Genomic DNA, 288,358 nt, shown 5'->3' with positions numbered 1-288,358 from the left:
AACATATATTTTTGTTCCAACAAAAGCGAAAAATATTTTTTCTCTGCGTGTGACTGACGACCACACAAATAGTTGATGACCCAGTGTTTTAGACAAGGCCGGAGGGTAGTATTCTCGATATCCTCGAACAGCCTAGCATGGCGGACCGTATCAAACGCTTTAGTCAGATCCAATGCTACCTTCACAGTTCTGTGGTGTGGTTTGTCCTGTTCTGTGGTGTGGTTCGTCCTGGTTCCAATATATGTGGAAATGGCGTGCAGCGCTGTTGTGGTAATATGCTGCTTCCGGAACACGTGTTGATGATCCGCAACTGGATAACACGTTCTGATGCTGGGGAAGAGTAACACCTCGAGTATCTTTGCTACTGGCGATAGAAGTGAAATCGGCCTGTATGACTCACCTTTGCTGGCATCTTTGCCAGGTTCCAGCAGCGGGACCACCCTGCCCATCTTCCAGGCATCGGGAACTATTAGGGTGGCTAGCGATAAGTTGAGGACCTTACTTAAATACTCGACTCCCGGGTCATCCAGCTGTTTAGCATCACCATTGAAATTCCGTCAGGTCCAAGCGATTTTGGTGACTTTGAGCCTCGGGTAACTTCTGCAACATCATCCATCGTAAATTGTTGTGGTTCTTCCTCGGCAGGAAGAGATCGCAAACGACGTAAACACATCTCTTCGCCCGGTCGCTACCGGGATGCTCGATAAATTGTCGGCAGAAATAGCCTGCGCACCCCTTCTGATCTGTCACAGCCACGCCGTTAAACATGACAGATATCCGATCGTCTCTCCTACCGGTGTTCGATAGCGTCTTAACCGTTGTCCACAATTTATTACAACCGGCTCCAATGTTGCAGAACTTCAGATGTTCTAGCCACTTTTTCCGCTATCCGACTAAGCTATTGACTTCCATTGTCAGTTCACTGACTCTGGGGTATTTAGGGTTCGTGCGGTCCCTGGCCGAGAAGATATTTCCTCGGGTCAATCTGGTGCATAGAACCGGCCGTTACGGGATTGGCACAGATAGGTCAATTTCGATGATGGGCTATACCACTCCACATTTTGGTATTGCCACATATAACGGTACCGCCCGATTAGTCCCATTTTCAGGCCGAATTGCCTATAGTTTCACATTTTAAGTTCCTAGTGACCAAAAAATTTATATTCCGAAAATTATGGATATTGGTCCATGTTACGAAACTTCTCCACAAAAAACATCAACATAGGTTCATGTCTTGATATAGCCTCCATAGAGGGTACCTCCCGATTTTCGGTATTTTGAAGACTTTAGCTAAAATTTTTAACCGTACTAGCTGTAATGTGACATTTGAGGTTCTCAATGGTCACGAATCTTTTCCACAAAAAACATCAACATAGGTTCATGTTTTGATATAGCCTCCATATAACGGTACCTCCGGTATTTTGAAGGTTTTAGCTAAAATTTTTACCAGAATTATCTGTTATTTGATATTTGAGTTACTCTTTGGTCACGAAACTTCTTCACCAAAAATCGTCAGCATAGGTCCATGTTTTGATATAGCCCCCATATAGTCGTACCTCCCGTTTTTGGGTATTTTAATGGTCTTAGCAACATTGTTTGACGGAACTACCCGTAATTTGGCATTTGAGTCTCCCTGCAGTTATAAAACTATTCCACCAAAAATTGTCAAGATAGGTCCACACTTTGATATAGTCCCCATAAACAGGTACCACCTGATTGAATACATTTTTTAGGTTAGATTAGATAATTTGGGCATTTAGGGTATCTGTGGTCGAAACATTTTTGCACCTATTACATTTTAGTTAAGAATATCTTACGGTGGAGGGTGTCAAAAGTTCGACGCGGCCGAACATAACTATTTTTGACATGTTTTTTTTTTTTGTTTTTGTCTGGAGACAGCCAGGTGTCCTTATGAATGCCAGTACTTCTAACTACGATGTTTCCCTGTTGAAACTGAAATTCCTGCTGTTGGTCTAACGATATTCTCCTTCAGAATTTAGGCATTAAAATCGTCTTGTACTTTTCAAGTCAATGAGTAAACTTCGATCATGGTCCTTAAATCGTTTGCGGGGTTGTCAACTTTAGAGTAGTTGTTTTTCTTTTTAACGCACTACCTTTAAAGGCTGTGGTGACATCACAGTGATGTCAGTGACCACTTCAGATGAAAGAGGGACCAAGATAAGTCCTAGGCTTTTCATGTTAAAGTCGGTCAGGGTCGTTGCTAGATATCTTTCACCCCCTTCATCACCCAGACATACATAGGGAGGTAATTTTCGAAACGTATACGTTAGGGTTATGACTTTTTGACATTTTTTCTAACAAATAATTTCCTGTAGTGAGAAAAATGGTTTAAAAAAAAAAATTGAAAAAATACTATGAAATGAAAAAAAAAATCTCAAAAAATTATCTACTGTTGCACGAATGAATGACCTTTTGCCTATTAATGACTAAAATAACTTTTATTTCACATAAATATTGAAAAAAAGTCCCGCACAAACCACTTTTAATTTTTATGTATATGAAATAATGTCATATATAATATAAAACGATATATATGTAATAATACGACGATAAAATGAGAAACCAACGGTTATGTCATTTCGGTTAAGTCGTGTGTCCCTATATCTTGTTTTCAGTTAAATATCTGCTTAAAGTACCTTCAAAAAATGGTCAAAATTTCTGAAAAATAATAACTTTAAAGGCTTTTTGTGCTGAAGCTTTTTTATCGAATCAGTTTATAATTACGATTTTATGTAATCTTATGTAGAAACTCACCACGCTATGATACAGGGATATGAGGTTGTAAAAAGTCATAACCCTAGTATATGTACGTGTAAAAAAGTATATAATTTGGTATTGCATAAACTGACTTTCTATACACGAATATTTTTTCGTTGAATCAAATTTAATGTTACTTTTACGCCCCAACTAGGCAAAAGAATTATACCTATCAATTTTAATACTGTGTCAAAACTGATCGTGAATAAATGTAGGATTAATTCATTTGCTCTGTGATTTATTGAGAAATTTTATGAAGAATAGTTTTATAGTTGACGTTGAGTGTAATCCTTGGATATACATAGTCTGTCCCATTTCCACACTCGAATCTAAGATAGAATTTAACAATCGTTGGGTTTCCTAATGGAACACAATTTCCCTATATTTAACAAAGCATATCTCCAAACAACACTTTTAAAAATTTACATACATACTTTAAATATTTTCCGCAAACAAACAAACACAAACTAATTTCTGAAAATAACACTCTGTAAGAAAAATGTAAATAAACAACAGAATAATAAAAAACTTTTCGTATCTTCTGCGCCAAGTTCAAACAAAACATGGATTTGGTTTCAAGTTCAATAACATGTTACCTGGTTTTTGCCAGATAAGCATTGTCTAACGATAGACAGAGAGAGACATGGATACATACGACACTGCAGCAATATGACGTTTTCCAAGGAGTTGTTGTTGGTCCATTGTTTAAGGTAGTGTTAATTGTTTTCTCACGTAATGCAGTTTTCATTTACTCACGTGTCTACGTGTTTTCGCTTTATTTTCAAGACCTTTTTGTTTTCAGTTGCCTTGTGAAGTTTTAAAGGTAAACTGCGAAAAATAAACAGTTTTCTTAAACAAACAACAAGTGGCGTCAAATTGCATCATTGCATTTAGATACATACATATCCATATACATATTTACTGCGTTAACACTTATCTTTAAGAAGGTAACATATTCTTTGAGAAATACTGTTTTTTATTTGCATCTCTTCAAAATGTACGTATATTTTACTTTTTTATCAAGTTTTATCACATAACATTACAAGGGATTGATTATGTTTTGGATTTTTAATTTTTTTTGATCTGAAATGTTTCAACGCCTATCTAATATCCATGAAAATATTGAATTCTTATAAGGTTGTGGATAAAAATATTTCTTGTTATTTTAGTTTTCCACTGGAAATGTCATCTATTAATTACATTTTTAATTAAATTAGAAACTCAATAATGGATGCAATATTTTAAAATCCAGTGTCTCCACGCCTTGACCGTTTTAATGTTAGCCTTTTCATAATGGTAATCCGAATGAGTAATAGTCATCCTCTTCTAATCTTTAATCTGTGCCATGACTAATTTAATTGAAACCAACAAAGACAAAACCTTTTTTTGAAATTTTTATTAATAACCATAAACTTTGTTGACAAATTAGAAACCCCTACGAAAAGAGCATTTCCAATAATAAATAGTTAATATTAATTACAAAATGATAATGTTGTGACTAGAAGAGTTTCTTGTCGCTGTGAAAAGGGAACAATGGTTGTAGAAGAAGAAGACCCCTAAATTTGTTTTAGTTTATTTTATCTGAAATTATATGCATCCATTATTAATAGTACACCGAATGGAAACCACAAAATCATGTAGATATTTAAAATATAGTTTTTGTTTGACAAATTATATTACATTAAAATATCGATTTCATGTAATTAATAGACAATATTAATTTTAAAACAAGAAAATTTAGACTAACACAGTTTGAAACGACATTAGCAGTTTGTTTTAAGAGTGGTCAATGAGATCAAACAGGGTTATATTCAACAAGTAAGAACGGCGTTAAGTTCGACCCGATCAAACTTGTCATACCCTCCACCACGAGTTGTATTGAAGTAAAACTGATCAATTAGTTTCCTTTCGTTTATGAAGAAGGCTAAATACCAAATTTCAGCAATTTCTGTAAAACAATGTGGCTAACTTTCAAAATACCGAAATTCGGGAGGTAACGTCGTATGGGCGCTATATAAAGGCGTCCACCTAAACGGACAAATTTCGGGGGAAAGTTTTATACGACTAAAAACCAAATTTCAGCCGGTGGAATATTGAGGTCACAGCCTTTAAAATACCGAAAATCAAAAGGTACCTTTCTATGGGGGGCTATATGAAGGCGTAGACCTATACCGACGAATTTTATATGGAAAATTTTATACCCCAAATGAGGACTAAATACCAAGTTTCAGCCATTTCCGTGGAATATTGAGGTCACAGCCTTTAAAATACCGAAAATCAAAAGGTACCTTTCTATGGGGGGGCTATATGAAGGCGTAGACCTATACCGACAAATTTCATATGGAAAGTTTTATACCCCAAATGAAGACTAAGTGCCAAATTTCAGCCATTTCGGAAGGGCCACAACCTTCAAAATACCGCACATCGGGAGGTACCGTTATATGAAAACCTTCAAAATACCGAAAATCGGGTTGTACCGTTCTATGGGGGCAATATCCAAACGTGGACCGATATAGCCCATTTGCAATACCAAACATCATAGGAGTAATAGAAACTTCTATACCAAATTACAAAGCTCTATCTTACAAATTGTGAGCTGTATCTTGATTTCAACAGACGGACGGACAGACGGACGGACAGACGGACATGGCTATATCGACTTAGAATTTTACCCTGATCAAGAATATATATACTTTATAGGGTCTCCGATGTGTTACAAACGGAATGACAAATTTAATTAATTTTTTTTAATTTTTTTTTTTTTTTTCAAAAATGACTTCCTGTAGTGAGAATGAATGAATTTTGTCCTATTAATGCCTAAATAAACATTCATTCCATATTATTATACCCTCAGCATTTATGCTATCGAGGGTATATACACTTTCATACGGGCAAAATGTGCCTCATCGAAATAATGGTTTTAGACCCCAAGTATGTTTGGACGAAATGTGTTTCAGACAATTTGGAGTCGATTGAGCAATGTCCGTCCGTCTGTCTGTCTGCCTGTCTGGCTGGCTGGAGCGCACGATAACTCTCGAACGGATCAATCGATTCGATCCAAAATTTGGCTTTCGTAATATTTTGCCCAAACTTAGTTTAAGTTCGAAGATGGGTTATATCGGTCCACTCCTTCCGGTACCTCCCCAACAAAAGTTCGAAAATGTTCGGAAAATTTGTACGTACGATAACTCTTGAAGGGAGTAACCGATTTGGTCCATACTTTGCAAATCGTGAAATGTCTACCAGACTCAGATGAGTTTCCAATATGGACTCAATCGGTTCACTCCTTCGGGTACCTCCCACACAAAATTTGGGATAAGTTCAGTTTAGGACCTGCTCTCGAATCGCTTTGATTTTTGTTTTAGCAACGTGTATTCACTGCCCCCTATACGACGGTACAAGTTTCATCAGGGGCAAGTCCACACTTCCTGAGAAAAGAGCCCCAAAGTTGCAAAATAACCCTATGACACCGTGTGAGGTGGTTGGAGCGCAAGATAACTCTCGAACGGATCTGCCGATTCGATCCAAAATTTGGCCTTAGTAATATTTTGTCTAAACATAGTTTAAATTCGAAGATAAGCCATATCGGTCCACTCCTTCAGGTACCTCCCCCACAAAAGTTCAAAAATGTTCGGAAAAATTGTTCGTACGGTAACTCTTGAAGGGAGTGGCCGAATTGGTCCATACGTTACACATCCTAGTATATCTACCAGATATAGATCAGGTTCAAACATGGACTACATTTGTCCACTCCATCCGGTACGTCCCACACAAAATTTCGGATAAGTTCACTTTAAGACCTGCAATCGAATCACGTTGATTCTTGTTGAAGCAACTTGCATTCGCTGCCTCAATTACGATGGTAAAATTTTTTTCAGGGGCAAGTCCATACTTCTTGAGCAAACAGCCCGAAGGGTGTAAAAACCCCTATGGCACCATATGTTGTGGCTGGAGATCCACTTCCATAATGGTCAATGTCGATCCATTCCGCATTCCTCCGCAAAACTTTTGATCTTTAATCCTAATCATCATTTTTGTCGGTTTATACATCCAAAATGTTTAAAACCCCTAACTACATAGGTTTTTTTGGTAAAAAAATTGCTTCAATATACACAGGCTGAGGGTATATCTCTGTCAGCAAAGCTGACTGATGCTTTTTTACTTGTTATAAAACAAGTAAAAAAGTAACAGTCGGCTTTGCCAACAGAGATATACCTTCAGCCTGTGTGGATTGAAACACTTTTTCCAAAAAAAAAAAAAAACGTAGCGTTTCCAAAATGTATGAACCGACAAAAATAATTATTGGATTAAAAAAAAAAAGTTCCGGGGGATATCATTAGATAGGGCTTTTGTACCATACTTGCCTACGAAAAACATTATATCGCTGTAAACAGGGCCACTAGGAAAACCTTCGGTAAAAATGTCCAAAGGATCCTCGAACAGACCCTTAACCACACAAAAATGTTGAACATTTGTGTGGGTGGTACACCAGGGATTGGACCGATAGGGCTCACATTTGAACATAAACTATGTTTGCACAAAACATTTAGAGATCCAAAGTTTGGACCAAACCGGTTGGGGAGGTACAGGAAGGAGCGGTCCTATAAGCACCGCCTTCGAATTTCATCTAATATCACTGTGCAACAAAATAGAGGTGAAAGTCTGGGGCACGGAAAATTCCTCTTGGGGAAGAAAGGCCTTGGTGAATATATTAACAACCCCGAAAGTGATGAAGTTTTTGCTAGAGACCCTGTAAGCCATCAGGAGTTAGCGTTATATCTTTGTTCACTGTTGCTTTAGCTTATTTTTGAGATGACATGTCTTCAGTCAAATCGAATGAAGATTATTCTCGTAGTGCACTTCGACCTTCTAACTCGCTACCTTCAATGTCTTTTCGTCCTTTATTTTAACAGCCGCTATAAAAGTACCACAAGATGACGTTTTTCAGCTTCGAAATGTTCTGCAAAAATGTCGCTCAGAAAACTTTAGGTACGGCTCTCATTGTCAACAATCTCTTTGATTTTAGTCGCATTTGATTCGCCGTGAAGTTTTGATCCACAACAATTTTTTGTAATTTTATGACCGCCAAATGGGCCCTTATTTAAAAAAAAAGATTTAAATTCAATAATTTATCAATTTTATGTACATTCCGCAATCTATTTGCTGAAGTCACTTCGAGAGAACTTTTTAGTAACAATTGTGCTCATTAAAATAATTAGCGTTTTTATAACATTTTTTTCTTAAACGACGAAATAAAATCGTCGTAACTTTTTGTTTCTTAACTTATGTACCAAAAATCTTTGATGTAGTGCGAAAAAAATTGTACCTTTTTTTGAAATGAAATATGAAATAATTGACAATATTGAAATAATTGACAATATTGAAATAATGGTTTTAGGCCCCAAGTACGTTTGGGCGAAATTCGACAATTTGTAATCGATTTACCCATATCCGTCTGTTTGTCCGGCCGGTGCGCACGAAAAGTTTCGAACGGATAAACCGATTTGGTTCAAATTTTGGGTATGGTAATATTTAGTCCAACCATAGTTTAAGTTCGGGTACCTCCCCACAAAAGTTAAATGATTATCTGCAAAATTGTGTGAACGGGAGCAATCCATTTGATCCAAGCTTTGCACATCGTATTATTCCTTTCAGATATAGATCGGGTTCGAATATGAGCTATAACGGTCCACTCCATCGTGTACCTTCCACACAAAGTTCGGATAGTTTTAAAATTTTTTCAGTCGGTTGTGCTTGCAGGCCCCTTTTCTGTGACACACTTTTTCGGGGGCAAGTCCACACCTCCTGAGATAATAACCGAAGAGCTCCAAGAAACCCGGACTGCACCAACTAAAATGGCAAATCCGCAAGATAACTCTCGCAGGAAGTTTGTGATTGGTCCAAAATTTGTCATCGTATTTTTTCGCCCAGTCATGTATCTGGTCGGACTATCGGTCCCGTCCTTCGGGTACCTCCCACACAAAATTTAAGAAAAGTGAATTTTTGATAAGGTGTATTCATCAGCTAGTTAGCACCATCTGGCAGGAAGAACGAGTACCCGACGATTGGAACCTGAGTATCCTGTGCCCCGTCCACAATAGGGGAGATAAGACTGTATGCTCTAACTATAGGGGCATAAGTCTACTCCCTATTGCCTACAAGATCGTGTCAGGGATATTGAGCGAACGACTAAAGCCTATGGTCAACGAGATAATTGGACCATACCAATGCGGCTTTAGACCTGGCAAGTCCACCATTGACCAGATATTTACCCTGGGGCAAAACCTGGAGAAGACCAAAGAGATGCAGATCGTACGTGTCGATTTGTCGATTTTAAAGCAGCCTTCGACAGCCCGCTGCGTTCAAAGGTATTCCAAACCATGTCTGAATTTGGTATCCTCGCAAAGCTCATCCGGCTTTGTAAAATTACTTTAACTGACACGAGGTCCTCAGTTAAAATAGGAAAGAACCTCTCCGAAGAGTTTGGTACCAAAAGAGGTTTCAGACAAGGAGACAGCCTTTCGTGTGATCTCTTCAACATCCTGCTGGAAAAGGTTATACGAGAGGCAAACGTCAAAAGAAGTGGCACAATCTACACCAATAGTCACATGTTACTTGCTTATGCTGATGATATAGACATCATGGGCCGATCAGTAAAATAAGTAACTGATACCTTTATGAAGGTCGAAGGAGAATCTGCTAAAGTGGGTCTGGCGGTAAACGGTGAGAAGACCAAGTTGATGGTGTCGACGCGTAATGCGTCCATTGAACTCGGGCCGACTGTGGAAGTTGGTTCCTATAATATTGAGGTAGTAAAAGACTTCGTCTACCTCGGCACCTCCGTAAACACAACAAACGACATCAGTTGTGAAATAAAAAGAAGAATTGTATTGGCCAACAGATGCTACTTTGGTTTAAGTAAGCAGTTTAAAAACAAAGCCACATCTCGTCAAACAAAAATAACGCTCTACAAAACACTGATACTACCCGTGCTGATGTATGGCTCAGAAGCCTGGGTACTTGCGCAAGCAGACATGGTAGTACCTGGTGTGTTTGAGAGAAAAATTCTTCGAAAGATCTATGGACCAATCTGCGTTGACGGTGAATATCGACGTCGCATGAACCACGAGCTCTATCTGCTATACAACGACATCAATATTGTTAAACGTATCGAGATGCAGCGATTGCGTTGGCTAGCCCATATCATAAGAATGAGCGATGATGAACCCGCTAAAAAGGCGTATATATACGGACCGCTTGGCGGTGCACGCAGAATTGGCAGGTCAAGGAATAGATGGCGCAAACAAGTGGATGATGAGATGAAAATGCGCGATATTCCAGAGTGCGAAGCAACAAATAGAGAGGAATGGAGATCTCTTCTTAGTTCGGCCTATGGAACAAATGTTCTGTAATGGGCCAGCAAAGTAAGTAAGTAATCATTTTTGACTCATCTCATATCAATTTGATATAATGACCCAAATCCTGCGAAAAACGCTGCCGTTAATTAGTGAAATAATGTCTAGAGTGTAACATAACGCTTAAGCTTTTTAAAAAATTTCTTCCCAACTATGTTTAACGTAATTTCATATTTCCAGCTCTTTATGAATCAGAAGTTTTCATATTAAAAAAATTTGGTATATATCTATGATTCGGTATAGCCCCACATTACGGTATCCCTAGATTCCACGTATTTTGAATCAAACTCGTGATACAAAATCATAATTATTGTGTTTGCTCCTCACGGTGCTCTTGAACCAATTTTAAATGGAAGGTGCTTACACCTGGGAAGTTTTTGTGGATTCTGAAACTACAATGCTCATAGATGATAAAAATCAAAAAACAAAAAATCGCCGGAACGCTTTTTAAATAAATCGCTTTTCATGTTGACTTTTTTGGGGTTTTTTAGGTTTTCACGGTTTGCTTGGGAATCGACATGGGACTAAAGAAAAAGTTGTAGCTATGAAAATTCTCTACAAGATTGATTTTTATAATATTTTCGTAGGTTTTACCGTTATTGAGATATAGAAGTTCAAATTGGGACAGTGCATTGACTGCATCGCTTCCTTGTAAAACAGTGTCGTACATGGTGCGCCTTAACTAACTTCAAGTGAAGCCCGTTTACACCGGGGAAGTTTTTGCGGATTGTGAAACAGCAATGTTCATAGATGAAAAATCCAAAAAAAAAAAAGAAACAAGTAAAAAAGCATTAAGTTCGGCCGGGCCGAACTTTTCATACCCTCCACCATAAAATATTCATTCCTGTCCCCAACTTTAAGTGAGTATGTTAAAATGTCAGATAATGTACATAAAATGCTTCATTCGGGAGGCCCTTTTTTATGGTGCCTATTGACAATTTTTGGTGGGCTAGAAATTGGGAGGTACTGTTATATAGGGGTTATAATAAAACATGGGCCTATGTTGACAGTTTTTGATGGGAGCCTTTAATGTCAAATAACTCCTAATTCGGTTAAAAAATTTAGCTAGAATCCTCAAAATATCGAAAATCGGTACATAACGTGGGAACTTCAAATGTCATTAACAGCTAGTTCGGAGGTATCTGGGCTATACGAAAATATGAACTTAAATGAACAATTTTTGTTGCAGAATTTTTGTTGACTTTTAAATTTCAAATTACAGAAAGTTCGTCCAAAAAATAAAGCTAAGGTACAGAAAATCGGGAGGTTCGGTTAAACATTTTAAGTAAAATCCTCAAAGTACCGAAAATAGGGAAGTATCGTTATATTGGGGCTATGTTGAAAATTGTTGATGCAGATGTGTGGTGACCACTACAACCTTCAAATGTCAAATTACAGTTAGTTCTGTTAAAAATTGTAGCTATAATTGCCAAATTACTGAAAATTGGGAGGTACCGTTACATGGGAGATATATCCGAACATGGACCTATGTTGACAATTTTTGATGGAGAGGTGTTGTGACCACTAAGAACTTCAAATGTCAAATTACTGCTTGTTCGGTTTAATATTGTAGCTAAAATCATCAAATTACTGAAAATCGGGAGGTACCGTTATATGGGGGCTTTCTTGACAATTTTTGGTGGAGAGGTGTGGTGACCACTAAGAATTTCAAATGTCAAATGTTCAAATTACAGATAATTCGGTTAAAACTTGTTGGTAAAATTCTCAAAATACCTGAAATCGGGCGGTAACGTTATATGGGGGCTATTCAAAAACATGGACCGATGTCCACTAGTTATATAAGTTTATTGACATTTAAGAACCCTAAATGTCAATTGATAGCTAAATCGGTCTGAAAATGTAGATAAAAACGTCAAAATACCGTAAATCGGGGGTACCGTTATATGGGGGCTATACCAAAACATGGACCTAGATCCACAACTTTTGTTATATAAGTTTAGTTACACTTAAGAACCCTAAATGTCAAATTATAGCTATATCGGTCTGAAAATGTAGCTAAAAACGTCAAAATACCGTAAATCGGGGGGTGCCGTTATATGGGGGCTATACCAAAACGTGGACCTATGTCCACAAGTTGTGTCACATAAGTTTATTGACATTTAAGAACTTCAAATGTCAAATTATAGCTAAATCGGTCTGAAAATGTAGCTAAACCCGTCAAAATACCGTAAATCGGGGGTACCGTTATATGGGGGCTATACCAATACGTGGACCTATGTCCACAACTTTTGTTATATAAGTTTATTGACTTTTAAGAACTTCAAATGTCAAATTATAGCTAAATCGGTCTGAAAATGTAGCTAAACCCGTCAAAATACCGTAAATCGGGGGGTACCGTTATATGGGGGCTATACCAATACGTGGACCTATGTCCACAACTTTTGTTATATAAGTTCATTGACTTTTAAGAACCCCAAATGTCAAATTATAGCTACATCGGTCTGAAAATGTAGCTAAACGCGTCAAAATACCGCAAATCGGGGGGTACCGTTATATGGGGGCTATACCAAAACGTGGACCTATGTCCACAACTTCTAATTTATAAGTTTATTAACACTTAAGAACCCTAAATGTCAAATTATAGCTACATCGGTCTGATAATGTAGCTAAAAACGTCAAAATACCGTATATCGGGGGGTACCGTTATATGGGGGCTATACCAAAACGTGGACCTATGTCCACAACTTTTGTTATATAAGTTTATTTATACTTAAGAACCCTAAATTTCAAATTATAGCTAAATCGGTCTAAAAATGTAGCTAAAAACGTCAAAATACCGCAAATCGGGGGGTACCGTTATATGGGGGCTATACCAAAACGTGGACCTATGTCCACAAGTTTTGTTATATATGTTTGTTGACACTTAAGAACCCTAAATGTCAAATTATAGCCAAATCGGTCTGAAAATGTAGCTAAAAACGTCAAAATACCGTAAATCGGGGGGTACCGTTATATGGGGGCTATACCAAAACGTGGACCGATATAGCCCATCATCGAACTTACCCTAAATGTCAAATTATAGCTACATCGGTCTGATAATGTAGCTAAAAACGTCAAAATACCGTATATCGGGGGGTACCGTTATATGGGGGCTATACCAAAACGTGGACCTATGTCCACAACTTTTGTTATATAAGTTTATTTATACTTAAGAACCCTAAATTTCAAATTATAGCTAAATCGGTCTAAAAATGTAGCTAAAAACGTCAAAATACCGCAAATCGGGGGGTACCGTTATATGGGGGCTATACCAAAACGTGGACCTATGTCCACAAGTTTTGTTATATATGTTTGTTGACACTTAAGAACCCTAAATGTCAAATTATAGCCAAATCGGTCTGAAAATGTAGCTAAAAACGTCAAAATACCGTAAATCGGGGGGTACCGTTATATGGGGGCTATACCAAAACGTGGACCGATATAGCCCATCATCGAACTTGACCTGCCTGCAAACAAAAGACGCATTTTCCCAAAATTTCAGCGTCCTATCTCTATTTTTGTGGATGCTAGAGTGATTACCACAGACGGACGGACGGACGGACGGACGGACGGACGGACGGACGGACGTGCTCAGATCGACTTAGAATTTTATCCTGATCAAGAATATATATACTTTATAGGGTCGCAAATGAGTATTTCAATGCGTTACAAACGGAAAAACAAACTTAATATACCCTCCATACTATGGTGGAGGGTATAAAAATCGCTGGATGAATTTTTAAATAAATCGCTGTCAAAATTCACATTTTTAGGTTTATTTTGGGTTTCCGCGATTTTATTTGGAAACTGCAAGCCCTGTCGAAATGGGACTAAAACAAGTAAGAAAAGCGTTAAGTTCGGACGGGCCGAACTTTTTATACCCTCCACCACAAATTTCAGTTATATCGGTGGATTAATGTGGCCACAACCTTCAAAATACCGAAATTCGGAAGGTACCGTTCTATGGGGGCTATATGATGGCGTGGACCTATACCTACAAATTTCTGGGGGAAAGTTTTATACGCCTAAAGAAGACTAAATACCAAATTTCAGCCATCTCGGTGTGATAATGAGGCTAAAACGTTCAAAATATCGAAAATCGGGAGATATTGTATTATGGGGGCTATACCAAAACGTGGACCTATATAACCCAACTTTGGTAGGAATGTTTTCTGGCCTCTGAAGACACAAAATACCAAATTACAGCCAATTCTGTGATCAAATGGGTCTAATACATTCAAAATATATTAAAATGACGCGTACTTTATATGGGGCCTTATATGGGGGCTATACCAAAACGTGGACCTATATAACCCAACTTTCGTAGGAATATTTTTTGGCCTCTGGAGACACAAAGTACCAAATTACAACCAATTCGGTGGTAAAATGGGCCAAATATCTTAAAAATTCCCTAAAACGACGGCGCGTCACGCGTCATTTTGTATGGGGGCTATACGAAAGCGTGGACCTACATAGCCCGCTTTCAATACCAAAAGTCCTACGTAAATATAACATATTTTCCCAAAATTTCATCAACCTACGTCAATCCGTTCGGACGCTAGAGTGATTTCCACAGACGGACAGACGGACGGACATGGCTATATCGATGTAGAATTGCACGCTGATCAAGAATATATATACTTTGTGGGGTCTACAATGATTATTTCGAGTAGTTACAAACGTAGTGACAAACTTAATATACCCCCATCCTATGGTGGAGGGTATAAAAAAAGTTGCAGATGTGAAAATTCTCTAGAGGACGGACTGTTAAGATTTATAGAACCTTATGTCACAGTTGTACACACAGGAAGAAATGGCCTCTCTAACATATGTCCCAAACATATTTTGCAGCAAACATATATTTGTTTGCAAGCAGTCCCAAACATAACATATGTTTGGGTCCTGCAAACAAATATATGTTTGGGTGCAAACAAATACAAACCCAAAAGCCACAAAAAAAAAACAAACACATGCTCCAATGGGCGCTTTCCGACAGCAAGGGAGCGTAAATGTCAATGTGAACTACATTGAAATGTATGCTCACTTGCTCTCAGCAAGCGCTCACTGGCTATTTCTAACATGTAAACACATATATAAATGGTGGTGTTTTTTATTGAAGGGTATATAAAAAAAGCAAAGCAACAAAGACACATAAGTACATACAAAATTCCAAGGAAATACATAATACACTTTAATAAAAGAAAAACTGAATAAAATAACTTATAAAAAAGTAGCACTTTCAAAAAGTAGAAAATTGTATAGAAACGTCGTTGAACGCTTCTTCTTAGTTGTGAAATAAAACACATTTTCTTCAAAGTTGAAATCATCAGCGGGGAATCGGCATCTGGAATCAAATGATTACATAATGTAATAAATAGGTACATCCATACTTCAAATATACATTTCTCCCTTGTCCAATAAAATATTTCCATTCACCTTTTTGATTCAATTATAAAATGTATTGGACATTTAATTTACTAAAAACACAATTTCTTTAAGAAAAGACAAAACACTGATTTATTTACTCACTTTACCGTCTTTACTCTACGATGTTCTCTAGAACACTGATGAAAAAAGACCAACATAATTAATACCTTTTTTTTCTTTTCCTCTTCGCTTGCTACGTTGGTTAACGTTGAGATATATAAGTTTAAGTTGGGAAATTGCAGTCATGATATTGCATTGTCCCAATTTGAACTACTATTTCTCAATAACGGTAAAACCTACGATAATATCATAATGGCAAAACTTGTAGAGAATTTTCATAGATACAATATTTTCTTTAGTCCCATTTCGATAGAACTTACGGTTTCCAAGTAAAATCGTGAAAACCTAAAAATCCCTAAAAATGTCAACTTTAATCGTTCCAAGAGCACTGTGTCCTTTTTCTGGTTAGAGGCTGAGGGTATATCTTTCTTACTTGTTGTAGAAACATATGTACCAAATTATAAAGCTAAAATTTAAATATCGCGAGCTGTCTCTTGATTTCAATTGATAAACGAACGGGTAGACAGGTATATTTACATCGACTTACAATTTTATTCTGATCATTCTTACTGCGTCTACGACGATGTGTTACAAACGGTATAACACTTTTAATTATACCCTCCATATTATGGTGGAGGGTGTAATAAATACCACTTTCGTAGGTCAGAAAAATAACTCTACTAATAGACCCAACATTGCAATCATAGCACTTCTGGAACATTCGCGCCATTATCGAGAGAGATGTAAGGAGAATAAAATTATAACTTTGTAAAAATACCGCAAAGAAAGATTGGAGCTAAATATTTGGAAATTATAATATTTTAACCATGATCACAACAACCACCCGCTATTACAATTTCAACACAATACGAGAATTAGATTCATATGGGATTTTTTGCGGAGGAAAAAGAATAATAAACTGACCGACACTTGGAAGTTGATTTAATTTTGAAAGTCAGTCATATGGATATTTAACGTCCTGACCAGTAATTTTAGTTTGACACCTTAGGACTCTTTATAGCTTTTGGGTCACTATGTCTGGAAGCATGGAATTGTCCACGAAAAACAAGCAATCGCTGTTAACAGTACCACAAGGAGTACGAGTATCTTCGCTATGCACTTAAGTGAAATTTGTGAATATAGCAATATGTAAAGTATGGATTATTTCCTTCGTGAGTTGTCGTACGCACAAATTAAGCGACAAATGTTGAACTTTTGTGGGGTGGGGGTGTATGCGAAGGAGTGGACCTGGCCCATCGTCGATCTTGAATTAAGTTGTAGCAACGTTTTATAAAGGACAGAAGACCTTCTAAAAGTTCTAGTGGCAGAACAACTCCTTAAGGTCTTCTAAGGACAAACTGATATATGAGATGTCATCAAATTACCACTAAAAATATGATCGAAGGAGACTGAAAATCAGTTCCATTATTTTTCCACATTTCATTAAAAAATAAAGTTTAAGGCATTTTCAATATTTGACAATTTTATAAACAAGAGTGAAACACTCAAAATCATCGGCTACTGTCGATTACTTCCGTTTGACATCCATATGGATACGGCTGAATTGGTTTTTAATGTATTAAAAACCACAACATAAATTTGTTTACAAAGTGGTTTAAAAAGATCTCAATTTGCAGCATTTTATGAGGAGTCATAAAAATGCTTCTACAAGACGCTAATTCTTTTATTCTCCGCCGATCGCCACGTACATATTCAAAGCATTTAAACTATTTAACGCAAACACATGCCACAAACTAATAACATTTTAAATGTCACATGAAACAAAACTGCTACAAAGTATTTAAACTATGTGCCACTGTCAAGATTTATTGGAATGTCTTGAGGAATTCATTTAAAATCTAAGCAAAAGATGAACGGAGGAGCAAGCATAGACATAAAAACGACAATAATAAAATTAGTTAACTTTTCCCCCACTCGCGAGCGAACACACACACACGCGAACAATAACACCCGCACAACAAATGTTTATTTATTTACCGCTTCTAAATAAGATTATGACACCGATGCCAACCTTAACAACAACAAAATCCGAAAAAACCACCAACATTTGCCACCGCATCGGATTTGTCTTGATTTTTCTTCTTCTTTTTGATGTGATGAGGTACTCATAAGGGGATCTATTCCCTATTCTGTGGTGTCGTGATGCTGCACAACAAAAACAACAACAAATTTTATATGACGACATCATCTTTTAAGACTCTCAATTTAATATCCAGCATCCAATGAAAACAACAACAAATCTATGGTGAATGGGATTTTTTTTTTTGGTTGAGTGTGTTTATAAACCAAACGAAATGAAATGATCATCTTATGCTCCAATTACTTCCTCCTCTGCTAAAGTACCAAATGCAGCGTATCAAAGACGCACAACCGCCTAACACTCACTCACTGTTCCAAACACTCGTTAGGATGAATGTAGGTGGTAGGCATGGATATAGCAAATATGCTGCAGATGGCAGATGGTTGCTATTATTTGTTGATGTTTGTTGTGGTCGCCTGCCGGTTTGCGGGCGCAACAGACACTTTGTCTTCTGTTGTGTTCCTCTAACCATTTGATTTCTTTAATATTGCGAATGCTAGCATCTTCTATTCGTTGCGTTTTAAAGCCTCAAAGAGCTTAGCTATACATATGTATATTTCTTGTGTGGTATTTTATTATTATATTTTTTAATTGTTAAAATGAAAATTAACTAAAATATTTATTAGCTGACTAGTTACAAAGTAAATGTGTGACAATTATGAGTGCAGTTTATTTTATTAGAAGAAATATAGTATGTTAGTTCCAATAATATTACAGCAATATTAGCTTTGTTACAGAACCAATATGACGACGTGGACCTATACCGACACATTTCTGGTGGAAGTTTATATACGAGGGCGGTTCGGAAACTTCTTAGCCTATCAATGAAAGAGAATAGTTAGTTTTTCAAAAATATTTTTATTTTTCAATATAATCTCCTGAAACTTCAATACACTTAGTCCAACGCTTTTCTAGCAATTCTATCCCTTCATTAAAATAGTTTTCTCAAGGTCTTCAAAATAGTGGTTTACAACTGTAATTGCATCTTCATAAACGCTTGCCAGCAAGGAATTTTTTTAGATTTGGGAACAAGTAAAAGTCACTGGGAGCTAAATCAGGAGAATAAGGTGGGTGGTCAAGCAACTCGTACTTTAATTAGCCATTGTTAAAACACTCTTGTGCGCTGGTGCGTTGTCTTGATGAAAAATTATTTTTTTTGTGTTGTAAGCCAAGACGTTTTTCTCGATACATACATTTAATTGATCCAAAAGGTTGCAATAGTACTCTGAATTTATTGTTTTACCCTTTTGCAGATAGTCAATCAATAAAATACCTTTGAAGTCCCAAAAAACCGTTGCCATAACCTTAGCAGCCGATTGAATTGCACTGTGCAACATTTTTAAGGTGATATTGTGCAAACAATTCGAACTGAGAATTTTTTTAAAGTACAGACCCAAACGACAAGAAGCCCTAATTGGGTTTTGTTGTGTCAGATCCAGCTCGAATTTTATGGCCCCATCTAAAAATGGTTAAATATTGAGTTTTTAAAGAAATTCGGAGCTGACTTCTGAAGTAAATTTGTAGATAAGGACAAGAATAAAATATTTGGAGAAATAATGAACTCGAAAAACTACATTTATTGATACAAAATTCAAAATAAATGCAAAAATTCCACAATTTTTATACATTTCCCAACGTATCTCCAAAACCGTTAGTTTTTTCTGAATATTTTCTTTTGGAAAAATATTCCCTAGAATGTAATACACAACTCTTCAGAACAAGTCATTGTTGTAAAATGCCTCTATGCCATTGCTTTCAGTACATTTTTCAACGACGATTTAATAAAAATGTCAATAATGCACAGTGGATCCACTTGTATGGAGAAAGTGGCCAAAAATATTTAGAGTGCAAAAATCAAGCCAGTGCGCCGGTTACAGCTTTGTGCTGTTGCGAAGAGTGTTTTAAGAAACCACTAGCGTAACAATCTCCCCTATTTCCCCTCTGGAGGGGATATACGGTAAGAATTGTTTTACGCTGTTAATACAAAATTACATGAACAAAGTTCCCGATTATCTTATGATGCAAAAACAGTCTTGGGGAAACAAAACAATCTCCAAGACAGCATAAAATCCAACCAATTTAGCGGAATAAAAAAAAAACATTTTTGTCTGAAAATTGGTAAAATTTTTAATATAGATCTTATAGCGTTCTTCTTAGGAGATACTTATCGCCAACTTAAGACAAATTTATGTTAATGTACGTGGTCAGATAACAGATTTATACGCTAATATATCCATAGAAACCCTATACTAGGGCATCTTTAGTCAGCGATCCACCATTTATAGTCTGGCACTAGATGGCAGCCAATCTTAATACTGAATAATCTTAAACCCATGACCTACTTTGGAAAATTATTCTCGAGGTGGGCACTGGTGGGCATCATGACTAAAACCATAGGTAAAATTTAAGTATCTGATCAAATTGGCATTACGAAATACACTAAGAAAATATGCAACTATCTAGAATTCCACAACACGCTAAAGCACTATTTTTTAATGAAAACAAGTAATAAAAGCGTTCAGTTCGGTCGGGCCGAACTTTTTATACCCTCCACCACAAATTTCAGCCATTTCGGTGGATTAATGTGGCCACAACCTTCAAAATACCTAAAATCGGGAGGTACCGTTATATGGGGGCTACAAAAAAACATGGACCTATCTTAACAATTTTAAGTGGCGAAATTTCGTGGCCACTGGGAACCACAAATGTAAAATTTCAGCTAGTTCAAGCTAAAAATGTGGCTAAGATCCCTAAAATACCTTAAATCGGGAGGTATCGTTATATGGGGACTATACCGAACCGTGGACCTATCTTGACAATTTTTAGTGGAGCAATTTCGCGGCCATTGGGAACCTCAAATGTAAAATTTCAGCTGGTTTGGGCAACAAATGCGGCTAAGATCCTTAAAATACCTTAAACTTAAAATACCCAAAACTTGGACCGATATAGCCCATCTTCGAACTTGATCTTCCGACGGCTAAAAAAATGGTATTCCCCAATTTTCAGCGAAATCGGTCAACAAATGCGACCTGTATGTTGCGAACGGATGGACGGACATGCATAAATCGACTCAGAAAGTGATTCTATGGATATCCCTAGAAGGAAATGTGGGTCTATCTCGCTTCCTTTTGTATGTTACATACAAATGCACTAACACATAATACCCCTTACCACATAGTGGTGTAGGGTATAATGAAGCTATTACCTCCTCCCACTATAATATTTTGCTATACGTGTTAGTTTCGCGATATTTTGAATATATTTACTTGCACTTAAAATAAAGGTTGTATTCACAACAAAAAATATTAGTCAAATCTTCCGATCTTTGAAGCTATTCTTAAGAAGATCGCGTTCGAATGAAATAAGAATTAATATATTTTTAAAAAGGTCCATGTCATAGCATTCATAGTTGCCAGATGTTGTACCAAAATTTTGACATTCATTTTTTTATTTTTGGCCAATGTGTGGATCCACTGTGTAATGTAGTGAAATCCGAAATGCGAGAATAAACTGATGGTGTGAACTGTGTGTGAAATACGTGCTGTAAAAGATATGATGCAAAATACGGCTGAAACAACATGAAGTAAGCATTTTGGAGTTTCAGAATGTTCTAAAGAATTGTTGAGAACTTTATTTGGAAGATTTTTGAAAAAGGTTACTTGGTTCAACTCCCAATAGTTTAGCCGATACTGACCCGAATTTCAACAATTACATAAAATTTTCTATATTTTATAGATTTTGATGCCCTAGATGGAGTTTTTCTAATGTGGTTTTTCCAAAAGATAAGTTCTACTAGTTTAGGGCTACAATATTGCTAAGGACCGCAAGGCCAAATTCCTATTCGTTTCTGAGATAAAGGCCTGATAAATGCAAAAAAGTACAGATTTAGCCCGGTTTAGATGAGGCCATAAAATCCGAACTGGATCTGACAGGACAAAACCCTACTAGGGTTTTTGTAGTCTAAATATGTACTTTCAAAAAATGCATACTAGAAGTTGTTTGCATTTTCAGTGTTGCATAGTGTTGTTTTTGCCTTCTTTGGGGCACTTCCTCCAGCTTCAGTCCATTGTTTGGATTGTTCTTTTGTCTATGTTATGAAACGACGCATAAAATCCATTTTATTTCGCTTAAAACGATCCAAACAAGCTTGAGAAATGTTCATTCTTATGCGTTTTTGATCGACTGTTAACAAATGCGGCACCCATCTTGCAGAAAGCTTTTTCATCTGTAGTTCTTCATGCAAAATTAAATGGACTCGATCATTTGAGATGCCCATGATATTAGCAATTTCACGCAATTTTATTCGTCGATCATTTAATACCATATCATGTACTTTGGCTACAATTTCTGTTGTTGTTGCTGTTTTTGGACGTCCACTACGTGGTTCATCTTCAATGCTTGTACGACCACGTTTAAATTCAGCAACCCAATTTTTTACTGTTCCATATGAAGGAGCACTTTCACCTAACACATTCACCATATCATTATGAATTTCTTGTTCCGATAAACCTTTTTTATGTAAATATTTAATGACAGCACGCATTTCTAATTTTTCCATTGTAAAAAAATTGCGGATGCGTATTTTTTGAACACCTGTTTCTATATTAAGGAGTTGCTAGATCGAAACAAAATTTAACATGTGTTCATAACAGAGATGGAAGTTTGCAAAACACATAACTTTTTTCTGTTTATACACCGCTTTTTATGCTAGGCTAAGAAGTTTCCGAACTGCCCTCGTATGTACATTCAACGAAGACTAAATACCAAATTTGAGCCATTTCGGTGAGACATTGAGGCCACAACCTTTAAAATACCGATAAGTAAGAACGGCTATAAGTTCGGCCATGACAAACTTATTATACCTTCCACCACCACTGTATTGAAATAAATATGAACAATTAGTAACTACAAAACTATTCCTCTACCTTAAGTATAATTCCTTGGAGTAGAATAATATCTTAACTGATGATACGAGTAATCACTTTATACTGATAATTTCCTGTGTGGAAGTTTTCTACCCATTGAGGTCCAGAATCCCAGTTCACACCCACTTCATAGGGAAAGTGTTGCAACACTCTTTAAACGAGCTCATAGTTGTTATTTCTATTCTCTGACAAAACTCAATACCAAATTACAGCAATCCCGGTTTGAAAATTTGACAATAACCACTCGAAATACATAAAATTGGACAATACCGGTCCATGGGGGTTAGACTAAAAGCCACACATATGTACGTATATGGATAGTTTTTTACGAGTAAGTTTTCTATCTTCTGCGAACACAAAATTCCAATTAACAACCAATTCGGTAGGAAAATGTGACTAAAATCTTCATGGGGCCTTTGGCAAAACGTGGGCGTATAATGTCGGTTTTTCGCAAGAAATGTTTTGTACCCGTTGTACATGTTATAATGTTCTGTACCCCTGGCTCAAACTTTTAAAATATCCAAAATCTGTGAGTGTCGTTCTATGGAGGCTATATAAAGACCTACACCGACAAACTTCTGGTGGAAAGTTCTATACACCCAACGAGGACTAAATACCAAATTTCAGCCATTTCGGTGAGATGTTGAGGCCACAATCTTCAAAATACCGAAAATCGGTCTATGGGGACGATATGAAGACGTGGACCTATACCGACAAATTTCAGAATGAAAGTTTTATATCGCCAAAGAAGACTAAATAAAAAATTTTAGCAATTTCGGGGGATATTGAGGCCACAACCTTCGGAAGGTACCGTTCTATGGGGACTATATGAAGGCGTGAATCCATATACCTAAAAATGTTAGATGGAAAGGTTTATACCCCCAACGAAGACAAAATACCAACCACAGCGAAGAAGAGCTCATGGTATTCTATAAGAAGACTTCATGGTCTTCTATAAGAAGACCTCATGGTCTTCTGTAAGAAGAGCTCATGGTCTTCTTTAAGAAAACCTCATAGTCTCCTATAAGAAATCCTCTTAGTGTCCTGTAAGAAGACCTCATGGTATTCTATAAGAAGACCTCATGGTCTTCTTCAAGAAAACCTCATAATCTCCTATAAGAATACCTCATGGTCTTCTATAAGAATACCTCATGGTCTTCTATAAGAAGACCTCATGGTCTTCTTCAAGAAAACCTCATAGTCTCCTATAAGAAATCCTCTTAGTTTCCTGCAAGAAGATCGCATGGTATTCTATAAGAAGACCTCATGATCCCCTATAAGAAGACCTCATGGTCTTCTATAAGAAGACCTCATGGTCCTCTACAAAAAGACCTCATGGTCTTCTATAAGAAGACCTCATGGTCTTCTATAAGAACACCTAATAGTCTTCTGGTGGTATTCTATAAGAAGACTTCATGGTCTTCTATAAGAAGACCTCATAGTCTTCTTCAAGAAAACCTCATAGTCTCCTATAAGAAAACCTCATAGGCTCCTATAAGAATACCTCATGGTCTTCTATAAGAAGACCTCATGATCTCCTATAAGAAGACCTCATGGTCTTCTATAAGAAGACCTCATGGTCCTCTACAAAAAGACCTCATGGTCTTCTATAAGAAGACCTCATGGTCCTCTATAAGAAGACCTCATGGTCTTCTATAAGAACACCTAATAGTCTTCTGGTGGTATTCTATAAGAAGACTTCATGGTCTTCTATAAGAAGACCTCATGGTCTTCTGTAAGAATACCTCATGGTCTTCTTTAAGAAAACCTCATAGGCTCCTATAAGAATACCTCATGGTCTTCTATAAGAATACCTCATGGTCTTCTATAAGAAGACCTCATGGTCTTCTTCAAGAAAACCTCATAGTCTCCTATAAGAAATCCTCTTAGTCTCCTGTAAGAAATCCTCTTAGTCTCCTGTAAGAAGATCGCATGGTATTCTATAAGAAGACCTCATGATCTCCTATAAGAAGACCTCATGATCTCCTATAAGAAGACCTCATGGTCTTCTATAAGAAGACCTCATGGTCTTCTATAAGAAGACCTCATGGTCTTCTTCAAGAAAACCTCATAGTCTCCTATAAGAAATCCTCTTAGTCTCCTGCAAGAAGATCGCATGGTATTCTATAAGAAGACCTCATGATCTCCTATAAGAAGACCTCATGGTCTTCTATAAGAAGACCTCATGGTCTTCTATAAGAAGACCTCATAATCTCCTATAAGAATACCTCATGGTCTTCTATAAGAAGACCTCATGGTCTTCTTCAAGAAAACCTCATAATATCCTATAAGAATACCTCATGGTCTTCTATAAGAATACCTCATGGTCTTCTATAAGAAGACCTCATGGTCTTCTTCAAGAAAACCTCATAGTCTCCTATAAGAATACCTCATGGTCTTCTATAAGAATACCTCATGGTCTTCTATAAGAATACCTCATGGTCTTCTATAAGAAGACCTCATGGCCTTCTTCAAGAAAACCTCATAGTCTCCTATAAGAAATCCTCTTAGTCTCCTGCAAGAAGATCGCATGGTATTCTATAAGAAGACCTCATGATCTCCTATAAGAAGACCTCATGGTCTTCTATAAGAAGACCTCATGGTCTTCTATAAGAAGACCTCATGGTCTTCTATAAGAAGACCTCATGGTCTTCTTCAAGAAAACCTCATAGTCTCCTATAAGAAATCCTCTTAGTCTCCTGCAAGAAGATCGCATGGTATTCTATAAGAAGACCTCATGATCTCCTATAAGAATACCTCATGGTCTTCTATAAGAATACCTCATGGTCTTCTATAAGAAGACCTCATGGTCTTCTTCAAGAAAACCTCATAGTCTCCTGCAAGAAGATCGCATGGTATTCTATAAGAAGACCTCATGATCTCCTATAAGAAGACCTCATGGTCTTCTATAAGAAGACCTCATGGTCTTCTATAAGAAGACCTCATGGTCCTCTACAAAAAGACCTCATGGTCTTCTATAAGAAGACCTCATGGTCTTCTATAAGAAGACCTCATGGTCCTCTATAAGAAGAACTCATGGTCTTCTATAAGAACACCTAATAGTCTTCTGGTGGTATTCTATAAGAAGACTTCATGGTCTTCTATAAGAAGACCTCATGGTCTTCTGTAAGAATACCTCATGGTCTTCTTTAAGAAAACCTCATAGGCTCCTATAAGAATACCTCATGGTCTTCTATAAGAATACCTCATGGTCTTCTATAAGAAGACCTCATGGTCTTCTTCAAGAAAACCTCATAGTCTCCTATAAGAAATCCTCTTAGTCTCCTGTAAGAAGATTGCATGGTATTCTATAAGAAGACCTCATGATCTCCTATAAGAATACCTCATGATCTCCTATAAGAATACCTCATGGTCTTCTATAAGAAGACTTCATTGTCTTCTATAAGAAGACCTCATGGTCTTCTATAAGAAGACCTCATGGTCCTCTATAAAAAGACCTCATGGTCTTCTATAAGATGACCTCATGGTCCTTTATAAGAAGACCTCATGGTCTTCTATAAGAAGACCTAATAATCTTCTATAAGAAGACCTCATGGTCTTCTATAAGAAGACCTCATGGTTCTCTATAAGAAGACCTCATGGTCCTATAACAAGAAAAAGAGAGAAATGGGAGTGTGAAAAAATCGAGATGTACAGGAGCTGGAATGAAGTCCGAAAATTCTACCAACGAGTAAAAATCAAACTGATGGCTTTGGCACTGGAACATCCTCCTGTAGAGACCAGCAAGGTTATTTGGTAACTGATACAGATAGTGTGCTCGGAATGTGGAAAGAGCATTTTTTCTAAACAGCTGGTATGCAATACTAACGAAGACAACGAAGATACCACAGATCCAATCCCAGAAGATGATATGAGGTAAATACAGCAATAAACCGACTGAAGAATAATAAGGCAGCAGGATCCGATGACCTACCAGCCGATCTGTTCAAAACCGGAGGCGACACCCTGTTAAGGTGTATGCATCAGCTAGTTATCACCAACTGGCAGGAAGAACGCGTACCCGATGATTGGAACTTGAGCATCCTGTGCCCAGTCCACAAGAAGGGAGATAAAACTGTGTGCTCCAATTATAGAGGCATAAGTCTGCTTCCAATTGCAAATAAGATGGTATCTGGCATATTGTGTAAGCGACTAAAGGATATGGCCAATGAAATAATTGGACCCTATCAGTGCGGCTTTAGACCGGGCACATCCATATTTGCCTTGAGGAAAATCCTGGAAAACCCCCAAGAAATGCAGATCGATACCTTCTATCTTTTTGTCGATTATAAAACAGCCTTCGACAGCCCTATACGTTTAAAGGTGTTCCAAGCCATGTCTGATTTTGGTATCCCCGCAAAGCTCATTCGGCTTTGCAAGATGACATTAAGTGGTACGCGGTCCTCTGTTAAAATAGGAAAGAACCTCTCCGAAGAGTTTATTACCAAAAGAGGTTTCAGACAAGTAGACGGCCTGTCGTGTGATTTCTTCAACACCCAATTGGAAAAGGTTATACGAGATGCGAAGGTCAAAAGAAGTGGAACAATATATACAAACAGCCATATGTTACTTGCTTATTCCGACGACATTGACATCATGGGTCGATGGGTAAAGGAAGATAATCTGCTAAAGTCCGTCTGGCAGTAAACGGCTATAAAACTAAGTTGATGGTATCGACGTGTAATATATCCACAGTTCTCGCACCAACTGTGAATGTTGGTACCTAAAATTTTGAGGTATAAATGGACTTCGTCTACCTCGGCACCTCCGTAAACACAACAAACAACATCAGTTGCGAAATAAAAAGAATAATTATAATGGCCAACAGATGCTACTTTGGCTTAAGCAAGCAGTTTAAAAACAAATCCACATCTCGTCAAACAAATATAACGCTTTACAAAACACTGATACTACCCGTGCTAATGTATGATTCCGAAGCCTGGGTACGTGCGAAGTAGGCAGTGGTTGGTGTGTTTCTTGGAAATATCTACGGACCAACCTGCGTTGAAGGTGAATATCGACGCCATATGAACCACGAGCTGTATCTGCTATACAACGACATCAGTATAGATAAACGCATCGATATGCAACGACTGCGTTTGCTAGGCCATATCATAAGAATGAGCGATGATGAACCCGCTAAAATGGCGTATAAATACGGGCGGTGCACGCAGAATTGACAGGCCAAGGCTCCTATGGAGCAAGCAGGTGGATGAAGAGATGAAAAGGCACAGTATTCCAGAAAGCAAAGCAACTAACAGAGAGAGTTGGAGATCTTTTCTTAGTTCGGCTTGTGGAACAAATGTTCTGTAATGGGTCAGCTAAGTAAGTATCTTAAATATTGCGAGCTGTATCTTGATTTCAACATGCAGACGGACGGACTGACAGACGGGCGTGGTAATATCGACTTAGAATTGTATGCTGATCTAGTTAATAGAGTCTCCGACAAATAGGAAATGACAAATATAATTATAACACACAAGCAGGTACTGTATCGACAACATCTTGTTGTGATGATGCACTGGTAAACTCTTCGTCTCAGTATGAAGGCACCCTGCTGCAATCCTCAGCGCTATTCTGCTACGTTTAATGCACTGCTTGGCACAAACAATTACAAACAATTGAATAACACACGGACCGCATAGCATATCACAAACTGGCCTCTTGCTTTTTAAGATGTCAACGATAGCTGTGACTTGCGCGTGCTGCTTACACATATTATCGAACGTTAAACCCAATATCTTAGGGGAGTTAGTAGACAAAATCAAAACACCATCGAACAATATGTTCAGAGGGAGGCACATTTTAGCCGTCCAGGTGTTAAACAGTGTTATATTAGATTTAGCGGCGGACATTTTAATATTCATCTAGATATGTAAACTATCACATATGTCATCGAAGATAGGACCCGACGGCAAGATCGTACAATCATCCGCATACATTACGATTTTAGTGGTAAAGGTAAAACAGTTCCTAAGATATCACCTCGCCTTGGGAAATCCCTATTTCACTCTACGAGTCTAAGATTTCTTGTTTCTGAATTCCACAAACGACTGGAGTGCATACATATAGTTGATTATCCAACGTTTTATCTATGTCCTCGAACAACTTGGTTAAGTGCCACCATGACAGTTCTGTCGCATGGCCTGCTTTGGTGCAGTCCTCGACTGTTATGTGTGAATATGGCGTGTAATAAAACCATACTGATGCTGGGAAACTTCTTCTCATCATGAGGAGGAGTAGTGCCGCCTGTACAATGCACTTTTGCTGGTTACCTGGCTTCAGTAGAGGGACCACCCTGCCAACATACCATGTTTATTGTATTAAATGTGTGGCTACCGAATAATTGAGGAGACGACGAAGATGATGAATCCGACAAATTTGTTGGAGACACGCTGTAAGATGTTCGGTCGCAGTAAGCAGCAACATAACTCCTATCGCAATAGTCCTGAAGGCCGTTAAGAGCAGAACATCCTCGGAAGTGCACCCATTACCTGCAACCATAACATATCACCGATGTTGACATGTAGTGTATGCTTATCTGGCAAACGGAACAGATCCATGGCCCGGTCTTCTTCTCTATCCTGACACGGAATAAAAGAGGACAGGTAAACCAGCTTATATTGCCGTATCCATGGTGAAAAAAATATACGGACACAGACACAAAATAACTGAGGTGACGACCCCTGGTCAAAGATTCCTCCAAACCAGTCCAGTGCATAGATGCCTCCTCCGTGGAATTGTGAAATAATCTGTAGTTACAAATCTAAAATGTTTTACACGAAAATCAACGAGATCATTGACCAGCATCAACACCATCGTTATGTGTCTGCCTACCCTAGTAACAAATTTGTTTCTCATATTTTAATTCCTCTGCTGCCCACAACGGACATTGTCATCAGTCAATTTAGTGGCATGTAACGAGATTTATGTAACAATCTTTGAGTTTAACATTCTTATTAAATGACTACACATTTAGTTAATAGAATTAACTTAGCTGAGAATTTGTACTAATTTAGATGGTGATTAGTTTAGTGTGCGACATAAATAAAAATGTATGTCAAATAAGTGTATACAGACTAAAAATATACATATCAGAAAGAGAAGAAACAAGTAGTCGTTTTCTTAGTGGGAACGTACTTTGTATACCCCAACATGTAAAGCAAGCCCCATCAAGGAAGCATTGCTGACGATGCCGGATGTATCCACATGTTGGAGCGCGCTACTCCACGATGTAGATGGTAATTTGATTAGGAAACTTTGACAGCTTGTTTAAAATGAAATGCAATTTTTTACAAAAACAGGGGGTTACTGTCCAAATACGAGTATCTATTACTCCAAGATCGATGGAAATAATCTTTGACGAAAAATATTTAAAGTGGTTTATTTTTGATTTTGAAACTTTTAAAATGATTATGCTTGATTTTGGCTGAGAACTTGAGATATGCCTGAGAACAGCTCTCTTTAGTTTGTATATGGAAGCAAACCAATTTTTCATTATTTTAAGTGATTCAAATAATTACCATGGTTTTTTTAAAAAGTGCTTAAAATTCTGAACCATGCAAGCAAGGCCCTCAAATGTGACGGTTAAATCTAAGGGGACAATTCCAGAGTTTGTGATTTTTATGAGAACCCAAATAATTTTACCTTATTTTGTAACCAATTTATTGTACCTACATTAGGCCGGGGCGATTTGGAAACCTTCATGGGTCCTTCGCGTTTCTTATTCCTGGGATTGAACTGAGCAAAAAAGTCTACTAGACCATAGGTCTATCGTGAAAATCGAGCCTCCCGATTTTGACTTTAAGTTTTTTTATCCACGTTTTTGGACATTTTGGCATAAACAGCCAAACCATTGAGATTTTCGATTGAACACAAGAACAACAATTTTAGCCAAGACAATAGTTAAGAACTCTCTAATACATCGCAAAAGCATTGGATCGCTCCTTCAGGCCATTTTGGCCTTGAGAAGGTGCAAACTTTTCGTAAAATGTCGATAAATGGCACTGTACTACAAAAGTTGACCAGAAAAATATTCAAGCGTTCTGATGCAAAATTATATCGTGGTGGGATCAATGGACAACGACAATACCTTTAGTTCGTTTGTATCACTTCGTTTTATTTTTTATGACGGTAAAAGTAGTGAAAATCTGTGTTTCTTACATTTTCAAATTTAACCTGACATATTTTCCTTTTTTCACAAGGATTTCTATTGATCCTTCTTCCTTTTAAAGGGGTGAATAATATCTTTCGAACAAGTTATTATTTTTTAAATCGGTTAACAAATGGCTAAGTTATAGTGGTTTAAGTCTGAAAAACCCCACAAAAAAACTATAACTGAATTTCTCATAATTTTTAAAAATATATTGTTTTTTGTTTTGTTCAATATTTATTTTGATAATTATGAGAAATGCAGTTATAGTTTTTCTGTGGGGGTTTTTAGACTTCTTGCACCTTCTCAAGCCCAAAATGGCCTGAAGGAGCGTTCCAATGCTTTTGCGATTTATTAGAGAGTTCTTAACTACTGTCTTGGCTACAATTGTTGTTCTTGTGTTCGATCGAAAATCTCAATGGTTTGGCTGGTATATGCCAAAATGTCCAAAAAACGTGGATAAAAACTTAAAGTCAAAAATCGGGAGGCTCGATTTTCACGATAGACCTATGGTCTAGTAGACTTTTTTGCTCAGTTCAATCCCAGGAATAAGAAACGCGAAGGGCCCATTAAGGTTTTTTTCCTTCCATACAAATCGCCCGGATAACCTACATATGGTAATATTCAAAAATGTTTTACAATCGTTGAAGTTGAGGTTCACCACTTAATAAGTCGCGAACTGTCAATACATTTTATACAATATGAATATATTTATATTAATTGAAGAGTTTTAGCCGGGGTCGCATAAAATGAACCATAACAAATAATTTATGTGGAAGCTGTGTTGGTGGTAATATTAAAAAAATGGTAAAAATGTGTTGAAGCTTACAAGTTTTTTTTTTGTGTTCTTTCTTGATTTCTGGTCAAACCACGGAAAATTCAGACATGAGCTCAAGGAAAGAATTGAAGAATACCCCTTGGGCAACATGGTTCTAATGTATGACTTTTCGATATATACACTGCATCCCCCTAAAATCGTTGCTGACATTTTGAAGTTTTGAAATCTGGGTTTTTTGAATTTTTCTTATAATTGGAGGGCGCAACCAGATAATTACCCAAACTATTTATTGGATTGTAGAACTCGTGATTCCACGTCGTTTGATGTATATCTCATGAGTGTGCTTCATACAGCTCCCTAGTAATAGGAGTCCAAAATTGAAATTTTGGTGCGTAAATTTTCTTTAAAAACTTATTTTTTGGCTTCAAAATGTACAACTGTGACTCAGGTACCCTTGAACCCCGCGTGATTTTAGTTTTTTACGCGACGGATCTAATGAACCCTTCCGCTTTCAAATCCATCCATTAAAACGGCGGTTATAGATACCTTGAAAGTAGGAAATTCTGCAAAATTATATTTTGATGATTCCGTGCATTGAACCGCGAATTTCTTTGGTTATTTTTACATAAATGGAATCCTTTATACGCGATTATATTATTTTCCAAAACCGTGTGCCATAAATTACCGAGATTCTGGAGTAATATTCGTATTTCGTATAAAATAGAATTTGGTAGCACATCCGCGGTTCTTGACGAATTTGTTTAAAATTTGTTATATTGACGTATTTTTTATAGGCGGTCACTGAAATCGGATGCGCCTTATAGTCTTATGTACATCGCGCAATTTTTATCCACATAAAGGTTTTTTGAACAGTAAGATGCAACTGACAGCACACTTTGGCCGCTGAATGAAAACTGGAAAAATCGCTACATATTGATAGAAATGCACTCGCTGTATCTGAAAAGCGCATGCGCCTTTACTGATTTTAACGAATTCGCGAATTATACGTTTTTTAACTTTTATGTTTTTTCTTTGGTTGTAATTTCAATATTACTTTCTATTTCATAATCCTATTGTTTATCAAAGTAAGCAAATACACTTTCGGGTTTGTCATCGCATTTTCCCTGAAAAAGTTTCAGCGAAGTCCATCAGTCCTTGCATCGAAATTTAGGGAAATAGGAGAATAACTCCCAAAAATGTTTTTTCTATTTTTCGTATTAAACAAAAAAATATATTTTTGAAATAATTGCCAACAATAAGTTTTCGTCTTTTGTTGTTGCTGTAATATGGCAGTTATAAATCCTATCGTTAAAATTTTGGTCTCATATTTTTCTACGCGTTGTCTAGAATCTGTACGTATTTTTAATTTATTTTTTTTTTCGAGTTTTATTTGGACTCTAAATTAGAATAAATTAAATTTACTCCAAGATTTTTTCAGTATTTCTTGATTTTCCGCGAAAATAGAAATACAGTAAGTAAATATTTAGGCATCTACGGATAGATATTAAATGCTGTTAACGCTTTATATATACATTTTCTTATTACAGCAAAAATTTAATTTTTAAATTTTTGTTCTTTATAAGGGAATAAAACCCCCCATAACTTTGGAGCGCAGCTTCCAATTTTGTGAACGCGAACAGATTTGAAACTACGACTTTTTTCTTAATCTATGTTTCAAAAATTGCGGATGTGCTCGCAAAAAATTTTTTAACATTTCTTCCAATGGAATTGCAAAAGAAATTTGAAATTTACCATATATCATTTTTAGGACATCTTTAAACATGTTTATTATGCGGTAAAGGAATACAAATAACAGACTATTACTCACGAAACATAGTTTTTTATTAATAAATATCTGACTCCTAGTAAACAGTTGATGTTCTGTATTATTTTCATTTTTCCTCTTCAAATATAAAATGCCCCTGAAAATATGCTATACCCATTTTCGACAACATTATCAACGTTGCCATATTAAACAAAAGTTTGTCAAGAAAATTATTTTCACACATAGGTGCCGCCAAAATTCATTAGCGAAGACGCACACATATACCTTAACATACGCTATTAGCCAGTAGGTGGAGCCCTCGTAACTTCCACTATGCTTTAACTGATGGCATGATGGTCAATTTAGAGGAGAAAACACGGTGGATTAGCAAATTTTAGCTTCAATAAAAATAAAATGATTTATTTCACATATGAAAATAGCTTAAATAAGACATATTTTGCTCCATATTTTGATGAACATCCTAAAAATAAATAATAATAGTAACAGCATCCTTCCTGGTACTTTAGAGCATTGAGAGCGGTGGGTTGAACTTCGCCTTGAAGAAAAACACATTGATGGACCACGTCTCATGGTATCCCATATATTCAGTGACTATATCCTCGATTTTCGTTGATTATCTTGAGATTTGACACTCTCTGGAAAAATTGTACTTTTTGCAGCCTGCAGCCCACAGCTGATGTCAACAATAGACGTGAAACATATAAAATATTTAAAGCGCGAATTTAAACCGATTTTCTTGTCTTTTTTGTTATATTTTTGTTTTTCTAATAACAGAAAAACAAAATGTTTATTTCAAAATACATTTTTAAATACCCAAATAAACACCCAAAAGCATGTTACTTCAACTATGTAGCTAAGCATGACTAGAGATGGGAAATGGGTAAATACCCAAATGGTAAATACCCATTATTTTGGGCATATTGGGTAAAAATGGGTAAATACCCAGGTATTTACAAAAATTGTGGGTAAAAACTATTATATAAGTAATTTGGGACAAAATGCAGTCTGAAATATTACATGGTCCATTTAATAGTAAATTTTATTAAGGTACATTTAAACGGCATACAGAACAAGTTAAAATGAACAATTAAACATCCCAGCAAAATAAATTGGAAGTAGTGCAATGTAGACTAGTTCTGTCACGGCATGTTTTGATGCAGTTCAACTGGAGTCGTGAAAAAGGCACTCCATTCCTCACATTTTAACCGCATTTGGATGCAATCCAAAGAATCACATCCATTTGTCACATTTTAACAACATCCAAAGGCAGTTCAACGGAGTCGGGAAAAAGGCACTCCAATTCCTCACAATTTAACAGCATCCGGATGCAGTGCGAACAGAGTCCTGAAAAAGGCACTCCGTTCACTACATTTTATTAGCAGTTGTTAGAGATCCCTACATGTACATAAATCAGTTTGTACATCTCTACAGCAGCGGAATACATTTGTTAATACAAACTAAATTATATTTAATTTGTGAAAATTTTTCCGGTAACTCACGAGAAGAAAATTTCCCAATGGAGTGCTGTTGGAGTACATGTCGAAATCTTAACTGGTGATGGGAAGACAATATCAAACCCATTTAGCGGATGAAGCAAAAGCAGTTAAGCTTGGATTAAATTAAAAGCGGTTGAAACACACATGTTTGCAATTAAATTCAATAGAGAATTTTCATAATTTGAGTTAATTTAATAAAGTTATTAATATTTTTATTTTACACAAATAATAAATGCATTTTATTTTGTTATTCAAAACACGTGCTCCGGACTGCCTCCTATTCTACTCCAAAGGGTCAGTTAAAATGCAATGCCAAAGGGTCAATTAAAATGCAGTGCCAAAGGTTCAGTTAAAATGCAATGCCAAAGGGTCAGTTAAAATGCAGTGCCAAAGGTTCAGTTAAAATGCAATGCCAAAGGGTCAGTTAAAATGCGATGCAATGGAGTGCCTCTTTCCGGGGTCACTCCCTTGTAAAAATCATGAGTGAAAATGCATAATTTGATGCACTTCCAAATCACTTATACATATCATTTAACTGCCTCTTTGGAGGCAAACTTTTCGCTGGGATATTATTTAAACACAGTGTTTTTGCAATATTAGATCATAACATCACTGTCACTATCAGTATCAGTCCCAATACAAATTATGGAAGAGTTAGGCGTAGAGTGGGTAATACCACTGGACGTGGATGGTGATTCATCCAATATTGGAGATAAATTTAAGATTTCCTCCTCAGGGCATATATTTTTCTGGGAATTACACCTTTGATTTTTCGCTCTATTGCAGAGAAACATATTTTTGCATCAGTATCTGCACTTAATCTGTTTCTCTTTTTGGAGTGGATAAAACTGTGAGTGCTGAATGAGCGTTCTGTGGCTGCTGATGTGCATGGAGCAGTCAAAATACGCATCGCTATCATTCTAAGTTCTTTTGTGACGCAAACACTGTTCCACCATGTAGTAGGAGATATTTCTTATACGCAGCTCCATACAAAATCGTTTGACCATAGATCCTCTCTAGCTTTATAGTTTGCTAGATCCGTCATTACATTTACATTAAATGTTAAACCCATATCATGAATAAATTCCATCGCAATTAAAAATTCAGATGAATTTAAGTCACGCCCAACGCTATTGGGGTCAAGTAAACTTGCTGCCAAATGTATGGGTTTAATCGTTTTTTTTTTCATCCTTTTATCAAAGGACGACTATAATTCTTTTTTTTTTTCGTCATCATTAATTTCGTTTGTTGCTGTTAATGTAATTTGCAGCTTATTACGAATGTCTTTAAATGCAAAATTCACACGATGGATATTGTGTTGATTTGATTCGAAAAAGGCTGTCCATTCAGCTATAGGTTGGAAGAGTTGTAAATTGATGTCTAACGTGTTCCAAAAATCTTCCGAGAGTAATGATGATTTTGTTGTTGAACTCAGGGTTATTTTTTTATGAACAGCCAAGGCTTGAAGGGATACTTTATTGTTCACTAAGCTTTTTAATGAAGTAGCATAACTGCCCCATCTAGTTTTAACTGGGAGTTTTAGCTGTTCTCCAGATCCTTTTTCTTTACAGTTCTTAGCAAATGTCCATGAAAGGACCTTACAGTATTTAATAGTTTTGATTATATCAATAACTAGTAAAAAACAGTTCTTCAGAGTGGGACATTTTAAAAAGTCTTCGCTGAGCAAATTAAGGCAATGGGCTACACATCCTAGTGGTACTACTTGAGGATATACCTTTTGAACCTCCTTAAATGCACCCTGCATATTCCCAGCATTATCGCCAGCAAGAGCTATAAACTTGTGCTCACGGTATACATTCATTACTTTAATAATTTCTTCGGCGACATATGCTGAGGTGTGCTTGTTGTCTTCAGTTGCCAAGCTTCGGACAAACACCATCTCGTGCTTTGAGATTAAAAAGTTTATTACACCTTCACTGCGCACATTGCTCCAACCGTCACACTGCAGATGCATGTAACTTGCTGCCTTCACTTGCTCAGTAATGTTTTTCGGAGTTTCATCATATATCTTGTTCAAGTACTTGCTGGAAATTGTCTTTCTATTTGGTAATTTAAATGAAGGATTCAATTCTTCGAAAAATTGCTGCCAAAGTGGATGCCCAACCATTGAAAAATGAGCTCCAGATACAATAATTGCTCTGGCAAGTTTCTCTTGAAGGCTATCTTTGTATTCATCGCATATTTTGAGGCTCGAGTTTGATGGTGGAAGGGAAGTTGATGCGCTTGAAACATCACTGTAGTGGTTCGAATTTTGCAATTGGGTGTTCTGTTCACTTGGAATCATTTCACTTACTTCACTTCTTAACGTAATTGGGCACTTGACGCAGTTGACCAAATGTTTTGCCATTTTATTAACATTTGGGAATTTGTAAACCTTGTTGCAGTATCTGCAAAGAGCTGCCTTTGAGTTGCTTGGATTTGTTGCAAAATGCTTCCATATTCGTTCATTTTTAGGTCTTCCCATCTTAAAAATGATTAAATTTTATTTTTCCATTTTTAACAGTCTTCACATTTTAACTCATACCTTATCCACAGATTAATCAGATTGATTAGTGTATTTTATACGGGTACAATACTTTTTTGGCGGTTCTAACTTTTATTTAAAATAATTTTTAGACGATTGACAAATAAAAATTTTCAATTTTGTGTTTTTTTAAATACCCAAATAAACACACTGAAAAGGTATTTAAAAGTTTAGGGTAAATACCGGGTAGAATCCCATCTATAAGCATGACGAAAATTTTCCTGAGATTGTTATTATGGGTCTATGCAATATTAAGCATAGTTTTGATTTGATCGATGCACTCTTGCCGTGATTATCCACGTCGAAAGTTGTGAAAAAGGATCCGAAGAAAATGTTCACATGTAAATTAAATTTTTTTGCAAAGTGTTTTTTTTTTCTTGTCGCTGTAAACAACACAACACCAAGGGCGTAGCCGGGATCAAATCTAGGGGTGGGGCAACTTATTTTTTTTTGTGATGTGTATAGTTTTTACATACAAAATTTTAAACCCTTTATTTAGGTACATACCTAATGAAAAACAAGTAAAAAGCTTCCACCATAAAATATTCTGAATTTATATGGAATATTTAGTTTTCTTTCCGTTATGAAAGTTCTGTTGGCCACGAAGGACTATATCCGACTTGATGAAATATTGTAATACGATTTGCAAAATTTTGGACCAAATCCATTGCTCCCTTCGAGAGTTTTCGTTCACATGGCATTGGATGCACATCCTCTTGTGGTTCGAGCATAGTAATTTCTTAACAGATACATATAGCATACCAAGAATATGTTAATAATTGGAGTTATCATGAACGGCATTTCACCGTGAATTTTTTCACTTTTTCCCTTAAGTTGCAACGGCGGAAAGACAAAACTCACGGGGAAATTTCATTCATGATAACCCCCAATAGGTAATTTAACGTACACACGAAATCGATTAAAAATACATTGTTTATAACGTAATGTCGTTATCCAAAAGACGATTTGAATCGAAACACCCTAAGAATGCGTGATGTCTCTGTTTATCTGTTTAACCCATTTCGTCGTAATTGGTGTTCGATTTTTCGAACAGTAAAAAAATTGTATGGGTGAAAAAGGTAAAATTTTAAACAACTTTTAGTATGCACGAGTATATTAAGTCTTCTCTGTCAGCAAATAAAAAAAATTCTTCCCTTGAAAACTTCCCCTTCTCCTCGATGGTAGGGGTGCATTTTCGAAGCCTATATTTTTGTATACTTTTTTAAATTAATTTAAAAAATTAAAAAAAAATGAAATTTAAAAAGTAATCATGGTGAATTATTGTCAATACATAAAACCGTTTCACAAAACATAAAGAAGATGATTTAGATGCACAAGAAAGACTTTACATATGGCAAAGTTGACTGTTCGAAATTGTCATAAATGTCAGTGGCTATATCAAAACGTGGAAATGTATCGACAGATTAGGGGGAACAGTTATTATGGCCCTATAGAAGACTAAATATTAAATTTCAGCCATTTCTGTAGGATAGCCGTACTATCCTACAATATCCTGAAAACCCCTAAAATCGGGAGGTACCGTTCTAGTTTGGCTACATAAAACTTGAACCAGTGCTCACATATTTCTGGATAGAAGTTTAGTAGGGCAAAAGAAGACTAAATATGTATTAAATTACTTCCGTTTCTATATGATAATGCAGCTAAACCCCTGAAAAATCGGGCTTTACCGTTCTATGAGGGTTCATCCAAAACGTGAACCAGCACTGACACATTTCCGGAGGAAAGTTTTGTAGGCCCAAAGAAGACTCTATACTACTCTTTAATAATTTTTTCGTTCACTCTGGTCCATACTTTGCACATTGTAATATTTCTACGCGACATAGATCGTCCAAACATACTTTACATTTTGACATCACAAACAATTAAGAAGCGGTCTCACTTGTATTGAAAGGTGCCAAAAGTGCCAAAAATAGCTCTAATCGAGCTACCGCCTCGAAATTTATAACATAGTTTTACAACGAGGCAAGATGATAGAATTTGAGTGGATGTAGGTCCACATTTAGGTATAGCCCCCTTATAAAGGTAATGCCTGATTTTTGGTATTTTGATGAATTTAGACACAGTTTCCAATTGATTTGGTTGATATTTCGCATTTTGAGTTCTCAGGAAACAAAATACATCCTCGCGAAAAAGTTTCAATATAGGTCCACGTTTAGATAAAAATCCTGATAACAAATATTTATACTTTATAGGGTTGCAAAAAAGTATTTCAATGCGTTACAAACGGAAAAATATACCCTCCATTCTATGGTGGAGGGTATAAAAATTGCATAATAATAATAATTGTTGCAAAAACATCCCAGAAGGCATAAGGGAGACTTCTCTCATATCAATGAGCACACCCCGATTAGCTCAATGATATGGGACCTACTGTTTATCGCAGAGTCAACGGTGAACGGCGTGTCTTAAGACACCACTTGTAAAGAAGTTTTAAATTAAAAATTGTATTTTTCAACAGAATGCAAAGTTTACTTACAAATAATAAATTATGTTTGGTATCTTCTAAGCTGCCTAGAGCAGGAGGAAAATCATGTTCCTATTTTTAATGCGTTTTTACACTACTATGACTATAACAAAAACATTTGTTAACCGCTTTAAAAAAAATATAGCTTATTCGAAAGATATTAGTCGTCCATTTGCGATTATTAAATTTAAACAAGTGAGCAAAGGCTATAGTCGGAACGGGGCCGACCATGTGATACCCTACACCACTATCCCTGTGCATAAGCTTTTCACTGATAAACATTTCTTTTAGGGAATATAAACCAACTACCACCAAAAATAATATGCCTCTTTGTCTCTGGGACCCCCATAAGCAACCAACATTTCGTGACCATGCGATCAAAATTACGACCTGTAGCTTGATTGCAAAAAAATGGAAGAATTGGATGCATTACCGACTATTCTGGTATATCCCTTGTTTGAACACTTTCGCCAACCTGCTTTACACCAATGTAAAGGTAAAATTTTCTTCTTCCATTGACAGGCTTTGTCGTTGGAATACCCCTACTAGAAGCCAATATATTCACAAAAAATAAAACTTTGAATTTGTCTCCAAATGAGTTTTTCCCCATTCCGACCCCTAAATATTATCCGGCTATCACCAAAATCAATAGGCCTCTTCCTAGGTGCGACCCGCATCAACTCCCAAAAAATTCGTGACGATCCGATTAAAATTGCGACCTGTAGAGTGATTTCCAAAAAAATAGAAAAATGGGATGTATTACCGACTATTGCGATATCTCTGTTGTTGGAGCAGCTACGACAACCTACTTTACATCGTTGTAAAGGTGATATTTTCTACTTTCCTTTCCAGGTTTTGCTTTTGATATACCTCTTAAAGAAACAGAGATATTGGCTTTGAAATAAAATGTTGACTTTTCTCCAAATAAGTGTTTGCCCATTCCGACCCCTAAATATTATCCGATCATCACCAAAATCAATATGCTTCTTCATATGTGAGAACCCCATTAACCCTGAAATTTTCGTGACGATCCGATCAATATTGCGACCTGTAGAGTGATTTCCAAAAAAATAGAAAAATGGGATGTATTACCGACTATTGCGATATCTCCGTTATTTGGTTACCTACGCCGACCTAGTTTGCATCATTGTAAAGACGGGATCTTCTACTTTCATAGTCAGGCTTTGCTTTTGGAAAATTTTCAACCAAAGCTGTGATATTTGTCAATATAATTAAAATCGCAAAAATGAAAATTGGGGTTTTATTTGCTACTATTGCGATATCTTCGTTGTTTGATCACCTACGAGCACCTACTTTACATCATTAGAAAGGTGATATTTTCTGCTTTCATTGTTAGGTTTTTCTTTTGGTATACCCCATACAAAAGCTGAGATATTGGCTTTGGAAAAAAAACGTTGTCTTTTTATCCACATAAGTTTTTTGCCCTTTCCGACCCCTAAATATTATCCGACCATCACCAAAATCAATAGGCTTCTTCCCCTCCGGGACCCCCATCAACATCCAAAATTTCGTGACGATCCGATCAAAATTGCGGCCTGTAGCGTGATTACAAGGTTTAGATGGACAGACGGACAGACGGACGGACGGACGGACTGACGGACGGACACACATAGCCAGATCGACTCAGCTCGTCGAGACATTCATTTTGATATATATAAGTATGGGTCTACGACCATTATTTCGATGCGTTACAAACTTTTTGGCCAAAACCAACTTATAATACCCTCCCCACATAGTGGTGTAGGGTATAAAAATGGTATATCAGAACAATAGCAGTTTTTTTTATAATTTTTCAAACTTTTTTGACGTCTCTAGGGGGGGGGGGGGCAGCTGCCCCCCTGCCCGTAGCTGGCTACGTCCATGCACAACACATTCGGGTATGTTTTGAGACACACTTCATTCACCTCTCACTTCACGACTCAAACATTTTGTTCGCCCCCATTTACTCCTATTTTTTGCTAATTTCCTGGGGCAAAACTCACTAGGGTATTTAAAAAGAAGATTACTAGGGTCCGTGCATAAAATATTCGAAAAACAAACGTAAATGGTGTGAAAAAAATGCTTGAAGTGAGAGGTGAAGTGTGTCTTAGAACATACCCGATTATCGTATGTCAAACTGTGCTGAGTACGTTTAGGTTAAAAACCTATGTTGAATAGTATTGTAGTAACTTGCATTCTTAAAACCCTCAATACCTCTTCTATGGGGGGTTTATTAAAACATGCATCCATACCCACAATTCTCTGTAGGCATGTTTAATACCCATATTGAATACTAAATACCAAATTGCAGTTATATCAGTCGAAAAATGTGACCTTTCTATAGGGGCTATACCAAACCGTGGTCCTATACTGACAATTCTTTTGCAGGAATGCTGTATATCCCCAACGAAGACAATAAACCGGATTTTACATATTCCTGTATAATAATGCGGCTAAGACTTTGAAAACATTAGAAATCGGGCGGTACCGTTCTATGGTGCCTATATGAAAACGTGGAGCTTATACCGACAAAACAGACCAAATATCAGTCATTTCGGTAAGATAACATGGCTAAAAACTTCAGAATACCGAAAATCGGGAGGTGGACCTGTCAAATTTCTGGGGGAAAGTTTTGTGCCCAAAGATGACTATATCGTGACTATACGTGGACCTGAGCTGACAAATTTATGTGGGAAGGAAGACTAAATACCAAATTTCAGCCATTTTGCTGCCATTAAGAAAATTTGGCTAACGCCTTGAAAATAACGAAAATCGGAGGGTACCATTCCATGGGCGCTACATTAAAACGTGGGCCTATAGCCACAAATTCAGCGCTACCAAAGAAGACAATTCGGTGTTATAATGAAGCTAAAACTTTGAAAATACCAAAAATCGGAGGTACCGTTCTATGGAAATATATCAAAACGTGAACCTATAGCAATTTATTTCTGGGTGTAAGGTTTAATGCTCGTAGCGCAGACTAAATAACAATTTTAAGCCAATTCGTGTGCTAATGGAGCTGAAACCTTAAAATACCTAAAATGGGGGCTATGTCAAAACGTGTATGTAGTTAAAGCATTTTCAGAAATTTATGGTCATTTTTGGACGTGTGAACTTGCCGACAAAATATGGATTTGAATTAATGATCACAATTCCATCCAGATATTGTACGCACCAGTATTTTCAGTTGGTCACCGTATAATTTAAGATAGACTTCCCTTGAAAAACATAATATCTCTACAGTCAGGACCACAAGGAGTATCTTCGGTAACAATTTTCTTCGAACAGAGCATAAACTGCACTTAAACAACAGTGTTGAACCTTTGTGAGGGAGTTACTTTAAAGACCGCATTGATACGACGCATTTTCGAGCTTAAACTATGTTTGGACAAAGTATTACTAAATCCAAAGTTTGGAACAAATCACTTACTCTGTTTCTAAATACCAAGCGGGGCCGTGATTGGAAGTCAGAAGTTGCCCATTAACACATCCACGATTGGGCTCCAGAATTGGTCTATTAACAAACCCACGTTTTGTCTCTAGAATTTTTATTGTTTGTTTTGTTTTAGTTGAAGATTCAATCATATGATTTCTTAAGTCTGGAGTATTCCCCCATTGGCTTAACTTCATCATTACCTTTCTATACAGAGAGTAATGTTTACAAAATGCACCGACAGCCTGCAAAATTTACTGATCGCTACCAATATCATGATTTCATCCCGGCGAAAGGAATTATCAATTTGCTTTTTCAGTTTTTGAAATTATGATTTTTCTAGTGAAAACCTGAACTCTTTAAGCATCGAGTATTCTCATGTTAATTAGAATAATGCTCACTTTCCGGCTTTCACAAAAAAAAAAAAAAAAAAAAAAAAACACCAGAACCAAATTTGCAAGCTGACAGCACGATTCAACTAAGAAATCATCGATTTCTGTGAGTTGAAGCAACATCAACACAGTTACCGTGAGTATGTTGTTGGAATTTAAAATTTCCCTTTTGCTAAAACAAAACAAACAAAAAACACTAATAACAGTACTAGTAAAAGTTATATAAGTCTACGACAAAGTTTACATCATTGTTAAATAACAAATTCTCACAAACATAAACTTTCAAAATTTTGGTCATTGTCTTTTATTGTGTACTATTGAGTCGGTTTGAATGTGTTCGTTACACTTTGCAAGAACCTCAACACTGCAAGGTAAATTAAGTTCAAGACAAGTAAAAAGATATCAGTCGGCTTTGCCGACAGAGATATATCCTCAACCTATGTGAATTGAAACTTTCATCTATTAACAATATCGAATGGAATACCGGCTACGCAACCGAAATAATTTTATATTAGCGGGTTTTCAGATGTATGAAATTGCCGGCAAAAATATATTTGTATTATAACTCAAAAGCGTTGCGGAAGAGGTACCTGAAGAAATGCATCTGCATAGTCCATTTTCAAAGTGGATCTTATTTTGGAAGTCATTTATTTTCTTTCCCTGTATAACTTGGAGGTTTTGGACCACTACGTCAGGAAGCATGGACTTGCCAACGAAAAACATAATATTGCTGTAAACAGGACCTCAAGGAATAACATCGATATACATTTCCAAAAGATTTTCGATCATACTCTAAGCTCCACTTAAACAAAAATATTAAACCAGCTTTATCTCAGATTTGTTGTTTTCAAAATTTAAAAACAAGTTTTTAAAGTGGGTGTAGTTAAATTGATTTACTTTAGGGAAGGGCAGAGAAGACTAGTTTCGTCCAACGCCACTTGGACTCATAAGTTCCCTTAGTTCTTTTTATTGAAACAAAGAACTCTTCCCTATTTTATGACGACTCGAGCTCAAGAATAAATGTGACCGACGAATTCGTTTAAATGCGAATTCAATTGCATATGCGACTACGAGAGATTTTGAATGTTTCTGTTGAATTCGCATTTAAACGAATTCGTCGGTCACATTTATTCTTGAAATTACGTCACAATTATCAAAACAAATATAAAGGATAGTACAACAAATACAACAGATAGCAAACTACGCTATAATTGCATGATTATGGCAAAACAAATGAAAACAAAAGCCTTTTTTAAATACGTTATATCTTTAAAACTGGGTGACGTAGGGGATGGAAGATTCGTAGTTAGTCGGAGACTAAAACATCTTGTATCCAGCTTCACCCCAGTGAATGAAAGACTTGCTGCAATTCAAATAAAAGCTAAATTCTTCAACATCAGCTTTATTTGCGCTCATGCTCCCACTGAAGAAAAGGACGAACAGACCAAAGATATATTTTACGAGCGCTTGGAAGAAACATATGACCGTTGCCCTACCCATGACATTAAAATCTTTCTAGGTGATTTTAATGTCAAAATTGGAAAGGATAATATCTTTGGGCCAACAGTCGGGAAATTCAGTCTCCACAGTGAAACATCTGACAATGGTATGAGGCTGATAGACTTTGCAGCTGAAAAAACAAGGTAGTTAGCAGTACCAGATTTAATAATCTCGATATTCATAAGGGCACCTGGCTGTCTCCAGATCAGAAAACAAGAAATCAAATTGATCATGTTGTGATAGATGGAAGACATTCATCGAGCGTGTTGGATGTACGATCGTTCCGAGGCGCAAACATTGATTCGGACCACTACCTTGTTGCAGCAAAGGTACGCACCCGCTTAAACGTAGCAAACAAAGTACGAACACACACAACACGAAAGTTAGACATCGGTAGCACTCCTCATCCCGATAACATATCAGCGCAATGGCAAAGCATTGCCCACACGTGTCGTGCTGCCACCGAAGAGAAAAATGCGGCATATAGGGCTACTTTACAATCCGTAGCAACGCGTAGCGCACGAGAGAGATACAGTGAGAAAAGGAGAGAGGAGAAACGTCTTTTCCGCAGAAAAAAAGAGAGAGATGGAAAAGCGGGAGTGTGAAAAATCGAGATGTACAGGAGCCAGAATGAAGTCAGAAAATTCTACCAAATCAAACTGATAGCTTTGGTACAGCCACATCCTCCTGTAGAGACCCGCAAGGTAATTTGGTAACTGATACAGATAGTGTACTCAGGATATGGAAAGAACATTTTTCAACTCTGTTGGTATCCAATAGATCGAGATGTACAGGAGCCAGAATGAAGTCAGAAAATTCTACCAAATCAAACTGATAGCTTTGGTACAGCCACATCCTCCTGTAGAGACCCGCAAGGTAATTTGGTAACTGATACAGATAGTGTACTCAGGATATGGAAAGAACATTTTTCAACTCTGTTGGTATCCAATAGCAGCGAAGACGACGAAGATACCACAGTCCCAATCCCAGAAGATGGTATTGAATGTATACCGCCCAGCCAAGATGAGGTAAAGACTGCAATAAATCGGCTGAAGAATAATAAGGCAGCAGGGGCCGATGGCTTACCAGCCGAGCTGTTCAAAACCGGAGGCGACACGCTGATAAGGTGTATTCATCAGCTAGTTAGCACCATCTGGCAGGAAGAACGAGTACCCGACGATTGGAACCTGAGTATCCTGTGCCCCTTCCACAAGAAGGGAGATAAGACTGTATGCTCTAACTATAGGGGCATAAGTCTACTCCCTATTGCCTACAAGATCGTGTCAGGGATATTGTGCGAACGACTAAAGCCTATGGTCAACGAGATAATTGGACCATACCAATGCGGCTTTAGACCTGGCAAGTCCACCATTGACCAGATATTTACCCTGCGGCAAATCCTGGAGAAGACCCAAGAGATGCAGATCGACACTTACCACCTTTTTGTCGATTATAAAACAGCCTTCTACAGCCCCCTACGTTCAAAGGTATTCCAAGCCATGTCTGAATTTGGTATCCCCGCAAAGCTCATCCGGCTTTGTAAAATGACTTTAACTGACACGAGGTCCTAAGTTAAAATAGGAAAGAACCTCTCCGAAGAGTTTGGTACCAAAAGAGGTTTCAGACAAGGAGACAGCCTTTCGTGTGATCTCTTCAACATCCTGCTGGAAAAGGTTATACGAGAGGCAAACGTCAAAAGAAATGGCACAATCTACACCAATAGCCACATGTTACTTGCTTATGCTGATGATATAGACATCATGGGCCGATCAGTAAAAGAAGTTACTGATACCTTTATAAAGGTCGAAGGAGAATCTGCTAAAGTGGGTCTGGCGGTAAACGGTGAGAAGACCAAGATGATGGTGTCGACGCGCAATGCGTCCATTGAGCTCGGACCGACTGTGGAAGTTGGTTCCTATAATATTGAGGTAGTAAAAGACTTTGTCTACCTCGGCACCTCCGTAAACACAACAAACGACATCAGTTGTGAAATAAAAAGAAGAATTGTATTGGCTAACAGATGCTACTTTGGTTTAAGTAAGCAGTTTAAAAACAAAGCCACATCTCGTCAAACAAAAATAACGCTCTGCAAAACACTGATACTACTCGTGCTGATGTATGGCTCCGAAGCCTGGGTACTTGAGCAAGCAGACATGCTTGGTGTGTTTGAGAGAAAAATTCTTCGAAAGATTTACCGACCAATCTGCGTTGACGGTGAATATCGACGTCGCATGAACCACGAACTGTATCTGCTATACAACGACATCAATATTGTTAAACGTATCGAGATGCAGCGATTGCCTTGGCTAGGCCATATCATAAGAATGAGCGATGATGAACCCGCTAAAAAGGCGTATAAATACGGACCGCTTGGCGGTGCACGCAGAATTGGCAGGCCAAGGAATAGATGGCGCAAACAAGTTGATGATGAGATGAAAAGGCGCGGTATCCCAGAGTGGGAAGCAACAAATACTGATATCGCCAAAGCATTTGATAAAGTCTCACATGTGATTTTATTATCTAAATTGGAACAAATAGGTTTGCATTCTAATTTTTTACAATGGATTGCTTCATATCTGCATAATAGACTATGCAAAGTAAGAGTAGAGGAATTTGTGTCTGAGTCTTACTTTCAAACTTCTGGGGTACCACAGGGCAGTATACTGGGGCCACTACTTTTTAATTTATTTATTAATGGCATATCTTTGTGCTTTTCCAAGGCAAAGTTCCTTCTCTATGCCGATGATTTGAAGTTATTTTATAAAATTGAGTCTCTGCGTGATGCGATCGACTTGCAGAAAGATCTAGATAATGTTCTACAATGGTGTATTGATAATAATCTTGCATTCAATTTATCTAAATGTTTTCATGTTTCATATTATAGATTACTTAATCCCATTCAGACCTCTTTCAAAATTGGTCACATTATACTAAATAAAGTAACTTCAATTCACGATCTCGGGGTAATTTTTGATTACTCCTTGACTTTTGTTCCTCACATGGATTTTATTATTCCACAAGCCTACAAAGTCCTCACATTCATCAAGAGAAATTGTTTAGAGTTTTCTGATCCCAATACTATTAAATTGATTTATACTGCCTTTGTAAGATCAAAGCTAGACGATGCATCCATTATTTGGGACCCTTATAGTTTATCCCAAATTAGTCGTGTTGAGTGAATTCAAAGACGATTTATGAAATTTGCTCTAAAACCAATTTCGTTTTTTGAACTTCCACCATATCAATCAAGATGTTTGCTACTAGGATTACAGAGCTTGGAATGTCGTAGAAAATTCCAATCCTCTGTATTCATATATGATTTGATTAATGACAATGTTGATTCACCTGATTTACTGTCCTTAATTCCGTTTTCTGCTCCCTCAAGGAGATTACGATTTAATGATTTGTTTAATATTTTTTTTACATCGGACTAATTATGCATGTAATGGGCCTTTGACGCGTACACTCAGAAATCTTAACTTAATAAATCTCAACTTTCAAAAAGATCAGAAGCCATGCATTGACTTTAGTGCTTCTAAAGAATCGTTTAAATGTTTAATTTATTATGCTTTTACATAAACTTTAATATTTAAAATTTATTTATTTTTGAATTGTTATCTTAGTCTGCAAGGAATTGTAATTCCATTGACTGAAATAAATGAAATGAAATGAAATAGAGAGGAATGGAGACCTTGTCTTAGTTCGGCCTATGGAACAAATGTTCTGTAATGGGCCAGCTAAGTAAGTAAGTATATCTCCAAAACTTCTGAATCAATATTCATGTAATTTTCAGGTGATGTACAGGAATGTTTCCCGATGAAAATTAGCCATATATTTTGTTGAAAATTAATGGTGGTTGTGACTCTGACCCTAGGCACTTATTTCTGGCCCTAAGAGCCGACCATGCACACTTTTTTAAATATGGTATATCTCCAAAACTTCTGAACCGATTTCCATGTCATTTTCAGATCATGTACAGGGGTGACCACTGGTGGAAATATGCTATATATTTTGTTGAATTTCGGAGGAGAGATTTACCCCTGTGCCCTATCTTTTAAATGCGCTAAATATGTATGTAAAACTTCGTCGTTTCTCCCGATCCTGGGTACATATTTTAGCCATAAGTTACAAATCAATGAAGCTTTGCATAACGAAGCTTTGGTCTTATTGGAAAGCAAGTGTTTAGATTAGAAGGCAACATATCGACAGCTATAGCTTCATCAGGTATATAAGACAAATTCTAAGAAGGTGGAAGGACAATATTAGGACAATATTATTATTGGAGGGCAATATTAAGGGGTCGATTATGGATAGCAACTAAACTGTAGTTGTGTTGCCAGAAGAGAAATTCATGCAATTAAAATGAGTAAAATGACTGAAATTTTTGTCAAATTCAATCAATATCAGTGTTCTGAACATTCAGCTATAAATTTAATTGTAAAAATATAAATTTTAATTCGGAAATAGAAAATTATATTACTAAATTTGCTGTGGGCAACGCAACTGGAGTTGGGTTGCTATCCAAAATCGACCCCTAAGTGGAAGTTTTACGCGATTATTAGTATATTTTGCCACATTTTAAACTATTTTCTTATACTTTATGCAAATATGACAAAAATATATCTAAAATCACCCAAAGATATTAAATTTTTTCTCATTGCAATGAGCTCATCAATTTCTCCCCAGAAAAAAAAAACAACAAAAATAATTATAAAAAATATCATATAATTTTTTTATTGGTTTAATATTCCTGATGTACACAAAGACACAATTACTAGATGTACACACTTTATACTTGTTGTTATGTTAAGTTTTTTTTCGTATCATTATTAAAATATGTATAACTAAGCAAAAATTATAACTCTTGAATTTTCTCTTATTAAAAATATATCGTTGCCATAGAATTAGCAAAAATCTTACGAAACTTATAAAAAAAACACTAAATAAAAATTACAGCTAACAGAAAATATATAACGCAAGCGTTTATAATTCTATTTATATAATACAAATACACAGACAACTTATTCATCTATGAAGAATAGTAAATTATTAAAAATTAAACGAAACAAAATTTCGAATATATTTTTCTTTTTAACGAACGCCTACAAAACAGCGTTCAAATTGCAACTTTGAAGAGGGATGATTTAAGCTAAAATGTAAAAGTAAAATGTGTTTTTTAAACTAAAAAAGAATAAAATTTTGATCGTATCTTTGTGTGAAGATGGGGATGAATGAAATGCGAAAAATAAAAAATTATGCAAAATTTAAACAAATGAAAATTAAAAAAGAAATAAAACAAAAATGCAAATATAACCTATACCACTACATCTGCCTTGTTTAGAAAGAAATTGTAACATTATTTAAAAGAAACAAAACTTAAAAATATTAAGATCAAGAGTCTGTATTATAGATTTGAAATTTGTCTATAATTTTGTATATATTTTTTATATGTTTATTTTATTTATTTTTTTTAATCTAAAACAAAGGCCTTGTTGTGGTTTAGACTATAATTCAATGAAAATAATATAAATCAAAAAAAGTTGATATAATCAATTAAAGCCAATCGAACATGTGAAATGTTTGAAAATAAAATAGCAGAGCTTAAATCAATTAAGTTGAATACACTCTACCATCAAAGTGTGACTAACATTTCTTACAAATTATGCAAATAAAGCTAAGGGTGAATTGCAAATAAAATTAATTAGAAAATGACATAGAATGCCTTTCTTAAAAAGAAAAAAAAAATATTATAAAGCATCAACTTTGATGCAACATTTCATTTGTTCTAGAAAAGCATTTAACTTAAAAAGCTAAAACGAAAAGAAAAACAAATAAAACTTTAGAACTTAAACTAGCCATGATAAAATAATAATTAAAAGAATATATAATACACAAAACACTATGTTGCTATATCAATGAAGTTTATTTAATATTACTTATTATATGTATATAGAAAAAATGTAATATTATGATATTTGAGTTATTTAATTTTAATTTTCTTCGGTTATAACTCTAAAATAAAAACTATGCACACATATTTAATTTTTTTCATGCGAATTACAATTGTTTATATTTTTGTAATAAAATTTTTTGCGTAATTTCAAATGACATACATACATAATTTTTAATTGATTAGACACCTTTTTGTTTTCTGTTTTTGTTTTTCTATAATTTATTAATGTGAGTTTTGATCGCAAGTTAATTTGTAATAATATTTAATATTTTTTAATGGAAGAATTCTGACTCTTTGGTCCGTTTTTGTTTGTTTCTCTAGTTTAGACAACAACCATTTGACATAGATATGACCACATCAATTTGTTATGTTTGTTTTTGTTTTTTTTTTTTTTTTGTAATTTAAATAATTAAACGATGCACATGACTTGGATTAATTGACTGCTGACGTGTTACCATGCTACCATTCTCACCAATGGAGATGGTACTGGTATTATTGTGATGATGTATATTATTGTTATTGTTGTTGTTATTATTGTTATTATTACTACTATTGTTGTTGTTATTATTATTGTTATTATTATTATTACTGATGGGAGAACTGCTCACATGCAGCAGGGATGTGGTAGCCTTTACCCGCCGATGTAGACCACGTTTGCCCTAAAAAGAAAAAATAAACACAAATAAGAGTTAAAAATTATAAAAAAATACTGAAAATTAAAAAAATGATAAAAATAATATAATATTAACTAATAGTAGAAATTATAAGTTTGTAACAAGTGGGACAAGTGGAGACTTTTCTTCAAATCAATGAATGCACTGCGATAACATTTTTTTGTTCAATGGCACAAGACCTAGGTTTAATCGTAAGGTCACATCAGACAGATATTTGCTCCAGCAAATGCACTGTGAGCATAAATTTCAATGCAAACTGCATGGGCGTAGCCAGGAATGCTTTTGGTTGTTCTAATATTTATATTTTTTTCCATACTAATTAACTGTTTTGTGGGATCTAGGGGGCAGATGCCCCTCCCTATATATTCCAGGCTACGCCCATGGCATACTGCCTGTTGCTGGAGCAAATATTTGCGTAATGTGACCCTACCTTAAGACACTACTCGTAATGAGTACGAATTTGTATTTATATCCTTTTTCTGTGTTGGAAGCAGTACATCCCGCAATGCCTTCTCCGGATTCTCTTGGTCCGTGCCGGAATGGAGGAATAGCAAGAACAAATATGGATGTACTTGGTTTGTCACATCTCCAACCATGGAGTGGATCTCAGGTTGACCTGGATCAATTCATTTGAGGGACTATGTTGAAGCATGCTACATGAATACAGCCAACAGTGAATCGTCATGCCCTGCAGTGCACAACAGCAGTAAAACACACACTGAATTAACGCCAACCGTTGCTGTTCCAATCCCAGAAATGTGTCCTTTTTGCAATTTAATTGGAATATACTCGAATAATACCGAGGAAATAGTGGATTCTATGAGTCGGCAGAACCTCACGGGCGTGTTGGTGCAGTAAACCAAGCTCAAGAACGACTGGAGTTTACAGCGTTCTGATGGTTACAAAGTACTGAGGAAAGATGGTTTTCTTATTGTACCAGTGAGTTACCTGTGCCGAACTATTTGGAGTTCAAGTGGTAGTAGTTTTTATACTACGAAGCCTGATCGGAGGCTGTATTCTGGTATCATGGGTGTCAGGAGCTCCTAAGTGCGTAAAATCTAGCCAGGTAGTTTGCAAAAGGCCCCAGTTGGGAGCATCACGATGGTTGAGGTTTAAACCCAAATCGTGGGTAGAGTTTCGGCTCGAATGTGGAGTTGCATTATCAACCGGGTGCCTGACCCAGGCTGGAGTGTTAGATATGCTACCCACATAGGAACAAATTGGTACGCACACTTCGGTGTTGGGGGCGCATTGTTACCGTCCGGTGTAGAGAGCACCGTGGGGTTAGACCGGAGGTTAGGTACCCACGTTAATCCCGACCAGTATCTGTACCAGTCCGTTCAATGTATGGGGGTAGCAGTTAAGAGCAGTTATAGGCCAATGAGCGCATCATATTAGCTGAGAGTGTCACAGAGTCGTGACACCGAATCTGACACATAATGTCGCCTGACAACCCATTATCTTCCCATAATGTTCTCCATCAGCAGATCGCCCGATTTCATCACCTCTAAACGCCGCACATTCATCAATCATGGGAAAGCTATTTGGCCTCGTTTCTGAGTGTTTACTGATAACCGCTTCAGAGATCTGCCGAACCCCTCTGATGTTCGGGTAGCAGAGAGAATGTTCCGTGACATTACTACTCTTGCAGCCGCTCGCTATATACCTGGTGATTGAATAACCAAATTTCCCAACAGAGGCGACGGGATTAACGAATGAGTGTGATGAGCTTCGTCGGGCCAAACCCCAGAATCAGGCAGCTGACACTGGAAGTTAACAGGTTGGTCAGTGTGCTCAAGCGAAACAAGTGGTTACATCATCTGAAGAGTTAAACATTGCAGCCGGAATAAGTGAATTGCTGACAACGGTTAAGTCACTCTCGAACCCTGGAAAGAAGAACGATAGGACCTGAGCAACCCGGGAGTGACAGGGCGAAGAGAAGAGTACAACGTCGCATTTGATGTCAGGTTTGACGCCGTTACTTAGACTGATCTCATAGGGAGCGTGAGTTATTTTAATTGGAAGTTTTTCGAGCACCCCGAGATTGACAGGGATAAGAGAAGGGTACTACGTTGCATTTGATCTTGAGTTTGAGAAGATCTGCGCGGTTTGTCGTATAGATGATATTGCGAATGTCATGACAGGGCTACGAGAAGACTACAACGTTGCATTAGATCTCGATCTCACGTTGTTTTAATCCATAGTTTGTCGAAAATCCCTGGAATAACATGGCAAAGAAAAGAGTACTACGTCGCATTAGATCTCTTCCTACCGATGAGTTACCACCACATCATCCAAAGCGTTAGGCCATGATAGAATCTCCATCATAAAGCTGAAGCAGCACAATGAGCAGCCGATAGTTGAGTATCTCACCAAAGTTCTAAACATGTCGCTAGCCACCAAAATCGTGCCCGAAGTCTAGAAAATTGGCAGGGTGGTCCGGCTACTGAAGCCAGACAAGGATGCCAACAAAGGTGAATTGTACAGACCGATTTCGCTTTTGTCGTTCTTAGCAAGAACTCTTGAGATTTTACTCCTCTCCAGCGTCAAAAATAACTATCCATTTGCCGGTCATTAACATAGATTCCGTCCGCAGCACAGCACACCATCTTCACACATATAAGTCGAGGACTCAATCAGAGCAAGCCGTGCGAAAGAACATTGGGTAGCGCTCGACTTATCACAAGACTTCGATACTGTCAAACACTCTACGCTGTTTTAGGAGATTGAGCAGACTACCCTACCCTCCGGCCAATCTTGAAACCTCGTAAGTTTAATTCAGTAACAAGAAGTTCAAGCCCATAAAGTGAAAAAGAGAGTTCCCCAAGGTGGGGTAATATCTCCGGAACTGTTTTACCTCAACCTCTCCAGACGAATTCCGACCACTAACTACAGCAAGATTCTAGTGTTCAAATTCGATAGCATGTTCACGTCGTCCGCGCATGCCACAGCTATCTAGAGATGTAGGAACAAGGTCCCTAGCCGAAAGTACTTAAGGAACAGATAAAAAACCTTGTTAACCACATATAACGCGATAGGTCGGTCTATGGTACACTATGCGGCGCCAGTGTGGTCGGCAAATATAAGTGCACTCGATGGAAAAAGATTCAAGCCTGTGAGAATGCTGTCCTGCGCACTGATGCCTACATTGGACCATCAACATGAAGAGACAAGTATTCTTCCAGTACAACAACGCAATGGCATGCTCTCGTTGCAGTACTTTATCGGGTGTTACCGTGAGATCCATTCTAATCAAAATATGGTTGATAGGGCCAAAAAAAGTGGAAAAACGTCACAAGAGAGATCCGCTAGATCAGCAAACCTATCCAGCGAGTTTGAATAGCATTCACATAGATGCAGTCCCAGATGCCCTAAACTACTACAGTGTTAAAGTGGTCCTCGGAGAACATCGCCCATCTATCGCAGCTGAGGAGCGTCAGCTGCCACGGCAAACCAGAGTGGTCTTTGGCTCAACTACGTTCGGGATGGTGCAGCCATTTAAATTCCTATACGGCAAGGATTGATGACACCGTGCAAAACATCTGTCCAGTATGCTGCTGTTTATTTTTAAGGGTAAGTTGTTGAATTTATGAGATTGAAGGGCACGTTCATTCAAATAGTTCAAAATTCGATGCGATACTTTTTTAAAGCTCTGACATAAATCGGTTCGACAATTCATCTGAAGTATTGCCTTCATAAATGAATCAGCTAAACTACCTATTTATTTCGAATATTTTTCTTAATATCTGTTCAATCTTACCTGTCTCTTATTCGATGCTTTGGATTCTTCTATCAGATTATTTGGCACTTGAAACAGTGATTCACCGCGTGTTATCAACACATTTGTCAGCCGGCAGCATTGTGCTGCCATTTTCACCTGATCCTCTATGCTATTCTTATCGATGGGATGAACAAAACGTGGCGGAAAGAATGATGGAGCAATTATCGTTGCCACATTATGTAAATTCATTTTGTTCATTTCTTTTTGATCGATCACATAGTTTAAGAAACGCAACAAACTTCGCAGGGTATTGCGATTTTCATGTGGCAACATTTGGCAAATAATGGCCAATGCTTTGGCTTGATCTGTGGGCGGGAGAGCATGACACTGATAGAATAACTGGATGAGTTCATTGGTGAGCAGGGGTTGTGGTAATTCACGTAACCAACGTTTGAGCAAAGCACTCAAATCATGGACACTAGCTGAGCTCAATAATTGTTGGAATTTTTTTGGTTTTTGATAGAAACTCGATTCAAGTTCTTGATAAAGTAATTCAGTCTGAAAAAAAACGAAAAAAGAGAAATGCCATTAAATTCAATTAGCCTTTAGCTCCATTGTCTATAAAAATTACCTTTTGTTTATGTCCAGCGACACGTAGAATACCTTCTTCACGGGCACCGCGTTTACTCAATTCATCCAATAATCCCTCTAAAAATAAAGGCACCAATGTTGAATCTGTACCGCTTATCTGTTGATCGCGGCGTATCAGAGCATTCAAAGAGACACCAAATAGTTTGCCTTCTTCTTTGCGGCGGCGCTTAACAGGTTTCCGTTTATCCAATTGGACGTGATTACGATCGAATATGGAAGCCAATTCCAACCAGAATAAAGGTTGTAAACGCTTCAATTCGGTTTCGTTTATTGTATCAATGTCGGAGTAAAATTCCAATGATAAATCACTGCTATCGACAGTATCCTGGAAAAAAGGGTGTAAGGATTAGAAGATGCATAGATTGGCTAGGGTATATTTCTTGAGTCGATTTGAAAATTAAATCAAAAGGTTTTTTGTCTCTTCCGAACTAGAAACGCTAGAATTCTGTTAGAAATACAGCATAGCTGTTTTTTGTTTTAATTTTCTTATCGTATACTCTTTCCATTCAACTTACCACTCCATCTTGACTAGAGGTCTCACGGCACATACTCTCAAAGCTAATACCATCACGCGATGACGGTGAATTCTGTACACTCTGGGGAGGTGTATCCAAATGGATTTTATTCAATATCTTTTGGGGTGATGATTCAGGAGATGATGAATTCGATAACCTTTGATGATTCGAAAGGCATTCATCACTAGAATCACTTGAAGATGTATTATTATCACTTTGCGAGTCTTGGGTCATCATTTCACCACGGGCACGTCTATAAAATACGGAGAGTATTAGTTATTATTTCTTTTCACATCTACTTGATAATACTTACCCCACTGAACATGATGGATCTGAACCGGAACGATTACGATTTCTTGGTATGTGTATGGTACCAATGCGAGAAAATCCCAATAGTTCAATACCCTCAGCCGAATACATGGGAATATCACAGCGCACATGATTACCACGAAATATATCTGTAGAACCTTTAAGGGGAGCACTTGGTGTACGGCGTAATCTTTGTTTTAGATTTTTACCCAAAAATGTTGGTGAATGACCATTTCCTGTGTCTGTGGTGGTGTTGTGATCAAAAATGCTCACAAAACTTGGTCTAAATAAGTTGGAAAAAGAAAGGAACATTTTTAATAAAAAATAATAGTAGATAAAAAATAAAATGAAATAAAAAATATTGGAATAAAAATAAAATATTTGTCATTGCACAGTGGATTGGTTGGGAAATAAAAAAGGAAAATAGTCCATATTAACATTAGACTATTTTCCTTGCGGCAATTATCAGTTTGTAGGTGAGATAGGGTGTTGAGAGGCAAAGGGTTACCATATGCCGCACCTCTCTCTCCATCAAACTGACAATTGCCGCAAGAAAAATTGCCTAATATAAATATGGACATACCAAATTAAGATCTGAGATCAAGTTTTGCGATTTTGTATATGGGAACACACTCACACTCATTAAGATCTGAGATCAAGTTTTGCGATTTTGTATATGGGAACACACTCATTGTTAACCTATAGTAAGAGAGCTGTATGCTGCACACTTTTAGACAAAAACTTCAACCATGTTTCTATCTATGTTTATAATTTTTTTAGGTGATGAGTGACCCACCAATCAACTGGAGCAGGGATCATGCAATTATGCATGCTGGTATACTGACTTTAAACGGGATATCTGCTGCATATTTCTAGGTAAAGACTTCTTGCATGGCTAATCTCTATATGTTTATATAATTCTTTGGTGAACACATTCACTGTTGGCCTGATAGTAAGAGGGATTTGTGGTGCATACTTCTAGGCAAAAACTTTATAAAATTCTTAGGTGATGAGTGACCCAACAAACAACTGGGGCAGAAATCATGCAATTATGCATGCTGGCATCCTGACTTAAAAAAAGGATAGCTGCTACATACTTCTAGGTATAGACTTCTTACGTGCATAATCTCTCTATGTTTATATAATTCTTTGGCGATGAGAGGCTTACTCATTATCGTACAAAATGACTGATCAGGATTATGTGAAAGAATTTGATATCACAATTCATTATTTGTCTTCTTCGCACCTTCATATGGACCCTAAACTATAAATTAAGCTTCAATGGGCGTTCTTAGATTTTCCCATCGCTACCGACTGACTTCCCTCCGACTTTTGTTCGATAGTTTCGCATTGTAAGATATTATTTAGTTTATTTTAAAATTGAAGCTTCAGCAATAGACGCTTACACGGATCTTATCATAATGTGAATCACAGTGGGAACACACTCATTGTTAAACTGACAGTAATGAGGATATGTGCTGCATACTTCTAGGCAAAACTTCATATATGATTAATCTGTCTATGTTTATAACCCTGCGTTTACAAATGCCAGCATTGGCAAGACAATAGCAAAAATACAAACCTTTTTCACAAATACATTTATAAATTTTTAAATATGTATAGAGAAAAATGTGAATGTATTGGTGAAAATGGTTTGTAACTTTGCTATTGTCTTGCCAATACTGTCTGTGTGTAAACGCCTAGTAAAACTCGTAAGTGATGAGTGACACACTCATTCCCAAGCAAAACAACTGAAGTTAGAATAATGAGATTAGTTCGTACATGAAGATAAGCAGACAATGAAAGGCACATGTGTCGCATACTTCTAGCCAAAGATTTCTTAAACAACTTATCTCTCTATGATTATAGAATTCTTAGGTTATGAGTGACTCACTTATTAGGGTCTTCAATTATAAAGGTTTTTGTCTTCAATTCGAAGTCTTTTAAGCCTTTAATACGAAGAATTTTAGGCCTTCAATTCGAAGATGTTTAGGTCGTTTTGGGAAGATTTTTAATCTTCAGCTGCCCTTCTGGTATTCCTCCCACTTTTAGGCATAAACATCCTAGCCTTCAGTGAAAAGAAAAACCTAAGGAACGAAGGATTTTTTTAAGAAGATTTTTGGTCATCAGCTGGTCTACTGACATTCTAGGAATAGGCTTTTGTTTTTCAACGATTTTTGATTGTAATTTTTTTTCTATGGGTTTGGGTCTTCTATTAGAATGAATTATGTCTTCAATGTGTGGGAAGATTTTTCGTCTTCAGCTTCTTTTAGCAAAAACTTCTTCTCCGTTAGTGTAAAGTATTTGGTCTACTGATATTCTAGGAAAAGGCTTTTGTTTTTCAACGTATGCTGCATACTTCTAGGAAGATACTTCTTTGCCTTCTAGGTTATTGGAGTTTGTTTTTGCCACAGAAATATGTATTACCCTAAGTCGATGAGCCACACTAATGTTCTTCTAAGATAAGATCTTTGGGTTTTCAATAGGAAGACTTTTAGACTTTTTATACCCTCAGCCTTTAGGCTAAGGAGGGTATATACACTTTGATACGATGAAAATGTGCCTCATCGAAATAATGGCTTTAGACGCCAAGTGTGTTTGGACCAAATGTGTTTCAGACAATTTTGAGTCGATCTAGCCATGTCCGTCCGTCTGTCTGTCTGTCCTGCTGGCTGGAGCGCACGATAACTCTCGAACGGATGAACCGATTCGTTTCAAATTTTGGCTTTCATAATATTTTGTCCAAACTTAGTTTAAGTTCGAAGATGAGCTACATCGGTCAACTCCTTCCGGTACCTCCCCCACAAAAGTTCGAAAATGTTCGGAAAGTTTGTGCGCACGATAACTTTTGAAGGGAGTGAACGATTTGGTCCATACTTTGTATAGCGTAAACTTTCTACCAGAGTAATATGAAGTTTCAATATGGTCTCAATAGGTCCACTTCTTCGGGTACCTCCCACACAAAATTTCGGAAAAGTTCTGTTTAGGGTCATCTCTCGAATCGCTTTGATTTTTGTTTTAGCAGCTTGTATTCACTGCACTCCATACGACAGTACAAGTTTCATCAGGGGCAAGTCCATACTTCCTGAGAAAATAGCCTGAAAGTTGCAAAAAACCCCTATGACACCGTGTAAGGTGGTTGGAGCGCAAAATAACTCTCGTACGGATCTGCCGATTCGGTCCAAAATATGGCCTTATTTTGTCCAAACATAGTTTAAGTTTGAAGATAAGCCATATCGGTCCACTCCTTCGGGTACCTCCCCCACAAAAGTTCAAAAATGTTCGGAAAAATTGTTCGTACGGTAACACTTGAAGGGAGTGGCCGAATTGGTCTATACTTTACACATCCTAATATATCTACCAGATATAGATCAGGTTCAAATATGGACTATACTTGTTCACTCCATCCGGTACGTCCCACCCAAAATTTCGGATAAGTTCACTTTAAGACCTGATATCGAATCACTTTGTTTTTTGTTGAAGCAACTTGTATTCGCTGCCTCATTTACGATGGTAAAAGTTTTTTTAGGGGCAAGTCCATACTTCTTGAGCAAACAACCCGAAGAGTGTAAAAACCCCCTATGGCACCATATGTTGTGGCTGGAGATCCACGTCCACAACGGTCAATGTCGATCCATTCCTTTTAGTATCTCCTCCGCAAAACTTTTGATATTTAATCCTAATCAACATTTTTGTCGGTTCAAACGCCCAAAATTGTTAAAACCCCCTAAATACATACGTATTTTGGGAAAACAAATTGTTTCAAAATACACAGGCTGAGGGTATATCTCTGTCGGCAAAGCCGACTGATACTTTTTTACTTGTTTTTCTATAGGAAGACTTTTTAGACTTTTGTTCAATTAGAAAACTTCTATGTTTTTTATCCTTCAGTTTTGTAATTTTACAACAACAACTACTATATAAAATTTCACTCACTATTTTCCATGTTTATTTTATTTTATTCTATTTTTTTTTTTTTTTTATTGTCCTCCACATTTTTTCATTATTCAATTTAGGCCTAATTGTGACTTCATTCTTTATTACTCATTCTACTCTCTCGTATTTATTACCTCTGTCCATACATCCGTCTGTTTGTATGTGTATTTGCGAATCGACTGTCAATTCGCTTGACAATGGTCAAGATCCTAGACTGGGGATGCTAGAACAGTCTTTGCATCAGCGAACCAGTAAAATACGGGAGAGTAGCGGTAAGGTTATTTTCGCTGATTAAAAATTTTGAATTGTATTGAACATTTTTATTAAGCATTTCCTTTATTTGAATCAATTTTACAACAACAACTACAACCATTGCCATTGTTGTAGTTTTATTTTCTCCCGCATTTGTTTTGATTATTCAGCTTGAGCCTAAATGTGACGTCATTCATTATTAGCTCTTATACTCTTTCTTATTTATTACCTCTGCCTCATTTCTTGTTTACATTCATCAGTCTGTTTGTATGGGTGTGCATGTGTATTTGCGAACCGATTGTCATTTCGCTTGACCAATGTAGAACATCCTAGACTGAGGATGCTAGAATAGTCTATGCATTAGCGAACGAGTATAAGTACAAGAGAGTAGCAGATGGATTAATGAGTTGTTAATCAGACCTCGAAGTAAAACCGTCAGCTAAGTAAAGTAATGCTGTGCACTTAGCAGAGCTAAGCAGGGTGCTTAATAAAGTAAAGTCGTGAAATAACGCCAATAAAGCACTGTAGAATGCAAATCTAAAAAAAGTCTCGTTTTGTTTAGTACAAATCGTATCGGGAAATTAAACAACGTCTACATGGGATAAAGTTAAATCTAATTCCGCAACAATAAGGAGACTTTTGTGTGTCTGTGATGTTTTTATCTTCAATTGAAAAATGAGTGATTGCCCTATGAAAAGTGAAACTTCATGACTTTGAACTTTCAGGAAAAGACTATAATGGGACCTTTTAGCGTTCTCTTGGAATACTTCTCGCGAGAAAAATGTTTTATATTTTATTATTAAACGACCATCTTGGTGATTTGTAATTTCTGAGGAGACCATTAGGTCTTTTATGGTAACTCAAGGGACTCTTCTACATAAAAATGGACTTTGGTTTCTAAGAGAATAGCTTTAGGTTATTCTATTTCAGATATTTTTCCTTGGTATTCTATGATGTTTAATGACATGACGTCTTCTATGGGAATACCTATTGGTCTTCCATGATATTACGCTTTGTTATTAAGCCCACATTTTGGACTCAATGAGGTGATCTTTGATCTCCTACAGAAGAAAGATTGTTTAGCTTCCTATAAAACATGCCCATGGAATTATTTGTTGTTCTACTTGTGGTAAAACGTTTCAATATTTTACTACCTCTTGGTCTTCTATGAGGATATCTTGGTTTTCTATGAAGTGATAAGTCAGTCTTCAAGAGACATATTCTGGAGAACATTGTAGTCTTCTAGGATATGTTTTTTGGGATACCTATGAACACGCTCTTCGGACTTTAATGAGAAAACCTTCTAATCATTCATAAGGCAACCTATTAGTCTCTATAGAATATTTTCTTGGTGCCTCAAGTCAATAACTGTAATATGAAATTCGAGCCAGAATACCACCCCTACACTCTTCCATAGGAAACATCCGGTTGGTTCCCATTTAAATTAAATATCATGTTCATGATGCATACTATTAGGCTCTAATTAAATCTTTCGATTAAGAGGTGCTAATATATTCTTACGTGGCTCTGCAATAGAATACTTAGTTCACCAAATTATAATATTTATATTTACTCTCCCAAATTAAACACACATTTTTAATCGGGTGTTGCAGACTTTTAGGCGATGTATATATGTTTTTAATTTCGAATTATACAATCACAGCCTACCCATGGGGCATATGCATTGGACATTCCATCGAATCGAGTTACTCTCCCAAAAAAACACCCATTATAAACCAAAAAGCATTTCTTTCGTCTCTTAGCTTGGTAAAGTAGAATTTCCTACCAATTTGTCCCCTGTGTTCGATGCATACTTTTAGGCAACCAAATTAAAAATATAAAAATAACACTTTCTACTTACATGGATGTATTTCCCCACACTTCGTCGCCCGGTATCGAATCCAATGAATCAGGTGTAGCGCTACGTGATCTGGTACCAGTACTTGATTCCTGAAAAATTTACAAATTCAACATTAATAAATATTCTTGCGACACCAAAATATAAAATATTTCATTACTACAACAACTACAATCATCAGCAACAACGACAACAACAACAGGAAAACTTACATCAAAGTCTCGAAAAACATCTCTGATATCGGGTTTACGTTTCTGGCGATTCTTGGTACGACCTCGTACCGTTTGATTGAGTGTACGAACTCTTTGTTTGATGGCATCGGCATGAGGTTTGGACAAGGACGCTAAAATCGGTTCCAATTCAGAGGTTCTCAATTCAAGACCCTACAAAATGGTTAGCCAAAGAATAGAAAATAAGAAAGAAGAATTGTTAGAATACGGCTAAAAGTAAAACAAATGTTGTTAGGAAAATAGGAAATATTAGTAAATCTTACAAAACCACAATACACCATAAATTTCCATAGATTTTCTGGTAGAAAGACCATTATTTTGTTTCTCCCTCTCGCACTCTTTTACTCTCCTTCTCTTTTCTCTCTCTCCTCTCGTGATCTTGTGTAATTAACTATAAATGATCTTGCAATCTTTTCTTAAACTGCAGTTAATGTTGCTTCACCTTAGAGAGTCATTGAAAATTTTTTTTTTGCTTTCTTTGCATGCCAACCTAAACTGGTGAACTAACCCCGCTATGGCCAATTTACAACTGTCATTTACTTCCAAGTGATTGAAATTGTTTGGCTATTATTTTACATTATTTCATTTAATTTTATTGCGAGTCATGTCATTATGTTTCATTTTCAATTCCTTTGACCACCAGTGGCCAATGGCCTGCACGCCAAGCCAAGTTTGCCGTTCATCATAATTGTGCAATTTGTATTGAAAACCATTTGAACTTGCCAATGAGTAGCGCGCCAGGCGACTGGCTGGAATTGTGACTCAATGTTACAAATTCGAACGTTTGTTCGTTCATATATCGAATATCGTACATTTAATGTGAAATCTCTAATTCGTCAAAATTGTTGTTGTACCTACTGATGTTTTTCTAACTGGATCAATGCAAAAATATTTATTTTATCAATATTAATAAACAATACCAATAAATATGTATGTACCGGTGTTGCTATTGTTGTTGTCACACACAGCAATTTGAGCATTTACACAAAGTGTCAATTTTTAATTAAAAAAAATTGCCAAGTGTTTGCCATCGTTTCGTTTATTGTATGTAGTCCAACACTTTACCACTGGAAAGCCAAGATATAATCGGTGCAAATTGTGATAACGCCTAGCGTTTTATTGTAAAATTAATTAAAAAATAAATCGTTGTGGTTATGGATATAAGTATAAAGTGAGTTGTGTGTATATAGCGGATATATAATGGAATGGTAGATAACATTAATAATCGGAGCTGCAACTGATTGTAATATACAAAAAAGTATTGACCGTATATCAGAATTTTGTTCATAAAGAAAATGTATATTTGTATGAAATTTGAAAACACTTATTTCAAAAATTGTTTTTTGTGAGAAAAAAAGTTAGTAAACGCTTTGTGTAATTCACTAAGGGACTAGTCCAGAAGAGGAATTAAATTCGATTTTTTCAGTTGAATAAAGTGAAGGACTACTGAAGTTGGATTGAGTGAACTATTGGGAAAAGAGAAAATCTCTGCTCCCATATGAAATGTACGGTGTCAGAAGTAAAAGAACGCTTTTCGAGTAAAAAGTGGTAAAACTTCAAGATTCTTGCACGTAAAGGAACAGAGCTATAGTGTAGTTCCCGAACGAACTAGTTCAAATGAGTGATTCACAATAAAACACATCGTTAAGTTGGTTTCTTTGATTCACTATCTTGAAAAATTAACGGATTACTGATTTCATAAAATCATCACAGGAAACGTTTTAGTTTTGGGTGCAAAAATCCAATGCCGTTGCGAATTAATTTGGTTAAAATCCAGTGTATATATCAATCAATCAATTCTAGTTCCATTCGTAGAATAATTCCCTTGAACTATTTATCCTTTATTATTTTTATTTATTGATTTTCTGCTAATTAACTTTGTTTCGTCGTTCATATATCATTCTAGTTCCATGAATCGTTGCCTGTAGTTCGTATTACACCCGAAGAACGGATGAGTTGAATTTTCGTATTATGCGCGTAATGGTGAAAAATATTAGTGACAATTTACAAAATTGATTTAAAATATTTGGAGGCAAAACAAAAAATTATCTACCCATTCTTCCCTCAACAGATGTATTTTTAATGCAATGCAAAAACTTTTTAGTGTATCAATAATTATTAAAACAGGCAACATCATCCTGCTTGCATGACATTCACTTTATAACTAAACTGAAAAATCAAAAAATCTCTTCTCTTTGTTATGCTCATCGTTTGCATTCGGGTCGTGTGTGCGTAAATCAGGGATGCACAAAGAGAATCGGACACATTTTCTCTTAAATATTTCACACAGCATTTTTGTTGGCTTTTCTTAACTTTTTAATTGTATTCCAAAATAGTAAAAGTTGCATATTGTTTAAAAATATTTATAAAACAATGTGTATATTATGGCTGAGATTAAGAGTAAACGACGCTAGAGTACTGTTTTGTTCACCATTGGCGTAAATCAATGCTGCTCAAAACGGAGAAATTTTCCCATCAATTCTCTTTCGGTTTTTGTTGAAACACAATTAATGAAATATTGGTTGAATTTTTTTCTATTTCTCTAATTTTTTTAATCTAGGGAGGTGTTTTTGAGGACAGATAAGATTAAAAATTAATTAAACATCGAAAGAAACTTTCAAAAATCGCTTTTTCATAATTTCTCTTAAATTGTATCTTGTTCTTTGTGAGCAGCCCTGGCGCAAATTGCCGAAAAATGTCGCTATCAATGTGCTATAAGCTGCTAACAGTTGAGTGTGTATTCTAATATTTGTCACCTGTTGCACATTGCAGAACAGCACTAAGGATATGGATTTAGTTCAAATAGTTCCTAAAGTGGAATATCTTCATTGAACTATACAGTGTGTTAGAGAAAGACACAACTCTAAATTGAATACTAACACATATTTCCAGACAATTACAGACATCTAATCAACTTAACTGGAGCGACGTACCATGGAGGGTGATGTGATTTCATTACTATATGTTTCCATCGGTCCACTTCTTCGAGTACCTCCCACAAAAGCTAAACAATTTCCGCTAAAAATTTTGAAGAGACCAACCGATTTAGTCCAATCTTGAACATTGTAATATTTCTTCCAGACATATGTATGTAAGGTTTGAAAGGTCTACTCCTTCGGGTACCTATTACATACATTTCAAAATATTTTGGCAAAAATGAAGTTTAAGAGCATGTCTTGTATCGTTATGGCATTTCTTTGAGGTAGGTTGTACTCGCGGACAGTACAATTTTGATTGGGGGCAAGTCTGAGATAAAGGCGCAACTTAAATGACTGGTTATCACGATAACTTACGAATTGTGTAGCCGATTTGGCCGAATTTCTTCCAAACGTACAACAAGTTTTAAGATCTATATCGGTCAAAACCTTCGTGTACCTCGCACACAATAGTTACACATTTTCTTTTAAATGTACTTTAAGTACTGTTCGAGAATCGATTTGAAACAAAGGTGATTCTTATGGTCCCGGCAGCGTTATTATATTTTTCGTGGACAAGTCAATGCTTTCTGATATAATAGTCCAGATCTCTAAAAAATCCTAAATTTTAAGTACAGTTGGTTATACCTACTCAAAATGAAGTCAATTTAAAAATCATAATAGAGTTGTAATTTGCTATTAGAGTTGGGTAGTAGCGGAACTACCGAAAATCAGAACTATGAAAAAAAGGTACGAGTATTTAGAAGGACAATAAAACGAACATTGTAATAGTGTCGAAACTATTTGGAACTATATCTGCCCAAATCTAACTTTCTAGTTCGCTGCTTTTAGTTCAGCTGTTTTAAGTGAACTAGTTCGTTCTTTAGTTCAATTGTTCGTCAATAAAACTCCGCCAGTCAGCTGTCTTTGTTTTCTATCTCCCTTTTCAATGAATCTTTCAAATGAACTAGGGCATTCGTGAACAACACCATTTTTGATCATAGGCAGCGGCATAATTTGTACCAAAACCAAAAAAAAAAAACAAACCAATTTCAAAAAATTGCTATAAAATAACATGCAAACATTTTTAAGTAATTTGCGACAATCGGTTTGTATCCTAATAGCGCAAGACCCAAGAGTTCAAGAAAAACCTACGGTGTCAACTAAATGGCTGGCTGGTTAATTCTCGGATCGTGTTGAAATTTTATTGCGATCGTGACAACAACCACAATAACGTTACACAAAGCAAAATTCCATTTTAGAATATTTTTAACTACTTTTTCATGCTTTTAGATAAATCGGTGCTTGCTTTGAGTAGTGAATAGGGTACTTCGGTACTTGGTAAATTTTAACCGCAGTTGTTTATCCCTACCAAAAATCAAATCAGTTAAAATATCATAATACAATCGTATTTTCTAGTGCGCTCTTTTCAGTTCAGCTCTTTTAAGTAAACTAGTTCGTTCCTTAGTTCAGTATCGTTCGTCAATATGGTCTGTCAGTCAGCTGTCTTTTCTCTATTGTTCGCTGAATTCTTGAATGAACTATATTGGATGAACTAGTTCATATGCTCATTTCAATGAATCTTTCTCAAAAAACTAAAAAACCAATGCATATGCTCTTTCTTTGTGTTCGGGTCGTGTGTGTGTGAATTGCCGTAAAACTTCGTAACCAGCGATAACCGTCTGTTCGGCAATGCTTTAAGCGCCCCATATGTATGTGTACATTTTTCAAAATATGAGAATGTGTGTGTGTGTATTTTATGGATTGAGGAAAATCAAAATAGTTTTGATTTTCAAAATGAAACCCAATCAATCCGATGAATATGGTTTATTTTCAAAATTGTCAAAAAGAAATGTTGAAAAAAGAAAACATTGTGTTTGGAAAGAAAGAAAAAACAATTTTTTGGTTACCAACAAAAACCAGTAAAATTAAAATGTCTATGATTTTGGCCATTAGCCAAATTTGCCGGTAAGTCAGCAACCAAAATAAATTTATCGCTAAGACCTACCGATAGCACTAATGTTGTTAAACTTTACTGGTCAGTTCCATTCATAATTTTCCGTATTAAATTTACCGATTTTAGTCGGTGACCAAAAATTAGTTACAGATTTCACTACTGCAAAGACAGACAGTATGAACTATATCGACTGAATTAGTTCATAAGCTCTTTTCAATGAATCAATTGAAAAATTAAATTAGTTCATTTTGAACTGTATTGTGAGACTAGAACTTGTTACACTTGGTGCGGGAGTAGGCTTAGATTTTTTTGCTTTTAATTTCGTTGATTTTAATATGCCTAGGATTGCATAAAAATTACCTGCAATTCCACTATTTTTTAGGTGGTTCATAACTAGGCAAATTCTTTTTATAGCCCACACCACAATGTGGAAAAGGTATTATAAGTTTGTTATTCCGAAAATTCATTTAACACCGAGATATATTAGTCGTAGACTCCCCCATGTGTAAAAATTGTAATCAAACTCCAGGCTGCAATTTGGTCTAGATATCGGGTTCCTACCAGAATAGGAACGATTAGTTTTTGGTGATGATCGCGAAATATTTGGGGGATGAAATAGACCAAAAACAAAATTTTTATTCGATTTTGTAGCGGTTCGCAATGATGGCCTGATCAACGTGAAATTTTAAGTAAGGTTTGCACAAATAAGATGTTTGGTCAGGGAAAGTGCCAATAATTTTGAAAAGGGATCGGATAGTATTTAACATGTCAAATTGACCAGTGAGGGTAAAATATTAAAATTTAATTTTTGGTCCAAATTTTAAAATCTTGGGCGTATTTCGACAAATTATGAAAACGAAACTTGAAAAGCAACTCTCGATTTCTCCTTTGATGCAAAGTATATCAATAATAATGATTTTTGTAGCAATTAATTACATATATGAATAACACAACGTGTCACAATCATATTAAATAAATTCTGGGAAAACAAGGCCCAGTGGAAGTGGGGTAGGGTATCACATGGTCGGCCCGTCCGAGTATTTTTTTTTCAAAAATATTCGTAACAGTAAAATACCAAGCAATTATCGCCAATTACCCAAATTCCAGGCATTTATGAATCATTAAATTCTTACATAAAAATAATCTTCAATTATCAGGTCTCTCTTGAATTTGAACAGATACGAGTGTATGGTATTTTTAATCCCTGTTTTTTCTTTGTGTTTATACTACGGCATGCATCTAAAAAGGTCTATAAAATCTATTGATTTTTTTTTCACAAATACCTTGCAAGGGCCACTTAAACGAAGACCAGCAGGCAATCTAATGGTGTTAATGTTGATTTTTGGCATGCATTTAAATTTTATTACCCCAAAAAAAAAAAAAAAAAAAGAAATAAGCACTTAGTCATTTGTTACCGTACATACCTGTTCAAATGGTTTGGTTAATTGTGGAAAACCGGCAGCAATTAGCCACTCAGCTTCAAATTCACCCTCTGAAAAACCGAAAACAAATAGGAAAATTAAAAACATGTTTCATTGCCAGTTAAGGACTTTGTTAACTGCTGTCGCCTAACTTACCTTCGTAATGAGTTTCCGGTTCATTGTGCGGTGAATGTGTTTGCAGCAAATACTCGTTTAAAAATTCACTATAATCCTGATCGGATGTATTATCCAAAGATGTGTTGCTGCTCATTTTATTGCTCATTTTACTGATATTGGGAAAATATGGCATATTTGAAAATTTTGTGATTTTTCTTAATGGTGTTTAGAGGGAGGGAGGAAGGTATGTGGTGATAATATTTATTTTGTATGGAAAGGCGTTAATTAATAAGGTTATCACTTGAGTTTAATATCCGATAAAATCAATCCGCGGTAATATGGTTAGGCGGAAGACTATAACGGGTTAGGTGTGTTTATACCGGTACTACAGCTAATGAAATTGTCAAAGCTACTGATGAGCACGATGATATTGTTGCTGCAGCTGCTGATGATGATAATAATTATTATGTTGATTCGAATCGAAGTGGCGTGTGCGGTTTTCCTTTTTTTTACAACAAGACTGTATTGTCTTGCCTATAAAACGCTAATGAAGCATTTTAGATAGAAATAAATATTGACGATATCTTGGCATCTGTAAAGAAACAAAAGAAGAAGAAACAATTACACAAAATGAAAAAAACCCATTACTATAAAGGAAAAAAAAACATTGGTTGTAATACAATTTTGTAAATATAATTGTTGATTAAATAGTAAAGCACACAGTAAAACAAAACAAATACAGCCACCATAGCTGTTATATTATTAAACAATACTCTTCGTATGAACTTATTTGCTAATAATAATAATTGCATAATATTTACAAATTTAAATTAAATTCAATGACTTAGGAACAGTCTGAGAGAGGGTAGACTGACTGACTATTATTTAATCGTTTGGAGATGTAATTTAAAAAATTATTTGAAAAATATCAAAACAATTTTTGGTGTCTAAACTGTGTCAAATATAATAAATATCATATTAATTGCTAGCTGTCTAATGTGGGTCATACGCTTATTGTGACCGTATATGCACTGCACATGTCATAATAGAAACACTCAAAGAAAAATGTTGGGTAATTTCTATAAAAATGTTGGTTAATTTCTTCAGAAGACCTCCGTAGGAGGTTTCTATAGAATAGAAGACCTCCGTAGGAGGTTTCTATAGAATAGAAGACCTCCGTAGGAGGTTTCTATAGAATAGAAGACCTCCGTAGGAGGTTTCTATAGAATAGAAGACCTCCGTAGGAGGTTTCTATAGAATAGAAGACCTCCGTAGGAGGTTTCTATAGAATAGAAGACCTCCGTAGGAGGTTTCTATAGAATAGAAGACCTCTGTTGGAAGTTTCTATAGAATAGAAGACCTCCGTTGGAGGTTTCTATACAATAGAAGACCTCCGTTGGAAGTTTCTATAGAATAGAAGACCTCCGTAGGAGGTTCTATAGAATAGAAGACCTCCGTTGGAAGTTTCTATAGAATAGAAGACTTCCGTAGGAGGTTCTATAGAATAGAAGACCTCCGTAGGAGGTTTCTATAGAATAGAAGACCTCCGTAGGAGGTTTCTATAGAATAGAAGACCTCCGTAGGAGGTTTCTATAGAATAGAAGACCTCCGTAGGAGGTTTCTATAGAATAGAAGACCTCCGTAGGAGGTTTCTATAGAATAGAAGACCTCCGTAGGAGGTTTCTATAGAATAGAAGACCTCCGTAGGAGGTTTCTATAGAATAGAAGACCTCCGTAGGAGGTTTCTATAGAATAGAAGACCTCCGTAGGAGGTTTCTATAGAATAGAAGACCTCCGTAGGAGGTTTCTATAGAATAGAAGACCTCCGTAGGAGGTTTCTATAGAATAGAAGACCTCCGTAGGAGGTTTCTATAGAATAGAAGACCTCCGTAGGAGGTTTCTATAGAATAGAAGACCTCCGTAGGAGGTTTCTATAGAATAGAAGACCTCCGTAGGAGGTTTCTATAGAATAGAAGACCTCCGTAGGAGGTTTCTATAGAATAGAAGACCTCCGTAGGAGGTTTCTATAGAATAGAAGACCTCCGTAGGAGGTTTCTATAGAATAGAAGACCTCCGTAGGAGGTTTCTATAGAATAGAAGACCTCCGTAGGAGGTTTCTATAGAATAGAAGACCTCCGTAGGAGGTTTCTATAGAATAGAAGACCTCCGTAGGAGGTTTCTATAGAATAGAAGACCTCCGTAGGAGGTTTCTATAGAATAGAAGACCTCCGTAGGAGGTTTCTATAGAATAGAAGACCTCCGTAGGAGGTTTCTATAGAATAGAAGACCTCCGTAGGAGGTTTCTATAGAATAGAAGACCTCCGTAGGAGGTTTTTATAGAATAGAAGACCTCCGTAGGAGGTTTCTATAGAATAGAAGACCTCCGTAGGAGGTTTCTATAGAATAGAAGACCTCCGTAGGAGGCTTCTATAGAATAGAAGACCTCGCAGGAGGTTTCTATAGAATAGAAGACCTCCGTAGGAGGCTTCTATAGAATAGAAGACCTCGCAGGAGGTTTCTATAGAATAGAAGACCTCCGTAGGAGGTTTCTATAGAATAGAAGACCTCCGTAGGAGGTTTCTATAGAATAGAAGACCTCCGTAGGAGGTTTCTATAGAATAGAAGACCTCCGTAGGAGGTTTCTATAGAATAGAAGACCTCCGTAGGAGGTTTCTATAGAATAGAAGACCTCCGTAGGAGGTTTCTATAGAATAGAAGACCTCCGTAGGAGGTTTCTATAGAATAGAAGACCTCCGTAGGAGGTTTCTATAGAATAGAAGACCTCCGTAGGAGGTTTCTATAGAATAGAAGACCTCCGTAGGAGGTTTCTATAGAATAGAAGACCTCCGTAGGAGGTTTCTATAGAATAGAAGACCTCTGTTGGAAGTTTCTATAGAATAGAAGACCTCCGTTGGAGGTTTCTATACAATAGAAGACCTCCGTTGGAAGTTTCTATAGAATAGAAGACCTCCGTAGGAGGTTCTATAGAATAGAAGACCTCCGTTGGAAGTTTCTATAGAATAGAAGACTTCCGTAGGAGGTTCTATAGAATAGAAGACCTCCGTAGGAGGCTTCTATAGAATAGAAGACCTCCGTAGGAGGCTTCTATAGAATAGAAGACCTCCGTAGGAGGCTTCTATAGAATAGAAGACCTCCGTAGGAGGCTTCTATAGAATAGAAGACCTCCGTAGGAGGCTTCTATAGAATAGAAGACCTCCGTAGGAGGCTTCTATAGAATAGAAGACCTCCGTTGGAAGTTTCTATAGAATAGAAGACCTCCGTAGGAGGTTTCTATAGAATAGAAGACCTCCGTAGGAGGTTTCTATAGAATAGAAGACCTCCGTAGGAGGTTTCTATAGAATAGAAGACCTCCGTAGGAGGTTTCTATAGAATAGAAGACCTCTGCTGGAAGTTTCTATAGAATAGAAGACCTCCGTTGGAGGTTTCTATACAGTAGAAGACCTCCGTTGGAAGTTTCTATAGAATAGAAGACCTCTGTAGGAGGTTTCTATAGAATAGAAGACCTCCGTAGGATGCTTCTATAGAATAGAAGACCTCCGTAGAAGGCTTCTATAGAATAGAAGATCTCCGAAGAAGGCTTCTATAGAATAGAAGACCTCCGTAGAAGCCTTCTATAGAATAGAAGATCTCCTTAGGAGGCTTCTATAGAATAGAAGATCTCCGTAGGAGGCTTGTATAGAATAGAAGATCTCCGTAGGAGGCTTGTATAGAATAGAAGATCTCCGTAGGAGGCTTGTATAGAATAGAAGACCTCCGTAGGAGGCTTGTATAGAATAGAAGGCCTCCGTAGGAGGTTTATATAGAATAGAAGACCTCCGTAGGGGGTTTCTATAGAATAGAAGACCTCCGTAGGGGGTTTCTATAGAATAGAAGACCTCCGTAGGAGGCTTCTATAGAATATAAGACTTCCGTAGGGGGTTTAGATAGAATTGAAGACCTCCGTAGGAGGTTTCTTTAGAATAGAAGACCTCCGTAAGAGGTTTCTATAGAATTGAAGACCTCCGTAGGAGGTTTCTATAGAATAGAAGACCTCCGTAGGAGGTTTCTATAGAATAGAAGACCTCCGTAGGAGGTTTCTATAGAATAGAAGACCTCCGTAGGAGGTTTCTATAGAATAGAAGACCTCCGTAGGAGGTTTCTATAGAATAGAAGACCACCGTAGGAGGTTTCTATAGAATAGAAGACCTCCGTAGGAGGTTTCTATAGAATAGAAGACCTCCGTAGGAGGTTTCTATAGAATAGAAGACCTCCGTAGGAGGTTTCTATAGAATAGAAGACCTCCGTAGGAGGTTTCTATAGAATAGAAGACCTCCGTAGGAGGTTTCTATAGAATAGAAGAAGACCTCCGTTGGAGGCTTCTATAGAATAGATTTTTCACCTATTCTTCCATATTAAAGGGAATTTGATTGAAATAAGTAGTTATATCTCTATAAATATTACCGTTATATTCCAAAGAGAAACAACCAATATGTTTCTTTGAGTGAACATACATGTATATAGACCATCATAGTAACTCGTAAATATGTACATACTCCACTTCTAACTATCAAATGGTAGCCAGCTTAAACTGCACTTCCGTTCACAAATTACCAATTTGTATTGCGGCAATTATTGTTAACAGTTACCGCTACAAATGGAAACTGAAAGAGAGGAATCAAAATATGTCGATACCTTGTTTCGTTTCTTTTTTGTTTTTCTTCTTTTTTTCAATATCATAATATCAAGCGTTTCTAATTGATTTGAAATTGTTTTCCGTTTATAGTTATGAATTAGTATTTGTTTCATTTGAGGTTACAAAAAATACTCATACGAGTACAGCATTTGATTGAAATTATGAATGAATGAATAACTGGATGCAGGGCGAACGCTCCATTGACTGCAATGACTTTTAAAAAACGAAGAATCAAAACCATTTAAGGTTAGTAATTGTTACATAAATAATGCTGAGACATTATGGGATGTGGTGTTTACAACAATTACTACGGGAATGTCTGTCTAAATGGGTGTTTTATTTTTATTAAAAATGTCATAATAATACAGTCATCAGCAGTGGTTATAAGAGGATATAAGAAAGATATGACATTATTTTTGAGGTTATGATGTCAAAACCATTGTTTATAGACGTCAAAGTCTAACAATAGAATGAGCCTTACTGCAAAGTTTTTAAAGCAAAATAAAATACGAAAGGGTAATTTCTTTGCTTTATGAATGCATAATTCTCTATTCTAACTGAAATCGTTCTCCCTTTTCTAAGGTTGACAAGGTTGTATTTTATATACCAGATGACTTTTATTTAAAAAAATGAAAAAAAAAATTCACCTGACAAATAAAGCAAACATTTTTAGCTCCAAGTTTTTGTTTTGTTTTTTCAATCATTATTAAGTAAAACAATAGAACCATAAAAAGCTAGTGCTGAAATAAAAAAATCATTTCGTATTGTTTATTTTCGTTTTGAAATATTTCGTCAACAATTTCAAGAAACTATTATAAAAAAATCTAATAAAAACAGCAACAAAAACAAAACAACATTTTGAAATATTTCTTTTTTATACCTGTCGTTTTCGGTTGATGTGTGTTTTGCTCGGGTTATTTTTCTTGCAATTATGGATAATTGATTGCTTGCTGTTGTTGTTATCGAAAAATGTTGGCACAACTTCGTTTTCTGATTGCATTATGTCTTCTAGGCTACTTCAAAAATGTATTATAACCTAGCTTTTTCAACTTGTTCGCATTGTTGCAAGTTTATGTAATACTATAGTGACGGTTTTTTGTTGTTATACCCTCCACCATATGGAGGGTATAATTAAATTTGTCATTCCGTTTGTAACACATCGAAATATTCGTCGGAGACCCTATAAAGTATATATATTATTGATCAGCATAAAATTCTATGTCGATTTGACCATGTCCGTCTGTCCGTCCGTCCGTCCGTCCGTCAGTCCGTCCGTCTGTCTGTCTGTTGAAATCAAGATACAGCTCGCAATTTTAAAGATAGAGAGTCAAAATTTGGTACAGAAGTTTTTATTATTTTTATTATTTTATTATATTGCAGGATGGTTGGTATTGAAAATGGGATATATCGGTCCACGTTTTGATATAGCCCCCATAGAACGGTACCTCCCGATTTTCGGTATTTTTAAGGCTTTAGCTTCATTATCCCACCAAAATGGCTGGAATTTGGTACGTAGTCTTCTTTAGGGGTATAAAACTTTCCCCCAGAATTTTGTCGGTATCGGTCCACCCCTTCATATAGCCCCCATAGAACGGTACCTCCCGATTTTCGGTATTTTTAAGGTTTTAGCTTCATTATCCTACCAAAATGGCTGAAATTTGGTACGTAGTCTTCTTTAGTGGTATAAAACTTTCCCCCGGAATTTTGTCGGTATCGGTCCACCCCTTTATATAGCCCCCATAGAACGGTACCTCCCGATTTTCGGTATTTTGAAGGTTTTAGCTTCATTATCCTACCAAAATGGCTGACATTTGGTACGTAGTCTTCTTTAGGGGTACAAAGCTTTCTCCCAGAATTTTGTCGGTATTGGTCCACACCATCATATAGCCCCCATAGAACGGTACCTCCCGATTTTCGGTATTTTGAAGGTTTTCGCTTCATTATCACACCGAAATGGCTGAAATTTCGTACTTAGTCTACGTTGGTGGTATAAAACTTTCCCCCAGAACTTTGTCGGTATCGGTCCATGCCTTCATATAGCCCCCATAGAACGGTACCTCCCGATTTTCGGTATTTTGAACGTTGTGGTCTCAATACTCCACCGAAATGGCTGAAATTTGGTATTTAGACTTCGTTGGGGGTACTCAAACTTCCCCTATAAATTTGTCGGTATAGGTTCACGCCTTCATATAGCCCCCATGGAAAGGTACCTCCCGATTTTTCGTATTTTGAAGGTTGTATCTTCAATATTCCACCAAAATGGCTGAAATTTGGTATTTAAGTTTCAATGTGATATAAAACTGTTCGCCAGAAATAGGTCTGTACAGGTCCACGCTTTCATATTGCCCCATTTCTGACTAAAATTCGTCGGTATAGGTCCACGTTTCGATATAGCCCCCATAGAACGGTACCTCCCGATTTTCGTAATACTGAAGATTGCTACGTCAATATCCAACCGAAATGGCTGAAATTCGTTATTTCGTCTTCCAAGAGTTATAAAATATTCCAGAAGAGTATTATCAGTATAGGTCCACGTCTTCCTATATCCCCATAGAAGCGTACTTCTTGATTTTCGGTATTTTTTAAGTTTTAGCCACATTCTCTTACCGAAATATAGGAAATTTGGTATTTAGTCTTCTTTGAGCCTAAAAACTTTCCGTAAGAAAATTCTCGGTATAGATCGACGTTTTGAAATAGCCCCCCATAGAATGTTGCCTCACATTGTTTTATCGAAATTGCTGAAATTTAGTATTAAGTCTTCTTCATACACGAAAGGAAACAAATTATTCCATTTTACTTCAATACAACTTGTGGTGGAGGGTATAACAAGTTCGGCCCGGCCGAACTTAACGCCTTTCTTACTTGTTGTTTCATAAAATTGTCATTGTTGTTCTAATACAATTGTCTTAATATTTCCTATTAGAGTTCTTTTTGTTGTCTAATTAGTTTTAACACATTTTTTATAGTGCACTGAAATTGTTATTTGCCGGAAAATGGTTGTTAATGGGAGAAACGTGCCTTAGTTGAGTTAACAATGACTTGTTTTCACATATTTGGAAGCTTCTATGCAATAGAAGACCTCCGTAAGAGGCGTCTATACAATACAAGATCTCCGTAGGAAGCTTCTATACAATAGAAGACCTCCGTAGGAAGCTTCTATACAATAGAAGACCTCCGTAGGAAGCTTCTATACAATAGAAGACCTCCGAAGGAAGCTTCTATATAATAGAAGACCTCTGTAGGAGGCTTCTATATAATAGAAGACCTCCGTAGGAGGCTTCTATAGAATAGAAGACCTCATTTTTTTTTTTTGGTCGGGGAAAAAATCATCGAAATACTCTGTCTACCTGATACTTTCTACAGTTCTGCGGCTTGTAATGAATACAGCTTCCGTTTTTTGATCGGCTAATGCTAGGCCTTGTGAACACAGCCACGATTTTACCAACTGTATGCTGACTTCTGAGACATTTTTTGCTTCTTCGGTTGTTTTTGCAACTATAACTAGCGCAATATCATCTGCAAATCCAATAATATTTGCTGTCTCTGGGAGTTTTAGCTTTAAGACACCATCATACATCACGTTCCACAGAAGAGGTCCAAGAACAGATCCTTGTGGTACTCCTCCTGATATTCGGTATTCTTTTAAACCCTCCTCAGTTTGGTATATTAGTATTCTGTTGCGGAAGTAGTCCTGGAGTATAGCCACAAGATATCCCGGGATGTTTAACCGTCTCAGAGCGTTTAGAATATTCTCCCAGTTAGCTGTGTTAAAGGCATTTTTAACATCTAGTGTTATGACAACACAATACTCTTTTTTCCAGCTTTGCCCATTTATTGCTTCCCTTGCAATATCTGTTACCATTTTTATTGCATCGATCGTAGATCTTTTTTTTTTCTGAAATCAAATTGGCTTTCAGATAAGCCCTTTGCACGTTCAGATAAGCCCTTTGCACGTTCTATGTACTCTTCAAGTCAGTCGCGGATAATGCTCTCAAGGAGTTTTCCGCATGTATCTATCATACATAGCGGGCGGTATGATGAAGGATTTTCCAAGGGCTTGCCGTTTTTGGGCGATGGAAAGGATCCATATTCGAAGCAGGAGTTCAGTAATTTAAGCATTTGTTCTCCACAGCAACCTATAATCTCTTTTAGAATGTAGTTGGGAATTCCATCGAGACCAGGCGCTTTAGAGTCATCGAATTTAGAGACGGCAATATTTATCTCCGCTGGTGTAACCGGGGGGTAAGCAAAATTTCCCCCAGGGTCAAAAGTTGCCCATGATGTTACAGCTTGGTGAGGAAAAAGGTGATTCACAATGTTATCTAATGTTTTAGCATCCGTAGGTGTACTTGAGCCGAAGCATTTCAGTTTCTTAGTCACAATCTTGTACGCGAGTCCTAACGGCTGGGATTCTACATCATCGCAAATAGCGAGAAAACACGATCTTTTGCTTGCATGAATGGCTTTTTGGAGGGCTTTCTTCTTCATCTTGAGAACCTGTCTATACGCTTCATTGTCTTCTCTATCACGAGTTCTTACAAAACGTCTTCTAGCACGAAGACACTCTTTACGTAGTTCAGCTATTTCAGCGTTCCACCAATATACTGGGGCTTTGTTGACACCCCGCTTCCTTTTTTGCATCGATGCGTTGCATGCTTGTGTTGCTCGAAGAATAAGCTCTTCCGCCATATTTTCGGGGGTTCCTTGGAGTTCTGTGTCTTCCATACATAGCGCAAATATGTCTTTATCCAATGAGCCTTTTTTCCAACCAGATATTTCAGGCGTTCGAACCGATCTGCTTACTGTTGTCGCGTCATTACGATTAATGATTATAGCCTGATAATCACTATAAGTGAACATATCACTGATTTGCCAGATAAACTGATTGAAGATGTTTGTACTGACAAACGCAATGTCGATTATGGAACTCCCACCATTTCGACTGAATGTTGGATTACTCCCCGAATTCAAAATTTCCACATCTAATACGGCAAAGGATTCTAACAATATTCGGCCCCTTTCATTTGTTCTAGGGCAACCCCACTCTGTGGCCCAGGCATTAAAATCGCCCGCTGTCAAAATTGACCCTCTGGATGCGGCATCATTTGTTAAGTCAGTTATAATTCTTCTGTAATCTTCAATATCATATCTTGGTGGTATGTAGCAGCTGTAGACTGTTAATCCAGCGAAAGTAGCGCGGACAAAACCAGTTGCAGAATTCAAAGCATTTTGTATTGGTTTGTTTAAGGACCAGATCGAGGTTATGCCGGACTTATCACATAACCAATTTGCTGAGCTTATGTTCTTGTAGGGCTCGCTGATAATTGCTAGATCGACCTCTAGTTCCCGAACTGTCTGTTTTAACAAATCTTGGGCAGCCTCCGTAGGAGGCTTCTATAGAATAGAAGACCTCCGTAGGAGGCTTCTATAGAATAGAAGACCTCCGTAGGAGGCTTCTATAGAATAGAAGACCTCCGTAGGAGGCTTCTATAGAATAGAAGACCTCCGTAGGAGGCTTCTATAGAATAGAAGACCTCCGTAGGAGGCTTCTATAGAATAGAAGACCTCCGTAGGAGGCTTCTATAGAATAGAAGACCTCCGTAGGAGGCTTCTATAGAATAGAAGACCTCCGTAGGAGGCTTCTATAGAATAGAAGACCTCCGTAGGAGGCTTCTATAGAATAGAAGACCTCCGTAGGAGGCTTCTATAGAATAGAAGACCTCCGTAGGAGGCTTCTATAGAATAGAAGACCTCCGTAGGAGGCTTCTATAGAATAGAAGACCTCCGTAGGAGGCTTCTATAGAATAGAAGACCTCCGTAGGAGGCTTCTATAGAATAGAAGACCTCCGTAGGAGGCTTCTATAGAATAGAAGACCTCCGTAGGAGGCTTCTATAGAATAGAAGACCTCCGTAGGAGGCTTCTATAGAATAGAAGACCTCCGTAGGAGGCTTCTATAGAATAGAAGACCTCCGTAGGAGGCTTCTATAGAATAGAAGACCTCCGTAGGAGGCTTCTATAGAATATAAGACCTCCGTAGGAGGCTTCTATAGAATAGAAGACCTCCGTAGGAGGCTTCTATAGAATAGAAGACCTCCGTAGGAGGCTTCTATAGAATAGAAGACCTCCGTAGGAAGCTTCTATACAATACGAGACCTCCGTAGGAAGCTTCTATATAATACGAGACCTCCGTGGGAAGCATCTATACAATAGAATAATTCCGTAGAAGGCTTCTATACAATAGAAGAACTCCGTAGGAGGCTTCTATACAGTAGAAGACCTCCATAGGAGGCATCTATACAATAGAATACCCCCGTAGGATGCTTCAACAACACCCTAAAGTGGCATACGCATGAGTTTGGTTGCGGATCTGTAGTTCGTCGGAGTTTAAATTTCCAATAGACCTCCGTTGGAGGCTTCTATAGAATAGAAGATCTCCGTTGGAGGCTTCTATAGAATAGAAGACCTCCGTTGGAGGCTTCTATAGAATAGAAGACCTCCGTTGGAGGCTTCTATAGAATAGAAGACCTCCGTTGGAGGCTTGTATAGAATAGAAGACCTCCGTTGGAGGCTTCTATAGAATAGAAGACCTCCGTAGGAGGCATCTATACAATAGAATACCCCCGTAGGATGCTTCAACAACACCCTAAAGTGGCATACGCATGAGTTTGGTTGCGGATCTGTAGTTCGTCGGAGTTTAAATTTCCAATAGACCTCCGTTGGAGGCTTCTATAGAATAGAAGATCTCCGTTGGAGGCTTCTATAGAATAGAAGACCTCCGTTGGAGGCTTCTATAGAATAGAAGACCTCCGTTGGAGGCTTCTATAGAATAGAAGACCTCCGTTGGAGGCTTCTATAGAATAGAAGACCTCCGTTGGAGGCTTCTATAGAATAGAAGACCTCCGTTGGAGGCTTGTATAGAATAGAAGACCTCCGTTGGAGGCTTCTATAGAATAGAAGACCTCCGTTGGAGGCTTCTATAGAATAGAAGACCTCCGTTGGAGGCTTCTATAGAATAGAAGACCTCCGTTGGAGGCTTCTATAGAATAGAAGACCTCCGTTGGAGGCTTCTATAGAATAGAAGACCTCCGTTGGAGGCTTCTATACAATAGAATACCACCGTAGGATGCTTCAACAACACCCTAAAGTGGCATACGCATGAGTTTGGTTGCGGATCTGTAGTTCGTCGGAGTTTAAATTTCCAATAGACCTCCGTTGGAGGCTTCTATAGAATAGAAGATCTCCGTTGGAGGCTTCTATAGAATAGAAGACCTCCGTTGGAGGCTTCTATAGAATAGAAGACCTCCGTTGGAGGCTTCTATAGAATAGAAGACCTCCGTTGGAATCTTCTACAGAATAGAAGACCTCCGTTGGAGGCTTCTATAGAATAGAAGACCTCCGTTGGAGGCTTCTATAGAATAGAAGACCTCCGTTGGAGGCTTCTATAGAATAGAAGACCTCCGTAGGAGGCTTCCATAGAATAGAAGACCTCCGTAGAATAGAAGACCTCCGTAGGAGGATTCTATAGAATAGAAGACCTCCGTAGGAGGCTTCTATAGAATAGAAGACCTCCATACGAGGCTTCTATACAATAGAAGACCTCCGCAGGAGACTTCCATACAATAGGAAACCTCCGTAGAAGGCTTCTATACAATAGAAGACCTCCGTAGGAGGCTCTTATACAATAGAAGACCTCCGTAGGAAGCTTCTATGCAATAGATGACCTGCGTAGGAAGCTTATATGCAATAGACGACCTCCGTAGGAAGCTTCTATGCAATAGGCGACCTCCATAGAAGGCTTTTATACAATACGAGACCTCCGTGGGAAGCATCTATACAATAGAAGAACTCCGTAGAAGGCTTCTATACAGTAGAAAACCTCCGTAGGAGGCTTCTATGCAATGGAAGACCTCCGTAGGAGGCTTTTATGCAATAGAAGACCTCCATAGGAGGCTTCTATGCAATAGAAGACCTCCATAGGAGGCTTCTATGCAATAGAAGACCTCCATGATGTCTTCACATAGAAGACCACAAGATCTTCATGTGGAAGATCTCAAGAGCATTTCCTAGAAGACCACAAGTTCTTCCTTTTGAAGACTACATGATTTTTGACAAGACCCTAAAGTCTTCGTATAGAATACCACAATGCATTGTTATAAAAGGCCAGGCAACTGGGTATTCTTGTAGAAAACCATTTTTTATAAGTCATTATTTAATATATTATGAAGCGAACCGTTTTGGGCTACGCCAATCATTATGTGGAAAAAACACGAATTTGCCTACTTTGCTCATACATGCAAAACTCCGATATATGTATGTACCTCTATGTGGTACATTTTACAAACAGCAATAAAAACATTTCCTCATGCTGTTCTCTAACTAAGATAAGAAATGAACAATAATTATTCAATGGATCAGCCACACATACCAACACCTAAAGCCAATAAATAAACCTTTCCAAAAAATAAGTTATCAAACTGGCCAAGAAGACAAAGTGTAGTCACAGAGCATTAGAACAGGTTGTAATTGCAGAAAATAATTCCCAAAAAGAAAAAAATAAACTTCGACACAAGCACATAACACCATTTGAAATTGATGATTATTTAAAGCAAACGCAAAAAACGACACTTTACATTTATTCGGGCAGAAATGCAATACAGGTTGTTGTTGCTTTGCCATGCTTTAGTTTAAAATGCAACGATGCTTGTAACCAGATTTGTCCATTAATATTGGAATTGTATACGAAATTGAAATGCTGAAATTTCCAGTAGATACCATAACTACGGCTCAATATGACAAACGAAAACACCCAAAAGATAGTTGAACTAATGTAATTCGAGCAGTCTGCTTTTTTTGCAAACCAAATTGTGCGGTATCATTTATTATTTGTCTCAGACATGATTATGAGTTAGAGCCACTATGACTTACTCTGCATGCTTGACTACTTACGTACTTACTTGCACTGGGTGCCCCCATAGTGGTGCATTCATTGGACATTATCTCGACATGGAACTGTCCATGATTTTCGATTTGTGAATTTCCTTGTCGTTCGGAGAAGAAAAAAATCAATAATAACAAGATAAGCAGGAAAAATTGCTAACTTTATTTGTCCATAAAATAGAGTTAGTTGAATTAATTTTTTCTTCAACCAAATAGTGATTTGTGACGCTTCTTGTAGATGTAGTGCGTATAGAGAAGGAAAAGCATGGAAATTGGCGTTGTGGTTGGCAGTCTAACGCTTAAAATTGCATTGCATAAATATTAATAAAACTTAATTCAGCATACAACTGTTTCAAAGCCTTAAAGATTTGTAAAAGAGTGAACGTAAGTATAACAAACTGCTTAAATATAGCGACTATAAAAAACTTAAGCCTGGATAAGTTATGAGGAACTGTATCCCAGCTCAAATTGGGAACCACTTGACAGAATAACTTGCAGCGGGACTCGCATAGCAGTTTGAAAATTTTAAGTAGGACATTTAAGGAATAAATAAAATATAGCTACTGGCGTCTGTGTATCTTTGAAAGCATTCAATATAATTTTACCTTCATACAACCGTGCCAATGTTTTTTTTAACAGAACATTGGTGGAGTTGTTTTATTGGGATAGCTGTTGCATTTCTGTTTTTTTTCCAAAATATTTGAAGAGGTTATTGACAAATAACGTCGGTGAAGAATATCCTGTGGCGGGAATCGAAACTAGTCTTCCCTGCCTTACCCCCTGGGCGAACAATGCCAAACTTCTTCCACTAACAAATTGCTCGTTAAAATAACAACAGTGTGACTAAGCCAGACTATTTTGAAAAAAAATATTTTTGTTCTGTTGCATACAGTTTTCAGAAAAAAATGAAAAATAAAATTCATTTATATCAATTAAATCCACATAGATGTTAGGAATCTATGTTTTCTACAGAGGTACAGAGAAAAAACTTTTGTGGAATTTATAGCCTCAATTAGAAGAGGTTGTACTTGAAAATTGTATTTTTGTGATTTGTTTCGGTTTATTTTTACGTTACGTTTTGAAATACTTTGAACAATACCATAATCGTATAGGAGGTATGTAGTTGATTATTGTATTGTTAATTTTCAAATAAATATTTACACAAGAAAGATCGTTTTCTGTGCTTTTGCTGCTGTATGTCCAACAAAGTTATTGTAGAATTAATTTAATGTTTATCATTTTGTGTTGTGGTTTCTTGTAGATGCTTATATCAAACAAACATACATACGTATTTGAGATATGTTGTATTTTTCAAATTGACTTTGGCCTTGTCTGTTTGTGCATAATTAATAAAATCAATGGACCGGACCACATTAAATATGTCAAGTCATTTTCTCTTAATTTAAAATTACAGCATATCTATAATGTTGTAGTTGAAGCAGGTCAATATTAAAAAAAAAAAACTAAAAAATAAAAAACAAACCTTAACAACCATTTATTGTTAGTTATAGAAAAAATAATTTTTGGGGAATGATTTTGTATATTATGGACAAGGGTTCTAAGGTCCTAAGGGTTGTCGGTTTACTGTTTTCCTAAACATTGTCACCCACCTCGGGCTCAAGAACACTAATGTTATCATTGAGTTTATTGGAGCGTCTGACATTCTGCCCTCATAGCACTTACACTAAGGTACCGTACAATAACGTTTTGTAGCGTACCTAGCATGAAAAGTTACACTACGATAAGGTACCGTACATGTACACAAACTTTAAAAAAAAATTTAGAGTTTGTGTACATGTACCCAACGAAAATCGTAGCGTACATGTTTGGTACGCAACCACCATTGTTAAGTAACAACCACGTACCCAACCGAAATGGTTGGGTACGTACGTTATAAATGTTGCGTGTACATTAAAAAACCACGTAGCGTACATCATTATGTACCCTAAAAAATAAATAGAGGTTGCGTACACCTGGGTGATGTTTATAAAGAGGTTGCGTACACCTGAGTGATGTTTATAAAGAAATATAAAATATGAATGGCATGAGGAAAAATGCAACCATAAAAATAAGAGTGAATATCGTATAAATAAAATACAAAAGTAACTATATTTATATTTAACCAGTAAATATGAAAACATTTATTTATTTTATAAAAAATTAACGAATATAAAAAATATTAACATACTAAAGAAAATAGAATTTAACAGGAGAAAGCTCAACTTTCATAATTGAAATCCCCATTAACTTTTACCATTAATATATGTTCAAGATTTGTTGCTGACATGTGGTTGCGCTGATCAGATAATATGTACTTCATAGCAGAAAATAAGCGTTCCACGCTTACTTGGGTTGACGGTATTGCCTGTACAATATTAGCAATCTCACTGATGATGGTTTTCTGAGAGTTCCAAAACGCTATTATATTGGCAATCTTGATTGCCGCTCATAATTGGCAAAATCAGCTTCTAAATCGTGTAAATTAGATGAACTCGGAATTTCTGGGGTAGGATCTATAATTTGCAGATAATCGGAAAAAGATTTGGCTGAATGTGGTCTACTCGGTGATGGAGCTTCCTCTAATATTGGGTGACTTGTATTGTGTTCTGAAACATAAAAGATGAATGATATAAATAAATAGGCATTGTTCTGGTTTACTTAAGCAAACTAACCTTCTGTTGAGTTCATGCGTTTATATAACGATAGTATGTAGTTCTTCGCTCTTTGTTTTTGTTCGCAGGTTAAGCATACTTTGATTCGTGGATCCAAAAACACAGCTGCGTTAAACAGTTCATTTTCTAAAAATTTATCCTTTCTTATCTTCAAGGACTCCTTGAGAAGGGTTTTCATGTTGCTATCCGGTAAAGCGTCAATTTGAAATGTTATATCCATAACAATAATGTATAGTTCACTATAGCACAACTGTTCGCATTGTAACTTAATGGTAGCATTGTAAATAGGTTTAAGTAGTCCCAAGAATTCAGTTGCGAAAGACCATTCTTCAGATTCAAGAAATAAATCAGGATAATCCTTGCTTAGTGTATTTATAATTTCCTTCGTTTCCAGGCATCTTTCAATCATTTTATATGTTGAATTCCAACGTGTTGCACAATCAATGATATGTTTTCTGTAGAGTTCACTTCTTAGAAAATTTAAAATCGTTTTACTTCTAAGTTTTTTTTACCACGAATCGTATCTTATCGACATTGTCTTTTACTGCCGACTGTTTCAGAACATCGTTTACACACAGTTGGAGAGTGTGAGCACCAAAACGAATGCTAGTAATTGTGTTCGATGAGATGTTAAAATCAATTGATTCAATTGTGTCAATAGCTATTCGGCAATCGATATCATCTTCATCTTCTTCGAAATCCACGGCTTCATTATTTATCGACAATTGCATTTCAGAGTTCAGGATTCGTACAGTTTTGAGCATATTTGATCCGTTGTCGGTTGTAATAGTTAAAATATTACGTATGTCAACATCATATTCCTTTAAAACATCCAGTATAACTGTTTTTAAATATTCAGAAGTGTGACTTGATCTAAGCTCCTTTATAGCCAACGTTTTAACAACGATTTTACGATGTTTAATGTACTGAACATTAATACCCAGCATACTTAAGTCCAGCCTTGTTGCGACATCCATCTTAAGGGAAAATAATATCCCTTTAAGATCGTTTGAGATTTCCGTTTTAATATTTTGTGAGAAAGCGATAATTCGTTCCATTACGTTATGTTCATTTACAGTTATCCCAAGTACACTTAAAACAGGTTCTATAAGAACTTTGAATGCTTTATCTTCGGCCATATGTAAAGGACGTCCATTTTTTGTAAAAAGTTCCACCAATGCTGTTTCAATGTTTTTTGGATTCACACTTTTTTTAATAATACTTTGATGACTCTTTTTTCTTTTACGTTTTCCCGTTTTTGATCAATATAGTTCACATACAAATCGGGATGCACAATTTTCAAATGTCGCTCTAAATTTGCGGAATGCCAATTTAAAACATTGTTGACACAATTTTGTAAATTGCACACTGTTTGATTTGATTCGTTTGTACTGAACATATCACGAAGAACAATATTTTTTGGTCTTGGCATTTTTATTATTATTTTCACTCAACGTTTAAAAATGAACTAAATAGCATTTGCGGAGGTTCTTTGCATATATAGTTTGCAAAAAATGAATTTTGTTAAAAAATTACGCTACCTGCAACTATTCCAAAGGGTTTTCGCGAAATTTTCCGTAAATTATACAATAAGACTACGAGTGTAACAAACTCAAAAACTAGATCATTCATGTGGTACCTGAATGGTTATATTTTATTACAATACACAAGAAAGGTAAAAACCAATATTGTGGTTTACAATTTTTTAACTCCTAATTTTTATGATGTAAAAAAGGACAGGTACTTTATGGTGTTGGTGTGCGAGGAATAATATTTCCACCTAGTTCTGACTTTCTAACTTATCAAAACCAAAAACTCAGATAATTCTACCTGTAAACAAACTATAAAAATATAGCAGACCCAAAGACCGGATGTTGCCTTCACAGCTAGGTACCAGTCCTTGGGTACCATACGGCAATTCATAATTTGGAAAAACACAAAAAAGCAAAAAGTAATTCTTATTGTGGTGGTGTAGCATTTCTTTTTGTAAGATGATGTTGATACTGAAAACAACTTACTTGAAACTGTTCTTCGATGCTTTCTTGACTTTGCTAAAATATTGAAAATGAACCACCTGTTTTCACAATACAAATGATACGATTTTTAATAATAAAAAAACACCTCCATAACCTACAGCCCTATAGCAACCCTTTTGTAAATTGTCTAAATTTTAGATATTCGATGAGAGCGTTTTGTTTAGGCATTACTAACTTCTTGCATATGTATTTATGACATTTAAATAATGATATTTATAGTCCTAATTAGTTGTAGATACATATTCATTTATATTTACTTGTATTTCATTTGTATAAATACCACAAAAATTAAACTTAATATTTTTAATACCTTATTAACCAAACAAATGTAAGTGTACCCTAGCAACACTTTCTTTCTAAAGGTACATTATGATGTACTCTACGTGGTGTTTTAATGTACGCGCTGATGTACGCAACCTTTTCGGTTGGGTACGTGGTTGTTACATTACGATGGAGGTTGCGTACCAAACATGTGTGTTTGAAGAACTTTTCGAATCACGTTGGGTACACTTACATAAACACTAAAATGGATTTTTAATGTTTGTGTACGCGTACATAAACTTTATAATTTTTTGTAGTGTTTGTGTACATGTACGGTACTTTATGATAAGGTACTGTTTGTTTCCGAACACTGCTGAAAATGTAGCTAAAAATGGCAAAATACCGTAAATCGGGGGGTACCGTTATATGGGGGCTATAACAAAACGTGGACCTATGTCCACAAGTTTTGCTATATAAGTTTAGTGACGCTTAAGAGCCCTAAATGTCAAATTATAGCTAAATCGGTCTGAAAATGTAGCTAAAAACGTCAAAATGCCGTAAATCGGGGGGTACCATTATATGGGGGCTATACCAAAACGTGGACCTATGTTCACAAGTTTTGTTATATAAGTTTAGTGACTCTTAAGAGCCCTAAATGTCAAATTATAGCTAAGTCGGTCTGAAAATGTAGCTAAAAACGTCAAAATACAGTAAATCGGGCGGTACCGTTATATGGGGGCTATACCAAAACGTTGACCGATATAGCCCATCATCGAACTTGACCTGCCTGCAAACAAAAGACGCATTTTCCCAAAATTTCAGCGTTCTATCTCCATTTTTGTGGATGCTAGAGTGATTACCACAGACGGACGGACGGACGTGCACAGTTCGACTCAGAATTTTACCCTGATCAAGAATATATATACTTTATAGGGTCGCAAATGAGTATTTCAATGCGTTACAAACGGAAAAACAAACTTAATATACCCTCCATACTATGGTGGAGGGTATAACAATTCCAAAACCCAACATTTCCGCAACGCACATGTACAGCGATTTTGGAAAAATTAGGACTGGAGAAACCCAGCTAACGGTTGAAGGGACAGTAGTTCTAAAAGAGGACGAACAGTGAGTACCCATTATTGAAGTGTTTATATATGGTCTAGGTGAACAAATAAGGCAACTTCTAGACCTTTTGGAGCATATTGTGGTCCTGAGTCAGCGTAGTACTTCTACAGAGGCCAAGGGCAGTTTATTCGGCTATACCACAGTCGTAGCAGCGACTATAGTCGTCGATAAAATGGCCTCGGCTTTAGTGAAAATAGCTAATCCCTTGAAACAAGAACAGCCGAAGATCCAGAAGGACTGTCCATCCGCCGAAGCCTATAGAACAAGTCTTCCAAGGCAGGACGCTACTGAGTATGGAACATCGATCAACGTTATGACTGAAAATGTTCTCACCGCCTCAACCACCTCTGTAAAAAGGTTGGCTAAAGAGACGAGGTCTTACCGTAGGTCAGTGCAATACCTCAGGAAGTACATCGGCAGGAAGCCCTAATCTCTCTCGAATGAGAATTCAAAGTAAGCAGGATCATTTTGAAAGAACATACCCCACTTTTCCAAAAGAAATCCTGACCTTAACAAGCTCAAGAAGGCAACTTCTAACTCTTTTGGAGCAAACTGTGGTCCTAAGTCAGTGTAGTGCTTCTGCAGAGGCCGAGAATAGTTTATCCGATGACGAACTCGATACTATAGTTGTAGTAGCGACTATTGTTGTCGATAAAATGAACTCGGCATTAGATGAAATAGCTAATCCCTTGAAACAAGGACACCCGAAGACCCAGAAGGGCCATATATCGGCCGAAGCCTATAGAAGTAGTCTTCCGATGCAAGACGCTACTGAGTATGGCGCAACGATCAACGTTTTGACCGGAAATGTTCTCACCTCCTCAAAAGTTTGGCTAAAGAGACAAGGGCTTGCCGTAGGTCAGTGCACTATCCCAGGAAGTACATCAGGAGGGAGTCCTAATCTATCTCGATATGAGAATTCAAATTAGGCAGGATCAATTTGAAAAAACATACCCCCACTTGTCCAAGAAAAATCCTGACCTTAACAGGCTCAAGAAGGTAACTTCTAGCACTTTTGAAGCAAACTGTGGTCCTGAGTCAGCGTAGTGCTTCTGCAGCGGCCGAGGACAGTTTATCCGATAGCGAACTCGATACTATAGTCGTAGTAGCGAATATTGTTGTCGATAAAAGTTGCCTCGGCTTCAGTGGAAATAGCTAATCCCTTTAAACCAGGACAGCCGAAGACCCAGAAGGGCTGTCCATCGGCCAAAGCCCATAGAAGTAGTCTTCCGAGGCAAGACGTTACTGAGAATGGAACATCGATCAACGTTTTGACCGAAAATGTTCTCACCGCCTCAACCAGCTCTGTAAAAAGGTTGGCTAAAGAGTCGAGGTCTTACCGTAGGTCGATGCACTACCCCAGGAAGTACATCGGGAGGAAGCCCTAATCTATCTCGATATGAGAATTCAAATTGAGCAGCATCAATTTGAAAGAACACAACCCCACTTGTCCAAGAGAAATCCTGACTTCAACAAGCTCCCGATGACCGAAGAGGCCAAGTTGACGTCAACGTCGACCCCTATAGTCCCAATAGGCCAAACCAAGTGTGATGGTGACTTGACTAACCACCACACGAATGCTTTACCTCTGTTGACCACAACACCCTCCTCAAAAGGGTGGTCATGCCCTTACACAGGCGGGACACCATTCAAAGTCAAAGAATGTTAAGTCAAAGGAAATGAATATCAGCAGAAAACTGGGATCTGATACCAGCACCTGGGCATGTGGTTCCTAGCGAAACAAACCCTTGTACCTCAAAAAACACGGCAAAGAGAGATGTTTCAACGCCCACGTTGACAAGGGAACGGGACCCCGAAAAATTTTTAAATTTTTTTAGATATTTTACTTGCAAAAGTTAAATTTTGGTCCGTTGGCCCCCCCGAAATGGTGTCGAAATGCATTTCTGGCCACGTCCCTGGGTCAAGGGAGAAACACGCCCTAAGATCTAACCCAAGCCAGGACTGCTCTATAAAACGATTCATGGTAGATAATTATAATTGATGGAGACAATCGTTGTAGAGAAGTTCAAATATAATTAGGTAGAATTGAATTTTGCGATATCCCGATATCGCCCTGTTTTCTGTATCTTGAACTCCCTACCCTTATAAGCCCACAAAATTAGTTATCACTTAGAGTTTTGGACTTTTTACTAGACAGAGAATTAGCATGCAGTAACACCCCAATATAGGTAAAAGTTCAAATGAAATCCCCCTATAACGACATCCTCCGGTTAAGGGTATTTTGATAATTTGAACCACTTTTTCCTCTAGTTTTTTTCTTACGCAGTTGGTGTAGGATAGAGAACTTTTGTGCAGATAATTGTCATAGTAGATTCACGTTGTTGGTACAGCCACCATATAACCTTAAATCCCGGTTAGAGGTATTTAAAATATCTAAATCGAGATTTCCATACTATGTATTAGTTATTAATTTTCCTTAAGTTAGTTTCTTCATGTGGTGGAACCTATAAAAAATGTTTTAAATGCCGAACGTGAATCTGTATAACTAATTATGATGGCGCCCAACGTGGGGCACCTGTACATTTTAACAATTTTGTTGATTTATAATAATTTGTCTGTAAACCATGTAACAGATATTCATATATGTATATTAGAGACTGTCAACTCGTAAGACCTCCAAGAAAGACAGATTAATATTAGGAGGACTCCTGATAATAAATGGAAACCTTATGCATACATATATGTGGTTTCTGATAGATTTTTAGTGGACATAAGGATAAGCAGACCTTTGATTAAAAGCTATTACCAGCCACCTTCGATAATGTAGTTATGTCTTGTCTAGGATTGGAACCCAAACATACAGTGTGCAAGGTGAATATGCAAATATTTCCACCACGGTGGCACCCACCGGTATGCGTATTTGAGATAATGAAAATTTTTAGTTGGAAGGTTGTAAGAAGGAACATAATTGCAAACATAGAGATGGCGCCCAACGTGGGGCATCTTAAAAGATCCATAATAACCCTTCTTTAGCTACTTAAAAGTAGTCATAGTTTAAAAAATGTACCTTTGTTAATACAAAAGAATTATTTTAGGTCACATCTTAAAACCCCAAGGGAATTTAAAACTTATTTGAACAGGTGCATGGAGAATTTACTATACTTGATTTTTTTCTTTTCACTATAACCTGTTTCGTGTATTTAATCAAAAAGAGCATAATCATTACCTTCACTTGTACCAAGATCACCAACACCTTCATTAACGCATGGAACACAAAAGACGCTAATTTTTATTTCACACGAGCAAATCACAAGTCTTTGTGATAAATGTGCGGGGCAGCAATATAAAATAAAACTGCGTTACATTTCAATTGATTGTTCGGCTGCATAGTATGTAACGGTTTTGTTGTTGTTTGTATATATGTATTTATTTATTTGTTTGTGGTTATTACTTTAAGTATTTATGCTATTGTTGCTGTTTTCAATTAATAGCTGATCATGAACTCTAATGAAAGTGAAAGGTATGAGATTTGCTTGAATGGATAACTAACTGCCTGCCACAAAAGAGATCCGTAGACGGGGCAATTGGAACAGTATACATATATATGTATGTATGGACGTTCAAGCAAGCATACATAGCTTACATGGTGATTTTTCATCTTTTTAATGATCTTTTTTTTCAAATAAGTATAAAAAATGTTTTTTGTTGTCTGCTGGTTTTTTTGCTAATTACTGTCACTGAACTGTTGTGTAAATTGAGGTAATAAATGTTACCCCACTTCAAATGGTTAAAACTACAAAATGGAATTTAAAATATTGTTATCTCACAGTTGTAGCTTTGTGCACTTTTGGTGAAGTTTATGAATATCTGTTTTTTGGCACTGTTTAGCCTTATTTGTTCAAGTGGGTGTGTTTTCAATGTTAGCACCCAAAAAGGCGACATACCATACCAATGGAGTTCAATGATTTTGAGTTTTTCTTCTTTGGGAATCATGCCGGTTTTAAGTTTTTTTTTTTCTCCGAAGTAAACTATTTAATGAAGTAATGAATGAAAATAAACTGGGATCAGCAGTAACAAACAGCAGCTGGCTGGCTAGCAGCCCACACATTTCATTAGCTAAGCGTGGAAGTACATGCAAAAGATTAAAATGCTAATATTCATTAGTGGATAGGTAAACCTTGGGCGGTGTCTTATGTTAAGCAGTGGCTTGTGGCACTTTCAATTTTATTTAATTCCGACATGAGACAATGTTAAGGTGTGACTACCTTATTTGTTTGCCTGGAAGTAGTGCGGTGACGACATTAAACAACATTTATATTTATTGTTTTTAATAGTTTGAAGTAAATCGTGATGTTAAGAAAAAAACACAGATTCTTTTCGTGTTAGAATTGTTTCCAAAATTAGATTTTATTCAAAAATTTAACTACATAAGCGTAGGGGACCAATCATTTTGTATGCATGATTTAATGGCAAATATGAAGTTCGTGATAGGAGAGATAATAAAATTCAAAAACTCAATATGGTCCACCAACGTAAGCAAAAGTTCATTTTCGTAAGCAATATGTTCAATAAGAGTGAAAATATTCCCTTAGGTCTGCGTACATCCCCGATAAAGTCGCCTTGCACGCGTAACATTGAACTTTTTACCTGTGTGTTGGGCAAGTCTTCGAAATTTTAGTAATATTTACGGAGTATTTCGGTTGCTGGCCTTCTATGTTGGATAGGCTGCCATACTGAGGATGTGTTACACCACTGCACAGTGGTTCCGCCGTGGACAAAAATCGAAAAATTGATGGCGACAAATTTGATTGCGATTGAAATAAATATTCTCTAAACATATCAAATTTTTATCATCCAGCATTATTTTTGTAAATTTACAGCGGTTATAAGCCAAGTTAAGTCGAAGATGTTGTGATTTGTATGTGAGGCCTTAAAAACGAAAAATACATCCACAAAGCATTCGTAGGTTATGAGTAAAATTATAAAAAATTGGAGAGGTAAATGTGCAATTTTCTGTAAAATGGTCAAAATTCAGAAAATCGGGAGGTACGTTTATATGGGAGCTATGTCTAAACATGGACTGAACGTTATTTGCAAGGAGGTATTTTGCTCTCTCAGAACTCAAAATGCAAAATTGCAGCCAAATCGGTTGGAAAATGTGGATAAAATCACCAAAATTTCGAAAATCGGGAGGTACGTTTATAAGGGTATACCTAAACGTAGGCCGACATTGACCATTTTTTGCATGGAAGTATTTGGTTCACTCAGAACTCAAAATGCCAAGTTACAGCCAAATCAGTTGGAAAATTTCGCTAAAATTGTCAAAATACCGAAAATCTGAGGGTATATTTATATGGGGGCTATACCTAAACGTGGACCTATATTGAATATTTTTTGCATGGAGGTAATTTATTCACTCAGAACTCAAAATGCAAAATAACATCTAAATCGGTTGGTAAATTTGGCCAAAATACCAAAATCGGGCGGCACCTTTCTATGGGAGCTATACCCAAATATAGACCTACATTTACTAAAAATGGTTTTCTATCTTTTTGGCTTGTTATAAACCTACGTTTAAAATTTAGAAGCGGTAGCTCGATTAGAACTATTTTTGGCACTCTTTTCCCTACAAGTGGGACCACTGTGTACTGGTCTTAACTTATGTTCGAAATACACTCCCTGATATGATGGAAGTTTTCCTTGACTTTTCTAAATCATTCGTCAGCAAAATGTACACATTGCGGCGTTATATGGCCTACATATTTATTGATGGCGCCCAACGTGGTGTAGTATGTCTATTTCATTTCATTTGTAACACCCTAGGCATTGTTGTTACTTCAGGATGATTCCAAATCACCTCATAACTCTAAATTTAAACCCTCTCAATGGCGTTCCAAGTGGTAATCTTAAATTTTCTATCTCTCTACTGATATGATAGAAATTTTATTGACTCTTCTGAATCGTCCGTCAGCAAACTGTACACATTGCGGCGTTACATGGTCTACTCATTTATGTGATGGAGCCCAACGTGGTGATGTATGTCATCTTCATTTGTAACATTGTAGTTACTTCAGACTGATTCTAAATCAGCTCATTACTCTTTAAAGCCTCACAATGGCGCTCTAAGTTCCAACTTAAAACTCTCTCGCAAATTTAAACTCTCGCATAATGGCGCCCAACATGACACCATTTGGACCAATCATATTCATAACAATTTTAATGATTATTGTCTTAGCATTTAAAAATTTCCCCCATCAATCTCTGACCTGATCTACTGTAAAATAAATTTCCCTGACACAGACCAATACTAAAAAAAACTTTCCGTTTCAATAGCATGTTTATTGTTAATCACATTTCTTTGCAAAGAAATCGAAAGCCATGGTGAAAAGTCACTTTCAACAGCCTAACAATAATCGCATGAAAACGTCAAACAAACAACAGCTAAGACAGAAGCTAATTAAATTTTAGCAAAAACAGCAAAAAAACAAGAAGAAAAATAATAACTAAAAAATCTAAAATTAACACACAAAAAAGTCGTTATAAACCATGTAACAGATAGATATGAGCCTGACTGACTGGCTGATGTTCCACAAGAGAAAGATAAATTGTACCACCAGCAAAGGTATGTTTGTAAAATTATAATTATCTTATGTCTGAACTTTAACTAATAGAAGAAAATTTTAAAACATATACATATTTATTTTTTAAGTATGTTTGTAACATAGGTTGTGAAGTATAAGATTTTTTAAGCACCATATCATGTCAAAGTCGTCTCCAGACACTCGCTGACTTGTGGTGATAAGCTACTCGCATGAGCATTACATGCAAAGAGATTTGCAAATATTGTGAACATGGCAAAAATCATAAAACAAAAGCAATGGCATACATCTTTTGTTAATATTATTGTCATAAGAGATGTATGTACATAAGAGAGGGTAACGAACTCATTGGAAATATGGGAAAGAAAATGTATGGTATTATACAGAATTATCTTATTCAGAGAAGAATAAATAGGAATTAGTGTAAAGGTTGGAAAGGGCAAAGTAAAATAAGAAATATAAAATTAAAGGTCCAAAAATTTGAATACCCGAAGGTTCGGGTAAAGGTGAAAAAAGAAGATGATACTAACTTCACGTCTGTGGAAACAGTAGCAAAAAGCTTCTGAGCGAAGTTCGGACCAATTTGACTGAAGAAATATTATCTCAAAAATAAGCTAAACCAACAGCGAAAAAAAGATATATCGCTAATTCCTGATGCCATATAGAGTCTCCAGAAAAAAAAAACAATAGTACGACTCACGTCGGATCTTCGGAGATCTTAATTTTTGTAGCATAGTGTATCAATTTCAGATAATAATTTAATAAAAACCTATGGTCTTTTGTCACCAAGAAGTGTATTTATGACAAGGCATAGGCAAAAAGGGATCATTTATCCTGTTTTAGGTAATTGACATTACCATAAACATTTCTGTAAAACCACTTTATTCTTGTGATTCAAGCTATAGATATTGAAGATGATTCTCTAAGAATTTGTTTATAAATCATAAGGATGGCGCCCAACGTGGGACTGGGTAGATGTCCGTCAATATTTCTGGTAATGTAGTTTCAATGTGGGTTTATGATATTTTATTTATTTTAATCACGACCAGAAAAGTGCCTTATTGAAATAATGGTTCAAGACCGCACATACCAATTTCGTTTCAGGCTGTCTAGAATCGATCTAGCTACGCCCGCCCGTAGTCTGCCTGTGTCTGGACGGATGGTTAACAGGATAATTATCGAAGGGATTAACCGATTTGATCCGACCTTTACAATGTAAAAAGTTCGGATTTGGCCAAACTTAAATCGGTCCACTGCTTCGCTACCCTCCCTTCGCCAGCTGCAACTAAAAATGACTAATGAGGACGACAACCTACAAACTGATTTGGTCGAAACACTGAAGTTCGTAACATTTCTTCCAAACATATATCAATTTCTATAAAGGAACCTTCCTCGCCGAAGTTCAAGCACAGTTTAAGGGCTGTTCGATGGTCAACTTCTATAAAGGAACCTTCTTCGCCAAAGTTCAAGCACAGTTTAGGGGCTGTTCGATGGTCGTTTTGAAATGTTTGTTTTTGGTCGTCCTTGGACAAGTGCATGCTTCCTGATGTAATTTTTGAAAGCTCTAAAAAAATTCTATATATTTCTCTTGTAAACTTGCCGACACCATTTAAAATTACGGAAGAGGACGATAACTTATATACATATAATAATTGTTCCACAAACATTCTAGAGAGGGCAAAGGGAGACTTTTCTCATATCAATGAGTTCAATCCCCGATTTGTATAAGCCGAATGATATGGGACCTAAACAGTAGGTCCCGCCGAGTTAGAACAGCGTGTTCACTTGTAGAGAAGTTTTAAATGGCTCAAATACACAGGAAATGTCACCAATATTACTGAGGGGCATTTTGCCACCGTTGAAAAATGTTTGATGTTGCCTGGCCGGGAAATCGAACCCGCGACCTTCAGCGTGCATATAATTGCACCACGGTGATACCCTACTTATAAACTTATTTGGCCAAATTTCTGGAAATTGTCATACACATTTCTTACAAACGTGCATAACCAAAGGTAGTCCTTGGGATACGATTTTGTTAGTGGGCAAGTCCATGCTTCCTGATCCAAAAGCTGTAAAAATCCCACAGAAACAAACTAAAATCACTGTTTAGCACGATATCTATTAAATGGAGTGATTCCCAAATGTATACCAAGTTCCAAGATGGACTATGTCGGATCATATCGTCTGATACTTCCTCCACAAAAAGTCAAACGCTTTTGCCTTAAAAGCCAGCCTACTGCTACTTAATGGATCATATTAAAATTTTAATAGTGGGTAGTCTCTGTGATCGAGACAAGCCAATACTTCCTGATATATTGGCCTGAAAGGTCTCAATATTCAGGGTCACACCTTTATACAGCTCCAGTCCTGAAAATCTGAGTTTTTTCAATCTACGATACCAACTATTTATTATAAGTTTATAGGTAAAAATGGCGCCCAATGTGAGGTCTCATTTTCCCAAAAGAAACTATGGAATAGAAACCCATTACGATTTATTATTTTACATTTGCATCGTAAAGTTCAAAGTGGCGCCCAATGTGGATGCTCGAAGCCACCTTAAGCAAAATCAAATCTTAACCCCATAAAATCAGAGTTTCTTCAAAGTAGGATATCACAGATTTGTACTATTTTTATAAGTAAAAATGGCGCCCAACATGGGCTCTCATTTTTGTCAATGAAAACGATCCATCCCAATTCATAGATTTTTATTTTTATTTTACAGTTGCATTGCCAAATTATAAACAGTGCAAAATAAAACTCCTCATCTCATAAAACAAACTTTTTTAAAATGAGGATACAACCGGCTGTACTATTTTTATGCGAAATAATGGCGCCCAACGTGGGGCCTTATTTTTATTAATAAATGCGATGGAATAATTTTTTATTTTATTTTAGTATTTTACAATTTATTTTTATTTTATTATTTTACAATTGCATAAACAAATTAAAAATGGAGCCCAATGTGGGGCCTTGAGACCATCTTAAGCAAAATTCAAAATTCGGTCCATAAAATAAGGTCCAAAATAGGATACCATTGTTTGATACTGATTTACAATACTCTATGTTGGCTGTTTCTGGATTCTTTCGCAATTTCCTGTTTTAGTTGCTTTTTAGCCTTAATAATTGGAAACAAATGACAGGCCTATTGAATTGTTTTTGAAATGGATTTAATACTCCCAGAACAGGAGTTAAAAACATAAAATGTGTCAGTTTATAAAAGTTTAAATTCTTCCGAATAGAGTCCAAAGTAGTATACTAAAGAGCTTTGAGTGTCACTTTTGTCTTAAAATATGGCTCCCAACATGGGGAAGCAAGCAACATGTTTTGATTTAAAAAATATCCATCTATGGTCTTATTTATTTAAAAATATTTAATTCCAACAAAATGGCAGGTCCTTTGGATAGAATTTGATTTGAAATTGATTTTATACTTCAGGTAAAGGCTTTAAAATGAAAGTCGTCTGCCTACAAAATGTTTAGCTTCTTCCGAAGATAGTCCATTCAAACATTTTTTGATTTAAAAAAATTTAGAGAAATAGTTGATATGTTTCCTTTGATGAACACCCAATTTCCCCAATTTTTCGAAATTAATTTTCCACATCATTTTCGGAATCCCTTTTTCATGCGACCTGTTCAAATAATTCTTAAATATGAGTGAAATCGGCACTTCCATTTGAATTAGCTTGGTGTACTTTAGCATACCCTAAAACCCTCCCCATTTTGGGTATAGGACCCACTCTAATATATTTCGATGTTTACACAGATCCATACATGCAAACGAAAATTGCAAACATAGCGAGTATGACCGAGTAATGTAAAGACACGACGACGATGATGATGATAGACATATAGACAGACAATAAACAAAGTTAACTAAGAAACTATGAAAAACGAAGAAAAAGAAAGTGACAATGTTGTTGTTTTTTCTTCATACATATCAATGAAATGAGAAAAAACTCAGTAAACAAATTATTTACAACAAAAACAAGTAAAAAAGAGCAAAGACAATGGAACAGCGATTTAGCTGTTACAGTAGAAAATGGAAAATCGCCAAGATTTTTCTTAAATTAGCTGCAGGGTGGTGCTGGAGTTGCAAAAAAAAAAAAAAAAAAAACAAAACAAAACAAAAAGATGTCATTGAAGTTGACAGTGGGCCAAAATTAAAAAAAAAAATAAATAAAAAAAAATCTTACGATTCTTTAAAGACGGAATTTTAAATAATTCCACTTGCACCACCTTTCAAATCATAAATCAATGTCGGGACAAAGTAGGGTTCCAAAAGCTTTGCTGATATTTTATGTAGATCCTTCATATGAATCGGTTAGTTATAGAATAATATTGCTTCATTGTAAAAAATTAAGACAATTTAAAACAAAATAATTATTGTTTGGTGTAATTTGGACTTATCTTTCTGACCTGAAATCTAAACGAAAACAGCAAGCAAAATAATTGTTTTTTGTCCTTTAGTAACCACCGTACCTTTCATTGTTGCAGTTTGCAACAAGCTCACCTGCATGAACCAACTAGGTGTTGCTGCTGTTGGCTTTCGGTCCATACCTTGTTGTATCCGTTTGAATATATGAGTACAATCTATCTATTGTCATGTCATTTGTTATGATTTTGATAAGATAATAAGATTAAATATTAGTTTTTCTTTTGCTATTGCACTCAATTGTATGTCGGCGTTATCTTTTTTTTTTTTGCACACACAGCAGAGTTTCTCTTACATATTTTTGTATTTAATCTTATATTTGGCATTAGTTATTTTTTGCAATTAAATTAAAATTGTTTGTTTTGTTGATGTGTTTGTTATATTTCTACTTGTGTACGAGCAACAAATTGTAATTTAATTTAATAGCTTCATATGTGTTTGAGTGTGTGTGGAGGTTATTACCCTGTAGGAAGCGTGGGGTCATGTGTTGACATGTCGCCACATTGTCTACTAATATCGTGACAAAGTCAACACTTTGTCACCAGGTTGTCAACTATTGATACCTTTACCTTAATAAGAAGAAGCATTGTGTATATTGACAGATGATAGCAACGAAGCATCCTTTTTTTAATTTTCTTAATTGTTTGGCGTAAAATAATTTTTGCGGTTGGTGAAAAAAGTGTTTTTGTAAAAATCAATAAAATATCGTGAAAACTTTAGGCATATAATTTCAATAACAAGTATGAGCAAAAGAAAATATAAAAGACATGTGAAAAATAAACAATTCTATAGCAAAGTACGAATTCTGAGGCGACTAACAACATTTGTGGTGAAATTTGGACAATTAGACATTATGTGGAACCTTTAGAGAAGATTGTGGAGCCTGATGTATATATTGTCCCGTCTCGCTGGAAATGCTGAATGCAACTAAACATAATAATGAATTACAATGTTGAAGAATTATTTGGCAAAAATCGATTGCGGGATTTTTCCAATGTTATACAGCAATAGGTAAGCAAATTTAAGGACATATTTTTTATTTATGTTTATTTATACATGTTTATTCTTTTCAATTCCTAGATGTTATATCAACATTCAGCGAATCGCCTGATAAAACGTTAAGTGCAACAGAAGAAGAACTATTTTAAGCAGACAAGTCATTGGTGCGACTTGGCCAAGAAAATAAAACGAGAACGTTTTTTATTATTTATAAGTTAAAATATTTAAGCAGCCTTGAAAACATTGTCTTTATTTACTAACATCCTGTTTCTGTATGTCGAAAAAAGAATGTGTGTGAATGAAACACGCCCAAACTCTTGTGTGTTTTTCAAATTTGTTTTTTGTTTTGAAGCAAAAGCAAAGATAAAATTATTTCGAAAACTAAAGTTTGGGCGTGTTTCATTCGCACACATTCTTCTTTCGACATACAAAAACAGGCTGTAATTTTTACTTATGTGGAATCTTTGGCTTAGCCATTTAAAAAGATAAAAATACTGTAATACGCAATTTGTACATTTTTAGCATTTTCAATATTATTTGTTTTATTCTTTAATGAAATATAGTATTTAAACAAATGTGTAGCTTCATCTTCTTATTAAATGTACTATATAGCTGTTTTATCTATGAAAAGTTCCAAATAAGCTAAAAAATTTAGTATTGAAAATCTGGTACTATTGACTCACTACCTCCAATGTCTATACTGACTCACTACCTCCATTGTCTATACTGACTTACTACCTCCAATGTCTATACTGACTCACTACCTCCAATGTCAACACATGGTTCCTCAGGAACTACTGACTTACTATTGACATACTAGTTCCATTGTCAGTACTGACTTTCGAATGACACGTTCATACAAAATGTCTATAGGAAATTACATTAGTTGTCTACAGTTTGTCAGTAGTACTGTTGACAATGTCAGTAGTAAGTCAGTGTAGATTCACTATTGACATTTCCTACAGGGTACCTATAAGCAACCAAATGTTGTTTTTATCATTTGTTTTAATTTTTTCCAACAAAAGTTTATTGACCAATTGTTGAAAACCAAAACAGTCAAAAAAAACACTTTCCTTAGAATTGTATATAACATTTTTATGTATACAAAATTACAGTTTCGCATGTTTTGGGGTTTGATTTTTTTTTTTGCTTACTCAACTACAGGAAAAACATAATAACTTTCATCTTTCAGATATAATATTTATGCGTCATTGAAAGTTGTGAGCAAATTGTGATTATTTATATACATATATATCGATGTACTCGTATAATGTACATACAAACATAGTTCAAAGACCCCTATGTTGAACGTTTCGTTATTAAAAAAACACCAGATAATAATGGTGTTATGCAAAAATATCTTGCCTTTCAGAAGAACGTGGCATTGTTCCTAGGGTCAAAAAAATTTAAGCCCAAAAATTATAAAACGAAAACTGCAAACGTAACCCTTTCTATTTCTATTTGGAAGAAGTCAACAAATCTAAAAGATGTTCTTCCAGCGATCAACAATAATAACCCACATTCATATTTAAATATTATTGGTATACGTGGACTTTTCCCAAAATAAATTACACCGTTTTAATCAGAGCCCAAAGGCAAAAGCAGTCAGAATACAGGACTAAAAAGGAATTTATACTAAAAATGCTAATTTTTTTTAGTCAGGTATCCGAAGCCGTGAGCCGATACAGTCCATCTTCAAACTTAATGTACAATATACATAGATAGATATGTTAAATTAAACAAACTACTCTTTTCAAAAGTTTTCCAACGATATTAGTTGGTGGAAGCATGGACTCCTCCATGAAAAGTACATACATATGACTAGTCTATGATGACGACCAAAAAAAAAAAAAAAACTGCGGTAAAAAAATTGGGAAGGACCAGAGAAAGTTACCTAAATTTCTTAACGTAAAAATTTTTGGAATTTGTTTGGGGGGTATCAAAAGAGTTGATCCATCTGATTTAGTCCATCTTTAGGTATAATCTAAAAATGTTACAAAATCGAAGCTTGGACACTTTAGTTACTGATAGTATGGTTATTAGGGTGGGCGCGTGGATTTTCTGATTATTGGGATTGTACTGAGCAAAAAAGTCCACTAGACCATATGTCTACGGTGAAAATCGAGCCCCCGGATTTTGACTTGAAGTTTTTTTTCAAGGTTTTTGGATATTTTGGAATATATGTAACAGCCAAACCACTGAGATTTTCGATCCAACACAAAGACCAAAATTGTAGCCAAGACAATAATTAAGAACTCTCTAGTACATAGCAAAATCATTGGAACGCTCCTTCAGGCAGTTATGGCCCCGAGAATATGCACGTTTTTCGGAAAATATCGATAAATTACACTGTGCTACAAAATTTGACTCAAAGTCAGTGGGTGGAAATTTCCTTTTGGAGATGAAAGCCCTTGGTGAGTGTACTAAGAAGGCAAAAGGAAATTTTCAGGATAGGTCAAGCTTCTGAGATATGTTTTGCCCAAAATATCCTTGAAAAAATTTTCAAGTCAAAATCCGGGGGCTCGATTTTCGCCGTATACATATGGTCTAGTGGACTTTTTTGCTCAGTACAATCCCAAGAATCAGAAACTCCAGGCGCCCACTATCACTTTTTTCCTTCCATACAAATCGCCCCGGCCTAATGGTTATACCTATACCATAAGGTCGAAATATTAGAAGACCCTATGATCAGCATAAAATAAAATTCATCTGATGTCTGTTGAAATCAAGACTCAACTCCTAATATTTATGATAGAGCTTTGTTGGTATAGGTTCACGTTTTGATATAGCCGATACGTCCCGTATTTCTAAAGTTTTCAATAAAATTTATATTTTCAAAATAGTTTCCCAAAAAAAAAACAACAATTATAGTACTGTTGACAGACTACGGACATGGTTAAATTGATTCCAAATTTTCTGAAACGAATTTTTTCGGCACATTATTAAAATCCAAAATTATTATTTTGATGAGGCACATGTTTGTGGTTCAGGGAATAATAAAGTCTCAAGAGTGATCAATGTTGACAAATATTAAAACCATTTTAAAAATATTTCTTTACCTATTTTACTTCGTGTTACCTTTTAGCATTGAAATTTCCTTACCTGAAAAATACGAAAAAATAATTATTAAAACATTTTGTGTAACTAAAATTATAAATATTATTTTTTAATGTTTATTTTATTGGTTAAAATTATATAGTTTTAAAAGTACACATTAATGACCTGTTTTACTAAGACGATTCGAATACAAATTCGATCGTACTACTATCAAACTTCTGTTTTTGAAAAAGTATTTGATACATGTTTGTTTTCAATCAAACAAACGTTTTCTACAACAACAGGAGTTTGGTAGTAATTAGGACGAATTTTAATTCGAATCGGCTTAGAAAAACAGACACTAATAGCACGTTTATATATAACCGGATTTAACAAACCCACTGGGTTTCAAATGTTAATTCCATTGCTTATATTTCAAATAAATCCTCATAAAGAAGGTTAACCTCGCAAAAGGCTGTAATAAGTGTTTTATTTATGCTACGAATCCAAAAAACTCGTAGTTATGAATTATTTTGATATAATTTTGTCCATATCTACATTAGGCAATTTTCCTTGCGGCAATTTTCAGTTTATCGGTGAGAGAGGGTGTCGGAGGCAAATGGTTACCACATTCCTCACCTCTCTCTCCATCAAACTAACAATAGCAAAATTGCCTAATGTAGATATGGGCTTCTTGAAAGTATATATGATCTGGTCTTTATGTGAAAAACGAATTTTGTTGTTTAGTCTTTAGCAATATTGTAGTACATGGTAGAACTTAGAACTAGTTTACACTATATTGCCAAAATTAGCGACTCTATAAGGATGGACAATTTTAGCACATATGACCATCTAGGATAAACTGCATCAAGCGTATAGAAATCAATCAAATATAGGAAATTTTACATAATTTCTGGAATTCTGTTTAGTAACTGCTAAACTATTGGGAGTTCAAATAAGTAACCTTTTGCAAAAATGTTCATAATAATAAGCCATTCCTCAGAATATACTGATATATAATGCTACTATCGGTTTCAATACTATCGGTCAATAAGTGAGGGCTGAAGTTCTAGATCTAAAGCTAGATCTTTTTATCATGTCGAGATATGAAAATTGGTAGACCAAAATATGGGTCAATGGTAATTGGTAAAGAAATACTAACATGGTTGGCGGCGTCTGATTGGCTGATACACCGACTTTGACATTTTTTCCAGTTTTTTTACGTATTTTCCATTTTTTCGTCCCCGAACTATTACAAAAAACTTGTGTGTGAGAACAATTTTTTCGCAGTTCTCTCTTTTACGAGTTTTACTATTAAAAAGTACCGGAATGAAGCTAAAGTACAACTATGCAGAGTAAAATAATGTGCTGGCCCATAGTCTAGATCAGTAATGGGCAGCAACATAGTCGCAGCTACGCCCGTGAACAGCTAAGCACGCAATCGATGCTCCTCATTTGTTCTCCGATATAAAAACCCACTGAAATAAGATTTTTTTATGAAACGTTTAGAAACCGACTTCTCTAAATTCTAAATTTCTCTTAAAAATTGCACTAATTTTCGGTAAGATTTCTCTTAGGAATCTCTGCATTAGAGTGGTTAAAAAAACGATCTCAGATTTTTTATTCGGGACTAAAGTATTAAGTTTTGATAGATTTTAAGATTGCCAACATTTGAGGACAATCGGAATATGTTAACACATGCCACTGTGACCTCAAAGTATCCATAGTAATTTGTATGGAGCCAATGCGCATACATCGATTAACTCTATAAAACGAAAAGTTGAGAAACGTGATGATGTAATGCATATATTTGACATTGTACTTCTGTATATTTGCCATTTAACGGCGCTAATCTTTATTATTCAGGAAAGTTATTATAAATATAAAAAAAGTTATGACAACATCAAGGGCTTTGAGTTAATCGATGTGTGCAATGGGCGGCTCAATTATGACTGCATATGCGTTAGGACCCACTACTACTCTTAACCAATATTTTGAGGTGTTAAATTTTTTTTGGGACAAACAATGTCACCTTTCCGCTTCTTTCTAAAAGACAGACAGGCTAAAGCAACAACTATCTAAATTTCCTTCCAAAGAATTAAATAGCTTTTACTTTCTCTCATTCTTTATACAAACCATTTAAATGAAATAAACCACACTCTATGTGATTTTATTTAATATCGTTTCTTGTGGGGTATTTATAAAAGTAAATTTTTCTTAGATTTATTTCTTTTAATTTAGGGGTAATTAGTTTTGCACTATTTTAAAATAACAACAAGTAATTTCGAATATTAACAAAAGTGTATGTTATTATTCTTGGCCAGCTCAAAAATAAATTACAGCTTATGAGGTGTGTATGAATTTATGAATGTTGGTGCTGCAGAATTTTACAAAAACATGCAGACCACAACAGAGAGAAAGATCAAGTAAAAGTAGATATCGATAAGTAGGTTTTGAGGTCTTTTATGATTAACGTTCTTAAATTAATGTTTTTTCATTTAGTTTTTTCTTTTTTCGGGATTTATGTTGTGTGATGTTTTGCATCTTCTTTGCCTTTGGGCATGTTTAAGATAACATTTCTACGTATGACTTTTTGTTCTGCACATTACTTGGAGACTGACAGTTTAGGTGCCAGCTGTTGCTTAAAGCCCGCCCGACAAAAGTGTCAAAGCACTGATATGCAAAAAAATATTGCTAAAGTTATAACCTATAATCCAGGCCCGATGGGTGTGTCATTACATGGAAATAAATGTAAAGAGAAAAATCGCAAAGGCATTTAGAATAAAATGAAAAAAATATAATATGTGACCAATACAGTGGTTCAAGGGGAACAATAATTTCTGGGGTTTAGTTTCTTTTGTAAGAACTATGAAGTTTTGTTTTTTCATTCTCATATTATTATCCTTTCCTCCCTGACTATGACTAATAATACCTCCATAAATGTTTTATACCACTGTCAACCATTAGCCGATCATTTATATAGCCTAAGAATTGATAATGAAAGACATGTCAAAGAACTTTTCCCTAAGCAGTGATTCATACTGCAAACCAACAAATACTAATGTTTCTTTTATACAAGAAAAGAATAACAAAAAAACGTGACAGAAAACCATGTTAATGTGTTTTCTCCCTACGTTTTGTTTTTTCTCTACCGCACAGAGGGCACATACATATCTTTGTAAATGAATAATAATTCATTATTTTTTTTTCTTGTGGTTTCTCCATTATCGGATTTATAATGAAAGCCACTCTTAATGCAATGCCAAAAAGACGAAGTAAAAATAAATGAACATAAATAAAAGGTTCTAAATTCTCTGAAAAGTGTTTCCCTTTTTCCGGCTGACCTCTACAAAGGCATTCGTAACACTTTCTTTCTTTTTATGGTCATATAAAATGAAGTGTGCACTCACTCACAGGCCTGTTTCTTGTCATTTTGTATCGTTCGTTTTACTTTTTCTTGATATGCTTTTACATAAATAATTAAGGTTTTATATATGCCTGTTCATATTTTGATGGCCTCTTAAGAGTTTTATGGATTTTTTTTGTTATTTGTGGTATTTAGCCGGGTGGTTTTACGAAATAACATTAATCTTTGGTTTGTTAGTCATTTTGGCACAAGCTTTTGTCTTTTCTTTTGAATTTCTGCATTTATTTTCTTTTATCTTAAAGCAATGCTTTATTTGGCCCTACTGCGAAATTAATAAAAATCCTATGTGAATACAAATTGTGATGTTGAAATGTTGCTGAATTAAGTTTTTTATTAACGCAAAAATAGGGGAAATTAAATTTCTTTTCAAATTTGTTATTATGGCAACATCAATTTCTTTATTATTTTCAAGTTTGCAGTGTTAAATAAAAATTTGGCATTTCTTTTGTTTTTACCAACATGACCTAAATATATGAATGTTTCTCATAGATTGTATATTCAAATGTGTATATTCAAATGTTGTAATATTCAATACCAAAACTAGGGCCTAAAACGATACCGACCTCTAAGATTTAGTGCAGAGTCCATAAATCGTGGATTTCCATGGTCTTCTGTAAAAACGTCTTAAATTCTTCTATATGAAGACCTCATGGTCTTCTATAAGCAGACCTCATGGTCTACTATAAGAAGACCTCATGGTCTTCTATAAGAAGACCTCATGGCCTTCTATAAGAAGACCTCATGGTCTTCTATAAGAAGACCTCATGGCCTTCTATAAGAAGACCTCATGGCCTTCTATAAGAAGACCTCATGGTCATCCATAAGAAGACCTCATGGTCTTCTATAAGAAGACCTCATGGTCTTCTACAAGAAGACCTCATGGCCTTCTATAAGAAGACCTCATGGCCTTCTATAGAAGACCTCATGGTCATCTATAAGAAGACCTCATAGTTTTCTATAAGAAGACCTCATGGTCTTCTCTAAGATGACCTCATTGTCTTCTGTTAGAAGATCTCATTGTCTTCTGTAAGAAGACCTCATGGTCTTCTATAAGAAGTCCTCATGGTCTTCTATAAGAAGACCTCATGGTCTTCTATAAGAAGACCTCATGGTCTTCTATTAGAAGACCACATGGTCTTCTATAAGAAGACCTCATCGTCTTCCATAAGAAGACCTCATCGTCTTCCATAAGAAGACCTCATGGTCTTCTATAAGAAGACCTCATGGTCTTCCATAGGAAGACCTAATCGTCGTCTATAAGAAGACCTCATGGTCTTCTATAAGAAGACCTCATCGTCTTCCATAAGAAGACCTCATGGTCTTCTATAAGAAGACCTCATGGTCTTCCATAGGAAGACCTCATCGTCGTCTATAAGAAGACCTCATGGTCTTCTGTAAGATGGCCTCATTGTCTTCTGTTAGAAGATCTCATTGTCTTCTGTAAGAAGACCTCATTGTCTTCTATAAGAAGACCTCATCGTCTTCCATAAGAAGACCTTATGGTCTTCTATAAGAAGACCTCATCGTCTTCCATAAGAAGACCTCATGGTCTTCTGTAAGATGACCTCATTGTCTTCTGTTAGAAGATCTCATTGTCTTCTGTAAGAAGACCTCATTATCTTCTGTAAGAAGACCTCATTGTCTTCTGTAAGACGAACTCATGGTCTTTTATGAGAAGACCACATGTTCTTCTATGAGAAGACCACATGTTCTTCTATAAGAAGACCTCATGGTCTTCTATAAGAAGACCTCATCGTCTTCCATAAGAAGACCTCATGGTCTTCTATAAGAAGACCTCATGGTCTTCCATAGGAAGACCTCATCGTCGTCTATAAGAAGACCTCATGGTCTTCTGTAACATGGCCTCATTGTCTTCTGTTAGAAGATCTCATTGTCTTCTGTAAGAAGACCTCATTGTCTTCTATAAGAAGACCTCATCGTCTTCCATAAGAAGACCTTATGGTCTTCTATAAGAAGACCTCATCGTCTTCCATAAGAAGACCTCATGGTCTTCCATAGGAAGACCTCATCGTCGTCTATAAGAAGAACTCATGGTCTTCTGTAAGATGACTTCATTGTCTTCTTATAGAAGACCTCATGGTCTTCTATAAGAAGTCCTTATGGTCTTCTATAAGAAGACCTCATCGTCTTCCATAAGAAGACCTCATGGTCTTCCATAGGAAGACCTCATCGTCGTCTATAAGAAGACCTCATGGTCTTCTGTAAGATGACTTCATTGTCTTCTGTAAGATGACCTCATTGTCTTCTGTTAGAAGATATCATTGTCTTCTGTAAGAAGACCTCATTGTCTTCTGTAAGAAGACCTCATTGTCTTCTGTAAGACGAACTCATGGTCTTCTATAAGAAGACCACATGTTCTTCTATAAGAAGACCACATGTTCTTCTATAAGAAGAACACATGGTCTTCTATAAGAAGACCACATGGTCTTCCATAAGAAGACCTCATGGTCTTCTATAAGAAGACCTCATGGTCTTCTATAAGAAGACCTCATGGTCTTCTATAAGAAGACCTCATGGTCTTCCATAAGAAGACCTCATGGTCTTCTGTAAGAAGACCTCATCGTCTTCTATGAGAAGACCTCATGGTCTTCAATAGGAAGAAATGATAGTCCTCTATAAGAAGACTTCATGGTCTTCTAAAAGAATACCTCATGGTCTTCCATAGGAAGACCTCATGGTCCTCTATAAGAAGACCTTGTGGTCTTCTATAAGAAGATCTCATGATCTTCTATAAAAGGACCTCATGGTCTTCCATAAGAAGACCTTATGGTCTTCTACAGGAATACCTCATGGCCTTCTAGAAGAAGACCTCATGGTCTTCTATAAGACGCCCTCATGGTCTTCTATAAGAAGACACCTCATGGTTTTCTTAATGAAAGAAAGGATGTTTCAATAGACCCTTTCTGAAAGAAGGGTGCTCCTATAGACCCTTCCTGAAAGAAAGGGTGCTTCTACAGACCCTTTCTGAAAGAAAGGGTGCTCCTATAGACCCTTCCTGAAAGAAAAGCTGCTTCTATAGACCCTTTCTTAAAGAAAGGGTGCCTCTATAGACCTACTCTGAAAGAAAGGGTGGTTCGATAGACCCTTTCTGAAAAAATGGGTGCTTCTATAGACCCTTTCTGAAAGAAAGGCTGCTTCTATAGACCTTTTCTGAAAGAAAGGGTGCTTCTATAGACCCTTTCTATTGACCCTTTCTTAAAGAAAGGGTGCTTTTATAAACCCTTCCTGCAAGAAAGAATGCATCTATAGACCCTTTTTGTAAGAAAGGATGCTTCTCTAGACCTTTTAAAAGAAAGGGTGTTTCTCTGGACCCTTTCTGAGAGAAAGGCTACTTCTATAAACTCTCTCTGAAAGAAAGGGTGCCTCTATAGACCCTCTCTGAAAGAAAGGGTGCTTCGATAGACCCTTTCTGAAAGAATGGGTGCTTCTATAGACCCTTTCTGAAAGAAAGGCTGCTTCTATAGTCCCTTTTTGAAAGAAGGGTGCTTCTATAGACCCTTTCTGAAAGAAATGCTGCTTCTAAAACACTTTCTGAAAGAAAGGGTGCCTCTGTAGACCCTTTCTGAAAGAAAGGATGCTTCTATAGTCCCTTTCTGAAAGAAGGGTGCTTCTATAGACCTTTTCTGAAAGAAAGGGTGCTTCTATAGACCCTTTCTGTTGACCCTTTCTTAAAGAAAGGGTGCTTTTATAAACCCTTCCTGCAAGAAAGAATGCTTCTATAGGCCCTTTTTGTAAGAAAGGATGCTTCTCTAGACCTTTTAAAAGAAAGGGTGTTTCTATGGACCCTTTCTGAGAGAAAGGGTACTTCAATAAACTCTCTCTGAAAGAAATGGTGCTTTTATAAACCCTTTCTAAAAGAGAGGCTGCTTCTATAGACCCTTTCTGCAAGAAATGATGCTTCTCTAGACCTTTCTGAAAGAAAAGCTGCTTCTATAGACCCTTTCTGAAAGAAAGGTTGCTTCTATAGACACTTTCTGAAAGAAAGGTTGCTTCTATAGACCCTTTCTGAGAGAAAGGATGCTTCTGTAGACCTTTTCTGAGAGAAAGGATGCTTCTATAGACCTTTTCTGATAGAAAGGATGCTTCTATAGACCTTTTGAAAGAGACCTTTCCAGAGAAGCACCCTGGACCCTTTCTGCAAGTAAGGATGCTTCTCTAGACCTTTCTGAAAAAAGGGTGCTTCTCTAGACCCTTTCTGTAAGAAAGGATGCTTCTCTAGACCATTCTTTAAGAAAGGATGCTTGTCTAGACCTTTTTGGAACAAAAAGTGCTTCGATATGCCCTTGAACTTTGCTTGCACGAAAATTATGTGGATATGAATCCACATTTTGAAGGTCAAATAAATATTTATATTCGCAAAAAAAATAATTTTATAATAATTTGAACTTTATTAAATTCCAAGGTGTAGAAAATTAACCGTTAAAGTCCATTATAACTATGTGAACCCTTAATTAATTTTCAATGTTAAAATGAAATAAAAATCGTGCGAAAAAATTAGCACAAAACACTTTTGACAACATTGTGACTAGGGGCTCTGACAGATGTTTAGTAAACTAAAATTTGATTTATTTATTTTTTTTTTTTGGTTTTATGAGCGTCGTGGTCATGGTCAATTATAATTGTTAACTAGATATTAGCAAGTAAGATATTCCAAATAACGCCAAATTTAGGTTTTTATTGATATCCAAGCCATCACTTGATTAGGGTACCGTGACAAACAAACAATAAATAGTTTTATAACATAATTTGCTGATACAATTATTGTTATTAATCTCCCGAATTTGAAAAAAAAAATCAGTTGGTGTTATAATCAACAACTTCTTTGTTGAATATTGTAAGAAAAATATATTATCTTTTTTATTTTATCCAATACGTTTAATATTCCACATAACTCAACATTAAAAAAATGCTGGCAAGTTTTGTAAGCTATGTATTTTTGGCGTTGTTGTTGTTGATTTCTAGTTTAAATCAAGACATGACTATCGAGTTAAATGCTTGATGTTTGACAACAATCCATGATGTTGCTGTTGAGATAATAATGCAAATTATGAATGCAAAAAAAAAAAAAAAAAAACACAACAACAACCACTTTTCTTCAGTGCCATAGGTTACAAAATGCTTTAAGGGGGATTAGTTAAAGTACACCAAATATTTCTAAGGTGATAAAAGTTTGTATGAAAGGCCAAGAATATTTTGAGAATTTCTTTCAAGTGATTAATTTAAAGAGCTTTATCTCGATCTTGCAATTTTATTTTAATAGCTTTGCCCCCTCTTTGAATATCACGCCACGCCAATGCTTTCCATTCATATTTCAGGTGTACCGCCAATGTTTAAAAAATTCACTAGCCAAATATTAGCTGCTGATGTAAACAAGACAAACACCGGCTATAATTCATTTAGTGGATATGACAGATAAACCGAAACAAAATTAAAGCCAAATAGCCTGGGCACCACAATTCGTTTTGAAAAAAAAAATAATGAAAGACTGTTGTTTACAGGCATTTGCATATAAAAAAGCTTTAGCTTCAATTATGATGCTGAATAAAATTAAAAACTATGAGGCTTTGTATTGAAAACTGGGTTACCACTTCATTCAAAAAAGGTCTAAAAGATGACTGTTGATGCATGTGGGAATTTCATATACATATTCTCCAATAAAGGTACATACATACATCTGTCAACATCTATGGGATTAATATGGCATTAAGTGAAAGATAAAATAAAACAAAGACATAAAATAGATGTTTCTTCAATATGACAGATAAAGCCATTGATCGATCATTACCAACAAGAAAAAATGAGGGTAAAATAACTCTTTTGATTGTTAAGAATTTGTATGTATTTCTTTTTGGGGGGAGAATTTTGTGACCAGCAGAAACCAAAGCTTTATTGTTACACCCACCAGACAACATTAAAATCTAAAAAAGTAAAGAATAAATAGCTAAGTCATTTATAACAAACGTACAAAATAGTTATGTGTGTTGGTGGTCTCTAGCCAACTCCTACCTTATATAGCCCAGCTCTATCACACTACATTAATCCTTAAGACTTAAAGAGAATAGAAAAACGAATTAGAAAGATAGCGCGAATTTCAATGAAAATTGCCGCACTAACATTGCCAGCCAGCAGCATGGGCTTTATCAATAATTACCGTTGGCAACCAGAGCATGTGGGTAAAGAAAATTTCAGGTTCAAAGTGTTTTGATAATTTACTTAATAAAAATTCAAAATTAAAGCAATAAATATATTTCGGCTCAGTTATGCTCAGGTTTTGTAAAATCTAATGAATTTACTCTGCTTAACAGGAAAAACCATAGTATTTCCAAAGTGCATGAAGTGTCACAATAAGAACGTACAAATGTGACAAAAGCCTTATAAACGTAACGTCATGTTAATACTAAAGCATTTTGACGGGTTAATCTCCATCTTATTAGGATATATTTGAACTAAATCCAGTTATATGTAAACGTAGTGTAATATAAAATAACTGTAACCTTATACTATGCCTAAACATACAGAGAACATAAAAATTACAACCAGAATATCTAGATTCTAGAATCAAATACCATACGTGACGGGTAGCTATCTCTAATGAGGGGGTCTCCACCTAAAAACTTCAATGCCACCTTTTTATCGATTTCTGAAACTTTTCGAGGATGCCTGATGACTGACAAATATGAACAGACACCAAATCAAGCAAAACTATTATTCAAGGTAATTACCTATCGCACAGCAGGTTCACAAAGTGTTGGCCTTCCTCTTCCACGTTAACCCTCAAACATTTTATCTGGAATACAATTCGTTCATTCTCACAACCTTTGTAAGTGAAAACTTTGTAATTTAACTATGCCGGTAGGGCATGTTGAAAATGATAAGTACTAAGTTGGAGTTTACACGCACAAATTACTCGGGAAAGTAAATTGAGTTTTTGGTAGAGAGAGGGGAGAAAAGAGCTCCTCAATACTATTTCCTACCCCCTATTGCCCAAAAACTCAATTTTCTTTCCCGAAAAATTTGTGTGTCTAAACTCCGACTAAGGAAAGGCTCCCTCAGATTAAACACAATCCATGATTAATTATATTTTCTAGCAATCTAAAGGTATTGGGCTAACAAGTGGCGCGCAACATGTAACTTAGTCTGAAAACGTAAAGTTCATCCGGGCTGAACTTTTTATACCCTCCACCATAAATTATACTAAAACCAGATTTCTGCCATTTCGGTTGGATAATGATTTTAAAATATAAGAAATACGGAAAATCGTTTGGTGGCGTTCTATTGGGGCTATATTAAAACGTGGACCTATACCGAAATTTTTTTGCACAAATATGTTATAGCTCCAATTGAGACTAAATATAAAATTTTTAGCTATGTGGCTATGACCTTAAAAATTGCAAAATCGGAAGGTACCGTGTAGCAACAATTCACTGTACCGACCATTCAAAAAATTCGATGATGTGGCTAACACCTTAAAAATACCCAACATCGGGAGGGGGCTATATCAAAACGTTGATCTGCTTCGACAAATTTCTGGAGAAAAGTTTTTTAGCCCAAGCAAAGACTAAATACTAAAAATCAGCTATTTCGTATAGATAATGCAGTTAAAACTTAAAAATTCCAAAGTCGGGAGGTACCGCTCTATGGGCGCTATACCAAAATGTTGACCTGAAAAATTTCTGAACAAAGGTTTTGTAGCATAGCTGCCATGACGTAAAGCATGAGTTTGGTTGCGGATACGTAGTTAGTCGTAGGCTAAAACATCTGGTATCAAGCTTCACCCCAGTGAATGAAAGACTTGCTGCAATTCGAATAAAAGCTAAATTGTTCAACATCAGCTTTATTTGTGCTCATGCTCCCACTGAAGAAAAGGACGAACAGACCAAAGATATATTTTACTAGCGCTTGGAAGAAACTTATGACCGTTGCCCTGCCCATGACATTAAAATCATTCTAGGCGATTTTAATGCCAAAATTGGAAAGGAGAATATCTTTGGCCCAACAGTCGGGAAATTCAGTCTCCACAGTGAAACATCTGACAATGGTATGAGGCTGATAGACTTTGCAGCTGCAAAAACATGGTAGTTAGCAGTACCAGATTTAATCATCTCGATATTCATAAGGGCACCTGGCTGTCTCCAGATCAGAAAACGAGAAATCAAATTGATCATGTTGTGATAGATGGAAGTCTTTCATCGAGCGTGTTGGATGTACGATCGGCGCAAACATTGATTCGGACCACTACCTTGTTGCAGCAAAGATACGCACCCGCTTAAACGTAGCAAACAAAGTACGAACAGACACAACACGAAAGTTAGACATCGGTAAGCTGCAATCACAACAGATAGCCACAGCATATTCCACTCAACTAGCCCAATTGCTTAATCAAAGAACTCCTCATCCCGATAACATATCAGCGCAATGGCAAAGCATTGCCCACTCCATGCAAACAGCCGCAAAATCCATACTTGGATACCAGAGACCTCCACAAAGGAATCCATGGTATGATCAGGAGTGTCGTGCTGCCACCGAAGAGAAAAATGCGGCATATAGGGCTACCTTACAATCCGTGGCAACGCGTAGCGCACGAGAGAGATACAGGGAGAAAAGGAGAGAGGAGAAACGTCTTTTCCGCAGGAAAAAGAGAGATACGGAAAAGCGGTAGTGTGAAAAAATCGAGATGTACAGGAGCCAGAATGAAGTCCGAAAATTCTACCAAAGAGTCAAGCATCAAACTGATGGCTTTGGTACAGGCACATCCTCCTGTAGAGACCAACAAGGTAATTTGGTAACTGATACAGATAGTGTACTCAGGATATAGAAAGAACATTTTTCAAATCTGTTGGTATCCAATAGCAGCGAAGACGAAGATACCACAGTCCCAATCTCAGAAGATGGTATTGAATGTATACCGCCCAGCCAAGATGAGGTAAGGACAGCAATAAATCGGCTGAAGAATAATAAGGCAGCAGGGGCCGATGGCTTACCAGCCGAGCTGTTCAAAACCGGAGGCGACACGCTGATAAGGTGTATTCATCAGCTAGTTAGCACCATCTGGCAGGAAGAACGAGTACCCAACGATTGGAACCTGAGTATCCTGTGCCCCGTCCACAAGAAGGGAGATAAGACTGTATGCTCTAACTATAGGGGCATAAGTCTACTCCCTATTGCCTACAAGATCGTGTCAGGGATATTGTGCGAACGAATAAAGCCTATGGTCAACGAGATAATTGGACCATACCAATGCGGCTTTAGACCTGGCAAGTTCACAATTGACCAGATATTCACCCTGCGGCAAATCCTGGAGAAGACCCAAGAGATGCAGATCGACACCTACCACCTTTTTGTCGATTATAAAGCAGCCTTCGACTGACACGAGTTCCTCAGTTAAAATAGGAAAGAACCTCTCCGAAGAGTTTGGTACCAAAAGAGGTTTCAGACAAGGAGACAGCCTTTCGTGTGATCTCTTCAACATCCTGCTGGAAAAGGTTATACGAGAGGCAAACGTCAAAAGAAGTGGAACAATCTACACCAATAGTCACATGTTACTTGCTTATGCTGATGATATAGACATCATGGGCCGATCAGTAAAAGAAGTAACTGTTACCTTTGTAAATGTCGAAGGAGAATCTGCTAAAGTGGGTCTGGCGGTAAACGGTGAGAAGACCAAGTTGATGGTGTCGACGCGCAATGCGTCCATTGAGCTCGGACCGACTGTGGAAGTTGGTTCCTATAATATTGAGGTAGTAAAATACTTTGTCTACCTCGGCACCTCCGTAAACACAACAAACGACATCAGTTGTGAAATAAAAAGAAGAATTGTATTGGCTAACAGATGCTACTTTGGTTTAAGTAAGCAGTTTAAAAACAAAGCCACATCTCGTCAAACAAAAATAACGCTCTACAAAACACTGATACTACCCGTGCTGATGTATGGCTCCGAAGCCTGGGTACTTGCGCAAGCAGACATGGCAGTGCTTGGTGTGTTTGAGAGAAAAATTCTTCGAAAGATCTACGGACCAATTTGCGTTGACGGTGAATATCGACGTCGCATGAACCACGAACTGTATCTGCTATACAACGACATCAATATTGGTAAACGTATCGAGATGCAGTGATTGCGTTGGCTAGGCCATATCATAAGAATGAGCGATGATTAAACCTCTAAAAAGGCGTATAAATACGGACCGCTTGGCGGTGCACGCAGAATTGGCAGGCCAAGGAATAGATGACGCAAACAAGTGGATGATGAGATGAAAAGGCGCGGTATTCCAGAGTGCGAAGCAACAAATAGAGAGGAATGGAGATCTTGTCTTAGTTCGGCCTATGGAACAAATGTTCTGTAATGGGCCAGCTAAGTAAGTAAGTTCAATCTGTGCAGGCGCTAGAGAGATTTCCACAGGCGGATGGTCGGACAGATATGCATAAATCGACTCCGAATTTTAACCTTTTCAGGAATATATCTACTTTATAGGGTCACAAATGATTTTTTTTTATTGGGAAGGCGGTACCTTATGGATTACACCGACATAGTGGAACTTATTTCGATAAATTTTCCCGCCCACAAGTCATTTCAGTTGGTCACCGTATAACATAGAGTTTTAGGACCATTGTATCGGAAAGCTAATATATTTGGGGTTCCACACCCAGAAAAGTTTAACATTTTAGTTTAGTTAAACTTTTCTGAGGTTGGAACCCTAAGTAGGGGACCAATATGACCCATTTTTGAAGTTAAGCTAAGTTCGGAGCAAGTCGGTTGATACGTTCAAGAGATTTCGCTCGTACCATTTTAGAGAAAACTGAGTGTAAGTGCAGCGATAAGCACCATATTCGTACTTTATCTAAGATTCGCAGAATATTACGATATACACAGTTTGGACCAACACAGTATCGTGTTTGGAAGTGCGTACGCACCAGCCACACACACTGTGTACCGGACATGGCTAAATCGACTTCAAATTTTCTGAATCGGTAAAAAGGTTGAGAGTATAAAAATCTATCGAAAAAGGTTTAATTTTGAATAAAACCACCTTATACCAGAGTTTTATATTGCGTTCAATCCTAGGTCCATGACGATTCGACACATAATGTTAATTAAAATGCTTATAATTTCGGTAATTAACGACATTTTTCGGTATGTTAGCGACCAAAAAAAGTAGTCAAGTTCTACCGATAGCAAGAACTTTTTATTCATATTTATTATACTTATTTTTGACGGTAACTCAAAAAAATTAGTTGGAGAATTGCACTACTAGAAGAGTTACCTTCAGTCCAAATATCTGCTCGAGTCTATTGTGTGTTGTATGCGTTTATACCCTTGAAGCTAGCCTTATAAAACCGATGACTATATATGTTGATAATCAGGCGGCCCTTAAGTCTCTCAAGTCATGGACCATTAACTCCTGATTGCCCTCCTCGATTGCAGAAGAGCTCTACATGATATACGCAGTACAGTTAAACTTATAGTATAAAAAGAATCAAATTAGCTAATGAACTAGCTCTAGGTGGCTCTAGGACTATCAATCTATCATCTTAGACATACTTCCCTTCGCTCACTCGATATGTTAGGGATAAAAATTACTGTGGGCCTAATTAGGGGTCACCGTGTGGTTAGATCTCTAACGTCAAGATGGGATGACCTCTTAAACCACTTTAATATAGATTTTTAATTTAGATTTAAAAGTTTAGCCGTATTCAAATGTAGTTCATAATAAATCCAAAATTCCATATAACTTTTTCAACCTCATTTTTTCTTTAAAATTTACAATACAATATCGAATGTTCATCAAAATATTGATTCACCGCCATAATAACCATGAGAAAAAATATTCAAGCAAACATGTTTAACATGTTTTTTTTTTATTTTGTTGTTTTATTAATATCCCTGTTACACTGACTTATTAATATTCCCAACTTCAGCAGAAGCTAAAAAAAACCAAACAAATATCTCGAAAAAATGTTTTTGTTTGTAAAGGTTTTCTGTTGTTGTTTTGTGTAAATTGCCGCGTAACCCAAATTTTTTAAATACGAAAATAAAGAAACACAACAACAACAGCAGAAACAAAAAACACCTTACACGAGACGACGATATCAATACACCTCACACCGACTTACGCTCAATGACCCAACGACCATCTCCTCCAGCCCCCCAAGTTATTTGATTATAAATTCCAACAGTGCATAATCCGCAGACACTTTGTAAGCAGTAAGCTTAAATAGAGGAAATGCTTTAAGTTAACGAAAGAAAAAATTACTGCACTACTAACAGCAACAACAATATTGATTTATGTGTGTGTTTTTTTCACTTTATGGTTTAGCATTTATTATTAGATTTATGTCTGCTGTAGTTGTTTTATATTTTATCCCCCAGCAAATGAGAAAAGTCGATCAATCCAAAAGTTCAGTAACATTAAGAAGTTTTTTTGCTTTTTATTTTTAATTTTCAAATTTCATTTAAAAGCACTTTCAGAATTCCAAGTAATTTTTTAGCTTTAATCATCAATGATTTGGGAAAAAAATTACTAAATGTTTTTGTGGTGTTCTTTCTACATTCTCTTTCTTTCTAAAATGTTCTTTCTTATCGTTAAGGTAAGTAACATACGTTGACTTGAAACGAAATGAAAGTCTGCACGCAGGCGCCTCTTATGTAAAATAGAATTTGAATATTTTTTTCTTCTAAATGAAACTTTCATGTTTTACCATGCCGCCGGGTATGATACACTGATTCCAATTAAGATACCAATGCATTCTTCAGGCAGGCCTATTCTATGAGATTAAGACAAGTGAAATATTGGGGAGAGTTCAAGCTTTTCTCTTGGGTGTAGGGGATGGATAGGTGCTTTGACACCCATTGTTAGAATGATTATGAAAAATTATTGTAAATGACTTGGAACCATGAAATTGGAATAATTAGGAACGAATAATGTGCCACCCATTATGTACATATATCCGTTAATATTAAGTGAGTTGTGGGAACCGCAAGCTTGAATGTGATTAAAACAAACTTTTTGGAAAGTTTAAATTACTGCGGGAAAAAGGAGCCACTGACTTCCGTTACACATTACATTGTAATACATTTAATTTCATTTTGAAATTGGCTCTTTTTAGACTAGTTCATTTTAATACTAGCTCATTTCTTTTTATTCAATACTGTACTTCATCAGGATGGCGTTTATCCACAAAAATAGAAAGTAAGCAGTGCGATAATTTGTTGATGTGAATTAAAGCTTTGTTTAAAAAGCAAGTATTTGAATTCTGGATTCATTAATTTTTGTTCAATTGTGAGCTACATCAGTTTGGCTCAGCCGTTTATCTGCCAGAAGGTCATTTATTTATTTTACAGATGAGGGAGACGGGTCTAAAATAGGGCTGTTCAAAAGGCGCCCTTCTGCTGTCGGTGTGTGTCAATTTGCTCACTCATACAATTAAAAAAGAGAGATTTGTTTTTGAAATGACAATTTTGAATACACATTTTTTTCTATGGCAAAAGACAACCCAGCGTACTAAAATTACTTGAGATAATATTACAAAAAAGTTTATGGGAAATATTTTATGTACGCTTATTGTTGGCTTCTCCTGTAGAATCAGAACATTTTTATAAATATTTTTCGTTTTGGTATTTTATAAAATGACACAAAATACTTTTTTACTTTTTTTCGAAAAGCTTATTTTGGAGAACCAGTTCATTCATTTTTATTTTATATAGTGCTTAATTTTTTATTCACTATTTATTTTATTTTTAAGTTTAAAAAACTATTCTATTTATTTATTTTTTTTTTTTCAATAATTTGATTCATCAGTATGACTTAGTCGTTCATCTGTCAGTAGATCATTTATTCACATATCTGGACCCTACTCCGAAAAATTCGTTCATTTCATTTTGACTTGACTCTTTTTAATTTTAAAGAACATGTTCATTTATTTTTGTTCAATATTGAGCTTCATCAGTATGACATTAATTCACACAAAAAAGTGCAATGACTTGTTGATGGGGATGAAACTTTTTCAACAGCTTTACAAAGCAAATCTTTGAATACAGTTTTCATTTTTAAGTTTTTAAGAACTAGTTCATTTTTTGTTTTTTGTTCAGTTCATTTATTTTTGTTCAATATTGTGCTTCATTAATATGGCGTTAATTCACAAACAAAGCAACTATTTGGACACTGTTTTTATGTATTTAATTTTTAGGTTGGCTGTTTTAAAACCAGCTCATTTTGAAGAACAAGTTGATTCTTTCTCCATTCTTTCTTTTCAACAGTTTGCTTCATCATATTGACTTAGACATTCACCTATCTTTATGTCATTTATCTTAGATCTGGGCACAGGTCTGAAAATTACTTTCACATAATTTTAATAATATTTTTTTTCGACTAGCTCATTTTAAACAACTAGTTCATTTCTTTTTGTTCCACATAGTGCACCTTACTAATGGTGGATGTGTCAGTTGATATATTCTTTTCAGATCTATTTATTAAAAAATTAAATCCAAATAATCCACAACATTTTCACGTGCAATTCGAAGAATTTCATTTGTAACTTTATTATTTCATTTGAAATTCGAAACATTTCACTTGTAATTTGAGAATTACAATTGAAGTTGGAATTATTTCATTTTTGTACCCTCCACCATGGTATGGAGCGTATATTAAGTTTGTTTTTTCGTTTGTAACACATTGAAATAATCATTTTCGACCCTATAAAGTATATACATATATTCTTGATCAGAATAAAAATCTGAGCTAATCTAGTTATGTCCTGTTGTAATCACTCTAATTTTCGCAAAAATCGAGCTATAGGGCTAGATTTTTGCAGCCGATTTCTTTTTCCATACGCAGATCAAGTTCAAAGATGGGCTATATCGGCCAAGTTTTTGGTATAGACCCCATATAACGGTACCTCCAGATTTTCGGAACAAAATGTTTAGCTACTATTTTTATCCGAACAAGCTGTAATATGACATTTGAGGTTCTTAGGAATCACAGCACTTCCTCACCAAAAATTTTCAACATAGGTCCATATTTAGGTGTAGCGCTTTATAACAGTACCTCCGGGGTTTCGGTATTTTGAGGATTTAAGTTACAATTTTGAGGATTTTAGTTACAATTTTCGGTATTTTGAGGATTTTAGTTACAATTTTTAACCGAACTAGTTCTAATTTGACATTTGAAGTTCTCAGTGGTCACGATACTTTTCACTAAAAATCTTCAACATAGTTCCATGTTTTCGTAAATCCCCATATAACGGTACCTCCCGATTTTCGGCATTGGAGGGGCTGAGATACATTTTTTGACGGAATTACCCGTAATTTGCAGTTACAAAAATTTTCCACCAAAAATTGTCAAGATAGGTCCACACATTGATATAGACCCTGTTTGAACACATTTTTTAGATTAGATAATTTAGGCATTTGGGGTATCCGTGGCCGAAACATGTTTGCACCTAAAATTTAGGGCAGGAAAGGAAACTAATATTCCATTTTAATTAAGAATATTTTATGGCGGAGGGTATAAAAAGTTCGGCCCGGCCAAACTGAACGACTTTTAACTTGTTTTCATTTTATGTTGACTCTACTCATTTGAAAGAACTAGTTCATTCTTTCTTGTTAAAAAGTGTACTTTATCCTAAAGGCTAATCGTTAATCTGCAGTAATTTCTACTAACCTAGCACATTGATCTAGTTATTTTTGCGATGTTCAGAATTCTCTAAGGATACTAGAGTTGTGTAGTTCCGGATCGAACTAGTTCCAAGGAACTATGGAACTATACTCGGCTATTGCATTTATATAGTTCCTTTAGTTCATATAATTCTTTTCATATGTATAATTCATTTTTTTCATTTAATTCCACACTCACTTCGATCTTTCGCTTCGGTTCCTTAATCATTCAGATGCGGCCACATTAGTAAATAAACGTAAGTCACATCCTCGTTACATCGCTTCAACTTATTTATTTTTATGTCAATTCATCCACCAAACGATGAAAACAAAGAAAAGATTCGTTAAACTACTTCACTCTCGGAACTATTTGGAACGAAGAAAATAAAAAGAACGACGAAAGAGAAAGATTCATTGAACTTTATCGCTCTCGGAACTATTTGGAACTATGGAACTATATTAAGTAACTATTTCCTTTTCGAAAAAGGAACTAGAAAGATCGATCCGCTCCGGGAACTAGTTTGCCCAACTCTAAGGAATACAAAATATGCTAAATCGAATTGTCAATAAACGTCCTGCATTTCACAAATATATGTAGATAGTGAACCTTATTAGGTCGAAAAATTTTATTTTGAAGTGGATTATTTTCAGATTGGTTCATTTGAAAGAAAGTTCATTATGTTATGTTCAATAATGTATGTTTTTTTCTGTTAATCAGTGGTTGCTTCAAGTACTCATTATGATTTATCTGTTCTTTGTTGAAGTACAAACCCAAATGACATAAAACAGTCGCTTTCTTCAGTGAAGCATTTAGTTGAACTAGTTCTCTTAATGAAATTTAATATTCAAAGGTATAATATTAACGAAAATATTAGAACAAAAATCTACTTGCCAACAAACGGCCTACATATCATCGATTTGAATTTTGAACTAATTCATTTGAAAGAACTAGTTCAATACATTTTGTTCATTAATGTGTTTTTGATTTAGTAGTCCCTTTTTTAACTCATTGCGATTCACCTGTTTACTTTTCAAATTCAAAAAAGAACAACACGAGTGGCATAAAACGGTGTGTTCCTTCAGTGAAGTGTAGTTCATTTTGTTCCTGTGCAAAAAGGAACAACCCTAATGACATAAAACAGTCGCTTTCGGCAATGAAGCATTTAGTTGAACTAGTTCTATTAATGAACTAGTTCTCTTAATGAAATTTAATATTCAAAGGTATTACCGAAAATATTAGAGGCTAAACAAGTTTGCGGAACAAAAATCTATTTGCCAATAAACGGCCTACATATCACAGATTTGGATTTTGAAGCTTATATCTTTTTAAACTAATTCATTTGAAAGAACTAGTTCAATACATTTTGTTCACTAATGTGTTTTTGATTTAGTTGTTCCTTTTCTTAACTCATTGTGATTTACCTGTTCACTGTTCAAATACAAAAAAGAACAACACGAATGACATAAAACGCTGTCTTTCTTCAGTGAAGCGTTTAATTAAACTGTGTAGTTCATTTTGTGAAGCCTAATATTCAAAGGTATAATATTAATACACATATCAAAGGCTGAGTTTGTGGAACAATATCACGGATCTTTATACTTAAGGACGAAAAGCTATTATTTAATCTTGAAGTTGATTACTTTTACTTTTTTTGATTTATCTGTTCACTGTTCAAGTACAAACAACCGGAATAGCCTAATAAAGTCGCCTTCTTCAGTGAGGTGACTAGTTCTTTTATGGCGAAGCACAATCATCTGATATATCAAAAGGCTAATGAATTTTGCCGTACAAAATTTTAATTACCCCTAAACGTCTTTTACAGATACAATTTATTTACGACAAATCCTGCTCATTCAAAAAATAATATAACAAATTAAGAGAAAATTTTTGATTAGATTAAACCCTAATAACCAAGTTGTTCTTTATGATTGGTTAGGAAAGCGTAGTTAAATTATGATAATTATAAATCAAGAAACAAAAGTCGAAAATCCAAAAAATCTAATAGAAGACTAATGGATTTTTTCTATAACTGCTGGAGAACAAGGGGGATAGCAACAACTAATTAATATGACGGAGATTAAGAAATGATTAATTTTCTCAAAGCTTAGATTAAAGAAGGGAACCACATAAAAAACAAAAGAAAATTATTGTTTTTCATTTCTAAGGGGGGCAATGATAATGGCGCTGGCCATCTAATCGTGATTGATATGTACACTAATATTAATTAAGGTAATCAAGAAAGAGTTGATTGTCTTTTATAGATTTTTAAATTCTTATTTGAATGAAATTTCTCTTTTCTTTACTTAATATTAATAGCTAAGCTAGTAAAATAGAAAAATCTAGTTCACCACAAAATAGGTTGACCCATCTAAAACCATGTCTTTGATTTTGGGAGAAAGTAAAAGTGTGAAATTGCCCCTTGAAAAGGAAAAGTTTTTGATTAATTATCAAGTGGTTACAGATTTTGATATGCCAAGGCATTGTAAAATGATTTTCCAAAATTGTTTTTTTTTCTTTTTAATTATTTAGTGATCCACCTTTTGTGCCTGCTACCACTAATAATCCATATTGGGTCGTGTTTGTTACATTATAGCCGTTTATAATTTTTATGGATTTATTATATTCTGAAGGTCTTCTGCATCATATTTGACTGCAATTGTTAATTTGTGTTTTTGTTTTTTTTTTTATTATTATTTTCCGCTAGTCATTGACATTATCCGCTGAAATACCTACACTTATCCGGTATTCAATGCCAATTCATGTCACCATGAAATAAGTCCATAAATGCCAAACTGACATTTGTGTTGTTTTTTTACTGCCAGTCGTTGACATATTATAAACGTTTAGGTTTTTTACTCTCTACGGAAATAATTTTCAATCCAAATAAAACGTAACGTAGTTAACTAAATTCCTGTATATGTTTTACATTTTCCACTGAAAATGTTTTTGTTAAATACTAAAATAAATCCCAACTTAAACAATAAAACTGACTAGACAGAAAAATAATAAAACATACATGGACACCTTTTAAAAAATAAATCATGTTATTGGCAAGTGAAACACTGTTGACAATTTCAACGCCAGCGCGCCATAGACAACATAAATAAATAAATTTAAAATTTACTAATGTCACCTATAAATTGAATGGCTTAAAAATATCTACATATGTAAATTTTTGTGGTATATTATGTCATGTTTACAGTTGTTCAGAGGCTATGCATAATTTGAAAGACAAGATTTTAACGAAAATAAAAAAGTAAAATAAACATAACAGTAAAATGATTTTGAAAATAAATTTTTGACCAGGCCTACCAAATTAGATAAGTGGATTTTTAGAAATTATATAATTGTTAATTTGTAGTTTAGGAATTTCCCAAGTGAATAAAAATTTTCAGTCATTTTATTTTCGCGAATTTTTGAGATATTAACGCCGAATTTTCTTTCAGTCGATAAAGCAAGGCTTTCTAATAATTTTTCACCAAAGAAAACCCATAAATAGTTCCGCGAACACCGAAATAACAGCGTAAAAGAGTTTAAAATGACAGATAATTGAAAGATCTCGGAATATCAATAGGAGTCGCGCAGTAATGCCATATTTCCTCACAATAAGATAGAATATGACACTAACAACTTCGACGGATACAATCGAGTGCTTCGGATGCTGATAAGATGGAACTTTTTCAAAATAATTATGAAATACGTCAAAATTACTTATAAAAACATTGATGTTTTGTTCAATAAAATGGTTTTCCACGAACAAGTCTGCCGTTCAAAGGTTTGGAATTATGCTCCACATTTAGAGGTATACAATCTGATATAAAAACAACCGCTATTTTAAAACACTGAGGGAACTTTTTTTTTATTTTGTAGCGGATCAAAAGCGTTCTAAAACGAATATTATTAAAACAGCTGATATTGGCGTAAACGTATATATCAATCATTGGTGTGTTGCATACTTCTAGGCGCACCCTTCAAAGAAACTAATTTGGAAGAATTTTAAATGCATGTGATAAGCTGTGAGAGTAACAAAACCAACAATAATTCCCTGATGGTGACTAGCGATGATAATTAAAATATCGGAAAAAATAAATCAACATTAAAAACAAATTGTTTGTTTTTATTTATACTGACCTCAAGCCAAATGAACAGAAGAAGGAGATACTGATGTAAGGTCAACTATAACTCTATAAACGTTATGCAAAATGCTTTAATGACAAACATTTCATGCTATATTGGGGAGCAAGTAACGTTTAGCGGCACATCTTGTGTGGGAGTGAAATAGGTAGGCGTTCTTATGCTGATCACAATGATATCATTTTACGAAGGATAAGTTCTATGAAATGTGTCTTGGCATATTTAGAAATAGTTTGATTTATCATAATTGCTGCCTCACTTAAGTGACTTTGCTTGCGCACAGAACATTTTTCCCATATGGCGAACTGAGGACAGATTTCAACCGTCCCCAATATCATGTCATATTTTACTTGAACTTTCAATTGAAAATGACAACTTAAAATGGTAAAATGCGATAAACGAACTTTTTTCCCTCTGGCTACATCAATTGATTGTAAATTCTAATCAATTTAACTTCTAGTCCAACTTTCTTTGCTAGTTGACCTAAGAAATCTGGATATCAAACCGAACATTTATCGCTCATTTTAAAGAACTAGTTCAATCTTTTATGTTCAATTGTGTGGTTCATCAGTATGCCTTAGTTCTTCCTGTGCCAATATATTCCCTTTTTATCCATTAATTCATTATTTATCTGTTCGATAAAAAAATACAAGTCGGAATAAACTAGCACGGCAGCTTTCTTCAGTGGAGCGTTCAGTTGAACTAGTTCGTTTTTGTTCTTTAGTGTGCTTCCTCACTATAGCTTAGACGTTCATGTGTCAATAGGTCCTCTTTTAATCATCACTTCATGAATTATCTGTTCACTAAAAATAAAAAACCCGAATAACTTATCACAGTTGCTTTATTTAATTTTATTTTGAAGTGCACTCTTTTTACACTCCCTAATTTTATGGTTCAATATTTAATGTTCAATTGTGCCGTTCATCAGTATGGCTTAGTTCTTCCTCTACCAATAGATCCACTTTTAATTCATTATTTATCTGTTTGAAAAAAATACAATTCCGAATAACCTAGCACGGTCGCTTTCTTCAGTGGAGCGTTCACTTGAACTAGTTCTTTTTTGGTCAATATTGTGCTTCCACAGTATGACTTAGTCATATAGATCCAATAGTCAGTAGATGCTATTTACAGCCTGTTTCTGTATGTCGAAACGAAAATGTGTGCGATTGAAAAACTACCAAACTCGTGTGTGTGTTTTCAATTTTTTTTTTGTTTTGAAGCAAAAGCAAAGGTAATAATATTTCGAAAGCTAAAGTTTGGGTGTGTTTCATTCGCACACATTTTCGTTTCGACATACAGAAACAGGCCCTTAATCTTTACTTTATGAATTATTTCTTCATCAAAAAATTAAAAAATTAAAGAACCTATCACAGTTGTTTTATTTAATTTTATTTTGAAGTGGACTCTTTTTAGACTCGCTCACTTAAAAGAACTAGTTCAATATTTTATGTTCAATTGAGTTCCAGATCAGTATTACTTAGTTCTTCATCTGTCAATAGATCCCTTTTTATTCATAAATTCATTATTTATCTGTTCGATAAAAAAGAAAAGTCCGAATAACAAAGCACAGTTGCTTTCTGCAGTGAAGCGTTCAACTGAAATAGTTCGTTTTTGTTCAATAGTGTGCTTCACCAGTCGTTTATGCTTCATGTACCTGAAGATCCTCTTTTATTCTATAGGTGAAGAATTATCTATTCACTAAAAAATGAACACCGAAATAATCTGTCATAGTTGTTTTTTCAGTGAAGCGCTTAATTGAACTAGTTCTTTGTTCGCTAAAATAAGGCAGGTCCCAATAACCTAGCACAGCGTTTTCTTCAGTGAACCGTTCAATTGAGCTAGTTAATTTTTGGTCAATATTGTGCTTCATCCGTATGGCTTAGTCGTTTATCTGTCAGTAGATTCTCTTTTATTGTTGAGTTCACGGCTTATCTGTTCTCTAGAAATGAAAAAATCGAATAACAGTTGCTTTCGTCAGTGAAGAGCTTTTTTGAACTAGTTCTTTTTGTGAAGTAAAAAATACCAAAGTATTCAAAGGCTAAGTTTTGCCTAACAAATATACCATTGTCAACAAGCATCCTTCAACAGATCAGAATAGTTGTTCTAACTAGTCCGAATATATTATTTAATTTTAAAGTTGGCTCTTCTCTAAGTAGTTCATCTGAAATAACTGGGCACATTAGCTTTCCACTTACCACATTGTGCTCATGTGCGTAGCGGGGGTATCATCATGATATGATCAAGCCAACACAGTCTTTGGCCTCTAGATCATTTGACAATTTTTCTCTCAAACACACCAATTACTGACTTTTTTCTTTGTGGAAGTACCCATACTTAGTCCAAAGTAGGACATCGATTGCTACTTGATTAGACTATCTCCGTGTCTGAAACCTTGTTTATTAGTGAACTGCCCGTTTATAAGTTAATGTCATCGTGCAAAGTCGTATAAGCTTTACGGGAATTCCAAACTTAGACATAGCTTGTAATACTTTTGTGCCTCTTGAGTTTTCTTCAAAATTTGCCGTAAGGCGAAGTTCTGGGCCAATGGTTTATCTTAATTTATCTTAGGTTTTAGTTGTTCTCAAAATACACTGGATACTATGGGGAGCAGACTTGTGCCCCTTTTTATGGACGGGACGCTAACGAACTGATGAATATTAGTGATAGGTAAGTCGACTTTCTATTAATCGACTTTTTGCAGTCAAAAGACTAAAAGTCGAAGTCTACTTTCGATGGGAGGGAAAATCGCATAATCGAGTACCTTGTGATCGATTTTGGTCATATATTTCAGTTGACTTGGTGGTTCTACAGTTGTCTGATAGCTACAAAATTATCTGCAAAGGTTCAAAATAAAACTGCAAAATCGACGAATAATCGATTTTCTGAGGTTATCAAAAAGTCGAAAGTCAAGTTCTAGGACAACTGAAATAATCGCCAGACCGAAAAATCGAAGTTTTAGTTTTTGACCAAAATCGAAAAGTCGAAAACTCGTTTATTGTTTTCAATTACTTATCCATAATGCATATTCCTTATCACATCGTTCCCTCCAATCCACACAGCTGGACTTGTATCCAATGCTGACTTATTATTTAGCCAACATAAAGCTGTCTGAATCTCATAATGACTGGAAATTGGTACTGAGATCTCGTCAACATCGGTGCTGCTTGTTAACAATACATTGGAAAATGCTCATTCCAGGGTCACATGCTCGGAGAATGGAGGAGAATGTGCTTGAACCAAAGCCATCAGTTTGGTAGTATTTTCTGGTTTCATTTTGACTCCCGTACATCTCAATTTGTTTGCACATGCGCTTTTCCATTACTCTATTTTTTACGGAAAATACGTTACTCCTCCCTTCTTTTTCGTATGTAATGTGTGTTGCATACTTTTAGGTGTCAAATAGGGAATGCAATTATTATGCATTCCCATATGATGTTTGAAGTTAATTTTCATACTTCAATGAATACATATGCATTTAACTATTATATTCAACATTACAAAATGAGCACTAAGGAATTTTGAAAAGAAATGCATAATAAGTAACTAGAACAGCTGTTCCTTGCAATTTGTAAGAAACTGGTATAAATAAAGCGCCACAAAATGTATTAAAAACCTGAATTAAAAGAAAAAAGATTACAGATAAAACGTTATGCCATAACCGTACCACCGCCAACAACAGGAAAACTCTTTGCAAACGTTACAAGAATAACACAATGCAAATATTTTAAACTTAACTTAAATATTTTACTGTAGCCATAAAGTAACTGCATCCAGTTATCCAGTCTGATGTCTGTCTTTCTCTTCTGCCTCCCTGCCAAGAGGCATTTATTGTGTGGAGGTATTTAGCACTTAAATCCATAGACACTTAGGCAGAGAGACCCAGAGGGAGACGGGTAAAATGTGGAAAATCTTTTTTTATAATTTCAAGGTAATTTTAACTGTTCATTGTTAACTATTCTTAACAACGGTAACAAATAGTCAAGCTCAACTCAGCCAGTTGTTATCCAGACAACAAATGCAACTTTAAAGCCATTGACAGAAGCAAAAATTCATAGCATTAGTTGTGGGCATTAATATTGTTGTTTTATATTTTTGTTTGTTGTTTTGTTTTTTTCTTCACGTGTTGTCTGTATTTTTTTCGATAATATTGAATGAAATATGTTTAAAGTTATGGAAATTGTGGTTTCTCTCTCGGTGAATTGTAAGATGCAAACAATGGAGCAGCTATTTGCGGTTGAAAATCATGGGGAAAAGGCCAATTGCAGTATTGTATTCAAACGACCTTGTCTTTTGCTTCATGCTCACAACTATTATCATTGCTTAGGAGATCTTTTAAAAAGAGGTATCTTAAATAACAAAAAATATAAACGTCTGTCCAAATACACACTTGAGTTTCGTCTTAGAAACACCCACTACTAAATAATGTCCGTAATGATATTTACCATAAAGAATAGATGTAATAATTACGAGACAAAATGTGAACAAGTTTGTCTAAACAGTCTACCAGGCTAATTGAATTGATCGTAAGTTTCCAGTTGAATATTTAATTATAATTATATTGTCTCTTGTCTGCTTTGAAATAATTATAAATTTGAAGCATAAATAAGTTTATTAGCTAGTTTATGAATGCTTAAATGAACTGTAGGTGATGCCATATAAATGCGCTTAATTCTTAAAGATGTAATAATTAACAAATAAAAAAGTATCAGTCGCCTTTGCCGACAGAGATATACCCTCAGCCTGAGTGAATTGAAACTCATTTTCCCAAAAAAAACATATGTATTTAGGGGGAAGTCTCCCTTGTCCCTTTGGGGATGTTGTGGGAACATATGTATGTATTTAGGGCGTATGTATGTATTTGGAAGTGTGTATCATTTTGGGAGCCATTCGCCACAATGGAACCATTATATCAGGAAACATGGACTTGCCCACGAGAAACATTATATCGCTGTAAACAGGGCCACTAGCAGTGGCCGCGCCTAAACAAAATTGTTGAATATTTAAGTGGGTGGTTCCCCTATAGAGTGGAGCGATATATACCGCTTTTGAACATAAACTAAGTTTGGACAAAATATTTCGAGCATTTTTTCTGAATGTTTGTGGGGGAGGTACAGAAACCTATAGGCACCATCTTTGAATTTCACCTAATATTCGAAGAAATATAACGATATGCAATGTGTGGACCAACGCAGTGTTCGGTTCGGGTGGTGCGCACCAGCCACAACACATGCTGACCTTAAGGGTTGTTTACAACTTTCGGGTCATTTTCTCAAGAATTATGGACTTGTCATTGAAAAAACTTGTACCATCGTAATATGGGCCTTGAGTGCAACCTGTTGCAAGAAAAATCAACTTTCGGGTCATTTTCTCTTGAGTGCAACCCGTTGCAAGAAAAATCAAAACTATTCGAAATGAGTTCCTAACCTGCACTTTTATGAAATGTTGTGTGGGAGGAGTAGACATATATAGTCCATATTCTAATCTGAACTAAGTCTCGTAGAAATATTATGATGTCCAAAGTATGGACCAAATCGGTGCCTGCCTTCTAGAGTTATAGTGCGCATCATTTTAGCGCAAAGTTTTGAACTGTTGTAGGTACCCAAAGGAGTGGACCGATAAGGCCTATATTACAACTTGATTTAAGTTTGGGCAAAATATTACGGCTGCCAAATTTTAGACCGAATCAGTTTATCCGTTCGAGAGTTACCGAGTGCTCCATCTACCATACATGATGCCATAACGGGTTTTTACAGCTTTCGGGCTATTTTCTGAGGAAATATAGACTTGCCACTGAAAAAAAAATTTTACCGTCGTAATGGGGCCAGCGAATAAAAGTTGCTACAAAAAAAACATCAAAAGGATTCAAGAGGAGGTCTTAAACTGCACTTTTCCAAATTTTTGCGTGGAAGGTACCCGAAGGGTTGGACTGGTATGGTCCATCTTCGAACTTAAACTAAGTTTGAACAAAATATTACGAAAACCAAGTTTTGGACCAAATCGGTTAATCCGTTCGAGAGTTGTCGTGCGCTCCAGGCAGATGGATATTGCAAAATCGACTCCAAATTATTATTTTGATAAATTTTGTACCCTTAGCATAAAGACCTATATCCCTATATCCCATTTTTAGAAGAGCTTTAGAAGATCTAAAGAAGGCTATAGAAGAGCTTTAGATAACTTGTAGAAGGTCTTCTTTCCATAGAAGTCCTGTAGAAGGTATTTTTTCGATAGAAGACCTGTTGAAGGTCTTCTTTCCACAGGATAACTGTAATAGTTCTTCTTTCCATAGAATACTTTAAAATGTCTTCTGACTGTAGAATACCTTTAGAAGACCTTTTTCCATAGAGGGCCCGTAGAATTCTTTCCCTAATAGGAATTCTTTCCATCAAAGACTTTGGAAGGCCTTATTGCTGTAGATGATCTTAAAAAGGTCTCTTTTCGATAGAAGTCCTGTATAATGTATTATTTCATGTTTTAGAAGAGCTTTAGGAGACCTAAAGAATGTTATAGAAGAGCTTTAGAAGACCTGTAGAAGGTCTTCTTTCCATAGAAGACCTTAAGAAAGTCTTATGGCTGTAGATGACTTTAAAAAGGTATTTTTTCGATATAAGACCTGTAGAAGGTCTTCTTTCCATAGAAGTCCTGTAGAAGGTATTTTTTCGATAGAAGACCTGTTGAAGGTCTTCTTTCCACAGGATAACTGTAATAGTTCTTCTTTCCATAGAAGACTTTAAAATGTCTTCTGGCTGTAGAATATCTTTAGAAGATCTTTATCCATATAGGGCCCAAAGAAGGTCTTCTTTCCATAGAAGATATTCTTTTCATCGAAGACTTTAGAAGGTCCTCTTTTATACAAGAGCTTTAGAAGACCTATAGAAGATCTTCTTTCCATAGAAGGTCTGCAGAACGCCTTATTTTCGAAGAAGACCTATAGAAGATCTTTTTTCCATAAAATACCTGTAGAAGGCTTTAGAAGTTATTTTTTTTCTTCTTCTTCTTTCCATAAAAGACCTGTAGAAGATATTTATTCAGAGAAGTCCTATTGAAGGTCTTTTATACATAGAATACCTATAGAAGGTATCTTATACATGTAAGATCTATTGAAGGTCGTTTATACATGGAGACCTGCAGAAGGTAGTTTATTCATAGAAGACCTATACCTTTGGAAGGTCTTCTATACGTACAAATGGTCTTTGGAAGAACGTATAGGAGATTTTCTAAGACCACAAGGATGTAATTTAACCATAAAAGTCCTTTAGAATTAGCCTAGAAGACTCATAGAAGGTAATCTAACCTGAGAGAGGTTTCTATTTCTCTAGAAGAAGTATAGAAAGCCATCTAATCCTACAATCCCACGGCAGCCGGATTGACCCGGAACCATAGTGTTTCGGCCAGCGGCTGCCAACCCAGTATTAAACGTATGCTTCTACGTATGTTTAAATGCTGCTACAACAACAACAAGTCCTTGAAAAAACACCTGTAAGGGATCTTATCTCTGTAAAAAAATTGTTCGACCACGGATACCCCAAATGCCTAAATTAGTTCAAAACATTTATCTTAACATGTTTTCAAGCTGTTGGCACCTTTATATGGGGGACATACCAAAACACGGACGATGATTTGGTGGAGGATCTTCGGTAACCCCTGTTTCGTGACCCCTGAAAGTGTCAAATTACAGCTAGTACGGTTTAAACTTTTAGCTAAAATCCTCAAAATACCGAAAAGTGGGGGTACCGTTATATAGGGGCTATACCAAAACATGTAAGGATTTTTTGTGAAAATGTTTCGTGATCACTGAAAATCTCAAGTGTCAAATTTCAGCTAGTTCGGTTAAAAATTGTATCTCATATCCTCAAAATACAGAAAATCGGGGGTACCGTTATATGGGGGCTATTTCAAAACGTGGACCTATATTGACGATTTTTTGTTTAGAAGTTTCGGGACCACTAAAAATCTCAAATTTCAAATTACATCTAGTTCGATCAAAAATTTTAGCTAAAATCCTCAAAATACCGAAAATCAGGGGTACTGTTTTATGGGGACAATACCCAAACGGACCAACTTTGCAATTTTTAGTGGAGAAGTTTATTGGTCATTGGAAACCTCAAGTGTCAAATTGATGTCAATTTGTTTGGAAAATCGAAAAAAATAACTTAAATCAGGAGGTACCGTTATATGAGGGCTATACCAAAATGTGGATCTATCTTGACAATTTTTAGTGGAGAAATTTCTTGGCCATTGAGGACCTATTTTTAGAACAGTTGAGATGAATTTATGCTCAGTTTCAGCACACACTAATGTTATTTTGCTCTCTGCGGGATTTGAACATGCGAAGTTGTGATTTGTAGCCAAACACACTACTCACTGTGCCGCGAGTATGAACATTGAGGGTTGTTTAAACGCTTACATGTGCACCACCAACTCTTCGTATTTTTGCTACCAAAAAAATTGTTTACCCAGCGTAAGTGCTGAACACACAATTTTTGGTTTTGTAGCCGGACATACACGCTCCGAGCCCCCACACTCATTACTTAGTAAGGAGTAAAGTAATTTTGACTTGTTATTTTTTAAGAAAAATCCATTTTTTATTTTTAAGATTTTGCCTTTTTAGGTCGAAGGTCATAATTTGTGAGATTTTAATTAATTTAATTAATCGAGCTATATCTAACGAAGTCCTACATACACATCAATCGCTAGGCGATGTTCGTTTCGTTAACTGGTAAGGTTAACATCATCAGTAGTGGAATTCTGTAACTCATTTTTCGAGTTACCGACAAATATCGGTAAAATTAAAATGCTTATATTTTCAGTAATTAACGAAAATTTTTGGTAAGATAACAACCAAAATAATGCTGTTGCTACATTTTAACGATAGCAACAGTGCTGTCAACTTTTATTGATACTTTTCATTCATAATTTTGCGTTTTAATGTTACCGATATTTGTCGGTAACTCAAAAAATGAGTAACAGAATTCCACTACAGGCAGATTAGATGTTGTTGTTGCTAGACAAATTTTCGTCATTTGGACCTTACAAGATTACAAATTTGCAAATGTGAATTTTAAGTTGAAGCTTTTTGTTTCCAAAGACAAGTCATTTTTTCATTATTTTTCAGCTTACTGGTAATGCAGAAAGTAACATGTTTACATAACTTTGTAATGGGTTATTCGCCTCATATGGCTTCCAAATTTTACTGGGTGAAATGCCTATTTTTATATACTGTTATAGCGGCATTTTTGGTCTTAAAACTTCACTGTCTTATTATATAAGCGTCTGGCCGGCTTTTATAGAGTTAGGGAGCCGTGTTTTTTTGCAAAGTTATGCAATTTTTTGCTCAGTGTTTGCGATTTTTTTATGATTATTATTTTACGATGACAGACAGAAACAAAATATGACAAACCCAGCCAAATGTAAGTAAACTTAACGAATAAATAGCAAAACAGAAAAAAAAATAACCAACAAATGAAATGAAACTTGTTTTTCCAGATAGTTGAATATTGTTTAACATAATTTGTGTGTTTTACTTCTACAACATGCCAACACCAACATGTGTAAAAAAAATGGTAATATACAGTGAAACATTGGTAAATGGGACAATTGGAAGAACTTGAAATATTTTGCTTTAAAATACCCTAACATTGAATGTTTATAATTAATTTCTCGTTGGAGTCGAGCTTAATGACCGAAGATTTTCTTGCAAGTTAAAAAAGAAAGCCGTAGATTCGAAACCACACTACCACCATTATGTGACCGGTTTCGCTGTTAATAGCAGCGCATCAGACATATCGGCTGTGAGTGAAGCCACTCTCTGTCATCGAACTTTTAATTTCTCAAATGCAAGTTGTTTTTTTACCGTGATGAGATTTTTTTCTCATTCAACCTTCATGGCTTCCACGACAAACGCTTTTAGCTTAGCCTTTTAATATTAATTTTAATTAATTTATCGTTGGAGTCGAGCTTAATAACCAACGATTTTTGGCAAGTGAAGAAGAATATTTAATGTTCATGTTTTTAATAAAATTCTTGAATCCTTTCTTTCTGAGATTTTTTTTTTTGGCAAATAACCATGATTAATTTTGTAAGGCTCTACTGTTCCCACAAACTACAAAAACATACATACATATATTATATAAACCATAAACATGTCTAATATATTATTTGTTTAAATTTACATTTATTAAAAATAAAATGTTGACTCTAACAGAAAAAAAAACATCACTGCTGGTAAGGCAACTACAACCACCATGTGGAACCTGAGTCTTTGGGTGTTGTGTGTGTGATTTTTTCAAATCAATTAAATAATTCAAATTCAGTTAAAGTTGCGTAAAAATTTCATTTGGTCCGGCTGCCTAGTGTCTGTATAAATTTTGGTGTTTAGCATTTGATTAACATATTTATGGGATTATTGAAAGAATTTATTAATGGTTTTTTTTTCTGAGGGGTTTGGTACGGGCTGTTTGGAGTGCTAATTGTTGTTTAATAAATATTTATAACAAACTCTATTTTCAGAGACAATTTTCATAATTGATGTTTGTGGGTAAAGTTGCCACAGTTTTTTTTTTCTTTTAACTTACCTTTAAATTTATTTAAATTCTGCCATTAACATACATTGGCTTTTGCTCTGAAAGGAAAAGAAAAAAATATATTTGTTAAAAAGTTGTGTAATTATTTTATTACTACTTATTTAAATATTCAGACAAGACAATTTGAAACAATAAATCATTTTTAATAATTGTTTAGCACATTGTTTCATCGCTTCAAAATATTTTGATATTTAGAACCTGTTGTTCTTTTTATTAGAATTTGGTGATAAATTTTGCTATAATGCCAAAGGGAGATTTAATTCATTGGTGAACGTTGAGAGAAAAAGAAGAAGAGTCATAAAATAAATGTCATAGAAGCTCAATAAAAAAACATGATTAACGGGGGAATTTTGTTTACTGAACTATATGATTATAGATAGATGATGTAGGTAATTCCATGTGATTTACACTCAATTTAGTAGTATTTAAATTTTTTTATTTGAAAATATCAATTTTTTATATTTTTATAATGATAGCTTACGGTAGAGCCAGAAAATACATATTCTGAGAGAAAAATATAGTATTGTAAATATTTAAAAATACATATTGTTGTATTACCAGGGTTTTCATTGCCTGTATTATTGTTAGTTAAGTCTATAACTAAAAAAATAAATTTATTTAATTAAATGTAAAACAAGTTTCTTCAAATTATTCACTTTAGATAATTTATTGAAAAATATAGTATTGTAAATAATTAAAAATACATATTGTTGCCTTAACCAGGGTTTTCCTTACCACTATTATTACTAGTTAAGCCTATAGATTTTAAAAACAAATATTTAAATTTATTTAATTAAAAGTAAAACAAGTTTCTACAATTTATTCACTACTTTATTATATTAGGTCTTAATACAGCCGGGATTTGTAAAATACTCAGTGATATATTTGAAACCAGTTGATATTTATTACAATTATCGCCAAGGGAAATTGCTATCATGTTTTCTTGTTCGGTAAATTAAAAATAAATTATTACATGAAGATTTATCTTGACTTGGCAATAAAGGTGTGGTCGATTGACACAGTTTTACACAATCTCATGACATAATTAGCAAAGAATTCACAACGTCATAAAACAAGAGCTAACGTCAAAGATGAGTCTTTTTAGTTATTAATAAAGAAATTCAGTTTATTATTATTTTTTCAGCAACAAATCATATTTTATTTATATTGTGAATTTTAACTGTTAGTATTTTTACTGTTTATATTTTCCAAGAGGAAGATAAGAACATTTAAAATCACGAATTATTTTGTAATTCAAACAAACCGTTATTTTTACACATATGGGGCAATGGAAGGTATCAAGGAACAGTCAGTTCCCAACTATGTAGCAAAAAAATCCTCAGGTCCAAGAGGACACTTTTTTATAGAAAAAAATTCCTTAGGTCCATGAGGACAATTTTTCTATAGAAAAAAATTCCTCAGGTCCTTGAGGAGACTTTCTTTCTATAAAAAAAATTCCTCAGGTCCCTGAGGACACTTTTTTTCTATAGAAAAAAATTCCTCAGGTCCCTGAGGAAATCTTTTTTCTACAGAAAAAAATTCTTCAGGTCCCTGAAGACACTTTTTTCTATAGAAAAAAATTCTTCAGGTCCCTGAAGACACTTTTTTCTATAGAAAAAAATTCTTCAGGTACCTGAAGACACTTTTTTCTATAGAAGAAAAATTCCTCAGGTCCCTGAGGACACCTTTTTTCTATAGAAAAAAATTCCTCAGGTCCCAGAGCACACTTTGAGGACACTTTTTTCTATAAAAAATTCCTATAGAAAAAATTCCTCATGTCCCTGGGGACACTTTTTTATAGAAAAAAAAATCCTCAGGTTCCTGAGGACACTTGTTCTATAAAAAAAATTCCTCAAGACCCTGAGGACACTTTTTTCTATAGAAAAAAATTCCTCAGGTCCCTTAGGACACTTTTTTTCTATAAAAAAACCCTCAGGACCCTGAGGACACCTTATTCTATAGAAACAAATTCCTCAGGTCCCTGAGGACACTTTTTTTCTATAGAAAAAAATTCCTCAGGTCCCTAAGGACACATTTTTTCTATAGAAAAAATTCCTCAGGTCCCAGAGGACACTTTTTTCTAGAGAAAAAAATTCCGCAGGTCCCTAAGGACACTTTTTTTCTATAGAAAAAAAAAATTCCTCAGGTCCCTGAGGACACCTTTTTTCTATAGAAAAAAATTCCTCAGTCCTTGAGGACACTTTTTTCTATAGGAAAAAATTCTCAGGTCCCTGAGGACACTTTTTTCTATAGGAAAAAATTCCTCAGGTCCCTCAGGACTTTTTTATAGAAAAAACTTCCTTAGGTCCCTGAGGACACTCTTTTCTATAGAAAAAAATTCCTCAGGTTCCTGAGGACACTTTTTTTCTATAGAAAAAAATTCGTCAGGTCCCTGAGGATACTCTTTTCTATAGAAAAAAATCCTCAGGTCCCTGAGGACACTTTTTTCTATAGAAAAAAAATCCTCAAGTCCCTGAGGACACTTTTTTCTATAGAAAAAAATTTCTCAGGTCCCTGTGGACACTTTTTTATAGGAAAAAAATCCTCAGGTCACTTTTTTCTATAGAAAAAAATTCCTCAGATGCCTGAGGACACTTTTTTCTATAGCAAAAAATTCCTAAAGTGCCTAAGGATACTTTTTCTATAGAAAAAAATCCTCGTGTCCCTGAGGGCACTTTTTTCTATACAAAAAAGTCCTCAGGTTTCTGAGGACACGTTTTTCTATAGAAAAAATTCCTTATGTCCCTGGGGCACTTTTTTCTATAGAAAAAAATCCTCAAGTCCCTGAGGACACTTTTTTTCTATAGAAAAAATTCCTCTGGTTCCTAAGGACACTTTTTTCTATAGAAAAAATTCCTCAGGTCCCTGAGGACACTTTTTTCTATAGAAAAAATTCCTAAGATCCCTGAGGACACTTTTTGCTATAGAAAAAAATTCCTCAGATCCATGAGGACACTTTTTTCTATAGAAAAAAATTCCTAAGATCCCTGAGGACACTTTTTGCTATAGAAAAAAATTCCTCAGATCCATGAGGACACTTTTTTCTATAGAAAATAATTTTTACTATAGAAAAAATCCTCATGTCACTGATTTATTTATATTTACATTACGATGCGTTTAAGTACTATTTTAAATTATGAAGTTTAACTTTTAATATTTTTTATTGTTTATATTTACAAGAGGAAGATAAGAACATTTAAAATCACAAATTGATTTATAATTCAAACAACCCGTTAGAGTTTAATGGAAGATATCAAGGAAATGTTCCCAACTGTTAAGTTTTTTCTCATGGTGGAATGTGCAAAATTGTCCACCCGTTCGATTTTATCGCCGTTTTAAATTGACTTGTTTCTTAATTTTCCTTCGATATAAATCACCACCCAAAGTTCATTACTTCCAACGACATTTTTGGCAAAAAGATAATAAAGCCTATTAAAGACAATAACGACAAAAATATCTAAAAATAAAAAAAAAAAAAATCACAACAAAGCCCAAAAATATCTCAGACAAAACCATTAACCTTACCAAACTCTATTATGGCGACAAATAGGCAAATGAATAAGCGGCCACATTTATGAACTATTGGAGCTGTATTGTGTTTCTGTGTAACCAAAAAGAAAAGATCCAAGAAACAGAACCCAATTTAGCAAAACTGGGGAACAAAGAAAAAAGGTAACAGCAAAACAAAGCGGTGAATAATCTCTTTGTGTTTTTCTTAATTTTATTTTGCCACAATAGCTCAAAAGTCAAGTGGCGCATGCGTGCCATTTTGACTTTGGCCGGTTGGCTGGCCATTTGACTGGGGTTAATCATTTTGCAAAGAACATTTTAGCTTGTGTTTCTGCTGCTTAAGCTGTGTGGTAGCTGTGTGGTTTTAACTTGGCCAATACTTAATGCCTGTGTAAGAGTGAGTTTTTTGGTATTTAGTGGTAGCTAGAGTAGGTTTTGTTCTTCTCCTTCTTCTTATGTGTGAGTTCAAAGTGAAAGACTAAACAAATTAAACGCTCTATGTTTTGCTGAAGATGTCCGTCGTCCATCAGTCAGTCTGCTAGTCATTTATGGTGTGCATGTAAATTTTGTGTAGAACGTTTTTTCTTTGTTTTGCTTCTTGTTTTTTACACTCATATTGCGTTTGTTTGTTTGCTGTTTTGCTTATTTTAAGTTGTGAATAATGATGATGATGGAAGTTATTGGTAGGTAGTAGTTGTTGTTGATTACTAATTAGTCAGCATTTTTATAAAGAACTTGTGGTTTTTTTTTACCGAAAACCACGAATGGTTTTATACTTAAACAAAGGAATACAGGGATTTTGACGCAGTTGGTAATTACCTGAACTGCTGACGAATTACTACATCATTTGAATATATTCTGCTCATCACCGAAATTGGCTTTATCATCGTATTGTCTAACATGATCAAGATAAAAAATTGTGAGAGAATATGAAATGGTCTTATGCCATTGTGTTTTTGGTCTTATACCATTAAGTTTTCTATAAGACTTCTGTTCCTCTGAAACTTCTGCGAATCCACTCGCTCTTCCATAGGACCAATTAGACTTATACCATACCACTTGGACCACTTGGTCTTCACTTGGTCTTATACCAGACCCCTTGGTCTTCTATAAGACCACTTGTGGAAGTTCAAGTCGTTTCACAGAAGACTACAAGGCCCCAGCGGGCCTCTTCTATTTTACTGAAGAGCCTTAAGTCCCTCATCTACTGTTTTCTATAGAAAAAAATTCCTCAGGTCCCTAAGGATAATTATTGTATAGAAAAAAACCCAAGTTCCCTGAAGTTACTTTTTCTATACGAAAAATTCCTCATGTTCTTGAGGACACTTCCCCAGATCGCTGAGGACACTTTTTTTCTATTGAAAAAAATGCACAGGTCCCTGCGGTCACCTTTTTCTATAGAAAAATTGTTTGAGATTCCTGAGGATACTTTTTTGTGTAGAAAAAATCCCCAGGTCCCTGAGGACACTGTTTTCTATAGAAGAAAATTCCTCAGGTTCCAGAGGGCACTTTTTTCTAAAGAAAAAATTCCTCAGGTCCCTGACGACATTTTTTCTATAGAAGAAAATTCCACAGGTCTCTGAGAACATTTTTTTTCTATAGAAAAAATTCCCCAGGTCCCAGAGAACACTTTTTACAAAAGAAAGAAAAATTCCTCAGTTTCCTGAGGATACTTTTTCTATATCCTCAGGACCTTTTGAGGTCCCTCAGGACACTTTTTTCTATAGAAAAAAATCCTCAGGTCCCCGAAGACACATTTTTCTATAGAAAAAAATTCCTCAGGTCCCTGAGGACACTTATTTCTCTAGAAAAAATTCATCAGGTCCCAGAGGACACTTTTTTCTAAAAAAAAAATCCTCCCCAGAGCACACTTTTTTCTATAGAAAAAAATTCCTCAGGTCCCTGAGGACACTTTTTTCTATAGAAAAAAATTCCTCAGGTCCCTGAGGACACTTTTTTCTATAGAAAAAAATTCCTCAGGTCCCTGAGGACACTTTTTTCTATAGAAAAAAATTCCTCAGGTCCCTGAGGACACTTTTTTCTATAGAAAAAAATTCCTCAGGTCCCTGAGGACACTTTTTTCTATAGAAAAAAATTCCTCAGGTCCCTGAGGACACTTTTTTCTATAGAAAAAAATTCCTCAGGTCCCTGAGGACACTTTTTTCTATAGAAAAAAAATTCCTCAGGTCCCTGAGGACACTTTTTTCTATAGAAAAAAATTCCTCAGGTCCCTGAGGACACTTTTTTCTATAGAAAAAAATTCCTCAGGTCCCTGAGGACACTTTTTTCTATAGAAAAAAATTCCTCAGGTCCCAGAGGACACTTTTTCTATGGAAAAAAATTGCTCATGTCCCAGAGGACACTTTTTTCTATAGAAAAAAATTCCTCAGGTCCCAGAGGACACTTTTTTCTATGGAAAAAAATTGCTCATGTCCCAGAGGACACTTTTTTCTATAGAAAAAATTCCTCAGGTCCCTGAGGACACTTTTTTCTATAGAAAAAATTCCTCAGGTCCCTGAGGACACTTTTTTCTATAGAAAAAATTCCTCAGGTCCCTGAGGACACTTTATTCTATAGAACAAATTCCTCAGGTCCCTAATGACACTTTTTTCTGTAGAAAAAATTACTTGGGTTCCTGAGGGCACCTTTTTTCAAAGACCACCCGGACTTCTATAATTCCACATGGTCTTCAATAAGACCACTTAGTCTTAAAAAAGACCACACCATTTTCTGAAGGAGCTTCAAACGTGCCGTTCTTCTGGACTAATTTGACCTCCCTAACTGAGAATACAAATGTCGTATGAACCGAGTACGATGTCAAAGTGTTCCTGGAATGTTTTAAAACTTTCCGACTGTTTGTTTTTTCATTCGTTTTTAAACATCAGAACCCATTATAGCATTAATGTCATTGCTATTAGCTTTTTGTTATTGTTGTTTCCTGTAGTTATTGTGATTAGAGGTTTTTTTCTATCTATTTTGCAATTTCAATTACAGGCAAAATGCTAAGCATGGCTTAGCCAATGGATAGCCTGGTTGTTGGCTGGCTATGATGTTTGGCCATTTATTTTTTTTTTTGCCTCAATAGTTTGTGGTGGTGATGGTGGTAGATCAGCAGCAGTTAACTGTTTGTCATTCACTGTGATTCTTTGTTTTCAAGCTGTTCCATTCTCTTGTTTATTCTTTATTGTCGTCTATTTTGGTTTGCATATTGTATTTGTTCGTTCTTTTGCTGACATTTGTTGTATTTAAATTTGTTCTGTTTTTGTTTATGTTCTTTTTTTCTGGCAATGTCTATTTAACGGATATTTGCAATTTTATATTCTGGCCGTTATGTATGGGTGTTTTTCTTTTTGTTCTATTGGCATTAAAACAAAAAAGAACAAGTAAATAAATAATGAAGAGTCGGGTTTGAATTGAATTTTCAAATAAATGGGACACATTGAAATCATGTTATGGTGTTCTTTTGGTCAAGAGGTGTTGGTATGGAAATAAATAACTTTGTTTGTCTTTTTATTCAAAATTCTATATAAATATATTTCAGGATCAGAGTGGCTTGATAACCGAGAATGAGCAACAGAGGAGAATACCCTTTGCGATAAGGGTCTTCTCTACCTCTGTTGGTGCAAGCCAATATAAAAAATCATGTTATTAATTTTTTTAAGTTAATGCTTCTACTTGTCAATTTTCAATCTAAATTTGACATAACTTGTGACGTGTTCACGTGCAAAGTCCAAATGGTACGATTTTTTGTTCGAAATTATTCAAATGGTATAAAACGTGCCAAACTAAAACATATTTACCATAAACTCTTTCAGTCATATGTGTATTAGTTTAAACACAATTATTTTGCTCATAAACAATTAAACATTAGCTTTACCACTAGACCGACAAATTGTCGAGCAGCTACAGCAAAATAAAAAAAATAAATAAACCCCACAAACAAATAAGGCGGCTAAAGACAAGTGGCAGCAAACACCTGAAATATATCAAACATATTTTGACTACCGCCATGAAAAAAAAAACTAATCACCAAAAAGCTCTAAAGCTTATAGCGTAACACCACAAAGAAAAACCCACAACAACAGTAAGCCTCTATGAATGAATTTGGCCTAAATGAATGAATGAAGAGAAATGGAAAAGATTGGTGTTTGGCCAAAATTATTAATTAAAATTTTAAGTGCATTTAAACGGTCAGCCGGAACAATTTTTTTGTTATTGTGTTTTTTCTGAATATATATAACACTCATACAAACATATAGTGTTCATACATAAATACATTTAACTATGTAGCCAACGACATTCCATTCCAAGAGATTAGGAAACACTCAACTTTGAACACTTGTGCCAATATCTTTTTTTTTGCTACTCAATCGTTTCTTTTTTGGGCAGATAAAATTGCAGTAGCTCTGAAAAAGTTTTAATAATAAAATTTGTAGTTGTTTGCTTAAAGTTTGGCGGCGGCTTTTTGAAAAAGGTGAATTGAAATGCAAACAATTTTGCTAATGTCTACATCACAATTATGGTTAGAAAATAAAAAAATGGGTAGATTTTATTAGCATTTGGCGAACATACCCAGCAAAACTTTGTTAACCACATTGTATGAAAATTAAAAAATATAGAGCAAAATTTACAATTTTTAATAATGATAATTTTTTAATATTTTTATGAAAACTGCTTAATTATATTTTATTTAATATTAAATAAAATAAGTAATAATAAATAATACATAATAAATACATAAATAAATAAATAAATAAATAAATAAATAAATAAATAAATAAATAAATAAATAAATAAATAAATAAATAAATAAATAAATAAATAAATAAATAAATAAATAAATAAATAAATAAATAAATAAATAAATAAATAAATAAATAAATAAATAAATAAATAAATAAATAAATAAATAAATAAATAAATAAATAAATAAATAAATAAATAAATAAATAAATAAATAAATAAATAAATAAATAAATAAATAAATAAATAAATAAATAAATAAATAAATAAATAAATAAATAAATAAATAAATAAATAAATAAATAAATAAATAAATAAATAAATAAATAAATAAATAAATAAATAAATAAATAAATAAATAAATAAATAAATAAGTAAATAATAAATAAATAAATAAATAAATAAATAATACATAAATCAATAAATAGATTAATAAATAAATAAATAAATAAATAAATAAATAAATAAATAAATAAATAAATAAATAAATAAATAAATAAATAAATAAAAAATAAATAAATAAATAAATAAATAAATAAATAAGTAAATAAATAAATAAATAAATACATACATAAATAAATAAATAAATAAATAAATAAATAAATAAATAAATAAATAAATAAATAAATAAATAAATAAATAAATAAATAAATAAATAAATAAATAAATAAATAAATAAATAAATAAATAAATAAATAAATAAATAAATAAATAAATAAATAAATAAATAAATAAATAAATAAATAAATAAATAAATAAATAAATAAATAAATAAATAAATAAATAAATAAATAAATAAATAAATAAATAAATAAATAAATAAATAAATAAATAAATAAATAAATAAATAAATAAATAAATAAATAAATAAATAAATAAATAAATAAATAAATAAATAAATAAATAAATAAATAAATAAATAAATAAATAAATAAATAAATAAATAAATAAATAAATAAATAAATAAATAAATAAATAAATAAATAAATAAATAAATAAATAAATAAATAAATAAATAAATAAATAAATAAATAAATAAATAAATAAATAAATAAATAAATAAATAAATAAATAAATAAATAAATAAATAAATAAATAAATAAATAAATAAATAAATAAATAAATAAATAAATAAATAAATAAATATATAAATAAATAAATAAATAAATAAAATAAAATAAAATAAAATAAAATAAAATAAAATAAAAAATGATGAGCCGGATTTGTAATGCTTAAATAGCTTGGGATATCTTGAGTTTTGTGCAACTTTGTGCAACTTGAACCCACATTTTCCTGAGTGGTGGTAGTTGGTACCGTCGTAATCGGCTATAACATGCTAAAAGGATGGCTTGAATGTGACCATTCTGACCATTCACACAGAAATTAAGGACGATTTTGTCTATCGCCTTATCGAAAATTACACCTTTATCGAAAATTACACCTAATCCTGTGTGGTGGTAGTTGGTACAGTCGTAATCGGCTATAACATACTAAAAGGATGGCTTGAAAGTAACCATTCTGACCATTCACGCAGAAATTAAGACTTGCTGTATATGTAAGACATGATTATCTTATATCTGAGTATTTTAGAAATCGCCGCCGCTGTAGCCTCATTTTACCTAAAAATATTTTTTACCACACCTTGCTAATGGCTTTATTACATTTTTAATTTTTTTCTTCGGTTTACAACACCTGTCCCTAATATTTCTTACTTGTTGGTAAATTCCACAGCTTCCATTTAGTCACTAGTTTTGTAATTTCCCGCGGATATTTATGTGTCCGCGACTTTTGGGCTTATTGCATGCAGGTGAATGCAATTTGATTTGTTTCACAAGTCAAAGGTGACAGCACAACAAAATTAACCCAACTAGCTGGACAAAGCAAACAAATAGCGTAACATTTTGGAATTCCAATTTAAATTGCATATCTAATGGCGGTCATTCCAAAATGAAAAAAAACCATTTGCCAATTATTATGGGTGCAACTAGAGCAAGTTTGCGAGTGACCAAATGGTAAGTAATTGGGCGCCACTTTTAAGGAATTTTGATTTTTATGATAGGAAAAGATTTGCTGAGTTGTTTGTTTTTTGAAATAAATAAAAAATATTGGTTTGATTTTATATTTATTTTTTTATAAGCCAATGAGAATGTGAGAGTGGTTGGAAAAAAACACAATAATTTATATTTGTTTATTTTATTTTTATTTTTAAAACAAATTTATGTTTAGAATTCTTTAAAAACTTGTTTCAAGCCATATAAAAATGGTCAATTGTTGTTCTTTTTTGTTTTTGTTTTTTTTTTTTATAACGGTATTTACTTATATTGACATATAAAAAGTGACAGCAGCACTCAATAGAGTACTTTTTTCAAAAAAAAAAAAAAAATCAAGTGTTGTTGGAATTGAGTGTGACGATGTTGGTAATGTGCTTGTCTGTCCATGTGTCAGCCAAATATCGACGCTATAATGATGATGGTATAGCCAATGTCTGTTGTATACTCTGTTGCAGTCCAAAAACAGAAACAAGAAACCAAAACAGATACCAAAAAAACAACTCAAAAACTCAAAGCGTTTTATTCTGCACGTACTAAATACGTTACGCTATAATGGTGCTGGGGTGTTGAGTGTAGTGTTGCCGCATCTTTTTTCTTGATACCAAAAATAAAAAATAAATAATGGACAAAAATATACATATTAAAAAATATAATTTTTGTATTTATCAAATATAAAATAATTTTTGTTGCTAACACATGCTCAGGCACGAATAACATATTCCCATTAGTTTTGGTCGGAAAAATGTCCCAAACAGGCAATCACCAATGAATGAATGGGTGGTGTTGCATGGTGACGGCGTATAAAAACAAACTTTGTGACTATATCTATGACTGTTAAGCTCACTGTCTAAGCTCTGGAATAGAATTCTCCACTCGCATCACATGAAAAAAATATAAACATTTATTGTTGAAAAAAAAACGTCACAGTAACGCACAATTTTATTTCTGTCCCTCTCCATTCCAAGCTTACAAAAAAAAACTTCAGTGAGTGGCCAACTTTAAAAAAATCATTTTCAAGTTGTTTGTTTGCTGAACACTTTAAATGGTTCAAATAAATGACAGGAAAACACTGCTAGACAACCAAACTGACAAAAAAAGAAAGAAAAAAACGTGAGCCAAGGTAATCGCCAGCTCAAACTTATTCAGGGAGTGAAGAAACAAACTCAAAACATCAATGGCAAGAAAATAATGGAAAAAAATAATTTGGGTCTTTTATTTTTTTCTGTTGTGATTTTTTTAGGTGAGTAGGTCATGTCGTGTCTTTCTCTTGAAACAACAATTTTCAAACATTGCGATTGGGTGCGGCAGTTTTCCTCTTATGAGATTTTCGACAATCCCCTCTCAATGTGAGTATCAATAGCATCTTTAATGGTTATTAGACTTATATACCTGGAATAACATATGCAATCTCATCACGTTAATCAGCGACACATTAGGAGATTATTTGGGGAAAATTGGAACAGTTCATTTATTTTGGGGAGACATCAAAGAAACGTATTATGAGATGTCATAACTTTAATGGTTACGGAATTCTGTGAAAGCTTTTTTATAATAAAATTTGCGAAATATCCCATCACTGTTTCTCGGAAAGTAAAAATAGGGTTAATGTTTTTTGGCAGGTAATAACGTCGAAGGCAATAGTTCTCCAGATTAAATAGAATATAACGAATTTCTTAAAGGGGCTAAAACTCCCACAATAGATAATTAAGTTTTATGTGGTATAAAATTAAAAATTTCAATCTCCTCGACAAAAAAACAACTACCATCGTCATTTATGCTCTCAACTGTTAAACCACTTTACCGGCCATCAATAATAAAGTGACATTTCAATGTCAAGTTTATTTATTGTGATTCATAATTTTATTTAATTGGTTTAATTGAAGATACCCAAAATATTGTCAAAACACACATACAAACACGTAGTCGACAGCATAACTACAATGTCATGGCATTAAAATTGGATTTGTTTAATTAAAATCATACATTAGGTGCTACAACTTGTTGTTAAACATAAACCCATTACCAATTTTGGGCAAAATTATGTTTACAATAATTTTTTAATACCCACAATCTTCGAATATGCTCTCCACGTTTGTGTGTGGATTCAGTGAGAAAAAGCAAATAAAAATAAAGTTTTACCGCCAGAAATATATCCTCAGTCTAAGCCGACGAAGATTTGACTTTCCGGATCCTTAAGTTTAATCAAATAGAACTCAGATGTGGTTAAGCTATGTATGTTTCTGGATTCTGGATGACGAGCCCGATAACTCTCGATAGGAATAACCAAATTTGTCATACCTTTGCGTATGCTTATATCGCTTCCTGGTTTAACGGTATATTCCGCGCCCACAAAATTTGGAAAAAGTACACTTTAACAATTCATCTCGGATCATTTCATAGCAAGACGGCCCTGTTACGGTGGCGAGTCCATCCTGAGATAATAGCCAAAAAGCTTTAAAAAGCCTGCCGGTACCAACTGAAGGGGTAGTATGGGGCCACTCTTTCGGGTACTCCTCACAGAAAGAGTCCAGTTTAAGTTTTAAGGACTGTTCTGGCAATATGTTGTGTATGCGGCGGTACTATTTTTTCGGAGTCAAGTCCATATTTCCTGAGAAATTGACTCAACAACTCAAAAGACCCATATAGACGTCAGATGTATTGTGTTTACTTCTTTCCTTCAGTTCCGAGGTTGAGGATAGGTCTCTGTCGGCACAGCTGACTGACATTTTCTTACTTTTTTGCTTACGTGTTCTCTTGAAGCCGTACGAAGAAACAATTTAACGGTTTTCTGCGTTAGTCTAATTGACCTTCGAAGGGTCCATATCGCTTTTTTGTGAATCATTTCGCTTGATCAATGTTGATAACAAGCTCGCCTATTCGCCTTGTGATAGATGGAAGACATTCATCGTTCAGAGGAGCTAACATCAACTCGGGCCACCACCTTATTTCAGCAAAGGCACTTACCCGATTGAACGAAGCAAATTAAGTACAAACAAACATAACACGGAAGTTGGACATCGGTAGGCCGCAATCACAACAAATGCGCACAGCATTTGGTACAGATTCACATCCTCCTGTAGAGATGTCCAAGTTAATTTGAAAACTGATACCACAGATCAAAGAACATGGTATTGAATGTATACCACCCGGCCAGGATGAGGTAAAGGCAGCAATGTGTGCGGCCCTAGTAAAGGCAGTACAAGTTTTTTTCGGGCAAATCCATGCTTTCAAAGAAATTGACCCAAGAACTCTACAAAAAACCTATAGACTTCTAAAGTATTATGTTTGCTACTTTTCTTTAGGCCCGAGGTTGAGGGTTTATCCCTGTCGGCACATCTGACTAATACTTTTTTACGTATGTAAATCCTCCTTCCAGGTAGACACTCTTCAGCCTTTCTATAAAGCCCCTCTCAGATCCTCAAAAAAGTTTCAACAAAAAATTGGAAAAATGCTCAGGTTCTCTATAAGGACTCCATTAAGTACACTTAGTGTGTAACCATTACATTAATAAAGGTACACTTTGGTTGACCGATTAAACCTTTCCTTTCAAATTCATTGTTTATAAACACTCAGGTAGTCTATAAAGACCCCTTCAGGTAATTTATAACGACTCTCTTCTGGTAGTACCTAAAGACTTCTTCAGGTAGTCTACAAAGACTTCCTTCAGGTAATTTATAACGACTCCCTTCAGGTAGTATCTAAAGACTTCTGCAGGTAGTCTACAAAGACTTCCTTCAGGTAATTTATAACGACTCCCTTCAGGTAGTATCTAAAGACTTCTGCAGGTAGTCTACAAAGACTCCCTTCAGGTCGTTTATAAAACGCACTTCAGGTGTTATGTAAAAACTCCCACAAAGTCGTTTATAAAAATTTTTTCCTTGCCATATATAAAAGCTCCATTCAGCTCACCTATAAGGACTCCATTCAGCTAGTATTTTAAACTCCTTTCAGCTCGTCTACAAAGACTCCCTTCAGCTCGTCTATAAAGGGACCTTACAGCTCGCCTGTAAAGAATCCCTTCAGCTCGCCTACAAAGACTCCCTTCAGCTCGTCTATAAAGACTCCCTTCAGTTCGTCGATAAAGGGTCTTTACAGCTCGCCTATAAAGACTCCCTTCAGTTCGTCTATAAAGATTATCTTCAGCTCGTCAATAAAGACTCCCCTCAGCTCGTCTATAAAAACTCCCTTTAGCTCGTCTATAAAGAATCCATTCAGCTCGTCTATAAAGACTCTATTCAGCTAGTCTATAAAGACTCCCCTCAGCTCGTCTATAGAAACTCCCTTCAACTCGTCTATAAATACTCTATTCAGCTAGTCTATAAAGACTACCTTAAGCTCGTCTATAAAGACTTCCCTCAGCTCGTCTATAAAAACTCCCTTCAGCTCGTCTATAAAGACTCCCTTCAACTCGTCTATAAAGATTCTCTTCAGCTCGTCAATAAAGACTCCCTTCAGCTCGTCTATAAAGACTCTGTTCAGCTAGTCTATAAAGACTTCCCTCAGCTCGTCTATAAAAACTCCCTTCAGCTCGTCTATAAAGACTCCCTTCATCTTGTCTATAAAGCGTCCTTACAGCTCGTCTATAAAGACTCCCTTAAGCATGTCTATAAAGAGTCCCTTCAGCTCATCTATAAAGACACTATTCAGCTAGTCTATAAAGACTCCCTTCAGCTAGTTTAAAAAGACTCCTTCCGCTCGTTTACATAGACTGTTTTTAACTTTTCTATAAAGAATCCATCAGCTCGTCTATACAGACTGCCATCAGCTCGTTTATAAAGACTGTCTTCAACTTCTCTCCTCAGCTCGTCTATAAAGACTGTCTTCAACTCGTGTATAAAGACTTTATTCAACTCGTCTACAAAGACTCCCTTCTGTAGTGCGATTCTCTAACTCTTTTTTTTTTTGAGTTACTGACAAATGTCGGTAATATTAAAATGCTTATAATTTCGGTAATTAACGATATTTTTCGGTAAGTTAGCGACGAATAAAAAGCAGTCGTAAAGTTCTACCGAGTGCTGTCAATTTTTACCTGAGGTTTTCATTCATAGTTTTGCGTTTTAATTTTACCGATTTTTGTCGGTAACTCAAAATATGAGTTAGAGAATCGCACTACTGGTCGTACATAAACATCGCTTCATGTCAACTATAAAGACTCTTCAATCGTATACAAATACCGCCTTCATGTCGTATATAAAGACTTCCTTCATTTCGTTTAAAAAGACTCCCTTCAGTTCGTCGATAAAGGGTCCTTACAGTTCGTCTATAAAGACTCCCTTCAATTTGCTATAAAGATTCTCTTCAGTTCGTCTATAAAGTTTCCACTCAGTTCGCCTAATAAGGCTTCCTCACCTAGTCTATAATGACTCCTCTCACCACGTCTATAAAGACTCCTCTCAGCTTGTCTATATTGACTCCCTTCAGTTTGTTTACAAATACATCCTTCAGTTCGCCTATAAAGACTCCCTTCAGCTATACTACAATGAATCGCTTCAGCTAGTCTAGAAAGACTCCCTTCAGCTCGTCTATAAAGACTCCATTGAGCTAGTCTATAAAGAATCCCTTCTTCTGAGTTTAAAAAGACTCCTTCCGCTTGTTTATATATACTGTTTTCAACTTCTCTATAAAGAAACCCATCAGATCGTCTATAAAGACTGTCTTCAGCTCGTTTATAAAGACTCTTCAACTTCTCTACAAAGACTCCTTTCAGCTCGTCTATAAAGACTGTCTTCAACTAGTCTATAAAGACTTTATTCAGGTCGCCTATAAGACTCTATTCACCTCTTCTAAAAAGGATCCACCATCTCGTCTATAAAGACTCTTTTCAGGACATCTATTAAGACTCTCGTCAAATTGTCTATAAAGGCTTCCATCTGTTCTATAAAAACTTCCTTTAGGACATCTATAAAATCTCGTTAGTGCTCGTCAATAAAGCCTTGTTTTGCCGAAAAAATTCATCACAAACCTGAACCCTCTATTCATATATGATATGCATTCGGATAACCATAAGGGAATAATTAATTAATGGTAATCTAAAAAAAGGCTCTCTATTGGTAACCAACAAACAAATCTATAACAACTGATATAACAATAATTACAACAAAAGACAATTTTTATCTAAAGGAAGTATCAGTTTAGTTAGATTTTATAATTTTATTTCCTTTCCTGGTATGGAAGTTATCAACAATTTTATCTGACTAACTGTCTGAACTGAACTGGACTGTTACAATTAAGTGGATAAGAAAATTGCCATCATTTCAAATAACATCTGTTTGAAATACTCTATACTACAGACAGAAACGTACTTTCTTTCTGTTATGAAACAAGGAAAAATATTTAGGATAAACAACCAAAGATTAACAACTATGGTCGATTATAGATTGTTGGCTAATTGGTTGTAACAACAACTCTAAACTAAATGAAATGAACAACGAAATTGAAGCCTTGAAAAAAAATTTGGTAAATATCTGAAAAAAATGCAATTATTTTAATTTCGTTTTTGGCCTTTGAAAAGAAAATTAAATAATATTATATGATGTACACTAAGGTGGGTAAACTAAATATAAATATATTTATCTTCTATTTCTCTAAGACGACTTGCAACCAAATTTGTACGAAGTTTGGTAAAGCTTCTTATTTTCTAATTCACTTCTGATTTCAATAAAATAAAAAAAAATAAATAAATTTATACCGATGACTGGAATATGGTACTTATTCCAACGAAATTCGTTTCGAATCGTCTTAGAGGAGCAGACCATTATTTTTAGCTAAATATTGGAATTATTCACTCAATTGAAAGAAAGACTATTAAATCCCTAAAATGTCCCACCCATAATTAACTTATCTAACTAATTACTCCCTACCTTCGATAAACATATGCTATGATTATTTTACCCTGTGGTAGGTACTTCCTTTTTTTCAAATGGACAATTAACATTGAAATTATTAATACCATTTTTTTTTTTGCACACAACATTTCTGTTTTTATTTTTTTGCTTTGGTCTCCACATTGCAGTTTTAATTATGTTTCTCCGTTTTGTTTTTGAGGTCATTGGCTAATATGCAACAAAGCCAGAGATAGCTAAACCATCATTAAATCCAAATGTTAGTCCAAAACAATGGCTATGTCAACAACAATAGCAACAGGAACACAAATGACGTTAGTACGTTAGTGATCTTACTTGCCTAGCCATTGTTGTTGCTGAATGCAACAACTGCCGGTCTAGCAGCATAATTGCCACGTTTTGTTGCAACACATTTATAGGTATAATTATAAACAAATTACTACTTATTATTGTTGTCGTTGTTGCTGTTGTTGTTGTTGCTACTACTTTAACTATTTCTTTTTGTAATTTCATTAATATATGATTTAGACAATTATTGTCGGAACTACTGTTAAGTGGCCAAGAGTAACAGAAATGCAGAAATTTTGCATTGCATAGAAATATCTGTTGGACATGGCCTTAGTAACAACTGCATGAGGCATGCAACACATGCATTCATGTGTATATGTACATATGTATATGCTATAATGTAGTAGTAGATGGCTATGTGCTAAGCATATGCTATGAAATATGTATTTGCATTTCATTGTCCATATTCCGGAGAATAGCCTGAAGTTGAAAATTTGAATGTGAAAAGAGATAAAAATATAAAGATGAAACAATTCAATTCAAAAGATGGAGTTAAGCTTTCATTGTTACGATACGGACTGAAATTCGCTATGGAATACAATTTGAGTCCAAATCTTTGCTTTTTGAATATCAGATTCATTATGTTGTCCTTTGCCTTTTCTGGTAGGCTTGAAACGAGTTTTTATACATTCGTTGGACTCCATCTGTATGCTAATACTTCCTTAATTCCGTCTAGCCTTTAGTACTCCCTTAATGTCGTGTATCAAGACTCCCTTTATATCGTGTATAAAAACTGCCTTCATATGGTCTATAAATACTCCTATAAGCTTTTCTCAAAAATCTTCCTTCAGATCTTCTATAGGTTCTGCCGACAAAAATTGTCTATATAAACTGCCTTTATCTGGTTTATAAACATTTTTCAAAGTCTCAAAAGATTCTATCTTCAAGTCTTCTATACAACAGTAATATTTTCAGTGTTCGTCTAAAAAGCTTTTAAACAGCTCAATATCGATTTCGAAGTATTCTCTTAGGAATTCCCGGCATTAGGCCCAATTTAATTTGGGGTTTTATTAAAAAAATTACTATAGAAATGATAAGTCGCTAGACACTAGCCAACTTTTATTTTGTCTAAAGGTAGATGTTGAAATTCATTTCTCGTCCAAAAAGCTGGCATTACCAAGCCAACGCAATCGTTGTAGCTCAATAGGTTATACTAGCGTAAAATCGATGTCGGACGGCTGGTACACCACGTGATTCATAGATCGCCGGTATTAACTATCAACATATATTGGTCCTTACATCTTTCGAAAAATTTATCTCAGGAACACATCAAGTTCTGCCTTATCTGCTTTCGTAAGTACCCATGCTTTGGACCCATACATAAGTACGGGTAGTATTTTAATTATGGTTATATCACACCATATGGTTTTTCACATGTATGACATCAGCTGGTCTGTATATTAGTATACCCAAAGTGACAAAATACATGTGAAAAAGCATATGGTGTGATATTGCCATTAGACCAAAGTAGCATTTGTTGGCCAATATTATTGTTCTCTGCATTTAAAAATTGATTTTGATTTGCTGTGTTTTATTTGTGTAAATAAAGTCTGTTAGTACTTCAAATTTTGAATTTTCAACGTCCACAGTTGGTTTGAGTATCCTGGACCTTTGCGTGTTGATACCATAATCTTGGTCTTACCACCGTTTACTGAAAGACCCACTTTTGCAGAATCTTTTTAATTTTTTCCAAAGGTGTCTACTGATATCCTGTAAGTTTATGTTGTTTTGCATAAACGTATTAATTTTTGAAATACCTATGATCTATTGGGCTGTCGAAGACGGTTTTATATTCGACGAATAGGTATCGATCTGTTTTTCATAAGTCTTCTTTAGGTCTACATCGGCATTGCTATAACCCGATTATTCCATTGACCATACGCTCTACAGCACTGTGTACGTGATAGGTAGGAGACTTATGCCTCTGTAATTGGCACAAACCGTCTTGTCTCCTTTCTTGTTCTCGGAACATAGTAATCTAAGGTTACAATCGTTGGATATGTTTTCTCCCTCCCAAATTTCGCTAATTAACTGTTGCCAAAACCCCTATCAGTATTTAGAGACTGGTCATGAAAAACATCTGCTGTTTTACTGTTTTTAGCCGATTAATTGCTGTCATGATCTCGCTTTCTAGGGCCTATATTTTATACTAAGCCCTTAATGAAATGCTCCTTCCAGATCCTCAATACGCTATATATACCAATTACCAGATTTCCTATCATATTTGCATTATTGAATGTACCTGCACCATACCCCTCAGTCTGGTGTTTTACACTCTGGTAATATTTTCGGACATCATTCTGACACCCTAAACATCTTGAGATCCTCACGCTCATGTTTTTCCTGCTCTTTCTACTTCGTTCTGAAAATACGTTTCTCCTCTCTTCTCCCGATAATTTTTCTTGGCGCTTTGTGTTGCTACTGACTGCAGATTTGCTATGTATACCGCGTTTTTCTCTTCAGTAGCCTTAAGACACTCCTAATCGTACCAAGGGCTTATACGAGGGGCACCAAAAAACCTTCTGGCCTAGGCAACTCGCAGTGTCGCCAGGTGTCACTTGACATTTTTTCGGAAAGTTTGACAGTTTTTATCTTAAGTGTACTCAGGTCAGTTTGGCATATGACCATGTGTTGGGTTCTTTACAGTGACTGGAAAAAATTACTTTGCGAAAAAATGGAATTTACCTGTGAACATTTTCGTCCGAAAATTTTTCAGAACTTTCGACGTGGATAATCACGGCAAGAGTGCATCGATCAAACTAAGTCTTTGTATGCGGATAAAGGACCATTATATAGGACTACGAAAAACTGGTTCAATGAATTCAATCGTGGCGGACACTCGCTAAAAAACGAAGGTCGTCCAAAAACGGCCGTTGTGACAAAAAAAACTAAGCCGTGCGTATAATGATAATCTAAGATCGCCATGTTAAATACCGTCAGATAGAGGCATCCTTGGGTGCAAAGAAATTGTGCATAAACACAATCGCGGTGCTTCAAACAGCATTTATAAGATCGTCACAGATACCGAATCTTGGATCTATGCTTTGAAGCCCGAAACAAAACAGGAATCGACCGTTTGGGTCTCCGAAAGCGAGATAATCCAACCAGAGTTGTTCATGGAAATAGACCTTCAAAGCAAATGTTCGCCTGTCTCTTCGGCAATACTGACCGTGCGGCGACTCTACGGCTTGAAATTTGTTTGCCTGAAGCCTCCTGAGAAATTCGAAAAACGAACAAGAGAAGACGAATTGTTCTGCATCATGACAATGCGAGCTCTAACACATCGATTCAAACCAGCACCTGTTTGACCGGACAAGACGTGGAATTGATGGGTCATACGCCGCACAGCCCCGACTTCATTTGATTCCAGCAAATCAAGAAAAAAGGCGTGGCCAACGATTTTCGTCGCCAGAAGATGTTGTAAAAGCGTTCAAAAACCATGTTTTGGAGGTGTCTGAATCAAGCCACTGTTAACAACCCAACACATGGTCATATGTCAAACTGACCTGAGTACGCTTAGGCTAAAAACTGTCAAACTTTCCAAAAAAGATGTCAAATGACACCTGGCGACACTGTGAACCGCTCGTATAGATTTTTCGGTAGTTTAAGAAGATTGAGATATTCTTTGCCACTGCGTTTCCACATTATTGGTACATTATCTTCCAATATGTGGGCCAGTGCAACGGAGTAGGCTTGTGTTATCTGTTGTGTTTACAGCTTATCGACATCCAACTTCCGTGATAGACAACACTTTTGTCGCAACATGGTTGCCACAAGGAAATTATTGTCCAAATCGACGTTCGCTCCTCAAATCGATCGGACATATCGGAAGAGTGTCTTCCGTCTATCACAACATTATCCGCTCTGTTTTCTCTCCAGGCGCTCGTAGAATATATCCTTGGTATGTTTGTCTTTTTCTTCGGTCGGTGCATGGGCCCAGATGAGACTGATGTTAAAGAACTTAAAGAACGGATTGTGGCAATTCTCTCACCAAACGGAGTGAAGCTGGAAACCTAGTTTTAAGCTTCCGATTCACCATAATTCCATACGGGTAGCCCACTTTAGGTAAGTTCAAATGTCTCAAATTCCGGCTGAAGGAAAGGACTACCCAGGAAAAATGTATTTTATATACTAAAATTGTGCCGTTGTATCCTATTTTCTTTCAACTGTGCGGGCTTTACGACAGTTGGGCATAATGGCCATAACGCCTTAAATAAATTTTCGGTTTAATGATCTTTCGGCAGATCGCCAAATTTAAATATCCTCTGCATCATGGTTATAAAGACGTCCGACAACCCTTTGAAGAATCGTTTAGGCTCCTCTACAAAAACTCACTTTAGACAGCTCTAATGTCTATATAACTACCTTCAGATCGCCCATAAAGACTACCTTCCCCTCGCCTATAAAACTCCGTTCTGGTTGTTTTAACGACACACTTTCACGACACAATTCCCATCAGCTCTTAAAAAATCTCAGCAACGCATATTAAGGTCTTCACTTATCTCGTCTCCAAGTGCTGCTTTCGGCACTTCGGTAAGAGCCGCTTACTAGTGTAGGCGATTTGAACACCTTCCCAGGAAAAAAAAGTCCTCCCAAAATAATGGGTTTTGTAAAGGATTTTTGGCAGCCGTAACTACTAACAAATCCCCTTTCTTCCCCATTATTTTTACAAGGGCATGTCGCACTGAGTTACTAGTTATTAATGACCACTAGAACATCAAGTTATTCTGTGGCCACTAGAGGTTGAAAAGTAAGCGGAAAAAATTTTTATTTTTAGAACAGTTGATGTGGAGAATTTATTTTCAATTTACTTTATTTTATTTAGCCTCTGCCTGACTTGAATACATGAACCTCTGATTTCTAGCCAAATACACCACACACTCTGCCACGCACACGAAAAACAAAATAAAAACATCGGAATGCTTCTTTGGGCAGTTTTGGCCTTGTGAATTAAAAACTTCAAGCCAAAATCGGGAGGCTCGATTTTCGCCATTGAAATAGTGGATTTTTTGCTCAGTACAATCCCAGGAATAATAAGGTGTTTTTTCCTCTTTCGAGTTGAGCTGTAATGACCTAAGAGGTACATTAAAAAATTAGGAATCCACCGAAGTCCCACACATTCAACCATTATGCTACGTTTCACGGGTGATTAAAGCATATTAGAATGTTATTTTAGTGGGTGGACGAAGGCAAAGCTTGGAAACTAGCATTTATACCATAAGCCATTCAAAAACTGTATATTCGAATTATTTATTTATTTTAATGTCAGTTATTTTAATTCAAAAATGTTGCTATAGTCCGACTTGGCTGGCTACCCTATTTTGCAATGCTTTATTACAAATGCTATTGCAGCTTTTTTCCAACTTTATTTGTATTTGTCTTTCTGTATCAGAAGATATGATCACCAATATTAGTCATCGGAAGCTTTGACAAGTTGATGGGTGGCTTAGAACGCAAAGACATGCCACTGGGTTGCCGTTTTTGTTGACGTTAAAAGACAAATTTATGTCCAAGGCTCCTTCATATCCGTTTTCGTTCTTTTCAAGATATTTTTCAACAATCCAAAACTGTTTAATTTGTGGAAGATTTTTATAACAAGATACCTCCCTAGCTTGGATGCTTGAAAATCAATTGATTAACAAAAATTCAAAAAGAAAACATCACCTGCCCCAGGGGAAATGTAAAACCATTAAAATTCGAAATTGCTAATTTTGTTCATTTGACTTAATGTGTGAGTGACTGACTCTACTAAAATAGATTTTGTTTGTCACCCATGAAGTCGTTGTTGTTTCTTTTTTTTTTTTTTGAGTGTGTGTATTTATGTCAAAAAATATCTCTTTTTAATGGATTTACAAGTCATTGTATTGCTTTTTTGTTTAAATCAAATGAGAATTAATGAGTGAGGAGTGAATGAAGTGACACAGTCACATCCGTATAATTCATGTGGCAAAAATTTCGCATCTTTACATCTTTCATTTTCAAATGTGAGAAAAAAATATTTTTTTTTTTTGTTTTTTCTATTAGAGATTCGCCTAGCTTTAAGTAGTTTGCCGCCCATTGTGTGAGCCTGCCACAACTAAAGGTGAATTGAAAATATTAACAAATAATATAAAGATGAGAGAGAAGTAGAAAGAAACAAAAAGAATAATTTTTTGCAACTGAAGAAGTCATGCCATGATGATTCTTTTTTCCAGTGAATTTATTAATGTCTGACTTGGTTGGTGTTTTGTGTTTTATTACCATTGTTATTGTTTTACGATCATTGTCTCTTTTGTTGTTTGGGATTCTTTGGCGTTTTTACAGCTTTGGCCATTTTGCCACAACAACCAACTACTGTGGTGTGGTGTCACCAACAGCATTGTTTGCAGCTCGGTAGTGTCGTCTATTGAAGTTATGTTGCACGTTTTTATGTTAATTCTTGAAATGCGGCAGTTTGAATAGTCTGTCTGTCTGCTACTCGTTTGTTTGACGCCTCAAGAGAAGTTGAAGAAGAAGAGTGTGTTCGTTTGTTTGTTAGAATGTGTGAACATGGTAAAAGTCAGGGAAATGTTATAAATCAACATGAAATAGACACCCATAAATGTAAAGATCACAGTCAAAAGATTTAGCTTTTGGGGGCTTAGAGTAATGGCGGTAATTTTTATCTTCTTTGTTTTGTTCGTATAAAAAAAGATTCTTATTTTTATTAGCTGTATAATTAATTAGAATTTTAGAAAAGTAAGATGAAGAATTGTTTATATTACAAATCAAGTTGATCTATGTCAGATATGATTGGTTCGAGACTTTCATAAGCAATATGAGTTTCTCAGTTTTGTTTGATGAAGACCGCCATAGCAGCTGCTGGTTATAAAGACTGCCGCCTACAGCTCGTCTTTATATATCCCCCCTGAAGATCGTTATAAGGATTTTCTTCAGCTAGTGTAAACAATTTTTCCTGGAGCTCGTCTGCAAAGGCTCCATTTAACAAATTTATATAGCCTCTTCTTAAAATAATAGTATGTATCTCTTCCAAACCCCTTTTATCATTATACCCTACACCACCCTACCCTACATGTCCTTGTGCATTTGTATGTGCCATGGATAGGGAAAAGAGATAGACCCATAATTCCTTTTGGGGATATACATAGAATCACTTTCTGAGTCGATTTATGCATGCCCGTCCGTCCGCTCGCAACGTACAGGTCGCATTTATTGTCCGATTCAGCTGAAAATTGGGTGATATCATTTTTATACCCTCCACCATAGGATGGGGGTATATTAAATTTGTCACTACGTTTGTAACTACTCGAAATAATCATTGTAGACCCCACAAAGTATATATATTCTTGATCAGCGTGCAATTCTACATCGATATAGCCATGTCCGTCCGTCTGTCCGTCTGTGGAAATCGCTCTAGCGTCCGAAAGGATTGACGTAGGTTGATGAAATTTTGGGAAAATATGTTATATTTACGTAGGACTTTTGGTATTGAAAGCGGGCTATGTAGGTCCACGCTTTCGTATAGCCCCCATACAAAATGACGCGTGACGCGTCGTCGTTTTAAGGAATTTTTAAGATATTTGGCCCATTTTACCACCGAATTGGTTGTAATTTGGTACTTTGTGTCTACAGAGGCCAAAAAATATTCCTACCAAAGTTGGGTTATATAGGTCCACGTTTTGGTATAGCCCCCATATAAGGCCCCATATAAAGTACGCGTCATTTTAATATATTTTGAATGTATTAGACCGATTTGACCACAGAATTGGTTGTAATTTGGTATTTTGTGTCTTTAGTGGTCAGAAAACATTCCTACTAAAGTTGGGTTATATAGGTCCACGTTTTAGTATAGCCCCCACATAAGGCCCCTTATAAAGTACGCGTCATTTTAATATATTTTGAATGTATTAGACCCATTTGACCAAAGAAACGGTTGTAACTTTGTATTTTGTGTTTCCAGAGGCTAAGAAACATTTCTACCATAAAATGTTTATATAGGTCCACGTGTTGATTTATCCCCCATAATACAATATCTCCCGATTTTCGATATTTTGAACGTTTTAGCCTCATTATCACACCGAGATAGCTGAAATTTGTTATTTAGTCTTCTTTAGGCGTATAAAACTTTCCCCCAGAAATTTGTAGGTATGGGTCCACGCCATCATATAGCCCCCATAGAACGGTACCTTCCGAATTTCGGTATTTTGAAGGTTGTGGCCACATTAATCCACCGAAATGGCTGAAATTTGTGGTGGAGGGTATTAAAAGTTCGGCCCGACCGAACTTAACGCTTTTCGTACTTGTTTTAGTCATACGAAGAATGCTACTGCTTTTCTTAAAAATCAGTTCAGATTTGGATATAGCTCCCATATATATTTTCGGCCGATTTTAGGTATTTGCTGAACCAAACACGCTATATATGTCCGATTTCCACGAAATTTGGGATATGTGACAGAATTTGATCTAAAAATAAATGTGCCGAATTAGATCGAAATCGTTTCAGATTTGGATATAGCTCCCATATATATTTTCGGCCGATTTTAGGTATTTGCTGAACCAAACACGCTATATATGTCCGATTTCCACGAAATTTGGGATATGCGACTGAATTTGATCTAGATATAAATGTGCCAAATAATATCGAAATCGGTCAAGATTTAGATATAGCTCCCATATATATTTTCGGCCGATTTCACGTATTTGCTGCACCAAACACACTGTATATGTCCGATTTCGACGAAATTTGGAATATGTGACTAAATTTGATCCAGATATTAATGTGCTAAATTACATCGATATCGGTTCAGATTTGGAGATAGCTCCCATATATATTTTCGGCCGATTTCAGGTATAAGCTGCACCAAACACCCTACACATGTCGGATTTCGATGAAATTTGAAACGTGTGAATACATTTGGTCAAAAATAAATGTGCCAAATTATATCGAAATCGGTTCAGATTTGGATATAGCTCCCATATATATTTTCGCCCGATTTCAGGTATTTGCTGCACCAAACACGCTATATACGTCCGATTTCGACAAAATTTGGAATATGTGACTGAATTTGATCCAGATATAAATGTACCAAATAATATCGAAATCGGTTCAGATTTGGACATGGCTTCCATATATATTTTCGGCCGATTTCAGGTATTTGCTGCACCAAACACGCTATATATGCCCGATTTCGATGAAATTTTGAATATGTGACAGAAATCGATTTAGAAATAAATGTGCCTAATTATATCGAAATCGGTTCAGATTTGGATATAGCTCCCATATATATTTTCGGCCGATTTTACGTATTTGCTGCACCAAAATTGGAATGTAAGACTGAATTCGTTGTAGAAATAAATGTGCCAAATTATATCAAAATCGGGTCAGATTTGCATATAGCTCCCATATATATATTCGGCCGATTTCACTTATTTGCTGGACCAAACACGCTATATGTCCGATTTCGACGAAATTTGGAATATGTTACATCGAAATCGGTTCAGAATTCGATATAGCTCCCATATATATGTTCGACCGATTTGAGTTATTTGATATACAAAAAACCCTATGTCTGTCCAATTTTTATGAAATTTGCAATGTGTTATGGAACTTGGTCTAGAAATAAATGTGCCAAGTTCTATCGGTTTTCATTAAGATATAGCTCCCAAATATATTTTAAATATTCACAGTGGTGTATGGTATTATAAAGTCGGCTGGACTTTGATCCTTTCCTTGCTGGTTTTTTAATTCAATTGTTGCAACAGCCTACATTTTTATGGTAAATTGAATATGTTCTTAATTTAATATTAAATGTTTGGAACTAATGATGAAACCGAGAGAGAGGGAATGAGGAAAAACACTAAAGAAAGCTTCCAAAATACAGAGATATGAATCACATAACGAAAACTTAAAAATTTAAGAAAATTTACAATAACAAAAATTATAATGAGTTTGCCAGCAAAAGTTAAGATAGAAAGAAGAGAGGTAAACTAAATTAGCTATGGCTTAAAATGGTTTTTAACCCACAAAATACATTAAACTAAAGCCACTCATATGTGAATGCAAGTAAAAGATGTTTTAATGTTTATTAACTTTTGTTTGTGTTTTTTTTGTTTTTTTTGTTTTTGGAAAGCAAGACAAGAAAAATTATATTAACTTTCAAAAATGTTTTTTCTCTGGTTTTGTGATTAAGATTTTTTCGCAGTATGTGCAGTACATTTTACTTTGGTGGCAAAACCAAGCAATATGTGGTGGTTAAACTAAGAGGAGGATGGATGGTGTGGTTTAAGAGGGGTCCATGATTTAATGTACGAAAAGAAATGATTATATTTTGTTTATTGTTATTAGGAAAGCACTTACTTTCATTTATAAGGCGGGAATTATAACTGAAAATAGAGAAAGGAAAAAATGTTCATTAATGGATATGTTATACATAAAGAGATAAACGATAAAGCTTAAATAATATAACTAGTTCTTAACTAAATTAGAATTATTTCGCTATCATACGGAACAAAAAACACTCAAAAATGGCAACCCACTTTTTCTACAAACAAACAATCTCTCCATTTCGTAAAAAAAGCAATTGAATTTTATTATTAAAATAATAGAGAAGACCATCCATCCATACGCCGTGTGTACCTCAATTATGCAACATTATCTCGTTCTCGTTCACATACGACTTCAATTTCTCAATACACACAATGGCAATTAAATTTTGATTTGTTAATCGTGTTTTTTTTTCATAATTTTGCACTTTTTTCTCAACATTTCTGTTCTATTGACCTAAATCATAGACAATAATTGCATCACACGCTTCGACCAATAGCCAGCTATCGAGCAATAACATGAACAGCAGCACTAATACCACCAACTGACAAAACAATAAAAACAAAAAAAATAAACAAATTTACCAAAAGCAAGTAATTTGGTTTTTCTCTTAACAAACAATTATAATTTCATACAAAATGATTCTATAATGGTTTTAATTGTTTATTAATTGCAAAGCAATAACTTCCGGCTGTGCGGCAAATAAGAATTGCCAAACTTCCTGATATAAAAGTTCAAAAGTCAAACAACAACAAAGAGAACACATACGGCAATACAGGAGGGAAGGGAGATAGGCAAGAGGTAGGCTGATACAATGTCATTGGTATTTAAGTGGGTAAACGAAAAAGAACAATTTCCCACAAAAACAAAAAAATAGTATAAGGATAATCTATTTTTCTTCCTAAAAAAGATCATGCAGATAATAATTTTTTTATAAAAATAATATCCGGGTAAAGTTTTTACTGTAAAAATATTATCCGGTTAACATTTTTCCCTATACAAATGTCATCCGTATTTTCCTATAAAAATATTATCCGAATAACATTTGTCATATAAAGAATATTATCCGGATAACATTTTTCCTATAAAAATATTATCCGGATATAATATTACCAGGACAACAGTTTCCTATAAAATTATTTCCCGAATAACATTTTTCCTATAAAAATATTATCCGGATAACATGTTTCATATAAAAATATTTTCCGGATAACATTTTTCCTTTAAAACTATTATCCGGATAACATGTTTCCTCTAAAAATATTATACAGATAAAATTTGTCCTACAAAAATATTATCCGGATAAAATTTTTCCTATAAAAATATTATGCGGAAAACATTTTCCTATAAAAATATTATCCGGATAAAACTTTTCCTATAAAAATATTATCCGGATAAAATTTTTCCTATAAAAATATTATGCGGATAACATTTTTCCTATAAAAATATTATCCGGATAACATTTTTCCTATAAAAATATTATCCGGATAACATTTTTCCTATAAAAATATTATCCGGATAACATTTTTTTATAAAAATATTATCCGGATAACATTTTTCCTATAAAAATATTATCCGGATAACATTATTCCTATAAAAATATTATCCGGATAACATTATTCCTATAAAAATATTATCCGGATAACGTTTTTCCGATAAAAATATTATCCGGATAACATTTTTCCTATAAAAATATTATCCGGATAACATTTTTCCTATAAAAATATTATCCGGATAACATTTTTCCTATAAAAATATTATCCGGATAACATTTTTCCTATAAAAATATTATCCGGATAAAATTTTTCTATAAAAATATTATCCGGATGATATTTTTAGGAAAACTTCCAATAAAAGTAGTATCCGAATAAAATTTTTCGTATGATATTATTAGCCTGACAACAGTTTTCCTATAAAAGTATTATCCGGATAACGTTTTTCCTATAAAAATATTATCCGGATAACATTTTTCTATATAAATATTATCCGGATAACATTTTTCCTATAAAAATATTATCCGGATAACATGTTTCTTACAAATTTTTCTATGAAATTATTATTCGATTAACTTTTAAATTATATAAAATTATTATCCGGATTAAATTTTTTTATCAAAAATATTATCCCGAAATCATTTTTCCTACCAAATTATATTATCCTATAGAATTATTATTCGAATAAGTTTTTTTCTATAAAAATATTATCCGGATAACATTTTTCCTATAAAAATATTATCCGGATATAATATTACCAGGACAACAGTTTTCCTATAAAATTATTTCCCGAATAACATTTTTCCTATAAAAATATTATCCGGATAACATGTTTCATATAAAAATATTTTCCGGATAACATTTTTCCTTTAAAACTATTATCCGGATAACATGTTTCCTCTAAAAATATTATACAGATAAAATTTGTCCTACAAAAATATTATCCGGATAAAATTTTTCCTATAAAAATATTATGCGGAAAACATTTTTCCTATAAAAATATTATCCGGATAAAACTTTTCCTATAAAAATATTATCCGGATAAAATTTTTCCTATAAAAATATTATGCGGATAACATTTTTCCTATAAAAATATTATATAAAATTATTATCCGGATTAAATTTTTTTATCAAAAATATTATCCGGAAATCATTTTTCCTACCAAATTATATTATCCTATAGAATTATTATTCGAATAAGTTTTTTTCTATAAAAATATTATCCGGATAAATTTTTTCCTATAAAAATTTCCTAAAAAATTTTCAGCACAAAATCTATCCTTTTAAAATATAAAAATTTTCACACAAAAGTGCTATTCATTTTTATAAAAAATATTTGAGTTGTTAACATTCCAGCATACAAGTCTATTTTCATAATTTTTTCGTGGAATAGTAACTTTTGATAATCACACCTAAGTGCCGAACAGTTTTCTTCCCACTTTTCATATTGGTAATGAGATTGTCTGTAGACAGACGTTGTACATATTTCCGCCAATGTTATTGCCAACATAACGTTATCGTGCCATAATTTATTTAATTATTTTTTCTATTATTGCCTTTTCAGGCGGTTTATTATGGTTTATTAACTATTCAACACCCAATTCGAATGTTCTTCTTCTACTCCAATTACCAAGGAAATCATGCCTAAACCTAATGGCTTTTGAAAAAAAAAAACAAAGTCCAAAAGAGGAATGAGAGCCAAGCGGTGGACTGACTGGCCAATCATTGCTGAAACAACACCAGCAAACGAACGGTTCATTTTGCACTCATTATCAAGCAAAAGAAATTTTTGTGTAGCATATTTTCGTTTGGTTTGGTCTTCGTTGCTATGGTCATGACAGACAATCGTGGTAATCCATATTGGTTGGCCAAAAAGAAAACTAACATAATTTCATATGTAACGTTTCTTTTGGGGCTTTTTTTCGTTTCGTTTGTTTCGTCTTCTTGTGATTTGGAATGGACATGCAACACTATTAACCACCGTGTCAGCGATTACTCAGCATGTGCAGTAAAGTAAGGTTTTAAATTTCCAATGAATTTTTTGACCAGGTTGTTGTTTTTTTGTATGTTTAGTTTGCGGTTTTTACAGTTTTTGGTAAGAATCCAAATGCATTCAATTGATACTGACGTATATTACATGTGAGTGTGTGTTTATGTCAGTAATTCTATACCTTATTCCACAAACAGAAAAAAATCCATATTCTGTTCAAATTTCCATTCAATGTTCACTTTAAAATTGATTGGAATTGCTTGATTGGTCATTTGGGTTGTTAAAAAATATTTTCGTATTCATATCTGTTCGTTTGAAGGTTGTTTGTCCGACGATCATAATCATTATATTGACCAATTGATGATCTGGCTCTGGCTCGATAATGATCGCAGCAGATCTCTTGATGATTGGCCACTGACATTACCGACCGACCATAGCTGTGCTGTGTGTGATATGTGGTGTAATAAATTATTGTGGAAAACAATCACCTCTCACTTAGTCAGACAGCCAGCCAGCCAGTATCGAACATCAGCTGCAAACCATAACACAAACGAAAAATTGCATTGATGATGGATTCATGAATCGGAATAATAATGTCTTGCTATTGATGCTGGCTGGCTGTGGAATGTTTGTGATTTGAAAACTAATATTTGGAAATCTAATCAAATTAACGCCAAAGGCACAACAGGTGTAGTACAGTGTAGTTAATAGATTTTTTTATTGGGAATGAAGTTGAAGGGCTTCAGGATTCAATAAAAGAAATATATAAATACTCCACAATGTTAACTGGATAATATTTTCATGGAAAAAGCTATATATTTTTTTAAATAAAAAAATGTATCCAATTGATACTATAATACGAAAAATGTTATGCGGATAATATTCTTATGGGAAAAATTGCAAACGCATATTTTTTATAGAAAATAAATGAAATGGATACGATTTTATCCGAAAAAAATTTTTTGGATAACAAAATCAAAAAGTTTTTTTTTTGGGAAAAATTTATTCTGTTAACATTTTTGTACCAAAAATATTTTATGGGAAAAAGTTATAAAAGTTTTATTGGAAAAATATTATGCGGAGAATATTTTTTATAGGAAAAATGTTATCCGGATAATATTTTTATAGGAAAAATGTTTTCCGGATATTATTTTTTATAGGAAAAATTTTTCCGGATAATATTTTTTATAGGAAAAATGTGTTCCGGATAACATTTATCCGTATAACATTTTTTATAGAAAAAATGTTATCCGGATAATATTTTTTATAGGAAAAATGTTATCCGGATAAAAAATATTATCCGGATAATATTTTTATAGGAAAAATGTTATCCGGATAATTTTTATAGAAAAAATGTTATGCGAATAATATTTTTATAGGAAAAATGTTATCCGGATAATATTTTTTATTGGAAAAAATGTTATCCGGATAATATTTTTTATTGGAAAAAGTGTTATCAGGATAATATTTTTTATAGGAAAAAATGTTATCCGGGTAATATTTTTTATAGGGAACATGTTATCCGAATAATATTTTTATAGGAAAACGTTATCCGGATAATAGGGAAAATGTTATCCGTATAATATTTTTAAAAGAAAAATGTTATCCATGTATTATATTTAAATAGGAATAATGTTATTCGGATAATTTTTTTTATAGGGAAAATGTTATCCGGATAATATTTTTATAGGCATAATGTTATCCGCATAATACATACATTAATTGGAAAAATGTTATCCGGATAATATTTTAATAGAAAAATGTTATCCGGATCATATTTTTGTAGGAAAAATGTTATTCCGATAATATATTATAGGAAAAATTTTATGTAGATAATATTTTTATAGGCCAAATGTTATCGTTATAATATTTTTATAGGAAACATTTTATTCGGATAGAAATTTAATATAAAATATTATTCAGATAATATTTTTCTAGGAAAAATGTTATCCGGATAAAAGTTTTATAGGAAAAAGGTTATTCGGAAAAATGTTATCCTGTAAAAATATTATCCGGATTATTATAGGAAAAATGTTTATAGAAAAAAATTAGACGGATACAATTTTTATAGGAAACATGATGTACTGATAAAATTTTTATAGGAAAATTATTATCCGTATAATACTTTTAAAGAAAAATCTTACCGTATAATATTTTCATGGGAAATAAGTTATCCGGATAATATTTGTATAGGAAAAATTTTATCTGAATAATATTGTATAGGAAAAATTTTATCCAGATATATTTTTATAGGAATAGAATAACATTTTCAATACGAAAACATCAACCGGATAAAATTTTCCATACGAAAACATTATCCGGATAAAATTTTCTATTCGAAAACATTATGCGGATAACATTTTCTATTCGAAAACATTATCCGGATAAAATTTCCTATATAAAAACATTATCCGGATAACATTTTATATACGAAAACATTATCCGGATAACATTTTATATACGAAAACATTATCCGGATTACATTTCCTATACGAAAACATTATCCGGATAACATTTCCTATACGAAAACATTATCCGGATAACAATTTAAACATTATCCGGATACATTATCTATACGAAAACATTATCCGGGTAAAATATACAGTCGAAAACATTATCCGGATAACATTTTCTATACGAAAACATTATCCGGATAACATTTTCTATACGAAAACATTATCCGGATAACATTTTCTATACGAAAACATTATCCGGATAACATTTTCTATACGAAAACATTATCCGGATAACATTTTCTATACCAAAACAAATCCGGATAACATTTTCTATACGAAAACATTATCCGGATAACATTTTTTATACGAAAACATTATCCGGATAACATTTTCTATACGAAAACATTATCCGGATAACATTTTCTATACGAAAACATTATCCGGATAACATTTTCTATACGAAAACATTATCCGGATAACCCTTTCTATTCGAAAATTGACCGGATAACATTTTCTATACGAAAACATTATCCGGATAACATTTTCTATACGAAAACATTATCCGGATAACATTTTCTATACGAAAACATTATCCGGATAACATTTTCTATACGAAAACATTATCCGGATTACCCTTTCTATACGAAAACATTATCCGGATAAAATTTTCTATACGAAAACATTATCCGGATAAAATTTTCTATACGAAAACATTATCCGGATAACATTTTCTATACGAAAACATTATCCGGATAACATTTTCTATACGAAAACATTATCCGGATAACATTTACTATACGAAAACATTATCCGGATAACATTTTCTATACGAAAACATTATCCGGATAACATATTCTATACGAAAACATTATCCGGATAACATTTTCTATACGAAAACATTATCCGGATAACATATTCTATACGAAAACATTATCCGGATAAAATTTTCTATACGAAAACATTATCCGGATAACATTTTCTATACGAAAACATTATCCGGATAACATATTCTATACGAAAACATTATCCGGATAAAATTTTCTATACGAAAACATTATCCGGATAACATTTTCTATACGAAAATATTATCCGGATAACATTTTCTATACGAAAACATTATACGGATAACATATTCTATACGAAAACATTATCCGGATAACATTTTCTATACGAAAACATTATCCGGATAACATTTTCTATACGAAAACATTATCCGGATAACATTTTCTATACGAAAACATTATCCGGATAACATTTTCTATACGAAAACATTATACGGATAACATATTCTATACGAAAACATTATTCGGATAACATTTTCTATACGAAAACATTATCCGAATAACATATTCTATACGAAAACATTATCCGGATAACATTTTCTATACGAAAGCATTATCCGGATAACATTTTCTATACGAAAACATTATCCGGATAACATTTTCTATACGAAAACATTATCCGGATAACATTTTCTATACGAAAACATTATCCGGATAACATATTCTATACGAAAACATTATCCGGATAACATTTTCTATACGAAAACATTATCCGGATAACATTTTCTATACGAAAACATTATCCGGATAACATTTTCTATACGAAAACATTATCCGGATAACATTTTCTATACGAAAACATTATCCGGATAAAATTTTCTATACGAAAACATTATCCGGATAAAATTTTCTATACGATAATATTATTCGGATAAAATTTCCAGTCGAAAACATTATCCGGATAACATTCTCCTTTCAAAAACATACACAAAATGTTATCCGCATATAACATTTTCTATAAGAAAACATTTCCTGAATTATTACTTTTAGAAGAAAATATTATTCATTTAATTTTTTTCATCACTTTATCTTTAATTCATAAACGAAATATAGTATTTCGAAATACGCTTCTGAGTGCTGCCGACCAAACTAGCTACTAGTTACAAGTATCCACCTTCTTAACAGTGACTATTTCAACATTAAATAGGCAGTTTCTTAAGCTTTCAAATCTCAACACTTATGATTAATGAATTTACAATGAAACATACCAAAAGGCAGGCATATTTTTCTAAAAATTATACACCACCCATTGGGAGGTTTCATTAAATTTTAATTTCTTTTCTACACGTTTTTTATTTTGTTTTTCTATATAGCAGGTGAAACGCTCGCACTTTAAAAGCCTAGCCAAAGAATGAGAAGATATCGCAAAAACAACTAAACAATTTTGAGGTGAAACTTTTGTTTACAATGAAATTTAAGTTTAAGGTGAGGTAGGTATTCGTCTTGAGAGTAGGCATACGAATTGTTAAAATAAAACACACAAAAAACAACAAAAACAAAAAAACGTTGGTTATTATTCGATCCCATGTTGGGCATTAATAAATTGTGCGAAAAAAACACCATAGAAAAATTTAATTGGCATTTTTATGAATAAAATTTACAATAATTGGCGGTAAAAAGACAAAAAAAGCAAAAAAATATTTCTAAAATTATTTTGTTGGAGATTCTTTTTTGGTTTTCAATGATTTTAAACACGTACAGAGAAATTTTCACTTCCACCTTAGTGTAATTTTGTTTTAAGACAACTAAAGCCAAACAATTGCAAGCTACATATGATAGACAAAAGAACGTGATTTTTATAGCGAGAATAATTTTTAAAAAAATTACACCTCCCACTAAACGGAATAGTTGTGGTTCGTTTTCACTTTTTTCTTTAAACTACTGATTCTAGGAAAGCATAATCATTAAGGTATTCCCTCTCAAATAATTGAAATTTTCACACATTTGTAAATCCAATAAAAGAAACAGCCACACAAAAAATCTATGCCTCCATTACAAACAAGCGGCACAAATGCAATCTTGCGATCATCATGATTTTTAAGATGCTCATATCAACAAGTGAAGACATACATACCTATATCATCAGCCGATCTATGTTTATTCGTTTACATTTGCTTAGCTATGGCCAGCGAAAACCTGTTAGGCAATAACAACCTAGTATCAGTCTCATCTTCATCTTCGACAGCTCCATACATGTATTGATGATACTGAGACAACGATATTGTTGAATATCCACAAAATTCACAAAGAAAAAGAGTTACAAAATAGCCAACATGTGTAGATCCATAGCAACGCCAAAGAGGCTAAAGGCCAAAAGTAAAACCAAGCAACCAACTAAACACACTTCATAATAACCTTTGTCATAATCGTCAATGGTGTCGTTGAAGCGCTGATGGTGTAAGACCATTGGTGAGAAACAAACATAGCCAGCCGGCCACCATGTTATATAAACAAACCAAGAAAGATGAATAGTAGTAACTATGTACATGTGACTCGATATTTGCACGTGGGTCTATTTTTGAGAAGAATGTTATCTTGATTTAAATACCACATTAAATACTATTTTAGAGAAGAATGTTACCCTGATTTAAATATATATTATATAATGTGCGGATATTTTTTTTTTTTTCTTTTTTATAAAAATATCATGCGTTGAAATTTTTTCTTTTTACATATCATCTGGATAGCACTTTTCCTATAAACATGTTATACGGATAAAATTTTGAATATAAAAATATTATAGAGATAACATCTTTCCTCAAAAATAATATCCGGATAACATTTTTGATATAAAAATATTTCCGGATAATATTATTAGTGAAACATTATCAGGATTACATTATTCACAGACAACTTTTATCCGAATAATATTTTTATAGGAACATAGGAATATTACAACGATAACCAATAAAAATATTATCCGGATAACATTTTTCTTATATACGTATTTTCCGATAACAGTTTTCCTATAAAAATAATATCCAGATAAATATCTCCTATACAAATATTACCCCGATAACATTTTTCCATAAAAATATTATCCGGATAAAATTTTTCCTATAAAAATATTATCCGGAAAAAAATTTTCTCTATCTACATATTATCCGCATAAATTTTTTCCTATAAATAAATCACAATCTTTCCTATAAACATATCGTAAAAATAAAATTGTTCCTATAAAAGTATCATACGGATAAATTTTTTCATATAAAACATTATCTAGATAACATTATTCTAATAAAAATATTATACGGGTAACATTTTTAATATAAAATATTAACATTTTCCCTATAAAAATGTTACGCGGATTGAATCTTCACAATAAAATATTATCCGGATACCACTTTTCCTATAAAAATATTTTATTGATAACCCGTTTCCTATAAAAATATTATCCGGATAATTTTTTTTCTATAAAAATATTATCCGGATAACATTTTTCTTAGAAAATATTACCCGAATAACATTTTTTCATAAAAATCCTATCCGGATAACATTTTTCCATAAAAATCCTATCCGGATAATATTTTTCTTAGAAAATATTAGCCTGAAATCCATTTTTCCAAAACAAATATTATCCGGACAATTTTTTCCAATAAAAATATTATCCGGATAACATTTTCTCTATACAAATATTATTCGAAAATTTTTTCCTATAAATAAATCTAAATCTTTCCTATAAACATAACATTCAAATAAATTTGTTCCTATAAAAAAAGTAATACGGAAATTTTTTCCTATAAATAAATCAAAATCTTTTCTATAAACATATCATCCAAATAAAATTATTCCTATAAAAATATCATACTAATAAAATTTTTCTTATAAAATATTATCTGGATAAAATTTGTCCTAAAATTGTCATTTAATCGGATAAAAACTTTCCTATTAAAATATTATCCGGATAATACTTTTCTAATTAAAATATTATTCGGGTAATATTTTTACTATACAAATATTATCCGGATAAAATTTTGTCCTATACAATATTATCCGGATAACACTTTCCCTATAAAAATATTATCCGGACAATTTTTTTTTTCTATAAAATTATTGTTCGGATAACACTTTTCTATAAAAAAGATTTTCCGGATAACATTTTTCATATATAATTATTACACGGATAACATTATTCCTAGAAAAATGTTATCCGAATAATATGTTTTCTATAAAATTATCATTCGGATAACACTTTTTTATAAAAACAACCGGATAAAGATTTTCTTATAAAAATATTATCCGGATAACACACTTCCTATAAAATATTATACGGATAACATTCTTCCTTTTCAAATTTTGCTATAAACTATAAAAATATTACCCGGATAAAATTTAACTATAAAAATATTATGCGGATAACATTTTTCCTATAAAAGTATTATTCGGATAACATTTTTCCTACAAAAATATTATCTGAGTACAATATTTTATAAAAATCTTAACCGAATAAAATGTTTCCTATTAAAATATTATACGGATAACATTTTTCATATAAAAATATTATCCGAATAAAATTGTTCCTATAAAAATATTATCCGGATACAATTTTTCCTATAAAGATATTATCCGGGTAAAATTGTTCCTATAAAAATTATGTCCCGATAAAAATTTTCCTATAAAACTATTATCCGGATAATATTTTCCTATAGAAATATTATACGGATAACATTTTGCCTTAAGGACATTATCCAGATAACATATTTCTTATAAAAATATTGTCCGGATAACATGTTAACTATAAAAATATTATCTGGATAACAATTTTCCCAAAAAATATTATGCGGATAACATTTTTCTTATAAAAATATTATCCGGATATTTTTTTCTGTAAAATTATTATTCGGATAAAACTTTTCTATAAAAAAATATTTTGCGGATAACATTTTTCATATACATCTAATACGCGGATAAGATTATTCATAGAAAAATATTATCCGAATAATATTTTTATTATTTTATTTTTATTATCAACCGAATAACATTTTTTTCTATACAATTTTTATCCGAATAACATTTTTCTATAAAAATATTGTCCGGATAACATTGTTCTATTTTAATTTTTTTCTATAAAAGCATTTGCTTTCTATAACAACATCCGGATAAAATGTTTCCTATAAAAATATTATCTGGATAATATTTTTCCTATACAAATATGATCCGGATAACACTCTTCCTATAAAGATATTATCCAGTTAACATTCTTGCTTTACAAATATTATACGGATAACATTTTTACTATAAAACCTTATTTAGATTAAATTTTTCCTACAAACATTTTCCCTTACAAAAAGTATCCGGTTAAAGTTCTTCCTGTAAAAATATTATCTGTACAATAACATTATTATCCGAATAATATTTTTCCTCTAAAATATGATCCGGATAACATTTTTTTATAAAGATTTTATTCGGATAACATTTTCCCTACAAAAATATTATCCGGTTAACTTTTTCCTAAAAAAATATTATCCGCATAACCTTCTTCCTATAAAAAATATTATCCGGATAGCGAGTTTGCTATAAATATATTATCCGGATAACAAGTTTCCATTAAAAATATTTTCCGGATAACATTTTGCATATAAAAATTTTCGGATAACATTTTTTTCCACACAAAATATTGTACGGATAACAGTTTTTCTATACAAATATTGTCCGTATAATCCTTTTACTATACTAATAAAATCTGGATAACATTTTTTCCTAAAATAATATTACGGATAACATTTGCCTGTAAAATATTATCCGGATAACGTTTTTTCTATAAAACCTTACTTAGATTAAATTTTTCCTACAAACATTTTACACGAATAACATTTTCCCTTACAAAAAGTATCCGTTTAAAATTCTTCCTGTAAAAATATTATCCGTATAATATTTTGCCAATAAAATATCATCTGAGTAAAATAAATTGTAAATATAATATCCGGATAACATGTTTGCTATAAAAATATTATCCGTACGACATTTCTCCTATAAAAGTATTATTCTGATTAAATTTTTCCAAAAAATGTATCCGGAAAAAATTATTCCAAACAAAAATAATATCCGGATAATAATAAGATCCGGATAAACTGTTTCCTATAAAAATATTATCTGGATAATATATTTCCTAAATTACATGTTTCCTATAAAAAGATTATCCACAAAACAATTTTCTAAAAAATAATTAATTTCATATAGAAATCCATGGACGTAACCAAAATTATTTGCAAAGAAACTCCCAGCTAACATTCTCTAACAATTGAATGGGAAGTCAAGACTTTAAATAATGACGAGGCATAACAATAAGCCGAAAATGATTTGATGATTCATCATTTCGGCCAACAATGAAATAAGACAGACAACAAGGCATGATCATATTTACACACAAACATACACTCTCCAAACAAACAGCCTATTTGTGGACATTGAACGAAGAAAGTCATGTTGAAGGAAACTCCAATCCATGATTTTGCTGTGGAAGATGAAATCCAAGAAAATTACTGAAAACCACACGAGATTATCTATAAGACACTAAATGCGTGTTTAAATCATCTGCTCTCTTAAAATTTACAATTCATTCGATTTAAGATATCACAAAACTATAGCCTAGTTATGAAGAAATTTATAATGACCGAGGAGAGTAGAGCATGTGTGGAGGGTGAAATTTGAAATTTTACGCTTAAGAAAATATTGAAGTCATATATCGTAAACGACACATTAAATGAATGACTCGGCTCATAGCCATTTTTTCCAAGAAGATCTTACTTGTTGGAGTTGGTGCTGTAAGTTATCATCAACATCATATGGTGGTGCCACATGTTATGTGGCAACTACTAAAGCAGGCAGGCAGGTTGTTGCTTTTTGGTACTCTCTTGACTAACAGTTTGAGATGTAAGATGTCTGTTTGTTTGTCTACAAACAAAAATACATCAAAATCAAATGTCAAATATTAATGTAACAGCCGACAAAGGGGTAAAAAGAAGCAACAATTGCAGACTTTTGAAAATAAAAAACACAACTCGCGGCAACAATGTCACATGATGCAGCAGCAATCATTGCAACATGGTTCATACTGCAGTAGCCAATGGTATATTGTTTATATGGTGCAATCAGAGAAATATTCCCTCCCCAGTTTTTTGAGACTACTCCCATCTCTGGCCGCGGCTCATCGAAGACTGATTCTTCTCTTTTTTGTGCGCTATTCACCGGCTACCAGTAACAACAATGACATTTATACAACTTGTCCATCATCAAATGTCTAAAACAAATGTGCATGGCGCGTACATGTCTCCTCTTCACCAAGCGGGGGCCAGTGCAGCCAATACAAGTGGCACCAAATGAAATCATGAAACTATTTCACAAAATAGGAGTAAAATGAATGCATACCTGTATACATTGTTGCCATTTACAATAGCCCCAGCTATGTGGTGCTAGCAGGATGATTGTCATCTAGTTGTTGTATACAAGAGGAGACATAATGCCGACAATGACAATGGTTGAAATATAACAGCAGCAGTCATTGTTACTTATTTTATTTAGCTGATGTATGGAACAGCAGATGGAGATGAATGCTACACTTATTGGCAACAACAACATTTGGCGCTCCATGCAACTTTTTTTCATAGCTCATGTCAGTTCTGTTAGACAGTATAAGCCAAACAAATGATCCACCCATACTGTGACCATTTTTTACATACAATGTATTTAAATATGTTATTCTTAAGAACGCGGCAACAAAATAAGACAACGTCAGAATAAAGAGACTCCATGTTGTAAAAGATCCGTATGATATTGTTATTGGAAACATATTATCCGGGAAAAAAGAAAATTTGTTACAAGGACAAAATCATCTAAGAAAACTATTATGCGGATAAATGTTATACGGATATTATTTTTATATGAAAAATGGTATACGGATATTATTTTTATAGTAAGAACGTTATCCAGGTAACATTTTTATAGGAAAAATGTTATCCGGATAATATTTTTATAGAAAAAATGTTATCCGGATAATATTTTTATAGAAAAAATGTTATCCGGATAATATTTTTATAGAAAAAATGTTATCCGGATAATATTTTTATAGAAAAAATGTTATCCGGATAATATTTTTATAGAAAAAATGTTATCCGGATAATATTTTTATAGAAAAAATGTTATCCGGATAATATTTTTATAGAAAAAATGTTATCCGGATAATATTTTTATAGAAAAAATGTTATCCGGATAATATTTTTATAGAAAAAATGTTATCCGGATAATATTTTTATAGAAAAAATGTTATCCGGATAATATTTTATAGGAAAAATGTTATCCGGATAATATTTTTATAGGAAAAATGTTATCCGGATAATATTTTTATAGAAAAAATGTTATCCGCGTAATATTTTTATAGGAAAAATTTTATCCGGATAATATTTTTATATGCAAAAATGTTATCCGGATAATATTTATATAGGAAAAATGCTATCCGGATAATATTTATATAGGAAAAATGCTATCCGGATAATATTTTTATAGGAAAAATGGTATCCGGATAATATTTTTATAGGAAACATGTTATCCGGATACTATTTTTATAGTAAATAACATTTATATTATATTATTATATTAAATAATAATTTTATGGGAAAATGTTATCCGGATAAAATGGTATCCGCATCAAATTTGTGTAAGAAAACTGTTATCAAGGTAATGTTTTCGGAGGAAAATATTATTCGGAAAAAAGTTGCATAAGAAAATTCTTATTCGGATTAAATTTTTTATAGGAAAAATGTCAACCGGATAATATTTTCATAGTAAAAATGTTATCGGATTATGTTTTTATATGAAAAGTGTAATTTGGATAATATTTTTATAGGAAAATGTTATCCGGATAACATTTTTTCTGTAAAAGTATTATACGGATAAGTATTATACGGATAATCCGGATATTTGTATAGGCAAAATGTTGTCCGGATAATATTGGTATAGGAAAAATGTTATCTGGATAATTTTTTATAGGACAAATTTTATCCGGATAATTTTTTTATAGGATAAAATAAAAATAAGGAAAGATACAAATTTTCCTATAAAAATATTATCCAGATTACTTTTTTCCGAAAAAATATTATCCGGATAGTATTTTTATAGGAAAAACATTATCCGGAAATGTTATCCGGATAATTTTTTTATAGAAAAAATTTTATCTGGATAATAATTTTATAGGAAAAAATAAAAATAAGGAAAGATAAAAATTTTCCTATAAAAATATTATCCAGATTACTTATTTCCCCTAAAAATGTTATCCGGATAATAGGAAAAATGTTATCCGGGTAATATTTTTATAGGAAAAATGTTATCCGGATAATATTTTTATAGGAAAAATTTTATCCGGATAATATTTGTATAGGAAAAATGTTATCTGGATAATTTTTTTATAGGACAAATTTTATCCAGATAATTTTTTTATAGGAAAAAATAAAAATAAGGAAAGATAAAAATTTTCCTATAAAAATATTATCCAGATTACTTTTTTCCTTAAAAAATATTATCCGGATAGTATTTTTATATTAAAAATATTATGCGGAAGTGTTATGCGGATAATTATTTTATAGGAAAAATTTTATCCGGATAATATTTTTATAGGAACAAATAAAAATAAGGAAAGATAAAAATGTTCCTATAAAAATATTATCCAGATTACTTTTTTCCCATAAAAATGTTATCCGGATAATGTTTTATAGGAAGAATGTTATCCGGATAATATTTTTATAGGAAAAATGTTATCCGGATAATATTTTTATAGGAAAAATGTCATCCGGATAATATTTTTATAGGAAAAATGTTATCCGGATAATATTTTTATAGGAAAAATGTTATCCGGATAATATTTTTATAGGAAAAATTTTATCCGGATAATATTTTTATAGGAAAAATTTTATCCGGATAATATTTTTATAGGAAAAATTTTATCCGGATAATATTTTTATAGGAAAAATTTTATCCGGATTATATTTTTATAGGAAAATATATAGGAAAAATTTTATCCAAATAATATTTTTATATGCAAAACGTTATCCGGATAAAATTTTCAAAGGAAAAATGTAATACAGATAATATTTTTTATAGGAGAAATTTTATCCGGAAAATATTTTTATAGAAAAAATGTTATACGGATAATATGTTTATAGGAAGAATGTTATCCCGATAATATTTTTTTAGAAAACATTTTGCCCAAATAATATTTTTTTTTGCAGAAAATTTATTTTTATAGGAAAAACGTTATCCTTATAATATGTTTATAGCAAAAATGTTATCCGGATTATATTTTTATGGGAAAAATGTTATGAGGATTATATTTCTATAGGTCAAATTTTATCCCGATAATATTTTCCCAGGAAAAATGTTATCCCGATAATATTTTTATAAAAAAATTTTACCCAAATATATTTTTATAGCAAAAATTTTATTTTTGTAGGAACAATTGTATCCGGATAATATTTTTATAGGATAATGTTTTTATAGGAATAATGTTATCCAGAAAATGATTTTAAAGGAAAAATGTTATCCGGATAATATTTTTATAGGCAAAATGTTATCCGAATAATATTTTTATAAAAAAAATGTTATACGGATAATATTTTTATAGGAAAAATGCTATGCGGATAATATTTTAATAGGAAAAATATTATCCGGATAATGTTTTTAAAGGAAAAATGTTATCCGTATAATGTTCTTTTAGGAAAAATTTTATCCGGATAATGTTTTTATAGGAAAAATATTATCCGGATTATGTTTTTATATGAAAAATGTTAGCTAGATATATAATAATATTTCTAAAAAAATTTAAATTTATTTTAATAATTAATTAGATTAATTAACACATACCTATTTTTCACCACACTGTTTTCAAAACTCCTTTTGCTTCAGATGCAATTTTTAACCGAAAACACGTACACGCACATACAGACATACTTCAACATTACGTTGACCATAAGAACGAACCGTCAAAGAGTCGATAACGGTAATGGAACAGTGGTCAAGACAAGAGCTCTGTGTTTTTGGCAAACTTTTAAATGCGTTGCCCGATGTGGCAAGAAGCTAGCTATGCACCATGAGTGTTGCGAAAATCTTGTGGTGGTGCTTTTATTGCCGATAATGTTGCAATGTAGCAAAATCAGCAGAAAAAACTCAAACACATTATTGCGAAAAGTAAAAATCCCGTTTATTTTTCCATCAAACCTGTTGTTGCCACAACGAAAAATAGTTGGAACAGTGTACGAGAGCAAAAGGTGCAACTGCCTTAGATGCAGCGCGCACACATACTAGATAGCTAATGTGATGGCGTTTTAATAGGAAATCCCGCAACAGGTCGCCCAAAGAATGCAAGCATTTGGCACAGGTTGGTCGGTGGTGGTTGGCTAATGAAAACAAGTGTAGAAGGAAACGATTTTTATGAACTCCTTTGATGCAAGCCAAGTTGCTTTTTCGGCTCGTAAATATTTTAAATGTTTTGGGCAGTGGACATTTTTTTATCCACTTCCACAAATAACTTTGGCGTTGTTACTTAAACAAATTCCAAACTTTTGATTTTTGCTGCTTTGTACCGTTAGCTTTTTTTCTTGACCAAGTATTTGTCCAAAAACAGCATCTTATTACCTGTTGCTGTTAGTTATAATGACGTTTTGCTTGTCTGTTTGCTACACATTTTCTTTAGCTAGGCTGGTCAAATTTGTGTACTGCCTCTTGGTATTGGGTCCGCGACTAGCTGCTATGCCTTCTTCCTATCAGCAGACAGTTTTGTTCATTATTAATGTTGTACAGCCGAATATTGGTTGCATGCATGATGTTAACATGATTTATGTGGTTTGCAATTATGTTTGTATTGTTGGCCAAAAACACACAAAAAACACAAACAACAACATACCACTGAGTTAAATAAATATGTTTTACCGTTATTTACCTGAAAATATACAAAAAAGAGAGATAGATACAATTACATTACATTAATAACGGATTTATGAGTTTGCAGATAAATACATAAATAGATTTGTAATAGAATAGAGGAAATTTATAATTCGAGCGATATTGTGTCAAACAACTTTCTAAACTAACAAATGGTACTAACAAAATGTTATTCAGGTAATAATTTTATAGCAAAAATAGATATGCGGAATCCGAACAACAATTTATTCTAATAATTTTTTTTATAACAAAAATGTTATCCGGAAAATAGTTTTATAGGAAAAATGTTATTCGGATAATATTTCTATAAGAAAAATTTTGTCCGGATAATATTTTTATAGGAAAATGTTATCCGGATAATATTTTTATAGGAAAAATGTTATCCGGATAATATTTTTAAAGGAAAAATGTTATCCGGATAATATTTTATAGGAAAAATGTTATCCGGATAATATTTTTATAGGAAAAATGTTATCCGGATAAAATTGTTCCTATGAAAATATTATCCGGACAACATTTTTCCTATGAAAATATTATTCAGATAACATTTTCATAGGAAAAATGTTATCCGGAAAATATTTTCATAGGAAAAATGTTATCCGGAAAATATTTTCATAGGAAAAATGTTATCTGGATAATATTTTCATAAGAAAAATTTTATCCGTAATATTTTCATAGGAAAAATATTATCTGAATAATATTTTCATAGGCAAACTATTTATATGAAAAATATTGTCATAGGAAAAATGTTATGCGGATAATACTTTTATAGGAAAAATGTTATCCGGATAATATTATTATAGGCAATATGTTATCCGGATAATATTTTTATAGGCAAAATGTTATCCGGATAATACTTTTATAGGAAAAATGTTATCCGGATAATATTTTCATAGGAAAAATGTTATCCGGATAATATTTTCATAGGAAAAATGTTATCCGGATAATATTTTCATAGGAAAAATATTATCCAGATAATATTTTCATAGGAAAAATGTTATCCAGATAATACTTTCATAGGAAAAATGTTATCCGGATAATATTTTTATAGGAAAAATGTTTTCTGAATAATATTTTTATAGGAAAAATGTTATCCGGATAATGTTTTTATAGGGAAAATGTTATCCGGATAATATTTTAATAGGAAAAATGTTATCCGGACAATATTTTTATAGGAAAAATGTTATCCAGATAATATTTTCATAGGTAAAATGTTATCCGGATAATATTTTTATAGGAAAAATGTTTTCTGAACAATATTTTTATAGGAAAAATGTTATCCGGATAATATTCTTATAGGAAAAATGTTATCCGGATAATATTTGTGTAGGATCATCGTTATCCGGATAATATTTTTATCGGAAAAATGTTATTCAAATAATATTTTTATACAGGTAATATTTTCATATGAAAAATGTTACCCGGATAATATCATCATAGGAAAAATATTAGCAGGATAATATTATAATGAAATGAGCTCTCTCCGGATAATATTTTTATAGGAAAAATGTTATCCGCATAATATTTTCATCGGAAAAATGTTAACCGCATAATATTTTTAAAGGGAAAATGTTATCCGGATAATATTTTTATAGAAAAATGTTATCCGGGTAATAATTTTATAGGAAAAATGTTATCCGGATAATAATTTTATAGGAAAAATGTTATCCGGGTAATATTTTTATAAGAAAAATGTTACCCGGATAATACTTTTATAGAAAAAATGCTATCCAGATAATATTTTTATAGGAAAAATGTTATCCGTATAATATTTATATAGGAAACATGTTAAGCTGATAATATTTTTATAAAAAAATGTTATCCGGATAATATTTTTTATAGGAAAAATGTTATCCGGATAATATTCCTACAGGAAAAATGTTATCCGGATAATATTCTTATAGGAAAAATGTTATGCGGATAATATTCTTATAGGAAAAATGTTATCCGGATAATATTTTTATGGGAAAAATGTTATCCGGATATTATTTTTATAGGAAAAAATTTATCCGGATAATATTTTTATAGGAACAATTTTATCCAGATAATATTTTTATAGGAAAAATTTTATCCGGATAATATTTTTATAGGACAAATTTTATCCGGATAATATTTTTATAGGAAAAATTTTATCCGCATAATAATTTTATAGGAAAAATGTTATGCGGATAATATTTTCCTAGAAAAAAAGTTATCCGGCTTATATTTTTATAAGAAAAATATTATCAGGATAATATTTTCATAGAACAAATGCTATCCGGATGATATTCTCATAGGACAAATGTTATCCGCATAATATTTTTATAGGAAAAATTGCAACTAAAAAAATATTTTATTCGGAAAATATTCATAAATTTCAAATTCAGTCCGTCGTTGATAATATATGATCATAAATTCTTATTCCAAGACAGGAACAGTAGAAAAATTCCGGCAATTAAAACCTTTTGAAATCCACATAACTCAGAACTTTCACGATGTCTCTTGTTTGTTGAGGGATTTAAATTTCATTTTTAATTTCAAAAACAACATCTTATGTTTCAACTTCCATTGGCGAAAAAGAATTCACGATTTTCTCTAAAACATAAAGACATCTGGAACATCAAGTCATTAACCAAAAAAAAAACTTAAACGGCCCAAGGCAAGAAGAAGAACATGAGTATGTGACTTTAAAAGTGATTTACTTTATTTTTACAGAAAAACACAAATCTCCATCATTGCCCTCTTCTTTTTTATTACAAGGAAGTAAAAGATTTTGCCAACGAAAACAAACAAAAGCAGCCAAGAAAAACAAACACATCCATTAAAGAATGTCAGTGGCTTAAATAAATCCCACCTATGTGGCCAAAGTACAATATATAAATTCATTTAACTCTTTTCCAGAAATAAATTAAAGACATTTGTACCCAAATCTTCAATATGTGGTGTCAGCTACCAAAAGGTCTTGTTGGTCGGTGGTATGTCTGTGGCAAACCAGAAGAAGAAGAGGAAAAAGCTAAACAAATATTTACACTGACAATTAATTTGCATGTGTCGTTATCCAACCATGGCAAATGAGTTGCGGCGGACAATATAAACTATGTGAAGAATATTCGATAAATATTGTTGTTTGGTATATGTTATGAAGGAGTATAGTGTAAATGTTTGTTTAAATTTATCAGAAAGGGGTTTGAACACGAACAACCCACATGGCGCCTCAATAGATAATGGAGTAAATGACATGAATATGCTTAAAGGTTTAAAGCAAAAAAGATGATAAAATTATGATTGTGATTTTTAATTTAAGAAAAATATATACGGATGTCATAAACACCGGTAAATCCTCAAGTCATTGACATTACATCACAGAAGCAGGTCGGGTATCGTGATATGATAGGAAAACTAAACAACTGTACTATTTTGTGAAAGTACACAAGAATAATATGTATCTACAGCTCAATAAATTATAGCAAAAGCTGCAATAGATGCAACAATACTAAATGAAATAAATATCAAGGATATTTTTGGCCATATTGTAAATTTCCAAGACGAAATTCTTAAAGCAAGGCTTATGATGCACCTTCGCACTTGCAGCTACCTTTATGCCAAATTTCAATATCCACACTTTAGACGTGTATTTTTGTGCAAGTTGATGAACGGCCAGTCAGTCAAATTTATAGATATTTTTTATTTAGTTTAAACTTTGAGTTGTTCCCTTTTATTTAAATTACAATTCCCCCCCTAAGTAACGATTGTATTAAAATTAAACTCTCACAAATCTACCGCCATTTAATTAGTCTTCTCAAATAGTATTTTATTTATAGACTCACTTCAATTAAAGTGCCAACTTATCATCATCATGCAAGTTACCCAACAATTGTTATTTCTTAAAAAAAAACAAACGTTTTTATAGCTTCACTGTTAAAAATATCTGTCATAATGTTATTTCAATTAACAACACATTGATGGTGTTAATTTTGTTTGCGCCCCAAACAACACCCCACCCTCCTCCGTACCATATAAAAAAACAATTCACACACAAACGCAATACCATCCGTAAAGATAAGTAAGAAACGACCTTCTCAAAGGCTAAACGCTTTCAAGTAGGAGAGAATATAAAACAGTGGATGACGTTACCCCGCTGTCGCCGACGTTAAAAATACATTGACTTTTTTCAAGCAACCAAATCAAAAAGTTGTTTAACTCTTTTATTTTGGCAAAAAATTTACGCCTGATTTTTTGTGTTTGCACAAAAAAATTCTTACGCCAGAGCGTATAGTGTTATAGGAATAGAGAGAAGGAGATTGAGAATAGTTATTACTATATGATTTTGGCAAAAATATGAATAAATTAAAACGTGATTGAAACACAAACACAACTAAAAAAATAAATTATATTATAAATCTAAATTTTGTGCAAAAATTATGTTCTGATATCTATTCTTATAAGCATTTCTATTTTTATAGGAAAAATGTTATCCGTATGATATTTTTATAGGAAAAATGTTATCCGGATGATATTTTTATAGGACAAATGTTATCCGGATAATATTTTTATAGGAAAAATGTTATCCGGATAAAAATGTTATCCGGATAATATTTTTATAGGAAAAATTTTATCCGGATAATATTTTTATAGGAAAAATGTTATCCGGATAATATTTTTATAGAAAAATTTTATCTGGATAATATTTGTATAGGAAAAATGTTATCCGCATAATATTTTTATAGGAAAAATGTTATCCGGATAATATTTTTATAGGAAAAATGTTATCCGGGTAATATATTTATAGGAAAAATGTTATCCGCATAATATTTTTATAGGAAAAATGTTATCCGGATAATATTTTTATAGGAAAAATTAATAAATGAATGAAAAAATTAAAACATGATTTCTTCTTCTTCTTTATTTGCCTATTCGTTTTACGAATTTATGGCGATCAGTGCAATTACATAAAATATATTACATTATATTAAGTGATTATATGTATTTATAAGTTGTTTATTATTTCAGCAAAAGATTGTCGGTTTCTGCACCTGCTGAGTAGAGTTGAGGCATCATTTATGCCGGTCCATTCCTGAATATTGTTAATCCAAGACTTCTCTTGTCTTCCCCTGGACTGTCTGCCTTCTATTCTGCATCGGATGATGTTTTGGAGTAGTTTGTATTTGCTGTTTCGCATGATGTGTCCAAGATATGCTGTTTTTCGTTTCTTTATTGTACGTATAAGCTCTTTTTCTTGGTGTATTCTTCGCAGTACTTCATTGTTCGTTACAAACTTGGTCCATGGTATTTTGAGAATTCGCCTGTAAGTCCACATCTCGAAAGCTTCAAGTTTTTTCATGTCAACTGCCTTCAGGGTCCACATTTCGACTCCATATAGCAAAACAGACCATACATATGTTTTCAGATATCTTAGTTTTGACTTTATAGTAATATCATGACTTAAAAAAATGTTCTTGTATTTTACAAAAGCTTCTCTCGCCATTTCGATTCTGCTTCTTATTTCATTTGAAATGTTCCACTTGTCATTTATGACATGATTGATACAACTAAAAAAATAAATTATATTATTAAAAATTATAAATTATATTATTAAAATAAATTATATTTGTGCAAAAATTATGTTCTGTTATCGATGATGTGTGGGTATTTTAAAAACAAATCATGTGGTTATAATAAAGAATGATGAATTTTCTATGGACCCGCTTACATGCGTTGGATTACATAGGGATGTATCCGGATAATATTTTTATAGGAAAAATGTTATCCGGATAATATTTTTATAGGAATTTTTGCCACCGTTGAAATTTTTGACGTTGGCTGGCAGGGGAATCTAACCCACGGCCTTCAGCGTGCAATCCGGGTGTGCATACCATTGCACCACGGTGGCGCCCACCCTTCGGTTAGGAATATTATTATGATAATATTTTTATAGCAATAATGTTATCCGGTTAGGAATATTATTTGGATAATATTTTTATATTTTTCCTATAAAAATATTATGCGGATAATATTTTTATAGGAAAAAAGTTATCCGGATAATAATTTTGATAGGAAAAATGTTATCCGGATAATATTTTTATAGAAAAATGTTATCCGGGTAATATTTTTATAGGAAAAATTTTATCCGCATAATATTTTGATAGGAAAAATGTTATCCGGATAATATTTTGATAGGAAAAATGTTATCCGGATAATATTTTTATAGGAAAAATGTTATCCGGATAATATTTTTATAGGAAAAATGTTATCCGGATAATATTTTTATTGGAAAAATGTTATCCGGATAATATTTTTATTGGAAAAATGTTATCCGGATAATATTTTTATTGGAAAAATGTTATCCGGATAATATTTTTATAGGAAAAATGTTATCCAGATAATATTTTTATAGGACAGATGTTATCCGGATAATATTTTTATAGGAAAAATGTTATCCGGATAATATTTTTATAGGAAAAATGTTATGCGGATAATATTTTTATAGGAAAAATGTTATCCGGATAATATTTTTATAGGAAAAATGTTATCCGGATAATGTTTTTATAGGAAAAATGTTATCCGGGTAATATTTTTATAGGAAAAATGTTATCCGGGTAATATTTTTATAGGAAAAATGTTATCCGGATAATATTTTTATAGGAAAAATGTTATCCGGATAATATTTTTATAGGAAAAATGTTATCCGGATAATATTTTTATAGGAAAAATGTTATCCGGATAATATTTTTATAGGAAAAATGTTATCCGGATAATATTTTTATAGGAAAAATGTTATCCGGATAATATTTTTATAGGAAAAATGTTATCCGGATAATATTTTTATAGGAAAAATGTTATCCGGTTAATATTTTTATAGGAAACATGTTATCCGGGTAATATATTTATAGGAAAAATGTTATCCGCATAATATTTTTATAGGAAAAATGTTATCCGGATAATATTTTTATAGGAAAAATTAATAAATGAATGAAAAAATTAAAACATGATTGATACAACTAAAAAAATAAATTATATTATTAAAAATTATAAATTATATTATTAAAATAAATTATATTTGTGCAAAAATTATGTTCTGTTATCGATGATGTGTGGGTATTTTAAAAACAAATCATGTGGTTATAATAAAGAATGATGAATTTTCTATGGACCCGCTTACATGCGTTGGATTACATAGGGATGATTGTTACCTCCTCTTATCTTGTTATCTTAGGAATCGTTCTATCGACTTTTGCTCAGGACGAAAATTTAACAGTCGGAGTTTCGTGATTGTTTAGTAGAATGATTGAGAGATGGTACTTGTTGCATCGGGAGTAGTGTAAAGGCCTCGGTATAGTAGAAGCCGGCTGCCATTTTTTGTTCCGCTTCTTTTCTGACATAATAAAAAATAAAAAGGGCAACCTTCTTCGAAATTTGCAGGGCCTTGTTTAATCCTTTATTTTTATAACCCAGCTTTACTTAATAATGGGTTTTTATAGTATTTTTTGGTAGTATTATTTTAACAAGGGCATGTCGCACTGAATTACTTGTTATTCTATGGCCACTAGAATAACTAGTCATTATTTGGTCACTAGAAGTTGAAAAATAAGCTAAAAAACTTTTTTAGAATTCCAATACACATCACATTTTTATTTTATTTTATTTTATTCCGCTCTCTGCTGGATTTGATCATTCGATCTTCTGATTTGTAGTCGAACACACTCGCCTATATTTACGAACATTAAGGTTTGTTTAAACGCTAACATGTGCAGCACCATTTGTTCTTTATGTTGCCAACAAAAAGCTCGCGTGCCGACAGTGAGCGTTGAACACACAACCCTAGGATTTGTAGTCGGATACACACCCTCTGTGGGCCGTACTTATTAAGTATTTATTTTTGTTTTAAAAGAAATCTACCAAAATTTTTTAGAAGAATTTGTTTTCATTTGAAAGGCGATTTTTCTTCTGTTTTTTTTTTTTTTGTTTATTTGAAATTTTTTTTTTTTTTTTTTTTTTTTTGAAAAAAACGAAACACTGTTTTTGGTAAAGCAGTTTGCGGTGCGCACTGTAGCTCGAGAACGAACCGATCAGCATATATTTTTGTGGGATCATTAAGAACCTAACTATCTTGCCCTTAAGCAAAACGGAATTAAAAATATCCATTTTTAATTTTTTTATAATTATCCCACAAAAACATATGAAGATCTGATCGTCCGTATTCCAGCCACACTGGGCACCTATTTCAAAAATGTAATTTCGAAAAAACCGCGTTTAAAACTTCTATATTACATACAACTCACAATGATTTTTTTCCATTCTAACGCTCATATCTCATCCAATGTTTGTCCAATCGACATAATTTTTTGCAATATATTCTTTTCCAACACTACCTTTAAATGAGCCAATTAAAACATATTTCGATTTTGTAAAATTTGTAAGTGGCAATAACCCCTTAACGCTAGTATGACGATCAGATGTTTTTGATGGAACGCCTTCTTATTCCGCCATGCTAACACCCATCTAAGTCTAACATACGAGTGTGGTGTATATTTTTAGGCGCGGGATCCTTAAACTTCGGATAAGAGTCGACATTGAGTATTACACATGGCGCACTAAGAACGAGCCATGGTACTAAACAACTGATTTTAATGTTTGAAATTCTATGATGTAGTTATTTTTTCTTATAAAAAATAAGTCTGAAAAGACGGTTCATTACCATGGGAAATTGTTTTTCCCCTTAAGTAATGATGCGTAAAGCATTTCTGTAGAGTATGTGCGCTTTTTTTTCAATAACATTTCAATGAACATTTTTTTCCTTCATTGAAAACTTATTACGAAAGTCGTCAACAGCCGCTCACTTTAAGTTGCGGTTATGTCCATTCAAATAGAACAAATGTTAATCGTGTGAATTGCACAAGACCTTCTTAGCAAGTGTTAATTTAATTAGAAAATTATTGTTAAATAATGTGTTTATTGAAGACTTTGAGAAAAAAAATCTAAAGTGGGAACTGGAGAAATATAATAAATGTGCATTGCTATGTTTTAAATTATTGAATAGTGTTAAAGTATTTTTTAATTATACAGTAATTATCGTGGATTGCGATATTTAAGTTGGTGGCAAATCTTAAAAGATTTTGAAATTCACTAAATAATTTTCAAATTGTTCTCTTATATTGATTTTATTTAAAGAGCAATTAATGCCGCAGTCACAATTACTGCGTTGAAGATAGCATTGGTAAAGTAATTCAGCACAATATCAGTTTGTATTTTAAATTAAAAAAAATAAATAACTAAAAAAGTTTCGTTAAATTGATTAAATTTCGGGAAAGACTGCGAAGACTAAAGTGTTGCATGTCGCCACTAATCCTCAGCAGTTGTCTTATTTTTATTTTAATATTTTATTTAGATTTTATATCGACATGAGCTCCAGAATAAGTATGAATGGTGAATTCACTTAAATGGGAATTAAATACTAATAACCAATTTTCATTTTTAGTAACTAAATAATTTACAAAATTTCTGTGTTTTTAATATTGAAGTGCGACTCTTACACAAAATACTAACAAAACATAACATAACATAGAATTGGAAAAGAAAATTCACTAAATATAGGTCAATTATTTGGTGAAATAGCCTGATATTATATTTTATACATAAATATTTAGTTTTCTAAGATAACTTTTAATCATTTTCTGATGACAACCTTTAAAGTTAGAAAAACAAAACTTATTATATTTTTCCTGAAAACAACTTCAAAAATGTGCAAATCAACACTTGAAATATTTAATAAGACCTCTTAAATTAGAATGTTAGTCATCGAGCGGGGCGACTAACAAGACTAGTCATAGTCACAGTTTATCATCATCAATTGAAATAAAATCACATAATAAAATCGAACCGTATCACAAAAAATACTTGAAAATAGAAACTAAAACAAACAAAAACAAAATAAATAAATTACTAGCAATAAAATGTCCAGCAATCACTTGTTGTGATTATCTTTAAATGACTGGCTAATAAATTTGTGCATTCATTCATAAATTTCATTAAAAGACCATCGAATTTTATCAAATAAATTAGAAATGATTAGAGAATGCCAATAATAAATTCGAAAAGAAACAGGCCAAAAAACTTGTTTATAACTTTATAAGTTTTGAAGTTAGATTTATCTGAACACCAAATATCAAGGGTGACTGTGAATATCGGCGTCGTATGAGCCACAAGTTTAAACGTATCGAGTTATCCACCAACTTCTTGGTAGCCACATGAGTCGAATAACCCATTATAAAGTACTGTACATAAGCTACTATTTATTATTTCTTATTTCTGTTGGCGTTTTTTTATTGTTGGACTGCAGAATTTTACATCTTTGTGTTTATTTCAGCTTTAGTCCATATTTTGTTGTATTCAAGTATTTGAATAACAACAAAATGTTTTACAGTGGATATGAAATTGATTAGTTGCGGGCGGAGGGTCGGGAATACTATAGTTTCAGTTGTCACCAAACAACTTCATCAGTTCCCTTTTCCGCCGACTCTGTATCGATAAACAGGTCAATAAGCCCATCCAGCAAATTAAACAAAATGAGAAATTTGCTATATGGCCCTAAAACTGATTACCCTACAATTTGAGTCGAACTAAAGAATTTTATATCCACCACTGTTTTTATGTCGTCTTTGCATTGCAAAGAATACGAACATAGTGTGTTGCTTCAATAAGCGGGGGTAAAACAACGAGAAAGTTGTTGTTTTTGCATTACGCATTGATCAACAAGGCCGTGCTGATGCCTATTATTGTTGTTGGCGTTTTTTATTGTTGGACTGCAGAATTTTACATCTTTGTGTTTATTTCAGCTTTAGTCCATATTTTGTTGTATTCAAGTATTTGAATAACAACAAAATGTTTTACAGTGGATATGAAATTGATTAGTTGCGGGCGGAGGGTCGGGAATACTATAGTTTCAGTTGTCACCAAACAACTTCATCAGTTCCCTTTTCCGCCGACTCTGTATCGATAAACAGGTCAATAAGCCCATCCAGCAAATTAAACAAAATGAGAAATTTGCTATATGGCCCTAAAACTGATTACCCTACAATTTGAGTCGAACTAAAGAATTTTATATCCACCACTGTTTTTATGTCGTCTTTGCATTGCAAAGAATACGAACATAGTGTGTTGCTTCAATAAGCGGTGGTAAAACAACGAGAAAGTTGTTGTTTTTGCATTACGCATTGATCAACAAGGCCGTGCTGATGCCTATTATTGTTGTTGGCGTTTTTTATTGTTGGACTGCAGAAGTTTAGTTCGACTCAAATTGTAGGGTAATCAGTTTTAGGGCCATATAGCAAATTTCTCATTTTGTTTAATTTGCTGGATGGGCTTATTGACCTGTTTATCGATACAGAGTCGGCGGAAAAGGGAACTGATGAAGTTGTTTGGTGACAACTGAAACTATAGTATTCCCGACCCTCCGCCCGCAACTAATCAATTTCATATCCACTGTAAAACATTTTGTTGTTATTCAAATACTTGAATACAACAAAATATGGACTAAAGCTGAAATAAACACAAAGATGTATTTCTTATTTCTTTAAAATTCTATAAGGCATTTTTTACTCATTACTACAAAAAAATACTGTATTTTAGGAATAGTGTTCATAAAATCTTGCCAAGGTTCAAATTTCTGCATTTTAAGAACGCCGTTCATAAAGCAAAAAATACTGGTCTATTCTGAGAGATTGAAAAAAACACAATTTTGGCGAGTTGTTTTGTTTTTATTGACTAACAACCACCACCCAACCAAACCAGAGACAAATTTTGCTGCTTTTTATTAATTATTATTATTTATATTGTATTGTTGTAATTTACCGTTTCTTCTAGTGATTTTCACTGTAGTTGTTATCGTCTGTGAGCATAGCAGAACAATACGAACCATATGTACATACATGTTGAGTCTATCAGCAATTGGCTGAGATATTAGATGTTGCCTTTATATTAAAAAACTACAAAATTGTAGATGCGAACTATTTCGTACAGATAACCACTTTGTTTTTCGACACCAAACGCACTGCAATTGTTTGATTTGTCAGTTAACTAACAACAATTGTTGCGACAGTGGTAGATGTTGTGTGTGTTGTGATTTGTTGATGAAGTCTCAGTGTGATGGTGAGACAATGGTGGGGGTTGTTTCTGTGGTTTATTGTTACAGTGATGTGATGGTGAGTCGAAAACGAGAAAAAAGTTAAGAGCATTTACCAAACAAAAGAGGAAATAATGGGGAAATATAGGGAAAAATAGGAAAGTGATTTTGGCTTTCGGATGGATTTAAGAAACTGCACATGTATCTTATGTGAGGTACCTGTACAGTATGAAAAAGCTAAATCACTAAGGAAAATATGTAAAAATTCTTGAAATATTTGTTCTGTGTATGTAATGTGTAACAGTCGTTCATGAACGAACTGGTTCAACGAAACGATTCAGTGAAATTAACGAATGGAACCATGTCCAGCTCATTCATTTATATCGTTCATTCAGCTCTTTTCGTTCGTATAGCTCTTTTAGTTTGGACAAGGACATTTTACTTAAGTTTTCGCCCTATCTCGCTCTTACATTACAAAAATGAGAGCTGTTCGTTAACTTCGTTATTTTTTACAGTGTTTTATTTAATTTGCTTTGTTGTCTGTCTGCTTAATTTAAATCTAGTAACTAATTATTAACACAGTTGCAGTTGACCAATCGAACTATAACTTTCCACACTTTTTTGATTTGAATGACAATACATGAATATGAAACCAAAACAAATATGGGTCCAATTTTATACCCTCCACTATAATATGGAGGGTATAGTTAAGTTTATCATTCCGTTTGTAACACATCGAAATATTCATCGGAGAACCTATAAAGTATATATATTCTTGATCAGGGTGAAATTCTAAGTCGATATAACCATTAGGGTTATGACTTTTTTACAACCTCATATCCCTGTATCATAGCGTGGTGAGTTTTGTCATAAGATTACATAAAATCTTAATTATAAGTTGATTGGGTGAAAAAACCTCAATTTTAAAATTTGAATTTATCAAAATTATGGACAATTTTTTGAAGTCGCTGAAAACAGATATATAATTGAAAACAAACTTTAGAGCCACATGAGATAATTAAAATGACATAAAATTTATTTCTCACTATTTTTCTTCAATTGTGAGAATCGTAAAAATGTCGCAAACGCTTTTATTCAAAAATATAATTTTTTAACAAAAAAACAAAAAATTTAAAATTTTTTCAAAGTGACTTTTTTGCGACTTCTTAAATATTTGAATGAAATAAACGTTATTATAGTTATTAGTAGGCTTATATTTATTCATTCGTGCAACAAAAAATAATTTTTTGAAAAATTTTTTTTTCATTTCATATATTTTTTCAAAAAATAATTTTTTTTAAAATCGATTTGTGCGTGAACTTTTTTTATATTTCAATGGAATAAACGATAGCATAGTGATTAATAGGCAAAAGTTCATTCATCCCTGCTACAGGAAATCATTTTTGAGGAAAAATGTCAAAAAGTCATAACCCTAACAACCATATCCGTCTGTCCGTCTGTTGAAATCAAGATACAGCTCGCAATGTTAAAGATAGAGTTTTGTAATTTGATATAGAAGTTTCTATTACTCCTAGGATGTTTGGTATTGCAAATGGGCTATATCGGTCCACGTTTTGATATAGCCCCCATAGAACGGTACCACCTGATTTTCGGTATTTTGAAGGTTTAAGCCTCATTATCACCCCGAAATGGCTGAAATTTGGTACTTAGTCTTCGTCGGTGGTATAAAACTTTCCCCACGAAATTTGTCGATATAGGCCCATGCCTTCATATAGCCCCCATAGAACGGTACCTACCGATTTTCGGTATTTTGAAGGTGTTGGCCAAAATAATCCACCGAAATGGCTGAAATTTGGTATTTGGTCTTCATTTGGGGTACTAAACATTTTATATGAAATTTGTCGGTATAGGTCCACGCCTTCATATAGCCCCCATAGAACGGTACCTACCGATTTTCGGTATTTTGAAGTTTGTGGCCACAATAATGCACCGCTATGGCTGAAATTTGGTATTTGGTCTTAATTTGGGGTACTAAACATTTTGTATGAAATTTGTCGGTAAAGGTCCACGCCTTCATATAGCCCCCATAGAACGGCATCTCCCGATTTTCGGTATTTTGAAGGTTGTGGCCTCAATATTCCAGCGAAATGGCTGAAATTTAGTATTCGGTCTTCATTTGGTGTATTAAACGATCCATATGAAACTTGTCGGTATAGGTCCACGCCTTAGTATAGCCCCCATAGAACGGCATCTCCCGATTTTCGGTATTTTGAAGTTTTAAGCCTCATTATCACACCGAAATGACTGAAATTTGGTACTTAATCAACGGTGGAGGTATAAAATTTTCTTCCAAAAATTTGTCGGTAAAGGTCCACGCCTTCATATAGCACCCATAGAACGATACTTCCCGCTTTTCGGTATTTTGAGGGTTTAAGCCTCATTATAACACCGAAATGACTGAAATATGGTACCTAGTCATCGTTGGAGGTATAAAATCTTCTTCCAAAAAATTTTCGCTATAGGTCCACGCCTTCATATAGCACCCATAGGACGGTACCTCCCGATTTTCAGTATTTTGAGGGTTTAAGCCTCATTATCACAAAGAAATGACTGAAATTTGGTACTTAGTCATCGTTGGAGGTATGCAATGTTCTTCCAAAAATTTGTTGGTATAGGTCCACGCCTTCATATAGCCCCATAGAACGGTACCTCCCGATTTTCGGTATTTTGAGGGTTTAAGCCTCATTATCACACCGAAATCACTGAAATTTGGTACTTAGTCATCGTTGGAGGTATACAATTTTCTTCCAAAAATTTGTCGGTATAGGTCCACGCCTTCATATAGCACCCATAGAACGATACCTCCCGATTTTCGGTATTTTGAAGGTTGTGACCACAGCAACCCACGGAACTGGCTGCAATGTTGTATTTAGTCTTTTGATGGAGGCAAAAGCCTTTCCGACTGAAATTCGTCGGTAGAGGTCCACGTTTCTATATAGCCCCCATTAAACGGTAACTCCCGATTTTCGTAATTCTGAAGGTTGTGACATCAATATCCCACCGAAAGACGGAAATTTGTTATCTAGTCTTGTGGTCTTAAAATATTTCAGAAGAGAATTATCAGTATAGGTCCGCGGGTTTCTATATCTCCCATAGAAGCGTACCTCTTGATTTTCGATATTTTGAAGGTTTTGCCGAAATATCTGAAATTTGGTATTTAGTTTTCTTTGAGTCTAAAATCTTTCCGCCTGAAAATTGTAGGTATAGATCAAAGTTTAGATATAGCCCCCATATAACGGTATCTCCCGAATTTCGGTATTTTGAAGGTTAACCTCAATGTTTTACCGAACTTGCTGAAATTTGATTCATAAACGAAATAAAACCAAGTGTTTCAGTTTACTTCAATACAACTCGTGGTGGAGGGTATAACAAGTTCGGCCTGGTCGAACTTAACGCCTTTTTTACTTGTTCCATATAGTCCTCATATAGCAGTACCATCCGATTTAAGGTATTTTGAGAATTTTATCTTCATTTTAATCCCGAATTGTCTGTAAAATGACATTTGGGGTCCCCAATGATGAAGAAACTTCCCCGCCAAATAACGATACCACCCGATTTCAGGAATTTTAAAGTATTTATCTAAATTTTCTGCCTAAATTGGATGTAATTTGTTTATGGGGTCCTCAGTGGTCTAACAAAATTTGTTTAACAAAAATTTAAAAAATAATTGAAAGATTACGTTACAGTGTTTTATTTATAAATGCACTAAAAACAAGAAAAAAAATTTTCGCTTAGCCTCAATAAGTATATTCGTCTTTTTGATGAAATCTCTCAAATAAAACGCTTAAATTTAAAATGGAAACAAAATTAAACGGCAAGCGTTTTATTTGAGACATTTCATCAAAAAGACGAATATACTTACTGAGGCTAAGCGAAAAATTATTTTCTTGTTTTAGTGCATTTATAAATAAAACACAGTAACTTATTTTTTTAATAATTTTTAATTCTTGTTGAGAATATTTATAATTATTAAAAATAATATAAAAAAGAAGATATATTTTATTACTTTATTTGTCGAGTTTAAGGGCCTATATAATAATTATTTATAACGACATGCCCTTGCTAAAATAATGGGTTAGTAGCTTGATTTGTAAGTAGTTACCAAAAATGACTATACTCTCTTTATACAGAAATTGAGATGGTCAAAGCTTCGAGGGAATAAACAAGTGACCGATGATATCTTAAAGTATGGTAGTCAAAGTTGGAAAAAATAAAGTTCTGGATCCACGGATTAGAATTATATTCGGATTGTGGGACAAATCTTCAGTAGCGGACTATCAAAGTAAGTAAGGGACAAATTTTTGGATTGTGCTTCTCACACACCTTAATTTCTAGCTCAGTTGTAGGCGCAAGGCTGTGAGCCAAAAAAGAAAACCCGCAGGCCTTTGAACCTAACCCAAACTAAAATATATTTCCGCTTAATAAAAAACCCATAATGAACAACTGCAGCTGTTTTATTACAACCAACAATGATTCACTTCAATCTTAAAAAAATGACCCTCTTAAAGTTCAAACTGTGTGCTGTTCACTGTTCTAAACAAAAGTTAACATAATTCTCCGTGTTAATATTTGTTTTGTTCAAGTCAAGTTGTCATTAAATATTTGCATTTCTTTGGTAAATATTCGTATTTTCAAAAAAATGTGAATTATTTAAAGCAATCACACGCACACACACAAAGAGACAGACGTTAATGCAAATAAGTTGGTATTATTGTTATAACCTTGTTCCCAAGCAATAACAGCAACAACAAACTGATGACATATTTGTCAAGGTTCTTTGGAAATAAAAATATAAAACTCAGAATTGTCTAAATGAGACAAACGGACAGACAGATGAACGAATGAATCTGACATACTGACTGACTGACAAATGTAATAAAATTGAGTTTAAGTAAACAAGATAATAATGTAAATACTTAAGAGTAAACGACAAAAGTTCACATTTTTCAATGCAATTTGGTGCTTTGTTTTCTTTACTGAGCTTTAAATGTCAATTGACATTTAGAGAACTTTTCCAATGTTTTGTAGGTTTTTCTTTCAATAAAGAAAAAAAATCAAGATTGAACATCTAATTGAATTGCAATTTTGAGTGACATTATAAAAAAATATCCACCAGCAATCGAGAGATAACCTTCCAATTGGAACTAGTGAACCTCCTGAAATACTTACTTGGAATATTTTTTGTTGAGAAAAACACAACAAAAATAGCAGAGAATTTTTTGCCAGCCACATAATCACATTTGATCGATGACAAACTCAATTGGTGATCATTTGAATTCGTTGACATGAAATTGTCTGTCAGTTAGTTTGCCATTGTGACATGCGACTTCCAATGATATTTCAAGAATTTCAAATTCCCTGCTATGCCTCACAGGCTTGCACGTAAGCTTACTTTGCCTGCTGGTGGCGATGTCGGCGTCGGCGGCTCACAAACACATTACCACTGATCAGGCCAGTCATTCCAAGAAATTAATTTACTATGTGCTTTGTGTGCGATTGAACGAGCAAACCAACCACGGAGCGATCTGTTTTGCATGCCAACATTTTCTGGCCCAACCCAGGTTTTGGGCAAATTTTGCACAAAATAAAATAACACCATATTTTATTATTTTGTCTTGCCTTCTTTTAACACTTTCTGAACTTGAATACCAAATGAACTCAAAAAACAATGAGGAGTTTTTTCTCATAGGAAACCTCCACCCCTACTCCTCGTTCTTCATTCCACTCATTTTGTTTTTTTTTTTTTCAATTAATTTGATTTGATATTATATTGATTTTTTGTTTTGATTCTTTATTTTTTAAACCAGTTCAATCTATCGAAAATTTTTGTATCGATCTTTCTTGACCAATAACAACAACAGCATTTCAACGAGCCACAACATCTGCCTGCCTTTGAATAAAAAACAATGAATTCAAAAACCTTGACTATAAATTAACATTTAAATATGACAAATGCCGGTATCTACGGCATTCAGATTCATTGTTTTTTTATTAAACAAATTATAAGTTAAATAAATTCTAGCTAATAAAGATTACTCATAGAATATTGAGTAGAATTTATTAATCTTCATAATTTGTCATAATTTACAAAACATGCCAAGGATTTTATTCGTTATTGGTGATAATTTAATTGAATTATGATATTTATAGGAAAATCCCCATATTTCATACATATTGCATAGATATGAAGAACATTAATCCGGAACTCCAATAAAAAACAGAAAACTGTGGAATTTCGTTTTTACTACACCCCTCTACAATGGGCAATAGACAAAATTCTAAAAATCCCAAATAAAATTTCTAAAAGTTTTAAATAAAATGTTTCAAAAGTAAAGAGAGGGAATATGGTCACAGTAAACATATTCTGAAATAATTATAGTTATGGCAAATATATAAAAATATATTTGATTTCAACAACTTGATTATAATCTGTTTGTATCAACCTAATATCTTTGTAGATAGTTACCATAATACTCACACACAGAGAAAAATATGATTGATCCAACAATATTCGAAGAGTAAAATATGTATTGTAAATATATTGTTAGATTCCGTATTGTTGGCCAAAGAATCGTTTTTGTCAATTACCACAAATGTTTCTGTCATACCCAACAATAGTTTTTGTCAAATGGACAATATTATTCTCCTTTTTTCGATAATTTTATTCTCTTCTCTCGGTATTCGATGAAGTGGTGAAAAAAAAAACAATTTTGGTGAGTTTTGTTTGTATGACAGAATGACTTTATGTTTTTTTTTGTGCATGTACACCATGAGATTGGTGAGTTAAAGCAGCAAAACTTGGCCATATATTGTGCTCATCAATACTCGTATGTGACATTTATTTCAAAGTTATGTGGAAAGTGTAGATGAGAATTTTATATAATCAAATCAAATGGGCTGACAATAGAGTTTGTAAAAATTTTAGATTATGATAGTTCCTACAATCGGTATTGTTAGTGATTTTTACAACATTGCGGAGTTGCGCAAGTTGTTTTGGTTTTTTATGTTTGGTGCAAAAATATGGTATTTTTGGATTTGCAATTAGCATGATTGAACAAAACAAATAAATTGTTGGAACAAAAATAGATATTCTTGTTCCAACAAAAGCGAAAAATATTTTTTATCTGCGTGTATGTAAGTTGAACCTTAATTGTAGGGTCTTCCAAGCGAAAAAATCTAAAATTCTTTAACGAAATATTTCTAAAGTTGTGAGAACAAATGGCTCCGGTATACATATTATAAAATAATCATAGTTATGGTAACTGTATAAATATATATCTGATTCCTTTAACTTTATTATAATATGTTTGCAGCAACAAACTATGGTTGTTCAAAGTTACCGAAACCTCATGTAGGTTAACCAGATTTGTAGAGGCTTCCAAAAGTCAAGACATTCGAAATGCCTTGTAAATTTCAGAACACTGTGACTGCCCAGGGCACGAGATTGTAGATGAGTTGACACTTGAAAAATCACAGTCTTCTAACATTATGGTCGAGGGAACTGTACATGTCCTATTATGTTATGTCACCAGTAAATTAGATCATTTCTACGCCGATATATCTGATCAAGTATTGCAAAACGAAGTATAATGAAGAGTATCGAGGCTTATCTAACAGGTTGTATCTCGCCGAAGAACTTCTGCCTTAGGCTGAAATCAAAAGTGATGGAGAATTCATTATAAGACTCCGTCATGTAAAATCAAATCAAACTGGCGAGATGGAAGAAAATTTGATAATGACAAGCTGTATGTAGATCTGGTGGAGATGAACACAGCTATTGTTGGAACAAGGAAAGGTTAGAACCCTACAAAGGGGCGTAGGAACGACATTAGACTTTAAATACTTTTCACACAACTATTCAAGTGAAGGCTTAGAACACCACATGACTCCAAAGACAACAGACATAAATAACTATCATTAGAACCGAGGTAATTTTGGAGCATCAGTTTAGTATAAACCCAGCCAACAATTTTTACCGATGGCTCTGATATCAGATTTCCGAGATTTCGTAACCGATTATTTTCAGAGTGCTTTGCACAATCTCTGAAGGGAAATTTTGATTCATTTTCTTTCCGATTAATTTCTGCACATACTCTGAAGGGAAATTTTAATTCGATTTTTTCCGATTAGCTTCCGAGTAATCTGCACATAATCGGAAAATAAACTTTGATTTGTTTCTTTTTCTCGCGAGCAAAATTCCCGAACTCCGGTTGAGAGTTGATTGTGTACAATCAACGCCAATGGCAAGGGAATTTCTTTGGTTTGTTTGCATGCTGTAGCTTGTTTTTTTAGTTATTTCGCAGCAGTTAAGTGAGTACGACGTAGCGGAACAAATGTTCCGAACTTCGGATCAAACATCCGATTATTTTCCGAATTTCGGTTCAAACATCCGAATTTTTTCGAAATTCTGAAAAAGTAGCCGAAAGGTATTCGATTTTCTGCCCATTTTCGAATGTTCCTTTAGAGTTTTTTTTCCGAAATTGAGCAGAATATCGAAAATTCCCTCAAAATTTCCCATTTTTTCATTCGAGTTTTTAAACGATTTCGTTTAGAATACGGAAAGAAACTCGAATGTTTCTTCCGACAAAACTTTCCGAATTCGTGAGCACCTTCACACAATTTTGTTCCGATTTCTGAACGAATTCGGCATCAGAATCGGAAACTTGTGCAGAGTTTCGTTCCGAATTCGGAAAAAAATTGTTAACTGGGAAGACAGCACCCACATTTATTCTAAGATGGAAGGGAATGTTTGGATCCACTTAACTTTGCTTGACACCAAAGACAAACACAACTACATTTCGGTCCAAGGGGACGTTTAGAACCTCGGATTACCTTAAGCAAATGCTTGGCACAAAGGACAAAACTTAACCCGTAAAGACAAAAGCTTTTTTTTGCGTTGATATTTGACAAACTTTATTGGATATATATTATAATTTTTTCAAATGAAAGATGGCATTGTTGTATATGTGATAATTTTTTTATCAAATAAAAAATGAAAAAAATTCGATGAATCATTTTGTTAATATGAAAAATATTTTATCGAATAAAAAAATTAAATTCAACAATATTCTCAGTCAATATTCTTATATCAAAATAATTTCTAATGAATGCTACAATTTTTCTATTGACGATTGTCAATGTGAACATTATTTTTATCGGCAAAAAATCGATTAAAAATTATTTTTGAATTCCATTTTTTTATGAAATTAATCATTACAATTTTCTGTGTAGTTGTCTAAAAAATATAGGGAATTGATGAGAGAGAATTGTTAATTTGGTGGGCATAGGCTTTGTCAGGTAAAGTTACGTTTTAGTAGTTAGTTGTTACTACAATGTACATGGGACATTTAATTTAATTATTTTGTGTGTGCTTTTTGGCGTTTCAGTCATTATTCGAACATTTTTTAATGAAAATGTAATCAATACATGTATACAAAGCGTTTTCAGCAATGTTTAGCCACACAAAAAAACCAAATGATAACGATTTGATAAACAAATTCAAATATTCAATTAAATTTTGATTGATTTTTTGCCGATAAACGAAATGTTATATTTACAAACGTCTTTATCAGACATTTCCCCAAACATTTTCAGTTTTTTGACGTGCTTTTTTGTTCAAATTATTTCATCGTCTTTCAAAATTAATTATATTAATTACAATAGGCTTGATGTTGTCGGAGACTCGAAATCACAACCAACGTTGTTAAAACTCTCGTCGTAATGATAATGTCATAGCAAAGAGTTGGTGAAAATGACATGACAAGCATTTGTGAAAATTACATGTCAAAGCATTGGTGTAAATGACATGCCCTGGATCCAAAAATGGATAGCATCTTTATCATAAAATTCATCGATGAAGATGCTAAAAAGATGACATGCCAGATCACTTTCACCCATGATTGAATTGCATCTTTGGCATCGAACATTTTGCTTTGGCATCATACGAAGTTTGCAGCTACACGCAAAAGCACAAATAGGTTGTGTGGTTCCGCATAAACCACTTTGAAAAAAAATTTAAAAATACTATAAAAAGAAAAAAAAATGTTTCTCAAAAAATGATTTCCTGTTGCACGACTGAATGAGCTTTTGCCTATTAATGACTAAAATAACTTTTATTTCATATAAATATTGAAAAAGGTCCCGCACAAACTACTTTTAATGTTTATGATATATGAAAAAAAGTTATATATAATATAACATGATATATAAGATATAAATAATATAAACAAAATTAGTGAGAAATAAACGGTTATGTCATCTAAGTTATGTCGTGTGGCCCTATACCTTGATATCTGTTAAATATCTGCTTACAGTAACTTCAAAAAATGGTCAAAAGTTCTGAAAAATAAGAACTTTTAAAGCTTTTTGTGCGGAAGCTTTTTTTTAACGAATCACTTTATAATTAAAATTTTGTATAATCTTATGTAGAAGCTCATCACGCTATGATACAGGTTGTAAAAATGGCATAACCCTAGTGTGGACACAACTGATTAGAACACTTTGTTAATCGATTTCCGTTTGCAAGCAAAGTAGAATATTGCCACAGGAAACAAAAGTTATTGTAACTATGTGAAATTATATATTGCTGCTGCAACCATATATTTTGTGTTAAGTACCATAATATGGATTCTGGCAAAAATCTTGGATAGTTAAAATAATTATTATTTTCTAAACATGTTTCCTTTGACCATTTTATATTTTATTGTAACGTTTAATTATATATTGTTGCTGCAATCATTTCTTCTTTGTTAAACCCTATAATATGACTTCAGGCCACAATCTAGTATAATTAACATACTTATTATTTTCTCACAGCATGTTTCCAGTGACCATATTGTATATATTTCTGTGTTTCACAAAAAGTTCCCCAAAATATTGACCCATTTCCCAAAAAAAATTATATATAACTTCCCCGAACCCTCTCTGAACATCAAGAAACTTCTGCATGACAAGACTTATTTTTTCCATTTCCTGTATTAATTGTTTACTTAAAGAAATTATTATTATTATTATTATTTTCTTTTTTTTGAGTTTATCAACAAAATTGCTGTGGTAAATTGTTCTTTGTTTTTTTTTTTCGACAACAAGAAGATAACAAATTATTATCGTTCTTCGAAAAAAGAAGTCGTGTGTACGGTGTCCAAGTATGAAAGTGAAATTTATTGGTTTTCAACGGTTTTATTTCCGCCGGATAAGACGGGAGAATGAAGAAGTTATACATACATATAAGCACTACTGCAATTGCTTATCGATTTTAATATTTGATGTAAAAAGAAGTTTAAAAAAGAAATGGTTGGAATTTTTGAGGTACTTCGTTTGTTTTGAAATCATGTACCCCTTTACTCTCTTTTTTCTAATATCCACTTAAAATAAATATTTATTTTGTTCCCCTTTAACACGCTGTTTTATTATTTGATGAAGTAATCGCACCTCCCATCAAATATCATCATCATCACTTGTACTTGCCGATAACATTTTCAACACTTTTTTCTTGATTGTTTTGAGGATGTGGGAAAAACAAAACAATTAGTTTTTTTTTGTATTTTGTTATTGTTTGATTTATTTTAACTTCACTTCAATTTCATTGTTTATATATTGATTATTAAGGATGATGGAGCCGCCTATAAGGCAGTACAATTTGGTCTAAAACCGAATTGTTTATCCATTGTTGTGGTGGTGGTGGTGTTGAACATTGAGTAAATACTTGAAATTATCACTTCTTCAGGAAAAACAAAACGAAGCAACTTGTGTGTAAACAAAGGTGCAAAGTTGAGTAAAATTTTATTTCATCTATGATTAGTTAATCATCATCATTAAAGTGGAAACATAAACATTATGGGAACCCAAAATAGAGGTACGGAGAAATTGATTTCAAATGCATTGGGTAAAAATTCTATAGAGAGATGTTCTAAACATGCAACTACATGTAAATATATTTTTCATCACTTGAGAACGCCAATTTACATTCAATATAGGTAGAAAAAATTCTCAAAACCCTCTATGAACTTAAAATCGAGAGGTACTGTTACACCACAAAGCGATTGATTGCTCATAGGCGTCCAAGAAAAACTGACCTTTTGCCTATTGATGACTAATATAACTTTTATTCCATTTAAATTTTAAAAAAGCTCCCGCAAAAACCACTTTTAATTTTTATGATATATGAAATAAAGTTATATACATATATAATATAAACTTATATATAATACGAAAAAAAAATTAGTGAGAAACAAACGGCTATGTTATTTTGGTTATGTCGTGTGCCCCTATATCTTGTTTTCAATTAAATATCAGCTTACAGTGGTTTCAAGAAATTTTCAAAAGTTCCGAAAAATAAAATCATTAAAAGCTTTTTGTGCGGAAGCATTTTTTATTGAATTACTTTATAATTAAGATTTTATGCAATCTTAAGGAAAAATTCATCAAAATATCATACAGGGATACGAGGTTGTAAAAAAGTCATAACCCCAAGCAGCACATTAATGCCACAGAAACAAGTGTTAATTAATGAGAAAACGTGTCTAAATTTCTAATCGTATTGTTCGCCGCCCCTCTTCTGCTTGTAATTTATTACCACTTAAGCACATTTGTTTATCGACGACTAGTCTTAATGCAGTGACAGAAATTGTTTCATTATTTACGGAAGACAATTGGCGATAATTCGCCATTCGTGTTGATTTCAAGGTAGAAACATTTTTTTTTTTGCAACTACAACACCACAGTGATTTATTTTGGGAAATTTTGCATTTTGTTGATTTGCACTCATCTACAATCTTATCTGTTGTAAACAATAGTAATAAAAAACAGATTGCAAAGTTTTTATTCAATTAACTGGGGAGGGGCAAAAAACACAACACTCATCCGGGCTATTTATCTGCAAAATGTTTTTAATATGTGTATGATAACAACCATGACTATCTTGATTTTACAAAGAACTTTAGGTGATTTGTTTGTGAGTTTTTTGTAAAGGTAATACATAGTTTCAAATTTTTTTTGTAATAGATTCAAAAGTTTGTAAATCTTAAGGCTTGGGTACAAAAATAGCATTTCATTGTTATTTAAGGGGTTAAGGCTACCTATTGAGCACAAAAAAAAAAGAAATTCAATAATTTTTTACAAGAAATCTATCAAAATCATTTCTGGTAAAAAACTAAGAAGAAAATGGTAACCTAGTCCTAATTTGGCCCGGACTTTCCTTTTTATCGCCAGAAATTACTTAAGCAAGAACCCCGCCTATGTACCGTGGTCTTAAGTTGTTCAAAATAAACTCCTAGATGAATACTTATTTTTATATCCTTCACCATAATATGGAGGGTATAATTAAATTTGCCATTCCTTTGGTAACACATCGAAATATTCATCGGAGACCCTATAAAGTATATATATATTCTTGATCAGGGTTAAATTCTAAGTCCGCCTGTTGAAATTAAGATACATCTCGCTTTTTTAAGAGCTTTGTAATTTGGTATAGAAGTTTCTATTACTCCTAGGATGTTTGGTATTGCAAATGGGCTATATCGGTCCACGTTTTGATATAGCCCGCTTAGAACGGTACCTGCCGATTTTCGGTATTTCAAAGGTTTTAGCCTAAATTTCACACCGAAATTGCTGAAATTTGTTTATTTATTGGGGGTACAAAACGTTCTCCCAGAAATTTGTCGGTATAGGCCCACGCCTTCATATGTCACCCAATACAGCCACCGAAATGGCTAATATTTGGTCTTCATTTGGGGTACTAAACGTTCCATATATAATTTGTCGGTATAGGTCTACGCCTTCATATAGCCCCCATAGAACATACCTCCCGATTTTCGGAGTTTTGAAGGTTGTGGCCTCAATATTCCTCAGAAATAGCTGAAATTTGTTATTTGGTTTTCGTTGGGGGTATAAAATATTCTCCCAGAAACTTGAAGGTACAGGTGCACGCCTTAGTATAGCCTCCATAGAACGGTACCTCCGGATTCCTGGTCTTTTGAAGGTTGTGGCCTCAATATCCCTGAAATGTGGTATTAAGTCTTCCTTGAGGGTATAAAACATTTCACCTGAAATTTTTCGGTATAGTTTTACGCCCCTTATAACCCCCATAGAATGGTACGTCCCGATTTTCGGTATTTTGATTTTCGGTATTTGTTTTAGCCTCATTATCACATCGAAATGGCTGAAATTTGGTACTTCGTCTTCGTTGGGGGTATAAAACTTTCTCCCAACAATTTGTCGGTATAGATCCACGCCTTCATATAGCCCCCATAGAACGGTACCTCCCGATTTTCGGTATTTTGAAGGTTGTGGCCTCAATATCCCATTGAAATGACTGAAATTTGGTATTTAGTCTTCGCTGGTGGTATAAAACATTCCATCTGAAATTGGTCGGTATGGGTCCACGTCCGGTACCTCCGAATTTCTGGTCTTTTGAAGGTTGTGGCCTCAATATCCCTCCAAAATGGCTGAAATGTGGTATTAAGTCTTCCTTGAGGGTATAAAACATTCCACCTGAAATTTTTCGGTATAGTTTTACGCCCCTTATAATCCCCATACAATGGTACGTCCCGATTTGCGGTATTTTGATTTTCGGTATTTGTTTAAGCCTCATTATCACATCGAAATGGCTGAAATCTGGTACTTGGTCTTCGTTAGGGGTATAAAACTTTCTCCCAACAATTGGTCGGTATAGATCCACGCCTTCATATAGCCCCCATAGAACGGTACCTCCCGATTTTCGGTATTTTGAAGGTTGTGGCCTCAATATCCCATTGAAATGACTGAAATTTGGTATTTAGTCTTCGCTGGTGGTATAAAATATTCCATCTGAAATTGGTCGGTATGGGTCCACGTCTTCATATAACCCTCATAAAACGGTACCTCCGGATTTCTGGTCTTTTGAAGGTTGTGGCCTCAATATCCCTCCGAAATGGCTGAAATGTGGTATTAAGTCTTCCTTGAGGGTATAAAACATTCCACCTGAAATTTTTCGGTATAGTTTTACGCCCCTTATAACACCCATACAATGGTACGTCCCGATTTGCGGTATTTTGATTTTCGGAGTTTGTTTAAGCCTCATTATCACATCGAAATGGCTGAAATCTGGTACTTGGTCTTCGTTGGGGTATAAAACTTTCTCCCAAAAATTTGTCGGTATAGATCCACGCCTTCATATAGCCCCCATAGAACGGTACCTCCTGATTTTCGGTATTTTGAAGGTTGTGGCCTCAATATCCCATTGAAATGACTGAAATTTGGTATTTAGTCTTCGCTGGTGGTATAAAATATTCCATTTGAAATTGGTCGGTATGGGTCCACGTCTTCATATAGCCCTCATAGAACGGTACCTCCGGATTTCTGGTATTTTTAAGGATGTGGCCTCAATATCCCTCCGAAATGTCAGAAATTTGGTATTATGTCTTCCTTGAGGGTATAAAATATTCCACCTGAAATTTTTCGGTATAGTTTTACGCCCCTTATAACACCCATAGAATAGTACGTCCCGATTTGCGGTATTTTGATTTTCGGTATTTGTTTAAGCCTCATTATCACATCGAAATGGCTGAAATCTGCTACTTGGTCTTCGTTAGGGGTATAAAACTTTCTCCCAAAAGTTTGTCGGTATAGATCCACGCCTTCATATAGCCCCCATAGAACGGTACCTCCCGATTTTCGGTATTTTGAAGGTAGTGGCCTCAATATCCCATTGAAATGACTGAAATTTGGTATTTAGTCTTCGCTGGTGGTATAAAATATTCCATCTGAAATTGGTCGGTATGGGTCCATGTCTTCATATAGCACCCATAGAACGGTGCCTCCGTATTTCTGGTATTTTGAAAGTTGTATCCTCAATATCCCTCCGAAATGGTTGACATTTGGTATTAGGTCTTCATTTGTGGTACAAAACTTTCCACCTAAAATATGTCGGTTTAGCTGCAGGCCTTAATATAGTCCCCCACAGAACGATATCTCCCGATTTTCGGCATTTTGAGGGTTGTGGCTGTGGATATGCATTTCTTTATTTTATTGACTTGTCTGAAGAGAAAATTTAAACAGAAAAATTTTACACACAAACATTTTTGTACCTATTATTGAAATATTTGTTGCATAAGGAAATTTATGCATTTTGCATATGTCGTATGTTTCGATTGCAATTTAATCGGAAGCCAAAAATATGCCCAGTCCCAAAATTTGAAATCATTCGGACCAAAAATAGGGGTTGCATAAAATTCCGCTGTCTACCAAAGAACCTAAAATCTGGAGAAGCTATTATTTTAAGGCTTTACTGAATGGAAATATATTGAACAGATATTCTCCAAAAAAATCCGAATCCGCTAAGGGAGGATTCAGAGGAGGTTATCTATCAACTATGAACTTGAAATATCAAAATCCAACTAATTCCGTTAGAAACCGTAATGCAACTCTATAAAGAGAAAAAAATCGGGAGATGAGTTAAATGCGAGACATACCAAACCGACAATTTCTCTCGGCAGAGTTTTATAAGTTGATTTTCTACCTTTAGGGAAGCCGAAATGTCACATTACATTCAAATACCCAATAGGGGGCTGGGAAATGAAAATTGAATTGTACCTTCAACAGCGGTATCTCATATTAATATTTGGTGATATTGAAACGGAACCATAAATCGGGTAAACTTTAAGGTTAGGTTAGGTCGCCACATGCCCTGATAGACAGACACTTAAGCTTGGGTAGGCCTGTTGTGCACTCTAGACCAGATTTTTAAACCTTTAGGCATTGCATATAATTTTCGATTTCACTACCCCTCTAACTAAAAACTTTCCATATAGATCCACCATTAGCTATAGAATCCATGCAACATTGCCTTCTAGTTTTGGCTACATTACAGGTTTTAGCGACTTCTTCGGCATTTTTAGTTTTAATATCGCATTTGAGTGTTTTCCTCCTTTATCTTCTTCCAAATTGAACATGATTAACATAGGATCAGATAAAAAAAGTCTTTTAATTTCAAACTCAAAGGCAAAAAAGGGGGCATGTTGTCACTTTGGCACAAAAGCCTCCAGGAAATTTCATTAAAATTTCAAATTTATGAACCCAACTTCCTTTCAAGATAAACTACGTTTTTAAAGGGCTATGCTTATAAATAAACTGAGAACATGTCATTATTAAACAAAAATCAACAACAACAGCAGCAATAACAAAAGGGGCTAATGAACCTAAAATGGTTAACAAATTGCAAACACAACGTGAGGTCCATTAGGCCTATCTCAACGTAACCAACAGAAATTGAAAAACAGAACGCACATTACCTAGAAAACCCTTGTAGACCCATAACGTCATATTGCAAATTATAAATTGTGGATTTTTCACTTTTGATATGATTGGGCCAACAGCAACGTTGTCATCATCGTCGTCATCATCAGCAGCAGCCACAGGATGAACATGGTTTTGAAGGTAGAAAATTCAGGACCAATGGCTTTATTGTTATATTTTGGCGGCGGTATGTTTGCTAGGTGAACCAGTTTATGAATTTTAATAGCAATCTAGACTACAAACAACAATAACAGCGCAACCCCATAAAATAGTTGCATTCAAAGATGTCCAACATCATCTACTGACTTCATTCCCCCCTCTCTAAACAATTATTCTGAAGGTTGTAAGCCATAAAGAAAGAAAAAACCAGTGCAACAAGTTGCAAAGCAAACATAAACTGCATCATTTATTGCAAAATCCAAATCAGACGATTGGCGGGTTGGTTGGTTGGTTGAAGGGCAACAACAAGTAAATCACAAAATCAAACATTTCCGCAGCTTTCAGCTTCTTCACTATCAAAAACCAAACAAAACAAAGTGAAACCAGTAGGTCGTTTATTGTTGCAAAAAATTGATACATGACGGACGTATGGACAGACAAGCGTTTCAAAATTATCTTGTAATTTTAGCAGATTTCCATGCTGCAGTTTTTTTGTTTTCCTCTCTTATCATGCTTTGCGGAAATTTCAATTTCCAAAGAAAATCATTGAGGCTATCTGGGTGGATGAGAAGTGAGTGATTGGTTGGTTGATGGTATGTAGTCAGTTTGTTTCAAAGCATGGGGCAGCGGAACAATATAGATAACGATGCAACAACAACATAATTATAGCTTTTTTAGCATTATTATGAGGCTATTTCTTGGCTAAATCTAGTTTCCATAAAATGATGAAGATTGTTTGGTTATTTGGTTAGTGGTGCAGAAGAATAAACAAGACTAGGATTTTTGTTCTGAGCAGGAAAATTCCCCAAATCGTTTTTATAGAATGTTAATGCCAAATCTTTCAATTTAAAAAGTATGTCAAAAACTAGTCTCTAATATTTGAATGTTTCTTACAAATATATCCAATTTCGGGATCCGCAGAGAATCCCTATACAAAGTTTTCTCTAATACAATTGAAAATCATGACCAAATCCTATAAATACCCAAAATCCGAAAATGTTCCCAAAATCATGGATACATCTCCATTTGGAAAATGCTGCCTAATTAATCCAGCACCCGAAATCTGAAAATGTCCTTAAAACCGTCAATGCACCTAAAATCTGGATCTATACCTATTTTATAAATATTATGTTAGTAGGGTTTTAAGCTGATGAAACTTCAAATATAAGAATACCGTCAATTAAATTCTAAAAAAACCCCTGAGAAACCTTACAAAATATTAAAATCGAAGAAAATGTACCCAAATACGCCCATAGAGCTAAAATATGGAAGTAATATTGTATCAGACTCTAATTAGATAATAAATTTAAAATTTTTAAAACGTCTACAAGAAAAATTTTCTAGCCAAAACACAACCTTACTGCAAATTCCTGAACGAATGAAGACTTGATTGCACCTTCCAATTTTTTGGCTTGCCCATCTCCCTTTCCTAGCTCAATGCGTACATTGCCGTCCTTAGTTTTGTGGATTCTCTTTATTCCCACTCCAATTTCCACAGGTTTGATAGAGGGTTTCATTTTCTTCAAGGCTTGTATCGTAACTGATTCGCCCTTGGTTTAAACCGTGTTCTTGTGCGTCTTTTTCGGAGTTGTGTTTCTCTTTTTTCTTTCTTTTACTGTGGTCCATTGAGTATTTTTTCCACAGGCGCTTTATCCGTTTCAGGCTCAGAAGTGCGAACCTTTTTGTTCACTTTTGCCTTCTCCGGTGAAATTGACGCCGTTCCTTTGATTACTTGTTGGCGTTATCACATACTCTGTTTCCCCTTGCACTCTCTCGCTTTCGTGCACTGCTCCCACAACTTGGCTCAGTGCAATTGCTTCCCTGTTTTCTCTCAGCTGCTGGTATATGGCCACCGTCTGCATGAGATTATCTCTGAAGGTTTTGTGGACATTTATCGCGTCACTCACAATCGAATTCATTGTGCTTAGCTTGTTTCCGAGTTTAACGAAAGCAGCTTCCTCTTCTAGTTTTAGACGAGCAATTCGTTGTTGTCTCCCTTGTTATTTCTTTTTTGAAAGCAACTCGCTGTGGCGTTTACAACCTTTGGCGGAGTACGTTTTGTCATTCCGCTGGGTTTGAAAGGGTTGTACTCACCCTCTCCTTCTACGTCATCGTTTAAATTGTTGGAAAACATTGTAATTGGATCCAAACTTGAGTCCGTTATCTCAGTAGAGTCCGAGGTCAGACGCAGACCAGGAAGCCGCCCAATGTAGTTCAGACGCTGCTGGATTTTGTGAAAGTAGACAGTAAGTAACGTTGGAGATGTGTACCACTGCACTGGGGCAGCGATACCATGCGTCGGCCAGCGCCCCTTTAGGATTACTTGTAGTGGGTTGAGGTCTAGCTTTCGCCAGAAAAAGTCTCTGATCAGACTTTGTAGTTGGCACTACTACCAGTTTGATACCATACATATCAGGACTGGTCGCCCAGGACGTAGGATATTATCATGGAATAGGGAAAGTGTAACACAAGTGCTACACTGGTGGAACAGTTCAATAACCACGTTTACATGGGCGCAGCTTTCTCACTGTGAGGAGTGAGGCCCATTTACCTCTTCCGCTGTGAGTCTGGCGAACGACAACCTATTTATGTGTGAGAGTGTCTCCGTCAAGATCGTAAAGATCTGTGATGGTGTGGAGAGTTGATATTCCTTACTGTAAATCAATATTTTCTACACACTAAGGATGGGGCAAGGTGCATACTCATACAACTCTGCTTAAACCAAGGTAATCACTTCTTTATATGACCTGCTTTGAAGTAGAGCAGTACGATCGGCTACTTCTTGAAACCTTCGAGTTTCTCTTGGACATAAAACAACAACAATGGAAGAAGGTAAACATGAATATGAAGCTACGGTCCAGGGCCTAATTAAGCCAGCACCGGTGGGCATCTCTGGTCTACCTGCGAGACACACGTCGTCATGATGCGATCGTGAGCAACAATCTCCCACAGATGTGTGTGCCTTGGCATCAGGTTGGTGAGTGAGTTGTAAATAATACCACGAACTAAAATCGTCGGTAAAGTGTAACCTAAGTAAAGTAAAGCTTTGTGCTTAGTAGGGTTCATCTGTGCTTAGTAAAGTAAAATCGTGTATCGTAATCTAAATGAACCGGTGTTTTATTTTGGTAACTATATTATAATTCTCCGATATTATAGATCTCCGAAAGAACAGAACACGTCTACGGCATCGAAGAAGGAAAAGGGCTAACCAGCATTAAATGTGCCGAGAAAACGTAGTCAAGGCCAACACGCGAAGGAGACTGTCCCATGTATTCTTTGGCAGAGATGACAAAGTGAGTTTGGACATGAAGAGGATGAGCGCGACCATTAATCTTCTGAAAAGACTGCAGACTGCGGAAGGAAATTCCGGACTTTCTAGAAGAGGAAGTTGGCCGTCGAGACTGGAATAAATGCGCCTAGTAATCGACACTAGTATATGGTCCGGTAAAGATCCATCCAAAGATAATCAGAAATCCATTGGGAAAATTGTCAACGACAAATTGTTGGAACACATCCCTCAGTAGCTTGAACCAATAAAAATAATAAGAACTGAGTTTAATAGGCACTCGACCTCTCTCGAGCAGGTAACCTTGGGAATTTGGCGAACTAAAGCTGATGGGCGAAGCGAATGGCGAAATCCCTCACCTAGGCAAGCGGCGGTATACTTTAAGGGTGAATCCTCTAGGTTTTGGCGAACAAAACGAGAACTTGAAAGTGAAGAGGTGGGAAGTCTCTCACAGGGAGGATAATGAGAATGGAACTCTCCTTGTGTGTCTGTTTCGAAATTGGAAGGAAGAGATCAACACACAAGAGAAGACCAAAACTATCAGCGACCTTTCTTAGGAGTCTCGTTTATTTGAAAACCTATGATTGAGGTCATCAAAATTAAACTGCATCGTAGTGTAATGGCAACCGTAGCCCAGATGGAGGAAACCAATAAGGGTAATATAAATTTTGGCTTAAACCGGAAATTTTAAATCGCAAAAAACAAGGTCTCTGAGAGATGTTCCATATGCTGAAATCGCGAAATCCAAAAAAATGTTGAAAATTAAAAACACATTGCACATCCTTATAAAAGAACCAACTTCAGATAATGAAGGTTTAAGCCGTACAAAATAATAATTGAATCTTTGACAGCAAACATATGTTGTTCTGACACTGAATTTAAATAGGTTTAATATTTTTTATTTCAGAAGACATTCCATTCCCATCACTCATCTACTTTGTTTAACATAACTACGCCAACTCACAACCAAATTATGCGATATCTATTTTTTGGCACTGACGTCCCTTGGCTCGTATCACAAAAGAATTATAAATTCCAAAAATGTTTTTTACCACTAGCTGGAAAAAAGTATTCAACCAAATTTGGCTAATGTGTTGTTACCAACAACTGCCAGCCAACCAAACTTATGACCACTAATCTCATTGCGATAACAATTAATTAAAAAACTATTTGTACAAAAAACATCGAATTCCATAACCAAATTTTGGTATAAATGGTAATGGGTGTAAATTATATTTTTTTTTTACTAAAAAATCAACAACAAAGAAAATGATATCATTTCTGTTTGAAAAAAGAAAAAATGTTATATAATTACTACTAGAAGTAATCTAAGCTATCACCACCTTATTAAATCAGCAACATCCTGTTTGAGTCTATGTATTTCAGTTCAGATGTTTACTGGCGCTTTATACTAAGAATCTTTTTTTTTTTTTGTTTTGCTGGAAAGGAAATTATAGATTTCCTGTTTTGACTACAGAAAGTGATGTGATGAAGTTCAGCAAACTCTCTGTTTTATACCTGATACATTGTTTTAGCAGGTAGTCAGTCGAGTAGTTGCAAATCATCAAGATGATCATTATCATAAAAATGTTAAGAGAAGTTTTCGTTATAAAAACAGCGTAATATACGAATGATGATACGAATGAAATATACACAGTAACAAATTCCGTTCCGAAATAATGGGTTCATAAAGGTAACCGTAACTGCTTACTAACTTACGAACCTCTAAGTTGATAAATAAGTAAAAAAACAAATGTACTATTTTGAGACCCGAATTCAAACCCATGGTTATATTTTTATTTTAAGAATTATTAGCAAAAACTTATCAGTTAGAATTCATTAATTTTAATAAAAGCTAACTTCAAAACTTAAAATAAGGAATTTTTCAAACAAACAAATTACAAACCTTTTTGTTCAAGAAATTATCAAACGAAATACACACCTGTAGTGCGATTCTCTAACACATTTTTTGTGTTACCGACAAAAATCGGTAAATTAGAACGCAAAATTATGAATGAAAGGTTCAAATAAAAGTTGACAACACTTGTACTATCGGTAGAACTTTACGACTGCTTTTTATTCATCGCTAACTTACCGAAAAATATCGGTAATATCCGAAATTATAAGCATTTTAATCTTACCGACAATTGTCGGTAACTCTAAAAATGTGTTAGAGAATCGAACTACTGAAAAGAAAATAAAAAATTCCAATTTAATTATGTGATAATAATTCTGGGTACGGAAAAAAATATAAATTGTAATTCTATTATCTTTTAGTAAACATATTGTTGCAGAATTAGGTTTAACTTAAGACGTGTAGACGATTGACATTATTCAAGCCAGGCTTTACTTCGTTACTAAGCACACAGCTTAACTCTAATTCGTTCACTGGCGGTTTTTATTTGCGGCCTGAATTACAACTCAACTCGACCACCTGCTACTCTCCCATATTTATACTCGCTCGCTGATGCATTTTTATTTCCCGATACGATTGACATTATTCACGCCAGGCTTTACTTTGTTACTAAGCACACAGCTTAACTCTATTTAAGCACACCGCTTAACTCTATTTAGATTTACTCTTTCGTTCACTGAGGGTTTTAATTTGCGGCCTGATTTACAACTCAACTCGACTATCTGCTACTCTCCCGTATTTATACTCGCTCGCTGATGCATTTTTATTTCCCGATACGATTGACATTATTCACGCCAGGCTTTACTTTGTTAATAAGCACACAGCTTAACTCTATTTAAGCACACCGCTTTACTCTATTTAGATTTACTCTTTCGTTCACTGAGGGTTTTAATTTGCGGCCTGATTTACAACTCATCTCGACCATCTGCTACTCTCCCGAATTTATAGTCGCTCGCTGATGCATAGACTATTCTAGCCAGCGTACGTAAAAATAATTTATGAAACTTTTCCAATAGGTTCGTCAATAGGTTCGTTTCGTATTTTCCATAGGAACAATACAAAACGAAACATAACCCACGTTTACCAAACTCGCTGTTTTGTTTCATTTTGTTTACATTCGTGAGTGCGAATAAAACGAATAGCGAAAAGTTCTCAATTTCACAACAACAGATAGAAAAGGAACATGTTCAAAACACATGAACGATTCAATGAATGATTCGTTTGGTGGTTGAAAAAATCAATCGTAGTATGTTCCAAGTATGCTAATGCCGGCTGATAGGGTTCCCTGTAGGAAGCCTGGGGTCAAGTGTTGACATGTCACCACTTTGTCTACTATTATGGTGACTTTGTCAACATTTTGTCTACAGGTTGTCAACTATAGTTATGTGGCTTTATTTTCTTGAATAAAATATATAATTTAACTGTTTGAACTGTTCATTGTCTTTAAAACTGGGTTTCAAATGTCAATCTATTACTTGTACGCCAAAAAAATCCTCGTCATATATCCAGTGTATTTTATTGGACGTGTAGCTATGGAATCGACAATTGAAATCTTCTGGATTTCGTTATTATAAACGTACTATTATGCATCTGGCTTTTAAATCAGCCAAAAGCTCCAAATAGACCAAAAAATCTAATACTGAAACTCAGGCATCAATGTCTCCATATAGTCCTTCATGAACTATTGACTCACTACCTCCAATGTCTATACTGACTTACTACCTTCACTTTCAACACATGGTATCTCAGCAACTACTGACTTACTACTGACATACTAGTTCCAATGTCACTACGGACTTTCGAATGACAAGTTCATACAAAATGTCTATAGGAAATTACATGAGTTGTCTACACTTTGTCAGTAGTACTGTTGACAATGTCAGTAGTAAATCAGTATAGATTCACTATTGACATTTCCTACAGGGCTCTTAAACAATCAAATGTGTGTATTTGTGGCACTGGTCATTTCGCACAGCAAATGTTTGCCAAAAAATCTTTTTGTTTCGGTGGTGAATGAAACAACACGGCAAGAATAGCCGAAGTACATTACAGTAATCGTACGATTTTCGTATTTTTGCCTTGAAAAGTTTGTGGTTTTGTTTTGTTTTGAGAGCGAAACGATTCAGAGAAACTGAAAAGTTTGTGACTTTGTGTGATTGGTACGGGAATCGTTTTGTTTGTTTGCGCTCATTGGTTCTAGCACCCTTAATGTAGAATGTTCCAAAATGATCACGCGACATGCTAGTCGATTCGCAAATACATACGAGGGTTCCGAGATAACTTTCTGGCCTAAAAATGAAAACGCAAATATTTACTATCAAAAATAGTTTTCTTAAGTAGTCTCCAGTATAAGTTATACAACTTTTCATGCGCTCAAACCAATTGTTGAAGCACTTTTTCCACTTCGATTGGGACACCCCCAAAATATGGTTTTTGAACGCTTTTACAGGATCTTCTGACGATGAAAATCGTAGACCACGAATGTTTTTTTTTTTTGACACCCAGTGACCTAATTTGATTACTAATTAGGTCACAGGGTGCCAAATCACGACTTTACGGCGGATGATCCATTAATTCCACGATTTGTCCGATAAAAAGCTGTGTATGAGAGCTCGCAATATCATGATGCACACTGATTCGTCTTATCTTGTTCGGTTTTCCATTGTTTTCAGGAAACTTCAGCCAAACAAATTGTAGTGTGCCAATCAGAATTAACCGTGCTACGTTCCTCAAGCAGTATGGTAGCTACATGGTCAGTTTTGCCGAAGAAAAAGGCCACAATTTGCTTCCATGAACAACTTTCGTTGGATTTGACTAATCTTCGAAGACCCACGCGATTGATTGCTGGTTTGTTTCGAGCTCATACTCATAGATCCAAGATTCGTCCACTGTGACGATCTTATAAACGCCATTTGAAGCACCGCGATCGTATTTATTCACAGTTGGTTTGCACCAATCGATAAGAGCCTTTTTTGAGGGATTGTCTAATTGTGTTGGATCTAACGAAAAAACTCGATTTTTGCGGACCGGGGGTTCATGCAACATCAAATGTTAGTTGGTAAAAGAAATGCCCAAACACGACTCTATCTCACGGTATATAACACGACGATCTTGCATTACCCGTTCATGCACAGCTTAATCTTTTTTTTTTTTGGCACAACGACCGTTTTTGGACGACCCTCAAGACCTTCGTTTTCTAGCGGGTGTCGGTCACGATTGAATTCATTAATTAAACTTGATCGATGCACTCTTGCCGTGATTATCTACTTCGAAAGTTGTGAAAAAAATCGTCGGGCGAAAATGTTCACAAATAACCTCAATTTTTTGCTACGTGAATTTTTCAAGTCACTTTAAACAGCACATTATGGTCGTATGTCAAACTATCCTGAGTACGTACTCGTATAGTCTAAAAAGTGACAAACTTTCAAAAAAAACAACACGCTGTGTTGCCTAGTCTAGAAACTTATCGTGTAGCCCACGAATAAACGGACGAATGTAAATAACAAATGGGGCAGATGTAATAAATAAAGGAGAGTAGAAGAAAGTTATCTAGAAAGTTATTAAACCAGCGGTTGCCAACGTGCGCTTGCTGAGAGCAAACGAGCGTGAATTTCAATGTAAAATGGTTGAAAGTTACGCTCATTTGTTCTCAGCAAGAGCAAGTTCCCGACCGCTGTATTAGACCATTGGTGCTCAGAAAATTTGGTATATTAGTAGCGGTAAGATTCTCTATCCATTGTTAAACAATGGCAAATGAAAATTGAAGAGAGAATACGTGTGGTTTGTTTACACTTTTAAGTATGAGGGCGAGCATCGCTGTATTAGACTAAAACTAAATGATGAGAACAAATGAGGGAGTAAAATCGAAACAATAGCAAAATAAATATGAAAATAGTGAGCACAGTTGTATACAGTAGTTGTTATTGTAAAATAAATTCAAATAAAATAAATGCTTAATAAAAATTTACGCCACAAATCAGATTTCTAAATTAACGAAAATTCAGCTAAATCAATTATATCCACCAGTTACATTCGTAGCAATCTTTTTATGCACTATTTTTAATATTAATGAACAGCATTATGTCCTTGAAATACCATTATCCACAATGGTTCTTCCTCGCAATAAAAACGAATTCAGAAGTACAAAAACTTTGCCAAAAACATTTATTTATGTCACAATTTATAACATATCCAATTAACTTTTTCTTGGCAGGGCAAACGAAAAAAACACCACCCCACTTCACTTAAACAATTCATACAAAATCCCCTCCAGCTTTGAATACTGACCACAATCTTTGAACAAGAAAAAAAAAAAATCCATAACAAATAAACTCAATTTACATAACGATTCTAAACAATTTCATACATCATCGATCATTTTACTTTAGATACACATATAAAACCCTAGCCATATTTTTCTTTGGCAAAAATTTTTTTGCTCAATTCAAATACAAAAGGAAAGGAAAAAAGAAGCAGACCACTCACTCAATATATGTACATAACATTGAATCTCCATAGCCAGCACATAACAAAACTATAACTCAATAATGCTGGTTTTGTTGGATTGGTGTTGTGGTGATCGTGCTGGAGAAGGAGGAGTAGAAATGGTGAAGTGCTCTTACCCATAGAACTCTGTCGGCCTTTACAAAATTGTACTTGCAAATATCAACATTTTTTATTGTTCTGATATTATTGATTGCACAATAAGTTCGCCAACACGTTTACAAGTACTTCTTATTCTTTTATTCCTATGGAATTTTATTGGGATTGTGAAGAACGTTGCGACTTCCCACCACCATTTGCTGCCAATAGCAATGATGAAAAATTGCCAAACTAATCGACAACTAAAAAAATGAATGGGATGTTGATTATCGTCATCATCATCGTCTTTATCGCCAATCGATATTGATTATTCGCGTGTACAATCTAAAGAAAATGAAGGCTTTGCAGAATTTTGTTCTTAAAAGAACAAAAACAAGATTATATTTCCTAATTTGTGAATTTTATTGGAAATCTTTATAAATTAGTTGGCCCTATGATGTTAGAAGTAAGAAATGTCTTTTGGTCTTTGGAAGACTAAAACTTAAACACATAAAAATTTCGCTAGGATCGGTCGTATTAGACGTTCGTTCTATACATTACAAAATATTGAGTTTAAATAGTGTAGTTTAACTACTTACAAACCAACCTACTGATCCATTATTTTAACAAGTTTGGCTTATCTTAATCAGTCAGTTATCACCCCATAGTTTTCCAAAAGATGCACACATGCCTCGTTTACTAACTATTGATTTTCTAATTGTAACACTAATATAAAGTTACGGAATTTGTGTAGACGTTGCTTTATTCCCTGATACGATTTATACGAAATAGAACGAATATTCGTTCAGAATACGATTCTTCAAAGCTTTATTGTCTTTACTTTAACTATTCGTAAACAACTTTACTATACTAAGCACACAGCTTTACTCTGTTAAGCACAAAGCTTTCCTTGACTTCTTCTCTTACTGACGGTTTCAGTTCGTGGTCTGAATTACAACTCAACTCACCAATTTGCTACTCTTCCGTATTTATATTCGTCGCTGATGCACATAATATTCTAGCCTCCTCAATCTAGGAGATTCTCCGATGTTAAGGTGAAATGCTCACAGATTCGCAAATACATACACATACAAACAGACCGATTAATATAAACCACCAAGCAAACCAATCGTACCGACATCGTAACGAAATCGGAACAAAATTCGGACGATACGTCCGATATCTGATGCGAAATCGTAACGATATCTTAACTGAAGTTGTATGAAGTGGTTGACATAATTTCGGAACGAAATGTCTTAGCGACATCGGATTGATTTCGGTCCGATTTCGCAACGAAATCTGAAGAAAATCCTTGGGAAATATGGATAGGAAATTTCTTTCCGACATTCGTTCCGAAATCGGTACAAAATCTAAACTATTTCCTATCCGAAACATCGTTTAGAAATCGGAACGACTTTGCTTCCGAAATTGTTCAGACGAGTCGGTATCGGCACCAATACAAATGAAGTATGTGCGGTCACACGCATACAAAAAAAAAATAAAAATCATTGTAAGCACAACCTTCTTCATTGACTTCTGAGTGAAGACTAAATGGTGGTTGTTTTGTTGTTATTCTCATCAAGGGCACGTGTGCCCCTTTTTGCCTGATGTTGATGTAAACAACCACTGGGGGAGAGGTATTGAGTAATACAGAGTACAAGGGGTTACAGTGAATGACGTCACAATGTAAAAAGATTATTAGACAATAACAAATATGGGAGAAAGAGAGGTCAACAAAAACAATAGCAAAATAAACATGGAAAATAGTGAGTGAAATTCTATACAGAAGTTGTTGTAAATTTGATTTTAATAAAGTAAATGCTTAATTAAACAAGTAAAAAAGTATCCGTCGGCTTGGCAGACAGAGATATACCCTCAGCCTGTGTATATTGAAACAATTTGTTCCCAAAAAACGTATGTATTTAGAGGGTTTTAAAAATTTTGGGCGTATGAAACGACAAAAATTTTGATTAGGATTAAAGAGCAAAAGTTTTGCGCAGGAAATACTTAAAGGATTGGATCGACATTGACCATATGGTGCCATAAGGACTTTTTACAACCTTTGGGCTGTTTGCTCAAGAAGTGTGGATTTGCCCCTGAAGAAACTTTTACCATTGTAAATGAGGCAGCGAACGCAAGTTGCTTCAACAAAAATCAAAGTGATTCGATAGCAGGTCTTAAAGTGAACTTATCCGAAATTTTGTTTGGGAGGTACTGGATGAAGTGGACAAATATAGTCCATATTTGGACCTAATTTATATCTGGTAGATATATTAGGATGTGTAAAGTATAGACCAATTCGGCCACTCCCTTCAAAAGTTACCGTACGAACAATTTTTCCGAACATTTTTGAAATTTTGTGGGGGAGGTACCTGAAGGAGTGGACCGATATGGCTTATCTTGGAACTTAAACTATGTTTGGACAAAATATTACCAAGGCCAAGTTTTGGATCGAATCGGCAGATCTGTTAGAGAGTTATCTTGCGCTCCAACCACCTCACACGGTGTCATAGGGGTTTTGTGCAACTTTCAGGCTATTTTCTCAGGAAGTATGGACTTGCCCCTGATGAAACTTGTACCGTCGTATGGGGGGCAGTGAATACAAGTTGCTAAAACAAAAATCAAAGCGATTCGAGAGCAGGTCCTAAACTGAACTTATCCGAAATTTTGTGTGGAAGGTACCCGAAGGAGTGGACCGATTGAGTCCATATTGGAACCTTATCTAAGTCTGGTATACATTTCACAAGTTGCAAATTATGGACCGAATCGGTTACTTCCTTCAAGAGTTATCGTACGTACAAATTTTCCGAACATTTTCGAACTTTTGTGGGGGAGGTACCGGAAGAAATGGACCGATATAACCCATCTTCGAACTTAAACTAAGTTTGGACTAAATATTACGAAAGCCAACATTTGAACAGAATCGGTTCATCCCTTCGAGAGTTATCGTGCGCTCCAGCCAGCCAGGCAGGCGGACGGACATTGCTCAATCGACTCCAAATTGTCTGAAATGCATTTCGTCCAAACATACTTGTGGTCTAAAACCATTATTTCGATGAGGCACATTTTGTCCGTATGAAAGTGTATATACCCTTCATAGCCTAAAGGCTGAGGGTATAAAAAAAATAGGCGTAAGAATATTCACTTCAGAAAATCTAAACTTTTCTTCGATTTTTTTTCAGAATTTCTTTCCGAATTCGGACCGATTTTCGTAAGGAAATCTAAATTTTCCACCGAATTTTCCAGAATTTTTTTCCGAATTCGTACCCAATTTGGCATCAGAAATTCTTCAGGAAATTCTGTCCGAATTCGGAAAAAAAATGTTAGCTGGGTTAAGTACTCGTTATCTGAGTTCATCCGTTTATATTGTATGCGTTTATTCTATTTTTCATGAAAATGAAAGGGAAAAGCAAGAAGAATGGGAGAAAAATTAACGATGGAGCAAAAGGAATTCGATGAACCGCATAGTTGTATATATGTAGTTCCTATCGTTCCTTTTATGAAATAGCTCTTTTGAACTAGTCCGTTCCGAAAAGAATGGCAGAAAAATGAACAAAGGAGCAAAAGAAACTTTCTGAACCGCATAGTCGGATATTGTACCAATCATTCCTTTTGTGGTTACTTTGAACTACTGAGTTCCGCAATGACACAACTCTTCTGTTTGCGGGAATAAACATACCTCGGGTCCATAAAACATACAAATATAGGTTTCAAATAAAGGTCCTTTAGTTGTCATATTATTGGTCATTTTGTTCTTATTTCCCTTGAAAGCTAGCCAATATTGGCTGCGTTAAACCCGTCGACCATAATTAATGATGAAATTAACTTCAAAAAAGCCAGGCTTTCCAATAAAATTGCTCTCTTTTTTATTTTTCTTTAATTCCTGTAGAAAAGTTGGACATCATTAACATTCTGTTACAAAACCATTAACAATTGCATCATCTATCCAGTATTATCATTCATCGGAAGATTGTAACATTTGCAGAACATCAGAGCGGCCAAGTATATCGAGCAACTATAACAAATAACCACTCAACACAATATAAGAAAGATAATGGTGGAACGAGACGTGAGAGGGAACATCACAAAATTATCATCATAAAGAAACCTTTATTATGGTGATTGTTGTTGGAGACACATGATCTTTCAAGTTGTGACGACGACGACGAAGACGATGCGCCAACAATTGCAATAACTTTGTAATACAAAAAAAAAACCAACAATACCTTTCGCACCATTTATATTGCAAGGTAGCTAGCTAGGTTGCTGTCACTGGCTTCCACTTGGAGCCATCCATATGTATGATTATGGAAATTGTCTTCCTTCCTTCGTGGCAAACGAATGGCAACAAGGAAAACAACAACAACAATAATAAAACCTGTAATTCCAGCACCACACAGAAGATGTGCTCTCTATGGTATTGTGTGTGTGTGTGTGTCTGGCCTCTGGACTCTTTTGAGTCCATGCCGCCCAGCCAAGTACAAGTGGTCTTTTGATCCTGCTTGCTGTTGTTGTTATTGTTGATAACCACTTAACCTTCCACATGTACAACCATTTAAGATCATACAAGTCCGTCCCTGGTATAGAGATACCTCGATTGTTTGGTATGGAAGGAAGGAAACAAGGTTGGTTGGCCGCTTGCTCGGTTATCGCCATGAAATGTAGCAACATTAAACCGCCACCTCGTGTATCAAACGTGTATCTCTTCTTCTTCTGCTGCTGCCGATGCTTTTATTCCAACACTCCCTGGCAGTGTAAGGGTCCGGTATGTGCCAGCCAGCCATTGAAGGCTAGTTATGAACGACCACCAAATGACTGGATTCTAAGTGTCTGATGCTTGGTTATCTTAAGCGCACCATAGTACCTCTTAACACTACAACAAATGACCAGTTCGCCATGGCCATAACATCTCAGCCTCTCAACTATCATAGTTTGTATCAAATGGTAATAACTTTGTAAAAAGCTAGCAAGCAAAAAAACTCGCGTACAACGAAGATGGAGAAAAGTGTATATGAAAATTAATTTTATTTATTGTTATGGCCATATCTTCTACCTGTTCGGGCACTTCTTCTTAGTTATTTTCACTGTATCAACAATCATGTCGACCATGTTTATGAGGTAGAAAAAGTTAACATATTTGTATAGCATCCATAATGAAATCGATAGTTTGAGATATTGGTGGGCAAGAGGGCGATGGAGAGAGAGAGAGGAAAGGGAGCGTGGAAGGTAGTTTCTAGCAGACAGAACAGAACTAATTAAGTAATCGATGATGAAAAGGTAATAAGTGAATGTAATCAGAGTATAAATTGCTAGGAAAATGCGTGCTTTTGGAAATACTGGCAACATTATGGCAAAGATTATCTACAAAGGAAAATCATAAGTTACGGAAATTTATTTGCTATTAATAAAGAGCTGAGAGCATAGCTTTACGTTGGTATTAACTAAGTTATGAGGTTGTGTTATAAGGTTAAACTTTTTAATGTTTTGACTATAACCATATGGAAATGGAGTAGGAACAAGGCAATAAATTCCTCAATTCAGAGACTAAAGGCCAATGGTCATGGGGGTCTCGTGCATCATACGTGTATTACAAGTCCATGGCTGCATGTTGGATACATGGAACTTATTTTTTTTAAAGCTTTTTTTGGCTTTTTAAGGGGACAAACAAAGTTTTGAGGCGTGGATTTAAAAAAAAATTAAGGGGACAACCAAAGGTTTGGGGAGTGGTCTTTAGAAAAAATTAAAGGGACCATATAAGACTTAAGGCGTGGACTTTTTAAAAAAATTAAGGAGACAACCAAAAGGTTTGAGGCGTGGATTTTTAAAAATATTTTTAGCGAATCATCAAAGGTTTGAGTCGTGGATTTTTAAAAAATATATTTAAGGGGACCATCAAAGGTTTGAGACGTAGAATTTTAAAATATTTTAAGGGGGCCATTAAAGGTTTGAGGCTCGGACTTTTAGAAATATTTTTTTAGCGATACTTCAACGACTCAATGCGCGGACTTTTAGAAATATTTCTAAGGAACCATCAAAGGTTTGATGCATGGACTTTTACAAATATTTCAAAGGTTTGAGTCGTGGATTTTTAAGAATATTTTTAAGGGGACCATACAAGTTTTGATGCGTGGACTTTTTAAAAAAAGTTTAAGGGGACCATCAAAGGTTTGAGGCCTGGATTTTTAAGAATATTTTTTAGAGATTCACCAAAGGTTTGAGGCGTGGATTTTTAAGAATATTTTTTAGAGAATCATTAAAGGTTTGAGGCGAGGATTTTTAAAAATATTTTTTAGAGATTCATAAAAGGTTTGAGGCGTGGATTTTTAAGAATATTTTTTAGAGATTCATCAAAGGTTTGAGGCGTGGATTTTTAAGAATATTTTTTAGAGATTCATCAAAGGTTTGAGGCGTGGATTTTTAAGAATATTTTTTAGCGAATCATCAAAGGTTTGAGGCGTGGATTTTTAAGAATATTTTTTAGCGAATCATCAAAGGTTTGAGGCGTGGATTTTTAAGAATATTTTTTAGAGATTCATCAAAGGTTTGAGGCGTGGATTTTTAAGAATATTTTTTAGAGATTCATCAAAGGTTTGAGGCGTGGATTTTTAAGAATATTTTTTAGAGATTCATCAAAGGTTTGAGGCGTGGATTTTTAAGAATATTTTTTAGAGATTCATCAAAGGTTTGAGGCGTGGATTTTTAAGAATATTTTTTAGAGATTCATCAAAGGTTTGAGGCGTGGATTTTTAAGAATATTTTTTAGAGATTCATCAAAGGTTTGAGGCGTGGATTTTTAAGAATATTTTTTAGAGATTCATCAAAGGTTTGAGGCGTGGATTTTTAAGAATATTTTTTAGAGATTCATCAAAGGTTTGAGGCGTGGATTTTTAAGAATATTTTTTAGAGATTCATCAAAGGTTTGAGGCGTGGATTTTTAAGAATATTTTTTAGAGATTCATCAAAGGTTTGAGGCGTGGATTTTTAAGAATATTTTTTAGAGATTCATCAAAGGTTTGAGGGGTGGATTTTTAAGAATATTTTTTAGAGATTCATCAAAGGTTTGAGGCGTGGATTTTTAAGAATATTTTTTAGAGATTCATCAAAGGTTTGAGGCGTGGATTTTTAAGAATATTTTTTAGAGATTCATCAAAGGTTTGAGGCGTGGATTTTTAAGAATATTTTTTAGAGATTCATCAAAGGTTTGAGGCGTGGATTTTTAAGAATATTTTTTAGAGATTCATCAAAGGTTTGAGGCGTGGATTTTTAAGAATATTTTTTAGAGATTCATCAAAGGTTTGAGGCGTGGATTTTTAAGAATATTTTTTAGAGATTCATCAAAGGTTTGAGGCGTGGATTTTTAAGAATATTTTTTAGAGATTCATCAAAGGTTTGAGGCGTGGATTTTTAAGAATATTTTTTAGAGATTCATCAAAGGTTTGAGGCGTGGATTTTTAAGAATATTTTTTAGAGATTCATCAAAGGTTTGAGGCGTGGATTTTTAAGAATATTTTTTAGAGATTCATCAAAGGTTTGAGGCGTGGATTTTTAAGAATATTTTTTAGAGATTCATCAAAGGTTTGAGGCGTGGATTTTTAAGAATATTTTTTAGAGATTCATCAAAGGTTTGAGGCGTGGATTTTTAAGAATATTTTTTAGAGATTCATCAAAGGTTTGAGGCGTGGATTTTTAAGAATATTTTTTAGAGATTCATCAAAGGTTTGAGGCGTGGATTTTTAAGAATATTTTTGGCGAATCATCAAAGGTTTGAGGCGTGGATTTTTAAGAATATAATTTAGCGAATCATCAAAGGTTTGAGGCGTGGATTTTTAAAAATATAATTTAGCGAATCATCAAAGGTTTGAGGCGTGGATTTTTAAGAATATTTGTTTAGCGAAACATCAAAGGTTTGAGGCGTGGATTTTTAAGAATATTTTTGGCGAATCATCAAATGTTTGAGGCGTGGATTTTTAGGAATATTTTTCGCGAATCATCAAATGTTTGAGGCGTGGATTTTTAGGAATATTTTTCGCGAATCATCAAAGGTTTGAGGCGTGGATTTTTAAGAATATTTTTGGCGAATCATCAAAGGTTTGAGGCGTGGATTTTTAAGAATATTTTTGGCGAATCATCAAAGGTTTGAGGAATGGATTTTTAAGAATATTTTTGGCGAATCATCAAAGGTTTGAGGCGTGGATTTTTAAGAATATTTTTGGCGAATCATCAAAGGTTTGAGGAGTGGAGTTTTAAGAATATTTTTGGCGAATCATCAAAGGTTTGAGGCGTGGACTTTCAAAAATATTTAAGGGGACCATCAAAGGTTTGAAACGTGGATTTTTAAGAAAATTTTTTTAGAGAATCATAAAAGGTTTCAGGCGTGGATTTTTAAGAATATTTTTTAGCAAATCATCAAAGTTTTGAGGCATGAATTGTTAAGAATATTTTGTAGCAAATCATCAAAGTTTTGAAGCGTGAATTTTTAAGAATTTTTTTTAGCAAATCATCAAAGTTTTGAGGCGTGAATTTTTAAGAATATTTTTTAGCAAATCATCAAAGTATTGAGGCGTGAATTTTTATGAATATTTTTTAGCAAATCATCAAAGTATTGAGGCGTGAATTTTTATGAATATTTTTTCGCGAATCATCAAAGGTTTGAGCAGTGGATTTTGAAAAATATTTTTAAGGGGACAAAGGTTTTGAGGCGTGAATTTTTAAAAATATTTTTTAAGGGGACTACCAAAGATTTGAGGTGTGGACTTTCAAAAATATTTTTAAGGGGACCATAAAAGGTTTGAGGCTTGGATTTTTAAAGCTTTTTATTATCACCTTTTGACGGCAATAATCGAAGATTTTTCAAAGCTTTTAGGATCACCTATTGATGACAATAATTGTGCTTCTTTTAAAGCTTTTTAGGATCACCCATTAAAGGCAATAATCTTGAATTGTTTAAAGCCTTTTTGGATCACCCATTGAAGGCAATAATCGTGGATTTTATAAAGCTTTTTGCGGATCACCCATTGAAGGAAATAATTGTGCATTTTTTAAAGCTTTTTTCGAATCACCGATTGAAGGAGAAAATCGTGGATTTTTAAAGCTTTTTAGGATCACCTATTGATGCCAATAATCATGGATTTTGTAAAGCTTTTTAGGATCACTCATTGAAGGCAATAATCGTGGATTTTGTAAAGTTTTTTAGGATCACCCACTGAAGGCAATAATCGTGGATTTTGTAAAGCTTTTTAGGATATCCTATTGGAGGCTGTAATCGTTGATTTTTTAAAGCTTTTTAGTATGACCTATTGACGACAATAATCGTGGATTTTTTTAAAGCTTTTTAGGATGATATATTACGACCATAATCGTGGATGTTTTAAAGCTTTTTAGGGTGAGATATTGACGACAATAATCGTAGATTTTTTAAAGCTTTTCATGATGACATATTGACGACAATAATCGTGGATTTTTAAAGCCGTGAATTAAGGCCTGAATTTTTAAAGATTTTGGAGAGACAAAAAACGCATATTTTTAAAGATTTTGGAGAAACAATAGATTTTGAGGAGAAAAAAGTCATGGATACGTAAAGATGTGGAGAGACAACATGTGTGGATTTTTAAAAATTTTGGAAAGACAATTGGCGTGATTTTCAAAGGTTCTTCGAAAGATTTCATAAGGGCCAAAGAAGTGAATTGGTAAAGATTTTGGAGAAACAAACGACGTGGATTTTTATAGATTTTTGAGGAGACAAAAGGCGTGGATATTTAGAAATTTTGGAGAAACAATTGGAATGGATTTTTAGGGTTTTTCGAAAAATCCCAAAGACCAAAGAATTGAATTTGTAAAGATTTTGGAGAGATAAAAGGCGAGGATTTTTGACGTTTTTTGAAAAATCGAAAAGGGGTTGATTTTTAAATTTTTTTCGAAAAATCCCACAGAGACCAAAGGAGTGAATTTTTATAAATTTTGGAGAGGCAAAAGGCGTTGATTTTCAAAGTTTTTTCGTAGGAAGCAAACGCGTAGGTAGATGTTTTAAGAAAGTTAGTTGGAGGATTTTTTTAGAAATTTTTATAGGATATTTTTTTTTTGAAATTTTTGTTTTATAAACGTTTGTAGGAGGAATATTTCAGAATTTTTGTTGGAGGATATTTGAAGGATTTGCAGAGGATCCAGTAGAAACAAAAAACCGTGGATATTTGAGAATTTTTGTAGGGGGATTTTTAAGGATTTTCGAAGGATCCAATAGAAACAAAAGGCGTGGATATTTAAGAATTTTTGCAGGGCTATTTTTTAATGATTTTCGGAGGATCCAATAGAAACAAAAGGCGTAGTTTTTATAAGATTGTTGGGAGGAAAACGGTGGATTTTAAGATGTTTTGTAGGAGGCAAAACTGCGGATTTTTAAAGAGTTTGTGTGGGATACAAAAGAGTAGATTTTTTACCTCTTATAGGGGTTCATTTTAGGAGAAAAACTTGGTTTTTTCCAAAGTTTTTTGTTTTTGATCTAAAAGGGGCATAACCCGTAATTGTTAGTATTTTTTGGAGGATCCTATAATATTGGTGGATTGTTTTTAGATTTTTAGGAGGACTCAATAAAGGATGTCCTCCCCCACAATAACAAAGAGAAATTACAGAAATTTGGCTATTAGTCTTTCCAGTAATAGGAAACCCTTCTCAAGTAGTTTACATCAAATAGTTGACTAATGTTCAGAACTTCCAGAAATATTTTCTCTAGGAGAATATATCAAACGGAGGAAATGCCTAAGATATTTTCTTTCTATTTACACAATCTTCCTATATTAAGATATACTCCTTAAGCGAATTTTAATTAAGCAATACAAATTCATAACCTCATGCCATAAAGGCATTTAATTTTAAAATATTTAACCTGTTAGACAGGCACCTGCATTCAAAACTTCCTTATGCAAGCATAGAAGAAGAAAAACAACAAAACTATTGACAATTATCAATGAATTTCTTAATTCCATTCACACATTTCAATTGTTTTCTAATGAATTCAAAGAAAAACAAAAACATGATATTTTTTCTATTTATAACAAATATGAAATGAAAATAATCAAATGGACACACACATACAACACATGTTATTTCTATTTTTTGAATTAATTCATATTCTAATTAAGTAACAAAAATCCCCATATCCAAAGCCTGACCGCCGTCATTGGTTAGCTAACCAACTACGTCGTATTCAAGAATGCCTACCTACCTACCTCCTTAACGAACAACAAGCTAACCGATTCATATTCGTTAGAGTATCATGTAAATCAAATGTAGGATATTTTATTTGATTTGATTCGATGAAATGCATACTACTGGGCTCGATAGTTAACTGCCAGTTTGCTTAGCTATGTGTAGTTGGGCTGACTGTCAACAAGTTAACTGCTCTTGGCTCGTTCACAATACTACTAGAAATTACACTTTTTTTATATAGATACGAGGTATGAAAAATTCATTACAATTATTTTTTTGCACAAAACAAGTAGAACTTGTTTCTTAACACGCTTCTACGCCAATACTATAGGAGGTAAGCTGGAGAAAAGTGGGGGAGGGGTGAGGTAGATCTAAAACTGCAACAATGGATGTATGCTTGAAGTAAACAGCAAAAAATCTATAATTTATATATACAGCTAAATATAAGTGTGTGCTTGTAGCAAATGTAGTCATATGTGTGTGTGCGTGTGTGTGTTTGTTTGCAACTTGCACCTATAAAAACTAGTTCGAGTTGAGTATTTTATTGACGTAGATATAAATTATAACGAAAAAAGAAAAAAACACAAAACTAAAACCTTCTACGTTAATTGTTACCCAGTAAACAATTTGATGAAAAGATGGTAAGATTTCAAATCCCTAAAAATAGAACGTTAATAGCTTTCAGCAATTAATTTGACAAACAGATGTCTACGATTGCAGTTAAAACCTCTCGTGTTGCATAAGTGAAAATCTATCAGATTCCGAGCTAGAAAGTTGAGATATTTAACATGCCAGGAGACCTATGTATGCCTTAGAGGGATGTTTTTCATTATGAATATTTTTCTACAAGTTAAAATAATGAAAATGAATTAATTTTTGGGTTTTAACATAAACTTGGGTTTTTTAATTAATTTTCGGGTTTTAACACAAACGTGAATTTTTTAAAATTAATTTTCGGCTTTCAGATAATGTCTTAAAAAATTATTATTAATGTTTATAAAAACGTGGATTTTTTAAAATATTATTTTACGGCTTTAAAACAAACGTGGATTTTTTAAAAAATAATTTTAGGGCATTAACACAAACGTGGATTTTTTAAAAATTAAGTTTGGGGCCTAAAATCTAATGTGGATTTTTTTTTAAAATTAAGTTTGGGGCCTAAAATCTAATGTGGATTTTTTTAAAAATTAAGTTTGGGACCTAAAATCTAATGTGGATTTTATAATAATAATTTTGAGGTTATAAAACACGTGGATTATTTAAAAATTTATTTTGATGCTTAAAAAAACTTGGATTTTTAAAAAATTTATTTTGAGGTTCTAAAAAAGGCGTGGATTTTTTAAAAATTTATTTTGAGGTTCTAAAAAAGATGCATTTTTAAAAATTAATTTTAAGGTTCTAAAAAAGGTGAATTTTTAAAGATTTATTTTGAGGTTCTAAAAAAGTTGCATTTTTAAAAATTAATTTTGAGGTTCTAAATAAAAGTGTAATTTCTCAAAAATTGTTTTCCAGGTTCTAAAAAACGTGGAGTTTTGAAATATTACTTTCAAGGTTTCAAGGAGAGCGTGGAATTTTAAAAAATTATTTTCGGGATTCCAAAACAAGTGTGGAATATTTAAAAATTATTTTCGAGATTCCAAAAAAAGTGTGGAATTTTTAAAAATTATTTTTGAGTTTCCATATGAAAATTATTTTTAAATTTCCAAAAAGAACTTTGAATTTTTAAAAAATATATCTGAGTTTCCAAATAGAACGAGAATTTTTTAAAAATTAATTTGAGTTTCCAATTAGAACGTGGATTTTTTAAAAATTACTTTTTAAGGCTACAAAGAGAGCGTGGAATTTTTAAAAATTATTTTCGAGATTCCAAAAAAGCTTGGAATGTTTAAAAATTATTTATGAGTTTCCATATAAAACGTGGAATTTTCATTTTTTTTTTTTTTGATTTTCCAAATAGAACTTGAAATTTTTAAAAATAATTTTTGAGTTTCCAAATAGAACATGGAATTTTTAAAAATTATTTTTGAGTTTCCATATAGAACGTGGAATTTTTAAAAATTATTTTTCAGGTTTTAAAAGAACGTAGACTTTTTGAAAATTATTTTTGATGTTCTAAAAAGAATGTGGAATTTTTAAAAATTATTTTTTAAGGTAGTAAAAAGAATGTGAAATTATTATAAATTATTTATCAGGTTCTAAAAAGAGCGTAGAATTTTAAGAACTTATTTTTGAGGTTCTAAAGTTATATTGATATTGTTAAAAAATTATTTTTGAGGTTCTAAAAAAGCGTGGAATTTTAAGCAATTATTTTTGTGTTTCCAAATCGAACGTGGAATTTTAAAAAAATTATTTTTGAGTTTCCAAAAAGAACGTGGAATTTTTAAAAATTATTTTTGAGTTTCCAAAAAGAACGTGGAATTTTTAAAAATTATTTTTGAGTTTCCAAATTGAACGTGGATTTTTTAAAAATTACTTTCAAGGTACCAAAAAAAAACGTGGAATGTTTAAAAATTATTTTTGAGTTTCCATATAAAACATGGAATTTTCAAAAAAATTATTTTGAGTTTTGAGAATTTTTAAAAATAATTTTGGAGTTTTCAAATGGAGCGTGGAATATTTAAAAATTATTTTTAAAGTTTTAAAAAAAACGTGGAAGTTTTAAAAATTATATTTCAGTTTCTAAAAAGAACGTAGACTTTTAAAAATTATTTTTGAGGTTCTAAAAATAACGTGGAATTTTTAAAATTATTTGTGAGTTTCTAAAAATAACGTGGAATTTTTAAAAACTTTTTTTAAAGTTTTAAAAACTTTTTTTAAAGTTTTAAAAAAAACGTCCACTTATTATAAATTATTTTTCAGGTTATAAAAAACGTAGAATTTTTAGAAATTATTTTTTGAGACTCTAAAAAGAATGCGGAAATTTAAATTTTTGTTTTAATTTTGTAAAAAGAATGTGGAATTATTTTGAATTATTTATCAGATTCTAAAAAGAGCGTGGAATTTTTAAAAATTATTTTTGAGGTTTTAAAATGTTATTGGAATTTTTAAAAAAATTTTTTGATGTTCTAAAAAACGTGGAGTTTTGAAAAAATTATTTTTGAGTTTCCAAATAGAATGTGGAATTTTTAAAAATTATTTTACAGGTTCTAAAAAGTACGTGGACTTTTTAAAAATTAATTTGAGGTTCCAAAAATAACGTGGAATTTTCAAAAATTATTGTTAAGGTTAAATTATTTTTCAGGTTCTAAAAAGGACGAATTTGGAATTTTTAAAAATTATTTTTGGGGTACTAAGAAGAGCGTGGAAATTTTAAAAGTTATTTTTGAGGTTCTAAAAAGAACCTGGAATTGTTTAGAAATTATACTTCTGCATGTAGAAGGAATTTTTGAAAGGTCTTCTATAGTTAGTTGACACTTGAATTGGTCTTCGGTTGAAGTCTCAACAACAGTTATTCTACGGCTATAAAACCCCTAAAAAGAGGTTCAGCTGGTAGAAGACCTACTGGAGCGGTATTTTGTTTTCAGAAGACTTATCAAAGGGGTAGCAGACCACTAAAATGGATCTTCCCTTGGTAGACGCCTTATAAGAGGACTTCTGAATATAGAAGCCTTTTAAAAGGGTTTGCTATTTCGAGCACGGCCTTTAAATAGGTCTTCGATTGGTAGCGCCACTTTCGAGGGATATTCTGAAAAAATCTCTTAAAATATCTTCCCGTGGAAGAAGTCTCATGAACAGTTGATCAATGGGTATAAAACCCTAAAATGAGGTTCAGCGCAAAGAAAGGCCTCTGGGAGGAGGTTTTTTGGTAGAAAACTTATCAAAGGGATAGAATACCACTAAAAGGGATCTTGTCTTTGTAGAAGAATGTCCAATAAAAGGATTTCTGAATGTAGAAGACTTCCTTTTTCGGAAGTTGACCCTAAAATAAACCTTCTTTAAGTAGAAGACTGTAAAAAAGAATACCTCATATTGATGTAGAAAATGTCTCAAAGGAATCATACAGATAGAAGATCTTTTTAATGGTTCTTCTCAAAGGTAGCTTCTGCGGCAAAAGGACTTGAAGAATAAAATAAAAGACCCCTTAAGAGGTCTTTTGTAGCCAGAATACCTTTTAGATGGGTAGTCTACAGGTAGAACACCAAAAAAGGAGCCTGTGTAGCAGACCACTATAGACAGAAGGCCCCTCAAAGATAGCATTGGCTTAAGAGAGGTATTCTATGGGTATAAAACTTTTCGAGGAAAACTTCTATAGATAGAAAACTTCTCAAAAGGGTATTTTACATGAAGAATACCTTATAGAAACATTTTTAGAGGGTTATGCTATAGTTTGAACACCTCTCAAAGATGGTCTCCTAGATGACTTTCCAACAGGTGTCTTTAGATGGTCAACTCCTGAAATGATGTCTTTTGTGGCCAGAATAACTTTTTGATAGAACGTCATTCTTAAGTAGATAGAAGACCTTCAATAGGAGTATTCTATAGGTATAAGACTTCTCAAAGCGAACTTCTATAGAAAGAAGACTTCTGAAAAGGTATATCTATCAATGAAGACACATGCAGAATAACTTGCAGAAGGCCTTTTAGAGAGTCATACTGTAGGTTGAAGACCGTCGTCTAGTCTTTAGAAGAAAAACCCTCAAAGAGGTATTTTGTGCCAGAATATATTATAGACGGCGATTCTATAGGTAGAAGACCATAAAGGCGGTATGTACAGAAGACTCCTATAGACGGAAGACACTTTTGAGGGGTTTTCGTTGGGTGGAAGACCTTTAAGAGGGAAGACACTTTTGAGGGGTCTTCGTTTGGTGGAATACCGTTAAGAGGGATGTTCTATATGTATAAGACTTTTCAAGGGGAACTTCTATAAATAGAAGACTTCTTAAAAGCGGAGACCCTCAAAATGGGCTTTTGTTGGTAGAATACCTTACAGAGAGGTATTGTATTGAGAGGGTATTCGTGTGTAGTACATTTTTTGTTGTTCTTTTGTCCCAGAACCTGCAAGAATCTACTAATATTACTATTTTTTCGATATCATGAAGCAAAAAAATGTTATTGTAGTAAAATTTTTAGATTCTCGCAGGGTTTGTCTGGAAGGGTATTCGTGTATAGTAATTTTTTTCTAAGGATATTCTATCAAATGGGTATTTGATAGGCCTCTCGAAGGTGTTTTGGTATTAGGACTACCTACATCTTAAAGTGGTTTTATGTAGGTAGAATACTTACCAAATCGGGTTTCTACAGATAGAATATATCTTAAAGGGGAATTCTCTTTGCAGGTAAACTCTCAAAGATGTATTCTGTGGATAGAATACCCAACAAGGTCTTCTTCTATGGGTAGAAGACCTCAAGATCAGATGAGAGTGGCTACCAGCCTGGTGGTGTGTAGCACTATCTGGCTAGGGATTGTCGACGGTAAACATTTTTTACCATGTTCTAACAAGCAGACACGAGCGTGTGTCAACTTGAAAGGATTGAATCAGATCAAGTGTAGGGTGTCTCCTACCCATAGCATACGATTTTTCGCATGCAACAGGCTGTTGTGTTATTACAAAATAATATGGTGCCCACCAACATATTATATTTTAAATAAATATTTTTTCTGCGTGACGTCAAGCTTCGGTTGGGAATGTTGGAAAAAGGGATGATTTTCCTCTATTGAATGTGGTGACTAATGCCGTAGCAGCAATTATAAGTTCCTGTACTTACAACGACAGAAGGACACTTTTACAAATTTCTAGTGCTTTGTTTGTCTCCATTCCCAAATATTTTTAAAAGAATTGTTTTTATAGTAAAATCTCCAAACTCATTAACTTGAAATTACAGCCCGGTCTGTTGCCTAACATGCCCTGAAACGGATTGTTGATGTTTTTTTTTTTCGTTTTAGATCAAACACCCGTAGAATATTTAAATAAATAAAACAAAGAAACAGAAAAAATTAAACAAAACAATCTACGGTCCGGTCAGTTAATGTTCTATAGCCACCAAACCATTGCTGCTGATGGTGGTGGTATTAACATTTGTTATAACCCACTTTCTAGTTGGCAATAAAATCGATAAAAAGAAACTATAGCAACAAAAACAGTACAACAGCAAACACTTTAGGTAAGAATGGTCACTACATAAGAAGTTCCACCACCAACCACAAGCAACAATGTTGGACAATTGAACATTAAGGTGTAAAACCTCAAGACACCTTAGCTCAAAGTTTGACACATTTTATTTTTTCAAAGTATTGCTGCTGCTGATGGTGGTGGTGGTGTCAAGCTACCGCTATTTTTGCTTACTACTGCTATAATTCACGAAACAAAAGATTGGTGTTATATTTTTTTCGGTCAATTGAGACGTGAATACATTTTATAATTAAGATATACAACAATGTTACCTTTGGGAAAGGGAACCTGGGTTATTATTTTTGTATTACCAGCAAAAACTGAAATATTTCAAAATTATCAATAAAACCACAATGATGACAGTTTTTTTCTTAAAACAAAATGAAAAAATACGAATTCTTAATGAATGAAAACTAGCTGAGATCTGAGATGACAGGGGCTGTAGCCGCTAAACCGCATTTAGTTTTTTTCATATTTTTCTGCCTTAATATGGTCGAATGAGTTTTTGCAAAACAGGTCTACTATAATTGAAATGACCACCCTGTCGCTCAGTAGACGTTTAACCAACAACAGCAACCAAACTAAACCAAAAACCCAAACGACGATGTCGATGTTAATAACAGCTTTACAATATAGCGACCGACGACGACCACCATCCCAACAATTCAGCTTTAAAATTTATACGCAGCTAGCTGCCTTTATTTACTGAAGCTCAAAAACTAAAACAACTTGCAATAATTGCATATTAAAACAAATGTATGTTAAAAGGCCTATGAGGGGGCTCCTGAAGAATGAGCGAATCACTACTACAACGAAGAAAACGGTGTAAAGCTTTGCTGGTATTGATTTGCGAAAGAGATGACCATAAAGATGTTATAATTCAATGTTACCAACTTATATTTAACGGTATAACCCAGCGACGAATTTTAGAGAAGGTTAATAATGGCAGCTGAGTAAAAAGGCAGGTTGAATTTCTAAAGTTGGGGAAGGATGCAACCTTAACTGAATACGTCTGTAGAGATCTGACGTTCAACTGAGTGGCTGTATCGAGCCTAGGGATGGGTAAGTCGGCTTTCGATTAATCGACTTTTTACAGTCAAAAGTCTAAAAATCGTAGTCGACTTTTGGATGGAGGGAAAATAGCATAATCGATTATCTTGTGATCGATTTTCAAGTTTGTCAATAGATTGTTGACTTGGCGGTTTTACAGTTTCAAAAGACAACTCCAAAATCTATTTTAATCTATTGGCTGAAATAAAGAAAATAAAATCGACGAATAGTCGATTATAATCGATTTTCCGAAAGTAGAGTTTTAAGACAATTGAAATAATCGCAAAACCGAAAAAACGCATTTTTAATATTAGAGCAAAATCGAAAAGTCGAAAAATGGATTATTGTTTTCCATTACCTGTGAGCTCACTTGCTCTCAGTAAGCGCCCGCTGCCTATCGGTGGACTAGATACCTTGTAAGTGGATGAAGGAACTATGGAGACCTTCTATACAACTAAAAACCCTTTTGAATGTATTCAATAGATATATAAGGCATTCTGAACTCCTACTACGTATGCGAAAGTCCTCCTGAAGCCCTTAAATATAAATATAAATCTTTCTAAAGACCTTTATTCGTATATAACTATGTTGAAGGCCTTATATAATGGGTGAAGGCTCTATATACAGATGAAGGAACTTTGGAGGGTTTTTATTTAATTAGAGACCCTTTTGACGGTCGCCTATATAAATGGAAATCCTCTGGACGACCTTTTATATAGATAGAAGTCCTTCTAGTGCCTTCAATGCAGACGGAAGTCCCTGTATGCAGATGGTAGACCTTTCGAGGTCTTCTATAAGCCTCCCACAAAGATAGAAAACATTCTGAAGGTCTTCTATATAGACTGAAGTCCTCCTAAATGCCTTCTATATCGATAAATGTATTAAAATGTATCTATGTCTATAGAAGGGCTTTTGAATGGCATCGATATAGACTGGTGGATTTGGCCTTGCCACTTTTCAGCGTAGACACACACCAAAAAGTGAGATTGAGTATGTTCTTGTAGTTTTAACAACATTCTGAAGACCTTCTATCTAGACAGAAGTCCTCCTAAAGGCCTTCTATATCGATAAATGTCTTTCTAAAGACATCTATGCCGATAGAAGGTCTTTTAAATGGCTTCGATATAGACTGGAGGCCATGCATGTGGATGAAAGAACTCAGGCATTCTGAACGCCTTCTTCATAATTCATTCTAAAGACCTTTATGCCGATAGAAGAATATTGAAGGCCTTTTATACTGACTGAAGGCCTTGTATGCAGATGTAAGACCTTTGGAGGCCTTCAATACAATAAGATACCCTTTTGAAGGCCTTCTATATAGGTGGAAGTTCTCTGGAAGATCTTCTATTTAGAAAGAGTATTGGCCTCTATGCAGATAAAAACACTTTTTGACGGTTTTCTATAAATATTGAAGGCCTTTTTATGCAGATGGAAGACCTCTCGAGGTCTTCGGTGCAATCATAAACCCTTCTGAAAGCCTTCATTGCAAATAAAAGCTCTATTGAAGGTATTTTATACAAAAGAAAGACCCCACTGTTTTTCTGCGTTCCGAAGAGCCATACATGAAAACATTTTCAGTGGAGATCTTGAACATTATCAGTAGATAGGTAATGGTGCTTCCAAATACAGAATTGCCGCTTGGTAGAGTTACCACTTGATCGATTTGTTATTGTCACTCATCAGCGTAGACAAGCACAAAAAGGTGAAGTTGAGTATGTTCATTTATTCTTAACTAGATGGCGCCACTACAACATATCATAGAGAAACCCCAAAATGTGTGCTGACAATTTAAAAAAGCTCGAAAGTATACTACGCCTAGCACTCCAAAAGGTCATGCCAAAAAGGTAATGTGGATTATGTTCTATTTTGGTAATTTACAAACACCTAAAGGTAACGTAGTGTTGAGGAGTTTTCTAAGGTTTTGCTTTTGCTGGCAGAAGAATAGGTGCAGCGCTTCCTGGTCCAGTAAGAATTGTGGCGTCTATTTAATCACGATCGTTGATAGTTGTTTTTCTTCAGATACAATGGATGTTGTACGATCTACCTACCTAAAGATCTATAGGAGCAAGGCTTCAGTAGTCTTGGCTACTGGCTAGAAGAGTACTCAACTAAGACTTGTAACAGCTCGTCAATCACCATCGTTGCGATTTGTTTTTCTTCAGATGCAATCGATGTTGTACGATCTACCAACCTATGTTAGAAAACTGTGTTTTGTGTTCGGTAGGAGCAAGGATTCAATAGTTTTGGCTACTGGCTAGAAGCGTACTCCACTACCGATTCAACTTCTTCAAAACCATAACTAATTTTGTCATCGATATGAAAATGAATTTGTTTTCACGCACTCTTATACATCAATACAACAGCATCTCGTTTTAAACGGCATGGCCAATGCTTGCACTCTTTAACGAAAATCATGAACACTCCACAACCATCTATGAAAACTTCCAAAACCAGCCTAACAACCAACCCAGCCACCACCAGCACAGAAAATCCCAATGAAGATGGTCATAATAACAATACAGAGAAAAATCCAACTAAAAAAACTACAACAAAGAAACTGATGACAACTATGGAGACAACGACGGCGATACGACTTCGGTGATGATGATGATGACACCATCATTAGACATTCACACGAATGTATTGTGGTGTATAAAAGTTGTTGTCATCAGATTTGTTGTTATTGTTGATTTTGCCTTTTCATTTTCTATTGCTTGAATGACATTGATGTTTGGGTTTTTTTCGGTGTGTGAAGCAGAAGGAGGTGAGAAGAGTTGGGAGTTCGAAAGAGGTAAAAACGATCTGATCGCTTTAGTGGGGAGAATTTCTTTACTGATGACATACAGAAGAAGGGTGGGAAAAAGGAATATGAATTTAATGAAATGTTAAACTTTAGAAGCATTTTTGGAAGATAGAAGAGGTTATATGATATTCGTCCACATGTTTGAAATTCTTTAGTCCATCCTGTTTATTACGGAAAGTAATTCTAGAGAGCTAGATACGTAGAATAACTGAATTATAATGAGGTCGTAAAATATACCATTCAGATGAAAGTTGAGAAGGTCAAACATGTTTGTTAGCTCCTTTAATAATATTGTAAAGGGTAATGGTATCTACATAATCTGATCAAAATGTACAATGTTTAATTTATTATCAACAGCTGGCTTCTAGTTGCCATGAAGAAAGGGCCACTGCAAAGTAGATGCTCGAACGTCTCCATCTCTTCTGCATCCTTACATTTTGAAGTTAAAGACCTAACGATGCATTAAATTTGTTATCTGAAATTTTCGATACTGAGCCCCCTATGTGTGTTTGTCCAATGTGGTAAACTTGCCACGTTCCTGAATCACATATTCAGAAGTTCAAATGCTTTGAACTGATCCAGAAGATCCATAGGCTAGGAATCCATGTCAGAAATGACTCAACTTTTTACATACTCCCGTACCATGAGATCTAGAGGTTGGAGATCCAGGATGGAATTCATTTCAATGCTTTGAACTGATCCAGAAGATCCATAGGCTAGAAATCCAGGTCAGAAATGACACAACTTTTTACATATTCCCGTACCATGAGATCTAGAGGTTGGAGATCCAGGATGGAATTCATAGCAAATATCGAAGTGTTTTTGAGCGCTCTGAAAAGCAGAATTGACTCCGGCTTGGAAACTTGATTGACTTATTTCCAGTTTATTACTTCAACCAAAACTGACTAATATAGGAGCAGGAGCTTTAAGGCTCGTCTCTGTCAACTTCTCGATGTTGCTTTTCCAAGAACAATTTATTTTGCTTCAAGGAAAAGCTTCAATGCAACCCCACCTAGTTCGAGTAACGGAAAGAGTAGGACGTTTGAGTTTTCTCATGTTTAGTACACATTGTGTTTATCCCAAATTTACCAAAATTGTATTGGGCACAGCCAGGCAGCTGTACTAGAGCAAACTGCATCAGAGCAGACAAAGCTGTTAAGATTTTTTCCACTTATCTGGACTTCTCCAACTCCTGTTCCAGAATATTTCCAATGTGGTAAGTTACAATGTCTAAACCATTTAAGTCCATTCAATCATCTATTGTACATGAATATAATTATTTATTCGAATGATGCCTAAAATTGCGTTGGGCGCCACATCGTAGAACAATAAATTCAACAAGCGTTTTACCTGTATACAAAAACTTCAAATTAACTATTATCATTGGAACCATGTTGGACGCCATTTCAACAGAACTATCAAATCAGCTTCATTTGCCTTGAGAGCAATCCGGACTTTGGACGCCATTTCTGGGAGAATTGTAAGTCAGACATAAAGCATAGTTACTGCGATCAAGAGAATGTCAACAGAACCAAATGGATCTTGCCAGTAAATTGAACTACGTTGGGCGCCATTTGCGGGAAAACCGGTATAAAGGATCGTGATTAGCAGTTGTCACAGATTAACCTCAGCTACATGAAATTAAGTCCATTATGAATGTTTACAAAACCATTGAAGACTCAGCTTGATTTGCCTTGTGAGAGATCCGGAACTACGTTGGGCGCCATTTATGGAAAAACTTTAAGTTAGGCATTAAGGATTGCTACCTCGATCAAAAGTGAAGAATGTTAACAAAATCATCGCAGAATCACCTCTAGGGTCAAATGCATCAACGTTGGGCGCCATTTCTGGGGAAAGCATTATGTTAAACATGAACCGTGATTTGCAGTTTTTATAGATTAACCTCAGCTACATGAAAATAAGTACATTAAGAATGTTTAAAAAACCATTGAAGATTCAGGTCGATTTGCCTTCAGTGTCGTCTGGACCTACGTTGGTCGCCATTTCTGGGAAAACTTTAAATCAGACATATAGGATTGCTCCCGGGATCAACATTGTATAATGTTAACAAAACCATCGAAGAATCAGCTTCAGGGCCGAATGGACTTTGAGGACCAAATAGATCTACGTTGGGTATATTTTCTGGAAAAAAAAAACTTTAAGCTAATAAAGGACCCTTTAAGTCAGACATAAAGGATGCAAACCCAGGATCAACAGTAAAGAATGTCAACAAAACCATCGAAGAATCAACCCGATTGTCAAATGGACCTTGAGGGCCGAATGGACCTTGACTATCATTTCTGGGAAAAGCTTTTAGTTAGACAAAGAGCATCGCTACCACGATTAGCATCTTGCACAGATTAACCTCAGATGCATGGAATTAAGTACTTTAAGAATGTTTATAAAACCATAGAAGACTCGGCTCGATTTGTCCTGAGAGCTATCCGAACCTATGTTGGGTGTCATTTCAAAGAAAACTTTAAGTCAGACAACAGTGAAGAAAATCAACTGAACCATGGAAGAATCAACTAGTGGGTCAGTCAAGTGTACCTTTAGGGCCAAAATGAACCTAAGTCGGGGGGCAGTATTATGTAATTTATTTTTATTAATCGGGACTTCTGCTTTAAAAAAATAAAGCTGTAAAGTCTTGTTGGTCAATATTATCGAAACAAAATGAGTTTTTTGACTTAAGCGAAGATACAATATAGAAAAAATTTATGACAAGGTCAAATGTAAAGGGTTCTGTAAAACTACATATAATTGTGAACTGTTGAGTGCTGAATTCAATGCGTCTTCAACAACTGGAAGTCCACATTGGGCGCCATTTACATTTACAATATGTACCCCAAAGAGCATTAACCAATTTTCTTCGTGCTTTCGTAGAGCAATGATAAACATGTCTTGCCTTGCTCATTTAGTGCATGGTTTCGATTCCAAAGAATATTTTTGCGCTATCTAAAACGTTTACAAATTCTAGCTACAGTCTCCTATTAAAAACTGTTTTATTAAGGGTGAAGCACTGTCTGCGGCGCTCCAAATGGACTGGGCAATAAAAAGTCAGTCTCAGAACTCATATTACATAATGAAAGGAAACCCACATTAGACGCCACCAACATTGGGCGCCATATCCATTAAACATCAACCAATTCTTCTCGTGCTTTCGTAGTGGATACCACATGTAGAGCATTGAATAATATGTTGCCTTGTTCACTGAATACCTGGGTTCGATTCCTAAGAATCTGATTTTCGTCAGATCCTTGGAATTGAAATCTAGCATCCTGAAAAGTGTTTTTGATTGCTATGGAAATCAAAATTGATACAGCCCGTTTCACACAAGATGGACAGAAATATTTTGAAGATTAGGATGATCGGAACCTTTATTATTAAGTCCTTGCAGGAATAATGAACTAAAGGCTCTTGTTTTTCAGATTTCCTATCTATTTTCCGACACAGGCGATTGCCTAGGATCATGTTGGCTGGAAAATATTTCAGATGATTAAGTATGTCCATACGGAATCTTACGAAGAGATTATTAAATAATTCGTTTCACATAGAAAGGATCTACAAACATAAATAAAAATGTAAACATGCCTAGCCTACGTAATCTAGCCTAAATCATCATACCTTAGGGTAACTTCAATACATTTATCATTTCAAATCCCATCTCTGCCACAGAGAAGATGATCTCTATGAAGAATAAATGGTTGAATGGCTGGCTATTGTATGGCGGGGGGAGTTGGAAACTCCTCGCTCTCTCTCTCTCTCTGCCCCACAGCATCTTCCATACAATGGAAGTGCATTAAGTTTCAAAGTAGTGCAAGTGTTGGTCTTAATGATTATTTTTCATTTTTTCTGCTTTTGTTGTTGTTATTCATCTCAGCTACACTTGCTAGCTTGTTTGTATTGCTTGCTTGTGGCTGCTGCTGTTATTTGTAGTGAATATTCAATGGATGTTGACGTTGTCATATATGTATGAAGTATTCAGTATTTTGTTATTCTTAGTGTAGTGCAGCAGTGTCGTTGTTGTTTTTAATTGCTGTTAGAGCAGCAATATGGAGCTTTGTTGATTTTATGGATGATGCTTCTTTGCATGTGTTATATTTTCTTGTTTGTAACTTGTTTATCACCCTTTTTTATTTTGAATAGATTCCCCTCCCTCCCATCCAGCAACTTCTTTTGCCTCCCGCATTGTATTGAAATACAAAACTTGCCATAGTGGAGATCTATCAATCATCATTTGTTTGCATTAATCCAGTTGCATAAAGCTACCACACAACTAGCAGTGTAGATGGCTGGCTGGCTGCTGGATGCTGGAGATTTTAGATTTTGTTTTTAAAGTAGTTGGTGTTGTTTTAGTTTTTTTTCTTTACTTCTTATCTTGTTTTCATTTACTACGACGCACTTGTTGTTTACTTGTACAACGCCTGCCTGCCTGCCCCCGGGAAGTGTATGTAAGAAGAGTTGCCTTTGTTGCTTTTTTTACTATTTTTCCGTATCACACGCATTTTGCGAAATTATGCGAAAAGCAAGAAAAACGCCAACTAATGAATGGTCTTCTGGTCTGCGTCTGTGCTGGCGGTGCGTTTTTGTCAGGTTTCACAATGACGAATCCGGAAAAACCACACCAGAAATTGTCTGTTGTCGTTGTAATGTCTCTCTTTTGCAAATTTTCGTTTATTTGAAAAGTGAAATTTTGTCTCGGGGAAATGTTGACATTTTGATTTGAGGGGGAAAACTTAAGATTGTTATAACGCAAAATCCTAGGTTTTAGTTACTGGTAAACATGAAATTTCAATTTGTTTTGTGACAAATATTCGATTACTTTTGACATGATTTTGAACATAGAAAATTTTTAAATTAAGGGTTTTTTTTCGAAAGGTAATACAGGTTTACCTTTTCGGAAGAAAAATTTAATAGTCCCAAAGAAAACTAAATACCAAATTTCAGTCACTTTGGTAAGATAATGTGGATAAAACCTGCAAAATACCGAAAATTGGGAGGTACCGTTCTATGGGGGCTATCTCAAAACGTGGACCTGTACTGACAGATATCTGGGAGAACGTTTTGTAACCCCGAAGAAGACTAAATACCAAGGTTTAGCCATTTCGTTGGGATATTGAGGTCACAACCTTAAAAATACCGAAAATGTTGAAGGGGCTATAAAAAGACGTGGACCTATACCGACAAATTTCAGGTCTGGTGGAATGTTTTTTATCCCCGTTCAATTATTTATTTATGTATTTATTTTAATTATTACTTATTTATTTTTTTATTTCATTTTACTTTACTTTACTTTATTTTTTATTTTATTTTATTTATTTATTTATTTATTTATTTATTTATTTATTTATTTATTTATTTATTTATTTATTTATTTATTTATTTATTTATTTATTTATTTATTTATTTATTTATTTATTTATTTATTTATTTATTTATTTATTTATTTATTTATTTATTTATTTATTTATTTATTTATTTATTTATTTATTTATTTATTTATTTATTTATTTATTTATTTATTTATTTATTTATTTATTTATTTATTTATTTATTTATTTATTTATTTATTTATTTATTTATTTATTTATTTATTTATTTATTTATTTATTTATTTATTTATTTATTTATTTATTTATTTATTTATTTATTTATTTATTTATTTATTTATTTATTTATTTATTTATTTATTTATTTATTTATTTATTTATTTATTTATTTATTTATTTATTTATTTATTTATTTATTTATTTATTTATTTATTTATTTATTTATTTATTTATTTATTTATTTATTTATTTATTTATTTATTTATTTATTCATTTATTTATTTATTTATTTATTTATTTATTTATTTATTTATTTATTTATTTATTTATTTATTTATTTATTTTTTAATAAAAAAAAAATATTTTTTCTATTTGGACCAATATTAAAGAAGCTTTAAGTATTTCTTTGCATATAGTTTTTACATAATTTCACTCTTTCACGGATAGCCAACAAAAACATTTGAAAATACACCGAAATATTTTGTTGTGAGGAGCAAGCAACACAGCAAAAAATAATGGAAATCAAAAGTGTCCGATTTCACTCAGACATCCCCATATATACATCATAGGGTCTCCGACGAATATTTCGATTTGTTAAAATTTTATTCTTCAATATTTTTTATAATTTCTAAAAATATATTTTTAATTCACTTTTATACTTTGCTATAAATTCCGCCCAATCAACTACGCCACTGTGTCTAGCATACTACGAGTGTAACTCAAATTTCATGTGAATATTTTCCCAAAACAAAAAGCTCAACTTACAACAATAAATTTTGGAGAACTTTGAAAAATAAAACAACACGGACAACACCAGCAACAATAAAAAAATTGCAACATGATACATTATTTGCCAATAATGGTTGGAACCGAAAAAAACACATTTGAAAAGATACGAAACTCAAACTGAAATCCGAAACAAAACTGTAGAGACGAAGAAAAAGAACAACTACCACACAGAGAGAAAAATAAATGTATTTTGGAAAAGTAGCAACAAATAAATCTCAAGACTCTTATAAATTGCAGAAATAAACGATTGTTGTTTTTTTTTCTACTATTCGGCAAACAATAACATCTTCAACACTGTGTTTTATTTGTTTGGGGTTTTTGTGAACAAACAACACCAACAACCGGCACATCAGCATTCGAGCAAATACTAACTTTTGGGTTATTTTTAGCAAATAAGGGTTTGTTGTTGTTGTTTATTCTTATTTTTGTTATGGTAGTTGGTTGCTATAGCTGATGAAGATAATGATAATTATGATGCAGGTTTGATATTAGCAGCAGCAGCAGCCAGTATCTGCGTCATCATCTTTAATGCGAATCGTATTTTTTGTTTTTTATTTTTTTTTACTTCTTGTCACCCAAATCATTTGCAATCTGAAAATCTCTTATTGCATTCATCTTCTAAGGTAACATTCAGTAGCACCAGTGACGGCGGCACCAGCAGCATCTTCACTGTACCATACCGTGCTGCTGTGTCATGTTCGTTTGTTCCAAAGGCGGTAGCACATTCATTGAGGCGTAATAATGCAATGACAACTGTAGTGTGTGCGCAGGAACGTTAGTATTAGTGTCCAGTAGCACACTAGACTTGTAGACAGACGGAATTGAGTGGCGGTCTGAAATATCATGAAGTCCATATTCAAATTGAAAGTATTTAATTACATTTCCATAGTCTTGAAAAGATAGGAGGAATCAATGCCGTAATTTAAAATGACATATTGATGGATTTCCGAGAGGGAAGTCAATGGGGTAGGGAGATGTGGAAACTTTTACTTTTACAAAACGAGAGGATCTGTAAATATTTCGATCTATAGGAAGACCTTGTGGTTTTCCAATAAGAAGACCTCGAGAACTTTTGTAAGAAGATCTTGTGATCTTCTATAAGAAGGGATTTACTATACGAAGACCTGATGGTCTTCTATATGAACACCTGATGGCCTTCTATACGAAGTCCTTGAGGTTTTCTATACGAAGACCTTGATGTCTTATATACGAAGACCTTGACGTATTCTATACGAAGTCCTTGAGGTCTTCTATACGAAGACCTGATAGTATTCTGTACGAAGACCTGATGGTCTGCTATATATAGACCTGATGGCCTTCTATACGAAGACCTTGAGGTATTCTATACGAAGTCCTTGAGGTTTTCTATACGAAGACCTGATGGCCTTCTATACCAAGACCTGATGTTCTTCTATACGAAGACCTGATGGTCTTCTATACGAAGTCCTTGAGGTTTTCTATACGAAGACCTTGATGTCTTCTATACGAAGACCTTGACGTATTCTATACGAAGTCCTTGAGGTCTTCTATACGAAGACCTGATAGCATTCTGTACGAAGACCTAATGGTCTTCTATACGAAGACTTGATGGTCTTCTATACGAAGACCTTGAGGTCTTTTATAGGAAGACCTTGAAGTCTTCTATAGGAAGACTTTGAGGTCTTCTAAGGGAAGACTTTGTGGTCTTCTATGGGAAGACCTTGTGGTCTTCTATGGGAAGACCTTATGGTCTTCTATGGGAAGACCTTGATGTATTCTATACGAAGATCTTGAGGTATTCTATACGAAGACCTTGAGGTCTTCTATAGGAAGATTTTGAGGTCTTCTATATGAAGACGTTGAGGTCTTCTATAGGAAGATTTAGAGGTCTTCTATAGAGAGACCTTATGCTCTTATATGCGAAGACCTAGTGGCCTTCTATACGAAGACCTAGTGGATTTCTATACGAAGACCTAGTGGCCTTCTATACGAATACCTACTGGTCCTCTATACGAAGACCTTCTGGTCTTCTATACGAAGCCCTTAAGGTATTCTATATGAAGACCTTGATGTCTTCTATACGAAGCCCTTAAGGTCTTCTATATGAAGACCTTGAAGTCTTCTATAGGAAGACTTTGAGGTCTTCTATACGAAGATCTTTAGGTCTTCTATACGAAGACCTTGAGGTCTTCTATACGAAGATCTTGAGATCTTCTATACGAAGCCCTTAAGGTATTCTATATGAAGACCTTGAAGGCTTCTATAGGAAGACTTTGAGGTTTTCTATAGGAAGACTTTGAGGTCTTCTATACGAAGACCTTGTTGTCTTCTATACGAAGACCTTTTGGTCTTCTATACGACGACCTTTTGGTCTTCTATACGACGACCTTTTGGTCTTCTATACGAAGACCTTTTGGTCTTCTATACGAAGACCTTTTGGTCTTCTACACGAAGACCTTTTGGTCTTCTACACGAAGACCTTTTGGTCTTATACACGAAGACCTGATGTTCTTCTATACGAAGACCTGATGGTCTTCTATACGAAGTCCTTGAGGTTTTCTATACGAAGACCTTGATGTCTTCTATACGAAGACCTTGACGTATTCTATACGAAGTCCTTGAGGTCTTCTATACGAAGACCTGATAGCATTCTGTACGAAGACCTAATGGTCTTCTATACGAAGACTTGATGGTCTTCTATACGAAGACCTTGAGGTCTTTTATAGGAAGACCTTGAAGTCTTCTATAGGAAGACTTTGAGGTCTTCTAAGGGAAGACTTTGTGGTCTTCTATGGGAAGACCTTGTGGTCTTCTATGGGAAGACCTTATGGTCTTCTATGGGAAGACCTTGATGTATTCTATACGAAGATCTTGAGGTATTCTATACGAAGACCTTGAGGTCTTCTATAGGAAGATTTTGAGGTCTTCTATATGAAGACGTTGAGGTCTTCTATAGGAAGATTTAGAGGTCTTCTATAGAGAGACCTTATGCTCTTATATGCGAAGACCTAGTGGCCTTCTATACGAAGACCTAGTGGCCTTCTATACGAAGACCTAGTGGCCTTCTATACGAATACCTACTGGTCCTCTATACGAAGACCTTCTGGTCTTCTATACGAAGCCCTTAAGGTATTCTATATGAAGACCTTGATGTCTTCTATACGAAGCCCTTAAGGTCTTCTATATGAAGACCTTGAAGTCTTCTATAGGAAGACTTTGAGGTCTTCTATACGAAGATCGTGAGGTCTTCTATACGAAGACCTAATGGTATTCTATACGAAGGCCTTGAGATCTTCTATACGAAGCCCTTAAGGTCTTCTATATGAAGACCTTGAAGTCTTCTATAGGAAGACTTTGAGGTCTTCTATACGAGGACCTTTTGGTCTTCTATACGAAGACCTTTTGGTCTTCTATACGAAGACCTTTTGGTCTTCTATACGAAGACCTTTTGATCTTTTATTCGAACACCTTTTGGTCTTCTATTCGAAGATCTTTTGATCTTCTATACGAAGACCTGATAGTATTCTATACGAAGACCTGATGGTCTTCTATACAAGTACCTGATGGTATTCAATACAAGGACCTGATGGTCTTCTATACGAAGACCCTGAGGTATTCTATACGAAGACCTTGAGGTATTCTATACGAAGATCTTGAGGTGTTCTATACGAAGACCTTGTGGTCTTCTATACGAAGACCTTGCGGTCTTTTATAGGAAGACCTTGAAGTCTTCTATAGGAAGACCTTGAAGTCTTCTATAGGAAGACCTTGAAGTCTTCTATAGGAAGACTTTGAGGTCTTCTATAGGAAGACTTTGAGGTATTCTATGGGAAGACCTTGTAGTCTTCTATGGGAAGACCTTGTGGTCTACTATGGGAAGACCTTGTGTTCTTCTATACGAAGACCTTGAGGTATTCTATACGAAGATCTTGAGGTGTTCTATACGAAGACCTTGAGGTATTCTATACGAAGACCTTGAGGTATTCTATACGAAGACCTTGAGGTATTCTATACGAAGATCTTGAGGTGTTCTATACGAAGACCTTGAGGACTTCTATACGAAGACCTTGAGGACTTCTATACGAAGACCTTGAGGTCTTCTATACGAAGACCTTGAGGTCTTCTATAGGAAGATTTTGAGGTCTTCTATAGGAAGATTTTGAGGTCTTCTATAGGATGACTTTGAGGTCTTCTATACGAAGACCTTTTGATCTTCTATACGAAGACCTTTTGATCTTCTATACGAAGACCTTTTGGTCTTCTATACGAAGACATTGAGGTCTTCTATACGAAGACCTGATGGTCTTCTATACGAAGACCTGATGGCCTTCTATACGAAGACCTGATGGTCTTCTATACGAAGACCTGATGATCTTCTACTTCTATACGAAGACCTAGTGGTCCTCTATGCGAAGACTTTCAGGTCTTCTATACGAAGACCTTGAGGTCTTCCATACGAATACCTTGAGGGCTTTTATACGAAGACCTTGAGGTCTTCTTTACGAAGACCTTGAGGTCTTCTTTACGAAGCCCTTGAGGGCTTTTATACGAACATTTGATGATCTTCTATAAGAAGACCTGATGACCTTGTAGTAATCTATACGAAGTCGTTGTGGTCTTCTATAGGAAGATTTCTATGAAGATTTGTTGGTCTTCAATATTAAAACCTTATATGAGAAGACCTCGTTGTATCCTATGAGAAGACCTTGTGATCTTCTATAAGAGGACCTTGTTATCTTCTTGTCTTCTACACGAAGACCTGATGGTCTTCTATACAAACAACAGACGGTCTCCTTCTATAAGAAGGTCTTATGGTATCCTATAATAAGACCTTTTCTCGACGTCGTGGCCTTCTTCTATAAGAAGACCTTGTGGTCTTTTTCTAATAGAAGACCTTGTGGTCTTCTTCTAAAGGAAGACCTTGTATCTTCGTCTATGAACAGCTTGCGGTCGTAGTCTTCTTCTATAAAATGACTTTTTGATCTTCTTCGATACGACGTCTTCTTCTAAAAGACGACATTTTCTTCTGTATTGTGTGTTTTTTTTTGTCATAAAGTTTTTAAGGCCCAACTGACCGAACCGGCAATGCCTGCCCGGAGTAAGTATGTTTCCAAGTGCTTCCTTGGAATTGCAGCATAACCTTTGTTCTTCATCAACAGAGAATTTTAGTTTATTTATTTTTAGTTGCAGTGTCTTTGTGTGTGTCTTTATAATGGATTTTTTATGTGTGGATTTACAGCTTGCAATCCTTAAATAGTTTCTGTGTCTAGCCAGCGAATGGAATTGGCGGCGCAATATAAGTGCCACAATGTCAGCTGCATGTTTGCATTTGACATCTAAACATTAAGGCTAAAAATAGAGGTGGAGATTTCCTTAGTACAAGGAATTCTGTGTGGTTTTAAGATGAAGAAAAGTAAAAGTGAAGCTAAAAAAACAAAAACAAATAAAAAACGCGCCAGTGCGTGTTGGTTCTTTGTTCCTCATGGATGGGCATGGACAAACTCAATAAGATTTTTTGATAACATTCGACATACATTTATTTGTACATATGGATGTACATATATGCTATGTAACGAATTGAATTCTTATCTTAAGTAAATAAAAAAAAAAAATAAAATAATATTGTGTTCCAATGCCCTAAATGTTTGATACAAGGAAGGTCTTTCTTCAACTAAGCCTACTTATCTACTTGGGCCCACCACCACAGTGTGTCGTAGTTAAACATAAAATTCTGTGATAAGAATTAATCATAAACAAAAAATATAGAATTTCTATTTTAAAATTTATGAAATTATGTGTTGAAAAAAATCTAAAAGAAAAATTGAATGAAAATCCATTAAAAAACAACTATCATAAAAACAAACTCCAATAAAATGAGTTTAATAACCTCCAATATTGTTCATAAATTTTAATCACAGAGATAAGATTTGAAAAAGAATTGGAAATAACATTTCAAAAGTTTTATGACAATCTTTCAAAAGATTCGAAACATAGTTGTCGGAAAAATTATATTGATTGCTTCTTTCCATACACACACCCATCACACCCATGGGGACTATTTTTTATTACCATATTTTTGTTTTCTAATTAAAAAATGCATATTGATGAAATGAAACATAAAACCAAATGCATAAAGTTTATAACATATTCCTTGGCATCTATGGCCAATGTACGAGAATTTGAGATGCCATTAAACAAGAATAGAAAACATACCTTAATTTGTTGAAAAATATTTGAAATTAAATCCACTGGTTTTTTACTACTTGATTTTGTTGCTTATTCGGTTAGCTGTAATGAAACAAAGAAACACCATGGGAATTAATATAAAACTTAATTAAGAAGGCTATAAAAAGGAGTTTGAATCATCATCAACGATATTTTAATTAATAGTATCGATTTGATTAGTAATTTTAAAAAACTTAAGATTAGTTTTAGGACCCCATTACATCAGCATGCAGCCGGGGAAATATCTTTAAAATGCTTCTATTTCAACAGTTTTTAGATTTTCGTGTCATTTGATTTGACATTTTAAAGAACAATTCTGGATTTTAAAGAAAATATATGTTTTAGGAATATTACAAAGAAATCTCTGGGCTAAAATTTTGAATATTAAAAAAAGTATGAAAGACTATCGTCGCCGTTAATACAGTTTATTTATTAAATAAATGAACTGGTTCAAAGGAACGATTCCATGGAATGAACTAACGGAACCAAATCCAGTGAATACAGGTCTTTCAGGTCATTTTACAGCAGTTTTCGCAATATCTCTATCTTAAATTTCAATGAAAGATGTAGTAGTGTAGAAAAATGAAAACATTTCTTGGTTTTTTTTTTTTTTTTTGTTAACAACATTCCGTTGTTGAATTTAAAAATGAGCCAACGAACGAAATGATCGACCTTGATCATTTGGGCGAATGAAATTAAAAAGAACGATCCGCATAATGAACAAGACAGCTCAACACTAACTCCTAAATAATATTACTAACGCAGATTTCGTGTATTTAAAGTACGACTTGGTTCAAAGAAACAATTCCGTGAACTATGTCGAGTTCGTTCGTATAGATAATTAGTTAGTTTTTGCTCTGTCTCCTTCTGGCATTTCTAAAATGAGAGATGCTATGATGTAGAAAGAAGAACAATGAAAACATTTCGTTGTTTTTTTTTTTTTTTCTTTTTTTAATTCTGTTGTTGAATTAAAAAAATATATCTTGTGTGTCGATCAAAATGTTTTTTGTTTTTTTTTATATATTATTTACAAAGAATATATTATTTTCAAAAATAGTTATTTCTGTAGACATTGGGGAGTGGATCGACGAAACATTTATTTTTTTATCTTTAAGGGCCATGTTCTTTTACTATCTGATGAATTTTTAATCGCAAATTAAACCAATTTGGAGGCATTAAAAATATAATTTTTTAGATTAAAAGTTAATGCCAAGAAGCTTCTCCCTGCAATTCAATCGCTTTTAACTTTAAGTTAACCGGAACGCTATAAATCTGTTCGGTAAATCCAAACTATAACAAACGAAGACTTATAATAATGCTTACCTCCATTATTATAAGTCTTCGTTTGATAAAATTACCATCGACTGCCTATTGATGATGAAGAGAGGAAGCATGAACGATATTCACAAGAAAATTATATAGTTAAACATAATATTGAACAAAAATGAACTAACGAACGAAGTGATCTACCTGGATCATTAAGGTGAACGAAATTAAAATGAACGATCCGCTCAATGAAAGATACTGCCAAAAACTAACTCCTAAATAGCTTAATAAAAATGTTTCATGGCTGCACATTTCATGTCGTTTATGAACGAACTGGTCCAAATGAACCATTACGTGAAATAAACGAACGGAACCATATCCAGGTTATTCGTTTATATTGTTCATTTAGATAATCTCGTTTATTTAGTTCATTTACACATCTTCTAGTTTATTAGGTTGGTCGGTCTAATGTACATTGCTCTTTCAGGCCATTTTACTGTAGTTTTCGAATATATGCATCTTAGATTTCATTGTGATGAAAACATTTCGGTAATTTCTTTTTATTATTTTCTTGTCAACAACATTCCGTTGTTGAATTAAAAAATATATTGTGTCTTGATCGAATTGTTTTTTAAATTTATATTAATTAAATTTATCATATTATTTTCAAAAATAATTATATCGATCGTCGATTATTTTCTTATCTTTAAGACTGAAAAACGACCATTGACTTTTGACGATGAAAACAGGATGAGTGAACGATATTCACAAGAAAATGATCGAACGATATTCACAAGAAATTGTGGAACGGAATGATGTCATTCATTTTGGTGAACGAAATGAAAAAGATGAAGGTCCGCTCCGGGGGCTAGATTTGCCAACACTAACTCCTAAATAGCTTAACAAAAATGGTTTATGGCTTAGTAGTGTAGTGCGAGTAGTGTCCCTACTGAACGAACTGGTTCAAAGGAATGATTCCTTGAAATAAACGAACGAAATCATATCCAGGTCATTCGCTTTTCTTTACTTTTCTTAAATTTAAAAAATGAGAAACTTTTCTTTCATAGCATTAATTTCGTTTTTGTTTTGCTAACAAATTCCTTTGTTTAACTAAGAAAATATCTTGTATGCCAATCGAAATGTATGGTTTTTATTTATATTAATTAAAAAGAATATATTATTAAAAAAAATTTTTCTATATATAGAGATTGGTGAGTGGGCCTGATTTCTTTCTTATCTTTAAGACTAATAAAACGACCATTGACTGACTATTGATTATGAACGATATTAATTCATTTCGTTCGTTGGCTCATTTTCGTTCAATATTTTATTTTAATCTATCATGGGGGTTATTCTGATCATAAATTTCCCGTGAGTTTTCTTACTTTCTCCTTTAAGTTGAATCGGCGGATAGACAATGATCATGGGGAATTTTCGTTCAGAATAACAGACTGAAATATGTATGCTATTGAACGAAACAGAGCCAACGAACGAAATGAACGACATTGATAATTTTGGAGATCATGATAAAAAAAATCGATCCGCTCCGGGAACTAGATTGCCCAACATTAACTAAATAAATATCTTAACAAAAATCCTTCATGGCTTAGTAGACCTATGACCGCAGATTTCGTGTCGCTAATGAATGAACTAGTTCAAAGGCACGATTCCGTGAATAGAACTAACGGAACCATATCCAGGTCATTCTTTTATATTGTTCATTTAGATAATCTCGTTCATTTGGCTCCTTTCGTTTATATATCTTCTAGTTCATTGGGTTGGTCGAGGGAATATAGTTCTTTATTGTAGTTTTTCTTTAGTTTTTTTTTTAATTAAAAAAAAAGAGAAACTTTTTTTTCATTTCTTTCATTTCGATTTTTTTAACAAATTCCGTTGTTAAATTAAAAAATATCTTGTATGTCAATCGAAATGTTTTCTTTTAATTAGATTGGAAGATATACGAAACAATTATTGTCTTATCTTTCGTCTTCTTTTCCGATTGACCCCTTAAGGAGCACAGGGCCTTATTTTCTAATCTTTTAGACTGATAAAACGCTCATTGACTGACAATTGATTATAAACAGAAGAGGCATGAACGATATTCGAAAGATAATAGGAGTTATTCTGAACGAAAAACGCCCCGTGAGTTTTCTCACTTTCTCGATTAAGTTGAAACGATGGAAAGAAAGAAAAACTCACGGGTAATTTTTGTTCAGAATTCATCAACCAAACAAGGAAAACAAAATAGAACGAGGAAAGAGAAAGATTCCTTGAACTATTTCGGTTTCGAAACTATTGAAACTATATTAAGGAACAAGTTTATATTTGGGAAAAGGAACTAGAAAGACCGATCCTAATAGTTCCAAGGAATTATTCCGAACAAGGAGCTTATGGAACTATATGGAGATTTTGAGTTATTTTAGTTCCTTTATTTCGTGCATACCATATCCAGGTCATTCTTTTATATCGTTCCTTTTGACTCAGTTCGTTCATATCTCTTCTAGTTTATTGTGTTGGTCGAGTGTATACAGTTCTTTAAGGTAGTTTTTCTTTAGTTTTCTAAAATTTAAAAAATGAGAAACTTTTCTTTCATTTCGATTTTTTTAAGAAATTCCGTTGTTGAATTAAAAAATATCTTGTATGTCAATCGAAATGTTTTCTTTTAATTTATATTAATTAAAAAGAATATATTATTTAAAAAAATCTATAGAGATTGGAAGATATACGAAACAATTATTGTCTTATCTTTCTTCTTCTTTTCCGATTGACACCTTAAGGAGCACAGGGCATAATTTTTTAATCTTTTAGACTGATAAAACGACCATTGACTGACAATTGATTATGACCAGAAGAGGCATGAACGATATTCGAAAGATAATAGGAGTTATTCTGAACGAAAAATTCCCCATGAGTTTTCTCACTTTCTCCTTTAAGTTCAAACGATGGAAAGGAAGACAAACTCGTCGGTAATTTTTGTTCAGAATAACCCCAATGATAGACTAAAGTATTTAACGAAAATGAGCCAACGAACGAAATTAACGACCTGGATCATTTTGGTGGAAGAAATGTTAAAAAGATCGATCCACTTAATGAATGGCATTGACCACCACTAACTCCTAAATATCTTAACAAAAATGTTTCATGGTTTAGTAGACATATGACCGCAAATTTCTCGATGATATTTTCCTAGAGAAAATATATAAAATTTTTGTATGATTTGAATGTAAAAGCTGATTTCCAAGCTAAGCCTTCGTTTACCCACTAAAATAACGTTCTAATATGTCTGATGGGCGGACTTAACCACCCGTGAAACGCATCATACTGGTTGAATGTCTAGTACTTCTGTCAACTCCCAATTTTTCAATGCACCTCTTAGGTCTTAACAGCACAACACGAAAGATAATTAATTCAAAAATCACTATAAAATGACCTTCGCCTTAATAATGTAAAACTAAAAAGTTCAGCTGTGCTGAAACGCCTCAACGTTGAGTAGTTCCGGAACGAACTAGTTCCAAGGAACTATGGCGCGGGCAAACAGCTATTGGAATCATATACAGCATTTGCTTTAGTTCATATCCTTCCTTTTATTCCAAACCTACTTCAATCTTTCTCGTTCGTTTCGTTTGATGAAAACAAGAATAATGATGAAAGAGAAAAAAGATTGATTGAACTTTTCCGCTTTCGGAACTATGAAACGATTTTAAGGAACTAAATCCTTTGGGGAAAAGGAACTAGAAAGATCGAACTTCTCAATAATCGAATATTTTTTATGAATAAATAATACCATTGTCGCCATGCACGTTGAATGGCTAGATTCGTTCCCTGGCTAAACAACATCAACAATTTTCAACTGTGCTGGAACGTAATGTTTAGAGTTGGGTAGTTGCGGAACTAATAGGTTCAAGGAACAATTACGAACACGGAGCTTATGGATCATATTCATATTTTTCGTTCATTAAGCTCCTTTATATAGAAAGATCGATTCGAATAATTCCAAGCAACTATTCCGAACAAGGAGTTTATGGAACTATATGCAGATTTTTAGTCCTTGTAGTTCCTTTATTTCTTATAGTACCTGTCGTGCATATAGTTCATCTCCTTTCTTTAGTTCCACACTTACATCGTTCTTCCTAAACGTAAATCACGTACAGGTTACATCGCTTCAGTTTATTAATTTTATGTCAATCCATCCACAAAACGATGAAAACAAAGAGAGCGATGAATGAGAAAGACTCATTGAATTATTTCGGTTTCGGAACTATATGGAATTATATGAAGGACTAGTTTTTTTGGGAAAAGGAACTAAAAATATCGATCCGCTCCGGGAACTAGATTGCCCAACTCAAGTAATATTGATTCGCATTTCTTGAGTATTTTCGGTGATGTAAAATATCCTTACTGGGTGCCACCGTGGTGCAATGGTATGCACACCCGCCTTGCACGCTAAAAGTAGTGGGTTCGATTCCCAGGCCATGCAACATCAAAGTTTTAACGGTGGCAAAATACCCCTCAGTGATTTTGGCGACATTTCCTGAGTATTTCAGCCATGTAAAACTTAGGACACGCCGTTCGGACTCGGCAATAAACAGTAGGTCCCATATCATCGAGCTAATATAAATCGGGGTGCACTCATTGATATGAGAGAAGTCTCCCTTCTCCCATCTGGGATGTTTGTGGAACAATTATTATAAATATATCTACTAAATGTTCCATATACTTAAGTTCAATATAAATTCGGGCAGGACTCATTGAGAAGCCTACCATTGTCCCTTCAGGAATGCGCGAGGGAAATAGTTTAGTACGAGAGCCTTATCATGGATTTTGTAAGGATGTTTAAAGATCATTAAATCTATAATCATGGATTTCTCATGAGAAGTTTTTTTCAAGAAATATAAGAGCAATAAATGTGGAATTTCCAAGTTATTATCTTGGATTCATTCACAATAATTTTTCTTAATTAATATCACCGCTACAATAGCAAATTTCTTCACAATATATTTCCATTGTTTTTATATACATTTGTTACCAACTCTAAAACTATTTCTCTGAGCTAAGCTTTTTCAAAATATTTCTTTAACCACAGTTTTTTCTGTTTTTTTTTTTTTTTGCACAAATATTTCTTCTCGCCTATTTCATTTTGCTTAATTTAAAAATAACATTAATTGTCTGCAAATTGACAACATACTATAATGTATTGTAGTCTCTCACTCTAGCTCTAGGTTTTTTGTCTACGTTTACTTGTTTTTTTTTTTTTTTTTGTCTTCACATTGCAAATTTATTTTTAAAAGAGAAAAATTCCACAATTCGAACGTGGACTGAAGTTCAAAAAGGTATCTAGGCAAACTCAATTTGATTTTCTATTTACACACAGAAGAAGTTGAGGCGAACAAAAAGAAGAAATAACGAATGAAAAAACACAATGAACGAAACGCACAACTGAAAATAAACTTTGCAAAAATAGCTGCACAAGAAGACAAATATTGGCTTAAATAACAAATGGTCAGTAAAGTGTCTACTTGCTTACCTGCAAAAAAATTAACAACAACGACAAGACAAAAATCAGTGTCTCAAAGAAATACCAAGACGACAAAAAATTAACAGAGAGTTTAAGCTTAACTGAAATAAAATCAGCAGTAGGGTATTCAATAAAATCAGCAGTAGGGTTATGACATTTTTACGACCTCAAATCCCTATATCATAGCGTAATGAGTTTCTACATAAGATTACATAAAATCTTAATTATAAAGTGATTCGATAAAAAGTTTCCGCACAAAAAAGTTTTTATTTTCCAGAACTTTTGACAATTGTTTGAAGTCACTGGAAACAAGGTATAGGGGCACACGATATAACCGTTTGTTTCTCACTAATTTAATCAACGAAACATCAATATTTGGTTGCAATAATTTAAAAATTTAGTTTTAAGATTATTTTTTTTTTTCAATATTTTTTAACCTTTTTCGTTATTATTTTTTTTTAATTTATACAAAATCCTGTGAAACATGAAATATGTAAAATAAACTAATTGATTTTCAATAATCCAATCAATCCAACGAAACGTTGAGTACAAACTGAAATAAATTAGTTTTATTTATACACAACCGTAGTATAAATTTATAAAGGAATTCAGCTTGGGTTTCACCGTGGTGCACTGGTATGCAATGCCGCCTTGCGAACTGACTGCTCGATTTTGATTCCCAGGGCATGAAGAATCAAATATTCAACGGTGGCCAAATACTCCTCAGTGTAACGTTTGGCGACATTTCGTGAGTAATTTAGCCATGAAAAACTTCTCTTCAAGTGTTGTCGTAAAACTAGCCGTTCGGATTCGGATGAGAAGTATCCCTTGTCCTTTCTGGGATATTAGTGGAACAATTATATAATTCAGCTTAATCGCAGTTTTACTGTTTCATCGAAATAATGCTGGGACGAAACTAGGCATAGGTAAGTCGACTTTCGATTAATCGAGTTTTTGCAGTCAAAACTCGATTTTGGCTGGAAGGAAAATTGCATAATCGATTATCTTGTGATCGATTTTCGAGTCTATCCATAGATTGTTGACTTGCCGGTTATGATAAAGTGGAAAGTCGAGTTTTAAGATAATTGAAATAATCGCCCAACCGAAAAGTCGCATTTTTAATTTTATACCAAAATCGAAAACTCGAAAAATCGATTATTGCTTTCCATTACCTAACCCTAGACGAAACGCATTTCAGACAATTTGTCGATTTAGGCCTGTCCGTTCGTCTGACTGTCTGGCTGGTTATAGTCTGTCTGTCTGGTTAGATTGGGTCCTAAATTTTGTACATTGTAATATTTTCTCTGTAATTAATTTAAGTTCGAAGAATTCAAAAATTTTGGCTAAAGTCGTGCACACGATAACTCTCGAAGAGATTAACAGATTTGGTGTAAACTTTGCACATCGTAATATATCATTCAGACAATGATCTGCCTCGAATACTGACTATATTGGTTCACAGCTTCTTCTTCCACATAAAATTTCAAAATTGTTGGCTAAGTGGGCAATTTTTACATCAAGTTGTGTTGCGTACCCTTTTACACCACGTCAGAATTCTCAATACTTCAACTCCAATAACTGATGATCACAAACAAAATCTTTTTCTCTCAGCATTTTGTGTCCCTTTTTAAATGTAGGAATTTGCCGACAAAAAGTATGGATTTAAATTAAAGCCCAAACCTGTTGCTGAGGATGTAGCTGCAGGAATGGACCGCATTCAATATTTTAGAAACGGATCTTACTTTGCGAGTCATTCCTTTGGTGGGCCTTTCGTCACCAGTCATTTCAGTAGTTTAGCTCTTGGATCATTATATCAGGAAGCGTGGACTTGATTACGAAAAACACAATATCGCTGTGAAAAGGACCACAAGGAGTACCTGCAGTAAAAATGTCCAAAAGATCCTTGAAAATTCATTAAACTGCATTTTTGAAGTTAAACTGTAGGGGTTTTATAGCTTTTTTAGGAAGCATGGACCTGCTCCTCAGAAATAGTACCGTCGTAATAGGGCCTCCGAGTACAACCTGTTGCACAAAAAACCAAAAGGATTCGAGGGGAGGTTTTAAACTGACTTTTACCGTAATTTTGTGTGTGAGGTACCCGAATGAGTGGATCGATATAGTCAATATTCGAACTTGAGCTACGTCTGGTAGAAATATTACGATGTGTATCGTATGGACCAAATTGATAAGACTCTTCGAGATTAATCTTGCGCACCATTGTTGCGAAAAATTGTGAACTTTTGTGGTGGAGGTACCCGAAGAAGTGGACTTAATCTAATTTTAGACAAAATAGTACGACAGCCAAATTTTAGACCGAATCAGTTGATCTGAAACGGATTTCATCTAAACATACTTAGGGTCTAAAATCATTATTTTGATGAGGCTCATTTTGGTCATATGAAAGTGAATATTAATTATGCCGTATGTTAATTATACTGAACATACTTGGGGTCTTTTTTCATGAGGCTCATTTTGGTCATATGAAAGTGTAAGTTAATTATACTGACCCAAAAAAAAAAATTAAAATAAAATAAGAAAATTAAGTTACAGTTTTTTATTATAAATGAATGTGCTAAAAATTAGAAAATAATTTTTCTCGCTTGCAGTTTATTGCCATTTAATTTTGTCACCATTTTCAATTTAATTCCATCGTTTTATTGGAGAGATCTCATCATTAAGAAGAATATACTTATTGAGGCTAAAAAAATACATATTTTCTAGTTTTTAGTACATTTATAAATTAAACTCTGCAACTTAAGTTTTTTAATTAGTTTATTTTTTATTTTTAATTTTTTAGTAAATAGATTTTACCTTTCCGAACAACCCCCACAGAACACCCTCCTCCGAACTTCTCCTCTCAACTTGCCCCTTCCACCTTCAATGGAACCCCATAACCAAATTACAGACAATTTAGGCCGAAAATGTAGATTAAACTTCGAAACGCCAGAAATCAGGTAGTACCTTTATATGCGGGCTATACCAAAGCCCGGACCTATGTCCACATTTTTTGGTGGGGAAGTTTCTGTATCATTGGCAAATCCAAATGTCAAGTTACAGTTAATCCAGGCTAAAAAGGAAGATAAAATCCTCAAAATACTTTAAATCGGGTGGTACCGCTATATAGTGGCTATACATACCAAAACCAGGGGCTGGATTCCTGTTCTATGAAAATTTGAAATAAAAAATATTTCCTTTATAATTTTTTTCATTCGACATTTTTCTCCTTTATAAAAGTTTTCTTTTCACATTTTCATAGAAAGAGAATTGAGCCCCTGGACTTATGCCCACAATTTTTGGTGAGAGAGTTTCTTTACCATTGGCAACTCCAAATGCCAAATTACAGCCAATTCGGGCTAAAAATAAAATCCTCAAAATACCTGAAATAGGGTGGTACCGTTATATGGGGGCTATAGGAATAAAATAGACCCCATATTGATTTTGGTTTCATATTCCTGTATTGTCATCTAAATCTGAAAAGTGCGCAAAGCTTTGGATTGGTCAACTGCAAATGAGTTACTGCCCAGCAAACCAAATATCCTAAAAAAGGGAAAAATTTTCAAATAAATAAAATCAGCTGAGCCAGTTTGGGGTTTGAACCCACGTCCTTGAAAAACACAGGAAAAAAGTGTTGTCACGGCGTGTTAGCGTTCAGAGCCAAATTCATAACTTTCAAAGGCAGTGCTAAGCGTTTGTAATGAAAGCACAACTAAATGGCAAAATCCTCATTGTTGTTGTAAAAAAATAAAACAAAAATGCATTTGAAAGAAGAAAAGTTCGAGGACAACGAAGCCGCTCCACATCCGATATGTCTGAAGAGCCTGTACCACCACATAGTGGTGGGTGTGTGGGTTCGAATCGTCGACTTTCCTTTTTCACTTGCATTATAGATCATAAAGCTCGATTAAAAAAATCATTTTAGTTAGTTGTCGAAAAACAAAATGGTTGGTTTTAAAATTCGCATATACCTACAATTTTTAAATATTTTAAATATAAATATAATAAGTGCTGATAGACTCAACATATTCGTACACAACGTTTACATTGTTTTAACAACAGTGAAAATCATTAGAAACGTTTGAAATTACAATTTTCCTATAAAAAACATAACAAAGAAACATTGATCTATAAAAAAGAGGCGTCAGAGAAAATTGTTTTCCTCCGATATTCATACCACATTATTCCAAAATCATTATTCAGAAATCTTTACGAAGATTCGGAAGGTACCTCCGATTTTTATACGACATTATTCCGAAATCCTTCAGAACTCTGTGCGAAAATTCGAAGGAATAAATTAGCCTACCGAATTTCCCAAGGATTTTCTTCCTATTTCAATCCGACATTTCGTTCCGAAATTATGTCAACCACTTCATACAACTTTCGACATCGGACGTAGCGTCCGAATTTGTTACGATTTCATTACGATGTCGGTACGATTGGTTTGCTGGGTAGATTTGAACTAAACATACACCAAATCAAGTTAAATAAAACACTGTAAAAATGTTTGAAACTCCCAACTCCTACGTTTTTCAATTTGATCCAGAAACCGTACGTATGAAATTTTATGGCGATCGGTTAATGTTAACCCCTGTCGACCTAGCGGTCTTTGTTTAAATAGTAATTTGTATGGGGCTAAAGGTGAATTTTTATAAAATCGCCATAAAATTTCATAAATAAGGTTTTTGGATCAAATGGAAAAAATTAGGGTGTATGAGTTCAAAAAGAAAATTTTGTTGGGTCAGTCTGCTGTGTATACCCTTGTTAGCCCCAAACATGGAACCGGTAAAACTTACTAAAATAACTATGTTTTAACTATGTTTTACAATGTGCGATTTTTGTCACATCAATGAGTGCAGACCGATTCTGCATTTAGCTTATTAATATGGGATCTCACTTTTAAGACCGAATTCGATCGGCACGTCACACATAGGTACGATAAGATGCAGGAAGCTCAAATATTCAGAAAATATGGCTAGTATTTTGCTGAGGTGATTACAATACATATTTGTTAAGATGCAAAAATTTAAACATGTTGTATACACTTAATAATTCTAGTCAAAACTGAAACATTCCTTTAGGTCTGATGTTTCCCTACCTTTATCTGTTAATGGGGACATATCCTTCAAAATGATTATAAACAATAAATACTAAGAAAAAATTAAAAAACCAATCTTGTAGAAAATGTTCACAGCTATAAGATATTCTTCGGTGCCATTTCGATAAGTCTTGCCGTTTTTAAGCAAAATCGCGCAAATCTAACAATAAAACTTAAAAATGTGGCCTGAACTTCTATATCTCAAAAATGGTACAAGCTAGGAACAAATCATAAAGGTCAATCCTCTAGAGATTTTCTAAGCTACAACATGTTCCTTAGCCTCAATTCGATACCACTTGCGGTTTCCAAGTAAAATCGCGAAAATCTAAATTAAACCTAAAAATGTGAACTTTGACCGCGATTTTTTTACAAATCCCTCCATCGATTTTTTCTTGTTTTTGGATTTTTCTCATGTATGAACATTGCTGTTTCAGAATCCGCAAAAACTTCCCAGGTGCACCCTGCATGACATTGTTTTATAGGGGGACATACAGTCAGTACATTGTCCCAATTTGAATTTCTATATCTCAAAAATGGTTAAACCTACGAAAATACCATTAAGGTCAATCTTGTAGAGAATGTTCACTTCTATTTAATCCCATTTCGATAGGGCTTGCGGTTTCCCAGCAAACTCGTGAAACCCTAAAAAAGCCCTAAAAATGTAAACTTTGACGGCGATTTATATGAAAATGCCTCTGGCGATTTTTTTAATTTGTCTCATCTATTTATAAACATCGTAGTTTCAGAAACCGCAAAAACTTCCCAGGTGTAAGCACCTACTTATAACTCTTGCCATTTTTCAGTTTACTCTGTTGGACATGTAAGAAAATATTTCATTGTAGAAAACCTAAAATTCAAAATATTATTTTAAATAATTACCTTTATTTTCACTTTGAATCCAACTACAGCATCTTATTGTTTAACTCCCCAAATAAAAACAATAACAAACACAACAAGCAGATAAAATCAAAAGATCACAACAATGATAATATTTTAAGCCAAAATATGGCAAAAACACGAAAAATGCGAAGAAATTTCTAAAAACATAAATTATAAATTTTCACAAGCCACACACAAACATCATATTCGACGAAGATCACACAAAAATTGGCGAAAAAAGTGAAAATATTAACTTAGCACGTTGTTGCTTTTGTTGTAGTTGAGGTTTGGTTTTTGTTAATTTATTATTTTTCTTTTTTTTTTTTTTGTATTATTTGTATTTGTGCTGTTTCACTTTACCAGCATTTCTCAGTTATATTGTATTTCGTACTTCTTTTTTTCAATTAAAATTTAAATGATTTTTTGCGGGTTGTTTGTATTGGTGAGTGTTGAACAAAAAAAATATTGTTGGAGTAGTAGAATGTGATGATTGTTATGTGAGAGGGAGAGATCCGATCCATTCATGTATCCAAACAGTAGAAAAACGGCAAATTATGGCATTTAGAGAGTTTGGAACCAAACAAAACATAAACACACACTTATGTATATCTTTTTTTTGTGGTAACAGGTATTTTTTTCTGAATTTTTTATGTATTTTCTTTTTGTTAATTTTTTTTCTCTCTAGACTTCTAGCTTTCAATGCTTAAACACTGTCATCAATAATATTAAAACAAAAATTCACTTCAAAATGACGACGATGATGACAAAACTTGAAATCATAATAATTGTGACGAGTGAACGATCGAAGAAGCGCTCTCTACGAGGGCTGTGGGGTTTGGATAAATTCCGAGGCAAAGTTGTTGGTTCTTGATTGTTTTGTTGTGTTGAATGGAAAAAACAAAATAAAAACAGAAGAGCGCGAGCGAGGGGGATTCCGTGACCGTTGTTCAACCTTACTTAAGTCAACATAATACGGCGGACGCGTACAAACGATAAAACACACAGCAAAAATTGGTAACAAAACGAATGTGAACGCACCACACAAATCGAACAGGCAAGCGATCGATAGGTTTTATTTTATTATAACTGTAAAAAAAACGTTTACGTTTTTTTTTTTTTTGTTCGTTTAGTTTTACAAACACATGCACACACACACTCTCATGCACTAATAGCAACAATTTACATTTTGGTTTTCGTTAAAATTCCACATCAACACCAAAATGTTTTAATATTTCTTAAATAAAATATTTCAAAAATATTTATTGCATTTTAAAAATTGTATGCTATTTTTATTTACTTTTTTTCAATTTTCCTTTCTTGTTTGTGTTTTCTGCTTTTTTCAATTTTTTTTATTTTTCTAAATTTGTAGCAATTTTTTATTCATTTGTTTTGTATTTTCTATTTTATCATTACTTTCTTTCCAATTGGTTTGTTTCTTTAATGAACAAAAACATTCATTTATATTAAAGTTATTTATTGTTTATTTATTTATATTTTGTTTTATTATTTTTGGTTAGTTGCGTTTCACGCGCTTACAACAACCACAAAGTACGACTCTTAAAATACAACTAATATGGCAATATTTCGAATATTGTTGATCATTACTTGTCTTGCCTTGTGCAGTCAATACTCGCGTTAGCTGCCCGATTGTTTATGTGTGGGGTTTCGAACAACAATGAAACAACAACACCAAATGTATCTGTGTGAAAAGTATCTACGTTAAATCAACATGCGTTTAACACTCACACACACCTGACACACTGCGCTCATGAAAGATACAATTTTAGCTCTCTGGACTCTCTTCCGGTATTGTTCTCTGTGTTTTAGTGTTCAAGGGGTATGTTCAGTGTGGAGTTAACTTTATTATGGGAGATCGTTAGAGTTGCCAATAATTTAGTAAGAAAAATTTGAATCCCAGAAACAAATGAGATGTATGGTCTGTTCCTTTACTTCTGAAAATGGTAAAACCGGCAAAAGTAGTAAAAGTTGAAAACTGCTCCCATATGAATTGTATTGTGTCTGAAGTAAAGGAACGTGTTTATTTACAAACCCTTTGCCTTTTTTATTTGTAAATAATAAGTAGGTATTTTATGTTTTCTAATTTCAAGTGTTTGGTTTTATTTTGCGTGATAATTCAATGTATGTTAAAACTAACTTTATGTTCAATGTTTTTTGTGCGTATTTACAAATGTAATGTTTTATAACTTTTGTTTTATGTGAAATTTTATGTTCAACAAGGATAAGTGTATCGTTTTGATGTTGAATGTAACTTGTATTTGTTGACTGTAACTTGTATCACGATCGCACGATTTTAAGGTTGATGACGGACTGAATTATCGCTGCTCTTTGTACGGCTTTTAATGTTGACAAATTCCAGGATTCATTGGAAGGAGAGCAATAGGTTGATAGTTAGCGGCCGCAGTTTGTTTGTATATGTGTATATATGTAAAAATGTACATAGTGCGGACCGCTAATCAATTTGGAAGAAAATAACTTTACAGTGCTGCTCATAAGTATGGTCAGAGACCATACATTCTCCGCCCCCAAGACTCAGTGCTTAAATCATCCTTCTAGTTGACTGGCAGGTTGCGTATTGGTATGCTGCAATCTGGAAAAAAACGAGAAGCAGTACAATGTTCTTTTTTTAAAAAAAGGGGTCCGACTAATTAGTCGGAAAATAGCTTGACCACCTTCGTTATGGGTCGGCTGATGTTACCACCAGCAGTCTTTATGTCTACCACTCTTACGTTTTGGTCGATTCCCTGGTGGGTCTTTATAATTCGTCCTAACTTCCAATCAGTTGGAGCTGAACGTTCATCCTTAAGTACAATTAAATCACCCTCCTTAAGATTGTCTTGTTGATACTTCCATTTAGTACGTCGATGGAGCTCATGCAGATATTCAGTTTTCCATCTATTACAAAAATATTGGGAGATAATTTTCAAGCGTTTCCATCTATTGACAAGGCTAACATCTTGGTCTGAAACATCGGGTTCGGGAGGGGCTAAAATTGGTGTACCGATTAAGAAGTGACCTGGGGTCAGAGGCGACAAATCGCTAGGATCCTCACTAGCTGGACTCAAGGGTCTTGAATTAAGACAAGCTTCGATTTTCGACAAAATTGTGGAAAATTCTTCGAAGGTAAAAGTCATTTTTGGTATGCATTTCTTCAAATGTGTCTTGAAAGACTTCACGCCGGCCTCCCACAAACCGCCCATGTGTGGAGCGCCGGGTGGAATAAACTTCCAATCGAGATTTTGATGGGAATTTTGTACAATCGATTTATTTTGTAATTCTTTCATGAACAAGAGTCTGTCTTTCTTTAGGACATCGACTGCTCCAACAAAATCGGTTCCGTTGTCGGAGTATACACAAGAAGGGCATCCACGTCTACTAATAAATCTGGAGAATGCCGCTAGAAATGACTGAGTCGAGAGGTCACTAGTTGGTTCGAGGTGTATGGCTTTCGTAGCAAAGCATACGAAAAGGCAGACATATCCCTTTGTAATAAGACATGCTCTTCCCGTAAAATTTCGTATGCTGAAGGGTCCCGCAAAATCTACGCCAGTGTTAGTAAAGGGTCTAGATAGCAAAGTTCTTTCTGGTGGGAGTGAAGCCATAATTTGATTTTCTGTTCGTCGCTTATACAGAATGCAGACTCGGCAATTCCGAATAGTCTTTTTGATCAGTGATTTGAGTCTGGGTATGCAAAAACCGGATCTCAAAACTCTCAACATCAATTGGTTCCCACCGTGTAAAGTCACCTTGTGAGTGTGTTCGACTAGTAAAGTAGTAAATCTCGCATTGTGCGGAAGAATGATTGGGTGTCGTTCTTCGAAAGTGAGTGCTGGCGATTGAACCAGTCTACCATGAGCTCGCATAATACCCTTTGGATCTAAGTATGGGTTAAAAGATAGCAAAGGACTCTTTGCAGGAATTCTAGATCTTTTCTCTAATGCTTGAAACTCTTCTGGGAAAAAGAACCGTTGGGTGCGAATTATACTGGCACGTTTGCCGCCCTGAATTTCATCAGCAGTAAGTTCAACTTCAGAAGTTAGAGGGTTTTGTCTACAAACAAGGGTGTTTTTCCAAAATCTGAGTGCTTGCGCATATGCTCTGTATACTCTTGTTAACGAAGATATGTTTCTCATGGGGTCTTTTTCCGTCATTTCTTCCATATTTAACATCAGCACTTTCGATGTTTTTGCTTCCAGTGTAACTTCGCAAATTTCTTTCGATCGCCAACTATTTTTCGGTAATTTTAACCAATCTGGTCCAGTCCACCAGAGTTGGTAATTACTAAGCTCGTTGGGTGAGCACCCACGACTAGCAATGTCCGCTGGGTTATCCTTAGAATCAACGTGGGCCCAATTCTCTATTCCAACATTTTCTAAAATTTCAGATACACGGTTTCCCACAAACGTTGACCAGTGGCAAGGGGGTTTTCTCAGCCAGGCGAGGACAATGGTTGAGTCTGTCCAAAAGTGAACGTTAAACTTTGAAATTTGGAGATTGCTTAATATTGTTGATACCAATTTTGACAAAAGAACAGCTCCACAAAGTTCGAGTCTGGGAAGTGAAATTTTCTTAATTGGGGCAACTCGTGTCTTAGCAGTTAACAAAGATGTTTTTATTTCATTATTTGTGTCTCGGGTTCTGATGTATAAAGCTGCAGCATATGCGCTCTCAGACGCATCACAGAATCCGTGAATTTCCACGTCGTTGTCTGGAGAGTAATTTATCCACCGAGGAATCTTTAAGTGTTCAATGTCTCTACTATTCTTAACAAAGTTCTGCCAGTTCATCATAGTAATTGCTTTCAATATGTCATCCCAGTTAATCTTGTCCAACCAAATCTGCTGCATCACTAATTTGGCGACAACTACAATGGGAGCAAGCCACCCACAAGGGTCGAACAGTTTGGCAATTGTCGATAGGACTTCTCTTTTTGTGTAAGATGTTTTAATCTCCATTGTGGGTTGTGTGAACGAGAAATAATCACCAGAAATATTCCATTTTGTTCCAAGTGTCTTTGTGGAGGCATCATCGGAAATATCGAGTGAATTAACTGGATTTAGTTGTTCTTTGGCCATATCCTTTATTATTTTTGGGTCGTTAGCTGTCCATTTCATCAGCTCAAAGCCAGCCGATTCCATAGCAGCCGTTAACTCTTTGCGAGATTTAATAGTATCTTCTATTGAATGACCTCCTGCTAGAACGTCGTCAACGTATAAGTTTTCCAAAATAACTTTCGAGGCAATTGGGTATGTGTCTTTTGTATCTTCAGCTAATTGTATAAGTGTTCTAAGCGCCAAGAAGGGTGCGCAGTTTACGCCAAAGGTAACAGTTTGTAATTCGTAATCCTCTATGGGGTCAGACGGAGATTTCCTGAATAATATTCTTTGAAATTTTGTTTGAGTAGGATCCAATAATATCTGCCTGTACATCTTGGTAACGTCGGCATTATAAACGTATCGGAAAAATCTCCACTTCAATACTTGCAACACGATGTCTTGCTGTAAAACTGGACCAGCATACAAGTTATCATTCAGACTTCTTTTATTTGAAGTGGGACATGATGCATTGAAAACTACACGCAATTTTGAAGTAATCTTTTCGGGTCTAATTACTGCATGGTGCGGTAGATAGTAATTTGGAGTCTTGGTGATATCACTTGGAGAAATTTTCCTCATGTGTCCCAGCTCAAGGTATTCAAGAATTGTACTATCATATAATTCCTTAATTTCTGGGGTCTTCATGAGCTTTCTTTCCATCCGATAAAATTGAGCTAGAGCAATATTTCTTGAGTCTCCAAGTTCTTCGCATTTTTTAAAGGGGAGGGTCACTATGTATCGTCATTCCGTGTTCCTTTTAGTAGTCTCCAAGTAGTTTTTCTCACAAAATGCATCTTCATCTGATCTCAAAACCTGTTTTGGGGTATCCTCCACCTCCCAAAAACGTGTTAAAATTTTCTCAATTGATATGGTGTTGCAAAGTGATATTTGTCTCTTCTTTTGAATTTCATCCTGCAAGGGTCCGCCAATTATCCATCCAAAAACTGTTTTTTGGGCCAAAAGGGATCCAATTGACTTCATAGGTGCTCCAATAGTAAATATAAGGGGTCCTATGTCCATCCCTATTAGGAGATCAACTGGTTGGCTGACGTAAAATTTCGGGTCTGCTAACTCCAAGTTCGTAGCATCGCGCATTTGTGTTTTTTCTAAGGTATATGGTGGTAAATTTGAAGGCAAAGATTTCAAAACTGGGGCCCAAACTTCCAATTTAAAATTTGGGTCAAATCTAGATCGTAGTTTAAAAACGTATGCTTTAGCAGAAGTTTCCGAAATGAGTTGGTTTATTCCAGTAACATGAACAAGATTTCGTTTAGTTGGCAAACTTAAACGATTTTTTAACTTCTCTGTAATGAACGTGGATTGTGATCCAGAGTCGATTATCGCACGTGCATCATAAAAATGACCATTTGCCTCAATTTGCACTATGGCTGTGAAAAGTAAAGTGTCTCCGGGATGTTGATCTCTATTTCCACCATCCTGGAGAGTCAAGGTTGTAATATTTTCTGGTTCTTGATTTGTTGTGGACTGTATAAGTGTAGTGAGAGCAGTAGCACTGGTACTAGGTCGTGCTTCCTCTTGAACTGTAGTTTGTATTGCAGATAGGGTCTCCTTTCCCTTGTGTAACAAGGTATGGTGTTTTAAATTACAAGTTCTGCATCCAAAACGGCTTTTGCATTCTATCACGCCGTGATTAGCAGATAAGCAATTATAGCAAAGATGTGAGATTTTCACAACATGAATCCGGTCATTCACGTTTTTAGCCAGAAACTGTGGGCAATCTCGTATAAAATGGTTGTCTTTGCAAATTTGACACGAATTTTGATATTGTGTCTTGGGTTGCTGAGGAGCATTTGCATTTAATTTACCCGTTGAACTCTGAACATTCTGATTTATATTAGTTTGAAAGCTGCTTGTGAACTTCATTTTCTTCGAATTATCTTGTCTGTATGGAGTTTGTTGATTTTGTTTCGAAAAACTTGGCATTATATTTCCGACCGATTCCAAAGTTTTGAATTTGTGGGTCAAAAAATTATTAAAACCGTTCCACGTTGGCAGTGTCTTACAATCTTCAAGAGTATTCTCGAATTCTTCTAAAAATGTTCTTGGAAGTTTGCTGGAACAAATATATACTAATATTGGGTCCCATCCTGAAACTTCGACCTTTAGAGTTTCCAGAGTTTGGATGCAGCTATTCACCGTTCTCTGTAACTTTTGAATGCTGTGGCTTGAGTCGGAAGTAACATTTGGTAAATTGAATAAAATTTTCAGTTGCTCGTTCACCTGCATCCTCTTATTTTCATATCTGTCGGTTAAAATCTTCCAAGCTAGCTCAAAACCATCATTTGTAAGAGGAACATGGCTTATTAATTCTCTTGCTTCGCCAGCAGTCTTCTGAGTCAAATGAAAATATTTCTCGACATTACTCAATTTGGAGCCTTTTATGTAGATTGCGGTAAATAAGTCACGGAAACTCGGCCAAGCATTATAGCCTCCCTTGAAAACGTCTGTGTCACATGCTGGTAATCTTGAAATTGGTGTTGAATCGATTTGCTTCTGTGCCAACAGGGTCTCTCGTTTTATTTTCTCCTCTGATTCCTTCTGCTTTAGCGTCTGAATTTGTCCATTGACTGCTGCAATCGCCTTCTTATAAATATCAATAACCTCTAAGTAATGTTCCCTCAGCTGGTTTTTATCGATTGGTTTTTGTCCCTCTTCTGGCTCATAATCGCGGCATTCCACATAAGCTTTCTTTACTTGGTCGTAAAAAGAGTTAAGTTCCACTCGTGATGCCTCCATGGTATGTATGTCGTCATCAGTGTTAGCAATGCTTAAAATTGAAACGTAATCCTGCAAGTCATTAACGCAGTTTGCAAATTTTGAGCACTTAGCTTTATCCATCCTTATGGTAATGAGGGTCAGACTTTAGAACAAATTTTTGTTTTACAAAGGTTTGACAAAGTTGCCCTTTACGAGGACAAAGTATTATTTTTATTGGGTCTTTAAACCAAATCAAGAATTTTGTCTTTGCAAAATCTTTGTTGTTACTTCCCAAATAAATTGACTTGACGACAAAAGGATCTAATTTTGTGGAGAGCCGAGGAGTCGACAGCAAATAAAAGTATTTGATAACAAATATTTCCAAACGAAAAGCCAGGAAATGAGTCAAAAAGTTGGATAATAAAACCGCTGGTAATTATTTAGTTGAGTAAGAAATCTTATAAAAATGCTTTTCCACAAAAGATATTATGCAAATTCAAGAAACGATAGCAAAAAGAATCATAAACAGAAAAATTCCAATCAAAAAAATATTCGACTAGAAAAGGTGTGTTGGGTTGCACAGAAGAAATTATAATTTTCAAAGAGTCGTGTACCAAAGTACAATAAAATCACTTAATTCCTTTGTTAGGAGGATTTTATAATTTGTTAAAGTTCAAAAAACAGTATAATGTAGAGTTGAAACCAGACAATAATCAAATCAGAAAATGTTAAGAATCCCAGCAAAATGTTGCAATCGGACCAAATTTTTGAGTCGGTAGAAAATTTTCAGCAAAAAATTTAAAAAACTCCAATTATTTCCAACAGAAGAATGATTTGGGTCAAATGTAAAATATTTCAGCAAAGTTTAAAGTTATTTTACTTTCCGAAGAAAAAATTGCAGCAATATGTTGTAAAAAATCACAGTAAAATGTTTCAGCATAAGAATTCAAGAAAGATGAAAATATTTTGTATCAAGAACAAAAATTTCCATCAGCAAGAATTCAAAAAATTGTTCAAAAGTTTTCAAATAGTTGTGTAAATTCAGGTTAAGTGTTTTCAAAGAAATGTATAGAAAAATGTTTAGGTAAATGTTTTAAGGTTAGTTAACCTACAAATCACTGCGCTTGTATGTTTACCAAATGCTTTGTAAAAAATGCTCACATTTTTGTGGTTAGTTAACCTCAAAGTATTTTAGCGCTTGTCCACCAAAAGCGTCTACTTCCTTGATATGTGTTTTATTTGCGCCAAATCGTTCCAAAAATTCCCAAAATTGATGTGATTATGTACAAATATTTAACAATGTTCAGATGTGTCTGTGTCTTTATGTAAAATATTTTGTAGGGTTATGTATGAGTCTTGGATAAACGGCGATTTTTTCCAAAAAATTTCCACAAAAATATATGTAAAAATTGCAAGGTTATGCTTATTAAATGATGACGCCAAAAGGTTGCGCCAAAATTTGCATATAAACGCTATGTATGTTTGTATTGTAGTTGTTGTGTAAAATATTCTCCAAAATGTCTACTATGCTTATGTAAATTATTGTGTCACAATTATGACGCCACAAATTTGCGCCAAATTGCAAAAAACGCTTGTTGTGTATAAAGAGAATATTCCCAAAAAATGAGATAGCAAGATTTAAAAAAAACAGTAATTTCCAAAAAATCAATAATTTCAAAGAGAATTGATTTGTAAAGTGTACGTGGCAATATGAAATGTTTTTCTCCACTATGGCTCCACAAACGTGTAATGTAGAAAAAGTTTAAATATGGCGGGTCAACTTCATAAAGGTCCCACTGTAAACGGACAGATCTTGAGATTAGGAAGAGAGGAAAGAGAGTATATTTCTTTCCAAATGTTCCAATTTTTCCAGTAAAATTATCTCCCTTTGAAAACACACTGGTAATTTCCCAATTTTTGGAAGAAATTTCCAAATTTTCCAAATATTCAAGGAGAGAAATAGAGAGTCGTGTATGTATGTGTAAAAGTGTGGACGTATTTGTGTATTCCCACGAACAAAGAAAGGGTCAACATCAGTCCTTGGTTGCAAAATGTTGTTAAACTAGGGTCAAAGGATGTCAAATTGTATGTTTTATAGCGTTTTAATCTTTAAGGTACAGTGTCGGTGTCAAATTTCGCCGCACCCTGTAGTCCTTTCCACGCTTTCAAAGCACAAAAAAACTCATTGGTACTCACTTTGACTCTCTGTGTATAGTTGGGAGTGTGTCTGTGTGTTTTTACCCTGGTGTTGTGTCCAGTGCTTCTTCTTCCTCTCTGTTTTGGCGCCTTGTGTTGTTGTTGTTGGTTTGTAATTGTTATTTGCCCGAGCCGACCGATAATTAATTGTTGAATTTTGTTGATTTGTTTTGTTGTAAAAATGTGCCAAAGTTCTGTTTTTCTTATTTATTTGTTGTTTTTCACAATGTTCCACTGTCCTGTTTCACTATTTGTTGTTGCTATGTTCCACTTTTTGATAATGTAATTGTATTGTTCACCAAAATTATGTCGTTTTTGTCATTTGGTTTCACTGTTTGTTTTATCTGTGGCCCACTGTAGATTTTGTAGATCTTGTATTTGTTGTTGTAATTCACAGTATGTTGTTGTATTTTTGTGTGTTTCAATATTTAATTAAATATTTAATTGATTTTAAATTTTTTGATAATAATCACTGGGACCACTGTATGTTGGGGTCTTTTTTTATTGTTTCTTTTCTCACTTCTCCCACAATATCACAATATGTTTCTATGTTTGTTGTTGTTGTGCACTGGATGTTTCCAAAATATCACTTGTTCGTATTGTTGTTGTATTTAAATGTAATTTTACCGGCTTTTTCTCACTCTTATTGGAACACTTTTGTTTGACATTTTTCGTTTTTCACCTTTATCACTGTCACTATTTTTATTCCAAAATGTCTTTTTTGTTGTTTTTGTACTGTTGTAACACTGTTTGTATGTAATTTTGTTAATTTTTCCACTAAATTATTTATTAACTGTCACTCGTTTGCTAATTGGTATTGTTTGTTTTGATTATTTTCTTTTAGTTGTTCAATATGTAAGTGTTCACAGGAATGAACCAGGTGTTCAAGTTCACTTTTTAAATATGAAGAACTATTTATTTTATGATTGAAAATTATTATTTTTTTAATTTTGTAGTTTTTTTGTCTCACAAATCACTTTTTGCACTTTTTAATTAATTTATAAAAACACTATCTGGCTCGCAATGGACCAAATGTTTATTTACAAACCCTTTGCCTTTTTTATTTGTAAATAATAAGTAGGTATTTTATGTTTTCTAATTTCAAGTGTTTGGTTTTATTTTGCGTGATAATTCAATGTATGTTAAAACTAACTTTATGTTCAATGTTTTTTGTGCGTATTTACAAATGTAATGTTTTATAACTTTTGTTTTATGTGAAATTTTATGTTCAACAAGGATAAGTGTATCGTTTTGATGTTGAATGTAACTTGTATTTGTTGACTGTAACTTGTATCACGATCGCACGATTTTAAGGTTGATGACGGACTGAATTATCGCTGCTCTTTGTACGGCTTTTAATGTTGACAAATTCCAGGATTCATTGGAAGGAGAGCAATAGGTTGATAGTTAGCGGCCGCAGTTTGTTTGTATATGTGTATATATGTAAAAATGTACATAGTGCGGACCGCTAATCAATTTGGAAGAAAATAACTTTACAGTGCTGCTCATAAGTATGGTCAGAGACCATACAGAACGCTTTTCGAGTAAAAAGTTGTAAAACTTGAAGATTCTTGAACGTAAAGGAACAGGGCTGTAATTCGTATCATTATAGTTGTAATTTGTGACATTTCATGCGGAATTCGAGAATTCTATTTGTAATTAGAACTTTTCCATTTGTAATTCAAACAAGTAAGAACGGCGTTAAGTTCGGCCGGGCCGAACTTGTTATACCCTCCACCACAAGTTGTATTGAAGTAAAATGGAATAATTTGTTTCCTTTCGTGTATGAAGAAGACTTAATACTAAATTTCAGCAATTTCGGTAAAACAATGTGAGGCACCATTCTTTGGGGGCTACTTCAAAACGTCGATCTATACCGACAAATTTCTTACGGAAAGTTTTTAGGCTCAAAGAAGACTAAATACCAAATTTCTTATATTTCGGTAAGAGAATGTGGTTAAAACTTAAAAAATACCGAAAGTCAAGAAGTACGCTTCTATGGGGATATAGGAAGACGTGGACCTATACTGATAATACTCTTCTGGAATATTTTATTACTCTTGGAAGACGAAATAACGAATTTCAGCCATTTCGGTTGGATATTGACGTCGCAGTCTTCAGTATTACGAAAATCGGGAGGTACCGTTCTATGGGGGCTATATCGAAACGTGGACCTATACCGACGAATTTTAGTCAGAAATGGGGCAATATGAAAGAGTGGACCTGTGCAGACATATTTCTGGCGAACAGTTTTATATTACATTGAAGACTAAATACCAAATTTCAGCCATTTTGGTGGAATATTGAAGACCCAACCTTCAAAACACGAAAAATCGGGAGGTACCTTTCCATGGGGGCTATATAAAGGCGTGAACCTATACCGACAAATTTAAAGGGGAAGTTTGAGTACCCCCAACGAAGTCTAAATACCAAATTTCAGCCATTTCGGTGGAATATTGAGGACACAACCTTCAAAATACCGAAATTCGGGAGGTACCGGCCTATGGGGGCTATATGAAGACATGGACCGACACCGACAAAACTCTGGGAGAAAGTTTTGTACCCCTTAAGAAGACTACGTGCCAAATTTCAGCCATTTTGGTAGGATAATGAAGCTAAAACCTTCAAAATACCGAAAATCGGGAGGTACCGTTTTATGGGGGCTATATGAAGGTGTGGACCGATACCAACAAAATTCTAGGGGAAAGTTTTATATCCCTAAAGAAGACTACGTACCAAATTTCAGCCATTTCGGTGTGATAATGAAGCGAAAACCTTCAAAATACCGAAAAACGGGAGGTACCGTTCTGTGGGGGCTATATGAAGGTATGGACCGACACCGACCAAATTCTGGGAGAAAGTTTTGTACCCCTAAAGAAGACTACGTACCAAATTTCAGCCATTTTGGTAGGATAATGAAGCTAAAACCTTCAAAATACCGAAAATCGGGAGGTACCGTTCTATAGGGGCTATATAAAGGTGTGGACCGATACCGACAAAATTGTAGGGGAAAGTTTTATACCCCTAAAGAAGACTACGTACCAAATTTCAGCCATTTCGGTGTGATAATGAAGCGAAAACCTTCAAAATACCGAAAAACGGGAGGTACCATTCTATGGGGGCTATATGAAGGTATGTACCGACACCGACCAAATTCTGGGAGAAAGTTTTATACCCCTAAAGAAGACTGCGTACCAAATTTCAGCCATTTCGGTGTGATAATGAAGCTTAAACCTTAAAAATACCGAAAATCGGGAGGTACCGTTCTATGGGGGCTATATCAAAACGTGGACCGATGTATCCCATTTTCAATACCAACCATCTTGCAAGTAATAGCAACTTCTGTACCAAATTTTGACTCTCTATCTTTAAAATTGCGAGCTGTATCTTGATTTCAACAGACAGACAGACTGACGGACGGACGGACGGACGGACAGACAGACGGACATGGTCAAATCGACATAGAATTTTATGCTGATCAATAATATATATACTTTATAGGGTCTCCGACGAATATTTCGATGTGTTACAAACGGAATGACAAATTTAATTATACCCTCCATATGGTGGAGGGTATAATATTCCATTTTTAATTCGAATTATTATCTTTCAAATTCATGTATCAAATAATTTTCTCTTCAATGTAGTTCGAAACATTTTAGTTGCAATTCGAGAATTGCATATGTAATTCGAAACATTTAATTTATAATTCGCTACATTCTATTTGAAATTCGATTTATTTCATTAAGAATAATTCGCATTATTTAACAAGTAATTTGAATTATTCCATTTGTAATTCGAATTATTCCATTTGTGATTCGAAACATTTTATTTGTAATTAGAAATAAAAACTTGAAAAGACATTAATAAGATGAATCATGAAAAAGATGAAGACTTCTTTAAACCTACACAGGCTGCAGAAAACATCGTGAAGTTTTTTATGGACAGGAGAACCTCTCTTTAGGTATTTTGAAACAGACGAATGTATTTCTGAGGTACGTTATAGACAGATGAAGACGTCCTGAGTTATTCTGTATATAACTGAAAACCTCTTAAGCTATTTGATAGTCAGATGAATACCTCTAGAAGCAGTATATAGACAGATGAAACCTCTAAAAGCTTTGTCTAGACATATGACGACTTCTTAAGGCCTTTCTGTATATAACGCAAGACCTCTTAAGCTTTTAGAGATATTCATCTGACTATCAAAGTTGAATACCTCTAGAAGCAGTAGTAGTCACAACTTCTTAAGGCCTCTTATAGACAGGTGGAGCCTCTAAAAGTCTTTTATAGACAGATAAAGGCCTACTGAGGTATGTTATAGATTGACGAAGAAATCCTAAGGGCTTTTGTAGACAAATGAAGACCTCTTGAGAAGAGGTGCGTTATAGACAGGCAAAGATTTTTGGAGGACTTCGTAGACAGCTGAAAACGCTTTGAGGTTGGTTATAGACAGCGGAAGACTTCTTGAGGAGAAGAAGACCTCTATGGATAAAAGACAAATTAAGACCGCTTGAAGTCGTCAATAGACAGATGAAGACCTTGTGAGGTCTTTTATAGAAAGCCATCCTGAGGCATATATAGACAAATAAATATCTCCATAAATCGATGAAGACCTAAGCGATCTTCAGTAGATAGATGAAGATCACTTCTATAGACAGAAAAAGACTTCCTGAGGTCTTCTATAGACAGAAAAACAACCCTTGAGGTCTTCTGTAGACCAACGAAAATCTCTGAGGTATTCTATACACAGCTTTCATGGACAGATAAGAACATCTTGATACAGACCGATACAGACCTCTTGACGCTTCAATAAGTAGATCTTCAATAAATAGACAAAGACCTATTTTAGCGGCAGAGAAATACTTCCTGAGGTCTTATATAGACAGAGAAATAACACTTTATGTCTTCTGTAGAACAATAAAGACCTGTCGAGGTCTTCTAAGGACCCATTAAGACTTCCTTAGTCTTATATAGACCGAAAAAAGACCTTTCGAGGTCTTCTATAAATCTACGAAGACCTCTTGAGACTGCAATAGGCAGACGTAGTGCTTTTGCGGTCGTTTCTAGGCAGATGAAGAATTTTGCAGATCTTCTATAGAAATGTGAAGACTTTTTGTGGTTTTTTTATAGACAGATATAAACTTCTTTATGCTTCTATAGGCAAATAAACACGTCTTGTGTGATGAAGGCCTAATGGGTCTTCCATAGACAGAAGAAGCATTTTTGTAGGCAGTAAAATACTTCTTGAGGCCTGCCTACTGTAAAAAGATGGAGAGCTCTTGAGGTTTTTTTAGGCAGATAGATACCACTTGGGGATCTTCTGTAGACAGATAAATACCTCTTGCGGTCTTCCGTAGACAGATGAAACCGTTATGGATCATCTATACACAAATAAAGAAGTCTTGAGGACATTATTTGACAGATGAAGACCTCTTGGGGGCTTCTATAGACAAAAAAGACCTTTTGATCACATTACTTACCAGGTGAAGACCTCTTGGATATTCTAAATACAGAAGGAGACCTCTTGAGGACATTATCCAACGGGTAGCTAATAGAATTGTCCGGGACATCATCTCAGCTGCAACCTCTCGCTACATACCTGCTGGTAGAGTTTCCGAAAATATACCAAATTTACCAGCCGAAGCTACGGTACAAACAAATGAGCGTAATGAACTTCGTCGACAAATATCCCATAAGTGACAGGGGAGACTTCTCTTATATCAATGAGTGCACCACCGTTGAAAAGTGGTTTGATGTTGCCTGGCCGGCGAATCGAACCCACGACCTTATGTGTGCAAGGCGGGTGTGCCTACCATTGCACCACGGTGCCACCCACACGCAAGAGTTAAGGAACTTATTTTTGAAGTCAATGGGCTAATAGGAGAGCATAAGCGGAAACAGCAATGCAGGATTAAGAAATGTTGGACAACGGTTAAATCACTATCGAATCCGTAAGGTGCCAGTGTTTTTTAACACACAATTTTTAGATCACCCCGAGAGTGATAGGGCGAAGAGGAGTGTGTTATGCCGTATAAGAGCGTTCTCCGCCGCACACAATTTACGATGAGCGATGTTGCAGACGTCATCCGAAACGTGAAATCAACCAAAGCGTTGGGCATACACGGAATTTCAATGGAAATGCCTAAACAATGAAGAACCCGGAGTTTAGTATTTGGTAAGTGTCCTCAATCTAACGTTAGCCATCCCTATTATGTTAGATGCCTGGCAAGTTGGCATGGTGGTTCCGTTTTGGAAATCATGTAAGGATGGCTGATTTTCGTCCTGTCGCCAGAAGCGAAGATCCTAGAGGCACTACATCGGGCCGTATCGACGACATGACATATGTGATAGGTTAAATATCTACTTAACTTAACTACTTAACTGACATAGTGATGTTCTGATTCCGACCACTAACTACTCTATGATATTGGATGTGACGTTCTATAGCATTTTTGAATCGTCCGCACAAGCCTCTGCTATTGGCGACAAGAAGAGAATTAGGAACAAGTTGCTCAAGTCGCTGGCCGGGAACACTTAAAGTGCTGATAAAGAAACTTTGTTGACCTCTAATAATGCATTAGGCCGGTCTGTGGTAAGATAGGCTGCGTCAGTGTGTTACGCAAATGTTAGTTATACGTAGTGGAAGAAAATTCAAACCTGCTAGAATGCCACCATAATGACTGCAACAGGATGCCTCCTCATGACATCAGTGGATCATCTTCATGATGGGGCGAAGAATTTCTGGTGCATCAGCATAACAAGAAAGAAAGAGGTTCAAATGTACAGAAGGGGACCTCTAGATGAATGAGCCTACCAGGCAGATCACATTCCAAAGTAAGCCTTATAATTCTGTTTAATGCACCAGAGCAAACGACACACTAAGAAGAAAACAACAGACTGCAATCAAACCGTGCGTCCACCCACTAATAAAAGTTATAAGTGAATTCATGTAAAAAGGATACAGTGCAGGTGCCCTTGCAGTGGTGATTTAACTGCATTATTGCTGAGTAGGTAGCTCGGGTGCAGAAAAGCTTTCTCAAATAGTGAAATAAAAAGGGAACGTGATATGTAATTTTCTACCACAAAATGTGGATGTGGTGGAAAATGTTACCTTTAATATTTTAAAACCCCTGGAATTTTATGGTTATTTTTTGCATTAAAAATCGTAGAGCAACAAGTAATGTCAGCTGTTTTAAATCTCTCTGTGCGTAAATACTCGCGTGTTCTCAACTATAAGTTATTTAAATAATTAAAACAAATTTAAAGGTAGTTCAAATTTCTCTCTTGGACTCTGAGATACATTTTGTATCTGTAAAAATGTAGATACATATGTATAAATGCTAATCGATTTCCTTTTAATTTTTTTCCTCTTATAGTCCCAATCAATTGGTATTGATCGTGGATACAAAACTAACAATCATTAATGCACGTTTGGCAAGCAACGTTGCTACATTGAAAAAGAAGGTAGATTAAAATATTTATTGGAAATTGGAGTTATTTTTTATATATGGCCATTTGTTTACAAATGATCCTTTCATCACATTTTCAATGAAAAATATATCTAAACAAAAATTACATTCACACACAAAAACCTCCAAGTGGCAACACTTAATTTATTCCAATGCGTCACCTGGCACTATCATCTGTTTCGCTGAGGTTGTTCAATGTATCTCTGTGTGTTCATCGT

At 34.4% G+C, this 288,358-nt stretch overlaps 3 protein-coding genes across 4 annotated transcripts; all 3 read right to left on the bottom strand.

Annotated features, from left to right (window-relative positions):
• Positions 1–49,980: 49,980 nt before the first annotated feature.
• On the bottom strand, positions 49,981–272,331 carry conu (Rho GTPase-activating protein conundrum). Of its 2 annotated transcripts, XM_073957072.1 has the most exons (13): positions 270,641–272,331; positions 257,877–257,951; positions 166,176–166,201; positions 138,337–138,383; positions 69,822–70,374; positions 69,669–69,736; positions 63,355–63,525; positions 63,146–63,234; positions 57,101–57,379; positions 56,788–57,040; positions 56,253–56,597; positions 55,661–56,179; positions 49,981–51,885 (listed from the first exon to the last, which is right to left on the bottom strand). In XM_073957072.1, the coding sequence occupies exons 5-13, from the start codon at positions 69,973–69,975 to the stop codon at positions 51,628–51,630; spliced, it is 2,136 nt and encodes a 711-aa protein (XP_073813173.1). In that variant the 5' UTR covers positions 69,976–70,374; positions 138,337–138,383; positions 166,176–166,201; positions 257,877–257,951; positions 270,641–272,331; the 3' UTR covers positions 49,981–51,627. The 2 variants fall into 2 exon arrangements, with proteins under 2 accessions (XP_073813173.1, XP_073813175.1); XM_073957074.1 differs by lacking the exons at positions 257,877–257,951; positions 270,641–272,331 and adding an exon at positions 183,775–184,670.
• Positions 272,332–273,306: 975 nt separating this feature from the next.
• Positions 273,307–273,942, bottom strand: LOC141386657 (uncharacterized). Its single transcript, XM_073955575.1, has one exon. The coding sequence runs from the start codon at positions 273,940–273,942 to the stop codon at positions 273,307–273,309; it is 636 nt and encodes a 211-aa protein (XP_073811676.1).
• A 2,553-nt stretch (positions 273,943–276,495) lies between these two features.
• Positions 276,496–278,613, bottom strand: LOC141386656 (uncharacterized). The gene has a single exon (XM_073955573.1). It carries the CDS (start codon positions 278,611–278,613, stop codon positions 276,496–276,498), a length of 2,118 nt encoding a protein of 705 aa, XP_073811674.1.
• Positions 278,614–288,358: the final 9,745 nt, after the last annotated feature.

The sequence above is a fragment of the Musca autumnalis genome, unplaced genomic scaffold (genome assembly GCF_047663935.1).
Source record: "Musca autumnalis isolate F117 unplaced genomic scaffold, ASM4766393v1 scaffold_5, whole genome shotgun sequence".
In the NCBI taxonomy this organism is placed as follows: Eukaryota; Metazoa; Arthropoda; class Insecta; order Diptera; family Muscidae; genus Musca; species Musca autumnalis.
This window is presented reverse-complemented; position numbering and strand designations above follow the sequence as displayed.

Bases quoted from the DNA above. Each gene is read 5' to 3' on its own strand.
- conu (XM_073957072.1), bottom strand. From the start codon at position 69,975: ATGCCATATTTTCCCAATATCAGTAAAATGAGCAATAAAATGAGCAGC. The intron at 69,737-69,821 runs GTAAGTTAGGCG...TCGGTTTTTCAG, and splicing joins ACCGGAAACTCATTACGAAG to AGGGTGAATTTGAAGCTGAG. The intron at 63,526-69,668 runs GTATGTACGGTA...ACCATTTTGTAG, and splicing joins TAACCAAACCATTTGAACAG to GGTCTTGAATTGAGAACCTC.
- LOC141386657 (XM_073955575.1), bottom strand. From the start codon at position 273,942: ATGAAAGAATTACAAAATAAATCGATTGTACAAAATTCCCATCAAAAT.
- LOC141386656 (XM_073955573.1), bottom strand. From the start codon at position 278,613: ATGGATAAAGCTAAGTGCTCAAAATTTGCAAACTGCGTTAATGACTTG.